Below are 288,358 nucleotides of genomic sequence, written 5' to 3'. Positions count from 1 at the left end.
CACTGTTTCCTCTAGCCAAACTAATGGTTTATGCTTCTTACCTTTGACCAGTTTCATTCCACTTTTCTGAAGTCTTTTTAGCATTTCATGAATAAATATGATAATTATTTAAACAACTAATCCTAGGATTTAGTTTTATAAAAAGCCCTTTTAGTTGCATATTATCATTCTCAAACCAACCAGATCCATACATCATATTCTCCTAAACATGTGTAAATAACAGTAAACGATTAAGTGTTTCAAAGAAAAATTAAAGCAGTAAACATTGCAGAAATCCATGGAAGAGGGAGACTTCAAGGATGAGTGGGATTTGGTAGATGGAGACAGAAACCAGCCGCATCACTGACCATTATTCACCAAGCACCCCATGAGCTGTATGCTAAAGTTATTGCGATAAAGAGATAAACAAAGTACTGTCTTTTTCCAAATACTTGTTTTATGAGAACAGCCTATTTCACAGATAGTGAAATAGATAGCAATACAAAAAGGCACATGATACATACAGCAGGAGTTTTAGTAATCCAGAAAATGAAAGGAATTTATGCCAACAAGGGGGATAAGCCTAGGGCCAGAGTGTGAGCCATCAGGCATGGAGCAAAGGGCGCATTCATTGTAACAAAAGCCTGCTCTAAGCCAGGCACTGATTACAATTGATATAAAGAGCTCAAAGCCACAGGAGGAAACAGGAATGTGATTTGTGAGGGCAGGATATGAGAGGAGGTGTACCTCTGCCAGTCACAGGCATCAGAGAAGGCTTCCTGGTGGAGGAAAGTAGGAATGGGAATTCTCTGAGTCAGAAAAGGCAGGCAGGGTAGACAGGACACTTCTGAGCAAAAGCACAGATTAGAAGATGCTCTTGCAGTACAGGGAGAAAGAACAGAAACTGCAGGTCCTTAGTGTTGCTGTGAGGGTATGTGAGATGACATGGAAGATACAGGCAGAAGCTGGATTGGAGGGTCTTGATGGCTTCATGTTGGAAGCCTGGGATTAACATTGAACCGCTGAAATACAGTTAAGCATCCCTTGGGTTGAGAGGGCTGTAGGAACTTGCATCAAGCTGGAACTGGGTTTCAGTAAGTTTCATATGTCAAACAGAGAGTCTTTCCTCCACATGAATTTTCTGATTACTCTTATAGTTGAGAGAATAAATGGGCCACTAGACATTCCAAGAAAACAGCCCGGTTCAAAGTAGAGCTGCTGGAAACTTATCAACACTGAAGAGCAAAGGATGCTCTTTATGGATGACTCAGTATTTCAAAGGGCTGTGGATGAAAGGTGAGCGTTCTTTGAAGTCCGGTTTCAAAACCCAGCGTGTCCCCCCTCTAAGTCCCCTACTTATCGCTAATTCTGAACAGGTCCAGAGAACACTCTTCATGTTCCCTTCTTCTCACTCTATCACTAAGTTTTCTGTTCCCCTTGGGCCTTTTTCTTCTTCCCACTTTTTATGACCACTCGGTCCTAATGTGGACCACGCTGAATGCCATTATCACCCGTTGAGAGCCAGCTGTGTTCCAGGCATTGCTTTAGGCACTAAAGCATTAAAGCATGGTCTCGTTTACTCCTCACATCAACAGGAAAGGATGAGTGCCAGTTGACAGATGGTAAACCCAAGGCACAGGCAGGATCAATAACTCACCCGGTTCACACAACTAGTAATGGACAGCGGTAGGAACTGCAGACTCTTTTTCAGGTTCAAATTCACACACACCCTTCTCCACTTTCAAACTCTTGGCTGGAAACGGTTTCTCAATGCTGTTAGGATTAAAACCAAAATTCTTTGGCATGACTTACAAAGACTAGCACGGCATTTCCTCTCTCTCTCTCACCCTACAGACAAACCCAGACAGCTGGCTTTCAGGGCCCAAGGTCCTGACCACTTTAGTATACTATCTCCAGGCTTCCAAACAGCTAATTTAAGTTCCTTTATATACTGCAAGCTATCAATCATGCTCTGGCAGTTTCTGATATAAGTTGAAAGTCTTTCTCACCAAGGAGATGATCAACAAACAAAGAGCCTTTCAAAGTCTGGGCTGGGTTCCTCACCTCCTCAGTGTTGTCTCACCCTCCTCAGCACCTTCCCTGATCTATGGCAGGAGGCTGCTTCCCTGGTTAGGGGCCCTCATTCTCCACTGGCAGAAAATCTATGGTCTTTCCTTCTGCTGAACTTGGCTTTATCTCTAAGTGGCTCTGAGATTTCATGTTGTCAAGTCTTTCTCTTTCCTCAGTTACCTTCTCTGTGCACAGCCAGGCTGTCATCTCCAAATTGTTGCCCACTTCAAAAAGTTTAGAATTCTCTGCAAGGGCTTTACCCAGTAGTAGGAAAGAGAACTCTCAAGTTCATTAACTAGGACCCCTTGTGTACTATTGCCCAATATAATTATCTAAACTTTCTGTCTTTGTGACATGTATCATTACTTCTTGCAAATGTTAACTGTGGTGAAGGTCAAAAGTTATTTAATGCCTTTAAATTTCATCCAAAGGTTTACTTTCCAGTTGAAAAATTCCATGATTCTAAGTCTGTATCAATTTCATGTCAGGCAGGATCAGAGGCTTGGTCAATATTATTTTTTCCACAGTGAAACTGTATAAGGCAGGAGATCTTACTTAAGCCAACAAATATGTATCCTTCACGATGGAAGAATAAATAAGAGTATAATTTGTGAATTTGCTAAGAGTTCTTTCCTGCTAAAAATATTAACCCCTTCTACTCTTTAGTGAGAACTTAATATATATACATGAAAGTTTGGGAATTTTGGTGGCTTACAGTGATTTTCTACATATTTATTTCAAATCTCCAAACTTGACATCCTGTCTCCAAATGTTCTTGATCTTATATTTTTGTGTATCATTATCACTGAGATCTTTTTAAAAATTGTTCTTTTTATCTTTTAAAAATTTATTTATTTTAAGCCATACCATGCAGCATGTGGTATTAGTTCCCCAAGCAGTATCAAACCTGAAGCCCCTGCATTGGGAGTGTGAAGTCTTAGCCACTATAGATCACCAGGGAAGTCCCTGTAGCATTGAGATCTTAATCTCCTTTTCTTACTGTCCTCAACCTCACCAATATTTTCGTATTTCCTAAATCATTTTTTTTTTACAAAGAAATATCCATAAGATATTTCAAGATTTGAAAGAAGTTGACACCAATAAAGAATTTGCTCTCTGTCTATTTGGATATAAGGAGCTACCCAAATTAAGACTTTTCCTCTACTTACTTGTATTAAAAAGCAATTTGTAATTAAATTGTGATAACTGCAACACACTATTTCTAAGTAGTCGTCGTTACATTGTTTCTAAATATAAATAGTAAAGACTATAGTCCAAGTAAATTTTGGAACACCCAAGTAATCCAAAGGGGAAAGAATTTTCAAAGGAAAATAAAAGACACAATGTGGCATGTTTCCACCTTCAGCTTGAGAGGGAACTGCTTACAAGTTAGCTTTTCCAACTTTGTTTTTAATCTAGGTTAGTGTAAAACTACCTGCTGTGGATGAAACATTCAACCTCTGCAAATGATCTCATTCCGAAACCACAAGTGTCATGGAAATTGTGTTTTCCTTCTACAGCTCATTGAAACGGAGATAGGATGGGATGGAGTAAAAGGATCTGCTTTCTAATGAGGCAAAATGTAATTCATTTGAACTGGGACACGGACAGAAAATCCAATCAGTGCCCCAGTTTTGACATCCTTACAAAGTCTTTGAGCACCTGAGCACAGCAAAAGTACACCCATACTCAAAATGTCCCAATAGGATACAAAATTCATGAGGAAATTATATTCAATATTCATGGAATGGTCATATTGCTTAAATTATACAATGTAAAGTGAGAAAAATGACTAACCTCAGAAGCACATTTCCTGTTTTTTTAATCAGCTTGATTTTGGGGGACAGCGTACAAACATAAGAAACCACTGTGACCATTACAGAGAAACCTTCGCAATCTTCACTATTGTGTAGGATTCATGTGATGGCAAGAGCAGGACTATCCGAGCAAACACACACACACCAAGAACAGGTGAAAACAACCAAAATAAAACCTTTATCACAGAGGCTCAAGAGAGGGGGGACATAGATATACCTATGGCTGATTCATGTTGATGTTTGGCACAAACCAACACAATATTGTAAAGCAATTATTCTTCAATTTAAAAAATGAATTTTATTATAAAAAATCCTTTGTAACATATTAATCCTTGAACAACATATATTCTAAAGCGTTGTGAAATACTATGTAGCTATACTATATTTCAATTTCTACCATTTTAAGTCTTTTTAAGACTCTGTGTTTATAAAAATAACCTAGTAAAGAAGTGGCAGATGAAAGTGAAATTTTACACATTATATTATACGAAATAAACTTATGAAGTCAGCCAAATTTTCTGAATTCTTAATTTACATAGAATTCTTTTTCTATCTTTTTAGTCCTCTTGTATTTCATAATTGATAGCTTTTTTAGGTTAGTGGTTCCCAGACGTAACTTTCTCAGGAGGATAAAACTTCCCAAAGCAATTGGGAGCTAACAGAGCTGCCAAACTGCCCATCTTGCCAAAAACAACAATCATAAAAAGCTACCATTTCCATTCTTTCAAAAAGGAAAGGAAATTTCAGCACCAAAAATGTAGGAAATTCAAATTTCGGAACAAAAGAAAGCTCTTCCCAAAAAACACTATTTGTTAACCAGAGACTACTTTAAAAGGATGTATTTATAGTTTTATGAAAATACAGAAACATTTACAACATTAAAATTTATTTTATTGTGTTGTGTTTCCTTGGGATAAGTTTCTTTTAATTTGGTAGCACTGTGTGTATTTGATACACTTGTATTTCACTTTGCCCAGGAGGAAGAGTGAAACTTGGTGTTTCATTTTCATCACTGCCACTATCCAAAACTCACATTGATATAAGCAAAAATGCAGTCATGCAAACGATTATATACAGAATGGATAAACAACCAGACGCTACTGCACAGCACAAGGAACTATATTCCATATCCTATGATAAGCCTTATGGAAAAAACATGAAAAAGGATGTATATATGTATAACTGAGTCACTTTGTTGTATAGCAGAAGTTAATACAACACTGCAAATCAACTATACTTCAACAAAAGGAATTTTAAAAATGAAATCAGTTTTTAAATTGTTTCAATTGATTTGAAATAGTCCAGACAAACCAGGATGCTAAGGAACAACAGCTCGCACATTTCTAAGCCCTGTCTTCCACCTAGCCCACAGCGGGCAGGTAGGAAGGCCAGATGAGTACCTGGGGCCACAGCAAATAAGGCTGACCACAAGCATGCCCCAGTCACTGCTCTTCGCTCTTAGGACAGAACCGTTACAGAGGGAAGCTGGTCATTTCTACAATAGGGGTTTTAAGAGGTTCTTGAGGGAGCAGGAGTAAGGATAAGTCAAGGAAATGACAGGTCCAAGGAGGGAGGAGGAGGTGAGAGAGGGTATTTTCAGAAGAGAGGGAAACAAATGCTTGGCAGTCACCAACAGGGAGCCAGGAGGATGCTTTTTCTGCTTCCCAGCCATAAGATAGAGGGGAGAAAAGAAAGAAAGAACAAAAAACAATAAATGAAACAAAAAGCTTGTTGGGAAGAGGCTGTAGGGGAAGAAATGTCCTCAGGAGACTTCTGGGTCTCTGTTACGGCAAACAGAGCAAAGGAATATTTGGAGAAAACGCTGCATTAGCCGATCACAGAATGAGGGGCAGGAGGGTCAGCTGCAGAGTCCCAGAAATTTTGGGAGTGGGGAGAGCTTGGAGTCCAAATGGAGAGGAGAGCCCAAGAGACAGACAGGGACAGACTTCATGAAATCCTAAGGGACAGGCACGTGTTGGACTGGGCCTGGGAGTCAAGAGAAGCAGTTCTGCCCTTCTCTGAGGGCCATCCTCAGAGGAGAAGGACTTCCTGGTGGCTCAGATGGTAAATAATTCACTTGCATGCAGAAGATCCAGGTTTGATCCCTGAGCCAGGAAAATCCCCTGAAGAAGGGAATGTCAACCCACTCCAGTATTCTTGCCTGGAAAATCCCATGGACAGAGGAGCCTGGTGTGCTATAATCCATAGAGTTGCATAGAATCAGACATGACTGAACAACTAACACTTCTCAGAAAAGAAGACGGTAAGCAAATGTTCAGGCCACTGAACAAGATAATGAGATAACTGTGAAAACACTTTGTTTACAAAATTGCATCTTAAAATTTGGGGCATTATTAGATACATATAGTCAAGTGGCAAATGACATTGTACAAATCCAGTTAATATGTTTGATCCCCATGGTCTAGCTGCTGCTGCTGCTAAGTCACTTCAGTCGTGTCCGACTCTGTGCGACCCCATAGACGGCAGCCCACCAGGCTCCCCCGTCCCTGGGATTCTCCAGGCAAGAACACTGGAGTGGGTTGCCATTTCCTTCTCCAATGCATGAAAGTGAAAAGTGAAAGTCAAGTCGCTCAGTCGTGTCCGACTCTTCGCAACCCCATGGATGGCAGCCCACCATGCTCCTCCGTCCATGGGATTTTCCAGGCAAGAGTACTGGAGTGGGCTGCCATTGCCTTCTCTGCCATGGTCTAGAAGTTACTCATTTATGATTACATCTACACACCCACAACAATATCTTAGGATAGCCATTGGCCTAGATACAATGATTCTATCGTTAGTCATAAAAGATAAATATATGAACATACACGCACAAACACAAATACAACTTAGCCCAAAATGGTAAGATCAGTAGCTGTAAAGTGAAATTACAGATGGTGTTTTCAGGCCTTGGTTGGTTCAATCCATCTTCTCACTGGTTCCTGCCTCTTTCTCCTTTGTTCCAATTCCATTTTTCATCGTGTTTTGACAGGTGAGGTTGTTCATGCAAAGAGATCCAACAAAAATATAGGAATGTCACCTTTGCCTCCTTATCTAGGACAGAACAACACTCCCTTTCCTCCTTGCAACAAAATAGGCAAAACACACACTCTCCCACTGCCCCTTGACTGAGCAGGTGGGGGAATGAAGGTGGCACCATTGTTTTGCTTGCAGGGAGGGAATTTGAAGGCAGTCATAGGTCACCTGCCCTCTCTGCTCAGGATCAGCCCTCCACCCAAACCCCTGTGTAGTTCAGTCTTAGAATACGTCAGATTTCAGTTTGCACAAACATGTCACAGCAAGAGGATAGCAATTGTATTTGCACCTGCTATTGGCTTAAGCAAAGGCTTTGTTTGATCCTTTAAAAAAAAAAAAGGTTTTATTATTACATTATAGTCAAAAGAATTTAGCCTTTAACCTGCAGTTTGCCTACTCTCAGTAATATAAACCTTTTTCTGGACAAGAGGGGAAGCCTGATGGAATTTTCTTTTTTTCCCCTGTGGGGTGAGGTCATTAACTCACAGCTCCTTTGGACTCTGATTTATACCATCTAAAACAATAAAAGGGGGTTTTGCTAACATGGGAGAAAGAAAGAGAATCTCCTGGCATAATAATGCAGAAAAATGTGCAATAAGTGATTAAAAATACTCATCTTGTAGATGCTCCACCCTGAGGCCACCAGGTAAGACATTTTCTCTTATGACCCTCCAGTGGGCAAGACAGAAGAAACTTGAGACCTCTCTCCACTGCCGAGCTCTACTGAGTGCATGAGAGCAAGGTCTGTCCCAAGGGACCACTGACAAGGAGCGGGCCAGCTGAGAACTCAGGGAGGCAGAGTAGAGACAAAGGCCCCTGTTACCCACTGAAAAGAAGGATTCTTATGGACTGATTTCCATCAGTGGAAAAAACCCAAGAATGGGTTTCCACAATCCTCTGACCCCTATGTACATGTCTGTTTAGTCATCAAATAGCAAGAATTTTCTTCCCCCAAGCAACGATCTCTATGTTAGTTTTCTATGCTGGATATCAAATTAACACAGATTTAGTGACTTAAAACGACACACATTTATTATCTTACAGTTCTTGTGGGTCTGGGGTCTGAACACAGCTGAGCTAGGTCCTGACTGCTTAGGTCGCATTAAGGTATTGGCTAAGGTTGAGTTTTCATCAGATGCTAAACTGGGGACAGATCTACTTCCAAATTCCCTCAGGCTGTTAAATTTATTTCCTTGTCACTATAGGATTCATGGAAACCCGCTTCTTCAAAGTCAGCAAGAGAGAGAGAGAAAGGGACTTCAGTGTGAGTCTACTGGGAAGATGAACTTACATAACCTAACACAATCAAGGGAGTGCACTCCATCCTCTGCCACAGTCCATTGGTTAGAAGCAAGAGGCCCTACCTACACTCAAGGGGAAGGGATTATATGTGGGTGTGAACATTAGGAGGCAGAGTTCATGGGGGCCACCATAAAGCTTCTCTGCTTCAGCCAATATCTCCCTAGCCCTAAAAATTTAAGGGTATGGCTGAGAAGTTATAGAAGCAAATATTTGTAGAACCATGAAATGAAGGAGGAGATGTGTATTATATTTATACACATACTCACACACCCTAACCTAAAAATAAAGCTGGGAATTTTTCTTAATGGTTGATGGCATGAAAATGAGCAGTCATATAACCATGGGTTTGAAATCTCAGATCTATGGTGTAGTAGTTGCTTAACTTTACTAACCTTCAGTTCTCACCTTTAAAATGAGAGTAATGGTACCCACCTTTGGGATTATTGCACAAATTAAATTTGGTAGAGTAAAGAAAACACTCCCAATGGAGTACTCAATAATGGAGGTACTCAATAAATGGTCCTTGTCATATCCAGGTAGGAGCCTTGGGTACCTCACCCAGGGAGTTTTAAAATTTACTCTAAATACAGAGAACTTAATCCCCAAAGCAAAAGGTGGGGAGGACCCTTCTCAAGGGAGGGTTGGGCACCAGTTTGCCTCCATGCTTCCCACAGAGCCATGGGTATCCTCTAATCTCCTGATTCACTCTGCCAGAGGTCTCCAGGCCACCTTCTCCAGCATCTTCATTAATGCAACTGGTAAACCTCTGCAATGCTGGATTCAAGGTCTGTGCAGAACTCCAAACTTCTCACCTGGAATGCCTCAGGGAGGGCTCCACTTACCCCAGGTGCCTCCCCCCACGCTGTTCAAAATTGACCACAAATTTTCTCTCTGCTGGTCCTGCTTAGTCTTTAGAACCTATTCCCAAGATGGATCCACTCATTTATTCACTCACTGAACAGTTATTCAACACTCAACACCTACTGCACACCAGGCACCAGGCTAGATTTGGAGAGAGAACAGTGATGCCTACAGAATCCTCCCCTTCAGCAGCCCATTGGCCAATGCAAAAGCGGACACAAGCCAGCTAAGTAAAACTGACCCTTGGCTTTGGACAGGAGCATGCCTGACACTTAACATGAATCCCTGTCTGTGAACAGGCCTATTGCTTTCTTCCACATCTTGATTTTATTAAGACTCACAGCTCCTACACACATCTCACCACTTCTGCATTCCCAGGCTTCCCTACAGTTTTGTGTCTTACTTGATAAAACAATTATTGTACTAGCTGGAGTCCTTACCAGACCAGTTTCACAAACCACATTTTCCTTTCTTTACAGAGTGTGTGTGGTGGATTCATTCCTTCAACAGTGCTGGGTAAGGCCCAGCTGAATGTCCCGCTTTCCATTTATCCCAAATTTCTGATGATTTTCTAAGAACCATCACTTTCACAGAGCTCATCTCTTTTCCTTTATTTGTACCACTGGCACCAACTGATATCCTTTTTAAAACTTGGTTTTCCAGAAAGAGACTTGCACAGACTTAGAAAATGAATTTATGGTTGCCAGAGGGGAGGGAAAGTTAGGGACTTTAGGAAGGTCATGTCCACATTGCTATATATAAAATGGATAAACAATAAGGACCTGCGATATAGCACATGGAACTCTGCTCCAAGTTATCTGCCAGCCTGGATGGGAGGAGGGTTTGGGAAGAACGGACACATGTACGTGTATGGCTGAGTCCCTTCGCTGTTCACCTGAAACTACCACAACTTGTTAATCGACTATACTCCAATACAAAGTAAGGAGTTTGAAAAGAAGAAAAAGAAATTTGTTCTCACAGAGAAATGAAGTGTTCACTGTTTCAGAGGGCTGTTGTCACCAATAATCTCTCTGGACACACATGGGTTCCTGTACACCAGGCACTCCACAGCACAAAAGGCGCACGTGTATGCCTTGTCAGTCATTTGAATCTCAGGGCTTTCCTGGTAGCTCAGCTGGTAAAGAGTCTGCCTGCAACGCAGGAGACCCCAGTTCAATTCCTGGGTAGGGAAGATCCCCTGGAGAAGGGATAGGCTACCCACTCCAGTATTCTTGGGCTTCCCTGGTGGCTCAGATAATAAAAAATCTGCCTGCAATGCGGGAGACCTGGGTTCAATCCCTCACTGGGGAAGATCCCCTCGAGGAGGGCATGGCAACCCACTCCAGTATTCTTGCCTGGAGCATCCTCATGACAGAGGAGCCTGGCGGGCTGCAGTCCACAGGGTCGCAAAGAGTCAAATACGACTGAGCAACTAAGCACAGCACAGCACTAATACTACTACTACTAATAAGAAAAGGTGAAAATATATTGAAAGAATATAGTGTGCTAAGCATTTTTATGTATTACATCATTTAATCTTTACAACCATCTTTTGAGATCAGGAGTAATACCCACACTTAAGAGATCAGGAGACTGAGGTTTAGAGATTTTATCTGCTCAAGGCTGTACTGCTGGTAAGTATAGTGTAATATTCAATTCCCAGTACCCTAACACAGTGCTGTCATCCAAATGTGAACAGGGGTGTGTGAGCCTGAGAACAATGCTAACCTACTAAATACTTTGTCTAAGCTCAGCCCTGGCTCCAAACCCAAGGGGACAAGACAAGACTAGCAGCCACAAAGTCCAATGGTTAGCCAGTCACCTGTACTTTAGGGGAATCCTTCATAGGCCAGCTCCAGATACAGGCAAAGCAAAGACAGCAGCAGGCTTCTGTGCATGGAGCTAATGTGGCAAAGTCAAGAACAAAAGAGAGGGAAAAAAAAAAAAAAAATAGCCTAGCAGGAAGGACTAAGGAACAGAGACAACTCTCAGTTAATTCTTTGGATTGAGAAATAAACGCTTTTCTTCCATCAGACTCACAGAGAACAGACTTGTGGTTTCCATGGATTGGGGAGGGGGCAGAGAGGGAAGGACCGAAGTTTGGGTTAGTAGATGCAAACAGGTAAGATGGCTAAACAACAACTGTAGCATAGCAAGCGCTATTCAATATCCTTTGATAAACCATAATGGAAAAGAATATGAAAAAGAAGGTGTATATATATACACACACATATGTATAACTGAATCACTTTACTGTACAGCAGAAATTAACACAACACTGTAAACCAACTATACCTCAATAAAATAACGTTTTTAAAATGCCTGTCTTTTGAGTAAAACTTGTAATTCTGTGAGTCTGGGGTCCCTGACAATGACAGGGACTGATGGCTGTGAAAGGCACCAATCAAAGACACAGCAGACTTGTGTTTACTCTGGGAAGGACTGCTGACCCTGCACAGGCCTTTGAAGCCGCCCTTGCTCACACAGATCATAATGCACTATGAAGTAACGTCTTCAAAGAAAAGGGGGGAAATTGAAGCATACACTTCTAAGCCAGTTATTTCACTAAGGCACTTCAAAGAAACATTTCCTTTGATCATTCTGACTTCTCATTAATAATAAATGTGAAGATATTACTCACAGAAATTGCTCAGAGACTTTGGGCTGATGGAGACTTCAATTTGACCAGTCATCAGCACAATGAGGAGGCTACAGTGGGGAATCGACCGCGGGCTCCTAAAGCTTCCACCCGGAAGTGACGTATCAGCCCCTACTCGCATTTCATTGGCCAGAGAAAGTCACATGGCCAATCTAACTTCCAGGGAACTACAGGCTGGCCAAATGCCAGTAAGGGAAGATGGGGTATTGACAACACCTGATAAAAAGCGCTGATGACTAACACAAGGGCCAAGGGAAAAGTGGGAATTTTTAGGAGTCATGAAGGAGTATGTTCAAGAGGATAAGGCACTTAGGAACTTCGCTATATTTCCACAGTAATTTCTCAGATAGAATATCCCAATAAAGACTTTCAACATGAACATCACAATTGTTTGAACAAATAGGTGTCCTGATCTGACAACATCATCAAGGAAAATTGTAGATAAGTCCCCTATGTATGAACCTTCAAGTTTCAAACGTTTAAAGATGTGAATGTGTGTGCCAGCCCCTGTACATCAGCTGTTGTACTGTACTTTTCAAGATTAAAAGTTTTCTTTATTTTTTGTGTTTGCTTTTTATGTTCATATTATTTGTGTGAAAAGTATTATAAGCCTATTATAGTTCAGTATTATATAGTTGATTGTGTTAGTTGGGTACCAAGGCTAACTTTGTTGGATTTATGAACAAACTGAAATTATGAAGAAAATGGACTTAAAATGCACACTTAGAACCAAACTCATTCATATGTAGGGGATTTATTGTAATACCAAAAAACTGTGGAATTTATATAACTAGGACAAGAGCAATTTTCTCAGTGTAGGAGGAGGAAAAAACTATTCATCTACTCTCTGTCTGGATTATTGGTGAGAATGCTAGGAAAACTCATTGTAGGACTCTGAAAAAGTAAACCACCAAAACTCAGATGGCACCATCAACCTTTTCTCCCTTGAGCTTACCTATTGTCTTGCTATTTATCCAAGAAATTTCCAAAGCATTTTACTGTATAATCTTATCTAGATCTTTAAATAACTTGACAATGATGATTTATGTTTATTCACTTATTACTTCATTCAACAAACATTTATTGTGAAGGTGTATGACATGCAGTATACCTCCCTAGACACAAGGGATACAAAGACACGGTTCTTACACTTAGGATACTCATTATATAAAATAATAGAGAAAGACCGAGGGATAGAACATTGTAGAATATTGTGAATCCAGTTACGGATTTATGTACAGTGTATGACTGGAGAACTGTTGGACTAATATTTATTAAGACTGTCATCTGCCTTGGAAGGGAGCAGTGAGCCTGTGTGAGTCACCCAATACACAGGGCCATGTCTTAGAGTTGTGCAAGGTGTATATTGCACAGCTCCAGTGTTCACCATCCCCTTGTAGGCTTCTTACATTTGTGTGGATGCCAGATAGATGTCTTGAACAGAGATGCCTCTGTTTCCTCCAAAATCATCACGGGGACTAATGACAGGACTGCCAGCTTCTAACCAACATTTAGTACTCTGAAATATTTTCATTATATTCTATTGTATTTCATCCTAATTTTTATTAACATTGATGTAATGGTGATTGCAGCCATGAAATTAAAAGACATTTACTCCTTGGAAGGAAAGTTATGACCAACCTAGATAGCATATTCAAAAGCAGAGATATTACTTTGCCAACAAAGGTCTGTCTAGTCAAGGCTATGGTTTTTCCAGTGGTCATGTATGGATGTGAGAGTTGGACTGTGAAGAAGGCTGAGTGCTGAAGAATTGATGCTTTTGAACTGTGGTGTTGGAGAAGACTCTTGAGAGTCCCTTGGACTGCAAGGAGATCCAACCAGTCCATTCTGAAGGAGATCAGCCCTGGGATTTCTTTGGAAGGACTGATGCTAAAGCTGAAACTCCAGTACTTTGGCTACCTCATGCAAAGAGTTGACTCATTGGAAAAGACTCTGATGCTGGGAGGGATTGGGGGCAGGAGGAGAAGGGGACAACAGAGGATGAGATGGCTGGATGGCATCACCGACTTGATGGACATGAGTTTGAGTGAACTCCAGGAGTTGGTGATGGACAGGGAGGACTGGCGTGCTGTGATTCATGGGGTTGCAAAGAGTTGGACATGACTGAGCAACTGAACTGAACTGAACTGAATGGTAATATCTAATTAAACCATTTTTTGTCAATAATCATTGATTATACAGCTAGTCTGACTGTTATAACCACATGGAAGCCCAAGATAAATATAAGCTTTAAAAACTTTTAAACTCACTGGACAAGAAAGATAAAAATACATAAGTCAATCAGATATTAATCATCTCTAACTTGTGTAAGAGTGAGTCTAAAAGTAATCTGAATTGTGAAAACCATGAGATTAACCTCAAATGGAATACCGTTTTGAGATTGAAGGATGTAGAATATTTGGATATACTAGAGGAAGGAGACTAATGAAGACATATGATTTTGTCAGTCTTTGCTAATTCTTTTCAGGGAAATACACCTTAAAACTCATATCTTGTTAACAGACATTAGCAGCTGCCTCCATGGGGTCGCTAAGAGTCGGGCACGACTGAGCGACTTCACTTTCACTTTTCACTTTCATGCATTGGAGAAGGAGATGGCAACCCGCTCCGGTATTCTTGCCTGGAGAATCCCAGGGACAGAGGAGCCTAGTGGGCTGCCATCTATGGGGTCGCACAGAGTCGGACACGACTGAAGCGACTTAGCAGCAGCAGCAGCTGTGTTATAGCAAGGAGAGAGGCACAGCCAAGAAATTGTGGTGGTTTAGTTGCAATAGTTGGACATGACTTAGCAACTAAACCACCGCCTGTGCTACAGCAAATGGAGAGGCACAGCCAAGAAAGGGTAGTGAACTCTGCTCCTTATCCCGCTACCTATCTGTCCAGCACAGCACTCACCCAGGAATCCTCCTGGACAGAACCAGTCCTTCTCCTATTACCTTGCAGTGGTTTAGAAGATAAACCACCACACTGATTCTCAAAGTGTGGTTCCCAACCAACCACATGAGTCATCTGGGAAGTTATTAGAAATGCAAATATCCGTGGGCCCACCTCAGAACTGGTGAAACTCTGAAGACTGAGCCCAGAAATCTATGGCTTAACCAGCCCTCCAGGTGATTCTAATGCACACTAATGTTTGAGAACCACTGGGCTCACAGGACACCCTGAGTTCGAATCTAACTCTATTGGCATTCACGTGTTCCATGGCTTAATCAGGTGGTTAATTTTGCTAAATCTCAAAAGAGTATAATGGTAGTTTCCACTCTCATAAGGTCATTGTGAAGAATACATAGGTTAATGTATGTAAAATCCTTAGTGTAAATCCTTGAGTGAACACTCAATAAAGTGTTACTATCAGCACCTGGTGAGATTCTCTTTTAAGTCATGTTCATGCCATAATATAGTGGGAATAATCTTATAGCTGTGCTTCTTTGCTCTTTTTCATCACCTTTACCACCATCACCTTTGATAGCACCACCTTCACCACTCATGGCCCCCCAAAATGTATATGTATTAATTATATATTACATTTATATATTTTATATATATTAATAGCAAAAGGTGTACCAGTTTAACCATTTTAAGTGTACAGTTCAGTGACATTAAATATAACCACACTTTTGTGTCCCATTACCACCATTCACCTCCAGAATTTATTTCAGTCTCTTCAATTAAAACCCCAAACTTGTTAAGCAATAACTCCATTTCTCTTCCCTCCCCTCAGCTCCTGGCAAGCAGTATTCCACTTTCTGTCTCTATGTATTTGACTACTGTAAGTACTTCACACGAGTGGGGTCATATAGTATTTGCCCTTTTGCAATGAGATTATTTAACTTACTGTCCTCAAGATTCACGCACTTTGTGACATGGGTCAGAGTTTCTTCCCTTTCTAAGGCTGCATAATATTCCATCGTGTGCCTTTACAGCATTTTGTTTATCCGTTCTTCAGTAAATGGATGTTTTAGGTTGTTTCCACATTTCGGCTCTAGTAAACAGTGTTGCTCTGAACATGAGTGTTCAAATGCCCCTTCCAGTTCCTGTGTAGAATCCTTGTGGCTGTATACCAAGAAGTGGAATTGCAGGTGGTCTACTAATCATGACAGTTTCTCAGCATTAAAGTAGACTTCCTCTCCCCTCTCCTCTGGCAGGCTGCTGTTTCTGTGGCTGCCAGAGAGCAGCCACCATCCCCCTCCTCTGTCTCTAACAATGTTGTAGACAATGTTACAATGTTGTAGGGTCGCCTTACAGTTTTTAAAAATGTGAAACTGTGTAAGAGCAAGGCTTCTACTAAAACATATCTCCTCCTACCCTAGACTCCATTTCATCACAGTGAAGGGCTTTTCTGCCCTACCTACAAATACAAAGGATTCAAACAGAAAACTATTTTCTTCTGTCCCCCCGGTGATAAGAGCGAGAGAATAAAGAGGGATGAAAGGGTGGATCGTCTGCTATGATAACTTATTTTTCCTCCAGTTGTTTCCAACCAAACATGCAGTATCATTAACTTTGACTGTGGTCATCACTTTGGCTTCAGGCTTAATCTATTTTGACTAGGAATATTGTCCTCGGAAACACTACAATTTCCTGAAGAGACTGCAAATCAGCAGTCTTGCCAGGAATCATACATGGCCATTATCTTTCCTCCGTTTAAAAAATGTACAAAGACAGTATGTCATTCTGAGACGGATGGTTTTCTTTATTTAGTGTCTGCCTTCTGGCTGAGCTATAAGGTAAGGCAATTAGATACCCAACATTTATAACAGGCATGTTGAACTTCCTTGATATGTCCTGCAGAGGGTTAGGCAAACACAAAGATAATAGACTTTAACTAGCAGTTAGGTGGTTTAGACTTCAAACCTTTTAGACTGTATAAACTATGGTGGCGAGACAATGGATAATGTGCTCATTTACTGCTCAAAACTATTTTGAGATGAAATATTTAATGTTCGAATCATTCCCACCTGTGAGGTCCACAAGAAATGGGTACTAAACATCTTTTTATGCAAGGCTTTTAGTTTGAGTTTTGTCAAGCTAAACCAGCGTGACCCCTCTAGGAGGCAGTGTTGTGTAGTAGAGACGTGGTCTGAATTCAGCTCAGCTAGGTTTCTAGTAGACTCTACCTTTACCACCTATGTGACCTTGAGAAGATTACTAAAATTCTTCATATCACGGGAAAAATAGAGCCACAAATAGCACAGAGTATTTCCTATCATTCAAGGGTAAATTGTTACTTGGAAAACACACTGACAATAAGAGCACCAAAATGTCATTGAAAAAATAGGTGTTTATTAGAGCATCTCCTTGAAAAATGAACTAAAAAATAATACAAATTAAAATTATCTTCAGTTCAGTTCAGTTCAGTTTCTCAGTCGTGTCCGACTCTTTGCGACCCCATGATTTGCAGCACTCCAGGCCTCCCTGTCCATCACCATCTCCTGGAGTTCACTCAAGCTCATGTCCATCGAGTCGGTGATGCCATCCAGCCATCTCATCCTCTGTCGTCCCCTTCTCCTCCTGCCCCCAATCCCTCCCGGCATCAGAGTCTTTTTCAATGAGTCAACTTTTCGCATGAGGTGGCCAAAGTACATTTGGCCAAAGAATCTTTAACCAAATTTAAAGGTTCAACTATATAGTTATTTTCAGAAAATGACAAATTACTTAGGATATTTTTGTTAAAATTTTCAAATAAAACTGCATGAAAGCACTTATACATCTTTCACTATATATCTGACCATTAAAGAAACATTAACAGAAACATTAACATTTGCAAAACCATTCTGGGGCTTTACTGGTTTCCAGCAACCTTTCCTGTTCCTTTGGTGTTGAATCCTCCTCTTTGCAGCATAAATCTTGCCAAATCCACATTTGCCAATGGCTTTGCAGGTAACTCTAGTAGTTTTCCTGTATCACTTTCATCAACTTCATGAAATTCCAAATGTTTAGCAGATTGTGATTTTTTTTTCCATTTGCAATTTTTCTGCTTTGTAGTTTCATTGTATAGTCTTGTGTTATCGATATCTGATAAAGACCAATAAAAGTGACTGGCCCACTAGTCAGGACAGATGCTAAAGTAAAACAGATATTTGAATGAAGACCAGTTTTAAAAATGGCCAGCTCATGATAACAATTTTTGCTTTCCTGACACCTCTTAACTAGAGAAATTTAGAGGATGAATACTAAGAAAGCAAATTAATTTCTCATTAAACTGCTAAATGCATGTCATGTACTCAACACAGTGCCTAGTGAATAGCATGTACATTAGTTGTTAATAAATATTTTCATTATTTACTTAAAAGCATCTATATGTTCACAAAAGGATGAAGGCATTTAAACATATATTAATCATATAGGCCAAGAAGAATGTTTTCTTTAAATCAATTCCCCCTCTCCATCTACAAGCATCATGACTAGAACATTTTTAAAGAATCTGCCATTCTTCAACCCAGCTTTGTTCTTTATAGCTCTTTTCCCTTCTTTTGGCTCATATTCTTTCAATGACACTCATCCCCATCTAAGGTGTCATATATTTACATATTTGTTTTGTTTGTCTCTCATCACTACAATCTAAACTCCAGAGGCCAATGGCCTGGTTTGTTCATCAGTGTGTCACCAGTACCAAGAACAGGGCCTGGAACATCGTAGGTGTTGAGTGAGTATTTGTTGAATCAGTGCTGAATGGAAGACTCTTCCCACCCTCCTCCATCCACCCCATGATCTTGAGGTAAGGGATCCTAGCCTACTGTGGCCCAAAGAACTTCAGATATGAATCAGAATGGACACTGTTCTGCTGCTGCTGCTAGGTCGCTTCAGTCGTGTCCGACTCTGTGCGACCCCATAGACGTAAGAAAAGACTGTATAGAGAGTCCCAGAAGCATGAAAGTCTTCTGGGGATGAAAGGCAGTGGATGGTCACTGTAAACTCAGGCCTTCCCTTTCCTTAGACTCAGATCCACTCTAATTCACTCCACAAGGAACAGAAGACAGTTTGCAGAGCAAAGAAAGGAAGTTAGAATTCTCCCTCCTACAAAGGAAACGATTTTTTTGAGTCATGAGGAAGGTAAAAGAGCTACCCCATAAGGGTCAGGAAACCTGGGTACTGATGTCACCTCTGACACTAATTGGGCCTGTAACTCAGGAAAGTTAGGACAGACTTTCAGGGCTCTTCAGCTTCATCTCTACAGTGGGTGGGTGTGGCCAGATCAGCATTTCCTAAACTATGTGCCTTGGGACATTTGACCTCATCCACTCCAGTACTCTTGCCTGGAAAATCCCATGGGCGGAGGAGCCTGGTAGGCTGCAGGTCCATGGGGTCTCGAAGAGTCGGACATGACTGAGCAACTTGACTTTCACTTTCCACTTTCATGCATTGGAGAAGGAAACGGCAACCCACTCCAGTGTTCTTGCCTGGAGAATCCCAGGGACAGGAGCCTGGTGGGCTGCCGTCTATGGGGTCACACAGAGTCGGACACGACTGAAGTGACTTAGCAGCAGCAGCAGCAGCTCTAATAGGGTACCCACTAGCCGTGTGTGGCTGTTGAGCACTGGATAGTAGCCAGGGCCACATTTTAAAATGTAAAGGGACTTCCCTGGTGGTCCAGTGGCTAACGCTCCACACTCCCAGTGTGGTGGCCATGGGTTCCATCCCTGGTCAGGGAACTAGATCCCACGTGCCACAACTAAGTGTTCACATGCTGCAACTGAAGATCCTGCCTGCCACAACTAAAAACGATGTCACGTGCCACAGTGAGGATTTAAGATCCTGGCTGTTGCACAGCCAAAGAAAGAAGGAAAGAGGGACTTCCCTGATGGAACAGTGGACACGAATCCGCTTGCCAATGCAGGGGACATGGGTTTGATCCCGGGTCCAAGAAGATTCTGTGTGTCGCCCTTGTGCTACAACTACTGAGCCCACGCTCTAGAGCTCTCAGGCTGCAACTGTTGAGCCCCTGTGCTGCAACTACGGAAGCCTGTGGCTCTAGAGCCTGTGCTCCACAAGAGAAGCCCCTACAGTGAGAACCTGTGCACCGCAACGAAGAGCGACCCCCGCTCACCAGAACTAGAGAAAGCACAAGCACAGCAACAGAGGCCCAGGGCAATCAAAAAAACAAACAAACTTAAAATGGAAAACAGAGCATGAACAAAGGGAACACACAGAAACCGAAAAATAAAAAAAGAAAGAAAATAATAAACTAAAGTGCAAAAACTAAGGCAGTGTACAGAAAAAATGTGAAGTATCTAATTAATACTTTTTATGTTGATTAATGGTGAAATAATAGTTTTATATATTGGGTTAAATAAAATACGCTATTAAAATTAAGGTAGTATGGGAGGCTGTGCTTGTTGTGGGAGCAGGGGGTAGATGGGAACCTTCAGCACTTTCTGCTCAACTCTGCTGTGAATCTAAAACAGCACTAAAAATGATAAATAACTACTTCATATAAAAAATTAGGCCAACCTGTTTCTTTTTACTATTAAGAATGTGGCTAGTAAGTAAAGTTGCTCGGTCGTGTGCGCCTCTTTGTGACCCCATGGACTGTAGCCTTCCTGGCTCCTCCGTCCATGGGATTTTCCAGGCAAGACTACTAGAGCGCGTTGCCATTTCCTTCTCCAGAGGATCTTCCCGACCCAGGGATCGAACCCAGGTCTCCTGCCTTGCAGAAAGACTGACTACCATCTGAGCCGCAAGGGAAGCCACACCTTTGGTGTGGTTTAAATGTCGTGGTGGCTACCAGGACATTTATTTTTATTTTTTTTAAATTTAATTTAATTTAAGTTTTTAACTTTACAATATTGTATTGGTTTTGCCATATATCAAAATGAATCTGCCACAGGTATACATGTGTTCCCCATCCTGAACCCTCCTCCCTCCTCCCTCCCCGTACCATCCCTCTGGGTCATCCCAGTGCACCAGCCCCAAGCATCCAGTATCATGCATCGAACCTGGACTGGTGACTCGTTTCATATATGATATTATACATGTTTCAATGCCATTCTCCCAAATCATCCCACCCTCTCCCTCTCCCACAGAGTCCAAAAGACTGTTCTACACATCAGCGTCTCTTTTGCTGTCTCGTATACAGGGTTATTGTTACCATCTTTCTAAATTCCATATATATGCGTTAGTATACTGTATTGGTGTTTTTCTTTCTGGCTTACTTCACTCTACCAGGACATTTAAAATTGTGTATGTAACTACAGCTATGGCAACCCACTCCAGTACTCTTGCCCGGAAAATCCCGTGGACGGAGGAGCGTGGTGGGCTGCAGTCCATGGGGTCGTGAAGAGTCGGACACGACTGAGCGACTTCACTTTCACTTTTCCCTTTCATGCATTGGAGAAGGAAATGGCAACCCACTCCAGTGTTCTTGCCTGGAGAATCCCAGGGATGGGGGAGCCTGGTGGGCTGCCGTCTATGGGGTCGCACAGATTCGGACACGACTGAAGCGACTTAGCAGCAGCAGCAGCAGCACAGCTATGGTTCTCGGGATATTTCTATTTGACAGGGCAGTTCTGTAATCTGAGTGAAGTCTCTGATCACATCACTCTATATCACATCCCCCACTGCCTCCCACCCCCTGCCCCTTATCTCCCCTCCCCCCACTCCTGCTCCCTCCTACCTCATGATGCTCATTATCAAAGAGAGCACATTGAAACTTCTTGTGGTATTCAGTGTATGGAACCCTGTTTAATTGACATTGACTAAATGTATTGGTCATAAAATCTATATTCCACTGAGCATCTCTATTAGCACCTCTCAGTTCTGAGGAAGATATTTTAGAGAATAGTGGTCCAGCCTTCCTATAAACTCTTTTTAGATCTAGTAATTTGTGATATTGGGGCTTACCTAGTGGTAAAGAATCCACCTGCCAATGCCGGAGACACAGGTTGGATCCCTGGGTCGAGAAGATCCCCTGGAGAAGGAAATGGGAGCCCACTCCAGTATTCTTGCCTGGGAAGTCCCATGGACAGAGGGGCCTGATGCGGTACAGTCCATGGGGTAGCAAAGAGTCAGACATGATTCAGCGATTTGTGATATTATGGATCTATGTATGTGGAAAGAAGAAATGAGTGAGTTTCTCAGACACTTTCTCAGACGAGGAGGGTTTCAGGGAGAAATCATGTTCTTCAACACTTCCTGGGAGAGATCACCGTCGGTTGAACACTGGAAGGGAAGAAAGTTGGGAGAGTAGCAGAGAATTGGGTTAAGCGATGGAGGAGGAGGAAACAAGCCTAGTTTGGAAGATTTCCTCAGAGAAGCCTCATGCTAATGACACTCAGTGAAACCTTGGTTCTGAACGGCTTGGGATGTTGATGACCTCAAGAAATTAGCACCATAGGAAACACCTAAGTCTCAGATAGAACATGCAGTGATGGAAATGTGGCATTCTAAAAAGAAACAGCGTGAGTGGCTGGAGGCTGCAAGAAAGTCCATGGTGAAGAGAACACAGGACGTCTCAGTGACTCTAATCCAGACCAGTAAGACAGGGCAGTTCCACACTTTCTGCCCTTACCTCCAGGCCTCCAGGGAGCAGATGGGGAGAAACCCTTGAGGGCTTATCTAGTCAGATAAAGCAGTGAAGCCACAGCCTGTGGCCTCTGACAGATTTCTGTATGGGTGATAAGAAACCTATTTCTGGTGCCTGACATTTCTGCCTGTGCTTCCAGACAGTACCCTAGGCCAGGTGCTATACTGCCTAGGATTTCTGAGGTTCCATTATAAATGGGAATTCCTCCTGAATGAACCTCACAAATTCTCCTATTGATAACTAACTTCTCCCTTGTCCTCTGTAACTGCCAAATATTGCTGTGTAGAATGTGCTGTTTTCTATAACTTCCAAGCATTTATTCTGAATGAACAGTTTCTAAAGTTCTATTCAGATATAATTTATGTCCAAAGTACAATGAACAGAAGAAAGAATCAGACCCCAAAGAAGTTCAGCGACTTGTCTCTGATACCAAAGTCAATGGGCTTCCCAGGTGGCGCTAATGGTAAAGAACCTGCCTGCCAGTGCAGGAGACGTGGGTTCAATTCCTGGGTCGAGAAGATCCCCTGAAGGAGGACGTAGCAACCCACTTCAGTATTCTTGCCTGGAGAATTCCATGGACAGAGGAGCCTGGTAGGCTTCAGTCCATAGGGTTGCAAAGAGCTGGACATGACTGAAGTGACTTAGCATGCATGCACCAAAGTCAGTAGCCGAACTGCATCCAGAACTTGTTTCCAAACTCTTCACTTAATACTTTTCTAATATATCATGTGAGTGGAGGAGACAGAGAAGAAAATGAAAGGAGAACAAAGCAAATGGAATAGGAGGTATATAAGAATATTGTTAGAGGATTTTTTAAAAAAGGCTTTTGTTTTGATACATTGCAGCTTATAGCCTGTAGCTTCCTGTCACTAAATATTTACAAGTTCTTTCTTTGTTTGAAATACTTTTTAACACACAGAGGGTTACCCAGATGATTCACAGATCCCAAACCACAGGCTAAGCAGGCAAGGACAACATTTCCTTCCTGAGCATGGTGCTAAGAAAATACTGAATGGACTCACAATGCCAGAATGGATCCTTGGGGTCCACGGCAGAAAGATCCCAGCTGGTCAATTCTGGATGGACCATCTTTTCAATTTGTAAAGATCTTTAGGAAAAGCATTTGGCATCTTTCCCCCTACAATTTAATTCAGGAAGAACTTGCATCTTTTAAAAAAAGTTCTTTAGCTTTAGTTCTTGTTTCTAAACCTGGAAAATGAGGTGTTAGAAAAAAATCAAAACAGCCTGGAGTTAATATGAGAAAGAAAGTAACTGGACGACAGGATAAGGAATGAGCAACTACTAAAATGCGGAGATGGCTCAGACGCCACAACCTCTAATTCATGTGGCATGTAATCTTCTTAAACAATGATTAGAGATACGAAATGTGCATTTGAAGGGCTTAGAACTGTCATTAATTACTCTGCAATATCCCATCGACCAAATTCCCCCTTCAAGTAAATACATGTGGCCTCCATTGAAATTAGTGGCTGTCACTTTCAGATAACTGAAAGGAGAATTTGGTTCTGTGATCTCACAGGCACTGTGAAGACTTTGATTTACAAACAGTTTCTAAAGAAGATTTCTACCAGAAGCAGTCAGCAGTAAGGAAGAAACTAAATACCTTTATTACAACTGAGTGAAGAAACACTTGTTACTGAAGACTTTGTTCAGGGCAAGATGCTGAGTACTGCTGGAGGAATTCCAGAAGGCATAGACACAGCCTTGCCTCCACCTGTTCCCAAATCTTCAAGTGAGAGGCCTGACCAACATCTTTTGTATCTGATTCATTCTCTCAGTTCTCAGCTTAAATATCACTTGAATGAGATTAAGTCTTCTTGGTAGTGTACATTATATTTGTAATTACTTGCTTAAGGCAAGTGTTTGTACACAAACGCATATAAATTTCTCCATATCCTCATCAAGACTTTTCTTTTCTTTTCTTTTTTTAAATGACGGTCATCCTGATAGGTGTGAAGTGTATCTAATTGTGATTTTGATTTGCATTTCTTTAATGATTATTGACGTTGAGCATCTTTTTATGAGCTTATTGACCATTTGAATATCTTCTTTGGAGAAATGTCTATTTAAGTTCTTTGCCCATTTTTCTAATTGGGTTGACTTTTTTTATTGTTGAGTTGAAGAACTTCTTTACACATTCTTGATGTTAATTTCTTATTGTATATATGATTTGCAAACATTGTTTTACATTCCATAGGTTACCTTTCCACTCTGTTGATAGTGTCCTTTGATACATAAAATTTAAATTTTAATGAAGTCCAATTTATGTATTTTCTTTGGAAAATATCTTTTAACACTGGCTTTGTAAAAGTAAAAATTTTTGGACATCAGGACTCAGATTAGACATGGAGGAATTTTGTCCTGTTATAGTTGAAGCAGACCAAAATGAACAATGTAATAAATAGATGGGAAACAGTGGAACCAGTGGCTGACTTTATTTTTTGGGGCTCCAAAATCCCTGCAGATGGTGATTGTAGCCATAAAATTAAAAGATGCTTATTCCTTGGAAGGAAAGTTATGACCAACCTAGACAGCATATTAAAAAGCAGGATATTACTTTGTCAACAAAGGTCCATCTAGTCAAGGCTATGGTTTTTCCAGTGGTCGTGTATGGATGTATGGATGTGAGAGTTGGACTATAAAGAAAGCTGAGTGATGAAGAATTGATGCTTTTGAACTGTGGTGTTGGAGAAGACTCTTGAGAGTTCTTAGGACTGCAAGAAGATCTAACCAGTCCATCCTAAAGGAGATCAGTCCTGGGTGTTCATTGGAAGGACTGATGCTGAAGCTGAAACTCCAATACTTTGGTCACCTGATGTGATGAACTGACTCATTAGAAAAGACCCTGATTCTGGGAGGGATTGAGGGCAGGAGGAGAAGGGGACGACAGAGGATAAGATGACTGGATGGCATCACCGACTCAATGGACATGGGTTTGGGTGGACTCCGAGAGTTGGTGATGGACAGGGAGGCCTAGTGTGCTGCGGTTCATGGGGTCACAAGGAGTTGGACATGACTGAGTGACTGAACTCAACTGAATAACTCACAAAACTGACCTGATTCATGTGCTGTGGATGGTCCTATTATATATCCAGCATTTACATTTTTCCTCTTGGCATCTGAGGGGTACAGATTTCCTGCATCCTCTCTCCTTCTCTGGATGCTATAGTATCCTGTTGAGACATGTGAGCATGGAGTCAAATAAATGATACTTTTTCACTTATAACAGTAATAGTAACCCAATCTAACCATCCCAAGCAAAGAAAAAAATTTTAAACACAGAGAAATGTGAATTTTGCTTGAAATTCTTTGGCTTATATAAATGAAAAGAGAGGCACATTGGGCCAGCTCCATATTCTCAACCAATGTCACAGCGCTGCTCACCTCTGAGTTGACTCCATTCTCAGGTCATACTTTTCTTATGATAACAAAACAGTGTCTATTGGCTCTTGAGTTACATGCTATCCTCTCAACAGCTCTAGGTATAAGACAGATTCTCTTTTCCTATAGTTCCAAAAAATTTTTCTATATGATTGTTTATATTAAAATTGACTACATCGTTTTTCACAGAATTAGAACAAAGAATTCTAAAGTTTGAATGGAAACACAAATGACTCCAAATAGCCAAAGTAATTTTGAGAAAGGAGAACAAAGCTGGAGATATCGTGTTCCTTGATCTCAAACTATCCCACAAAGCCATAGTAATCAAAAGAGTATGGACCTGACACAAAAGCAGGCACGTATCAATGGAACAGAGTAGAGAGCCCAGAAACAAGCTCACACTTATATGATCAAAGAATCTACAAGAAAGGAGGCAAGAATGTGCAATGAGGAAAAGTCAGCCTCTTCAATAAATGGTGTTGGGAAAACTTGACAGCTACATGCAAAAGAATAAAACTGGACTACTTTCTCACATAATATACAAAAATTAAACTCAAAATAAACTAAAGACTTAAATGTAAAATCTGAAACCACAAAATCCTAGAAGAAGATATAGGTAGTATGGTCTTTGACATTAGTCTTAAATTATAATTATTATTATTGTCTCTTCAGGAAAAAGAAACAAAAGAAAAGATGAGGACTATTTTAGGTCTATAAAATATCAGAAATAGTAATAAAAATACTCCGGATTATATGAACCAATGATTTAGACTCTGGACACAACTGTCACTTTTTTAAAAGCATAATCTTGAAGCTCCTTTACAGACCTTTGAGAGTTGAGACCATGCAAATGTTTCTTTTCCTAAAAATGTTAGGCTCGAATGTTATTCCTCATCCTACCACCTCACTTTCCACCTGTCTTCTGGGCAGCCAGTTTTAAATATGGGTTACTCCTACCTTGGAGTCATTGCATTTGCTATTCCTCTTCCTGGAACACACTTTCTCCAGAAAACTGTGTGGCTCACTCTTCCACTTCCTTCAGGTCTCTGCTAACTTCTCACCTCATTGTAGGATCTTCTCCAAAGACCTTGTCAAAAATAACCTCTTTCCACCCCATCACTCCCTACCTGCCTTTTTAAATGATAAATGGCAACCCACTCCAGTATTCTTGCCTGGAGAGTCCCATGGACGGAGGAGCCTGGTGGGCTACAGTCCACGGGGTTGCAAAGAGTCGGACACGACTGAGCGACTTCACTTTAACTTTATCCTTACCTGACATTTTATACATTAAATTGTTTTTCTCTATCCTCCCCTCTAGATGTGAGTACTCAGAAGTCTTAGACATTTCATTGGTCATGGGTATATCTCCAGTTGAAAGAATACCGCTTGGTACAGAGTAAGCACTCAAGTAGATAATCAATATAGAGTGAGAAGATCTCAATCTTTTCTCACTGTGATACACATGATAGTGTTTCCTCAAGTAGGGCCCCCTCCACGGCAGATACACAGATCAGGCGAATCCTAAAATGAGTTTTCTGGCAAATGAAAAAAATGGAGCCATTTTCAAGACTCCAGCTTCCATGACCTTTCCTGAGTTCAAAGCGCATATTCAAACACTTGCTAATCAAGAGAGAAGCAGCCAAGGAACTACCTGAGGCAAGATTAAAGGAATTGGAGAATGAAGACTAGGAGACTTGACCATCTGAGACCCTTCACACCCTCTAGTCCTCTCAGCAACCCCATTCATGGCAAGTATTTTTTTATAAAACTCCCTATCAAATCCTCCTGGGTTGCAACACACAGTTTTTTGAGGCAGGAACCCACTGTATCCCCCTTGCCGACTAAGTAATAAAGCTATCTTTTCTCCTTCAGCAAATAAATAAATAAGAGTGCCATTTTGATACAGATGGGAATGGGGTGTAGAATTCAGAAGCATTTTGCAAACATGTGAATAATGAAATCAGCCATTTAAAGATTTCTTATAAAGCCCTCATACAGGAATATGTATCTTATAAGAAAATAGCAAATTAAATTTAAATTTTTTAATTATTTTTTTTCCTAATTTTATTTTTCTTTCATCCTGAACCTCCCTCCCACCTCCCTCCCCATCCCATCCCTCAGGGTCATCCCAGTGCACCAGCCCTGAGCACCTGTCTCATGCATCGAACCTGGACTGGTGATCTGTTTCACATATGATCATATACATGTTTCAATGCTATATTTTGAAAAAAGAACCTTGATTTTTTCCCTAGACTTCTAGTCTGAGAGGTAATATCATGTCAATTTGTTTTATCTAATAACAACTTTTGAAGTACAAAATTGTTAATATATTTGTGTAGGATATAAGATTAATATAAATAGAAACCTATTATATTTAAATTATTAATGACATCATTCAAGATGCTCCTATTCTTATTTTTTCTGCACTTGATAAAATAGTCCCAGAGGAATGTTAATATATCTTATCATGATTATATATATTTTTCTTTTCCCTTATGTTTCTTATGATTTTTATTTTGTGTGTGTGTGTGTGTGTGTGTGTTTTATTTGCATCTCAACTTAGATATAACTTTCTTCTTAGAAGCTTCCCTGTGACTCCCTCTCTTGGGGCTATATGCCCTTCCCCACGTGCCCCCATGGGATCCTAAATTTACCCTACCAAGGCTCTTGTACTGCAATTGCCCGTTTCCTTATCTCTATCCCTGGCCCCATCCCGCACTCCCACCCTACTTTGTTGTCCCCACCCCTGTCCCAAGATTCCAGCATAATACAAGTTTCAGAAGAGACAAGCCCCTGACTACCTCATTGACCATTTTATGTCTGGCACATAATGTGTGAACCAAAATTTGTTAAATTAATGAATAAGTTATATTTAAAAATAAGCATACAAAAAGTATTGTTGAAAAGGGAAAGTGTCCTATGCACAGATTTTTGATAAATAATAAAAACGATGGTGTGAATTTTCAGGCACAATCTCATTCTGGGTGCCTGCAGTTTGGTGATAATGACTGTTCAGTTCTAGGAGATCATTGTAGTTCTCTTGCCCTCTTCTTTATTACAGACTTGTTCATGGATAGAATTAAAAAGAAAATGGAGCTTGTGTGTTCATGAATACACATGCCAAAATGAAATCTACAATTCAGCTAAGGACATGGAAACATTCTTGAAGCCCTCAACAACATATATTCAGGGAGAAAGAAGGTTTTTAGAAAACTTGGAAAAGGCATAAAGTCACAGCTCATAAGCACTTCAGTAAATGATAATTGTCACTATTATGAATATCAGCAAGGCACTCACTGCAGCATGTGGCTTTGAGAAGGTAGTTTCAGATTAGATACAATTTCCAGTTTTATAGTTCTCTCCCCTATCTCTCCCACTTAAGAAAGCATATCTTGGGGACCTTCAGGATGGTGGAAGAGTAAGATGTGGAGATCACCTTCCTCCCCACAAATACTTCAAAAATACATCTTCATGTGGAACAACTCCTACGGAACACCAGGAAAGCACATCCAAGGCAATAAAGCAAGAAATGGATTATTTCATGATTAACCCTAAGTCTTCCTTAACTTATACATAAAACATAAATCATTCACACACTTGGTATTTTAATTTTAGCAGTAACGATTTATTTGTACTGTGTGGGCATGCCAGGCCACTTTAGTCATGTCCAACTCTTTGTGACCCTATGGACTATATAGCCTGCCAGGTTCCTCTGTCCATGGGATTCTCCAGGCAAGAACACTGGAGTGGGTTGCCATTTCCTTCTCCAGGGGATCTTTCCTACCCAAGGACTGAATCTGCATCTCTTACATCTCCTGCACTGGCAGGCTGGTTCTTTACCACTAACGCTATGTTGTACTGTAACTGAGAGTTAATCCCATCAATTATGACTTGAGAAGCTAAGATCCAGAACTGTAGCTCTTCACATTTTTGACTGGGGATAGCTTAGACAGGGCCAAAGTTTCTATAGTCTGTATATTCCACTCAATTCTACTTCCCAGAGGAAAAAAATCAATTAATACAAAGACTACAAAAACAAAAAATTGAAAATATTAGTTAAATCAAGGATAATAACAATTGAAAAGCATAATCAACTTAAGGCAGAATCTGTGATGCACTGATAACAAAAACCCTTCCCAAATAAATCAGAGAGTCCACCCACCTGCCTGCATCTGTGTGCACACAAGGGGAGTTTGCAATGTTGAGAAGTATTCCACATGACCAGGCTGTCTTAGAGGAATATGCAATCTATTCTAGAATTCTCTAGTGGGATATCTGACAAACTCAATAAAAATATGAACATCTAATTTTAGACACCTTTAAACTCACCATTAGACATCAAATAAACTCACTTATTTGCTATTAGGTAGGCCATAGTAACGGAGAAGGCAATGGCCACCCACTCCAGTACTTTTGCTTGGAAAATCCCATGGACGGAGGAGCCTGGTAGGCTGCAGTCCATGGGGTCACTAAGAGTTGGACACGACTGAGCGACTTCACTTTCACTTTTCACTTTCATGCATTGGAGAAGGAAATGGCAACCCACTCCAGTGTTCTTGCCTGGAGAATACCAGGGATGGCGGAGCCTGGCGGGCTACTGTCTATGGGGTCACACAGAGTCGGACATGACTGAAGCGACTTAGCAGCAGCAGGCCATAGTATGTAATAGTGAAAAGCCAGGAACTCTAGAATAGAAAGGTCTTGCATTGTTTGATTAATTCATTCAATGCCCATCAGATGAATCTTTTCAGACCTTCAGTGGACAACAAAGAACACCCGAGAAACACTGGAGTAAGACAATAATCTAATCAAGTACTCATCTTATCAATAGCTTCCAGTATGTGCCTAATACAATTAACTGCTGTGAGAGGGGTATAAAAATATGAACAGGCTCTTATAATCTTAAGTGCTCAATAAATATTTAGAAAGATAATGTATTATATATTAAAAGTCAAAGCAACATATATGAGTAGTGTTGTTAGACAAAATGCAACTGGTCTTGTGCAGGGTTGAGAATAAATCCAATGCTGTCAACGCTCTGGTCTCAAGATATGTTTTACTGCATCAAAAACCTGACAACCTGTATCAGCAAGTCACCCACGAACACGTGCAAGATAAACTACAATGGAAATAGCATCTTGGAAACCAAGTATGAGTCTGCGATAATAAAATAGGCCCAAAGCCTAGGTTTCCAGTTTATTTGGCAATAAATGTGGATATACATGAGACACAATTCTATAATATGCTCAAGGCTTGGGAATATGTGCATCAGTTAATAAGTTCCTATAAAACACTACACTATGAGATTTGATTCAGTCTTTTAAACCTTCTACACCTGCTGCAAAAATAGCTGCTATAAAAGAAAATCAGACACAGTGAATAATTCACAACATGAATGCTCTTGTGCAGGTGGGAGTTAAGTGGTGTTTGCCTTTGTCTCATTTTATATGGTGAAACCTGCAGTAATAACCTAGACTGCTTTCTAAAATGGAAAACTGAGGATTCTAAACCAGCAACAGGGCCGATGTGAACTTGCTGGCTGCCTGGGAGCATTACCAAAAGATTCAGGGGGCCGCCACAGGTTTTCTCTGAATTCACTGCCATTTGTTTTCTTTTCTCTGTGCAGGCTATAAACAGATTATAAATTGCGTGACGCCACTGAACCTGAGAAAATACAAGGCTACTTTTAGCATTATCTACCAGAGCATACAAGAGTTTCTTTTTTTTAAACCAAAAACTGCTTAATCTGATCTTGATGCCTATGTCTATTAACTATTTTTTCAGAGAACACAGAATTTTGAAGGACCAAAAAGGAACAAAAGTAGGGAACACATGAATGGTTATATGAATTAGGTTTTGCATGTGTGTATATAAAGATATTTTGAGATTTGGGGAACCATACAGACCTGGAGAGAAAGAGTGCCACTTTCAGGACTAGCTAATTTCTACATATAACATCCTACCCATAAACACAACTTTCACATGCAAGCTAACCAATCCTGAGTCCATATCCTCCATCAGCTCCTATATTTAACTCTCACACACCCAGCCAATATTTCCTTTCCCCTAAATCATCCCAGGGCCAACTGCAGGGGCTATAACCACCCTGTAGCCAAATGCCCCCCAGATCAGATCAGATCAGATCAGTCGCTCAGTCGTGTCTGACTCTTTGCAACCCCATGAATCACAGCACACCAGGCCTCCCTGTCCATCACCAACTCCCGGAGTTCACTCAGACCCACGTCCATCGAGTCAGTGATGCCATCCAGCCATCTCATCCTCTGTCGTCCCCTTCTCCTCCTGCCCCCAATCCCTCCCAGCATCACAGTCTTTTCCAATGAGTCAACTCTTCGCATGAAGTGGCCAAAGTACTGGAGTTTCAGCTTTAGCATCAGTCCTTCCAAAGAAATCCCAGGGCTGATCTCCTTCAGAATGGACTGGTTGGATCTCCTTGCAGTCCAAGGGACTCTCAAGAGTCTTCTCCAACACCACAGTTCAAAAGCATCAATTCTTTGGCGCTCAGCCTTCTTCACAGTCCAACTCTCACATCCATACATGACCACAGGAAAAACCATAGCCTTGACTAGACGGACCTTTGTTGGCAAAGTAATGTCTCTGCTTTTGAATATGCTATCTAGGTTGGTCATAACTTTCCTTCCAAGGAGTAAGCGTCTTTTATTTCATGGCTGCAGTCACCATCTGTAGTGATTTTGGAGCCCAGAAAAATAAAGTCTGACACTGTTTCCATTGTTTCTCCATCTATTTCCCATGAAGTGATGGGACCGGATGCCAGAATTAGTCAAACTAGCCCATTTTAAGTGTTTACTCTGCCTTGTCATGTCTTTTCTGCTGAAACCCCAATAAAGGCTCTGGACTAGGCTTTTCTCTGGCTCCTTTCTGCCTCCTGACAAACTTCGTGCTCCCTATATGGCCCTGTGTGGCATGGCATGGCCACTCCTTTCAGGAAATGTAAGTAATAAATTCTTCTTCAGTGGTATTGACATCTCCATGTCATCACCCAGTCACCTTGGTGAATTTGTGCTTGTTTTATTTATTTATTTATTGTCAGATTAAAATTTTTATTTATTTATTTTTAATATAAATTTATATATTTTAATTGGAGGCTAATTACTTTACAATATTGTAGTGGTTTTGCCATACATTGACATGAAACAGCCATGGGTATACACGCGTTCCCCATCCTGAGCCCTCCTCCCACCTCTTCCCTATCCCATCCCTCTGGGTCATCCCAGTGCACCAGCCCCAAGCACCCTGTCTCATGCATCGAACCTGGACTGGCGATCTGTTTCACATATGATAATACACATGTTTCAATGCCATTCTCCCAAATCATCCCACCCTTGTGCTTGTTTTAGAGCACAAGTGAGATAATGAAATTTTGTCATTTTAGAAACATGGAAGTTTGACTTTAAGTCTAGCTCAGAGACAATCTACTTTTACAGAATTATCAGGAGTGAGTATAACACACAGCCCACGATGGCAGCCAGACACTCTCCTCCTCTCTGCCTTACTTCTGACGTGGCACAGGGATGCCTCAGGGAGCACACACTGTTGTTGACTTTCTATCATGACACAAAAGCCCTGAAAACGTGTGTGACCTCCTAAAGAAATCAGGAATGTAGATCTATAGAGGAAGTGAAACAGTGGAGCCCTGCTCTCCTGGTTCCCCTAGTGCAGAGTAACAACATCAATGGTGGTGGTGACTGTGAACACTTATTGTTACTGCCTGCCTGACTCTGTGCCCCAGTGTTTCACATGCATTGTCTCATTGAAACCGCACAAACAAGACTCTGAGGAAAGTGCTACTATTACCCTGTTTCAGATGCGAGAATTCACAGGTAAAAGTCACTGGTCCAGTGCCACATTCCTGGTAACTGGTGACCTGCCACTAAACAGATCAAGTCTAAATCCATAGCCCATACTCTAAAACTCCCACCCTATGTTGCATCTGCCAAAGCCAGATGAAGCTCCTTCTTCCCCACAATACAGAATCGATAGCACAATTCCTTTGCTAATGAAATGTCAGTCTGAAAACCTCAATCCCCACTTGGCATGTCCAACTGGCTGGTGGATGGTGCCAGGTTGCCTTCCAAACCAAACATATTTTTGATATTTAGAATCAGGGCCAACGTCAGGCAATGTTGTGAAACAGGCAAACCTCTTGGTTTCTGGTGATTGCTCTTCCTGGAATTCAGTGTCCTCTTTGCTGCTGCAGATGACCCCGATGATTCTACTCCCCATACTGTCTCCTGTGGTCTGTGCCTTGGACCCCAAATCACTTCTTTGTCAGAATTCCCTTTCCTTCTGTTTTTCAAATCCATCAAGGGTTCTGGATTCAAGTGGACCAGGCTTCTTATTCTACCTGTACCATTTTAAGCTACATAAACTTGATCTCTGCTTCTCTCATTTGTAAAACTGCCATAGGAGTACAAACTTCTTCAGGCTTTTTTATAAGGATAAAAATGACATATCATGATGTGTGCTGTGTCAAGACCAATTCTTAACATGTAGTTGGTGCTCCATAATAGTTTAGTCATAAGGAATAATTCCCCAATTTTTAGACATGCTATTTGAATATAACCCTAAATAAAGAACACTAAATTCTAGAGCCACAAAAGGGTTAACTCTTTACATTATGGACACATTTCACAAATATGGCTTGATGAAGCAATCATGAAAGTAAGTACTTGCCTAGCACAACTGCTAGGAATTCAGAAGAAATCCAAGAAGTTTTGATAAAACTAGACAGTAAAATAAATTAAAATTAAGCAATGGCTCTAATAAGAGAACGCAGTCTGCTTTACAATGTTGCCACATATTCGCAGTTCTCATGTCAGGAAACTCTAGAAAGAATGTTTTGATATAAGTTCTGCAGAAATGATACAGGGAAAAAGCAGGAAGCCAAGCATCACAAGACTGAAGTCCTCATCTCCGCTCTGCCACTTGTTGGCCATGTAACCTTGGAAACGTCACTTGACCTTTATGGATGTCAGTTTCTTCCTCTGTAAAATGAGTGTTGGATCAGACAGTTCCTGAGGTTTCTGGATGTTGTACTATTCTATGAGTCAATGAGACTGACTCCACCGTTTTCCCTCCCCTCGTTCTCCGGAGATACTGTTGCCACAATAATTGCTGCTGCCCCTAAGTAACATCACATACAGGAATTCCAGGCACTGTGACCATGAATTCTAATTCCTCTTTGGTCACACCATTGTTGAATGACCTTGGGAAGGGCACCTAACTTCAGCTAACTGCCCCAGATGCCCCATGAGACAAAAACCTCCAGGGATTCATAGGACAAATTTTCAACTCCTTACATTTCACAAGCTGCCCTCCAAATGCCAATATAGTGCTTAACTTGGGACCACTCACGACCAATCATGAAACTAGGCTTGTTTCCTGAATGATTCTCAGTCATAGTGTGCTCCTACCATCCATAATGGAAGCCTATCTCTCCTATTCAAATCCTGACGATCTTTCAACGGAGGCCAAATTTGAGTGAAAATTTTAAATGTTGAAAAATCCATCAAATTTGTGACAAACTCTAGTCTGGGAAGGAGAGCAGATATAGTCATACATTAAATAATAGAACCACAATGATTCCAATAGGTTGAAACAAAGAATGGAAACCAAGGAGAATTAATGCAAACTTTCAGTAACTATTTTTGAGTATGTATGTCTTGTAATAGGATTAGCACTATAATCCCTGCCCTAAATTTAACAGATAAGAAGTCCAGCATTTCTGTTGATGATGATGGTGATAATGATAGCTGCCTTTTATTGTGCAAATATTACCTATTAGGCATTATGCTCAGAGCATCTGCCAAGTCCATCAGAATGCTTTCAGCTGTAAGAGTACCTAACTAAAATGTGTTTAAGCAGTAAGGGTTTCCTATCTCATAGCCATTGGTGAGGAGTGGCTGGTTCCAGGGTTGGTTGACCAAGCAGAAAACCAACATCCTGGAGGATCCATCCTCCAACACTGACATTCTAGGCATGCAGGCAACATCTCCTCTTGTGGTTGCACGACTGAAATGATACCAGATGCCACATACAAATCTCAAAATCTAGAAAAGTACACCTGCTACTTGTCTCTTTTTATTGGTTGGGAAACTCTACCCCAGAAGGTCTGTACAGAATTCCCCATATCTCATTGTCCAGGATCAAATCACTTATAGAAACTTAAACCAATCAGTGACAAGAGGAATGAGACTGCCAATATCATCTTAGGTCAATCAAAATGGTTCAGTTTCCTTGAACACATGGAACACACCCTACTCAAACAAAACTGGGCTCTACAGGTGAAGAAGAGGAGGATATCTGGAAAATGGCAATCAGGTAGATAAGCAGCAGTGTCTACTACACATACGTTATTGTTTTAATAAATCATCCTCTAAGGAGTCATTACCTCATTTTATAGATGAGGAAACTGAAGCTCAGAGAAGTCAAGTGAAGTGCCCACAGTCACACAACTAGGTGTTGGAAAATCCTGTATTTCTAACACCATGTTGATGGTTCTGAAATTTTGTGCATGTAAGAAATACCAGCACAGATTATTAGTGAAAAAGTAAATTACCAGGTACCACATTCAGAGATTCTGATTCCATAGTCTAGGGTAGGAGCCCTCATTCTTCATTTTTAACAAATAATCCTAGGTAACTGGATGGTGATTGTCTATGAACTATATTTCATGGAAGATCACAGGATTAACTATCATTTGGGCAGAAGTCTGATTTCTTTTTTTAAAACTTGATTTTCTGGAAGCCTCAGATCCATTATCTCCAAAGCCACCCTTCTTTCTTATGCACCACCATAGAAATACCTCACTGAATTTTCTCTATAATCTACCTACGTTAAACTCTATGTAGTATCTAGGTCTGGCCCCCTAATTTAAAAAGGATACAGATGAAACATCACATGAGGGGAACAAATTTCAAGAAGAATTAAAACAGATCTTCTAAGTAGCCATTTAAGAATTTAGGAAGATTTGGAGTCGAATATAGTCAACTCTTTGGGGCAGGAAAGTTGAGAAAGTCATCATAAACCTTCAAATATTGACTAGGCTGGCACATAGAAAATTTGTGCAGAGGTAGAATCAATGACGAGAAATTATGAGGAGGCTTATTCTGTTTTATTTTAAGAAAGAACAATCTAATAATTAACATTGTGCAACAGTGCTGAGAGCTCTTTGTCTCACGAAGTATTCTGAATGCATGAGAGCAGAGGCTGGCGGGCCCAGTGTCACCACCAATATTGTAGAAGAGTTTCCTCAACTGGAAGGAAAATTGTGCAGATGACTTCTAAGATATGCTGTAATCCTCCAATCACATCCTCTGCAAACTGACCTGAGTTAGTCTTATACTGTTGTCATTTCTTCTGAATGCCTTGGGATGCAATTTAATTTGTTTTCATTTTATTAATATTAATTTGACTAACACACTTAATAGATTATTTTGCTAACACTACAATATCAATAGTAATATAACACATTAATCTATAAATATATTAATATAATTTTAATGTTATCTCTAATTCAATTTCTCAATATATAATGTATTTAAAATATTAAATTATAAATTTCTTAAAGTTTAAATTTCTATTTTCATTTTTAAGTGTCCTGTTTTCCTAAGTTGATGCGACATGTCTGACTCATCTTTGTGCCTTCGTGGCGTCTAACTCATTACCATGCTCATCATAAGTACTTAATACATAGCTGGCAAATGAAAAAGGATGGTCTAGAATGATGGGTAAGCACATTCAGATTATAATATTTCATAAGATGAGTAGATAACTTTTAGTACTTCTGTCTTGCTTACTACCATTCTTCCCTCTCTGAACACTGGGAATGGTGGTCATATATGGAATATGTAGCCTTCTTTCTGGCCATTAATGATTGAGCCAGAAGTTAACGCATGATTCAAGCTGAGACAATAAGATTGGGTAGCTGTATGGATAGCACGGGAACTCAGAAGAATGGTTTACTGAAAAACAATGAAGTAGATGAGAATATATTCTATGAAGGTATAATAAAAATGCACTTGAATTAATACCACTTTCTATGTAGTCATATCTGATGTACAATTTAAAAAAATGTTTTTGCTTTTTATTTATTTTGGCCAGACCATGTGGCCTGTGGGATCTCAGTTCCCTGATCAGGGATTGATCCTGGGCCATGGCCGTGAAAGCACTGAATCTTCCCACTTGACCACTAGGGAACTCCCTTGATGTGTAATCTGAAATGCAATTAGGTTCATTCGTTTCTGTTTATACTCAAATTTAGTGTTTGCCTTTCCCCCCACCCCTTTGGAATTAATTTTACTTTTCAAATACGTATAATTTTTACATGATTCAAAAGTCAAAACTATAAAAAGATAAACTCAGAAATCTTACTTCCATTCCTATCCCTCCTACTCATTGCTTGTAACCCTCCTGTTGTTCTTGTTTTAGTTGCTAAGCTGTGTCTGACCTTTTGCGACCCCATGAACTGTGTAACCTACCAGGCTCCTCTGTCCATGGGATTTCCCAGGCAAGAATACTGGAGTTGGTTGCCATTTCCTTCTCCAAGGGATCTTCCTGACCCAGGGATAGAGCCCATGTCTCCGGCTTTGCCGGAGGATTCTTTACCCCCTGAGCCACAAGGGAAGCCCCACAATCCTCCTGGGTGGCTATTTTATGAGCTTGTAGATTATCCTTAATATATATTTTTTGCAAACATAAAAAATGTTTTCCCTTTCTTATTATTGTTATGTATCTTGAAATTTCAGAAAGTTTATATTTTGACTGCAGTGCTTACCTTTATATTAATATTTTGGGTTTTTTTTAAGCAAAAGGTCATGATTCCCTTTTTCCTTGCATGGATTTCTAAATTGCTTTAGACTTTTAACTGACTTCTTTTGACTCCCACTTATATTGGGCATTACCTGCATGCCTACCAATGGTCTTATTTTACTTTCCCTTTCTCTTTTCCAATGATTTTAGCTCTATTATTTCCAATGTGTCAGAATGTTTAATATTTACATGCTACTCTTCCTCTTTTCCCCTATTTGTACTTAAGTCTTCGACCTATGTTTAAGTGTAATCAGTGCTTTTCTTTCTGTTTCCCTAGTCTTCTCTTGACAGGATACAGGTGACTGTCCAGGTGATTTCTTAGGATGGGATCATAATCATATATATTCTGACTTCTTGCATCTTTAAAACTATCTGCCTACAGTCTTGATATTTAAAGGACTTCTGGGCTAGATAACACAGCCTTGTTTTTAAAAGTGGAAATGGAAACAATTTGAGTAACCAGCAATCAGGGATTGTATAAATAGATTATGCTCGGTCAAATAATGGAATCCTGGCCTATACAGCCATTGTGCATGCTACAACCACTGTGGAAAAATATAAAATGATACATAAAACCTAGCATGATCCTTGGTGGTCCAGTGGCTAAGACTCTGCACTCCCAATGCAGGGGACCCGGGTTCAATCCCTGGTCAAGGAAAGAGATCCCACATGCCTCAACTAAGACCTGGGGCAGTCAAATAAATACGTATATAAATAAGTACACAATAAAGTGTCAGGATACTACAAATGTGTGTGCATGTACGTTTAGCAAAAAGCAGGTTGTGATACACACAAAAGTTAGGAGTAATTTCCTCTGATGAATATGATATTAAGAATGATTTTTAAAAACTAGGCAAAGAGCTAAAATTTCAAGGTTTATTTTTAACGTGTTTGTTTTAATCAATATCACAAGACACAGCATACCAAGGAGAGAGCAGAATGATCTAATTAGCAAGCTCGGGACAGCCTAGGCTGGTTTCGGCGCCCTCCTGTGCTAGGTACTCAATTAATGTTGGCTGGAGATGAAGAAACTAGAATTAGTCACTCCCAGGCAGAGTCATTTAAGCATTAACTTTTTTGAATCCATCTCCTGTCTTCCAGGGTTGTGCTGAAGACGAAATGAAGTAGTATGTATGTAAAACTGCAAGTCTTGGGGCTGGCATATAGTAAGTACACCTATCACTTCTTCTAAGAGGGGAAGAGAAGATTAGTACCACCTCCTTTCAGAAAACTAACAGGGATATATTCAGCTTTACTTATTTTGAAGAATAGATAAACATTTTATCTATAAAAATAGATAAAATGAGCAGAAAGCCAGTAAAAGGAGCCTCAGGCAGCCCATAAGTGTGTTATAGAAAAACACAAGAGGGAGAAGAAAACAGACATACAGAGAGAAAAAGCAAGACAGAAGAGGTTTAGAGATCCTCAGAATCTATAATTCCTAGGGCTTCTGCTTGCCTATGAGTAAGCGTGGAGGAAATCTATGCCCTTAAATTGTAACTGTGCTGTTTTAATAAAAAGAAACAGAGTGTACATCTGCTTCTTTCGTTGTTGCTGTCTAGTCACTAAGTCATGTCCGACTCTTTTGTGACCCCATGGACTATACCCTGAGAGGCTCCTCTGTCCATAGGATTTCCCAGGCAAGAATGCTGGAGTGGGTTGCCATTTCCTTCTCTGGGGATCTTCTTTACCCAGGGATTGAACCTGAGTCTCCTGCATTGGCAGGCAGATTCTTTAAATCTGGGAAGCCACACCTGCTTCTTTAAGTAACTCTTAAAGGATACTAAACTCATCACTGGTCTTATAATAGCTGTCCCCTCAATAGGGCTGACCACAGATGCACCCCAGAGTAATTGAATAAGAATCTGAATGTGGAATGTCAGGCCTAGAATGTTTTAAAAGCATCTCTTTAAGTAATTCTACCAACTGGCCAGGTTTTGCTGGCCTGTACAAGGGATCACCACCTCTCCCATCTACAAAGACAGTCCCAGAGCAATTACTCCCTGAGCCCCCTTCTCTCGTAAGAGTCTCTCTGTGGAGATGAACAGTATGTGCGCTCCTACGGGTACCTCACCCTCCCTGAAGGTGCCCTCAGTGAAAGCGGTGGTCACTTAATTCTCCCCAACAGCGAAGACCTTGTGCTTCTTCCATTCCATGACCAAAGACAACACTTAGAGAGGGACTTCTTTGTGGTCCAGTGGCTAAGACTCCGCACTCCCAATGCAGGGAGTCAGGTTCAATCCCTCGTCAGGGAGCTAGATCGCACAGGCTGCAACTCAGAGTTCTCACACCACAACTAAAGGTTCAGCATGCCGCAACTAAGATCTGGTGCAGCCAAAGAAATAAATAATAATTGTTTAAGAACTTTCCTAAGAAAAGGACTTACAGAAAAACTACCCCTTGATCTTAAATTCAAGTTAAAATATCAACCAATAGTCTGATTCTCCCTGAGGATGGAGTCTGATGAGTAGAGAAGACAAAAAGCATAACTTCACGTGGGGAAAGAGAATGGAAGCCTGAAGCATCACAATGACATTTGCTTCTGTTCCTTCACCTCTTTCTGTTGTGTCCAAGTCAGCTGGGAAAGCCAGAAATGAGTACAAATTCTACTTGATCTGCTGGTTATTTGAAAACTTTTGCTCATTTCTTCTTTACCTCTTTTTGGTCCCCAATTTCTAGAAGAGTCAAAATAAGATAATCATTGGACAGTGAGGTAATATTGTGTTTGAACTGCTGAGAAACCAATCGGTGCTCCTTGCTGAGTTAATGTGTCATCCAATTCTGAGTGTTACCTTGTATTGATTTAATCTTAATCTGCTAAATATCATATTAAGTAAGGGCATGCAAAGATACCCCTGGAGAAGGAAACAGCAACCCACTCCAGTATTCGTGCCTGGAAAATCCCACGGACCGAGGAGCCTGGTGGGCTACAATCCATGGGGTAGCAAAGAGTCGGACACGACGGAGCGACTTCTGTGTGTGTGTGTGTGTGTGTAAAGATAAAGATTAGAATGGGAGCATTCTTTAAAATATTCACATTATAAAGTGTAAGAGAAAATATTTAGGCCACTAGGCTTAGTACACTCCAGTATTTCCCATTATATCTGCCATCACATCCCTGCGGTATCCACTTTCTTGCAGTGCCAAACAGCTCTCCTTGTCCATATACTCCAGACATTTTCATCCTTCTTGTCTTGGCTTATCCTATTCCTAAGGACCTTTTCTTAGGAATAATTTTCTGGGGACCTTTTCCACAGAAAGGATTTACAGTTATTTGACTCTAAATTAATATTTAAGTTCCCAAATTGCAATGTAAAAACATGGTTTTCATTATGTTCAGCCCAAACTACAACTCTATTTATAAAAGTAATAAAATAAGAAAATCACTTTCAAATTTTCTCTGGTAAGTTTCCAGAAACTTTTGTTGACAGACTAAACAGCTTAGACAATCAGTTCTATTTATAAACTTTGTCAATTAAACAGTCAATTTCAAACTGCATTTATAAATGTAATATACTCAAACTAATTTTTATGTGCCTCCAATATCTTGCAGGACTGATTTATGACTATAACAAATGAAAGCTTCTCTAGCATTTAAAGCTCTCTTGTTGCGACTCTAATCAAATAAACCTAAAAATAAAATAGATTGAGTTCTCAAATATTCCAATCCAGTTCTGTTTACAAACTCAATCAACATCTTATATACCTTTCAACTTAGAATCTCAAGGTTAAAATGTTACCCATTTTATATTGAAATCACAAAGACAGGCTTTCAGGATCCAAGTATGCTACATTCTCTTGAAATAGCAAACATACTGGCCCTTTTTAGCAAAGTTTAATTTGGGTAGATGGAATTCAGCAACCCCTAGTCTAGTCTGGATTCAACTAATCTCTTTACTGCCTGATTGAATTCTGCATTCTTTTCATATTCTTTTTGTTGAGCTCTGTCCACAAAAGCCCCCATCTGTCTAAAAACCACCAGCCTTCCTTTATTTAGTCCAAAATTTAACTGAATTATAGCTTTTCCTTAAGGTTGATGTGCCAAACCCTAAAAATCCCTTAGAAATGCGCATGAACTAAGTTGGATGGAAATCACATCCCCGCTTTCATCCTTGTAACACCACCATCACCACACAGACGTTGGTTTAGATTATTCAAGAAGCACGGTGAGGCAATAGTGATTAGGCAATGAGTTTCAGTGTCTTTAAAAAAATTTTTTTTGTTGATATTTGTCTAGAATGCTCTGTGGAAAGAACAGAGATCTCTTTTGTAAGAAGGTTTTGAAAGACTTGTCTCCAAGGCAGTTACAAACTGGGCATTGCTAGGAGAAATTCTGTTGTGTGAAGACGGTTAGAGCTGGAAGGCATTTGATGACATGTTTGGTCCAGCCCCATGCTACACAAAGAAGACTGAGCTCCGGAGAAAGGGGACGAGAGAGAGGGGGAGGGCTCATTTACTGAATAACCTCTATGTTTCAGGCACTGTCCCAGTGAACCTTCAATTGAGATGCACAGAGTGGCACTTGAGAGTCCTTTCCTACTCTCTTTCCCCCTCAGACATGCCATAGATGTTCCCATGTTCCTCCGTACGCCCATCTCCTTATCTTGCATCAATGTGGCCTCCCCCTCCTTTAAGTCAACAGCAGTAATTAGCATTTCACTACTTCAAATTTCTAGCCCAGCCTTGCATGTACCCCAATACCTTGTAAACAGAAGTCAAATTTTGAAGGAAAGGGAGATGAATATTTAGAGAAGAGCAAGGAGTGAAATTGGACAGGAGCTGGGGTAGGGATGCAGGGTCAAGGGAAGGATAAGGAACTGAGCGAGTAGAGTGAGTTCACAGGGAAAAGGAAGAGGGTGCAGATCCACGGCAGAGAGGGGATGATTGACAGAGCAGGACCTAGAGAAGCAGGGGGGTGGGGGACACAGCTAGAAGTCATCTGAAGGAAGGAGAGGTGCTTCATTCTCCAAGACAGGAGGAAAGGAGGTAGAGCTGGGACCACCCAACACTGCTGAGGCTGTTGACCAGAAAACAGTTCAGGGACTTCTCTGGTGTCCTGTGGCAAAGACTCCATGCTCCCAATACAGGGGGCCGGGGTTCGATCCCTAGTCAGGGAACTAGATCCCATATGAGACAATGAAAAATCCCTCATGCTACAACTAAGACAGGTACAGCAAAAAAAAAGTTAAAAAATAATTAAATAAACAGTGTAGATAATCACCCTAGGATCAGGCTTAAGTGAGGAGGAGCATATAGACAGGGTGAGCATGATGGTCTGTGTGCTGAACCCCTTCATGAACTATCTAATGGGGTGAGGGAATGAATGAGCCAGAAGGACATCAGCATTTGAGATTTTGAGCAGGGCCCTTCTGAGTGATGACACGGCAGGTGAGGGCTGCTGAAGGACCGACATGGTGAAGTGGAGGCCACGTAAAAAGCACAGAAACCATGACTCTGACCCCCTACCTCTGTCCTTCCCTACCTCATGCTCCGCTACATGATGTGCTGGGTTAGCTTCAAACCCAGCGCTCCTGGGTGAGGTGCTGAGATCGTGGAAAGGACAACACACTGGATTTATCAGTAGTGACAGTGACAGTCAATGAACCTGAAAGGGATAAAGATCCTACTCAGTGCGTATAAATGCTCATGTTCCTGTGCCCTTTCTTCAAATCTCATCAGGATGATTCCAAGCAGCAGGCCTGGGAGGCCACCCTGGAAATCCTCTCTGTATCTGCAACAGACCACAAGGCAGATGAGAGCAACCTTTCAGTTCCTAGGCTGTTCCCCCTGTAATTTAGAAGTCCAGACAGTTCAGGAAAACAGGAAGAAAAACTCAGGGGCCCACTTAAAATCAAGTTCAGTGTGGGGTCTCCAACTTCCTGGAGGAAGCTGAGCCGAAGCTGCTAGTTAAAACTTGCTACTTTGAAACCAGTTCACCCTGTTCACTCCACTGGCTCCTGTCTGGACTCAGAGAGGAAGTCTTTTTCCCATTTAGGAGTTTTCCTTTAGCTCCTTATTCCAAAGTCCATAAAGAAAGACAACAGAAAAGACTGGCCTGAGTTCAAGAACCAGAGATGAAAACCAGACCTTTATTCTTTTTTAAGAGTGATGGCCAGAGATGGCTTTCTATTTTATATCAGAAATGTCTGTTGTTTCCATGGCAATAACAATGATGAGTGTGGCTAAGGATCCCACTGGACCTGGCTTGGTAATTCTGAAAATCTCCACAGGTTTAAAAGTGTCAGAGCCGAAGCCAGGACCTCCCTCCCCTGTGCTCCTCTGTCTCCTTGACACACAAACAGCTCATGCACACAATACTCCTCTGAGCTCTGAAGGTGTTAGGAAAACTCTCTTTGCATCATTTTGTCCTGTGATGAAGAATTAAATAACATATTTTGCCAAGGATGTTTCTAAATGTCTGTCCACTTCAGAAATATTTTTTTGTTCTCAGCAACCCTACCGAGGCTGAACCAGGATGCCTATAAAAAGCCTTCTGTGTTCCCCTTAATGAATCCTCAGGAAGGATGGAATAAGATGGGGGTCAGAGACTCGGAGCCCATGCCAGATGCTGAGGCTGCCAGCCTGGCTGCGTGCACTGGTGGCAGCGCTGAGCACCCGTCACCCCGCTCCTCCCGCTGGTGTGGTCTCTGCCCACACTCCTTAAGGGAATTGGCTGGGCTCCTGGCTTGTCTCGCCTGTGTGTCTGCTAGTCATCTCACCAAGTGTGGGATGACTTCCATGCCAGTTTCCCAGATGCTCACAAGCACGGAGCCAAGGATCAGCTGAAACAGAAGGGAGGACCGAACCAGGATGCCCTCTTGACAAGACTCGGCCACACTCGGGCTGTAATTCCTGCCGCCGGACGCACCTGTCAGGTAAAACCCAGTGAACCATTCAGGAAACACCCTGTGTCTCCTGTTTGGAGCTGATCCTGAAAACAAGGACTTTCCAGAGATGTTACCAAGCGTGAAAGTGAAAAGAAAAACCCTGGGGCCCTTGGTCCCCTGCAACACCTACCCTATTTGCACAGACAGGAGAAGTCAGGAGGGAAGAGGGTTTTGCTGCCTCCCCTCATAACTTCTCCTCCATGAGTGTATTTCCCCCAAACTTCAAGGACCCCATCTTTGCAGCTTAGAACTCCAGAGGAGCTGGCCTCCTGGTAAAACTTTCCACCCCAAAGTCAATGCTGGTGAAATACTTTCTCTGAGCTGAATGGTATCCACCTCTTGGTTGATGGCCAGCGTTTGCAAATCAAAAGGACCTGCAAGGTGGGAGCACTTATTGTCCCTGGGCACAGAAATACACTCTATTAGGACCACATTCATGACTCAAATGCTCAGAGGCCAATGCATTATCAGAGACTCCTCCAACAAGTCTGCCCTCAGGAGTTAATTCCAGAAGAATTTAAAAAACAATTCCTTACCACCTTGTCCAGGGCTTCCCAGGTGGCTCAGCTAGTACAGAATTTGCCCGCATTGCGGGAGACCTGGGTTTGATCCCTGGGTTGGGAAGATCCCCTGGAGAAGCGTATGGCAACGCTCTCCAGTATTCTTGCCTAGAGAGTCCCATGGACAAAAGGAGCCTGGCTGCAGTCCATGGAGTCCTAATGAGTCGGACATGACTAAGTAACTCTTTCCTTTCTTGTCCAAGGAAATCAGGACGCAGTATCCAAAGAAGACTATGGCAATGGGAAATGATGAAATCCTAGGCTTAGGGAAAGTGGGGAGTATTAGAGAAAGGAGGGGCCAAGAGGAATATTATTTCAAGGCAGGAGAGGAGAAACCAAGACCATTGATTGAGGCAAGGAGGAAAACAGAAATGAAGGATAGCTGTTTTGAGGGGTCTAGGGAGTAAAATTGTCTCCCCAGCACAGGTATGTGTGTAAGAGCTAGAGAGAGAATACAGAGAACACTGAATAAGGGTGTTGACATGTTTTACTGACTACTCCTTTGGAAGACAGGCAAAGATATTGCATCCATAATCGTGCCATTCTCTTTATAAAGATGAGGCTGACGAGACAAACTGGCTCCTTGGATCAAGACATTTCTTTATTACAGAGCACCTCCAGGCTCGCATAGGTAAGAGAAGCCACATGGTGTGACAATCAGCACTGGCTTGGGAGCCTTCTTATCTGTGCAGTATTTATGAACCAAATCTGGACTTTGGGGATGTGGGCACTGCCACTTACTGAACATCGGGTCACTGGACTGGGAATTTTGTATTTGAGACCTTTGAGCTCCAGACCCATATAAGCAGCTGCCCACCCAACACCCTCATTTGGGTGTCTAAAAGGCATCTCAAACTCATTCCATACTAAATAAACTTCTGCTCTTTTCCCCAAACTCCTGTTGCACCCACAGTCTTCCCAGTGCCAGCTGATGGCAGTTCCATCCTTTCAGGTTCTCAAGTCAAAAGCCTTGGAGTCATATTTGACTCCTCTATTGCTCTCATCCTGTACCCAATCTGTGAGGAAATCCTGTGGCTCTACCTTCAAAATGTAGCCCAGAATACCTCTACATCTCTCTACCTCTATTGCCACCAGCCTGGTTCTATTACCCTCATGTCTCACTTGGATTTTTGCCATGGTCTCCTCACTTTATAATCTATTTTCACTACAGCAGCCAGAGGGATCTTTGTAACAGGTGAATCAAAACATGTCACTCCACTGCTCAAAATCATCCAACAGTTTCCCATTCTACTAGGTGTGAAAGCACTGTGCTTCCCACAGTGCTTCAAGTGCCACATTGGGACCACATTCTCTCCCATTGATAGCATCGGATGATACCCCTTTGCTCTCTCTGCTTCAGCCTCACAGACCTCTTTGCTTTCTCTTGAGCATTCCAGACATGTTCCCACCTCAGGGCTTTTGCACTGGCTGTTCCTGCTGTCTGGAATGCTTCTTCCCTAGATCTCACCCTTTCCAGTCTTTTCTCAAATGTTACTCGAGTGAGGCTCCCCAAACTATCCCACTTAAAATGGCAAAGCTCTCTTCATGCACACTGCTAGCCCCTTCTCTGCTTTGTTTCTAAGGCACTTATGCAGGGTGTGTTACTTATTTTTTCTTTCTTTGTTATCTTCTCTCTTCCCTAGAATGTGAGTTCCTTACACACGCGGCTGTATTCCTCCTGCCTACAATGGTAATTGACACTCAGTAAATGTGTGATGAGGGGTCTTACACAACCTCTACAATCATCTTGCCTTTCATGGGCATAAGATAGCAAGAGATCAGGTGGTCATTTTTTTTATCTCTTTATGCCTAATCTTCCTTCTGGAAAAAGTCTGTGAGTTGATAATTCAGTTTCAGTCTCTTCTCAACCCAGAGGCCCCATCCTGACTTTTGAACTCTGCCCTTGCCATCATGAGCTGCCTAACCTGTAGGGCCACAACATTAGGTCATGTAGCCCAAAGGAAATTCCTGTTTTCCAGGCATGGTGGGAGGATGAAAGAAAAGGTACAAAGAAACCAGCAGGAGATAGTGTCAGGAGATAAGAAATTTCATTTTGGTCTGCAAAGCTTGGATTCCTCCACATAACTTTGTAGAAAGTGTGTGTGTGTGTGTGTGTGTGTGTGTGCGTGCGTGTGCACGCACATGTGTGAGCATGCATTAACTCTATCAAATTTCAGACAACTGAAAAATAATCAGTCTAAGTGGGAGAGATGTCCTGAGGAAAATGATATTTAGGATAATCATGGGGAAAAGAAGCATATGTTCTGAGTTTGAACGGCAGAAGAATCTTTTCAAAATTGCCACATTAAAAACTGTTCAACTTCTTATATATTTTACATTAAAAATAAATACATGGTTTGGGGACATAGGTGAGGGCAGCTATAATACCTTCTTCTGTTACTGTTTCAGCTTTCTTCCTGAGAACATGGAGCATTTTCTAGAACGATGGCTCTGTCTTGTTCTTGGTTTACAAAAATGATCGTTACTAACTTTAGCAGTAAAGCATGGGCTTTTCCAGTCCCAACCACTCATGATATTTAGGCTTATCTTCTTTATAATCAATGATATATTTTGCCATGGGAGATGGTAAAAAGGAAGACAGTGATCATTTACAGAGCACCTGTTATGTGCTTTATACTTCATGTTTGATATTTTACTCCCCAAACTTGAAGTCCGTATCATTGTTCCTGTTTTACAAATTAGGAGACTGAGGCTTAAAGCCAGTAAGTGGCTTGGACAAGTCGCACCAACTAGTCAAGACTTGAACTCAGAATCAATGAACTCCAAATATCTGCTCCTTTGACTATGCAGTGTTACCTTTTCACTTTACCTCCCCTGCAGAGGGCAGAGAGCTTGTATGAACATTAGTCATGAATTAACTTCACCTGTAAGAACTAGATCAACAAAACATATGATATACAACTTCTAGACCCTTAGACCTGTTTCCTTCCTTTAAGGAAATTAGACTTTAAAAAAGGGTGGAAATGATAACACCAGACAGAATTTGATGATGAACCAAAGTAATTGGTTCAGGCCAAAAGAAGTCAGACTTGGTCCAACCCTCTTCTAACCAAGGCTGATAAGGACCTCCATCTATAAGGTAGAGATAATTATTCAAATTTTCACTTATGACTTTTTACAACCTTAAACATCTTAAAGTCACAATGGTGATCTTGAGTAATCCATTGGGATGCTACCAATGATGAGGAATAGAAAATCCAAGCAAAGTGGTTTAAAAAACGGAAATGCTTATCATTTTATATAGCAAGAAGCATGGAGACAGGGCTGTTTCGGGGTTGGTGAATTCAGTAGCTTAGTGACTTCATCACGAAAGACATTTCTCTCATCTTGCCACTCTACTAAGTATCCACAGTACAACCGCTTGTCTCTCTAAGGCAGTTTCCTGTAATGGTCTCAAGATGGCTGCCCTGCATTCAGTCAACACGCAGATGATAACCAGAGAGGCAGACAGGCACTTCTCTTCGTGATACAGAAGCCTGAGTAAAGTCCAACTACACAAGCACATTTCAAGCACAAGCGTGTCGCATCTGCTAACATTCCATTGCCCAAAGCAAACTCCAAGGCAAAAGCCTAAGTCAGTGAGTGGGGAAGAACACTGCTCCTATTATTGGATGTGACTGTATAATATTGTGCAAATTCATGTCCATTGAGTCAGTGATGCTATCTAACCAACTCATTCTCTGCCACCCCTTCTCCTTTTGCCTTCAATCTTTCCCTGCATCAGGGTCTTTTCTACTGGGTCGGCTCTTCAGATCAGGTGGTCCAACTACTACATTATATATTAGTATATATACTAATGTGTACATGAATATATACTATGACTACAAGGAGTAAAGAATTGAGACTGAGAATTCAATCTTCCACCCACGACTTTACCAGGTAGAACCTTGTGAAACTGCCATCTTTTAGACACAAAATGGTCAAATACTGACCATCTCATATGGGTCAATGTAACACAATCAGTGGAACCAGAACTTAAGCTAGGCCTGTGTCCACTGGCTACTAGAACTCCCTGGAAAGCAGCACGAACAGATCATACCCCATAAACAGCTCTAAGCACATAGGAAATTTTTAAAGTACCTAATTGTCTATCTCTAAAATAGCAATTTGATTCCCTAGGAGTAGAGTTATGCTCCACTGGAATCAAGCACTCATTAGAGTTTAAGGATTATATGAAAATAAACCTTCAAAGCTGAGTCCCAATAGCATTTTCCCCTGGAGAGTCCGAGGTATTGTGGTCCCACAGGGCAACTATTACTCTTAAGTAGTACTTTAATTACATTTGAGAATTCATTATAATTGTCTCTGCTGAGTAAACTTCTCCTTTAGAATAAAACTAATAGCATATCCTAGTCAAAACTTCCTGGCTTTTAATCCTCTTACTCTTTTCCCTCACCATACATATATACCCACAAACTTGCTTTCCCTGTTTCCACCTTTGTTCATGCCTGTCTCTTTGGAATACCTGTTGCCGTACTGACCTCTAACCATCCTTTCCACGCCCACTCTCATCCCCATGGAAGCTGTCTTAGATATCTTACTCTACTCTCCCATAATACTCTGTTAATATCCGTAATGTAGGACTTAATACAAGGTAACAAAAGGATTTCTCTCCCCATATTGTGAGCTGTTGAGTGTAGGGACTGTTTTATTTATCTTTGCACCCTTAACACCCAGTATAGTACTTGGCAAATAGTAGGAACTAAAAAATATGTAACAAAGGAAAGGGAGTATATTAGAGTAGGCTAAATGCAAGTCCTGGAGAAGGCAATGGCACCCCACTCCAGTACTCTTGCCTGGAAAATCCCATGGACGGAGGAGCCTGGAAGGCTGCAGTCCATGGGGTTGCGAAGAGTCGGACCCGACTGAGCGACTTCACTTTCCCTTTTCCCTTTCATACTTTGGAGAAGGAAATGGCAACCCACTCCAGTGTTCTTGCCTGGAGAATCCCAGGGACGGGGGAGCCTGGTGGGCTGCCATCTATGGGGTCGCACAGAGTCGGACATGACTGAAGCGACTTAGCAGCAGCAAATGCAAGTCCAGTGACAAACATGCCCAACTTAACAAAAGACTCATGCAGAGTCTGAGCAGATGTGCCTAGCTGGGCAACTGTCCTCTGAGTGGTAACCCAGGGATCCGGTCTTGTTCTGACCTGTGACCCTGTGGCCCTCAACACGTGGCGTGTGTGTAAGGGTGCTGCAAACAGCACAGGGAGGCACAGTCTACCTTGGCTGGAAGTGACACAAATGACCTCTGCCCCCATTCCACTGGCCCAAACTAGTTTCATGACACCGCTTAGTCACAAGAACTCACACAATGGAAAGACACTGTGAGTCTTTGGTAGTCAGCAAGCCATCTCTGCCCCAGGGAGAAGGGAGGAGGGATGAGAGGGAGAAATGGAGGGAAGAACTTACTTAATACTGATCTTTTAAGCCCTGTGCAAAACGCTCAGATTCCCTTCCATTTGGACCCTTAAAACCAGTTGTAGAAAGTAGCTGAATAAGGTCAGACAGAACACAGTAAAAATAAAAAAGAAAAATCAGGGGAAACCCATGATAGTTTGGTGTCTTAAGCATAGTTAAGAGGAAGGTGAGTTACAGGAGTTGGTGACAAGGATGTGTGTGTGTGTGTCTGTGTAAGTTTGTGTCTTGAGAGAGGGAGGGAGAAGAGATGGCTGGGGAGCAGCCAGATTGGAAAGGCTCTCAGAAGAGGAGGCTTATGGGGCTTATGGAAGAAGCATTATGAAGGGATTCTATCTACTTTGAAGAAGACTTAAAGTCTTCAGTGTGAAAAGTAAACCAAAGGAATCTGGAGGACATGAATAGGTAATGAGAGAACCATGTTCATTAGGATTTGGAGCAGGTGATAAGCAGGAGCCCCATGGGAGAGGCAGCCGCTTTCTAGGAAACTGTAAGTAATAAGAAGGAGGTCTGGTGTCAGAAGCCAGCGAGTGACTGATAGCTGTTGACCAAGACCCATTTCCTCTTTTGGCATCCAGGCTTCCCTGCCATTTGCATTGCTGTGTCAGTGGAATATGAACAGAAATGTGTGTCACTTTTAGACCCAGCCTATATAACAACAACTGTGGAAAATCCTGAAAGAGATGGGAATACCAGACCACCTGACCTGCCTCTTTAGAAATCTGTATGCAGGTCAGGAAGCAACAGTTAGAACTGGACATGGAACAACAGACTGGTTCCAAATAGGAAAAGGAGTACGTCGAGGCTGTATATTGTCACCCTGCTTATTTAACTTCTATGCAGAGTACATCATGAGAAACGCTGGGCTGGAAGAAGCACAAGCTGGAATCAAGATTGCCGGGAGAAATATCAATAACCTCAGATATGCAGATGACACCACCCTTTGACAGAAGGTGAAGAAGAACTAAAGAGCCTCTTGATGAAAGTGAAAGTGGAGAGTGAAAAAGTTGGCTTAAAGCTCAACATTCAGAAAACTAAGATCATGGCATCTGGCCCCGTCACTTCATGGCAAATAGATGGGGAAACAGTGGAAACAATGGCAGACTTTATTTTCTTGTTCCAAAATCACTGCAGATGATGATTGCAGCCATGAAATTAAAAGACGCTTACTCCTTAGAAGAAAAGTTATGACCAACATAGACAGCATATTAAAAAGCAGAGACATTACTTTGCCAACAAAGATCCATCTAGTCAAGGCTATGGTTTTTCCAGTGGTCATGTATGGATGTGAGAGTTGGACTGTGAAGAAAGCTGAGTGCCAAAGAATTGATGCTTTTGAACTGTGGTGTTGGAGAAGACTCTTTGAGAGTCCCTTGGACTGCAAGGAGATCCAACCAGTCCATCCTAAAGGAGATCAGTCCTGGGTGTTCATTGGAAAGACTGATGCTGAAGCTGAAACTCCTATACTTTGGCCACCTGATGCGAAGAGCTGACTCATTTGAAAAGACCCTGATGCTGGGAAAGATTGAGGGTGGGAGGAGAAGGGGATGACAGAGGCTGAGATGGTTGGATGGCATCACCGACTCAATGGACATGAGTTTGAGTAAACTCCAGGAGTTGGTAATGAATAGGGAGGCCTGGCATGCTGCAATCCATGGGGTCGCAGAGTCAGACACGACTGAGCATCTAAGCTGAGCTGAACTGAACTGATATAATCCTCCCCCATGTGTCACTATCTTCTCCCAGCTAAATACAGATGACAACAAGGTTCTACGTTTTAATGATGCCATAGATGGAAGGAGCCTGGGTTCTTGAATAACTGCATGGAAAAAAGCCTACCTGCCTGGCTGAACCCCAGGACTATGATATGAGCAAGAGATCAATGACTATTGTATGATGTACACTGTGACCCATCAACCAGATTCCATACCACTGAGGGACTAATTATCCTGGCTGAGGGAGTGCAGTCAGCCCCTAATTTAGGCACTGTTGCACCTTTGGAGAGTTGCTTCACCCATGATCATACAATTCAGGGAAGCCTGCATGGAATGATCAAATGACCTAAGAGTGCATGTCCAGACGCTGCAGTCTAACTGGGGGCGTCACTTACAAGCCATCTTTGCTCCAGAGCTTCTGTGGGGATGAACAATGGTGTCACCGGGTCTGACTTGAGCTCAACTCTCTTACCCAATCCTGCTTCATTTCCTTCTTTTCTACAGGTTTTAAATCTAAGCATATCCCCTGATAAATATTCTGCACATTAAACTTCCAAGTCTATTTCTTGGAGAACCCATCCTGAGGCATACTGTGAATATATTCACTTGGTTGATATGTTTGTTACAGCATCTTCAGTTCAGTCAGTTCAGTCGCTTAGTCAAGTCCGACTCTCTGCAACCCCATGAACCACAGCACGCCAGGCCTCCCTGTCCATCACCAACTCCCGGAGTCCACCCAAACCCATGTCTATTGAATTGGTGGTGCCATCCAACTATCTCATCCTCTGTTGTCCCCTTCTCCTTCTGCCCTCAATCTTTCCCAGCATCAGGTCTTTTCAAGTGAGTCAGCTCTTCACATCAGGTGGCCAAACATCTTCAACATCAGTCCTACCAATGAACACCCAGGACTGATCTCCTTTAGGATGGACTGGTTGGATCTTCTTGCAGTCCAAGGGACTCTCAAGAGTCTTCTCCAACACCACAGTTCAAAAGCATCAATTCTTTGGCACTCAGCTTTCTTTATAGTCCAACTCTCACATGCATACATGACCACTGCATCTTGGCCTCTCTCATTACATTAATACAGTGTAGAGGTGGAACATTTTTGTGTGGACATGGTGATGCTAGGTTAGTCAACATACGTGTTCCTTATGATGTAGAAAAGCCTATGTCATCTGCAATAGGAGAAAACACAAGGAGCAGAGATAGAGAAGAGAGAAAGAAAATCCCAGTGTTTGAAACTGATTGAAAGCTTTTCATTGCATTGTTCTAGTATGCTTGCTAGAGTAAAAGCGTCAGTTAACTTCCTTTTCCTTTCTTTCTCTTTTTTCCTGAAGATGATTTGAACTGAATTTCTCTCATTTGCAACCAAAAGAGTCCCAATACAAGAGATTTGATTATGTATTGTGCAACATGAGTGAATGTATCCCCCACACATCCATTGCCACCCCCTCAAAATAATTAAGGACAGATCTCTGTAAATTTTTTGATGAAGCCATATTTTGTTGTTGTTGTTGTCATTCAGTTGCCAAGTTGTGTCTGACTCTTTGTGACCCCATGGTCTGTAGCCTTCCAAGCTCCTCTGTCCATGGGATTTCCTAGGCAAGAATACTGGAGTGGGTTGCCATTTTCTTCTCTAGGGGATCTTCCTGACCCAAGGATGGAACCTGCATCTCCTGCATTGGCAGGCAGGTTCTTTACTGCTGAGCCACTTGGGAAGACTGAAACCATATTTATGAAGGACTTATTATGTGCCAGTTCTATTCTAAGTCCTTTCAATATATGAACTCAATCCTCACAGCAGTCCCATTAGATGGGTACTATTCCTGGGATTTCTGTTTTCAGAGAGGAAGGCTGAGACACTGAGAGATGATGTGACCAAGGCTACCCAATTTATGAGTGACAGGCTAGCCCCAGAGCCTGTACTCTTAGGCAGTGATGCTCTCCCACCTCTTCTCACACAGCCTTGAGATGGGGAAATGAGATGTTTCAGTTCCACGTGGGTTATATTTATGAGTGATGAGGGTCTTTCCCCAACTCTGCATGCAATCTACTAAGGCTTCCAAGAGACCTGACCCAAGTCAACAGCAAAAATGGACCAGAAGGCAGAGGAGTCATTTCTAAACTAACAAGTAAAAGAAATGGCTAGAGATGAAACCATGAAAGGAAATCATGGATGAAACCATGTAGTGCTGGAGAAGACTCTTGAGAGCTTGAGACTGCAAGGACATCAAACCAGTCAATCAGAAAGGAAATCAACGCTGAATATTCATTGGAAGGACTGATGCTGAAGCTGAAATGCCAATACTTTGACCACCTGATGTGAAAAGCTGACTCATTGGAAAAGACCCTGATGCTGGGAAAGATCAAGGGCAGGAGGAGAAGGGGACAACAGAGGATGAGACGGTTAGGTGGCACCACCGACGCAATGGACATGAGTTTGAGCAAACTCCAGGAGTTAGTGAAGGACGGGGAATTCTGGCATGATGAAGTTCATGGGGTCTCAAGGAGCCAGGACACGACTTAGCAACTGAACAAAAACAAGAGATGCAATCATGAAAGGAAAGTCTGTGAGGTGGTGTTTAGACCTGAAGTGATTCAGTGAACAAAGGCATGGGTGGGTAACTGTAGAAGGCTCTTTGGAGGGTTAAGCTGGACACATTAAGACTAGACTAGTTAGGATGAAGTGGTTTGGGGACCCAAGAGGAAAAGCATCAGTTCTGCATGGTACACAGGAAGCTGATAAATGAACAGTTTTATCTAAACTATGGTATGAGCCTAGAAACTACCAGGAAGAGTGTGGTTTTCTCAAGGACCTGGAGAATGAGAGCAAGAGAGCTCAAGTTGATAGAAAAATAGAAAGGCTTGGAAACAGAGAAACCACTGGAAAGCAAAGCAGCAATTCTCTAAATTCAGAGTCCCTGTTATTACATGCTGTGAACTGATCACTCCCTGAGACTTCTCACGCTGCAGTTTAGGATCAGGTTCTTCCACTTCAAGGTCTGGGTGACTGATATTTCTTTGCCAAGAAGCGGAATTAAAGAAGAGGGGGCCAGGGCTACATTCACAGAAAAAGTCCAGAGAGGCCCACTGCAGACCTTGAGGCACCCATGTGGATGACGATGAAGGTCTCTGCTGTTGACTAGGGGAGGGGGACACCCCAGCGTCTGGTCACTACTCTCACGGTGAGTTTATTTCCCAGGGCTGTTGGTTTGCTTTAGAGTAAAATAGGGAGAGCATGCTCTCAGGGGAAAAATTTCCCTCCACTCCACCAGGGTTAGGCTATGGCAGAATGGATGTTGGTAAGGCTGCCAGGTACATAGTTCATCCATTAATGCTTTTTACTGGGATGCTGTTTACTATGTCCTCTGTGTACGTGGTGTCCTTGCTGAGACACATCTCAAAGCCAAAAGATTCTCCTTGTTTGCCACTCATTTCACACCAATTTAACTGAATACCAACTATGGTCATTGATGACATACATCTCAAAACTATTCTGTACTGCTGCTTTTTACTGCAGTAAAATATACGTAATACAAAATTTATTATTTTAACCTTTTTTGAGTGTACAATTGAGTGACATTAATATCTTCACATTGCTGTGCAACAATTTCCTCCATTCATTCCCAGAACTATTCCAGTATCCCAAGACAAAACCCATTAAACCTATTAAACATCAATTCCCTATTTTCCCCAAAGTCCCTGGCAACCAGCATTCTACTTTCTGTCTCTATGAATTTGCATATTCCAGGACCCCTATATAGTGAACTCACGTAGTATCTGTCCTTTTGTGTCTGACTTATTTTATTCAGTGTAATGTTTGCAAGGCTCATCACATTGTAGTGTGTATCAGAATTTCCTCCCTTTTAAAGGTTTCATAATTTTCCACTGCATATATGTACCACATTTGGTGGACTTTTGAGGTGCTTCCATTTTGTCATTAGTCTCAATGATGCTGCAGCAAACACTGGTGTACAAGTATCTGTTTGAGCCCCTGCTTTCTATTATTTTGTGTACATATGAAGAAGTGGAATTGCTGGATCATATGGTAATTCAGAAGGTCTCTCAGTGGCTCAGTGGTAAAGAATCTGTCAGCCTATGCAGGAGATGCCAGAGACACTTCTGTCCCTGGGTTGGGAAGATCCCCTGGAGGAGGAAATGGTAACCTGCTCCAGTATTCTTGTCGGGAAAATTCCATGGACAGAGGAGCCTAGTGGGCTATAGTCCACAGGTTCGCAAAGAGTCAGACACAAGTGAGCAATTGAGCACACAAACACACATGGTAATTCCACCTCCTAACAAAATTTTCTTTCATAACGCAGCTGCAGACTTCCTTAGTAGTCCAGTGGTTGAGAATCTGCCTGCCAAAGCAGGGGACATGGGTTTGATCCCAGGTCTAGGAAGATCCCACCTACCTTAGGGGAATGAAGCCTGTGTGCCACAACTCCTGAGCCCGTGCTCGAGGGCCCTCTAGCCACAGCCACTGAGCTCACATTCTTCAGTGTGCTCAGAGCTCATGCTCCACAAGAGAAGCCGCTGCAATGAGAAGCCCACGCATCGCGATTGGAGAGCAGCCCCTGCTCACCACAACTAGAGGAAGCCCTAGTGCAGCAACAAAGACCAAGCCCAGCAACCCTCCCCACCTCTCCACCAAAAAAAAAAAAAAAATGAGGCACCTGTTGTTTCTATTTCCCAAGCCCAGGACTCCAGCCTGCAATCAATTCTGTGAGTGCCGAAGCCTTCCAACACGCTCCCTCTGCCAATCCTTATTGTAACCAAAGGGTGTGCAGAGTAGGGTCGGGGCAGGCTGCTCACAAGGAGACACATTTTGAACAGGTCAAGTCTCAGATGCCTGTAAAATATGTCAAGGGGGCTGTTGGGTGTTTTCACCTGGAGTTCATGGGTAAGGCCTAGGATGAAGAGAAATAAATTTGGGAGTCGTCAACACGTAGATGAAATAGTCATGTCTAGCATAGTGTCCTATGTCTTTTGCTAAAAGAATCCTGATTTTCTTTGAGGGAAATACTTCTCTATTTGGTTAATAATCTTGATGGTGCTGTTATTCAAAGTGCCAAGCCCTCCTCTGGCCAAGTCGCATGACTGGACAGTTAGCATATGTCATCTACCTGGTCACAGTGATTCTTAAGGGATGCTCAAATGAATTAGGTCAATTCAATAAGAATTAGCCAAAGGACTTTTGATAGAATAATTAGAAACAAAAATCCTGCTCTCTTTCTGGCAGGAATGCTAAACTGGTACAGTGCAAGCTTAGAGATAACAGGACTTTTTTTTAAACCACCTTGGGGTCATAGCCTGATGAGAATGAGGTCAACACAGCAGAAAACAGATTCAAGTGACCAAGGGAGATGAGCAGTGTGCGGATGTAGCTTTGAGTCCCTTCATGCTGTTATTCAGAAATTAACTTCATGATCATGTGAATCAATGAATTCCCATTTTTGTTTCAGATAAGTGAACTGAGTTTCTCTTACTCACAGCCAAGTGATTTCTGACAAGTCCAGGCATCATTTAAAGCCCCATACTTGGAGGACTGAGCCACAAAACATTGTAACAAAGATCCAGTATAAGAAGAGGAGACAGCATTTTGGTTAGATTGCCATTTGTCTGATAACAAGTGGGAGCAGAAAATAATGTAATTCATTGCATTGCAGAAAGAAAATCTGTTGGCAGAATACTGATAATTTTTTAAACTGGGTGAGAGGTATATAGGGGGCCTTATATTTGGAAATGCTCAAATTAAAAAATACACTTACGACATAATGTTGTTGCATTTTTCCGGCATTGGAAGGACAGTGCCTCTTTCCTGGAGAGCTCCCTTGCAGGCTGGGTCATGCCATGCAAGATAGCTATGACTACCTGCCTTTTCTTGGCATCAAGCTTTCTGAGATGTGAGAATTCAGGGGTTTGGCAAGAAAAAGTCAGACATGTGAGGGCTGTTTGTAAATTCACATGTGCTCTCTGTGGTTTGACTGCAAAAAGACAGGGAGGAGCTTGGCCTTGGGTTCTGTTGGCCCCTGAATTCACTTTGGATGAGACAGATTGCTGTCTGCCAACTGGGCTCCCCCATTCCTAACAGTAGCCAGACTGACATCTTTGGCTTCAAAAGGGATTGATCTGGTTCCCATGTCAACAGTAGGTTCTGCACCAAGCTAGTATGAGCAAATTGTATGTAGTTATGAGTGGTGGGAAGATGAATTTTACCCAATAGGGAGTTGAGACAACCAAATGTCGGCTCCGGAGTGAGAAGCCAGACTCAGGGATGAGAGTGGAGTAATTCTAGAAGTTGACAAATGGCAGGGACTGCAGAAACAGTTAACTAAGAGTCTTCGATTAGAAAGAAAAATTTGCCCTTTAACCAGACGCAGGAAACAGTAGGAAAACTCTTGCTTTAGTAACACAGGAGAGAAAATGTGGACTGCAAGTCATCTTACTTTGGGTACACTCTGAGAAGTTGTCAGAGCCATCCAGCTAGCCCATGATTTAAACAGTTATCACTGACTTTGTAAAAACAAGATCCATTGATGCACAGCCATGAAGCACTAAGTACTCAGGCTCTGGAGCTAGAATGCCTGGGTTCATAGCCTGGGTTCACTATTTGCTTCCTTAATGATTCTGCACCTCAGGTTCCTTATGTGTAAAATGAAGGTCACAATTTGAAACTGGAAAGCATTATGCTAAGTGGAAACCCCTCGACATAAGAGGGCCAATACTGTATTATTTCACACATACAAAGTACTCAGAACAAGCAAATTTATAGAACCTAGAACAGGCAAATTCATAGAGACAGAGAGTAGACTAGAGCTTTCTCCAGGGGCTGGAGGGAGGAGAGAATGGGGCAAGGTATTGTTTAACGGGTAGAGAGTTTCAGTTCAAGATGATGAAAAAGTTACGGAGATGGATAGAGGATAGTGTTGCACAACATTGTAACCATACTTAATGCCACTGAATTGTATACTTCAAAACAGTTAAAATGGAAAAAAGAAAATGATAACTTTGGATTGACCAAAAAGTTCATTCAGGTTTTTCCGTAAGATATTATAAAAAATCCAGACAAACTTTTTTGCCAACCCAATATATGAGATAATGGAAATTGTTCATTAGCCTGATTGTGGTGATTATTTCAAAATATATACGTTTATCAAAATATCAAGTTGTACAACTAAAATACATATTTTTTTGGTGAATTATATACCTCAATAAAGCTGGGGAAATAATTAAAATGGTAAAGTTTATGTATATTTTACTCCAATAAAAAAATTGTGGCTGTTGCTGCAAAGAGCAAAGATATAATACAAAAGAATTAGTGCTGTACCACTATGGAGAACAGTGTGGAGATCCCTTAAAAAACTGGAAATAGAATTGCCATATGACCCAGCAATCCCACTGCTGGGCATACACACCAAGGAAACCAGAATTGAAAGAGACATGTGTACCCCAATGTTCATCGCAGCACTGTTTACAATAGCCAGGACATGGAAGCAACCTTGGCAGATGAATGGATAAGAAAGTGGTGGTACATATACACAATGGAATATTACTCAGCTATTAAAAAGAATGCATTTGAATCAGTTCTAATGAGATGGATGAAACTGGAGCCGATTATACAGAGTGAAGTAATTCAGAAAGAAAAACACCAATACAGTATATTAATGCATATATATGGAATTTAGAAAGATGGTAACAATGACTCTACATGTGAGACAGCAAAAGAGGCACAGATGTAAAGAAGAGACTTTTGGACGCTGTGGGAGAAGGCGAGGGTGGGATGATCTGAGAGAATAACATTGGAACATATATATTACCGTATGTGAAATAGATCTCCAGTCCAGGTTTGATGCATGAGACAGGGTGCTCAGGGCAAGTCTTCTGGGATGACTCTGAGGGATGGGATGGGGAGGGAGGTGGGAGAGGGGTTCGGGATGGGGGACACATGTACACCCATGGCTGATTCATGTCAATGTATGGCAAAACCCACTACAATATTGTATAGTAATTAGACTCCAATTAAAATAAATTAATTAAAAAAGAAAGAATTAGTGCTGTATGATGTCAATACATAAAGTTCAAAAACAGGCAAAAGTCATTCCTGTTGTTGGAAACCAGGAGAGAGTTTACCATTGAAGGTGGTGGAGACTGGAAGAAGTCTTAAACTGGTGTCTGGCACTGCTGCTGCTGCCACTAAGTTGCTTCAGTCGTGTCCGACTCTGTGCGACCCCATAGACAGCAGCCAACCAGGCTCCCCCGTCCCTGGGATTCTCCAGGCAAGAATACTGGAGTGGGTTGCCATTTCCTTCTCCAATGCATGAAAGTGAAATGTGAAAGTGAAGTCGCTCAGTCGTGTCCAACTCTTAGCGACCCCATGGACTGCAGCCTACCAGGCTCCCCCGCCCATGGGATTTTCCAGGCAAGAGTACTGGAGTGTGTCTGGCACTAGGGGGTCCCTAAACCTTTAGCAGCAGTGTATAAAACTAAAGATGCCAGGGGACCTCTAGAAACTTTCCTGAACTCCCCCTGCACCTGAGATGCCAATCATTCCCTCCTTGTCTATACTTCCATGCTTGAAGATGATGCAAGTCAATCCCTCTTTGTCCATACCTCCTATGCTTGAAGATACTTCGCACTTGCTCTTCTAGATCCCTGCTCCTGCCTGCTCTCTTTTCTGGATCCTGACCCGCAGTGGTGTGCTCCTTCTTGCTCTCTGACTTCTGGTCCTGTTGGGCTTATAACAGGGGGAGGTTGAGTGCCCTCCCTGCAGGATCCCTCAACAACTGATGGGGAGCTGACCTCTCCACCCAGCTCTCTCCCCAGATTTGCAATGGCTCCCTCCCAGTGCCCCTTTGGGCCAAGTCATGGTAATGGTGTGCCATAATTACTAACCTAAGGACACTCTACCAGTCTCCCTTGTGGTTTCTTACACCCTACCCAGACCTTTATAAATCACATTTTTATTAAAATCTTCCCCATTTTTCCCAATTTTGGTGCCTCGTCCACTTCTGCTGGGACTCTGACTGCTACCTACCCTCTTAGAGACTTGTGGAAATGCCACCACAGGTCCTTCATGAGCCCCTTAATCATGTCTCTGCTGACTGGACCAGATGTGAGCCGCTGACTATGCTGAACCACCGAGAGGCTCTTTGCTGAGAATCTGGAGCAGAGTCACAGAAGCTGAGTGACTGACTGAACCAGTGGAGAGCTGGAGAACTAAAAGATCACACAGATATAGCAAGAATCAGTGCCATGGCAACCCAAAGCTGTGAGCAAGCTGAAATTACTATAAAGCAGTTGCAAAAATTGGTCTTTGGAGGAAAGGGACCAGATGCAGAATATCACTTATTAATGTTGTAAAGGCTTTAGTGTATTCAGGGGAAAAAATATGTTCTAACAGTGTTAAAGCTAATGTAAAATCATTTAATGTGTTTTTTTTCCCCCAACTATTTAACTGTGTCTTTAAAGCCCTTAGAAATATTGCTCCCAGTAAAGTGCACATGAATGAGGCTATATCTGATTATTTGGCTCAGATGGTAAAGAATCTGCCTGCAATGCAGGAGACCCGGGTTCGATCAGTATTCTTGCATGGAGAATTCCATGGACAGATGAGCCTGGTGGGCTACAGTCCAGGGGGTTGCAAAGAGTCAGACATGACTGAGCAACTAACATTTTGTGCACAAAATGCAAGAATGCCACTCACTATGAAATCTTGTTAATATGTGTATGTTGGGTCGATATGGAGAGGAGTGGGTAATGTTATTTAATGAACTGTGGTTACCCATGAGTGAGTTTTGAATTTAGATCACTAATGAAATACAATGGAATAGAAACTGTTAGACGGTATTGTGGTTCTAAGAGTAAACACTGTTTTGTGAAACTGTGATTTCAGTGACACCCATACTTGATCACAATGTAAAATGTATCACCACAGGGTCAAAGCAGCTTGAGAAATTCTCATTGACTAAATGCTGCGGTTCAGAAATTACCCTGCTATACTCTCGATGTGGAGGTAAAAAAGGAAGAAAACGCTGTAGGGTTTATAAGCAGTTTCGCTAACATACATAGGAATCATATTTTGAGTTTCGCTAACATACATAGGAATCATATTTTGAGTTTCGCTAACATACATAGGAATCATATTTTGAGTTTCGCTAACATACATAGGAATCATATTTTGAGTTTCGCTAACATACATAGGAATCATATTTTGAGTTTCGCTAACATACATAGGAATCATATTTTGAGTTTCGCTAACATACATAGGAATCATATTTTGAGCCTCACTATGTTCCTCCACTGATGGTTTTTTGAAGTTTCGCTAACATACATAGGAATCATATTTTTACCACTTCATCATCTTTTTGAGTTTAAGCTTTTAGGAATCATATTTTGAGTTTCGCTACTTTTCCTTTTTTCACTATGTTCCAACTGATGGTTTAGGCAAAACAATACTGTTCATATTGATTTTTCACTTTTCCCTTTTTTCCAACTGGAGAGGCAAAACAATACTGTTATTATTGATGTACCTCCCCTAGTGCCTAGAACATTAAAGGCTCTAGATAAACATGTAATACATTTCTGAAAAATGATCTGTTCACAAAGTTATTGTATATACATCACGATCAATAATATGAATAAGGTATTTAAACATTGCATATATGCATTTTGATATTCAAACACCATGATCACTGGAATACCCCATAGAAAATGCTTTAATATCAATTTTTTTCAAAGAGTGCATATATTTAAAGGAGATATTGCTACATTATTCTTTTTTATTATACTTCCCTTGTGTACCAGATAATTGTTGTAAGAATCTATTTTTGTAGACATCTAGCTATGTAATTTATTAACAAGCCTTTTGCAAACTGTGAAGTTAAATATGAATGGGAATCATTATTGTTGTTACACTTATGTGCATAAGACACATGATGGAATCCAGAAAATGAATTGTCGTTAAGTTGAGTTCAGTTGCTCAGTCATGTCCGACTTTTTGCGACCCCATGAACTGTAGCACACCAGGCCTCCCTGTCCATCACCAACTCCCGGAGTCCACCCAAAACCGTGTCCATCGAGTCAGTGATGCCATCCAACCATCTCATCCTCTGTCGTCCCCTTCTCCTCCTGCCCTCAATCTTTCCCAGCATCAGGGTCTTTTCCCATGAGTCAGCTCTTCGCATCAGGTGGCCAAAGTATTGTCATTAGGTACTTGTTACATTATTCTTTGTATTATTTTTGGTTGGCATTTTTATTTTAGACATACTGCTGATGATAGCACAGGGTCAATAATAGAGGTTACTGGCTGTAGTGGGTTCAATTGTGGCCCCCAAATGATGTGGTCGCTTGGATCCTTAGAACGTGAACTTATTTGGAATACAGGTCTTTGCAGATGTAATTAAGACAAGGGTCTCAAGATGAGATCATTCTCAATCAAAGTAAGCTTAAAATCCATTGACAAGTGTCCTTATGAGAGATGGAAAAGGAGAAGATGCAGAGAGGAGATCATGTGAGGATAGAAACAGAGATTAGAAATATTGGCCTCAGGACAAGGAAAGGCAAAGTTTCCAGGAGCCACCAGAAGGTGAGAGGCATGGGTCACATTGTCCCTCGGGACCTCCAGAGGGAGTATGCCCTGCTGACATCTCGGTTTTGGACTTGTGGGCTTCAGGTAACTTTGAGAGAATAAATTTGTTGTTTTACATCACCAATTTTGCGGTAATTTGTTACGGCAGCCCTAGGAAACGAATATACCAGCTGAATGATTCACTAATATTTTAAAAATTAACCAATTATAATTTTGGCTCTCCTGACTCTTGGTTGAATTACATCCTTCATTTAAAGAATGTGGGTGAATCGTCATTGTTGAAATTCATTTTAAAATTGAGTGTTAAATTTCTATAGCTACTTAAATGCATAAGGGCACAGGGCAACTGCCTTTCTTGGGACCACTGTTTGGAATTTTTTTTTTAGCTTAATATTTCCTTTTATTTAGTAGTTACCAAGATAATGACTTAGTTTTCCATTACCTTTGGAAAATTACCATTTTAAAACATTGAGATACAATTGGCATATATTATTAGCTAGGTACAAAAGTAATTGCAGTTTTGGATCATTAATTTTAAATCATTATAACTAGGCTCAAACACATCTTTAGTAATCAAAATAGGAATAATTACAATCAACATATTTTTGCCATGGCAAAATAAGTTTATTTTTATAGCATAAAAATCTGTGCTTCAGGATTCTATGAACTCTTGGAAAGCATTTTCTGCCTTCTGCTGATTGTGGAAGCATTTTCCCTGAAAAACATTGTCAAGATGCTTGAAGAAGTGGTAATCGGTTGCTGCTGCTGCTGCTGCTAAGTCGCTTCAGTCGTTTCCGACTCTGTGCGATCCCATAGACGGCAGCCCACCAGGCTTCCCGTCCCTGGGATTCTCCAGGCAAGAACACTGGAGTGGGTTGCCATTTCCTTCTCCAATGCATGAAAGTGAAAAGGGAAAGTGAAGTCGCTCAGTCGTGTCTGACTCTTCACAACCCCATGGACTGCAGCCCACCAGGCTCCTCCGTCCATGGGATTTTCCAGGCAAGAGTACTGCAGTGGGGTGCCATTGCCTTCTCCGGTAGTTGACTGGGGAGAGGTCAAGTGAATATGGTGGATGAGGCAAAGCTTTATAACCTAATTCATTCAACTTTTGAAGTGTTGGTTGTGCAACATGCAGTCAGGCGTTGTCATGGAGAATGGGGCCCATTCTGTTGACTAAAGCCAGCTGCAGGCATTGCAGTTTTCAGTGCATCTCATCGATCTGCTGAGCATAGTTCTCAGATATAATGGTTTCACCAGGACTCAGAAAGCTGTAGTGGATCAGAAGGGCAGCAGACCAAAAACAGTGACCATGACCTTTTTTGGGTGCAAGTTTGGCTTTGGGAAGTGCTTTTTAGCTTCTTGGTCCAACCACTGAACTCATCACCAGTTGTATAAAATGCACTTTTCATCTCAAGTTACAATCACACAGTTGAGAAATGGTTCGTTGTTGTCATGTAGAATAAGAGAAGACAACACTTCAAAACAATGGTTTTTTTTAATTTGTGGTTAGCTCATGAGGCACCCACTTATCAAGCTTTTTCACCTGGCTTCAAATGCCGAATAACTATAGAATGGTTGACTCTGAGTTCTTTGGCAACTTCTCATGTAGTTGTTAAGAGGATTAGCTTCAATGATGACTCTCAATTGTTGTTGTCAACTTCCAATGGCCAGCCACTAGCTCATCTTCAAGGCTCTAATCTCCTTTGGGAAACTTCTTGAACCACCACTGCACTGTGCATTCATTAGCAGTTCTTGGGCCAAATGTGTTGTTGATGTTGAGAATTGTCTCTGCTGCTTTACAATCCATCTTGAACTCAAATAAAAAAATTGCTCGTTTGCTTTTTGTCTAACATTATTCTATAGTTTAAAATAAACATAAAATAAACAGCAAGTAATGTCAATAGAAAAAAACATAAAGTGAGAAATGCACATTAAAATGATGTATAACATAAACACATTTATTTAAGAATGTATTCCAATATCAAAGGGCTAAGCCCAACAATGCAAAACAGCAATTACGTTTGCACCAACTTCATGTGTGTGTGTGTGTGTGTGTGTGTGTGTGTATATATATATAATTTTAGAAAGTCAAATAAATTCAGGCTTAAAACAGAAAAAAATTGTCAAAATTCCAACTAAATTTAGCCAGCTAAATTCCAACTAATTCCAACTAAAGGTAGAGTAGCAGAGTAATGGGGAATATGGGCTGGGGTCAGACAGTCCTGGATAGGAACCTCTTAACTAAGTGGGTGGACTTGGACAAATTACTGAAATGCTCTGGATTTTTCTTTGCTCAGTTGTAAAATAGGGATCATTGAGGTCTCCAAAATACTACCAGACGGTTGAAGAAGGGAAACATTTCTATAACAAAGTCTTAATAGCATCTCAGAAAAGGAAAGTCAGGGAAGGATCTTTGTAGGGTTTGGGCTCTGGGTTCAGGGGACTTCCTGCAGGTCTTCCAAGAAGGGAACTGCCATAAAATTGGGCTAAGTTCCTGAAGTAATAGTTTAGGATAGATGGATACAAGGAGGTGAGGGTCTTAAAGCAAGTCTTGATGGGTAACTGTATTTTGATGAGAAGTTTGCCCATGATGAGATCTGCAGAAATTTCCTGAAGCAAACAGAGAAGTTATTTATCAGTTTACAGTCTTGTCTTTCCCAGGCAAAATTTTCGTGGAATAATAACTAAATCATATTGATACAGTTCTAAGACTCAATTCTAAGTCCAAAGAGCAGCTTCTTGTGGTTATGGTACAAATAAATGAAATCATGGTTCTATAGTGTCTGCCACATCACAAAGACTAAACAAGCAATTAACTTATTATTATTGTTATCCATTTTAATTTATTTGTAAAGACAAGACAAATGTAGCCACAAAATTTTGACACTCCTCAAATTGTTATTGCTCTTTATAAGCAGAATTAATGGCTTTTGGTTTTCCTGCTATTCAGGAACTGCTTAACTACTAAAGTTGTTGGTGGAATTTGCACTTATGGAAATAAGGGGACAAAAAGAGGGGGGAAAATGAAGGCTCTGTTTCCTTGTCATGATTCTAGTTGGCTTTGTATTTTCATCCCCTCGCTGAAGAATTGATGCTTTTGAATTGTGGTGTTGGAGAAGACTCTGTCCCTTGGACAGAAAGAAGATCCAACCAGTCCATGCTAAAGGATGGCAACTCTGAATATTCATTGGAAGAACTAATGTTGATGCTGAAGCTCCAATACTTTAGCCACCTGATGTGAAGAGCCAGCTCATTGGAAAAGGCCCTGATACTGGGAAAGCTTGAGGGCAGGAGGAGAAGGGGGTGACAGAGAATGAGATGGTTGGATGGCCTCATTGACTCAGCGGACATGAATCTGAGCAAACTCTGAGGAGTTTGGGATGCTGAAGGACAGAGGAGCCTGGGATGCTGCAGTCCATGGGGTCGCTAAGAGTCAGACACGACTGAGTGAACAGCAACAACAAAGGACTCTTGAGTAATCAGCTATCCACAAGCGGCACACCTTCAGCAAGGCAGGTTTCCTAGGGGATGTTTCACATGGAAACAAATGCAAGACTTCATGGAGACTCGGAGTTGGTTGTTCACTCATTATGTGTAATCTCTGTTGGGTTTAGTAAAATTTTCTAGCAATGAGACTACATCTTTCCAGTCTCAGAACACACAGAAACCAGAGGAATTCCTTGAGCGTTTGTACTGGCTACAGGATCTGTACCTAGTGGCTGAGTTCACTGCAAGGAACAGAAGATAACATGACCAGCTGCCTGTGTGACTCCAGAAATGATGTTCCCTCTGCTGTCTCCACTGAACCCTGGAGCAGCATCTTAGAGACAGGGGCAGTTACTCTGCTTGTCTCTGCTGACTGTGTCACTCCAGGGCACCTGCATCACCCTCATTCTATTTCTGACACACACAGAGAAAAAGTCCATGCAATCCTAACTGTTCTGATGTGCCATAAATTAAATTTCCTTAGAAAATCCTTCATAATCCTAAGGTATCATCACTATCTGACAATAAAGTCAAGCGTAGAATGGATAGGAAACTTCAGTAGGTCAGACTAATAATAGAAATGCTAGTGTGAATGAGCACAAATGCAATGCATAGGTCGTTGTTTTTTAATGCAATAACAGTGGAAAACAATATGGAGATTCTTCAAAAAATTTAAAATGGAATTACCATACAATCCAGCAATTCCACTCTTGGGTGTTTATCAAAAGAAAACAAAAAGATTAATTCAAAAAGGTGTATGTACCCACTATGTTCATTGCAGCATTATTTACAATAGCCAAGAGATGGAAACAACCAAAGTGTCTTTCAACAGATGAATGAATACAGAAGATGTGATATACAATGAAATATTCCTCAGCTACATGTAAAAAAAGAATGAGATCTTGCCATTTGCAACAACATGGATGGACCTAAAGGGTATTAGGCTACGTGAAATAAGTACGACAGAGAAAGACAAATACTATATGATTTCACTTTTGTGTGGAATCTAACCAAGACAAACAAACAAACATAACTAAACAGACACACTAAACAGTCACAGATATGGAGAATGAACAGGTGGTTACCAGAGAGGAGGGGAAAGAGGGATGAAAGAAATAGGAAGGGGAAAGTAAGAGGTGCAAACCTCAGTTGTAAAATAAACGAGTCAGGTATGAAGTGCACAGTGCGGGGTGTAGTGTCAACAGCTACGTAGTAACTTTGTGTGGTGGTAGATGGCAAGTGGATGTACGGTGGTGCGCATATTTGAAACATACGGAAATATTGAACCACCATGTTGTGTAACATGAACTGACAGAGTAACTATAGGTCAACTATCCTTCAAAAACAAACCAACTCAGAAAAAGAGATCTGATTCGTGGTTACCAGAAGTGGGGGATTGGAGCTGGGGGAAGTGGGAAAAGGGAATCAAAAGGAACAAACGTTCAGATATAAGGTAAATAATTACTAGGGGTATAATGCACAACATGATAAATATATTTAGCATGGCTGTATGTTACATATGAAAACCAAGAGAGTTATCACTTAGATATCACTAAGAGTTGTCGCAGGAAAAAGATTTTTTCCTATTTCTTTCATGAGAAATAGGAGACGGATGTTCACTAAACCTACTGTGGTAATCATTCCATGATGTATGAAAGTCAAATCATTACTCTGTACCCCTCAAATTTATACAGTGATGTATGCCAATTATGGGCTTCCCTGCTGGCTCAGTGGTGAAGAATCCGACTGCCAAGGCAGGAGATGTAGGTTCAGTTCCTGGGACAGTAAGATCCCCTGGCAACCTGGAGAAGGAAGTGGCAACCCACTCCAGTATTCTTGCTTGGGAAATCCCATGGACAGGGGAGCCTGGTGGGCTACAGTCCATGTAGTCACAAAAGAGTCGGATATAACTTGGTGACTAAACCGCAACAGCACCAATTACATCTCAATCTTAAAATAAATATGAAATAACATACAGTTTCTGAATCTGCTGTGACCTTAGAAACCAAGCAGTGCATGTACTTAGTGACTAGATAAGATGATGGATAATCGTCATTACTTACATGCTTAATTATTCTAAACATTTACCCTACACTGCTTTTTCATGATTAATTTGCTCAATTTGTTTAAAGGGTTTCCTAAGAAAATGTGACTTCATTTCAAAACCTGTTTTGAATTCCAACTATTGGTCCATTTTGACTTAATAGCTGAGTGCCTGAGGATCAGGTTCCAGGGCCTTACTGCCTGAATCTGCATTCCCACCTACCATTTTCTGGCTATGTATCCCTGGTCATAGTATTTTTCTGTATCTCAGTTTCCCTAATGATAAAATAATAATAACAGCCACAGTTACCTCAGAGGGTATTTGGGAGGATTAAATGAGTTTAAGTAATTCAAGAGCCCAAAGTATAGTGTGTCATATATTCCAGCTTGTATTTATTTTCCTTGAAATTTCCTATGGAATTTTACCACCTGACATTTACAGTGATACTGTCCTATGGGATCCGTACCGTATGCAGATCCAGTGGAAGGATTCTGCAGTGCTTTAGTTTGAACCTGTGTCCCCTATAGCTTGCATTATGAAAAGAGCTCTGGGCAAGATGCTAGGAAATTTGGGTTTAAGGCCCAAAGAAGCCATCAACTATGTAATCTTGAGTGCATCACTTCAACCCTCTGGACTTGCTTACTCAAAAAAAAAAAAAAAAAAAAAAGTGGGCTGACTGCATCTTCCCTAAGACAACATAATGTGCTAGAAAGAATCCTGGAGCAAGAGTCCAAAGCTTAAAGTTTTAGTTCTAGTACTTGTTGGGTGCAAAATTCACAGAGAGTCACATGACTTCATGGAACCAGTTTCCACATCTGGAAAGCAGGCAGAGTAATATCAGAAATGCTCCTCTTCCAGGTTTTCGGTGAGTATAAAATTTGACAATGAAGAAAGCACTTTGTAAACTAAAAAGCACCAACAAATGTAAGATAATGTTATTTATAAAATTCTATCTATTCTAATTTTTATGCTAAATCTTATTGTGTTCCTGCAATCTTATAAATGCTTGTGAGCCTACTGGCAGAGTTCTGTGAGTTAGAACCAGACCATAAAAATACCTTTCTTGGCCCTTGGACTATCTGCTATACACAATGTCTTCCCTTTGTTAAGGTAACAGCAATAGATTTCAGTTTGCTCCTGAGTCATCATCTAAGCATAACTCTGTATGAGTCAAGAAATCTAAATATTATCTATTTATTCATTTTTTTCTTTTTGTGCAAATGTCTCTGCAGATATAATTTATAAAATAACTTGCCTCTGTCTTGGGGTTTCTTAATATTTTAGAGGTGCTGCTGTAAGGGAAGATGGTAGAGGAAGATTACCCTAAAAAAGAAAGGAGACACACATACATGCCACACACACACACATGCCACACACACACACACACACAGCATAGACCTACATACACACAAATAGCAACACCAACTCTATGCTAAACCAGAAAAGCACCTTACTACCACTGAGCCCTTATCCATGTTGTCCTCCTCACCTGGAATTGCTTTTCCTTCTGTTTCTACCTGGCCAATCCCACCTAGAATTCAGAGTTTTGTTAAAATAAAATTTTCAGTGAGAGGTATTCATTGCCCTACCAATAATCTTTAAGATAAGACTTTTTTTTTTTTTGTAGTCATGAAATTCAAAGATGCTTGCTCCTTGGAAGAAAAGCTATGACAAACCTAGACAGTATATTAAAAAAACAGAGACATCAGTTTGCTGACAAAGTCCATATAGTCAAAGCTATGGTTTTTCCAGTAGTCATGTATGGATGTGAGAGTTGGACCATAAAGAGGGCTGTGAGTGAGTGAGTGAGTGAAGTCGCTCAGTCGTGTCCGACTCTTTGTGACCCCATGGACACCATGCTCCTCCGTCCATGGAGGACATCCAAAGAGGGCTGAGCGCCGAAGAATTGACGCTTTTGAAACGTGGTGGTTGAGAAGACTCTTGAGAGTCCCTTGGGCTACAAGATCAAACCAGTCAATCCTAAAAAAAATCAACCCTGAATACTCATTGAAAGGACTAATGCTGAAGCTGACGCTCCAATACTTTGACCACCTGATGCGAAGAGCCAACTCATTGGAAAAGACCCTGATGCTGGGAAAGATTGAGGGCATGAGGAGAAGGGGATGACAGAGGATGAGATGGTTAGATAGCATCATGGACTCACTCGATATGAATTTGAGCAAACTCTGGGAGATAGTGAAGGACAGGAAAGTCAGGCGTGCTACAGTCCATAGGGTCACAAAGAGTCAAACACAATTTAGCCACTGAACAACACAACTTCTCTTTTAAAGATGATAAAATTGACAAATAAGAGATTAAATTATTTGTTCAAGTCACCTTTGTGAAATTTGCAGAGAAGCTTAACTCAAGTATTTTTCCCCCTGTACTCCATGTATACCTTCTCAAATCATTGTAGTCTGAACCAATTCACCCCTTGTAACACATACATGACATCACATGTTGCTCACATCCCTCCATTCCTGGAGAGTAGGTCCCAAAGAACCATAACCATTCTAATCTTCAAAGCCATCACAGCTTTTAGCACTGTGTATGCATTCTGGTATTATAAAATTTATATTTGTTGAATTTGGAGTGGAACATCCCAAGGATAGTTCCTGCTACCTTTCTATGAATGAATTCAGGTTTGTGTGAGTCCACTTTGATTTACACCTAAGGGAGATCGTCTGGAAATATCAAAAGCACCACAATGTAGATGCAAGAAATGGCAGACTTAAGACTGCCCCTGTAATTCTCAGATGCAAAGCTCTCTTTGGAAAGAACAAGGAATGATGTGTAATCCCTTCCAGACAGCTTTTGGGAATGACCTGTCCTTGACCAATGTCCTGTGGTCTGAAGGCCCATTGCTGTTAGCAGCATGATGTTAATGACTGCCATTACTTCTGCCATTACTACCACCCAACAAAAACAATCCTGGGCTCGATGTGATTATCCCTCTGCTGTGCAGTGCCACCGGACCCTAAAGCGAGACAGAGCATATGGTCTCTGCCAACAGTGTTATTCATCAAAGGAGGATGAAAATCACAGTCATGCTTTGCTTTTCACAGTTGGAAATGGCTTTGGGCAAGTCACAGCTTCAGCTCTGCTTGGGTCTTTCAAAGATGCAGCCCCCATTTTTCCATGAAGAACTTCATAAAAGTGAAAATGGAACACATGCTGAATGGGATTTTCAGAATAATGAAAACCCTATGATTAGGAAGCAATAGTTAAAATTACCCTGTAAGAGCAAGGCACAGTAACAAGTTAATGCAATTACCAATTCGGCTTTTCTAGAGATAGAAGCGAAACAGTGCAATTAAATCCTTTGTCTTCATTTTTGCAGGGGCCTAATGAGAGAAAAACAAATGAACTGGATCCTCTTCCTCCCACCTCTGCTGTGCCATCAGGGGAGAGGCGCCCTACCTTCCCCATTCCAATCCCTTCTGAAAATAAAACAGGCCACCAACTGAGAAATGGATTATGCCCTACAAACTCACACCTGGAATAGAAGCCCTTGCTTTTGATAAAGATTGTCAAGAATTTTGCGTCACTGCCTTGCAGCTTTCTATTCCTTCATTAGCCTGTTCTTTCAGTTTAACAAAAGATTCTCTGGGTACTGATTTCCGGGTGAATATCAGTGCATATCTTATACATGCATTCTGATCTGGCCCCATACATAGCCCCTAACTCACCATCTTTACCTGTAACCCTTCTCCCATACAAACCAGACCACTCCAGACCATAGTTCGACCTAGCAGCTCCCAAACACGTTTTTCACTTTTTGATCATTACATCTTTCACTCTGCTTGCAGAGTCATTTTGGAGTGGATACCAAATAAAGATGATCTCTCTCAGCCACCACACTGGAGGACGCTGTCTGATGTAGGGAGCGGCAGCTCACTGCCACAAAGACGGAAGATGAGACCTTGGTTCAGCTCTTTGATGCCAAGCGAAAACCTGAGAAACTCACTCATCTCCATGTAATTGTAACCTTTAGCATCCCGCAGTACGAAGCCAAATGGTCCCTGCCTGGAGAGGCATTGTCCTAAGCCAACAACCAATTCAGTAAATGGTTGACCAATTCTGTACACAGAATAGTGACTTCTGGGTGATTATTTTGTTCAACCTAACTCACACATTTCTTGTTCCACAGAGATACTCAACGAGAAGACCTAAGACTGTAGGTAATTGGAATATAACTTCATAAACAGTTAATTTAGATACTTAAACAGCAAATGAACCTGTATTTCACTAATCTAAGATGCCACCAATTATAAGGCAATTATTTAATCCATCATAGAGGGAAAAATGCCCATTAGACCATGACACCATGCTTTCTTACTAGAAAATTTCACTTTCTGTTATACTAAATTTATTTGGTATGAATACATATTTCTTAAACAATACATGACCACAATATGAACATCTATACCAAGTTTCCACATGCACAGCAATGACCACATTGTCAAATCTGCCATCTGACCAACAGTGATGTTGACCATCAATTCTGAATTCATCATTGTTAAATTGTATGAAAAAGGACACTTTAGCAGTGGTGAAATATGGAACCTGTCCTCTTGAGATGAAGATCACACGTAGTCAGAATCCTCTCCTCACCTGACATCAGCTCTAGCCCCAAGTGATGAATGGTTCCTATCCGTGTCCTTGGAAGCTGCTTCTTGTCTCCCTTCCTCCACCATGGTCCTGCCAGGGCTGGCTGCATAGTTTGCTGCTCCATGACCGTTTGTTAAGACTGAAGTTTTCCTTTATTTTTTTTTTTCCTTTTCCAAAACTCCTTAGGGCTCACCATTGCCATCCTTTTCTACTACCATTGCTCTTTATGATTTTTTCCCTTAAGCTTCTTTTTCTTTACATCAAGAAAATCTTCCATTGACTGAAATTAGTAATTGCCCCTGTTCTCTCCCAGGAGGCTTTAAGAGGTTGGCAAAGATGTGGGGGTAGAAAAGAACGATGATCTAGGGTGCTAGTTCAACGACTGTCCCTCTCCCACTTGCAGGATGCCACCTAATCCTATTAGCCTACTTTTTTTTTTTTCCATTTAAATTTATCTTTTTCTATTGTAGTTACACAGCAAGATCAAAGGAAATGATGTCTTTCCCTTTGATGGGGAATGATGCCCCAATGATGTCTCTGGGGCATCACCTCTGGAAGGAAGAGAAGCACAAAATACCTTTACTTCTTTACTGGTCCTTACTGTGGTTATCTCATCATCTCAGGACTCCTCAGCCAGAATGGGTGAGATTGCGTTACATGCCTTACACTCACACACGCACACGCACACGCACACACACACACACACCCCTCAGGCTGCTGCAGCTTTTTTATTTACTTTGTTTTGTATTCAAAAGGGCTTTTAAAGTTCATGTTAACCTGTTTCCACCTGTGTGGAAATGTTCAGGGACATGTGAGCATTCTGTGATTTGTCCTGGTTCTAAATATCCTTGAGGGTGGTCCTGACCAAGCCAGCTTCAAAAACTTTCCTCCCTGATCCCCAAACCTGAGGTGATCTCATCCTTCTTTGCCCAGTAACAGTTTTTAGAGTCTTTTCTCCTACTTGGTGTTTATGTACAGTGGTATGCTGGTAAATATTTAACAACAGGCTGGGGGTGGGAGGTGGAGGGAGGAAGTCTCGGTTTGCAGTGCTTGTCGATTTCTGTGGGGTAAGAACTCCCACCATGACTGAGTTCAAGCCACCATCAATGTGACGCCACTGAACACAGTTGGAAGAAGTGCACTATAGCACACCGCAGGGATACAGTAGATGTAATTGTGCTCAAGGTCAGAGATGATAGTGAAATGATTAGCAAGTGATGAGTTTCAGGTCTTATTACCATTGTTTTAATATAATCTATTTAACCATCAATTTATATCAGTTCAGTTCAGTCACTCAGTCATGTCTGACTCTTTGTGGACCCTATGGACTGCAGCATGCCAGGCTTCCCTGTCCATCACCAACTCCCAGAGCTTATTTAAACTTATGTCCATCAAGCCGGTGATGCCATCCAACCATCTCATCCATCCCCGTCTCCTCCTGCCTTCAATCTTTCCCAGCATCAGGGTCTTTTCTAGTGAGTCAGTTCTTCACATCAGGTGGCCAAAGGATTGGAGCTTCAGTTTCAGCATCAGTCCTTTCGATGAATATTCAGGACTGATTTCCTTTAGGATGGACTGGGTGGATCTCCTTGCAATCCAAGGGACTCTCAAGAGTCTTCTCCAACAGCACAGTTCAAAAGCATAAGCTCTCTTGGCTCTCAGCTCTCTTTATGGTCCAACTCTCACAACCATACATGACTACTGGAAAAACCAAAGCTTTGACTGGTGGACCTTTGTTGGCAAAGTAATGTCTTTGCCTTTTAATATGCTTTCTAGGTTGGTTGTAATTTTTCTTCCAAGGAGCAAGCATCTTTTAATTTCATGGCTGCAGTCACCATCTGCAGTGATTTTGGAGCCCAAGAAAATCAAGTCTGTCACTGTTCCCATTGTTTCCCAAACTATCTGCCATGAAGTGATGGGACTGGATGCCACGATCTTCATTTTTTGAATATTGAGATTTAAGCCAGCTGTTTCATTCTCCTCTTTCTCTTTCATCTAGAGGCTCTTTAGTTCCTCTTCTCTTTCTGACATAATGGTGGTGTCACCAGCTTATCTGAGATTATTGATATTGCTCCTGGCAATCTTGATTCCAGCTTTTGCTTCATCCAGCCCAGCATTTTGCATGATGTACTCTGCATAAAAGTTAAATAAGCAAGGTGACAATATACAGCCTTGATGTACTCCTTTCCCAATTTGGAACCAGTCCTTTGTTCCACATCCAGTTCTATCTGTTGCTTCTTGACCTACATACAGATTTCTTATAAGGCAGGTAGGTGGTCTAGTATTCCCATCTCTTTAAGAATTTTTCACAGTTTGTTGTGATCCACAAAGTCAAAGGCTTTAGTGTAGTCAATGAAGTAGAAGTAGATGTTTTTCTGGAATTCTCTAGTTTTTTTGATGATCCAATGGGCATTGGCAATTTGATCTCTAGTTCCTCTGCCTTTTCTAAATCCAGCTTGAACATCTGGGAGTTCTCAGTTCACTTTGAATATAATTTAATTTTTAATAATGGCTACATTTAGCAACTAGCTTGCAATACTTCAGAAAATTTAGCAATTGGCTCCATGAAATCCAGTATGAGCAACTCTAGCACACATATTCATTTATATATGCAACACAGTATATACTACCTTGTTTGATTATTATTATCTTTTATGTCCCTGACTAGATCATATCCTCTAGAATATAAAGCTATTTTTCTTATGCTTCTTTATATTTATTCTGCTGCTGAATATTTCTGTGGATTAATTTCTAATGTTAATAATGATGTTTACTCACCAAAAATGTTTTTGTGGGGCTGTTGAAATTCACTAATAACAAAGTTTTGGCCATGCCTTAAATCTGACTCTTCCTGTAATCACATTTTAAATTTAAAAAAAGCTTATGATCTTATAACTGGTGGCAAATGACTCGATTACACTGAATCAGAAAGATATATTACTATCAATGTAATTGAATCATTTTGTCACCAATTATAAGATCATCTACTATTAAGAGTGACAGTGACCAGCATTTTTATCAATGCTGCTAAGAACATAGATCAGCTTTCAATTATCAACAAGCAAGCAAACCAGCCCCTATTGCTCTTGAAGTTAGAGTTCTATGGGAGAGAGTACTCTTGGTGTGGGAGTGCCATGGTTGGGTTCGGAACCAAACTGAGAAACTTAATTAACCAAGCTCCCAAGAGTGATCAATCACCTTAAAATTTATACTTAGTAAGAACAAGTATATAACCCTAAATAACTAGTACATAATCCCCATTTGAGAAATAGCTTTCTAGTAACGATAATATTACTTTCAATCAATCAGGACCCTTCCTTTCCAGAAACAAAGAATCAGGTTAGCAATGAGAAGGGTATTAGTTGAGTATCAAGCCAGAACACAGGAAATGTAAAAGTCTTGTAAGATGCATTCTCTAGGATATAAACAATCCAAATGGATCATCTTTGTTCCACAATTGCATGCTTACATCTGATCACAAGACTCTTAGTATCTATCAATACTAAAGCATATCTGTCATAGTTACAAAGTGCTGTTAAAATCAGTGAAAATTACCAGTGTCAGGGAAATCAAAAAAGCAACCATTAGTTCAAGCTACAGCTGAATGAATTTTAGCTTTGTATGCTACAGCTACACTGCTCACTGAAAATATGCCCTAGTCTAGGGTTGGCAAACTCACACCCTTGCCAGACATCATTAACTGATGAGTCGTGTCCGCCTCTTCAGGACCCCATGGACCGCAGCACTCTAGGCTTCCCTGACCCTCATCGTCTGCTGGAGTTTGCCCAAGTTCATGTCCACTGAATCAGTGATGCCATCCAATCATCTCATCCTCTGTCACCCTCTTCTCCCTCTGCCTTCACTCTTTCCCGGCATCATGGTCTTTTCTAATGAGTTGGCTCTTTGCATCAGGTGGCCAAATTATTGGAGTTTCATATTCAGCATCAGTCCTTCCAAAGAGTATTCAGGGTTGATTTCCTTTAAGGTTGACTGGTTTGATCTCCTCGCTTTCCAAGGACTCTCAGGAGTCTTCTGGAGCACCACAGTTCAAAAGGAACTCTGTCTTCTTTGTTGTCCAGCTCTCACAACCACACATGACTACTGGAAAGACCATAGCCTTGACTCTATGGTCTTTTGTCGGCAAAGTGATGTCTGCTTTTTAACACGCTGTCACGGCTTTCCTGCCAAGAAGCAATCATCTTCTAATTTCATGACTGCAGTCACCATCCGCACTGATTTTAGAGCCCAGGAAGAATAAATCTGTCACCAGTTTGGCCTTCTCCTCTTCTATTTGCCATGAAGTGATGGGACCAGATGCCATGGTCTTAGTTTTTTTTTTTTTAATATTGAGTTTTAGGCTGGCTTTTTCACTCTCCTCTTTTACCCTCATCAAGAAGTTCTTTAGTTCCTCTTCACTGCCTGCCATTAGAGTGGTATCATCCACATATATGAGGTTGCTGATATTTTTCCCAGCAATCTTGATTCCAGCTTGTAACTCATCCAGCCAGGCATTTCGCATGATGTGCTCTGCATATAAGTTAAATAAACAGGGTGACAATGAACACCCTTGTCATACCCTTCCTCAATCCTGAACCAGTCAGTTGTTCTATATAGGGTTCTAACTGTTGCTTCTTGACCTGCATACAGTTTTCTTAGGAGACAGGTAAGATGGTCTGGTACTCCCATTTTAAGAGTTTTCTACAATTTTTTTTTATAATCCACACAGTCAAAGGCTTTAGTATACTCAATGAAACAGAGGTAGATGTTTATCTGGAATTCCCTTCCTTTCTCTATGATCCAGTGAGTGTTGGCAATGTGATCTCTGGTTCCTCTGCCTTTTCTAAACCCAGCTTGAACATCTGGAAGTTCCACTGAGTGCTACTATTCTTTCTAACACAGTCCAATAGACAGCACTCGCAATCCTGGCCCTAGGCTTAGATGAAGAGTTAGGAAGCAAGGTACGTGAAGGTTCACAGGGAGAGGAAGGGTTACATGGGACTAAGTGTGGTATTTCAGGTTAATGGCACCCCACTCCAGTACTCTTGCCTGGAAAATCCCATGGACGGAGGAGCCTGGTAGGCTGCAGTCCATGGGGTCGCTGAGAGTGGGACATGACTGAGCAACTTCACTTTCCACTTTTCCCTTTCAGGCACGGGAGAAGGAAATGGCAACCCACTCCAGTGTTCTTGCCTGGAGAATCCCAGGGATGGGGGAGCCTGGTGGGCTGCCGTCTATGGGGTCGCACAGAGTCGGACATGACTGAAGCGATGCAGCAGCAGCAGCAGCCATCAAAGGGCAGCCACTTTCCACACAAACAGAAACAGCTCTTTGTCTCCCTGTTCTTGCCCCCTCACTGAACATCTTACATTCATCACTTTCCCATTTACTTGTCTTCCTGGGCTTCCCCAGTGACTCAGTGGTAAAGAATCTACCTGCAATGCAGAAGATGCAGGAGACATGAGTTTGATCCCTGGGTCAGGAAGATCCTCTGGAGGAGGGCATGGCAACTCACTCCAGTATTCTTGCCTGGAGAATCCCATGGACAGAAAAACCTGGTGGGCTACAGTCCATAGGGTCACAAAGAGTTGGATACAACTGAAGTGACTGGGCAGGCAGGCACTTCTTTCTCTAGACTATGAGCTCTTGAGAGCAAGGCCAGTCTTTATGTCTTCACAAAGCACGCAGTAACAGTAGGGCTTCTCCTAGCATACAGCAGATCCCCCACAAGCATTTATGAGTTAAATCATAGACCAAATGTGCTGAAAATCACAGGCCCTTTATTTAGGGTGACAGAAATGGAAACTATGCCAACCTTACTAAGTTGTAGCAAATATTTCACAAGTTCTTAGGCATGTGCTTGGGCCCTGCTCTCTAATTCCTCACACCATAAGTAATTCCCTATGGGCACTAGTCTTCTGACTCTTCCACAGAGTAGAATGAAGCTGCCTAAGTCTGCATCCCAAAGGGTCTGATACAGAAAGAAACTCTGGATGTCCTGTAGTCTTATGTTGTAGCATTCTTCATTCATGGTCTCACAGGAAGGCTGTGGGAACAAGTTTCTAATTGAAATACTTCTGGCTGCTACCCTTCTCCCAGGCTGAAATTCTTAGGTCTTTTTTCTCATTGCCTTTAATGATGTTCTCCCAATAGCCTTTTGAAATTGAGCAAGTCCCAGGAGCATCTAAAAAAGGGCTAGGAGCTTCCTGGTCAGCACTTTCAATCTCTAATTATAACTTTACAGGATGGCTTTCCCTTAATACTTCTAAGGTGGAGCTGAGAGTAATTGATGGTTTTGAAACTAAATCTTCAGTAGCCACTGTTAATGTATTGAGGTTTAATGTCTCAGGTTCTTAGAGAGGCTGCTGAAAGCAAAGACGAAATGTAGGCTATCTTTCACTAGGAAGATGGAGGGGTTTTATTAGGGTATAGTGAAATATTTACAAGAACAGTACCTCAAACCTTCCTCTGCATACTTGCTTCTAGAGGAAACTGCTATGGGATGGTCTAATCCTGCTTGGAAATCCTGCTTTTAATAAACAAATGAGAAAAGGTGAGTCTTTTTCTACAGAAAGAAAACTTTTTTCTCACTTCTTTCCTTCAACAAAAGATAGACATATGCTCAGAATATAGTATAGAAATAAAGGAATTTTTCTGAAGCAGAGACCACATTTTGACTCAAGAAAAGAATGTTAGTCATGTTTGAGGATTTCTTTAAAACGAAAAGTAGGCTTTACTTTTTGTTTAGAAGGGAGCTTTGTCTCCCAGTCTCAGCTGTGGCTTTCTATGATCTTAATATTTATTCATGGCTGCAGTGGGTCTTAGCGGCAGTGCACGGGTTTCTCTCTAGTGGAGGTGCCCAGGCTCAGTCGTTGCGGCTCTTGGGCTCAGTTGCCCCATGGCATGAGGGATCTTAGTTCTCCGACCAAGGGTCCAAACCACCTTCCCTGCACAGGGAGGTGGAGTCTTAACCACTGGGCCACCAGGGAAGTCCCTGTGACTTCCTATCTTATCAGACGTACTCCTGTTGGCGTCACTATCCTCCCTTCCTCTTTCCTGAATACGTCCATGCTGCTTTGTTGGCACTTATTGTCCTTCTGGAAAGCCATTTCATTCCGTTCCATGCTGCCTCTTCCATCAAATGTAAACTGCAGTACTTTTATTAGCATATTACAGAAGCTTCATCCATCCACCCAACAAATATGTACAGTAGGTTTGCGATTGGCTAGATGGGGCCAATACAAACACTGAAACTAGTCCTTCCTCCCAAGGAACTTTCAGTTTAGTCAGAATTGGGCTCTTTAGAAACCATCTGGCAACATAACAAAATTTATTATATTTTCAAACTATATGCACATTCTCAGGGACAATCATTATTCCTCCCTGCTTGAGGGTTCTGGTTAACTGACACATTTGTAACACTAACCTAGTGGGCAAGATGTAACCATAATTCCTTGCCCTGAATCTAAAAGCCTTCAGTCTGCCAACAGTGCTAGGAGAGAAAGCAGGGGGAAGGCTGGGAGAAGTATGGAGCTTCCGCAAAGAGCAGGCATAAATTCATAGGAAGAGAGCTCTTCTTCCCTCTAATTCAACAGGCCTAAGGTAAGAGAATTGGAGAAGGAAATGGCAACCTACTGCAGTGTTCTTGCCTGGAAAATCCCAGGGACGGGGGAGCCCGGTGGGCTGCCGTCTATGGGGTCACACAGAGTCGGACACAACTCAAGCGACGTAGCAGCAGCAGCAGCAGCAAGGTAAGACAGCGTGTTTCTGGGATTAGGTTTTTCTCACAGCAGAGCTGTATCAACCCATTTCAAGCTTACTTGAGATGATTCACATCCTCTCTCTTAACATTCTTCCTGGCCAGACTAACCAGGTCTGGCATAAACCTCAGAGCCCACAGTGAGATTCTGATATCCAACTCACAGCAGCAGAACACCAGCCCTGTAAGTAACCAGATTTTCTATGAAGTAAGTGATCCTTAAAGCCAAAAAGCACTCTCACTCTGGGCTAGTCAAGAGATGTCAATCAGACAGAAGCCTATCGCCAGAGAAGAGTTTTAAAGAACATTCCAGAGTTCACATCTCCCTCAAGGCCATACTTGAAGTCAGCATCTATGTAACCCTAATAATTATTAAATTAAAAGGCATTTGTTTAATGGAGTAGTTTCAGTATTCAGTGTTAAGTTGCTTCCTGCCATATGGCTTTGGGGTATGACATGATTAAACTATCATGTCCAGAGTACCTGCTGCTGAGCTATTTAATGGAGCTATACAGTGAGAACCCTGAGCTGAAGGGGAATCTCTTTTCAAATCACATTCCCAGAGGAAAGTGACTCTTTTTGGCCTATACGGGTTTAAATCCTCCTCCAATCACAGTAGCATACAGACTCACTGCTGACTTGGCAGGCAGTCAGGAGATGAGACATGTCCAACCCTAACTCTGGGCAGGGAAAGAAGTTGCATTGTGCAGCTAGCTGTTCCCAGGGTTCAAACACAAAGAGAAGAATAATACGTAATGATCAATAAAGGAAGAAGCAAGAACGGAAGCCCAAGAACAGAGCCCTTGAGATAAGGACAGCTAGGGGCACATTAAATGGACTAAAACTTGGAGCAGCTCAAAGACTAATTTCTTGACTAATAGCAATAGCTACTAGGCGTTAATCACATCTTCAGTGCCAAGCACACTGCTAAGTGCTTTGGTACATATCACCTCATTTAATCTTCCCAACAGCCCCTAAGGAGAATGCAATATCATTGTCGCCATTTTCCTGATGGCAACACAGAGGTTTAAAGGAATTAAGTAAGTTGACCAAGGTCACCAACTAATTAGTGGTGGAGCTGAAATTCAAACTCAAGTCTGCCTGACCCCAGAGCCTAAGTTCTTTAAACCCAGTGCTGGTTGATCATGACTGGCAGGCCTTAGTAAAAGGTAACTAGTGGTGAATACCACCACACTATGGGTATTTGTTAGCTCCTTGTTTCTAAATATGGTTAGTAAACTATGTACAATCTTCACTTCAATGAGTAGATGTAGTCATTTCCTTTTGTTGGCTTTATTAAACCCAGTTAAGAAATCACTTCAGGTGCTATTACATACAGATACCTGGTGCAGCAAACCATATCTAATTATTTATTATTGATAAGACTCTGAAACTCAGAAAGGACAAAAATAGATAACTATCGCCTGTTCAAAATTTTGCCTCAACAAGACTTGTGCTCTCTTAATGTGATATCCAGTATAGCGCTTTAAGTATTTTTAGTAATACAACACAGTTCCTGTCCCCAAAGATCTCAGTCTCCCACTGGGGATACTGGGGACAGAAAGTTCAGTAATACTCAAGAACATAAACAATTTAAGCCCTCAGTGACCCAGACAGTACTAAGAATATTTGGAGAATCAAAAGTCCTCAAAAGAAAGCGCCTGCTACTTTGCTATGTGAATGACCTATTCATAGACCTCATCCTACTAGACTAAACTCAGAAAAGGAACTCTTGTTCACACACTTTATTCAGCATAAAATAAACCATTCAAATCCATAATTGTTCTGGACTTTGGGTGCCATGGTCAAAGAGTCTTCTATGAAATTTAATACAACTAGAATCTAATCCATCCCTTTGGAAATTTCTAGCACAATTTTGATAGTTTGAAACTTCTTGCAAAAGACAGAGGGACTGTCTCACCCTCAGCAAACAGCTTCTCTTTCTTGATGGGCCCTGCTTCATTAACTTTTAACTGGTGTTTTTAATATTCACTTTGTACTTTTTAACTTTTAAAGCCTTTATCAGATGTCCTTTGAAACCAAATGCACACCACTAAAATACACGTGTTTCCAACATGATCAGATGTCTTTTCAACCTACTTGCAAAGACCTTGAGAGGACAAAGAATGTGTTTAATGATAGGAGCTAGCATGGCGCCAGTAATGAATGGTTCTTTCTGCCAACAATACCCAAAACTAAGGCAATAATTTTTTAAAGCCTTGTTTTGCTCTGGCAATGTAAAGCAAAGCATTTTCACATATATTATCTTATTTAGTTTCTCTGATAACCATAGAGCCGAGCAGAGTGCTTTTTATTATGCCCATTTTAAAGTGAGAAAACTACGGTTCAGAGAATTCAAGTAGTAGAGCCAAGCTTATGCAACCAGTAAGCATCAGAGTCAGCACCAGAATTCTGGCCCTCTGGCCCACAGCCCGTTGCCATTTCAATTCAGCTATTTATACCAAACAATATAACTTCTATTCTTAAATGATCCTTGTAAGGGCAGGTTGCAAATCTTATTTGGTTTTGGATCCCTAACTTGGGACAAGTAGGAGTTCATGGTGAACCAGTAATAAAGACACTTTGTTCCAGTCTCTGTGCTTTTCACTGTTACTATTACAAGTTAACTGGGTTGAGTGAAGACTAAAAAGGCCAAAGTTTCAGGCTTTATTAATCAATATGCACAGGACAATCAGCTTTCTTGTAGTCCATGACCATACAATAGACTACAATTAGTCATCTTACTCGGAGAAGGCAATGGCAACCCACTCCAGTACTCTTGCCTGGAAAATCCCATGGACAGGGAGCCTGGTAGGCTGCAGTCCATGAGGTTATGAAGAGTCGGACATGACTGAGCCAGCGACTTCACTTTCACTTTTCACTATCATGCATTGGAGAAGGAAATGGCAACCCACTCCAGTGTTCTTGCCTGGAGAATCCCAGGGGCGGTGGAGCCTGGTGGGCTGCCGTCTATGAGGTCACACAGAGTCAGGACACTACTGAGCGACTTAGCAGTAGCAGTCATCTTACTAACCAATCCCAACAGGGACCTGGCAAGGTAATGGATAGCTTGGTCCAACTTATCTAACCATCCTTTTATAAGGTATGGATTTCAGTTCAGTTCAGTCGCTCAGTCATGCCCGACTCTTTGTGACCCCATGAACCACAGCATGCCAGGCCTCCCTGTCCATCACCAACTCCCGGAGTCCACCCAAGCCCATGTCCACTGAGTCGGTGATGACATCCAACCATCTCATCCTCTGTCATCCCCTTCTCCTCTTGCCCTCAGTCTTTCCCAGCATCAGGGTCTTTTCAAAATGAGTCAGCTCTTCGCATCAGGTGGCTAAAGTATTGGAGTTTCAGCTTCAACATCAGTCCTTTCAATGAACACCCAGGACTGATCTCCTTTAGGATGGACTAGTTGGATCTCCTTGCAGTCCAAGGGACTCTCAAGATTCTATATACATGATAGCAGGGACTGTCACATGTACAACTAATTTCTCAGGGAATGTCTTCATCAATAAGCTCTCTGGGGAGGACTCCTGACAAGGGCTTAGAGTAGTACCATGATCTGTTCCCAGTGACACTCCCCCACCCAACCTGGCATAACTGATTACAGAGCCATTTTGGTGCTTGAACCCGAAGGTAGTCAATTGGCAGGTGAAACCCTTTGAGGTATCCTGGCAAGAAGGCTCTGCCCCAGTAGAAATTATGGGAATTTATGGGGCTGACAAAATTTTACTTTTTAGGAATTCAAAGTGAAGATATAAAGAAAGAGTAGCTTGGGAACTAGAGCAGAGAACATGGGAAGCCACCTACCTGTCTTCTGGCCAGGGTTACAGAACCTGCTGTTGGTTGTTGGAGCTTGGCTGGGTTTTCTCCCCCACTGGGCCAGTTATTTGTTAACTTTTTTTGGATCTCAAGCCCTTTGATTCTCTGATGAAAAATATGGTTCCTGTCTCAGAAAGATTGATATACACACATTGAGACCAATGGTTACACTTAATTTCAAGGTATTTCTTGATCTTTAAAGCCCAACTTTAGACTCACCGGAAATCAATGGAGCACAGGGCAAGAACTCTTGTTTAACTGTTAGTTCACCTAGGATGGCTATGGTATCATCTTCATCTCTGACTTGAGATGCCTTGATTGAGTGAGTTAGTGAATGGACAAATGAGTGAATAAGCAATTGAATAAAAGAAAGCAGCTCGGAGTTCATGCCCTATGGACAGAACACTGGAAATATCTTCTTCCTCTTTTTATGAATATGAGCTGGGTAGTATGACTGGAAGGAATGCCTGTTACTTATATATGCCCAGATGATTTTTAGTAGCGATCTGTTGACATAGATCTACTATCACCATCACCTTCCATGCCTCGAACTAGAGGGGCATTCACTGTACCTGCCCATGTACAAATGAGAACTTGGAGTGTCATAGCCTTCAATGGCAGCCCTGCTTCTCCAGTAGATACAGAATTGAAAATCTACTGTTTTCTACCTGAGAGTTCTATATAATGATTATTTAGAATTTAAGTTAGTTTTTCCTAATATAGAACTTTAAAATAGCTATTGACCCTTTTATTTATTTTTCTGACTTTTGGGAGAAAAAAGTGCTTATTCTCAATAATCTAGGATTCAATTTGAGGGTGAAAATTAGCTGACCTCTCCATTCACTTCTTAATGTCTTATTTTACAGAGAGGGAGAGATAGAAACCAAGAGATGGATACAAAAACAGAATAGCCTACTTTCCTGCAATTGCTCTGGCCAGGTTAATTTGGACTGTTACTCAAAGGGTTGACCAGAGTATAAGCTCTCTGAGGGTAAGATTGTGCCACATAGCTTTGCATCCACCCACTTGCCCACTGCCAATCTAAATGTGTTACAAATAGAGGGAGTTTAATTAAATGCATATTGTGGGCCATAAAGTAGGTAAGACAGACTTGCCTTTTGACTCGGGGAGGAAAAAGAGAGAAGTACAGCAGAATATAATGCCTCCTGCCTTCCCCAATTTTTTAAAGTATTGAAGTCATTTCAAATGGATTAGATTTAAAGGTAAAAGTCTATCCTGTGGTTTAACCTTTTTAGATTTCTTAATTCTTGATCATAAACCTCCTATGTGAAAGGCTGTGCTTCAGTTTCAATCATCAATAATTACAATGGCAGGGTATGGCATACACTGGTATATTTTCCCCCTTTGGGATCAAGTCCCTTGGTGATATTAGAAGAAAAAAGATTCAGTTCACTCACATTGCACAACTTATAGGGATCTGTCTGTGTCAGTACTTCTTCATGGATACCAGTGGCACAAAATACTGTGCTTCCATCCAAGGAGTAAAAGCATCCTCTCATTAATATATTTAAAGCTCATTAACAGGAAATCTATGCTTGGCATGTGGCATAGCTAACCCTAAAGACCTAATTTTTGCTAGCTCTTGCGTCATTTAGCTTCTCTAGGCATAATATTTATTCTTTTAATGTGAGGTTCAAAATATGGTTACTGTATTCAACATATGTGTGGGGTGAGGAGAGGTGAAGAAACCCACAGTTCCTGAAGTTTTTTATGTGACAGGGACTTTGCAAAGATGATCTCATCCTGAGGGATTCTTTATACCCATTTTACAGAACAGGGTATTGAGCTTCAGAGAGGTTAGAGAGACTTGCTCAATATTACACAGCCTGGAAACAGCGCAGCTGGGATTTGAACCCAGCATACTTTGCCCTTCAAATTTGGGTCCTAGCACCCTCTTGGTGCCTCCCCTGCAGGGATCTATGATAGGTGCTGGTTGTCTGAATCTCCATTACTGCAAATCATGCACAAAAGATCAGTTCGTAAAAGACAAAGACTCAAAGCTTCCCGCTCTCGTAGTCTGGAGCTGCCACTTAGATCAAGTATGATCTAAATGCTGGCGCTAGGTTCCATACTCCCCCATTGGAGGTCAGAACCAGGAAGTGTGGTAACGCTCTCCAGCCTAAAGAAAACAACAGTAAGTTAGAGCTGCCCTGAACCAGCAGCAAGAGGCCAAGTTAAAGAACAGAAAGACGTGAGTGAACCCAGAAGTTGGTGCTCACGTTTAAATGCCTCGTCCTGTCACCTTTGGCCATCGCATGTTGGGATAACATTTAGAGCTGGGTCAGGAGTCAGGACTCTGATTCTATTTCTGCCTCCAAGAAGACCTTGCAGGGTGGCCTTGGGCCAGACTCTACTTCAGTGTCCTCATTTTTGGAGTGTGGGTAACAATGTCTGCCGGCTGCTGCTGCTTAGTCGCTCAGTCGTGTCTGACTCTTTGCGATCCCGTGGACTGTAGGCTGCCAGGCTCCTGTGTTCAGGGGATTCTCCAGGCAAGAATACTGGAGTGGGTTGCCATTTCCTTCTCCAGGGGATCTTCCCAAGCCAGGCATTGTAAGCAGATTCTTTATCTTCTGAGCCACCAGAGAAGCCCAAAGTCTACCTGCTGCTGCTGCTAAGTCACTTTAGTCATGTCCAACTCTGTGCGACCCCATAGACGGCAGCCCACCAGGCTCCCCTGTCCCTGGGATTCTCCAGGCAAGAACACTGGAGTGGGTTGCCATTTCCTTAGTTGGCTTTTAGAGTAAAGTTGACACAGCCTTGGGGCAGGCACTAGCACACGGGGTAGCTCTCCCCGTACGCACAACATAACATAGTACAGAAGACCAGATCATCAAGTTGTCTCAGCCCCAGGACCCTTCTCTGACCATGGAAAGGCAATCTGTACCTCCACACCCCCAGTCTTTACCCATCCCTGTTATACCCAAATGTACAAGGTAAGTCTTATGAGGTCATGTCCCCAGCAACCCCACATTCTCTCTTCAGTGTCCTTTGGTAGTTTCAGACACCACAGCACCACTGCTGTCCAAGATCAGAACTTAAGCACTTGAAAAGCTCCAGGAAGAGGTGTCGTCTTGTCTCTGCATCAGGTAAACAGCCCATGGCCTTGCCTTCTGACAGATGACAACAGCCACTCAACAGGCAGCTCTGTGGAGCAGTGTTTATATGACACTTAGTATCCTGGGAGGCCTAGGATTTATGGAGATGCCTATTGCTGGGTAAACCAACCCCGAGGACTTGGACCAATGGGGAACTTAAGATGATCTCCACCATTTACTTGGCTGTTACCACCTCTCCAGCTGGCAGGAAATTGCCAACGACTCCAGAAGATGACCCCAGCCTTTTAGATAGAAAAGCATGGTACTTTATATGTTATTCAGCCAGTAGAAGAGAAAGAGGGCCTTTAAGAAAATGTGTCTGTTGTTGGAAGGAAAACTAAGGCAGCTTTTGAAGCTACTTTCCTAGTCTTCAAACTAGAGAAACAGATTACCAGAGAAGAGAGTTCCTGAGAGCAGGATAGGCAGCCTAAGCTCTATATTCCAACACCTGTTGGGGAGCATCTCATGAGCCCAAACCCTATGAAGCATTCAATATATACTGCTTGAATTAAGCCTCATGATAATCTATCATTCTCTGGCATGAACCAGAGATGCCATCTCAACCAATCATTAACATCTCTGGGCCTGGTCCTCTTCTAATGCCAGGGTAAGAATTATCAACAAGTATGTTGAAATCCCCAAGGACTATGCCAAGGAATGGGAACAGAGAGGAAGCCAGTAAGCCACACTGAGGGGGCTGATAATTTTCATATAAAAGGGCGAGGGGAGGAAGCAGTGTAAATAAGTGGCAGAATAGGGAGAAGAGGAAAGGCAAACTCAATAAACAGTTCCAAAGTAAGAGCCTCAAAATAAGTGTCTTTCTCCCTTGGAATATTACTGTTTTGTGCTGGTTTAAGAAACTCAACTACCTTCCTCTGCTTCAGAAAATAGACAGGATAACAGGAAGCAGTTTCAGATTCCACAGTGATTATAGCTACTTAAGTTGACTTACCAAATACTGTCTCAAACAGATGGTATGTAACATTTGATTAAGGGCTTATCCTGCAAGCCCCACAGGGAACATTTCTTTCCCTCTTAATATAGAAAAGTGCAGAGGAGAAAGGAAGTGAGCCGCCATCCTTGCCCATATTCCACGGATATCAGTTTAGCCTCATGTTTGTGCCTTTCCTAACACGAATCCATGCTTATTACCGGACTCAAGACCAAACCGCATAATAGTGACCCCACTGGATCTTGGTAAGAAGGATATTGAAGATCATCTCCTCTAAGCCCCCTGTTTTACGTAAGGAAATGGAGACAGACGGAGGTCAGCTGACTTGCTCATGTTGACATTGTGGCAGGCCTGGAGCAGGCCTTACCACTCCGACTCTGGCATTCGCACTAGCCTTTATATGTATACATAATGTTCAGTGTGGGGAAAACATACAAATCTGTCAGCGCCATTATTACTAAATTAGCACCAATCTGTGATGAGCAAGTATCAGAACTTGAAGCTGATGGGTAATGCCATTCAAGTCCAGTTAATGAGCCAAAAGCTTGGTTCTTCAAAACACTTGACATTAATCAGCATTTGGCTTCGGTTTGTGACAAGTGTTTTCAAAACATCACAGACAATTACAATATTCCTAGCCTTGCTTAGTGTAAATACAAAATGAAAGAAAGTCGGAATTTTATAAATGACAGTCTCCAGAATGGAAATAATGAGTCCCACGGAGAGGGTACAATGTGTTCATCCTCCTGCAGCCAAATGTAATTTGGGAACTAACCAGCTCACTGAGAGATTACAAAGTGTGAATCTTTGCTTGGTGAGGAAGAAAAGGCCTCTTTTCTCAATAGCAGAGCAGAGCTAGCAAGCGGGACCAGCCCCTAAGTGCAGTTACAGAGGAATTACCCCAGGCTTCATGCCCTGACTCCCCCGACTCCCCACACACACGCCACTGACCCCAAGGTGACCAGCAGCGCCCCAGACGAGAGGGTTCCCCAGCATCTAGCGGGGAAGAAGCAGCATACTGAGAGTCGTTTGGAACTCAACACACAGCAGCCTGGGACAATTAATTTATTGCTTATCTATCCATCTACCTACCTATTTATCATCTATCTATTTAAAGAAAGTGAAAGTAAAAGTCACTCAGTCATGTCTGACTCTTTGCAACCCCATGGACTATACAATCCGTGGAATTCTCCAGGCCAGAATACTGGAGTGGGTAGCCTTTCCCTTCTCCAGGGGATCTTCCCAACCCAGGGATTGAACCCAGGTCTCTGGCATTGTAAGCAGATTCTTTACCAGCTGAGCCACAAAGGAAGCTTAAGAATACTGGAGCGGGTAGCCTATCCCTTCTCCAGTGGATCTTCCCTTCCCCAGGAATCGACCTGGGATCGCCTGCATTGCAGGTGGTTTCTTTACCAACTGAGCTATCAGGGAAGCCCATCTATTTAAAATTATAAGCTAAAGACCCATCTGTGGTTAATATTAGGTTTTCTGGTGGACAGAGAGGATTGCTTCATTCACTGAGCTCAGGATCGCATTGCTCATCAGCTCGTCTTATGTTAATACAAAATGTGTTAATCAGTTGGGCAGTCATTGCTTAATAGCTAATATTTATTGAGAAGTCACTGTGTTTCAGGAGCAATACTGAATGCTCTTCCCGCATCACCTCATTTCCTTGTCACTATGGCCCTTTAAGATAATAGTAATCATAATTACAGTCAAGAATCTATGCAACACATATATTGGGCACCTGATCGTGTGATACACTGTCCTAGGTATTGGGGATACAGCAGTGAATGAAACAGCGAAGTCCTGTCTCTCTTTTGGATAACTTAAATCAGTTGGTTATTGCTGTATAAAAAATCTCCCCCTTACTTACTGACTTTCAAGAATTAGCATTCATTACTGCTCATAAGAGTATGGGTTTCCAGAGTGGATTTTCTGATCTTGGCTGGACTCTCTCTTGTGTATGTAGCTAGCCAGCAGATTGGCTGATCTAAGAGGGCCTTCTCTGGGAATACTCACCTCTACTTCATGAGGTGGCACCTCCAGCTGCCCCCTTGGACTCATTCTTATGGTAAAGTCAGGGGGGCTGAGAGAAGCGTGGAGATGTGCCAGGCCTCTTGAGACCTAGGCTGAGAGCTAGCACAGCCTCACTCTGCCACATTCTATTGGCCAAAGAATGTCCAGATTCAAGGGCAGGGAAGTGGAGTCCGCCTCTCGATGGAAAAAGCAGCAAAGTCACATTGGAATGTACACCGGACTCAGGGAGATTATTAAAGCAATCCTTAGACTACATATTTAACAATGACTAAAATGATGCTAAGAATTCATGAAGATACTTCATTTGAGCCTCACAACCCTGTGAGTCAAGTTCTACTATCAATCTTTGTTCCCCTGGTGAGGAAATTGAGGCCTAAAGAGGTTAAAAATTTTGCCTAAGATCTACACATGGTATCAGTGTTCAAACTCGAGACCTCTGTGCCTAAGCACCAAAACAATGTTTGATTTTTCTCCGGCCTGGGCACTTCAAGAGTGAAAGGATAAAACATGGCCACTACCTGCAAGGCACTTACAGTCCTACTGAACATACATAATACATATATATATACACACACATAATATATTAATATAATATATCCATGAAAAATCAATAACAATACATGTCACTAAGCTACACTTGATAATTTCCCAGAAGGCAGTGAGGATAACTGTGGCTAAGACAAGCGACAGGAGCTTTCATGAACAGGGGGAGACTGAACTGAGCTATGGAAAGGCTATGGACAGTGAGCAGCAAAAGGAGAGGGCTTTCTGATAATGGCATCCTCCTAATTTCTATGCAAAGTGCTTTCTGCCTCTTTCTTCCTTATAGAATAAACTTTAATTTCTCTAGAATGGCATGCAGTATTTCTAACATATGGCTTATATGTTGGCATTTTATTCAGCTGTGAGCTAAAGAAAATCTGACTAACCGTGACTTTACTCAAATAGGAATTTTTTTTTTTTTCCATGCACAAGGCATGTGGGGAGGTGGGGGAAACAGTAGCCAGATGATGTCACTGAGGAAGCAGGAGATTTCTGGCTTTCTCCTCTGCCATCCCACAAACATATCCTCATTCTTGGAGGGTCTCACAGTGCCAGGATGGCTGCTGTTTCCACAAGTAATGGCATGTGCTCTGAAGTAGGAAGAAGTGGGGAGAGGAAGCTCAAGATGAGCATGTCAGTACAGGCTGTCTACTTTTTAAATGCTTTCCCACGACTTTCATCAACTTACACTCTTCTTTACTCTCTTTGGCCCTGGCCGCTCATGCAGAATCGCAAGGGAAGCTGATATTTCAGTTTTCTAGCTCCATAATATGGGAAGACAAGAAAGAAGGGGACTGTGATCGGCTCTTCACAGAGCTGTGTGTGTGCTCCACCCACACTGTTGACCTCAACCATGCTTCCCCAGTGCTTCCCCCAGCCATCGCCATGAACCAGCAAACAGAGACATCATTCCAAGATCACTTCAATCAATTGCTCTCCTGGCTCCCTTTCCTCATGATGTCCTTGTCCCTTCACGGTCTGTGAAATTCTTCCCCAGCAGGAGACATGAATGCTGCCCTCTGTCAGGCTGCCTTCGTCCCTTCTTGGCTGCCACTCTTGTGGCACTCAGCACTTTCTGCCTTGGATTGCTCCTCTATTAGATTGCAAACTCTTCAGGTCAGGGACCGTGTCCGATTGTTCATCTCCCTCCAGCACCTCACACAGCTCCTGGCACATGCAGGCATCGTGAAGGATGTCTCCTTGACTTAGTACACATGAGGATGAGAGAAAGGACCACTGGGATAACTTCAGAATTTTCAGGGGTTGATGATGGGTGCAATGGTGATGCCATCCACATTACCAGGAATTCTGTCTCAGACTTGTTGAGTGTAAACTGATCACTGAACCCACAAATGGAAATTAAATACAGGTATCTGGTTTCAGAGGAAAGGTCAGGATTTGAGTTGTAGGTTTAAACTCATGGGCAACAAGGAAGATTCAAAGTAGAAAGAGCTGAGGATCCCACCCATAGTTTGAGAAGGCCAAGGGGAAAAAGGGAACAGTGAACTCCAAAGAACAAGCATATGGCAAAAGCAGGGCTGGGCAATGACACAGATACAATATCACTGAGATTCTGGCTGATCGGAAGCATTAGCTCTGTGTTTACCCGAGTGATCAATGTGTCCTTGTGAAGAGCATGAAGGCCAGGCTTGAGCAAGTATTTTCTGTCCAAACTCTAAATTTCAGGTTATCTACAAATGAGGGCAATAGATATGTATCACTATGAAGCACTAAATAAACAAATAAATTAGTCTGATTCCCTTACGTGGCAAATGACAGAAGCTCAGTTGAAATAGTCTGGAAACTGGCTTAAGGAAAAGACAACTTATTAGTTGATGAAAGAGCAGAGATGTCTTTTGCTTCAGACATGGCTGGATTCAGGGCCTAAGTAATGTCCTTAGGACCCTCTCTCTCTCTACCTCATTCTCATCTCTCTTTAGTTCCTATTTTCTCTGGACTTTGAACTCATTGTAACTGTAGATGGTTTTCCTCCTGCATCCAGGAAAGGTGACGGAAAGCACCCCCACTGATCTCATCTTTACAGTTTGTGACCCTAGACTGGGAGAGCTGCTGCTGCTGCTGCTGCCAAGTCACTCAGTCGTGTCCGACTCTGTGCGACCCCAGAAACGGCAGCCCACCAGGCTCCGCTGTCCCTGGGATTCTCCAGGCAAGAACACTGGAGTGGGTTGCCATTTCCTTCTCCAATGCATGAAAGTGAAAAGTGAAAGGGAAGTCGTTCAGTCGTGTCTGACTCTTAGCGACCCCATAGACTGCAGCCCACCAGACTTCTCCATCCATGGGATTTTCCAGGCAAGAGTACTGGAGTGGGGTGCCATTGCCTTCTCCACTGCTCTCTAATTAGGCACCTAAATGGCAAATCTCAAGGAAGAATCTGATCGATCTTTCAAGGTTTCCTGTGTTTCCCCAAACCAGGGGAACAAAGCACTCTGATTGGGCTTAGGTCACATGCCAGCTACATGCAAAAGAGTCAGTCTGGACTACTCTGTCCTACCATGCATGCAAATGCATGGAGATAAATTCAAAATCAATTAAAGACCCAAATGTAAGACCTGAAATCATAAAACATCTACAATAAAATATACGCAGTACTCTCTTTGACATCAGACTTCATGATTTTTTATTTTTGGATATGTCTCCTCAGGCAAGGGAAACAAAAGCAAAAATAAATAGGATTACATCAAACAAAAAAGCTTTTGCATAGCAAAAGAAATTATCAGCAAAATGGAAAGTCCACCTACTGAATGAGAGAAAATATTTGCAAACATACCTGATAAGTGGTTAATATCCAAAATATACAAAGAGGTCATACAACTCAACATCAAAAAAACCAACAACCTAACTGAAAAATAGGCAGGGGATCTGAATAGACATTCTCCCAAAGATGACATGTAGATGGCCATCAGACACTTGAAGCTCAATGTCACTAGTTATCAGGGAAATGCAAATCAAAACCACAGGGAGATATCCTAACCCTTTAACTTATATGCAGAGCACATCATGAGAAACGCTGGACTGAAAGAAACACAAGCTGGAATCAAGATTGCCAGGAGAAATATCAATAACCTCAGATATGCAGATGACACCACCCTTATGGCAGAAAGTGAAGAGAAACTAAAAAGCCTCTTGATGAAAGTGAAAGAGGAGAGTGAAAAAGTTGGCTTAAAGCTCAACATTCAGAAAACAAAGATCATGGCATCCGGTCCCATCACTTCATGCGAAATAGATGGGGAAACAGTAGAAACAGTGTCAGACTTTATTTTTTGGGGGCTCCAAAATCACTGCAGATGGTGACTGCAGCCATGAAATTAAAAGACACTTACTCCTTGGAAAGAAAGTTATGACCAACAAAGATAGCATATTGAAAAGCAGAGACATTACTTTGCCAACAAAGGTCCGTCTAGTCAAGACTATGGTTTTTCCTGTGGTCATGTATAGATGTGAGAGATGGACTGTGAAGAAAGCTGAGCGCTGAAGAATTGATGCTTTTGAACTGTGGTGTTGGAGAAGACTCTTGAGAGTCCCTTAGACTGCAAGGAGATTCAACTAGTCCATTCTGAAGGAGATCAGCCTCGGGATTTCTTTGGAGGGAATGATGCTGAAGCTGAAACTCCAGTACTTTGGCCACCTCACGGAAAGAGTTGACTCATTGGAAAAGACTCTGATGCTGGGAGGGATTGGGGGCAAGAGGAGAAGGGGATGACAGAGGATGAGATGGCTGGATGGCATCACTGACTCGATGGATGTGAGTCTGGGTGAACTCTGGGAGTTGGTGATGGGCAGGGAGGCCTGGCGTGCTGTGATTCATGGGGTCGCGAAGAGTCGGACACGACTGAGCGACTGAACTGAACTGAACTGAACTGAAACCTAACCTTAGGCCTAAGTTTACCTCATTGTGATAATCATTTCCTTATGTACGAGTGAAATCATTATGTTGTACACCTTAACCTTATACAGTTGTTATTTAGTCATTAAGTCACATCTGACTCTTGTGACCCCAGGCACTGTGGTACACCAGGCTCCTCTATCCATGGGATTTCCCAGGTAAGCCTACTGGAGTGGGTTTCCCTTTCCTTCTGCAGGAGATCCTCCCAACCAAGGGAATGAATCCATCTCTCCTGCACTGGCAAGTGGATTCTTTACAGCTGACCCACCAGGGAAGCCCAACCTTATACAGTGCTATATTCCAACTATATCTCAATAAAACTGGAAGGATAAAGAAAAAGGAAAAAAAAAAGAAAGTAGTTCTACTAGAAGAAGAGAAGGAATTCTTCACAGACACAGACTTCAAGTCTTCTTTTATAAGGCCTGTTGCAGACAGGCTTTCACCAGTTGGGCCCTGCTTCTTGAATCCTAGTGGATTCAGACACACAGAGTTTACTGATAATTCAGCTGTGAAGAGCAGCTTGACTTACTGCCCCTGCTGCTGGCTTGCCTGTTCAGCAAGTAAACAGCCTCTTTACCTCCCTCTGGGCATTCGGACCTACCCTAGGCAGATGAACTAAAGGGAGCTGTGAGTTAGTCAGTTTCAAGGCTCATTATTTCCGGTGACTGGCTTCAGTCCCTTTAGGATTTTGACTCTCCTCATGTTTTCCTGAGCTTCATTTTGGATTCCTACTCTGAATGCTACTTCCTCTGGGCCTGGAATAACCCTGGTGTAACCTCGTTACCAACTTTCCATGACTGGATCTCCTCTCTTTCTTAAATAGCCACCTGTACTAAAGCTGTCTATCTGCAACTGAATACTGAACTCAGCTCACTTGCCAAGTCTTCTTCCTATTGCCTACTGGTTGGACCATTCCTGTGCTATCTCTGGAGACTGGTTTAGACTCTGAGTTCCATCCCTCACTGACCAATCCCCAGTAATGACAGCTACTAACATCTCAAGAAACTTTCTCAGTCTCTAAATATACAGGGCCACATGGAACAGCATTCTTGGAAGCACTCAAACTGGGTTTATTGCATTATAAACATTTGATCTTCCTACTGTGGAACCAGAAGCAGAAGTGGGAAGAATGCTCAGCCTCCCTAACTTTATCACACTGTCACCAGGGCCTTTACAGAGCTTGTGTAGCTGGGTATCAAAGTGTTGAAACAGATCTTGCCCCTTCTGCCTGAGCCCCTTTTTCCACGGAGTTCAGATCTTGTCATGGAACAGGACCATCTGATTCCCTCCATCTCTTAATATCTCTTTCTAGGCTCTTCCATATTGATACATTTAATAGATTCTCTCAGCTCTGTCCCATTAGTTTGCCAAACATGCCTGGACATGAACTCCAGCAAAAGAAGAGGCTTGGGTTCAGGTTGAACTCTCTACTACAAGAAGAGGCATGTTCCTGGCAATGGTTTCCCAATCTGGTCCACACTACCAAAGCAGTCTTGGTGTGTGTGTACTGGATGCCTGTCACGCACGACTTCACGTCCTCTCACCTGACTCCTACTGCAGCCCACTGCTGAGGCAGCGAGTCCCATGGGGTCTTCCCCTGGGTGTAAATCTGATCGTGTCTCACCTGTGCCCTCATCACAGACCTCTCGCGTCCCGTTCCAGGGCTTCTCTTATGCCAGACACAGTATGTCAGACACAATAGTGTGTACACAATATACACTGCCGCATTGCAACCCAGAAGCAAGAGGGCCAGTAACGCCTCGGGCCATCCCTTGACCAGTAGATGACAGAAGCTGATGAATACATAGTTCCCTTTTTTTGTCTACCAGGCAGGCATTTTTGAGATGCAATTCATAAGGTTCCTCAGAATGTTCCAGTGAGATAGAGCAGAGGTGGTCTGCAGTCGTGCTCAAACCAATAATTTATCCTTGTATTGGCTTTCCCACTTCCCCTGCCCCTTCCTTTTTTCCCACTTCTCTTCTTTTACTTTAAATAAAATATCTCAGGGTCTGCTTTATGGGAAACTCAAATGGAGAGAATATGATGGCTCCTTGATAGTTATTTACGAGGAAGAATAAAGCTTTGGGACCAAAGAAGCCTAGTTTCAAATTCTGTTTAACTAACAGGATGGCCGTCTAGTCAAGGCTATGGTTTTTCCAGTGGTCATGTATGGATGTGAGAGTTGGACTATGAAGAAAGCTGAGCGCCGAAGAATTGATGCTTTTGAACTGTGGTGTTGGAGAAGACTCTTGAGAGTCCCTTGGACTGCAAGGAGATCCAACCAGTCCATTCTGAAGGAGATCAGCCCTGGGATTTCTTTGGAAGGACTGATGCTAAAGCTGAAACTCCCGTACTTTTCCACCTCATGCAAAGAGTTGACTCATTGGAAAAGACTCTGATGCTGGGAGGGATTGGGGGCAAGAGGAGAAGGGGACGACAGAGGATGAGATGGCTGGATGGCATCACTGACTCGATGGAAGTGAGTCTGAGTGAACTCTGGGAGTTGGTGATGGACAAGGAGGCCTGGTGTGCTGCAATTCATGGGGTCGCAAAGAGTCGGACACAACTGAGCAACTGAACTGAACTGAACTGAACAGGATGGCCATAGACAAATTACTTAGCCACTCTGAACCCCAATGTCCTCATTTTATAATGGGGGTAACATGCCTAACCCCATCATGTTTGTCTAAGCACTGGACTGAAGAGTCTGTGTGAGAAACTAACAGCAACCCTGACTCAGGGTACCACTCAATCCTGTGTTCATTCTTTTCTCTTTATTTTCACCCCTTGCTCTTTCTGGCCTTGGTTTGTTTGTTTCTTTTTGTTGTTGTTGTAGTTTTAGTAGAAGGTTGTGGGGTAGAAATGGAAATAGACATAATAAAAGGATAGTTTTGTGTACTTCAAATGTACCTACTCCACATCAAATAGATGGATACAAATGCAAAATTCCACTAAACTAAATCTTTAAATTTATTACTTTATAAAAACTATAATTTTTAAAAAGCACCAGAAAATTTATGCCTGTATTAAATACTCTCTAAAAGGGAGAAATATATCATTGTTTGAGGATATACATTTAAAATAGAGACAAAATGAGATTAACAGCTAGGTTCTTCTGTCAGAGCAGGAACTCTCTCCTTTAACAATTTTAAATGAAAACACCCTTATTGATACATCAACGTACATTTTTATTAAATATTTATTATATATAGAATATATTTATATAATTAATATATAACATATATAATAATATATAGTATTTTCATTTGTGTGCGCTCAGTCGTGTCCAACTCTTTGTCACCCCATGGACTGTAGCCCACCGGGCTCCTCTGCCCACGGGATTCTCCAGCAAGCATAATGGAGTGGGTTGCCATTTCCTTCTCCAGGGGAGCTTCCCAACCTAGGGATCGATGGAAACCTCATCTTCTGCAGCTCCTGCCCTGGCAGCTGGATTCTTTACCACTGAGTCATCTGGGAAGCCCACTATATAAGTATATTATAGGTCATAATATATACTATATTACATTATACATAGTCATTAAGAGCATTTTCATTTAAAATGTTAAAGGGAAGAATTCCTTCTCTGACAGAAGTATATGTAATAATATATAATAATCTAAAATATCCTATAGATTTAATATAAAATAATATATTTAATATATTATATAAATAACATATATAATTATATATTTAAAATATATATACAAAGTCCTTATTATACTAACTCCCTTGTTTCTAATAAGGGACTTTGAATCTGAACTAATGAAAGACAAGTAAATCACTGGGATTAAATCAAGACTATAATGTAACCTCTCATGCCATTATTCAATTAACTGTCTCAGCCAGGAGTAGATACCCATGGGAGCTTGAAGCAGCTAAAGGGCAAAAATTGCATTCTTGGAACACAGTTCAAAATACCAATGAAATTACACTTGAGCACGGAGACAACTTGCTAGATGCTAGAGCAATAGCACCACAGTGTAACAGCCTGGGAGGGTAACAGCCACAGCAGGAGCTGAAGAGTACAGGAAGTCCATCCAGGGCCAGGTCAGGAACCCACAGGGTGCCCACAGACCCACGGTGTGCTGCCAGCTTTGGGCATCAGCGTGCCAGCAGGGGCAGCCTGAGGTAGAGTACCCATAGTGGTGAGAGAACCACAGAGGTGGGTGAGCGGTTAAGAGGTGTGTTCCTTCTCTTTCCCTCCTCTCTGCCAATGCACCTGAGCCTAGGGAAGGGCGGAGGGAGGAGAGAAGCTGTGAACTAGAGCAAGATTCAAACTGCATGGACCTAGCTTTTAAAAACTGAAAATTTATACAATCTGCCCTAGATGTTGTTGAGGGATAGAAAGAGGGGCTAGACACTGACTGGCAGGAAAAAAAGAAATCCTTTACATTTTTGTGCCCTAATATGCTGACATATCTCAGTTAACCACTTACTAAGATATCAGTGATGATAGAGAGATGATAGAGAACAAGAGAGATACATACATACACACATATATACACACAATAGACCAAGACTCAAATAATTTTTTAGTAGGATGAAAAGAGTTACATTCACGGGGGTATTTCTGCTATGCCTTGCATTGAACCAGGTGTGTTACCCAGTAATCCCCTTCATTCTAACAACAATAAGCACATTATCTCCATTTCTCAGATAAGGAAACCGAGTCTTTAAGCGGTTTGAGTAACTACCCTGAGATCATACAGTTTGTTAGTGGCTAGTAACCTTCTCTTATTGCTTATTCTAAAACTGAATCATTAACTCAGCTTAGCCCTACTTTCTACTGCCTCATTTTATAAATATTTAAATCTAGTCTCAGAGAAATTTAAAAACTTGACCAAAGTTGTTACTATTCACTAGCAGAGAAAAGATTTCTAACAAAAAAGGTCTTTTGGTTTTTACTACAGGGCTTCTAATAAGGTTATTAAAAGAAAGGAAAAACTTACAAATAAGCCCATGTGCACGTTTGTTTTAAACAGCAGTTGTCATTATGTTAAGAGATCATAGTCCAAGGCAGGTGGCTGGCTCAGGCTGTGTTCTTGTTGAGGGAAGAGAATAGAGGGGTCTTGTAAAATTCTAACCTACTTATCAAGTTCAAAGGCATTATTATGCTTTCAGCTATCAGCCCTACCTACTGGGTGCCTTCCCAGCACCTAGTACTTAGCCTGGCAGTGTATGCTTGCTGGATGGATATTCAATGTAAATATAATCCATATGCTGTGGTCAAAATAGAAATTAATGCACTCTGAACCAAAAAAAAAAAAAAAAAATTACAATTTTTCCCCCTTAACATTGCATAGATAATACTACTCAGCAGATATGTTTTTTTCCCCACAATTCACATCAGTCAACTTTTATTTGCACCTGTAATATGGACGTGTACATATATGCTCATCTGTCAATTTTCCTGAGCTAACAATCATGGTATCACGACCTGTCACCAAACACCAAAGTCAGACCTTCTAGGTCAGTCTTAGTCCATTTGTGTATTACTTGTTACAATGTATGTATTACAGTACGTACACACGTACCCCTCAGATTTCAGGAGTTGATCAGTTACCCCCAATGATAGGTGAAGGGCAAGACTGCTCACCTCTGAAAGGCTTGTGCAGAATCTTACAACATGAAGTGGGAATTTCCCTTCCCTTCTGTTAAATTCTAATTCACCTCCACTCACCCACATGGCAAGTCTAGCTGTCTGCCCCAGGCAGCTTCTGCCAGTTAGGCCAGGCCTGATCTTGTTTCCTGAATGTCTGAAGCAGGAGGCCTAAAGGAAATATTGCTCTCATGCCAAAGTTGCTTTGTCTTCATGGGGAAAATTTTTTTTTTCAGAGAAAGGTAAAGGCAGCCAATCTGAGAAATCTTAGTTGATTATTTACTATGACTTAACCTTCGAAAGATTCCACTGCAAAAGGAAGGGCAGGTATTTACACAGTTCACAGCCCAGGAACCTCTTTTCCTCTGCATACCCAGCGGAGCTAAGCTATTTAGCTTGACCTCATACATAACGAGGCCAATCCTTATGACCCCCTGAATTTCCCCACATGACTCGTGAGGAACATTCAAAGAAGGCAACTTGCTACTAAGCCTGGAGGAGTTAGGGTTTATATCATTCCTGAATTATCGATGGAGCTTTGCAAATCAGCTTTACCTGTGCACATGACTATGCTCAGTTAATCTTTACCACAGAGAAGAACGTTTGTCAATATAAGGGCTAATGAAGACCTACACTATATAAATTTTTTTTCTCTAAGCAAAAATATCAAAATTCACATGTGATTTTACTGATTTGAAATAATAATTCTGGGGTTTCAGAGTATCATTTGATGGGACTTGAGGTTTCAGATCAAATCTTTGTGCAGAGGTAAGAACTGCTCTGCTTTAGCAATATTATTATTATTAATCACCTGAAGCAAGTGCTCAAAATATATAAATGTTATTTGTAAAAAAGGCAATAATGCCATGTAGAAATTCATGCTGAGGGGCTGTCATTTCAGAGGGTAGAAAGAGCACCATCCATCCCTCTTTAGGTCTTAAAAAAATTAAGTGAAAGTGAAGTGGCTTGTGTTACATAAGAGGCCGATGACATAGAGTAAACAGACTTAACAGCAAAGTTAACAGTGCACTTGTTATTAAGACTATATCAGTTAGGAATAGCGATTGGATGCAAATAACAGAAGTACTAGGAGTGGCTAAAGCAAGTCAGTAGTTTGTTCTCACTTAAAAATTTGGAAGGTCTTCAATTATTAGGGACCCCAAGTCTTCCCTCTTTCTCTCAACCTTATGATCCAACATGGTTGCTGAAGTCTCAGCCTTCCCATCCATAGCCCAGGAAAGAGGAGAAAGGGGGAAAAGGGTCAAAGTATTCTAGCTTGCTTCCCAGAAGCCTCACCTGTACAGTTGCCAATTTGGTAAATGAAAATAATAATATATTATATGGTGGTGGTGGTTTAGTTGCTAAGTCAGGTCTGACTCTTGTGACCCCATTGACTGTGGCCCTCCAGGCTCCTCTGTCCTTGGGATGTCCCTGGCAAGAATACTGGAGTGGGGTGCCATTTCCTTCTCCAGGGGATCTTCCTGACTCAGGGATCAAACCTGAGTCTTCTGCATTGCAGATAGATTCTTTATTCTTGAGCCACATATTAGGTAATATTGAAAATTATTTATTGTTTATCTGAAATTCAAATTTAACTGGGAAATTCACATTTCATTTGACAATGCTGCCCTCCCAACAACTCTTAGACCTCATTAGCCACCCCCTACTGTAAAGGATGAGTGCAATTGCACTCATCTCACAACGCTAGTAAAGTAATGCTCAAAATTCTCCAAGCCAGGCTTCAGCAATATGTGAACTATGAACTTCCAGATGTTCAAGCTGGTTTTAGAAAAGGCAGAGGAACCAGAGATCAAATTGCCAACACTCCGCTGGATCATCGAAAAAATAAGCGAGTTCAGAAAAACATCTATTTCTGCTTTATTGACTATGCAAAGCCTTTGACTGTGTGGATCACAATAAACTGTGGAAAATTCTGAAAGAGATGGGAATACCAGACCACCTAACCTGCCTCTTGGCCATAGACAAATTACTTAGCCACTCTGAACCCCAATGTCCTCATTTTATAATGGGGTAACATGCCTAACCCCATCATGTTTGTCTAAGCACTGGACTGAAGAGTCTGTGTGAGAAACTAACAGCAACCCTGACTCAGGGTACCACTCAATCCTGTGTTCATTCTTTTTCTCTTTATTTTCACCCCTTGCTCTTTCTGGCCTTGGTTTGTTTGTTTCTTTTTGTTGTTGTTGTAGTTTTAGTAGAAGGTTGTGGGTAGAAATGGAAATAGACATAATAAAAGGATAGTTTTGTGTACTTCAAATGTACCTACTCCACATCAAATAGATGGATACAAATGCAAAATTCCACTAAACTAAATCTTTAAATTTATTACTTTATAAAAACTATAATTTTAAAAAGCACCAGAAAATTTATGCCTGTATTAAATACTCTCTAAAAGGGAGAAATATATCATTGTTTGAGGATATACATTTAAAATAGAGACAAAATGAGATTAACAGCTAGGTTCTTCTGTCAGAGCAGGAACTCTCTCCTTTAACAATTTTAAATGAAAACACCCTTATTGATACATCAACGTACATTTTTTATTAAATATTTATTATATATAGAATATATTTATATAATTAATATATAACATATATAATAATATATAGTATTTTCATTTGTGTGCGCTCAGTCGTGTTCAACTCTTTGTCACCCCATGGACTGTAGCCCACCGGGCTCCTCTGCCCACGGGATTCTCCAGCAAGCATAATGGAGTGGGTTGCCATTTCCTTCTCCAGGGAGCTTCCCAACCTAGGGATCGATGGAAACCTCATCTTCTGCAGCTCCTGCCCTGGCAGCTGGATTCTTTACCACTGAGTCATCTGGGAAGCCCACTATATAAGTATATTATAGGTCATAATATATACTATATTACATTATACATAGTCATTAAGAGCATTTTCATTTAAAATGTTAAAGGAAAGAATTCCTTCTCTGACAGAAGTATATGTAATAATATATAATAATCTAAAATATCCTATAGATTTAATATAAAATAATATATTTAATATATTATATAAATAACATATATAATTATATATTTAAAATATATATACAAAGTCCTTATTATACTAACTCCTTTGTTTCTAATAAGGGACTTTGAATCTGAACTAATGAAAGACAAGTAAATCACTGGGATTAAATCAAGACTATAATGTAAACCTCTCATGCCATTATTCAATTAACTGTCTCAGCCAGGAGTAGATACCCATGGGAGTTTGAAGCAGCTAAAGGGCAAAAATTGCATTCTTGGAACACAGTTCAAAATACCAATGAAATTACACTTGAGCACGGAGACAACTTGCTAGATGCTAGAGCAATAGCACCACAGTGTAACAGCCTGGGAGGGTAACAGCCACAGCAGGAGCTGAAGAGTACAGGAAGTCCATCCAGGGCCAGGTCAGGAACCCACAGGGTGCCCACAGACCCACGGTGTGCTGCCAGCTTTGGGCATCAGCGTGCCAGCAGGGGCAGCCTGAGGTAGAGTACCCATAGTGGTGAGAGAACCACAGAGGTGGGTGAGCGGTTAAGAGGTGTGTTCCCTTCTCTTTCCCTCCTCTCTGCCAATGCACCCGAGCCTAGGGAAGGGCGGAGGGAGGAGAGAAGCTGTGAACTAGAGCAAGATTCAAACTGCATGGACCTAGCTTTTAAAAACTGAAAATTTATACAATCTGCCCTAGATGTTGTTGAGGGATAGAAAGAGGGGCTAGACACTGACTGGCAGGAAAAAAAGAAATCCTTTACATTTTTGTGCCCTAATATGCTGACATATCTCAGTTAACCACTTACTAAGATATCAGTGATGATAGAGAGATGATAGAGAACAAGAGAGATACATACATACACACATATATACACACAATAGACCAAGACTCAAATAATTTTTAGTAGGATGAAAAGAGTTACATTCACGGGTATTTCTGCTATGCCTTGCATTGAACCAGGTGTGTTACCCAGTAATCCCCTTCATTCTAACAACAATAAGCACATTATCTCCATTTCTCAGATAAGGAAACCGAGTCTTTAAGCGGTTTGAGTAACTACCCTGAGATCATACAGTTTGTTAGTGGCTAGTAACCTTCTCTTATTGCTTATTCTAAAACTGAATCATTAACTCAGCTTAGCCCTACTTTCTACTGCCTCATTTTATAAATATTTAAATCTAGTCTCAGAGAAATTTAAAAACTTGACCAAAGTTGTTACTATTCACTAGCAGAGAAAAGATTTCTAACAAAAAAAGGTCTTTTGGTTTTTTACTACAGGGCTTCTAATAAGGTTATTAAAAGAAAGGAAAAACTTACAAATAAGCCCATGTGCACGTTTGTTTTAAACAGCAGTTGTCATTATGTTAAGAGATCATAGTCCAAGGCAGGTGGCTGGCTCAGGCTGTGTTCTTGTTGAGGGAAGAGAATAGAGGGGTCTTGTAAAATTCTAACCTACTTATCAAGTTCAAAGGCATTATTATGCTTTCAGCTATCAGCCCTACCTACTGGGTGCCTTCCCAGCACCTAGTACTTAGCCTGGCAGTGTATGCTTGCTGGATGGATATTCAATGTAAATATAATCCATATGCTGTGGTCAAAATAGAAATTAATGCACTCTGAACCAAAAAAAAAAAAATTACAATTTTTCCCCCTTAACATTGCATAGATAATACTACTCAGCAGATATGTTTTTTTCCCCACAATTCACATCAGTCAACTTTTATTTGCACCTGTAATATGGACGTGTACATATATGCTCATCTGTCAATTTTCCTGAGCTAACAATCATGGTATCACGACCTGTCACCAAACACCAAAGTCAGACCTTCTAGGTCAGTCTTAGTCCATTTGTGTATTACTTGTTACAATGTATGTATTACAATAGGTACACACGTACCCCTCAGATTTCAGGAGTTGATCAGTTACCCCCAGTGATAGGTGAAGGGCAAGACTGCTCACCTCTGAAAGGCTTGTGCAGAATCTTACAACATGAAGTGGGAATTTCCCTTCCCTTCTGTTAAATTCTAATTCACCTCCACTCACCCACATGGCAAGTCTAGCTGTCTGCCCCAGGCAGCTTCTGCCAGTTAGGCCAGGCCTGATCTTGTTTTCTGAATGTCTGAAGCAGGGAGGCCTAAAAGGAAATATTGCTCTCATGCCAAAGTTGCTTTGTCTTCATGGGGAAAATTTTTTTTTTCAGAGAAAGGTAAAGGCAGCCAATCTGAGAAATCTTAGTTGATTATTTACTATGACTTAACCTTCGAAAGATTCCACTGCAAAAGGAAGGGCAGGTATTTACACAGTTCACAGCCCAGGAACCTCTTTTCCTCTGCATACCCAGCGGAGCTAAGCTATTTAGCTTGACCTCATACATAACGAGGCCAATCCTATGACCCCCTGAATTTCCCCACATGACTCGCAGGGAACATTCAAAGAAGGCAACTTGCTACTAAGCCTGGAGGAGTTAGGGTTTATATCATTCCTGAATTATCGATGGAGCTTTGCAAATCAGCTTTACCTGTGCACATGACTATGCTCAGTTAATCTTTACCACAGAGAAGAACGTTTGTCAATATAAGGGCTAATGAAGACCTACACTATATAAATTTTTTTTCTCTAAGCAAAAATATCAAAATTCACATGTGATTTTACTGATTTGAAATAATAATTCTGGGGTTTCAGAGTATCATTTGATGGGACTTGAGGTTTCAGATCAAATCTTTGTGCAGAGGTAAGAACTGCTCTGCTTTAGCAATATTATTATTATTAATCACCTGAAGCAAGTGCTCAAAATATATAAATGTTATTTGTAAAAAAGGCAATAATGCCATGTAGAAATTCATGCTGAGGGGCTGTCATTTCAGAGGGTAGAAAGAGCACCATCCGTCCCTCTTTAGGTCTTAAAAAAATTAAGTGAAAGTGAAGTGGCTTGTGTTACATAAGAGGCCGATGACACAGAGTAAACAGACTTAACAGCAAAGTTAACAGTGCACTTGTTATTAAGACTGTATCAGTTAGGAATAGCGAATGGATGCAAATAACAGAAGTACTAGGAGTGGCTAAAGCAAGTCAGTAGTTTGTTCTCACTTAAAAATTTGGAAGGTCTTCAATTATTAGGGACCCCAAGTCTTCCCTCTTTCTCTCAACCTTATGATCCAACATGGTTGCTGAAGTCTCAGCCTTCCCATCCATAGCCCAGGAAAGAGGAGAAAGGGGGAAAAGGGTCAAAGTATTCTAGCTTGCTTCCCAGAAGCCTCACCTGTACAGTTGCCAATTTGGTAAATGAAAATAATAATATATTATATGGTGGTGGTGGTTTAGTTTGCTAAGTCAGGTCTGACTCTTGTGACCCCATTGACTGTGGCCCTCCAGGCTCCTCTGTCCTTGGGATGTCCCTGGCAAGAATACTGGAGTGGGGTGCCATTTCCTTCTCAGGGGATCTTCCTGACTCAGGGATCAAACCTGAGTCTTCTGCATTGCAGATAGATTCTTTATTCTTGAGCCACATATTAGGTAATATTGAAAATTATTTATTGTTTATCTGAAATTCAAATTTAACTGGGAAATTCACATTTCATTTGACAATGCTGCCCTCCCAACAACTCTTAGACCTCATTAGCCACCCCCTACTGTAAAGGATGAGTGCAATTGCACTCATCTCACAACGCTAGTAAAGTAATGCTCAAAATTCTCCAAGCCAGGCTTCAGCAATATGTGAACTATGAACTTCCAGATGTTCAAGCTGGTTTTAGAAAAGGCAGAGGAACCAGAGATCAAATTGCCAACACTCGCTGGATCATGGAAAAAGTAAGCGAGTTCCAGAAAAACATCTATTTCTGCTTTATTGACTATGCCAAAGCCTTTGACTGTGTGGATCACAATAAACTGTGGAAAATTCTGAAAGAGATGGGAATACCAGACCACCTAACCTGCCTCTTGAGAAATTTGTATGCAGGTCAGGAAGCAACAGTTAGAACTGGACATGGAACAACAGACTGGTTCCAAATAGGAAAAGGAGTATGTCGAGGCTGTATATTGTCACCCTGCTTATTTAACTTCTATGCAGAGTACATCATGAGAAACGCTGGGCTGGAAGAAGCACAAGCTGGAATCAAGATTGCCGGGAGAAATATCAATAACCTCAGATATGCAGATGATACCACCCTTATGGCAGAAAGTGAAGAGAAACTAAAAAGCCTCTTGATGAAGGTGAAAGAGGAGAGTGAAAAAGTTGGCTTAAAGCTCAACATTCAGAAAACAAAGATCATGGCATCTGGTCCCATCACTTCATGGGAAATAGATGGGGAAGCAGTGGAAACAGTGTCAGACTTTATTTTTGGGGGCTCCAAAATCACTGCAGATGGTGATTGCAGCCATGAAATTAAAAGACGCTTACTCCCTGGAAGAAAAGTTATGACCAACCTAGATAGCATATTGAAAAGCAGAGACATTACTTTGCCAACAAAGGTCCATCTAGTCAAGGCTATGGTTTTTCCAGTGGTCATGCATGGATGTAAGAGTTGGACTGTGAAGAAAGCTGAGTGCCGAAGAACTGATGCTTTTGAAATGTGGTGTTGGAGAAGACTCTTGAGAGTCCCTTGGACTGCAAGGAGATCCAACCAGTCCATTCTAAAGGAGATCAGTCCTGGGTGTTCATTGGAAGGAATGATGCTAAAGCTGAAACTCCAATACTTTGGCCACTGAAACTCCAGTACTTTGGCCACCTCATGTGAAGAGTTGACTCATTGGAAAAGACCCTGATGCTGGGAGGGATTGGGGGCAGGAGGAAAAGAGGACGACAGAGGATGAGATAGCTGGATGGCATCACCAACTCGATGCACATGAGTTTGAATGAACTCTGGGAGTTGGTGATGGACAGGGAGGCCTGGTGTGCTGCGATTCATGGGGTCACAAAGAGTCGGACACGACCGAGCGACTGAACTGAACTGAACTGTAAGGGACACCAGGAACTACTGTCTTCAGCCAGGAGTTGTTGCCATATTGGAGTTGTTTTGCTAAGGAAGAAATGGAGAGTGAATAAGGAGCTGACAGTCTTTGCAAGAAACTGAGGGTGAGCCTGGAAGAAGGTCCTCATCCAGGCCCCACCACTCCTGTGCAGCATTTCTTGACTACATCAGCCCCTCGTGGTCACTCTGGATTCTGAACGCCTATGGCTTTTTTGCCTTGGTTCTAGATACAAAGCTAAGAAACTGATTTTTAATAAACACACACAAATTGATATGTTCAGGAGGCTAATGTCCTCTTCAAAGGAGTTAGACGCTAATGGTGCTGCCACCCTTCAAAATAGTTTTGGAGTTTCAATCTGATGAAGCAGAAATCTTTCCTTACAAGGGAAACAGGAAGCTGCCATTGCAGGCAAGACCAGGGAGGCCTTGGAAATTTGTTGTCTCTGAATAGAAGCGTTCAACAAATTCCACTGTCCATCAGTCTTACACTGGGCCTTCCCAGAGCCTCCTTCCATCATTATAAGACCACAAGATTATCTTCTGGAATGTCAACAGCTCCAGCCAGTGGGGGCAGAACTGAACAAAGCAGCCTGTTTAGGAAACTGGCCCTGGCAAGCTCAGTGGCCTCTCATAGCTCAATCATCTGCGGTCTAATAGGTCTCATTAAAGCATGATTTACACTGTGTTGCTTCCTAAAATAAAGATAGGGAACAGTGGGGAAAAACAGGGAATTAAAATTCTCCCCTTGTTTCCCTTGAAAACTTTCATTTTGGCGTCCCTTTTGCCTGACATGGCTGCCTACAGTGCTCTGCTGTGTTTAGTTACTCAGTCATTGACTGCGACCGCATGGACTGCAGTCCGCCAGGTTCCTCTGTCCATAGGATTCTCCAGATAAGAATACTGGAATGGGTTGCCATGCCCTCCTCCGGGGCATCTTCCCTACAGTTCTTACCTGCTACAAATCAGGTTTCCATCCTTTCTCTGGTTGGCTGGATGAACCTGGCATGTTTTATAAGGTCAATCTTTACCTATAAGAAAGCACATCCCGCCTATCTTCAGGTCCCTTCCTTGAGCTAACTGTGTGGTTGGCAAGCTTTCAAACAGAGGGATAAACTTACTTTTCTAAGGTGGAACCCTAATATCACCCTATGGTTCAACACCTTTCCTGAATGGTTGCTGGGCAAACATCTCCATGTGGATGCTGATGACAGGAAACACATTATACGTATTCAGCCTAGGGTTTAACCACATTCAGTTCTGGGTTTGTCATATGCTCTCTCGCTATTTATACTGCTTTGGGTCAGCTACTTGATACTTAATGAAATTTGCCTCCAGGCTGCCCTGCAGGGAAAATGACCTATCTGGGGGGAATGCTGTTCCAACTTCATAACCTCTGACGATTGCCCAATAGTCCTCTGAAAAGGCTGCAGGCCTGGAGTGAGCGAAAGTCCACGCTGCTTCCTGGCATCGGAGGGTATCAAGTGCTTTAGTGTAAATAGAATGATATCCCCTGCGTGGGGGTGGGGTTGGGGGTGGGGGTGGGGAGGGGTGGGGGTGGAGGGTGGCGGCTTTCCAGCCAACCGCTCCCACAAGGGAGCAAGTGTAGAGGGCATGAGCGATGTAGCAATCCGGCCTCCGCTCAAGGTCAGAACGGGCAGGGTTCCTCAGTGATGATTTTACCAACCTTTCAGTTATTTCGGAAGCAAGAACACAACAGAGGCAAGAATGGATCTATGGGATGGAAATAATGAGCCATTTATAACCCAAAATGAGACTGCCAGGAAAAACAAATACACAAAAAAGTACATTTATCAGAAGCCTGCGCTGTCCAAGGCCAGCGGGGTACAAGGTACTGCGTGTTCAGCTTCCTGGGCCGAGAGCTACAGTAAGTCATGTCCCCCCTGGACTGCTGCTTCTCCTGTCAGCCGGATCAAGAGCCTCAACCACCTGGTGGAGAAAAGCTTTGGTGTTTTCCAAGTGTGTGCCGGGTGGATGTTTCACATTTTTGATAAAGATGTGGAGTCATGCTGCAACACTTAACAAGTGCTCCTGCGTAACAGTTGCGCAATTCTGAGAGGCCCAGGGCTCCGCACACCAGCGGGCCGCCGCGAACCCCCAGCTTATGTAATGTGTGAGCGCACCCTTGGGCTTCTCCTTGCAGACTGCTGAGGAATTTTCAGACTCTGAGGTTGGCCTTGGTTTCAGCAGTTCTGTGCCCCAAAGGTGCGTCAAATAGCTTAGCTGTCGGCACCTACTGGTGTGCAGGAGGCTGCTGGAGGCTGATCCCTCTCTGGCAGCCTCATAGAGCAGGCTGGCTCTGGTCCCCAGGTGGCCTTGGCCTCACCCTGAAGCACCCTGTCCTGAGGGGGAATGAGGACTTTTCATCTTAGGAAGCCTAGGCCTGAAGGTTGAACTGGGGCTGCTCTGACAAATGGATTTCCCCAAAGCAAAGCGTCCTGGACGCATCGGGACACTGTTAAGTGGTTAGCACACTTTATCTGACTCAGATTCACCCAGTGCTCTCGTCCTCGGGCCCACCTGGAGCAGTGATAAAGTAGGTCAAGTGTGGGTTTTATGCCCTCTCACCTCCAATCACCTCCAATCCCATGCCTGCCTCCTGGTTTGCCTTTGATTTCCATCCAGGCTTCCACTCACCCCACAGAGCTTCTGGGCATTTGCTCTGTGCCAAGCACTGGGCACCAGGCAGGGCTGGTGCAGGGCTTTCACAGCACCTGGTGGCCCCCTGTGGCGCAGGGAGGAGCCCTGCAGGAGCCCCATTTCCCGGGTCACTCTCAGCCCCACCAGCAGTGTCCCCAGACTGTCCCTCTCTCCATTCACATTCCCGACTCTCTCCATCTCCCCCTTCATTTCTTTACAGTACTTATCATAGCGATCTAACAAATTATTCTTGTACAAAGGTTGCTTTTGGTAATCACTGGTTCCTCCCAGGAGTTTCCACGTATGAAAAAATGATGGTTTGAAGAAACAAAGCCTTTTATGAGATGAACGCGGGTCTAATGGGAGTTTGAAACAGGGCGTAATATCCATATATTGTCTGAGCAGACTCTGTCTGGTTTCAGCAGGGACAGTTTGCTTCCTTCCCCTGTGTACAGTGAACTCTGTGTGGGGTGGTTAAGAGAATAAATTCCAGAGCTGAACCATCTGGGTTCAAATCCCAGCTTTGTTAACTTACAATCTTAGGGAAGATCTTGGATCTTTGCTCCTTAATTTCCTCCTATGGAAAAGAGGGATGGTAGAAATAGCTAAGGATATCTCACAGGCTGGTTTGGGGATGACCAAAAATTAATAAGTATGATATTTTTATAATACTGCCATGCTTAGGTAAGTACACCATAATTATGTTAACTGATTCTTCATGAAGCCAATTCTATTCTTTCTGCATTACAGATTCTCAAGTAAGTTGTACCAAGAGTGGATATGTGATTCAGGGTTGTAGTTTCCTCATATGCAAAATAGGAAGTAGTGATTGAATGAGGATGTGGGGTCAGAGGACCGGTCAGGTGACCAGATTCTGGTCTGTGTTCTTCGCTGGCTTTCTGACCTGGAGAACTCATGTAACGTCCCTGCAGTCCAGAAATTGGACTTGATCTGCGTTTTCTAAACTCAGGTTATTCAAGTAACACTTGTAGAATCATTACCATATCCCTGAATCACAGCTTCTCAGGTGGCGCTAGTAGTAAAGAACCTGCCTGCCAATGCAGGAGACATAAGAGACACGGGTTTGATCCCTGGCTCAGGAAGATCCCCTGGAGAAGGGAATGGCAACCCACTCTAGTGTTCTTGTCTGAAGAATCCCATGGACACAGGAGCCAGGCAGGCTACTGGCCATAGAGTCACACAGAGTCAGACACGACTGAAGCAACTTAGCACACACAGCATGCACTAAATCCCATCCTGGTTATTTATTTACTTGATATTTTCCTTCAGATAATCTTCAAATCAATTCACTTTCATATGTAGCCTGACAGAGGGAATATCCATATACTCAAGGGTTGGATATCATAATTATAGGTTTTTCTAATGCATGTTAAAATAAATTTTTAATGAAATTTTAAAATATTTTTTATAACATCTTCATGCATGCCACCAATGAGGTGCATACTCCATTTTAGCAAACTCTAGGTTAAATGTTCACTGTGGATCCAGTCAGCCCTAAAACCCTCTTGAGAAATGCTATATAATTTCCATGTGGCTATTTGGCTTTGTGTTTCTTTATATCACTTGCCTTATTCAGGGCACAGACTATGGCTTATACCTCTTTAGGCACCAAGCACCTGGAAAAGGGCTTGGTAAATATTTAATTTTAAGTTAGAAGTACATGCATGCATATCTACAAATATATCTGTGGCCCACTAACAACCAGGCCAGTACTGAAAACACTCCTTTCTTTCTCTCCACATCCTTATCACTGTGTTTGTTGGGTAGCTGTTCCCTGAATGAAGTGAAGCATGTGGGACTCCAGGCCCTAAGTGGGCACTCAGGAAATGTCAGCTTCCCGGACAGCCTTCTCTCTTCCTGTGTTCTTTGTTAGTGGAGCTGTTTGTCCATGTGAAAATGAGCCTACTTCCTCAGGAGTTTACAGCCCTGGCTATTGTTGGGTTATAATAATTGTCGTCCTCAGTGCCAGCCCTAAAAGTGTTCATTCCCAGGTCTAGAAATGTCTGATCTAAAGAAGGAATTGTGTTTCTAAATGCTATTATTGAAGCGACCTTAAGAAACAGATTTACTCAAATCTCATCGGTAAAAATGTGCACCTATAGTATCATGACACAGTTCTGGGTTCACAGAATGAGAAATTTCTCAATTTTTTGACATTTATTAAACATTTCTGTGTCAATAACCTTGGGAGATATAAATCTGAATGAGACTATTAGACTTTGAAGAGACTAATAGATTGTGAGTGACTTGAAAGCAAGTAATAGTCATCTTACATCCCCTAGGGCTTAGCAAAGCAGTCACGTGTGGCAGCAATGCATTAAATATTTGTTCCATAAATGAACTAATGAATAGATGAAGACACCAGTTTAGCACTGAAAGAGCTGGCACTATTTGAGAAACGAGACAGCATAGACAAAGAAAGTATTAATTAACAGTAAGCCTAACATTACACGAGATAACAAAGGCTATTAAAGGTTAAATGAAGGGTACCCTGCTATACACCCTGTCCCAAAACACAGTGTCTTGATTCAGCAGCGAGTCTCAGAAAAGACTGTGTGTTAGCCCCTACTCTTCTGTCCTTATCATTCCCCTCCTGCCATCGCTGGTGAGCCGGACTTCAGAGGGAGGTTGCTAAGTTGCTGTCATGTGACTGGTTTCCAAGGGCCACTGAGCTTATCAGCTCCTGGAGCAAGCAGAGTATTATTTAATGTAAATAAATCAATGGCTGTTTATCCTCTCAATCATTCTTCAGTCATCCACTGGCAAAGAAAGAAATGGCAATGATGACAGCTATGAAATTAAAATGCATGAGAAGTTAGAAGTCATTAATTCATGATTTTGCAGGTCAGGGCGACCCTTCCACTTGCCAGGAAATTTGCCATGCCATGAACTTCTACACACCTCTCTAGGATTCCAAATTGTCAGCACAAAAATAGCAGCCCCAAATCAATGTTTTTTTATTATTCATTAGTTACTGAAATACTCTTCCCAAATATACACTTAACTGAAAAATGCCTTCTCCTGTAGGGTTTTAAAGCATTCAGTCTATGAATCAAACCATATAGTTCAGCCTATTTCACTGGGCACTGATACCAACACCAGCAAAACCCAATTAATTGGGAAGAATGACATTTCCTTTGGAATTCTGTTTTAAAAATGATTTGTGTGCCAGGCCAATAAAAATTTCAAGCAGTGCAAAGCATAAGGAGAAGAAAGTAAATTTCTATCAACCTGTGGAACCCAGTCTCACAGTCTTTTCCATAGAGGCATCCACTATTATATTTCTTGGGCATCCTTCCAGAAATATTCTATGTATATACAAGCATATGTGCCCCTCCCTTTCTTACACATACTCCTCTGTTCCTCAGTGAAACTTAAGAAATTGTGGAGTTTATTGCAAATCTATACACTTAGATTTACCTTTTTTATTTCAACAGCTGCATTATATTCCACTGTGTAGATGTCCCCGAGTTTACCCAACTCCTGGTGGACAAGTGGGTAGCTTTAATCCTTTGCTCCCACAAACATATTTTTGCACGCATCTGAATAGAACCATGAATCAGTTCCTTAAAATTTCAAAATCAAAGGATATGTGAATTTTAATTCTGATAAACATTCTCAAACAGTGACACTCAAGTTTTGGTGAGAATTGCCAAAAGTCAAGTATTTATTCATGCTAAAAACAAAAGCGAAGACTATGTTTTATTTTAAACCATAATACCTGTCAAGCATCTCGTTTTTTTAATGAAATTCATTTGCCAATGTCTTGCCCACCGAAATGTACACACACACGCAGACATGATTATGAATCCATTCAAAATATACTTGACAGGGACTTGCTAAAGGAGGAACTTGCCAGAAGTTTCTTACCACCACATTGCGTGAGTGTTGCAATGGGGTTAGCTCACAAATACCACACGTTCTCCACTGTGCCCTTGCTGTGTTTACTATCTTTGTGGCCTTGGTCATTTAGCAACACTGCTTTATTTTTCTTTTTGTAACCAAAGGTCAATTTATCACCCATCCCCCTCCCTCCCTCCTCCGAATCACCAGGGACATGATTTCTTCTTGCCAGTGTTCCCTCACAAAAGTAACCAGTCTTAAAATGTCAGGCCAGGCAGATTACAGATGCATCCGTGAAAAGGGCTCTGTCACAACGAACTTTGATTAATTTGATTTTCTACTACCTGTGGGAGTGAGTTCATGAATGACAATCTTGTACTCTGCTCAGCTGCCACTTTCCTCACTGGCTTCCTGTATTAAAAACAAACAAACAAACAAAAAAACTGGTGAAGAGATCCAGAACAGTCTTTCTAGTTTCTCTAGAATTTACCCAACACACACTCTGTCCTACAGTCTCCAGTTCGGGCTCCTTTCCTATTTACAATTGTAACATGAGCAACATGTGGAGGTTTGGGGTTTGTTTTGTCACCAGCTGTAACCGTTTTCTTTTCCCTGCCTCTGACCACAAACTCATAACCTTCTGGTAACCGCTGAAAATTTACATCTGACTGGGTTGAATGGAATAAAGTAATTTTGGTTTCATTGGTGACAACCAATTAAATAAATGTTCTGCTTTCATCTAGAATGGGTTGCAAATTTAAGAAAACAGATTATGTCCAGCTTTGAATATTTTGGGGCTCCAAGGATCCATAAAGTAATTGCCATAATATGAGTAACCAAGGAGCTTCATTTTTTCATTTATCTCAGAATCACTCTCAAACAGCCAGAAACTGTAGATTAAAAAAAAAAATTAGATTTAGACTCTGCAAGGAAGCAATGTCAGTATTCTCATGCTGTGAGCTGTTTAAGCTTCTTAGTCCAGATAGCCCTGGACTAAGGGCTTGCGCAGGCTTCCCTAGTGGCTCAGTGGTAAAGAATCTGCCTGCAATGCAGGAGACACGGGTTCAAGACCTGGGTTGGGAAGATCCCCTGAAGAAGGAAATGGCAACCCACTCCAGTATTCTTGCCTGGAAAATCCCATGGTCAGAGGATCCTAGAGGCCCACAGTCCATGGGGTCACAAAAGAATAGGACACGACTTAGTGACTAAACAACAACAGTAAGAGCTCGCTCAGGAAGCAATGGAAAGACCAGATCTTCTATTTAAAACGAAAGCAAGAACACTGCACTATGTTGACATTCTGTTGGTAAACTTCAACCCCACATGAGTCCTGCCCATGAAGGAGTCTAGGAGTTGGTGCTGCTGCTCTTGATCCTGCCATATAGGGTCCCCAGAAGTAGGACCCCAGGGACTTAGGAAAGAGGATGAAGATGGACAGTAGGTAGGAGCCACTGAATTATGCCAGACCATGCTACAGAAACCTTGAGAGGAACATTTCAAAAGCCTTAAAGCCTTCAGCACAATGGAGAGATTTCAAAATCAAAGTAATTCCCCACTTTTAGGCACTTATACTCAACACAGATATCTCTTAGCAGTGGACTTCTCTATATTCTAACTCCTTTTATTCAACAAGCACATATTAGTCATATGTGAAGGGTTAGGCTTCCACCTCCATGCTGTACAAAGACTAAAAAGTCATCAACTCTGCCCCATAGCATGCACTCATTAAATAACGTTGAATGAGTGAATCAAAGGATGCATGAATGAAGGAATAAAGCTTACATTCAAGTAAGGGGAGAAAACACAGATAAGCAGGTGGCAGGTGTGAGTGGTCAGTTCTACCCAGGGTAGTAGAGAAAGGTCTCAGGCTTGAGGTGACCAATAGGTAATGGACAGATAAATGGGGGAAGAAGAGATTTTTAATGTAGGAAGTGAAAGAACCTAGCATGAGCTAAGATCTAAAGCAGAGATCAGCAAACCAGAGCCCATGGACCAAATGCAACCTACCACCTGTTTTTGTAAATAAAGTTTTATTTGGACACAATCATGCCCATCAAGGTATATTTTGTCCATGGCTGCTTTCATGTTACAGGAGCAGCACTGATTAGTTGCAACAGAGACCACAAGATCTACAAAATCTAATATATTTATTAAATATTCAAGGGCCTGCCAGATAGGCCCAGTTGCTGGACCTTGGTGGTCCTAAAAGAGGCTTGATGAGAGATGAGATAGAAAAGGGAGCAAATCCTGAAGATTCTTTTATGCTGTGTTAAAATAACTGATACCTGTAAGAAGAGGGGAGGGGTAAGATAGGGATAAAGGATTCAGAAGTACAGAAGACTATGTATAAAGTAAATAAGCCCCAAGGATATATCACATGGGGTAAATAGCCAATATTTTATAGCAGTTACAAATGGAGTATAAGCTATACAAATTTTGAATCACTACGTTGTACACCTGAAACCAACATAATATGGTAAATCAACTATACCTCAATTTTTTTAAGAAAAGAAATTTGGTCTTGACTTTTCCAGAAATAGGTAGCAAAAGCACTTTTGCATTTATAAATGTTTCTCAGGGATCAAGATAGGTAAGAGACTCAATAAATGTATCTTTTAAAAAAGAAAAAACAAAAGATAGGTAAGAGAGATGTAAAATTTCAGCAGAAAACCAGCTGTCCTCTGACATGTTCCTTGAATCCACAAACATCAGAGAGCTTAATGTGTGCCATTATACATCTTGTCACATGCTTGGGAAAGAGAACCTGGCATACAGAGACAATCAATGTCTACTGAATAAAGGAATTAGGGAAGGAGTGAAGACAATATTTTAATAGCATCATTATTAAAAGGCTTCCTGAATAGGCCACCTCTGTTACGAAACCACTGGCTGAGACTCCCACTGGTGCCCAGTTACCACACATGTAAACACTGAGATCCAGGCATGAGGAGGTTAACAGCGAAACACAAACCAGAGAGAAATTCCTTCCTTTCATCTCCAGTGCCAACATCATCAAATACCAGCCACTGGCTGAACCTGTGTTTATTCATGCTCAGTGGCCTAATGAGAGGGGATGGGACAAGAAGCAGCTCCGCTAATAACTGTCATAAAAATAATAATATCACTTGGCTCCATATGGCATCTTTCATTGGAAAATCTTGAATCATTTTTTTTTCTCTTAGGTAACAATTATTTTCATTCTACTTCCACTAAAGGAAAAACCAAAGCATAGAGAGAGGTTGTGACTTGCCCAAGGTCACTGAGCTAAGCAGAAAGGCAGTTTTTAAAGGCTGAGAAGGATTTGGGGATATATGAAATCCAATTTCCTTTCCAGCCCAGAATGGTTCTGGTTCATGACTCAGGAAGGAAAACAGCATGATCCATGCTCAGCATCTCTTAAAAAAAGTCATGTTACAGGGACTCAGGCATAAGGATCTATGTCAAGTGAATGTTTTAAGGTTACATATTGTCCCTGCCCATCACATTTCAACACCAACCACTGAACTGTGTCACAGACAAAGAAGGTTGGAAGGTCCAGCCTACAGAAGTGGGATATGGCTTGGGGGTGTCTATCCTTTCTGACAATTCCCCTAGCTGTTTCCCCGTCTCAAGTCCAGGCCTCTCCATTACTTTATTCATCAGAAGTCTATTCTTAGGGTACCCACAAGTCTGTGATGATCCTTGTATATGCCTTTTGTCCCAGGGTAGTAGTAGCAGGAGTGTTGGTCGCTCAGTCCTGTCTGACTCTTTGCAACCCTATGCACTGTAGCCCTCCAGGCTCCTCGGTCCATGGAATTCTCCAGGCAAGAATACTGGAGTGGGTAGCGATTCCCTTCTCCAGGGGATCGTCCCGATCCAGGGATCAAACCCAGGTCTCCTTCATTGTAAACAGATTCTTTACCATCTGAGCCACAAGAGAAGTCCCAGTGTAATTAGCAATAATTCCCTTTTTACTCTAAAAAATGCCTCAAGTTGGACCATACATTGTGTAATTGTTCTAGCTCTAACAAATCAGGAGCCTTTTACACTAGATCCAGATGCCTTCCTCTATCACAATTGTTCTATATCACCACTTTTGTTTCCTAGACCCAGGATCTTGAACTCACAATAGATCCTAACTCACGATCAGTTAAGTGATCTTCTCTGATAGGTAATTTCATCTCTATACAAATGGGAGTTTGCTACCCAGCCCATAGAACAGTTAATTACTGTTAGAATCACTTCCTCACCTTGTGCCTTAATCTGCCTTTTCATATCTTCCAAGTGTTGATCTTCACACAATTCTCAAGAAGCTGACAAATCACTCCTCTTTTTTGTTCCCTAGGAGAGGCCCCTAAAGTTCTCCATCCTAAATACCCACAAGCACCAGGAACAAATTCTAGCAGAGCTTTTAGGAATGTGGCTTTAGAATCAGACAGACCTTGATTTAGGTCTGGGCCCTGTCACTCCTTAACTAGGAGTAACACAATTACTTCTCTAATTTCACTTTTCTTGTCTATAAATTCTGAACAAATATTAACTACCTAAGCCAGGCCCTGTTGGTTACCAAGCCAGTACCTATTACTCCTTCCTTCCTAAGCAAGGTACTCACTTACACACTCTTCAGCTGTCAGACTCCCTTGCAGTTAAGCGTGGGCATGGAACACAGTTCTGGACAGTGAGGGGCAACTGAAAGTGCCAGCTAGGGTTTCTGAGAAAGCTTGTTAGAGGGGAAATATTCAGCTCACATCCACTGTTTTAGTTTTTCCCACTTAGTCTTTATCTTTTTCCTTTTTTCTGTCTAAAAATCAGTTGTAATACACAAAGCAGAGCAGCCAAGCTGCAAATATGAGGCTCCCCCAGAGAAGGACCCTGGGTTCTTGATGGAGCCTGCATACTCCCCCTGAAGTACTTACTGCTAGACTTCTTAGCCTATGAGAAAAATTAATCTCTCATCTGGTTAAGCCATTGAAGCTGGATTTCTGCTACTTGCAGTCAAGCCCATCCTAAATAATACACACAGGCATACCGAGTTTTATTGGGCTTCACATTACTGTGCTTTGCAGATATTGCACTTTTCACTCATTGAAGGTTTGTGGCAACCCTTCGTTGAACAAGTCTATTGTTGTCATTTCCCCAATAGCATTTGCTCATTTCATAATTCTGTGTCACATTTTACTAATTCTCATAATATTTCAAACTTTCTTGTTATTATTATATTTGTTATGGTGATCTGTGATCTTAGATGTTACTAGTATGATTTGCTGAAGGCCCAGATGAAGGTTAGCAATTTTAGTAATAGCGTATTTTTTAAATAATGTAGATCTTAATTGATGTGTGTACTTTTTTTTTAGACATAATACTATGGCAGTATAGTATAAGCATAATTTTTCAACATACTAGAAAATCCCAAAACTCGTGTGACTCATTGCAATATTCACTTTACTTTTTTCACTTTATTTGGAACCAAATCCGAAATACCTCTGAGGTATACCTGTACTTCAGTGGGTTGTTGTGAATATAAAGTGAATTTGCTACATGGCCCAGCACATAGCAAATACAGAGTGAATGATTTGCAATGATCCCTATCATGATTATTATTGTTATTAGTCATTGACTTGGGTCTTAGAGACATGGCCAAGAACATGTGGCTCTGGCAATCCTGCTGACCTCTGAATAGCACAGTACCAAAAAACATGTGATTTCTCGAGCACAAAGAAAATTCAGTTGCAGATGTGTGAACAAGAGATATCTCTGTTAATGGCTAGTGAAGCCAGTTTTTCAAAGCACCTATCAGATCCCCAAAGCACAGAGAAATGAAATTCCACCTGGGAGCAAGTGCTTTCTATCTTGGAGGGCCTACATGGTTTCCTTCTTGGACCAGGAATCCATCCTGGGGATATAGTGTGTCTCCTGGAAGTGTGGACTTCTCTAAATGACAAGCAAAGCACAACACTTAGAGGATGCCATTATTTCACAGGAATATAATTTCTACTGGGAAATCAAAGCCACAACTAAAACCAGCTCACTAGAAGAACACATGTTCAGATGCAGCATTAAATGTAATTAGCTTTCTATAACTAACTGAACTGCCCACCAAGTTCAGATACAGATGGAGCTGGCCATGCATTCTTACCTGGACTCCACCAAGCCACTGATCCACCCAGTTCCACCCACTCCAGTCTGAGTTCACAGATATAGAGAGTAGTGCAGTAAAAAAGAAAACCAATCACCCATGGGTCTTGGAGTCAAACAGACCTAGAGTTCAAATCCCACTTGGCTGCTTACAAGCTGGGTAATTTTCCCTCTCTAAGCTGCAGTTTTCACATCTGTAAAATGGGGATAAGAAAGCTCATCCTACAGGTTTGTAGGGAATTGAAGGAGACACTGTGTGGAAAAGTGCCCAGCCTGGAGTTTATCATTGGTTTCCCTTCCTCCCCTATCAGAAGGACAACTTTATCTCTCCCCAAGCCCAAGGAGTAGACCCAGCTCAGGTCACTGAACCCAGGTACAGCTCACTGCCTTCTGCCCTGTGTCTCATCATCTGTGCTTTTGGGCCACACTTGGAGAGCCAAAACCTTCCCCAAGGCTGAGGTCATGAAGCAGAAAAAGACAAAGCTCTCCTTTCAGAGAGCAAGTTTGGTTGGCTGTGAGCAAAGCCATCTCTCTGTGGCCAGTCTGCCCCTTGGGTAAAGGAGTCACCAGGAAACCCGGCAGGACGGGGCTGGCCCAAATGGTCCTTCCGTCAGCCACAGTCATACAAGTCATCTGGACGAAGAGCCAAGGAGTGGAGAACTGCTCCTCCCAGACTCTCCATCCTCTGGGTACAGCACTCCTGGGTCCCAGTCTCAGGCAGGATGGAACATGACAGTCACAAGATCCACACCTTAAGCTATGAAGCATACTCTTCTTGCAACATCACCTGGCAGGTGCCCTTGGCAGCTGGTTCCACAGCTGCAGTGGAGCACGTAGCATTATGCTCCCCTCTGTGTCATGGGAGCTGTGAACAATATTCTCCCCACTTTCATTTTAACCAATGGCTTATCCAGGGATATTTACCAAACACGGTTGTGGATAGTGAGACTAGCTAGATATTTGCACATTTCTCTGTAACTGTACAAACTAGCAATATAAAACCACACAGAAACTGGAAATTCAGGCTCATCACAGAGTATGTTTTGTCAGAGAGGATAAGAACAGATAAGCTAATAATAGCAAATGGAAATCATTAACTGTATGCCAGGGTCTTCATTGAGCACTTCACTTTCTATTGTTATTATCTCCATTTTATTCTATTTTAAAGGTTTTTGGAGTATAGTTGATTTACAATGTTGTGTTGGTTTCAGGCGTACAGCAATCTCATTTTAAAAATTGTAAACAGACTTCTTGATTATCTTCTAGATATTAATCTCTTATAAGTTTTGGATGGGGCTTCCCTGGTGGCTCAGTAGTAAAGAATCCACCTGCCAGTGCAGGAGACGTGGGTTCAATTCCTGAATCAGGAAGATCCCCTGGAGAAGGAAGTGGCAACCCACTGCAGTATTCTTGCCTGGGAAATCCCAGGGACAGAGGAGCCTGGCAGGCCACAGTTCATGTGGTTGCAGAAGAGTCAGACATGACTTAGCGACTAAACAACAACAAAACAGGGTATAAAGAGGAAGAAAGCATCATAAAAATGAAAAGGTGCTCAGATAAGAACAATCAAAGTATATCAGAACAGGAAACCAGAAAACCGCATTCTCTCTTAAATGCAGCTTTGCAAACTGAGTAATAAGATACAATAATGTAGCCAAGCAGAAGGCTTTCATAACCTTAAAAGAAATGAGGAGGAAAGAATTACTCCAAATCTATTATATTTATTAAAACCATTGATTTCTCTTGAAATAACACATAATTGATAATGAAATTTACTGGAGGCTAACTAACAGAAGTCTTGTTTTTGTGGGAAGTAAGTATTGTCAGAAAGACTAGAAGACTGTATTTTAAATCCTCAAGATTATAAAACTGAGATTTTACAAATGAGGGGGAAAATTTGGCTCTTGAACAGGATTATTCAAGTGATTTCATTTAATCTCTTCTCATCAGCAAAAGGGAAAAAAAAGCAATTAGCCTCAACTGAAACTAATACCATTTTCTACGGCAGAATATACCATTACAGCTAATAATGCAGTGGCTGGCTGTGTTGAATGAATCTTCTTTTTTTTAAAAGCCCACATTTGTTAAACACATGAACTGGACAAGTTTATATTTGGCCAACTCGTGTCTCCACACCTGTTCATTCAGGCATTAGCACTTGTAAAGCAGATGAATGCATCTGTACAGTGACGGGTAAAAATAAACCGAACTATTCTTGTAACATTATCAAAACGATGTGACCAAATAAAAGATAGTGTTTCTGAGATAGGTGGTCAAATTAGATGTTTCCTCACGTTTTATAACTAGTTCATCTTATTCACTGTGTATAAAATAGCTGACCTCCATTCCTGGAGAGTGAGCAGCAACCACATTTAATGCTGTTTGCTCAGGGACCCAAACACTGGTTTCAACACCTTTGAGGCATAGCTTCTGAATGTGCTGTGGTTACACAGAGACCCAACATTGTGTGTTACAGAGGAACATTTAATTCAATCAATGTTATATTTGTCCTGTGGGATAACCAGGTTACTTCAGTGTAGGTCAACTCTTTGAAAATAAAGTTCCTGTAGAAGTTGGTAAGCCATTATCTTTTAGAGTGGGCTTGCATGTACACAGACATATATAATCTCTAGAATAAGAAGTTCCCAGGGTAAACATGGAGAAGGCAATGGCACCCCAGTCCAGTACTCTTGCCTGGAAAATCTCGTGGACAGAGGAGCCTGGTGGGCTGCAGTCCATGGGGTCGCTAAGAGTCGGACATGACTGAGCGACTTCACTTTCACTTTTCACTTTCCACTTTCATGCATTGGAGAAGGAAATGGCAACCCATTCCAGTGTTCTTGCCAGGAGAATTCCAGGGACGGGGGAGCAAGGTGGGCTGCCATCTACGGGGTCGCACAGGGTCGGACACGACTGAAGCAACTTAGCAGCAGCAGCAGGGTAAACAAGTTATAAGAGCAGCCAGCAGTATCTCTCCCCATGTCATTATGCTTTAACCACACTAGCAACAGACTCCTTGGAAAATTATTCGAATCACTGTTCATAATTTTTTTTACTGTATTAAATTCTTGATCTATATCTTCTATTATGTGAGTTTGAAGTATTATCTGGGCAAAATATTTTCCACATTTCACGGATTTGGGGCGTGGCCATACATCTTGCTTTAGCCAATGAAATGTTCTCCTGAACATGACACGATGTCTTAAATGGGCTTGTGTGATTGCATCTGGGCTGTGGCTGATCGGCAGATCCACATGAAAGAAATAATAAAATAATAAGAAATAAGAAAAATAAGAAATAGTAAAACTGCCTACAGTTTTAAGCCAGAGTGATGATGTTGGTTATGCCAGATTGCAATTGTTGTCAGTCACTAAGTCGTGTCTAATTCTTTGCAACCCCATGAACTGCAGCGTGCCAGGCTCCTCTCTCCTTCACTATCTCCTGGAGTTTGCTCGAATTTATGTCCATTGAGCCAGTGATGCTATCTAACTATCTCATCCGTTGACACCCCCTTTCCTTGTGTTCAATGTTTCTCAGCATCCGGGTCTTTTCCAAGGAGTCGGCTCTTCTCATCAGGTGGTCAAAGTATTGGAGCTTCAGCTTCAGCATCAGTCCTTCAATGAATATTTGATTTCCTTTAGGATTGACTAATTTGATATCCTTGCAGTTCAAGGAACTCTCAAGAGTCTTCTCCAGCACCACAGTTTGAAAGTATCAATTCTTCAGCTCTCAGCCGTCTTTATGGTCCAACTCTCACAACTGTACATGACTACTGGAAAAATCATAGCTTTGACTATATGGACCTTTGTCAGCCAGGTGATGTCTCTGCTTTTGAATACACTGTCTATGGTTTGTCATGGCTTTCCTTCCAAGGAAGAAGTGTCTCTGAATTTCATGACTGCAGCCACCATCCGCAGTGATTCTGGAGCCCCCAAAAATAAAATCTGTCACTGCTTCCACTTTTTCCCTTTCTATTTGCCGTGAAGTCATGGGATTGGATGCCTTGATCTTCATTTTTTGAATGCTGAGTTTTAAGCCAGCTTTTCAACTCTCCTCTTTCACCCTCATCAAGAGGCTTTTTAGTTCCTCTTAACTTTCTGCCATTAGGGTGGTATCATCTGCATATCTGAGGTTATTGCTATTTCTCCTGGCAATCTTGATTCCAGCTTGTGATTCATCCAGCCTGGCATTTCACATGATATACTCTGCATATAAGTTAAATAATCAGGGTGATGATATACAACCTTGACATACTCCTTTCCCAATTTGGAACCAGTCCATTGTTCCATGCTGGGTTTTAACTGTTGCTTTTTGACTCACACACAGGTTTCTCAGGAGACAGGTAAGGTGGTTTGGTATTCCCATCTCTTTAAGAGTTTTCCTCAGTTTGTTGTGATCCACACAATCAAAGGTTTTAGCATAGTCAATGAAGCAGAAGTAGATGTTTTTCTGGAATTCCTTTGCTTTTTCTATGATCCAATAGAAGTTGGCAACTTGATCTCTGGTTCCTCTGCCTTTTCTAAATCCAGTTTGAACATCTGGAAGTTCTCGGTTCACATACTGCTGAAGCCTAGCTGGAAGGATTTTAACCTTATTAGCATGCTGCTAAGTCGCGTCAGTTGTGTCCGACTCTGTGTGACCCCATAGACGGCAGCCCGCCAGGCTCCTCCATCCCTGGGATTCTCCAAGCAAGAGTACTGGAGTGGGTTGCCATTTAATGAAAGCAATAGTGTGGTAGTTTGGATATTTTTTGGTTGTTCTTCTTTGGGATTGGAGTGAAAACTGACCTTTTCCAGTCCTGTGGCCACTGGTGAGTTTTCGAAATTTGCTGGCATATTGAACGCAGCACTTTAATGTCTTCATCTTTTAGGATTTGAAATAGCTCAGCTGGAATTCCATCACCTCCACTAGCTTTGTTCATAGAGATGCTTCCTAAGGCCCACTTGACTTCACACTCCAGGACGTCTGGCTCTTTGTGGTAACCACACTTCGTGGTTATCCAGGTCATTAAGACCTTTTTTATATAGGTCTTCTGTGTATTTTTGCCACCTTTTCTTAATCTCTTCTGCTTCTGTTAGGTCTTTACCATTTCTGTCCTTTATTGTGCCCGTCTTTGCATGAAATGTTCCCTTGATGTTTCCAACTTTCTTGAAGAGATCTATGCCAAATTATTGTGGCAAAATATCATCTCTGTGCATTAGCATGCACCATTGCCACTACCAGGAATACTCTTTCACGCCTACTCTCTTCCCCCCAGTTAACTCCTACTGATATCTCAGTTTAAATGTTTAGTACATATGACAGATGTTGCAAACCAGATTAACTTCTCCCTCACATCCTGTGTTTCTCGTTTTGTAAGATTTATCAGACTTATAGTTATTTGCTCCATGTCCTCTGACTAGAATGCAATCTTCTCTGAATGATGGGACCACAGTATCTTGTTCACTGGTACATTCCCAGCACCCAGCACATGATGGCTAGCACAGAGCTGTTGTTCTCGTTGTTATTGTTCACTCATTAAGTTGTGTCCGACTCTTTGCGACCCCATGAACTGCAGCTTCCCTGGACAGGCTTCCCTGTCCTTCACCATCTCCTTGAGTTTGCTCGAGCACAGAGAGGATTCAACAAATATTTATTAAGTAATTTTTAAGAGGTGTGTGGTTCTGCTACTTATGGTTGGATAAGAAATAATTTTGGAGGTTTCAGTTTTCAGCTACTATAAAATGAAAACAATAATACCTTTCTCCTGAGGAGTTAATAATTAAATAAATTAACCAGTAAATTTAACATTCCAAGTATCCGACACATGGGCACACAGAAGGCACTTGGTAATCTACGGTTTTAATTATGATAAGAAAAATAAATATATCTGCTTTCTTAGAAGGTGATTTGTTTTATAGTGATATTTTGGCAGAAAAGAAAAAAAATTACATTGTACTATTATTTATTATTGTTTAATTTAGATATTTCAAAATATCATGCTTATTTATCATGATGTAAGCCCACTTTTAGAAGCAATTTAAGGCAGAATACAGCTAAGAAGAAATAGGTTTGCAATTGATACTTTATTTCAAGCATTTGTCATTAAATGATTCTATCCTTTAAAAAAAAAACTTTTTATTTGTATTGGAGTATAGTCAGTTAACAATGTTGTGATACCTTCAGGTGAACAGCAAAGGGACTCAGCAATACATTTACATGTTCCATCCTTTTAAAAATGAATGAAATTTATTCTTCCTATTTTAAAGTAGTTTTCCATCCTTAGAGCTGGCATTTAAATTTTTCAAAATGTTATTATTCATTCCCACAAGCAGCTTTTGCATTAATACAATTTTAATTTAAATCAGTTTTTTTTCTTTTGCCAAAAGCAACATATGCCCATCATAGAAATTTAGAAAAAGCAGAGAAGTATTGAATATAAAGAAAATTTATTTCTGTAATCCCAGCACCCAGAGATAGCCACTGTATATCCTTCTAAATACATTTTATTCCAATGCCTGTTATATTAAATAATGATGAGATTGTGTTGTCATCGCCCATTTGGGATTGATTTTTCACTTAATCATGCCTGTCAGTTTATGCCAACAAATACTCATGTGCAACATCTTTTTATAAATATTCACTCACAACAATGGCCTAACATTGTATGGAAATACCATCGTTTATTTGAATACTTCCCTATTGTTAGAAATTAAGTATATTTCACTTTTTTCTTCTTTTCCGGCCATATCAGCAGTATTTCTGTGAATAAAGGAAGAGATACAATGAGTCATTCAAAACCCTTAGGAAGCAGCCACCACTCACCGATGCCTCACAGTTCAGAGTTCAATTAGACCGATCTACCAGTCTCACTGCTTCCTTCCATACTCTTGCTATGAGTCTGGGACCGTCACTAGACGATGGTAAAGGTGGGTAATGGGTGAGATTGGGATAAAAGCGTTTGAAGAAGGACTTTCACTTCTGCTCTCAAGAAAGAAAGTTCAAACTGGAACCTATGAATCAGCACATGATCAAAAATATCGTAACAAAGAGTGGGCCCCTGTTTTGAACGGAAATAACGTAGATGAAATGAAACATATAGGCCACTGTAGTTTCACTATCCGCAGTTACAATGTCCATATTTGTGTGACAAACATTTTTTTCCCAACCTGGTTGGCTGGTAACTAAGTTCCATCATCCTCATCTCTTACAGGATCTGAGGCACAGAAAGGCTGACCCAAATGCTCAAGGTCACACAAGTTAGCGGCAGAGCCCGGGTGTGAGCCCATGTGTCCTGGCCTCGGACCAGTGCCCTTTTCACGCTTGAATAGTCCTCTGTAATACTGGGAATTATGAAGAATAGGGACCAGGACACAGTGTGGCCAGGAGATTAGCGGAAACATGATTCTCCTGAGAGACAGCACGGAGACATCTGTTAGCTACTTAACATGAGTCTAACATCCTCAGTGAGGGGGTAATAAATCCTCTCTGTCCACCTCTCTCTGGGGAGACGAGCATTGTTGCTCAATCAGAAATGTGTCCTTTAAAGAGCTTTGATATTCTCAAAGGAAAGGTGCTACTGAAAGGTGAAAATATTTTCTCCGCTTCTGCTGTGCAAATGGTGAAAAGGAGAATGGCTTAGGTTAAGGAATTATTGGAAGACATACATTCTTATCTAATAATGTCAAGGCTATGCTCTGGAGGTCTCTGAATGGAAGGATTGTGAGTCCCCGCTGCACTGAACACACACTTTACAATACAGTAAAAATCTTCTGTAGCACAATCAGAACCGCTAACTAACGGGCTAATCAGAGATGGGAGGGGTGTCGGGGGAAGGATACATTTATGTTTCAAGCGTTTTACCTTAAATAAATGTAAGTTTGCTCAACTGTCATGGCACTTTCCCTCACTATTGAATTCACTGGAAAGGTTCCAAAGCTACATTTTTTACCCAAAGACACAACGTTGCGTAAGATCTCATTTTTCACTTTCATTTTTTCTTTCTCTGTAGTGAGTGAGAAGTTAAATACACTTCACATGAAGTGTACACATGAGCAACATATCATACATTTTATTATTTTTTCCAATTTTTGCTAATTAACTCATTTGACATTGAGTCTTTCCATAGCATTCCATTCAAATTTCATTGCAATAATTTTTTCTCATTTTCTAGACACATGTTTCATTAGTTGTGTCATATTAAAGTAAATTGCATAACTTTAATAACAAGTAAAACTGGCACAAATATATTAGAGAATAAAAGAATAAACAGTTCTGACTCTCAGATAGTGGGAAACTCAACTCTTGAGGGAGAGATGCGCTGGTGTGGGCAGACTGTTCAGCATGCTCTGAGTACCACCTGGGTCCTCACACAGGGAATAGAGAGCCCTTGTTCTTCCCATGAGTCACTTAAGTGGCAACTGGTTAAAAGAGTGCCCACCACAATTTTTACTAGCTAATTGTTAATACTAAGCAATGCCTTCATAGACAACGCCTGGTATCAGTCTTAGGAAGGAGTTTAAATTTAATCTATCCTATTTATACTCATAGTTGTAAAATCCCATCCTCCCTATCCAATAAATAAAGTCTATTAATTTACCTATTCAGGAAGTTAGTTTGGGTTCACATTATCTCATTTCTAGGTCCCTAAAAGACCCAGTTTCTCACCAAGGCAGTTTCTTGAAATAGGAAGAAAGGACTGGATAAACTAATGAATTCCAACTTTTATTTTCTTCCAAGCACTTGCAAACATCAGAAGCTATCTTATTATTTCTTCTTTTCTGTTTCCCTTAATTAGGAGATACGTTCTATGAGAGACAGATCTCATCTGTCTCTTCCCCTTTGTACTTTTGGCACAGCTAGGACAATGCCTGGCACACAGGGAATCTACACGATAAATGTTATTCAGTGAATGCTGACTTGATCTGGCTGCCCTGAGTGTACACAACCTCAGTGTCTTCTACACTGATGTGCTGTCACTTCTTTACTTTTTTCCCTTTTAAAAACAAATTTCTACACTATTAGAAGTTTTCCAGTTGCTTGGCAAAAATGCAGCCTGCAGAAGGCTAGATTCTAATCTTTGCTCCAGAAAATAAAAGGGGTATAGTACAAAGATCAGAGCTGCATAACATCTACTCAGTGAGTAAACCAAGGGATTTAAGATGGTCACTCAGACCCGGCCTAAGTAAATGATCTGTATATCTATATACCTGATAGCAGCCAGCCACTCACAAGGTAACACTGTCCCCAAGTCCAGCACACTTCTGCTGCTGCTGCTGCTGCTAAGTCGCTTCAGTCGTGTCCGACTCTGTGCGACCCAGAGACGGCAGCCCACCAGGCCCCGCCGTCCCTGGGATTCTCCAGGCAAGAACACTGGAGTGGGTTGCCATTTCCTTCTCCAATGCATGAAAGTGAAAAGTGAAAGTGAAGTTGCTCAGTCATGTTTGACTCTTAGCAACCCCATGGACTGCAGCCCACCAGGCTCCTCCATCCATGGGACTCTCCAGGCAAGAGTACTGGAGTGGGGTGCCATTGCCTTCTCTGCCAGCACACTTCATGTCACCTCTAACTGCACCTACAGTGCAAGTTGTTGTTAGAACTTCCAGTGTGGAACCGTGACAGACTGCTAAAAATTGAAAATATTTTTTAAAAATGGATTTCCTGTCTGTGCCTTAAAACTTTGCTTGGTTTTACTGAAGTGTATGTTTTGTTTGGGTACACTTAGCTTTATAACTGAAAAAGGGAAGATGTGATGAAAGAAATTTTTGTTAAAATAGATAAATGAAAAAAAAATAATTATAGATGGAAAGAACAACACATTTTAAGGGACAGGAGGAAGCAATAGAAAGTTTCTTCAAATAAAAGAAAAATTAAAGGAAGGAATGAAAGGAGGAAAGGAAAAAGAATAAGAATTTTGTTTTGTTAATTTAAAAAATAGTCAAGGACTCCCCTGGTGGTTCAGTAGTAAAGAATCCTCCTGCCAGTGTAAGAGACACAAGTTTGATCCTTGGCCTGGGAAGACTTCATATGATACAGGGCAACTAAGTCCCTGGACCACAACTGCTGAGCCCGAGCTCTGGAGCCTGTGCTACACAATAATAGAAACCACCACCACGAGAACCCCAGGCACTGCAATGAAGAGTAGCCCCCCTCTCCGCAACTAGAGAAAGCCTGTATGCAGCAATGAAGACTTAGTGCAAAAATAAATAAGTAAGTAAATAAAACTTAAAAAAAAAAAAGTCAAGATTTTGTGCTGGCTTCTACAGAGTGAAAATGACCATACTCTCCCTTGAGCATCACCTTTCATAGTCTCTGAAGCTACAACTACAGAGTTTGCTTCCAGTCTTCCCTTATCCTCATGTTCATCCACTAAAGCCACTGAAACCTATCCTTAAAATGTCTTGCAGGTCCAGCCCTTCTCCATCCCATTGATACTGGTTCATGCTTTAGTCCTTATGGAGCAATGGATTGTGATGACGGCTCCGAATGGTACACCTGCCAGGGGTCCATCCCTGTGCTACACCATCTCCATGCTCCCACCAGGCTTCCCTGAACCCCTTGGTATACCGTTTCCTCTCTCCTGTGAGCTCAGCTCACCTCTGAAGTCTCATCTCTCATCAGTCCCTTCACAAGACACCTCCTTATGCTTCAGGCACAAGCAGGAAATAGTGGGCTATGTGAGTCTGCAGCTCAATAGAACCATCAAAAATTTATAGATATGGTACTTATTTATTCTGAATTGTTTCCATAGTGAATACTGTGATGCAACAACCAGATTCCTTGCCCCGACCACCTTCCCAGACAACAGTGCTCATTCCTCCAGCTGCTGGGAGCACGGGTTCATAGCTGAATCTCTCTCTCCAAAGGCACAGCCTCACCCAAGTGGACATGCCCTCCCTGCCAGCAGCCCACATTTGATGACTGGTTGAAGCAGGACAAAAACCCCTGGCCTCCTGCCTTGGTGGGGAGTAACTCTGAAGGGTTGCCCAGCTCCAGAGCTTCCTGTGGGATAGGCTGAGTTCTCTGTTGTGATTACATTAGTTCATCTTCTCTCTCTGCCCAAGCCTGCTTCCCTTACTTCCAGGGAGCACTTCTCAATAAATCTGCTTGGAAATCTCAGTTTCAGAGTTTGTTTCCCAAAATCCCAACCCAAAGCAATTTATCTCTTTAAAGATTTTTTTGGAAATATTACTATTTTGTAAACAGTGACTTCAATTGTAATTAATGTTCATGCTGGACTGTTAAACATTTTAAAGGTTCTGTTTTTTCTTCAGAATGTTTAATTGAAAAGAAAGAACATCTATCTTTTCTTATTTAAAAAGTCTATTAATTTCTATCCACAGCCACTACCAGGTATTGCTTAAAACACTGGAGCTGGAACTCTGAAATCTGGCTCTATCATTTCCCAGCTATGTAACGGGAGAAGGTTACACAGTCCCTTTTGATCACAATTTCCTCATCTGTAAATTGGGGATAATAATAATAATACTAATAATATGTTACTTACTGCATTGTTATGAAGATTAAATGAGTTGTCATATAGAAACCATTAAGAATGGGGATGCCTAGCCGAAAATGAGTGCTTAAATTCATTAGGGTCACATTAGCTGCTGTAACAAAGAGCTAAAATTATCCAATGGCTCAAACATGGTACATAGTTCTTCTGCATTTATATAACAGTCCAAGGTTTTCCTGGTCAATTGGGTAACTTTTCTCTACATGGCTTTTCAAGGGCCTACATTAATGGATTCTAAGTTACCTTCAGTACATGGCTTCTCCATTCCTATTAACCAGAAGAAGGGAAGAAACAGAGAGGAGTCCGTATGGAAGAATCCCAGGGATCAGACCTGGAATTAGAGCTCATTATTTCTACTCACATTCTATTAGCTGGAACATAATCACATGGCTACACCCAACTGCAAAGGAACCTGGTAAATGCGGTCAGGAAATGGATGTTAGTCACTGTGCAGCAAACCTTGTTAAATTAATTATTATTATTATCACTCTCATTATTACCAATTTTCTTGCTTGGCTCTCATCTCTGCTCTTCTTAAATAACATAATAGTCTCCTCACAGATGTCCCTGCCTCCAGACTGTTCCATCTACTCATACCCTTTGTCCATACCAAACATGGAATTATTATCTAAAATTCAAGTCTGATCATGTCACTCACCCCCAAATGTCAGCTTTATACCTTCTGCAGCTCCCCACTACTCAGGATCCTGTCAAAGCCCCTTCAGCTCCCTTATAATCCAGTCACTCCACACCCCTTTGGTATTGCCTCCAGTCACTCCCCACCTTGCAGCTGGCATTCGTGATTGGATACTGTGGAGACTCCAGTGAGTAGGCAGATAGAATCCTGCCCTATAGTCTACATCTTGACAAGGAAGCCAAACAACAACAACAAAACCAAATAAATATACAATGGTTAGTAGTAGAGAATACAGTGAAGAAAAGTAAAGGGGAAGGAAATTGAGAGTGGTAAGCTAAATAAATAGGTATAAAGAACGTCTTAAATTTTACCCACAAGGGATAGTCATTCCATAGAGAAATACGCTGCAGACCTGATCTTCAGTATAATTACACACACCCATGTGCTCTTGTCATTGACCTATATTTATGTTCCTTTGAACTTCTTTTATGACTGCTATTGAGGGAACTAATACAGAGCACTAAAGACTGCTTCATGTGCTGTTTGTGGGATGTTGAGAGAATAATTTATTAATGCTCCACTGGGGAATGAGAATACAAAGGGCTCATTTCCCACCAGCACAAATTGCTGAAAAATTCAACCTAAAAATATTTAATGAAGTTAGATTTTACTCAAGGAATGTAAAACTGTTATTTTTTAAATTACCTGAACAATGTTACTGCAACCTTGATAACTTTTAAAATGTTTCCTTTGTTATGTTCCCATCAGCGTACTGATTTGGGGTTTTCAGTTGTAAAACATGTGAGGCTGAAGATTTTCTTGTAAATGCTTTTCATTCAATCAGGGTGAGCTTGTCCCACCTGATTACATTAGATCATCCTTCTACGTTGCTGCTCTCTTATCCTTAACACGTCTTCCGAAGCATGGCCCAAGATGGCTGCTTGACCTTCTGCTACTATGCTTACATCCCAGCCATCAGAAGAAGCAACAGGTAAAGAAGGGTATGGTCTGCTAAAGATACCCCTGTGCCAGTCCTAAAACCCATAAATATCTTACTTAATATGGAAAAGGGACTTTACAGTTGTGATTTATTTAAAGATCTTGAGAGAGGGAGATTATTCTAGATTATCCAGGTGGGCAGTTACAGAAGTCTGATAAAAGGGTCAGAGTCAGAGAAGATGTGTCAGGGAAAGCAGAGGTCAGGGTGATACGAGGAAGTGGCCCTCAGCCAAGAAATGCATGTAGCCTGTAGAATCTGGAAAAGGCATAGAAACAGATTCTTTTCCTAGAGACTCTACAAGAAACATAGCTTGACTCCAGAATTATAAGACAAACAATTCGCGTTACTTCAAGCCACTAATTTTATGACAATGTGTTATAGCAGCAATGGGAAACTAATACCTTAAGTTACAATGAAGCAGGTAAACATGGATAATGGGGCACACAACTAGCATATTCTGCCATGATGTCTTTCTTTTTAAAAATGGAAATATACATCCCAAAGGATATAGGTTAATTATGCTTTACTATACACTTTTGGTTTCAAAAATGGAACTTCAGTCTCAGTTCTAGCTAATTTAAGGTTAGGCAAGAGGAAAACAGGTTTGTTTACAAAATATTTGAATGACTCAGTCCATTCAGGAAGAAGTAAAGGATAGCTTGTATATCCATAGGGCCTGTAACCAGGGTCATGTCTGGCATCAGCCACCACCCTCCCCACCCTCTTTTCCCTCTGCTTTTCTCTGTTCCCATTCATTCTCTTTTACTTAAGATGGACCTTATTCATAAGCTGAGGTCAAGGCAGTGATCATCTCTGGGCCATTCGGTTCAACTTAAAGACTCTCACTTGGTCATTCATTCATTAATCAAGTATTTATTGAGCCCCTGCCATGTGCCAGGCCCATTAACAAGACAGACAAGTCCCTGATCACACTCTGGCAGCTGATACAGATAATAAACAAACACCCAGACACGATCCTTAGAGATCGTAACAGGTATGATGATGGAAAGGAGAAGAGAAATGAAACAGTAACTCCAGAGACCACTCTAGACTGGTGGTAGGGAAGGTTTACCTGAGGAGTTGATATCTGAAGCCCCGAAGTTAAATAGTGTACACATAAGCATTACCCAGGGGACAGGAACGACTCCATGATGACTTCCTGAAGCGACCGACAGACGGGAGGCCAGAATACCTGGTGCCAAGTGAGCAGACAAGGGCAGTAAGAAACGAAGCTGGAAGCTAAATCCAATAGAGCCTCTTGGATGTGTCTTGGTTTTCCTAGGAGAGTCCCTGTCACACCTGTTTTCTCACCATAAATATTCAGAGAACCCCAGTTTGGATTATGAATTGCACACTCACTCTACATATGGGCTACAAAAGTCAGGATTAATTTCTAAGAGAAATGGAAAGACATCAAAAAGCTTTAAGTAGGGCAATTCTTTGGTCTGATTGTATTTCGTACAGACTGGATTGTACGAAAACTGGAAACCAGATAATGAGTTAATCAATGCAATAAGTCGAATATGTCTACATTTGGAGCATTGACTTTTTTTTTTCTTTAGTAAAAGAAATCAATATTGAAATAAAAATAGGTAAAATTTGTGATCGAGCCTAAGGCATAGACAAACCCTCGTCATCCTCATCTAACACTTAGAGCTCAATACCACTGTCCTTTTTGTTTTTCTTTTCATTTCTCTTAAACTCAGAAGCATTTTCTGAGGCAGATCATAGCTCCAGCTTTCTGGGTCTCACGGCAACTTGGCAGCACAATGCTTCTAGGCTAAAATCCCAGCTTCCATGGATTCACACAGTTTCAGCCACAAATGTTTACCTTGCCTGGCTCCTGGAGCTAATTAAAGGGGCAGGGCTCTGGTCCTCTGGGCTCTCCCTTAAACTGCTGTCAGAGACAGGAGCAGCTGCAGGACAAGAACGGCAGCCCCATAACTCATCTCTGCATCTACACAGCGACTTCCTCACAAATGTCCTCTTCAAATCAGGTAAAGGGGTCGTACCCATGCCCTGCCCTCGCCACTTTCCTACTGGACTTGAAGTCGCACCTCTTTGTAATGATTTCTCCTAGAAACTGAAGTTATCCTTTAGTAACATATCTGTCCTACAGCTGCCTCTGTAAGAGAGAATCTCAGGATCAAATGCTAAGCTTATTATACCAGCTAGAACACAGTGTTTCACTGCATATTTTAATTTTTATCATAAAAATGATACATGCTTACGCTAAAAAAATTCAAAAAGGAAAGGTGGGAATTGAAGAGCAACTTTTTCTTTCTCTCCTCCCTTAGTCCCTGTCACTGACCCAATGAATGCCCTTCCTCTGTCAATCTCGCTATGCATATAAAAGCAGATGGAGAAAAATATATTAGCATTTAAAATAGATCACCCTAAAGGCTTTAAAGTGATTTCATGATAACAAACAAATCTAGATTTGATAAACCATGAAACAGAATCAAATCCCAGTTCCCTGGCAGGAACTGAAGGCTCGGTCCTTCCTGCAAAGTTGAATAGCTGGGTTAATCCTGGTTATGATTCACAACAGATTCAAGAACCCATATTCAACTTGCCAGGCCCAGGTAGAAATTAGAACATGAGGTGAGGTTACAACTCTGAAAACACTCAGAGCTTGAATAGAGGAGAAAAAAAAAGACATAGAAAATAGTCCGTCTATTGAGATGAATGGATAAATAAAATGTGATGTATACATATGATGGAATACTATTCAGTTTTAAAAAAAGAAGGAAATCTTATTATTTGCAACAACATGGATAGACCTAGAAGACGTTATGCCAAGTGAATAAGTCAATCATAGTAGGACAGATACCTCCATGATTCTACTTACATTGTCAAGCTTATATAAGCAGAAAAAAAAAATGAAGTTGCCAGGGGAAGAGGGCAGGGGGAATTGGGGAGAAGTGCAACAGATATAAAGTTACAGTTATAAAAATGAGTAAGTTCTAGAGATCTGGCTGTACAACACACTGCCTATAGGTAACACTATGGAATTGTGCACTGAAAAATTTGCTAAGAGTGAAGATCTAGTTAAGTGTTCTTACAACAAAAACAACAAAAGCAAAGGAACCTAAGGAAACTTTTGGAGTTATTAAAAACCTTGATTGTGGTGATGGTATCAACAGTCCAGTTCAGTCGCTCGGTCGTGTCTGACTCTCTGCGACCCCATGGACTGCAGCACGCCAGGCCTCTCTGTCCATTGCCAACTCCTGGAGTTTACTCAAACTCATGTCCATTGAGTCGGTGATGCCATCCAGCCATCTCATCCTCTGTCATCCCTTTCTTCTCCTGCCCTCAATCTTTGCCAGCATCATGGTCTTTTCAAATGAGTCAGTTCTTCCCACCAGGTGGCCAAAGTATTGGAGTTTCAGCTTTAGCATCAGTCCTTCCAATGAATATTCAGGACTGATTTCCTTTAGGATGGACTGCTTGGATCTCCTTGTATTCCAAGGGACTCTCAACAGTCTTCTCCAACACCATAGTTCAAAAGCATCAATTCTACGGCACTCAGCTTTCTTTATGGTCCAACTCTCACATCCAAACATGACGACTGGAAAAACCATAGCCTTGACTAGATGGACCTTTGTTGGTAAAGTAATGTCTCTGCTTTTGAATATGCTATCTAGGTTGGTCATAACTTTCCTTCCAAGGAGCAAGCATCTTTTAATTTCATGGCTGCAGTCACCATCTGCAGTGATTTTGGAGCCCAAGAAAATAAAGTGTCACTGTTTCCACTGTTTCCCCATCTATTTCCCATGAAGTGATGGGACCAGATGCCATGATCTTAGTTTTCTGAATGTTGAGCTTTAAGCCAACCTCTTCACTCTCCTCTTTCACTTTCATCAAGAGGCTTTTTAGTTCCTCTTTATTTTCTGCCATAAGGGTGGTGTCATCTGCATATCTGAGGTTATTGATGTTTCTCCCGGCAATCTTGATTCCAGCTTGTGCTTCATCCAGCCCAACATTTCTCATGATGTGCTTACTCTACATATAAGTTAAATAAGCAGGGTGACAATATACAGACTCCTTTCCAGATTTGGAACCAGTCTGTTCTTCCATGCCCAGTTCTAACTGTTGCTTCCTGACCTGCATACAGATTTCTCAAGAGGCAGGTCAGGTGGTCTAGTATTCCCATCTCTTTCAGAATTTTCCACAGTTTGTTGTGGTCCACACAGTCAAAGGCTTTGGCAGAGTCAATAAAGCAGAAGTATATGTTTTTCTGGAACTCTCTTGCTTTTTTGATGATCCAGTGGATGTTGGCAATTTGATCTCTGGTTCCTCTGCCTTTTCTAAATCCAGCTTGAACATCTGGAAGTTCATGGTTCACATACTGTTCAAGCCTGGCTTGGAGAATTTTGAGCATTACTTTACTAACAAGTGAGATGAGTGCAATAGTGTGGTAGTTTGAGCATTCTTTGGCATTGCCTTTCTTTGGGATTGGAATGAAAACGGACCTTTTCCAGTCCTGTGGCCACTGCTGACTTTTCCAAATTTGCTGGCATATTGAGTGCAGCACTTTCACAGCATCATCTTTCAGGATTGGAAATAGCTCAACTGGAATGCCATCACCTCCACTAGCTTTGTTCATAGTGATGATTCCTAAAGCCCACTTGACTTCACATTCCAGGATGTCTGGCTCTAGGTGAGTTATCACACCATTGTGATTATCTGGGTCATGAAGATCTTTTTTGTACAGTTCTTCTGTGTATTCTTGCCACCTCTTCTTAATATCTTCTGCTTCTGTTAGGTCCATACCATTTCTGCCCTTTATTGAGCCTATCTTGGCATAAACTGTTCCCTTGGTATATCTAATTTTCTTGAAGAGATCTCTAGTCTTTCCCATTCTAATGTTTTCCTCTATTTCTTTTCATTGATTACTGAGGAAGGCTTTCTTTTCTCTCCTTGCTATTCTTTGGAACTCTGCATTCAGATGCTTATATCTTTCCTTTTCTCCTTTGCCTTTCATTTCTATTCACAGCTATTTGTAAGGCCTCCTCAGACAGCCATTTTGCCTTTTTGCATTTCTTTTCCTTGGGAATGATCTTGATCTTTGCCTCCTGTACAATGTCATGAACATCCATAGTTCTTCAGACACTCTATCATATCTAATCCCTTGAATCTATTTGTCACTTCCACTGTATAAATGTAAGGGATTTGATTTAGGTCATACCTGAATGGTCTAGTGGTTTTCCCTACTTTTTCAATTTAAGTCTGAATTTGACAATAAGGGGTTCATGATCTGAGCCACAGTCAGCTCCCAGTCTTGTTTTTGCTGACTGTATAGAGCTTCTCCATCTTTGGACATGCATATGTCCAATTTTATCAAACTGTATACATTAATGTGTGTCTTTTTGGCATATCAATGATATCTCAATAAAGTTGTAAAAGTAAATAAACAAAAGAAATATCAAGCTCAGGTAACAGGGAGGAGGTATGTTTTTGCCTTTACCAAGAGAATTTGGGAAAGATTCCCATTCCCAATTACTCCCTGCAACAGACAACCTACATCAACTAGACAAAACAGTATTCAACATTCTGAATAATTTCATGTTTTACTAAATAAATGCGTACAAAATAAAGTCCATTCCCGCTTACTTATATTTCTTGTTTTCTTAAAAAATGTGAAGCAGTATTAAATTTTAACAAATGATTTTTGTTGCCTCTTTTACGATAATTATGTGCTTTTTCTCTTACAATTTGTTAATGTGGTAAATCTTACTAATAGATTTTCCTAACATTAGACCATCCTTGTTTTCGGGGGGATAAACCCAATTTGGTCATACTGTATTAGTTTTGTGGGGTTTTGTTTTGTTCTGTTAATTTTTTAAAGCAATTTTTGGTGGCCCCATCATGGTGTGTAGGATCTTATTTCTCCGACCAGGGAATTGAACCCACAACCTCCGAAATGGAAGCACAGAATGTTAACCACTGGAATGCCAGAGAAGTCCCTGGTTTTGTGTTTTTTGTTTGTTTTGGTTTGTCTTTTCCCAAATTTTATTTATACCTTTATATTTAGAAATGAAGCTGGTTTAAAATTTTCCCTATTATTTTTGTCTTATTTTGGATTCAAGTTTTTGCCAATCTAATAAAATGAGTTTTGGGGTTCTTTTCATACTCTATATCTGTGGAACAGTTTATAGAGATTGGAACTCTATACTCCTTAGAAATTTGGTAAGACTCACTTGTAAGAAACTACTCATATCTTAATAAGCAATTTGTACAGATTTAATCAGGGATTTAATGTCTTTCAAAGTCATAGGATTTAGGTCATTTATTTCTTCTTGAATCAGTTTTAACTGATTATAGTTTTTCTAGAAAATTGACTATTTTGCATATTCCAGTTAATCAACATAAAGTTGTACATGGTTTTTCCTGTTACCTGTCTTAATTTCTGGTATATTTGTGATTCTACTGCTTTCCAGTTTCTAATTTCAATATTGTTTTGGATATCTTTTGTATGTAAAGCCACACCGAGACTGGCCATATGGAGGCCCAGTTTTAAATGTGTTGTTATAGCCAATGCTTACAATAGTCCAGAGTTTGAAGCTGGAATAGAAATAGAAATGCCACTAGAACTGCTCCTTTATAACTTCTGTCTCTAACTCCTCCCACTTGAGTCACATAACCTGCATGCCGGTACATACCCCTTAGAAATTTGTTCTTTTAAGGAAATGCAAAGTGGTGGTGTTCTATTTTCTCTAATTGCTCAGCCCATTCAAAAACCAGAAGACAATAAGACAAAAACAGAAGACGATAAAATATGTCTTCTGCAGTTTCAGTATCCTCAGTTTTTCTAATAGTTACTCAAATACCCTGGATCCCAAGCTCCTCACCAGCTCTCTCCTAGTGATCCAGCCCAGTACCCCAGCATCTTAACCAAGTAGGATGAGTCCAGTAGATTGGACCCTTCCATGAGTGTTTCCTAAAATTCCTAAAATTCATTGACTTCTGCTTGCTCCATCACGTTATTGACTCACATTAATTTTGCAGTCAACCAAACATTTGGGTCTTTTTCGCATATGCTATTGAGGGCTCTTTATTCCCAAGCATATAAGAGAAGGACTTCTTGATTATGTAATTCCCTAGTCTATAGACTTACAGAGAGAATTTGAAACATGTCTGGGCTGTAATCAAGCATCCTCATAGGTGAGGACAGAGGAGCAAGCAAGCAGTTCTGCACTCAGCAATCTAGAGGAAGAGCTCTTTGTCTATAACGGAAGACATGTCAGCTGGGTCCTACCACAGTCCAATTGCCAAGAACAGGACAGGAAAAAGAATGACTACTTATTGAGAACCTAGAGTATCAAATCTATGTTAGGTGCTTTGTATCTGTTATCTCACATAGAAAGCTTTAGTTCACAAAACAACAGTAGATCAAGGTGTAGCATGAGTAAATAAAGATTCAAGTAAGCAAATGCCAGATAAAATGATCCCCATTTTATTTATGAGGAAACCAATGCTAGGAGCATGATTTGCCCAAAATGACACAACCAAAAGGCAATGGGACCTTGTTTGACTTTAAAATTCATGTAATGTCTTCTACATTGTGAACAGATGCAGTGCGGGGAGCAAGGGCACTTATGCAATGCTTAACAAAGGATTATTTTCACCTACATTAACTCGACTTGATCTTCATAACAACTTCATGTGATAGGTAGAGCATGTGATACAATCTTTATTTCACAGGTAAAGATATCAGTGCTCAGAGAATCAAGTGGCCTACCCAAGGTCACCCAGCTTGACGATGAGGTTGCAGAGCAGACCTTGACCCCAGGCTCTCTGACAACAAGCACAGTGCAAACACCTCTCTGGGCAGCTGGCATGGGGAAGGAGGGCAGCAGGGAATGGGGCAAGTGCTGATGACCAATGTGGAAGTGGGGATGGGGAAAGCTCAAACTCCAACCTTACCAAGAAACTACTATGCTCTGTTATTATTTTTGAATTATCTTGAGCCTTCAAGAGACACAGAAGAAAGAAAGGTCAAGTGACCTTTCTTTCTCTGCCCAAAAAGCAGAACAGCCTAGGATAGATAACTTCATGGTTTCTTCCATGTGAGAGTGAGGCTGCCTTTGCCATCAATGACACTGGTGCAGTAGATTCTTGTGGAGAAGGAAGCTGAAAGGCCAGAGCCCAGCGAACATATTGGCCTTTGATTTCTTCAGTAAAGTCAGAATCTTTAAAAAAAGAAAAATATTGAAAATGAATCAAATGTGTTCATGTCCTAATCCATTGAAGACAGATAGATTTAACATCAGTTAGATATCCATAGAACATTTGATTTACCAGTTAGTTCAGTTCAGTTCAGTCAATTAGTCATGTCCGACTTTTTGCGACCCCATGGACTGCAGCACGCTGGGCCTCCCTGTCCATCACCAACTCCCAGAGCTTGTTCAGATCATGTCTGTTGAGTTGGTGATGCCATCCAACCATCTTATCCTCTATCATCCCCTTCTCCTGCCTTCAATCTTTCCCAGCATCAGGGTCTTTTCAAATGAGTCAGCTCTTCACATCAGGTGGCCAAAGTACCGGAGCTTGAACTTTAGCATCAGTCCTTTCAATGAATGTTCAGGACTGATTTCCTTTAGGATTGTCAGGTTTGATCTCCTTGCAGTCCAAGGGAATCTCAAGAGTCTTTTCCAACACCACAGTTTGAAAACATCAATTCTTTGGTGCTCAACTTTCTTTATGGTCCAACTCTCACATCCATACACGACTATAATTTTGACTAGATGGACTTTTGTTGGTAGAGTAATGTCTCTGCTTTTTCGTATGCTGTCTAGGTTTGTAATAACTTTTCTTCTAAGGAGCAAGTATCTTTTAATTTCTGGTGACTGCAATGCAGTGATTTTGAAGCCCAAGAAAATAGTCTGTCAGTTTCCATTGTTTCTCCATCTATTTGCCATGAAGTGATGGGACCGGATGCCATGATCTTGGTTTTCTGAATGTTGAGTTTTAAGCCAACTTTTTCACTCTCCTCTTTCACTTTCATCAAGAGGCTCTTTAATTTCTTTTCACTTTCTGCCATAAGGGTGGTGTCATCTGCATATCTGAGGTTATTGATATTTTTCCCTGCAATCTTGATTCCAGTTTGCAGAAAAAAAAAAAAAAGTTATTTAAACTTCACTTAAGTCAAGTACCTGCTTATTCAGGCCTGCAAAATAAAGGCTTTTCCCACAATTTGCAAGCTGATTACTGGTTCACATATAGACCAAACTGAAAGCAAATCACCTCATAAGGGAAAGTCTCTTTTTTGTGATGTCAACAATGCAGTTCTATTACTCTCTTTCAAGCCTGACTGAGAAACTTTCTCCTGGAGAATAGGAAATGACTGTGGGGAGTCTATATGTCCTCAACAAGCAAGCCAGCATTCTTCACCTCTCAACAAGTGGTAGACATATGCTTTCACCATGGCACTCAAGTAAGATCCTCAGAATGTATCCCTGCAACCAAGACATTAAGAAATCTGGGAGCAGACTTTGAGCTTTTCCAGGGCCTTCCAAGCCTGCCTGTGGCTCAAATTCACCACCCAAGCACCTTAAAAGAATATACATATGCCTGGACTCCACCCAGAAAGGATTCTGCTACAGAGAAATGTGTTTAAACTACACGATGAGGATGCCATATCAGCATTTCAGCAAAATCCAGACTAAAAAAAAGATGAAGGGAGAACTTGTACATTGAAAGAAAATAAGACATACTGCTACCAATGTGATGTTTGAACTTAGCTGATTCCCATTTCAAATGAACACAAGGTAAAATCAACAAAACAAAAGAAAATTTGGGCCATTTGACAGACAATTCAACTTTTGAACACTGATTGGATATATGATTTATTACTCTTTCTCTTGAGATATAATGATAATATTGTGGTTGTTTTTAAAAAAAATACTTTACATTGTAAAGATAAAATAATATGTTCTTTAGAATTTGCTTCAAATAAGGGAGGAGTGAGTAGAACTATAGATGAAGCAGGACTGGTCATTAATTCATAATTAACTGCTCATTTTCATGAGGATAAAGGAGGTTCACTATGCTTTTTGGTCTATTTCAGTACATTTTTGAAATTTTCCATAATAAAAATGTAATCTCCTAGGTTTGTGAGCTGTTCTATTTCTTCTCACACACAGCTTAACACACATATATAGTGGGCCACCCTGTTCTAATGTGAATTCAGTGTTTACTCCCCAGAACAGAAGAAAAGGGAAGCAGGAGTAGGGCACTTTTGTACTGGGCACAAACACAAGCTCCAGACTTTCACGTAAGGTTTTTCCTAGTTGTAGACTGAGGTATGTAGAAGAGCTGTTGCTCCATCAAATCAGTCTGGTTACCTCTAAAAGACTAGCTTCCTCTTCTTCTGAACTACAGCAGTCTGGTGCTTTTTCTTTTCTTTTTTTTCAGGTAAGAAGTGGAGTTATTCAGATTCAGGGAGAAGCACACTCCACAGACAGAAGTGGGCCTTCGCGGAGGACGAGCGCTGTATTTTTTCTTCATAAACTGCCATGCCTACAGGACTACATGCGTGTGCACTTGTGTGTGAGTACTTTGGGTGGCCAAGTACCTTTGTGTGGGTTGTGCACTGCACAAGAGTATCACATTTAAGGGGACACCCTTCATATCGTCAACATTGTGGATTTATATTCTTATTATGACAACTATCTTGCAGATGGTAATAAAATTTTCTAACAAAATCAGTACATTTGATAACAGCCCCAAATTTCCAACAGATGGAAACAAAATTGTCTTACAGCAGGTACATCTTTTCTAATTACAGACTCACTGTATGGGCTAGCAGTGGACTTGAACTGCTTGACTTCCTGACTTTGAATTCCTCTCCCACAAACCACCCACTGACTTTATAATCTTCACAAGTTACTGAACAGCCATGAGCCCAAGCTTCTTCATCTGTAAAATGGGATGATTATATTAGGAGCATTGTTCAAAGCATTAAATGTATGTGAAACAGTGTCTGGCACATAGGACGCCCTTGATAAGTATTAAAGATCAGCTACTATCATTTTATTCATACTTACTCTAATTTCATGGGTGTAAACGTGTATAGGCATGTCTATTGTGTCATTCATAAACTCAATGAATAAATTGCTTCAATGGACTTCAGAAAGACTATATCCACAATTTCACTAACCTATTTTTAAATAAGGACATTTTCTCAAACCATCAAGTTTTCAAAAATGCCATAAAGCTCAAGGTCCAGGATGGCAATCAGAGTTTATAAGCCTCTCTGCACACAGGAGCTATGTGTATATGCTGATCAGGAGCTCTCAGAAGAAAAAGTCTGGGGTTTTTCCATCCTTCTAACTACTTGACCAGTAAGCCAGCAATGGGAAAAATTCCAGTGGGAGTTGCCAGCCACAAAAGGGGTATTACCCCATAGGCAGAATAGAGTCAAAATGCTTCAAGAGGTTAAAAGTCTATTTTTAAAAGGAAAGAACACGGAGTATGTCTTTAACTTGGTGTTAAAAATAAACTCAGCTGCCTCCTGTACACTCCCCACCTCCTCCCACTGTCCTCCCATACCCTGCACTGCCCGGTATGAAAGACGGAGCTTGTGTTTCATTGTTTCTTCTCATGAGTTTTTCTTTCATTTCCGACCCCCCCTCCCAATTCTTAGCCAAACATGGGCTATTTGATTTTCAGTTCAACAAAATAAGTCTCATTCTCTCTCCAAATTTCCTCAGGAACAATCCACCCCCTGCCCCTTCCCCCCAAGAAAGTACACTGGATTATAATTCAGAATTAACCATGTGAGGGGCTGAGGAGAAACTCCACACACAAATTAGCGAAATGGAGTCCTGCCAGCTCTCCCCTAAGCCTGGCAAGTGTCTACAGGGCAGGAGTGTCATTGGTGGGTCATTTAGACAAGAGGGCCCTATGCTGAACACTGTTTAATACTGGAGTTTTAGCACAGACTTTTCCTGAGGCATGGTTATCCGTGCAAACACTGCTTTGCTGAGTTGGTTTCAATAAATCCCATTTAATAACCACAGAAATCCTATAGATCAGATGTGCCAGTTTTTGTGGTTTTTTTCCATAAAAGACGTAATCAATACAGCAGAAAAGCTGCTATCTAGAATGAACAATCTGGATTTCTTATTGCCTGTAGATGGTAGACAGATTTCAAGACCCGAGTGGGAGGCAAAAGTGTTGGAGAACACAGAGACACAGGTCTGGGTACTGTACTGTCACTGTGGAGGGGAGGCTGACAGATGAAGGGATCACTGCAAACTTGTTTAACTAAAAAAGATTTAGGGAAAAAAAAAAAAAAAGACAGCCCATAGTCATGGGAAAAGCAACAGAATTCATTTTAGGAAATAATGTTAGAGTCTCAGCTCAGTCTCCAACCTGAAGAGTTGCCTCAAAAGCCTCTCTGCAACTTCCTTTTCACAAAATGAGATCCCCGCCTTCTTAGATCTATTCTTTAATAGAAACATACAACTGTTAAATTACCTATAATTGATACAAATAAAATATGTACTAAGGATGTAATGTACAACATGATTAATGTAATTAACACTGCTGTATGTTATATATGAAAGTTGTTAGAGAGTAAATCCTAAGATCTCTCATAACAAGGAAAAAAATTTTTTTCTTTCTTTTATTTTGAATCTACATGACATGATGAATGTTCACTAAGTTTACTATGGTAATCATTTTATGATGTGCGTAAGTTATTTCACTGAACATCTTAAATTTATACAATTCTATATGTCAATTATATCTCAATAAAACCGAAAGAAAAAATTAAAAAATGAAAAATATTATATTAGAAAATTTAAAGTCTAAAAATCCCAGTACAAAGATACCCTTCTGCAAACATTGTTCAAATTTAATGAAGTGATTTTGATGTATGTCTGGAAAGTTAGAAGGGAAATTTTATCAATGAAGGTGGCGTTTGAGCCATTGTTGTCCATTTTTCACAAAAGGAAAGCACTCTAGTGCAACAGCATACCTGGGGCGCTAGCAGTAACCACGCATGCCTTGAAAACAGGGCAAGGCCAGGGTCCTCAGCCTCTAGGGCACTACAGGCTCTTGGGAAGGGTCTTCTCTCCATGTGCTCAAGACTGATCTAAGAACCAACAAAGACTTTGTTTTCACTGGATGTCTATGCACCTTTTCTTCAAATATATATAGACTGGTTGTGATTAGTCAAATACAATTCAGTTCAGTTCAGTCGTTCAGTCACGTCTGACTCCTTGCCACTCCATGGACTGCAGCACGCCAGGCTTCCCTGTCCATCACCAACTCTCAGAGCCTGCTCAAACTCATGTCCATCAAGTCACTGATGCCATCCAACCATCTCATCCTCTGTCGTCCCCTTCTCCTCTTGCCTTCAATCTTTCTCAGCATCAGGGTCTTTTCCAATGAGTCAGTTCTTCGCATCAGGTAGCCAAACGTATTAATTTTATTTTTATATATGCATTAATAAAATATAAATTCATTTTTAAACAAATTCAAAATCAGTCTGATTTTTAATATATAATTCTTTCTTTGTCTTTTTTTTAGCACTGACCATCACAGAGTTATTTGTATTCATCTACTTGCTTGAATTAGTCCCTTTTCCTTGATCTCTCTACTATATGCTGTGCTGTGTTGTGCTGTGCTTTGTCATTCAATCGTGTCCGACTCTTCATGACCCCATGGACTATAGACTGCCAGGCTCCTCTGTCGATGGAATTCTCCAGGCAAGAATACTAGAGTGGGTTGCCATGCCCTCTGCCAGATCTGCCCACCAGGGATCAAACCCAGGTCTCTTGCATTGCAGGCAGATTCTTTACTGTCTGAGCCACCAGGGAAGCCCAAGAATACTGGAGTGGGTAGCCTATCCCTTCTCCAGGGGATCTTCCTGACCCAGGAATCGAACCGGGTCTCCTGCATTGCAGGTGGCTTCTTTACCAGCTGAGCTACCAGGGAAGCCCCTCTCTTTTGTATACCGTGCCTATATTTTACAAGAGCAAAAGCCAAAATACAACAAATGTAATAGCTAGGAATGAGTTTAACAAGCCAATATTAAGACATCCAGACTGCCTTGCCTCTGGTACCTCTCATTCTGGCAAACACTATTTCTTCAGTCACTTACTATCATTTCTGATGACTCAATTATTTTTTTAAATGAGTATCTGATTTTATTTGTATGTGTTTTTGAGACATAACTGACATATAGCATTATGTTCATTTTAGGTGTACAACATAATGATATTTGTATATATTACAAAATGATTACCACAATAAATCTAGTTAACAGCCATCCCCACACATCATTACAAATATTTTTTCTAGCGATGAGACTTTTAAGATTTACTCTCTTGTCTATGGGGTCGCACAGAGTCGGAAACAACTGAAGTGACTTAGCAGTAGCAGTAGCAACTTTCACATATACAATTTGAAAGTTAACCATATGGGTTGACTGTTAACCATATGGGTTGACTGTTAACCATAGTCACCATGCTATACTCCACATCCCTAGGAATTATTTATCTTATGACTGGAAGTTTTTTACCTTTGACCCTTTTCACCCATTTTACTCACCTCTCATCCTCGGCCTCAGGCAACCACTCAACATATATTTCTTAATCAGTTAATTCTAAAATTACAAATCTCTCAGCTAGAAGCCACACATTTTTAATATTTAGCTTTTTGCCTTAAAAAAGTAAAAGTGAAAGTCACTCAGTTGTGTCCAACTCTTTGCAACCCCATGGACTATACAGTCCATGGAATTCTCTAGGCCAGGATACTGGAGTGGGTAGCCTTTCCCTTCTCCAGGGGATCTTTCCAACCCAGGGATCTAACCCAGGTCTCCAGCATTCCAGTCAGATTCTTTCCCATCTGAGCCACAAGGGAAGCCCAGGCTTCTGCTAAATTCATTCATTCTAGAAATTAATGGGACATTGATGCATGTCAGTAATTTAAAGTTCTCGGCTAAAACTGAAGAGAGGAATCAAGTCTATGATAAAAAACATTTGAGTTGGTGACTATTTATTTATGTTGTTCCTGAAGGACTAGGGGTGGCTTACAAAGATGCAATTATGCAATTACAAAGAAGAAAGATACATTCAGCAATATACAAGCCATCAAACATAAGTTGAAGAAAAGAAGACAAAGAAAATGGGATAGAAAATGAGTTGCGGTGGTGAGGTTAGGACTTGAAAGGTGGGCTGTGAAATCCTACAGGCCTCCAAGAGCTGAAAGGCCAGTCCAGGCTCTGCCCTTTGTAAGCAGCCAGAGGAAAAAGGAAACCATCAGTAAGCACATAATTTATATTATTTGTTTGATAAAAACACAATGGCTTCTCACAAGAAGCCCAACTCTTTCAACTGGTGAGATGACCAGCTTCAAGAAAGGGCAACATCCCCAAAGCATACTTGTTGCAAATAAATAAAAAAGTTAGTTTTAGTCCATGTCCTCAGGCCAAAATTCATCGGTAATTAATTTGTCACAGCCTTTCCAACACTTAGTAATGACTCTTTGTGCCCCCATGGACTGTAGCCTGGCTCCTCTGTCCATGGGTTTCTCCAGGCAAGAATACTAGAGTGGGTTGCCATGCCCTCCTCCAGGGGATCTTCCCAACCCAGGGATCGAACCCAGGTCTCCTGCATTGCAAGTGGATTCTTTACCATCTGAGCCACCAGGGAAGCCCAACACTTAGTGTGAATTATCTTTGCCGTCTTCTCTACGTAGGGAAACAGGCAGAGCAGTTTGCTCCCAGTGCATACCAACTCAATTACTGAATTAAAAACAGAAATAATTTGTCCTAGAGAGGTGAAACTCTCAGTCCCACCTTACCTTCAGATGGGCAGTTCTCAGATTTTGATCTGTAAATGGCCTCAAGAATTTCCTAATGAACTTTTACCCTGTTCATTTTCTCTAAACGGCCTCAAGAGTTTCCAATGGTGAGCTTTTACCCGGTTCATTTTCTCTTACATCCTCCCACTGTGGTCTTCTCCACCCTGACTCAGCTTTGGTCACTCGGAGAACTCATATAGCACTTCCTCGTGTGCTATACGGAAATTATAATTGTGAAATTAAATGAATGAATACAGCTAAACTGTTTGACTGGACTGTGACTGATACACTTTGTGCTTCAACTTCTTGGTCTGCTAGAAGGAAATTATAATTGCACCTCAGGGGGTTGTTGTGAAACTAAATGAGTGAATGTATTTAAAATGCTGAGAACAGAGCCTGGCACATGGTAAGTGTCAGCTGCTCTGGAACACACAGCCAAGGTGCCAAAATCCCTTTCAAGGACCTCAGGGAAGAGACCCCAAGGCTTTAAAGATTGAGCAGGTGTAAACCAGCTAAAGAGAAGGGGGAGAGTGCTCCAGGCAAAGGGATCAGGCAGCTCAAAGGCTGAGAGGTGAAAGAGAGCAGATGTCTTTCCAAAAGCCAGAAAAGGGAAGATGTTCAGAAAGACTGGATCATGTGGACAACACAAGGGGAGGAGAGGGAGTATGGGGAGAAGGATGAGGCTGGAGAGAACAGAGCCCAGGGTGGGGCTTTAAAGACACGCTGCGTGCGAGCTTAGTCGCTCAGTCAGTTCAGTTCAGTCGCTCAGTTGTGTCTGACTCTTTGCAACCTCATGAATCGCAGCACGCCAGGCCTCCCTGTCCATCACCAACTCCTGGAGTTCACTCAAACTCACGTCCATCGAGTCGGTGATGCCATCCAGCCATCTCATCCATTCCCTTCTCCTCCTGCCCCCAATCCCTCCCAGCATCAGAGTCTTTTCCAACGAGTCAACTCTTCGCATGGGGTGGCCAAAGTATTGGAGTTTCAGCTTTAGCATCAGTCCTTCCAATGAACATCCAGGACTGATCTCCTTTAGAATGGACTGGTTGGATCTCCTTGCAGTCTAAGGGACTCTCAAGAGTCTTCTCCAACACCACAGTTCAAAAGCATCAATTCTTCGGCACTCAGCTTTCTTCACAGTCCAACTCTCACATCCATACGTGACCACTGGAAAAACCATAGTCTTGACCAGATGGACCTTTGTTGGCAAAGTAATGTCTCTGCTTTTCAATATGCTATCTAGGTTGGTCATAACTTTCCTTCCAAGGAGTAAGTGCCTTTTAATTTCATGGCTGCAATCACCCTCTGCAGTGATTTTGGAGCCCAGAAAAATAAAGTCTGACACTGTTTCCACTGCTTCCCCATCTATTTCCCATGAAGTGATGGGACCAGATGCCATGATCTTCATTTTCTGAATGTTGAGCTTAAGCCAACTTTTTCACTCTCCTCTTTTGCTTTCATCAAGAGGCTTTTTAGTTCCTCTTCACTTTCTGCCATAAGGGTGGTATCATTTGCATATCTGAGGTTATTGATGTTTCTCCCAGCAATCTTGATTCCAGCTTGTGCTTCTTCCAGCCCAGTGTTTCTCATGATGTACTCTGCATAGAAGTTAAATAAGCAGGGTGACAATATACAGCCTTGACGTACTCCTTTTCCTATTTGGAACCAGTCTGTTGTTCCATATCCAGTTCTAACTGTTGCTTCCTGACCTGCATATAGGTTTCTGAAGAGGCAGGTCAGGTGGTCTGGTATTCCCATCTCTTCCAGAATTTTCCACAGCTTACTGTGATCCACAAAGTCAAAGGCTTTGGCATAGTCAATAAAGCAGAAATAGATGTTTTTCTGGAACTCTCTTGCTTTTTTGATGATCCAGTGGATGTTGGCAATTTGATCTCTGGTTCCTCTGCCTTTTCTAAATCCAGCTTGAACATCTGGAAGTTCACGGTTCATGTATTGCTGAAACCTGGCTTGGAGAATTTTGAGCATTACTTCACTAACGTGTGAGATGAGTGATGGCTGTTCATTGGAAGGACTGATGCTAAAGCTGAAACTCCAGTACTTTGGCCACCTCATGTGAAGAGTTGACTCATTGGAAAAGACTCTGATGCTGGGAGGGATTGGGGGCAGGAGGAAAAGGGGACGACAGAGGATGAGATGGCTGGATGGCATCACCGACTCGATGGACATGAGTTTGAGTGAACTCCAGGAGTCGGTGATGGACAGGAAGGCCTGGCTTGCTGTGATTCATGGGGTCGCAAAGAGCTGGACATGACTGAACTGAACTGAAATGAGTGCAATTGTGAGGTAATTTGAGCATTCTTTGGCATTGCCTTTCTTTGGGATTGGAATGAAAACTGACCTTTTCCAGTCCTGCGACCACTGCTGAGTTTTCCAAATTTGCTGGCATATGGAGTGCAGCACTTTCATAGCATCATCTTTCAGGATTTGAAATAGCTCAACTGGAATTCCATCACCTCCACTAGCTTTGTTCATAGTTATGCTTTCTAAGTCCCACTTGACTTTACATTCTAGGATGTCTGGCTCTAGGTGAGTGATCACACCATCATGATTATGTCATGTCCAATTCTTTGTAATTGGACTCTAGCCCACCAGTTTCCTCTTTACATGGGATTTTCAAGTAAGATTACAGGAGTCAGTTGTCATTTCCTTCTCCAGGGGATCTTCCTGACCCAGGGGTCAAACCTGCATCACCTGTAATGCAGGCAGATTCTTTACCTGCTGAGCCATCAGGGAAACCCTAAGACATGTTGCTGCCACTAAGTCGCTTCAGTCATGTCCAACTCTGTGTGACCCCATAGATGGCAGCCCACCAGGCTCCCCGGTCCCTGGGATTCTCCAGGCAAGAACACTGGAGTGGGTTGCCATTTCCTTCTCCAATGCATGAAAGTGAAAAGTGAAAGTGAAGTCGCTCAGTTGTGTCCAACTCTTTACGACCCCATGGACTGTAGCCCAGCAGGCTCCTCCATCCATGGGATTTTCCAGGCAAGAATACTGGAGTGGGTTGCCATTTCTTTCTCCATAAGATATGTTGAAAAGTGTTAAATTAGTTAAACTCAAGAGTCTGTTAGACTGAGGTAGCTCTAAAGTTGGTTGATCTACACAAGCAAACCAAAAATCTAAGTTTGAAAATTTCTCAAGGTTAAGAAATCCACACCTAAGGAGGACTACTCACAAACAGCCAGTAAGACTTTAAGCTGTGGTCAATGACAGAATCTCCTTTCCTTGCTTCCACACTTTCACAATAGGTCTTTCCCCTGGCTCCTGTCCGCAGAGCACTCCTAACCACTTCTGGTTTGGAGTGGCCCAATTCAAATTGATTTTTTTCTCAAATAAACTCTAAAACTCTTTAATATGCCTCACTTTATCCTTTAACAGGAGTTTAGGCTTTGACCTAGGACGGTAGGATACAATTCGAGCATTTTATTTAGCAGAGTGGCAACACTTAATTTATGTTTTAGAGATTTCTTTTGTTGCAACATGGGACGTATATGGGGTGGGAAGGAGAAAAGAAAGAAAGGCAGAAAGGGCCATTAGGCCATTGCATATGTCCAGGAAAGTGGCAATATCTTGGACTAAGGTGGTGACAGTAAGGACGGAGAGAAACAGAAATTTATTCTGGAGGCAAAAATGATAGGCGTGGCACTGGACTACATATGGGAGGCCAGCAAGAACGAGGCTTCAGAAATGATTGCCTGGGGGCCTTCCCTGGTAGTCCAGTGGTTGAGACTTCACCTTCCCGTGCAGGGCATGTGGGTCTGATCCCTGATGAGGTTGCTAAGATCCCACATACCTGGGGACCAGAAAGACAAAACATAAAACCACCAATATTATAACAAATTCAATAAAGAATTTTTTTTTTAATACAGGAAAAAAAATGCTGCACAGGTTTCTGACCTGGGTAAATGTTCCACAGCAAGCAGAAGGCAGAGTCATTCAAAGTGTAGGCTCCGGGGACTTCCCTGGTAGCCCAGTGATCAAGACTCCGTGTTGCCACTGCAGGCGGCACGAGTTCAATCCCTGCTTGATGAGCTAAGATCCTGCAGGCCACTCAGCCAACACAAAGCAAACAAAAAGTGTGGCCCTGTCTACCCAGTCTACATTCAAACCCCAGCTCTACTCATGATGAACTCTTGAACCTGGGGCAAAGCACTGGACTACTTTTTACTTCTGATATGTGAAATGGCAACAATAGCTGTACCTTCTGTATCAGGCTCTTCAAAGGTGAAATGAGGTAAAGTGCATTAAATGCTTGGAACCAACCGAGCCTGGAATACCATGAGCAGAGTCAACCTTGTCCCAGAGACAAGGATCTTGGAGGAAAACACAGATGGGGTGGGAGCACTGTGAATTCAGATCAAATATGTTGAGTTTGAGACATCTAAGGAAGCAGAGAAAGAGGCCTGGGCTAGAGACGTATATTTAATTTTAGACCCATCACAACATGACAACTGGAGCCATGAGAATGGACAAGGTTGTCCAAAGACTGTAGGTAAATTGAGAACAGATAAAAGATATGGTAAACCCAAGGGATGTCAACATTTAAGTTGCCAGTTTTGGGAAGAGAGGCTAAGGAAGAAAGCAGAGAAAAGCAGTCAGAAAAGTCAGAAGGGAGCCTGAAGTGGCTCATTGTGAGGGGAGAACAAAGACTGTAAGAATAGCAGGAGCTGGATTGAGTTATTGATGTGACTTCAGCTCTCCCCTCATCATCCTCTCCAGCCAGGGGCCTTGTGACATGGCAGCAAGAAGCTTGTCTGAATTGACATGTAAAAGAGCAAACATCAGAATCCATGTCTGATCTTCTGTGCTGATCCAGAAGCAGCTGGAACTTACCTTGGTGACTGGAAATGACCAAGCCCAATTTCTGATCTTTTCCATCATGTGACAAACTAGATAGTGGGTATTCCTTCTGGAATTCAAACAGCTGCTATAATTGAGAACTTACATGAGTCTGATTATCTACCTTCTTTTGCATAGAAGGCCATTTGTAGGTTCCTCATTTCCTTTCTAAGGTCCAAAAAACCTTTTGAGTAATTGTGATCTCAGATTTTTCTTTTCTGTTAAAGAGTATGATTCAATAAGGTTGTTCCATGTGCTGTATTTATTAGAATCCCAAGACCCACCCAAGATTTGACTCCCAGGATTCTGATGGCAATGCCAGCATTCTGTTGGCCCAAGGAAAGTCTTTGCTAGAGGACACAGGGAGGATTATTCTGATTCAAAGCCAAAATGTTGTGAAACTGCTTTATATTCTGTCTAGCACAAGCAAGGAGGAGCTGTTATTATTATAATCATCATTAGAGCCTTCTACTACACAGGTTTGGGAAGTGGTAATAAAAGCAGAATATCTCTCTCTTGAGTTTGACTACCCCCAAACTTGCATTAATACTAATTTGAGCAAAGTTTAGCGCTAAGCTCGCTGTAGCACTTTCATACAGTAGTTGCCTATGCATTTGGAATGACACAATAATCTCTTACTCTAGGAAAAAAGTTACTCTGGCAACATGAACCTTATAGCTTAAGATGAACTGGTTCCATTTCTCATTCCTCCATTCTCAAGGTTAATTGGGTTACTAAACTCCCACAAACTAAAAAGAAAGCACTGGAGTCCAGACCAGCCTGGAAGGGACATGGAGTAAAACGAGAATTGAGGTTGACCAGTCCAATGGCAACCCACTCCAGTACTCTTGCCTGGAAAATCTCATGGGCGGAGGAGCCTGGTGGGCTGCAGCCCATGGGGTTGCAAAGAGTTGGACACGACTGAGCGACTTCACTTTCACTTTTCACTTTCATGTATTGGAGAAGGAAATGGCAACCCACTCCAGTGTTCTTGCCTGGAGAATCCCAGGGGCAGCGGAGCCTGGTGGGCTGCCGTCTATGGGGTCACACAGAGTCAGACACGACTGAAGCAACTTAGCAACAGCAGCAGCAGTTGGATATCAAATGTGATCCCACTTGTCAACATGTGACCAATGAAAAGGGGGCACACATGTTTTTAAATTAATCTCCATGAAAAACAAGATGTATTAGCATAATGGCTGTTTTATGTAGCAATAACATAAATGGCAATCCACTCTCATAAAATATTTGTATTAAAATTAGGAAATGGTAGCACATTCAAACATAAGAGCTAATGGAAGCCTAAATATAGATTATATCCCATCTGGCTGCCAAGAGCCTTCCTCCACACATTAACCAGAGGACCAAGCAGAGAAGGAAACTAGCTTTTAAAAATGCAAAAGAGAAAGAGATTTTATCTGAAAACATCAAGTCATAGGATGTGAAGAGTCATCTGTTTCATGGACTATTTATGAGTCAGATGTTAATTCTGATGCTGTCTTCAAATGCATGGAGAAAAAAGACAGATTTTTCTCCTTTTAAGCTTGAAAGAGGCTGGTTGAGGCAGGTAGCTCACAGCTGGTAAGTGGCATTCAGTTATTTAAAATAATTTTTATCTGGCTTTGACATTCCCTGCATTTGCACAATAAACAGACCTGCTGTTTCTATCCCTCCATTTTAACTACTAGCCTCATGGGACCATGTCCCTGTAGCGTTTTATAAGAGCTATGTTTTGCACTAACTGAACAACGAGTCTGTGTTTACAAAACAAAAGTATTTTTTTCCAGTTTCAGATTTGCTTATTAACAAAATAGATATTTCTCAAGCCAAAATTTCCCCTTTGTTTATGGGTGGAAATCTTGATCCAAGTGAAAAAAGCAAAATCTACTGATGAGTACAGAAATTTACCACCATGCAGAAATCTCTCTTTTCAACAATCCTGTGGTGTACAACCCACATGCTAATCATGTAGTCATAGAAAGTCAACAATGGCTATTTGCAGTCAATGCAATTCCTCTACCTAGGAGGTTTTTGTGAAATAAATAGATCAGAGAGTCTTGCAAAATGTGTATTTATCTTTGACCCTTTACATTTTTCAGAATTTGTTTGGAGTATTGAGGAATGCTATCTTGAGTATATTGGTTTGTTTTTGTACTCTGATGAAACTCTAATGAAAAACAGGGACTGTGAACAGGATGAAAAAAGTTTAATCCAGGCCCTGGGTTGATAGGGAAAATCATCTCTGGGCTAGGGCCAGGAGTGCTTTGGTTCTCCTTATGGGAATCTGCAGAGAAGTTCTAACTCCCAAATATTGGTCAGATCTGCAGACCCACCTGATTAAAACACTCCAGTGGCTCTTATTATTAAATAAAACTTCTTACCTTGGCCAAGAAAACCCTATACAGTCTGGCTCCTGCTCAGACCTTACCAGTCCTCTTAGGGGCAGAATTATGTCCCTCCAAAATTTACATATTGACATCCTAACTTCAATACCTCAAAATGTGACTGTATTTGGAGATAGGGTATTGAAAGAAGTAATTAAGGTAAAATGGGGATGATATGAGTGGGCCCTAATCCAATGTGATAGTTGTCTTTAAAATAAGAAGCAATTAAAATACAGATATGCACAAAGGAAAGACCATGTGAAGACAGGGAAAGCTGGTCATCTAGAAAGCACTGAGAGGGGCCTGTGAAGAAATCAACAATGCTGACACATTGATCTTGGACTTCTAACTTCCAGAAACATGAGAGAACAAATTTCAGTTGTTTAAGCCACCCAGGCTGTGGTTCTTTGCTACAGAAGCCCTAACATACTAATACAAGTCCACTCAGCCACTCTGAAATTCAGCCATCCTTGCCTTCTCCCTGTTTCTTTAAATTGCCTGGCTGGTTCCCACTGTAGGTTCTTGGCACTAACTGTGCCTGTCACCGGATCTTTGCATGGCTGGTCCTTCTTGGTTTGAGGTCTTAAACTAAATATCACATCCTCAAAAACTAGATAATCTAGACTAGGTCCCCTGTTCCCCATTTTCTATGTCTTCACCCTTTAAAAAATTGCCATCATAGAACTTATTACCACCTGCTTTTCTTGTTAACTTACATACTTTCTTATCTTTATTATCCCCCAGTGAGCTCTCTGAGGACAGATACAAGATGTTTATCTTGTTCACTATGTATCCCAAGTCTTAGAACAGAGCCCACAGTTGGTAGGAGATGCAGGAAGTATTTATTGAATGACAAATGTTTGAATGAATGAATATCAATTGAAAAACATTTTTAATTTAAAATTTTATAATCAATTAATTACTATGAAATGACTGCCACAAGGTAAAGATAATTAGGTTTGGTTGAATGAAGCAGATTAGACTGAACTCAACTGAATTAGGCAAATGGAAAACAATTTATAGAATTCAATTTTAAAATTTTATTCTGTCTGTGATCTAGTCTTGATGAAGAAGGCCCTATTTCTCAAAAAATAAAGCAAAGGGGGATGCATAGGGTCTATTAGAAGCCTTTCTGGAGATAAGTTTCATCTGGAGAGGACAATTAGGAGAAAGTGTATCAGGGAGATTACCATCCAGTGTATTTCCTTTTTGTACTGTTCAAAACTTTTGCCAATGCAGCTAACATTTAGAAAGAATTTTTACAAATGACAAAGCAAAGAATTGTGCATTCTTGCCTTGAGGATGTGGATGAAACTCTGACCATTTCCCCATCTTCCCTAAATACACCACCATTTCTTACTTCTGCCCCTTTGTTCTTGCTGACAATGCTTGGAGGACATTATCTTCTGCCCCTATCTCTTCTGCAAGTTCTCCTGCAAAATCCAGAATCTCTTTTACATTCCTGTGGTAGGTGGATTACTCCGAATTAAAATTTTTTGCTTAGCACATCTTAACTTGAGCTTCATGAAGGTAGAGACTTGGTCCTACTTGTGTTAGTAATCACATGATATTTAGTCCATGAAAGGGTTCCATAAATACTTGACTACATAAATATGTAGAGTTTAACTCTTCCCTAAGAATCTCAGATAACCTGTCCAACTCTTTACTCCTTTCTGAGCTCCTCTTAGTTATTACCTGCTCTTTCAGATCTAAGACTTGATACCTTACAGCATATTAAGAAGGCAAAGCAGAGCACTCAGCTCAATGAAGACTTGACCAGGGGCCCAAGTAACGAAGCATTCTACTTACCTGATTTAATCTAAAAAAAGAAAAATGAAGAAGTAGTAGAGCCTTGTTGAGGCCTTTTATTTTTTTAGTTGAGATATAAATCACATACCACTAAATTCATCCTTTTAGTATACATTTTAGTGGTTTTTAATATCATCACTAGGATCTGCAACCATCATCACTATCTAACTCCAGAATATCTTCATCACCCCTAAGAGAAACCTCATACCCATTCATAGTCATTCTTCATTTCTCCTCTCCCACCGGGCCCTGGAAACCATTAATCTACCTCCTGTCTCCATGGATTTGCCTATTCTGGACTTTTCATATAAATAGAAGCATGCAGGCCTCTGTTTCTGTCTTCTTTCCCTTAGCATAATGTTTCCAAGGTTCATCCATGTAGCATGCAAAACACTTCATTCCTTCTGATGGTTGAATAATATTCCGTTGTATGAATATAACATTTGTTTATCTCATCTTCAGTTAACGGACTTTTATGTTGTTTCTACTTCGGGGCTGTTATGAGTAATGTTGCTTGAACATTCATATACAAGTGTTTATATGAACCTATGGTCTGATTACCTTGGATATATACGTAGGAGTGGAATATTCTGGGTCATAAGCATACATAATAACTTTGTGTTTAACTTACTGAGGAATCAAACATTTTCATAGCAGCTATACTATTTTAAATCCCTACAAGCAATAGATGAGGGCAAAGCATTTTTAAAAGAGATCAGATCATCACAAATGAATTTTGTCTTTTAAAGACTGCCCAAGTTCAAAAAAGAGAGGAATTTTTCTAAGGAGGAAGATGTTTTAATAGGAGAATGAATGGCTCCCAAAGTTCTGCTGACTCATTTTCAATCAACTTTACCATGGCCTTACTTAATTCACATTTAGATCATGTGTTCAATCTTAACACAAATAGGCTGAGTGTCTAGGGCATTTTTCCCAAGCAATATGAGAACCTTTGAGACATTCTTTAATATGTGTAGTTTTGCTTCCCATTCAGTAGGGAGGAATAGGTCTTCCTCTGCCCACTTAGCTTTATTTATGGAAATAAGCTTTCCAAATAGCAGGAAATTCAGCTTTACTTTAAACCACCAAGTGCCTGAATGGCTTTCATCCATTATTTCAGAGTTTTTAACTTTATACTTTAGGCTAAGGCAAATGTTATATATCTAACAGACTCTTGGAAGTTAAACAGACATAGAATGTGCACCCCTGTATATATGTGTGTGTGTATGTTTGCATGCCACAGAACTAAGGGCACATGCTGCCCATCACTGCTTATCAACTAACAGAAGGGCCACCACCTACAGCAGCCAGAATCTACTACCACACTGGCAGATACTAAGCTTGAGAAAAAGCAAACTAGATGGTTAATAAAAAGGATTCTGAATCTATGGGTATATGTATGCAATTTATGGATGAAGTACCAAAAAATGGAAGAAAGATATTGACAAATAAAAGTGAATCTACCTACATTTACTTCACTAAAATTGATTCCCATCCCCCATCATAGATTTCTCTATTCATGCCAGTCAGCTTTCCCAAAAGAATCAGCACAAGGTCACAAAGTCTACAAAACTTCTTCTCTATTCATAAAAAGCCTGCCTTGACTCCCAGTCCACACCCTCAATAAACAGACAAGCCCTTGCCCCGTGCCCTAACAGGCAATCTTCCGAGACCTTGACCTGCAGAGAGTGTTTCTAAGGAGAGGCCATTCCATCTGCCCAGCTGTTCTCTGGCCACACAGTCTCCTCCAGAGACAGGCAGTGGCTGTGGCTCAGCTGATCTGGGCAGATGTGACTACAGAGATGGAAAGAAATATTGAGACGCGAGAGGGAGCTCCTCTGAGACAGGACTCAAAGTAGCAGATGAGGCAGGCTGTCAATCAGCTGTCACTCAACAGCCTGACCAGTGATGCTCTCCTTCCTGAGGCCATGCGGGAAGTGCTTTGAGTTGTATTCTAGGATAACTTCCTTAAGGTGAACCAGCAGAGGCAAGGACATCTGTGATGAGCTCTGATGCCCAAAGGGAAAGGAGAACTATAGTCACTCCGAGATGAGCCTGGCTCTGGACCCTCCTCCTCATGGCATGTCTAAACCTCCATTCCTCCAGCTCAAGATGGGAAGTGGGCAATGTGACCGTCTATCCAAGAGAATGCATGTAAGAATGTGGCTACAGGCAGAATAAAAAGCTGACTCAAAGTTCCTGGTTCTCCAGCTCCAATGTGCATCTTCTGGAGAGCTTGTTCAAAAACAGATTACTTGGCTTCTCCTACAGAGGTTTCATTCATCAGATCAGGGTCAGGCCTGAGAACATGCACTTCTAACAACTTCCCAGTCAGGGAAGGCTGACTCAGCTGGCCAAGGACCACTTTGAGAACCACTGTGAAAGCACAGGAAGAATGCCAGCTATAATGGATGATCATGAAGCATGTCCAGATTGAGCAGTAAAAAGAAACATTTTTGTCCAGAATAAGGAAGAAAATAATAAAACATATGCAAATAATAGAAGATCTAATGCCTGACTTATCAGAAGCAAAATGTTGTGATCTGATCTTTAAAGTCAAAAAAGGGCAGGGATTAATAAAACATTTTTGTTTGTTTGTTTTAAATATTTATTTATTTATTTGGCTGTGTCAAGTCTTAATTGCAGCACACGGGATCTTTAATCTTTGCTGCAAAGTGTGATCTCTTAATTGCAGCATGTGGGATCTAATTCCCTGACCTGGGATGGAACCTGGCCCCCCTGCATTGCCAGCATGGAGTCTTAGCCACTGGATCATCAGGGAAGTACCTCAAACAAACATTCTGAACAACCCCTGTCCTCCAACTTAAGAAAGGAGGAGACCAAGTACACCATGACCCTTGGGGCTTTGTAGCCTCGGCTTTCTCTCCTCACAGATGAGCGATCACATTCCTTAATTCACAAAAAGCAGAGAGGATAAGAACTGAGGGAGACGTCCACTAGGCCCTGTCTGATCACTGCCTCTAGTAATAGTGCCACCCTTGGCTTTAAGACTTTATGGTTTTAAAAAGCCAGGGAATTCCCTATTGGTCCAGTGGTTAAGACTTCACACTTTCACTGTTGAAGGCATGGGTTTAATCCCTGCTTGGGGATCCTGCAAGACACAGGGTGTGGGTCAATAAATCTAAGAAAAAAAAAGCCTTTCCAGTGATCAAGACAACTATCTCAATGGAACAGAATAGACAGCCCAGAATAAATATATAGGCCCATATAAATATAGTCAGAGCTTCCTTGGTGACTCAGATGGTAAACAAACTGCCTGTAATGCAGAAGATGTGGGTTCGATTCCTGGGTTGGGAAGACCCCTGGAGGAGGGCATGGCAACCCACTCCAGTATTCCTGCCTGGAGAATCCCCATGGACAGAGTAGCCTGGTGGGCTACATTCCATGGGGTCAAAAACAGTCGACACGACTGAGCAACTAAGCACAGCACAGCATAAATAAATATAGTCGACTGAAATGATCTTTGACAAAGTAGCAAAGTTACCAAAACTTGGAAACAACCAATAGATCTTTTTAACAGGTGAATGCATAAACATGGTGATAAATTCAGGCAATGGAATATTAACCAGTGATTTAAAAAAATATTAATGAGATTACAAGCCATAGTAAAACATGGGGAAATCTTAAAAGCACCAGTTCAGTTCAGTTCAGTCACTCAGTCCTGTCTGACTCTTTGCGACCCCATGAGTCACAGCACACCAGGCCTCCCTGTCCATCACCAACTCCCAGAGTTCACTCAAACTCATGTCCATCGAGTTGGTGATGCCATCTAGCCATCTCATCCTCTGTTGTCCCCTTCTCCTCCTGCCCCCAATCCCTCCCAGTATCAGAGTCTTTTCCAATGAGTCAACTCTTTGCATGAGGTGGCCAAAGTATTGGAGTTTCAGCTTTAGCATCATTCCTTCCAAGGAACATCCAGGACTGATCTCCTTTAGAATGGACTGGTTGGATCTCCTTGCAGTCCAAGGGACTCTCAAGAGTCTTCTCCAACACCACAGTTCAAAAGCATCAATTCTTTGGCACTCAGCTTTCTTCACAGTCCAACTCTCACATCCATACACGACCACTGGAAAAATCATAGCCTTGAGTAGATGGACCTTTGTTGGCAAAGTAATGTCTCTGCTTTCTAATATGCTGTCTACGTTGGTCATAACTTTCCTTCCAAGGAGTAAGCGTCTTTTAATTTCATGGCTGCAATCATCATCTGCAGTGATTTTGGAGCCCAAAAAATAAAGTCTGACACTGTTTCCATTGTTTCCCTATCTATTTCCCATGAAGTGATGGGACCAGATGCCATGATCTTAGTTTTCTGAATGTTGAGTTTTAAGCCAACTTTTTCACTCTTCTCTTTCACTTTCATCAAGAGGCTCTTTAGTTCCTCTTCACTCTCTGCCATAAGGGTGGTGTCATCTGCATATTTGAGGTTATTGATATTTCTCCCAGCATTCTTGATTCCAGCTTGTGCTTCTTCCAGCCCAGTGTTTCTCATGATGTACTCTGCATTTAAGTTAAATAAACAGGGTGACAATATACAGCCTTGATGTACTCCTTTCCTATTTGGAACCAGTCTGTTGTTCCATGTCCAGTTCTAACTGTTACTTCCTGACCTGCATATAGGTTTCTGAGGAGGCAGGTCAGGTGGTCTGGTATTCCCATCTCTTGAAGAATTTTCCACTTAAAAGCATATTGTAAGGTAAAAGAAACCAGTCTGAAAAGGCTACACAGTATATGAATTCAATAGGCTACAAATTCCAATTATATGACATTTTGGAAAAGGCAAAACTATAGAGACAGTAAAAAGTTCAGTGGTTGCCAAAAATTCAAGAAGAGGGGGAAGGGATGAATAGGTGAAGCTCAGGGCATTTTAAGGTCAGTTAAATTATTCTATATGACACAGTAATGGTAGATACCCAACACTATGCATTTGTCAGAATCCACTCCAATGCAAACAGTGAATCCTAATATAAAGCATGGATTAGCTAATAGCAATATATCAATATTGGATCATCAATTGTACCAAACGTTCCATACTACTTTATGTTGTTTAGTTGCTAAGTCATGTCCGACTCTTTGCAACCCCATGGACTATAACCTGCCAGTCTCCTCTGTCTGTGGGATTTCCCAGGCAAGAATACCAGAGTGGGTTGCCATTTCCTTCTCCTGAGGATCTTCCTGACCCAGGAAACCGTAGGCAAGGCTGGGGAGTGGGTGGTATTTGGGAACTCTCTGTACATTCTGAGCAATTTCCCTGTAAACCTAAAAATGTTCTAAAAAACAAAAATAAAGTCTTTTTTTACAAAAGCTTTTCCATATATTATTTCAGTTCAACTATATAGTAGAGTAGATATGATTCCCTTCCTATTTGAAATGAAAAAAACTGATACACTGATGTTCCCACGAAATCTGTTGCAAACTAGGATTTGAACATTTGATTTCCTGATTCCAGTCTCTGGATCCTTTCCATCGTACTGCTCTCTCTCTCTCTCTCTCTCTTTCTCTCTCTTTCTCTCTCTCTCTCTCTTTCTCTCTCTCTCTCTCTTTCTCTCTCTCTCTCTTTCTCTCTCTCTCTCTCTCTCTCTCTCTCTCTCTCTCTCTCTGTGTGCTCCCCTGGGACAACCCGCAAGTTCCCACATCCTCCTGTTACCTCTCACAGATGCTGCCAAGGCCAAAGAGAGCCCAAGACAGGTAGCAAAGAGGAAGGGCAAGTGGACAGACCTGAGGCCACAGACACTGTCACCGGGGGAGACTCCATGATCTCCCTGGCTGGCCTGAGCACCCAACACCCATTCACCAACCTACAAAGGGAGGCTTTGGGGAGGACTCAAAGGAAAAGGCATCATGTCCCTTAATCATTCAGATTTTCCTAATAGAGTACTTCCAAAACTTCAGCCCTTAACATCCTATCTTTACAGATTTTGCTGCCTGCCTATCGTTTATACTGTTTTTACTGGATATTTTCTTTAAAGAGACTCAACTTTTATTTAGGTTTGTTCTAAACAGAGCCAACTCATAAAATCAAAAGTGTTCATGTCTGTACCACTTCACACCTCCTTGAGTGCCCAGGAACATCTGTAACACACTTGAAGAACTGCTGCCCTCGAAATGCTGCCCTGGGGAAATTTGCCCCCAAACTCGGAGCCCACTGGACAGAAATTGAGGACCTGACTCTCCTCTGTATTCCTAGCAGCCAGCAGAGTCTCTAGCACATAGTAGGTGCTCAGAAAAACGTTTGTCAACTAAATGAATGAATGGTTAAAGGCTACTATCTATGTTGATCAGTTTTCCAACAGCCGCCAAAAAAAAATCTAACTTCCTAACTGCAACCCTAACGGACGACCTCCCACTGTCCCTCTGAGCTCTGGGTACCCGGGCCCGGCCACCAGCAGTTGCTGTTCTTCAGCATGACTCATTCCTGGTAGGGCAACCCACAGTCACTGCCAGTCATGCATGTTCCAGCATCCGGCGTGCTCCCGAGCGTCCAGAGAAAGGGCACGTCTCCTGGGAAGCCTGACCCAACACACCTGGCTGAACTTCCTCCCTTTTGGGCTCATCACAAGAACTCTGATGCTCTCATTGTTCTCTATTATAATCATCTATTTTCAAGAGTAAGCTCTGTGTGAGCAGGAACCCTGTCTTTCTCATTGGCCCTGCCCATGGTTCCAATCATGCTCAGTAGGTGCTCCTGTACTTAACACTGCTCAGGTTTGCCTTCTCCATACGTGGGTGCTCCTGTGTTTGATTCATCCTCAGGTACCTAGCACCAACCAAATGCCTGGTACATAGGACACCCTTAATTAACCTCATGGAAAGGAGGGAGGGAGAAAATTTAAACTGAAAGATACAATATATTATTCTCCTAGTCTGATAGCTGGAATACTGGTGAGAAACATCAGCCATGAACTGGGTGCTGCCTCCAGCCATACCAGGGCATAAAGAAACAAGTAAGTGACATCTAAGACCAAGTGTTACATTAGGTACTTTCCACAGTTTATCTCATTACTTCTTAACTCTGTGCCAAAGGTATTATTATTCCCAATTTACAAACACTGAAAAGAACTTTTTGCCAATAGTGAAGCATTTTTCTATGCTTCTACACAATCTGGCACTGGAGCCTCAATCTCCCCCCAAAGGAAGAGGGGCCCAAGGAAAACCCTCCTCTCATTTCTCTGTGTCTAACAGTGACTTCAACCACACTTCTGAGAACAGTGAACTCAACCACACTTCTTCCCTGGGTTTCCCTGGTAGCTCAGCTGGTAAAAAAAATCTGCCTACAATGCAGGAGACCCCAGTTTGATTCCTGGGTCAGGAAGATCCCCTAGAGAAGGGATAGGCTGCCCACTCCAGTGTTCTTGGGCTTCCCTGGTGGCTCAGACAGTAAAGAATCCACCTGCAATGCAGGAGACCTGGGTTCGATCCCTGGGTTGGGAAGATCCCCTGGAGGAGGGCATGGCTACTCTCTCTAGTATTCTTGCCTGTGCTTAGTCTCAAAGAGTTGGCAAGATTGAGCAACTAAGCACAGCACAACACTCTCTTCCTTTCCATCCGTGGCGGCGGTGCTATGGGACCCATCTCCTCCTCCTTCTCATTTATGTCTTTTCCTTCCTTGCACGGGGAGCTAGAAAGTTGGGCTGACAACAAAGTGGATATCATTTTGAAGTTTACATAGACCAGGCTGGCAAGTCCATGGAAACCTGCATAAATTGCTTAATGCGGTACATGTTGCTAATATGCACAGCACACCCTGTGTTGAAAGTGATACTTTTCCACTGGTACTAACCTCTCCTTTGACCTCGGAGCTCACTGAGCAGTTACAATCAGGTGATATTTATATTCGGAACAGGTGACACATTAAGTTTCTTCGCTTGGTGACCCAGACAGTTACCAAATGGCAGCCAGACTGAAAATCAACATCAAATTGTTTACACATTCTCCCCTTAAAGAAGGATGCCTTGGAGAAGCGCTCAGCCAGAAGAATTTCTCCCAAGATTTGTTTGCTGCGAGGTAGAACAGAGAATGTTAGCTCTGGTTTGAGATGCCATCTGATGAAATTACATGGAAGGTGACAAAACATCATCCTCTGAACAATGTTTGATCCATTTTAGCACTTCCCCCTCTCTCTTGCCACTTTCCCATCTTACCCACAGAAGAGCTTCTCATATGAGAGGCTAAGGAAACCAACCAATAGAAAGTCTAGTTGAAACTGAGTGCTAGAAACTTATGGGGAGAAATCTAGAATTAAACTAAGGAATTGCCTCCAGAAAATTAACTGGGACCAACTTAGCACAGCGCAGCACAGCACAGCTGACCATTGTTATAAAGCTATAAAGTCTCTAGAATTCCATTCCTTCGTCCTTCCACTCAGTTCCCTCTCAGACTTCAGTCTCTCTCTTTCCCTCCTCCTCCTCTTTCTCTCCCATACTCTCTCATATTTCTTATTTAATACACTTGTTTCCAAGAAAGGAAAGAAACTTACATTACTCATTCACACTTTAGTGTGAATTAAAGTCAGTGAGTCAACTCTCACAGGAATGAGGATTTAAAGGCATAGCTCTAATTGTGGAATGGCTACCTCTGAGCCCTTTTAAGGATATTTCATGGAACAGCTAAATACAAGGAAAAGGAGGAAAACTGCCCAAGTCTGCCTATGCAGAAAGATAGCTTTGGGTCCAGTTCTGAGAAATGAGAGCCATCAGCTGCCACTCAAATGAATTCACAAGAGTTGAATGAAAGTTATAATTTGCCCTTCGGGGAGTGACTGGTTTTAACACCCTCCTCTTCCTCTAGGAAATAGATCTATTTTGATGGCCTACAAGTATCAGTCCTGTAGGATTCAGATTCATTCTTACTCAACATCCGGTCTCTCCAATCCAAATGCCCTTTCTCCACCCAGGCTTTATCTGAAAAGGCACAACATGAGCTGCTTGGGCCAAATGCGGCCATGAGTCCTTCAACAAATGTTCTGTACTCATAAGTGCACGCACCCCTTGGCGCAGAAAGCTGATAGCACTCTGACATATGGCTGGTCCCTTAGAGACTCTCCCCTCTCAGCCAGAAGAAGTTCAAAATTCTGAGTCAGGGGAAAATTCAGTCTGTTCCAAGCAAGAGAAACAAGTGTGCTCCCAAAATGAATGCTGGTATTTAGATATGCCTTAGGGTATTATAAATATAATCTTTCTGAGGTGTGAGTGTGTCAGGAAGAGACAGAAATGGAATGAGTGTGTGTGTGTGTGTGTGTGTGTGTGTGTGTGTGTGAGATGACAGAGGTGGGGGAAAGCACAGGCCCAGAACCAAGAAGGCTCAATGCAAGCATTGATCAAGAATGCAAAACCAGGTATACAGAATGCCCAATGGTTAACTTCAGAATTATCTACTGCTTCCTCCATGAAGAAGTGGAGAAAGGGGAATTAGAGAGAAAGAAAAGGTGGTGGGGATGAGAGAGAAAAAGAGAAGCAGAAACAAAGATGGAGAGAAATAGAAAAGTGGAGATGGAGAAGAAGGACTGGGAACTGGGGGGCCTTACTGGATACAGACTGCAAAGCCTGGACTGAGAGGGAGAGACAGCAGAAGGAGGAACTGCTGATACACCACGGGCCGCTCCATCAGTTACAAGTGATTCATTTCTGCCTTTATTGTGTTTGGCCAGCTAACAAACTCCATGTCCATAAAGCAACACCAAGACAGATCCACCATCTATAGAACACTCAACTTCCTATTGAATATATGGGCTTGCTGGGGCGGGTCTTACTCAGCCCCTACTGGATCTCTGGGCATGCAGGCCATAACATGCTCTGGACATAGGACCAATGAATAGAATGAAATGAAGTAAACTGACTCTTCAGGGGGACTTGGATGACCTTCATTGCCCTTTAGTCAACCAGGATGACAACCTGAAGCAGCAACACAGCCCCAGGGCAGGGGTTCTTAACCTTTAGCATGCCATGGTTTCCAAAGCCTACAGATCCCTTCTCAGAATAATGTTTTCAATTTGTAAAACTGTAAAGGAAAGGAAAACAATTACACGGTTATGGTTATCAAATATTTAAATAATGTGATATAGTGATATTTATACTCCTTCATCAAGGCTTTAAATAATAAGATCTGATGAAGGGTCAAATGACTATTGTTATTTCAAAAAAGCAATGGAATAAAACAATGTTTCGAGATGCCTGCAACAACTATCAGATGCTATGAAAAGATCTGTGATTTCCATGGTGACAAAGTCACAGTGCTTATACGTTATCACTGCAGCTTGTTGCCTGCATTCTTCCTAGAAGGAAAAGCTAGTTTTCAGGGAAAGGTTTGATACAGTAGAGATGCAGTGTTTTCACATTCAAATTCAGGAACAGGAACAAAGGAAATAAAGGGAAGTGGTTTGCAGATAGTAATAAGTACAATAAAAACAGAACTGTTGAATATAATAACAAAGCAATGTCTGCTACAAGCGAAACAGCAAACCTCCATTGAGGAAGACTCTTCCCTGGGCTATGTACTTTTTCCATGTATCATTTCTCTTCGCTCTCAGTCTGAGGAAGGCATCCTCTTCCCACTTTATAGATGAGGAGACTGAGGCTTAGGGGTTTTAGAGAACCTGTCAAGGATCAAAGCTAATGAGTAATTGAGCCAAAAACAGAAGTTAGAGCTGTGGCTGTCAGACGCTAGAGCCCATGTTCACTGTGTCTCCTTAAGAGAGAGGTGTGTGCATGCGTGCATGTGTGTGTGTGTTTGTGTGTGCATGTGTGCATGAAAATAGAGAAAGACAGAGAGCAATGAATGTCTAGAGCTGCCGTTTCCTTTTTCCCCGTCCATGCTCATGTCCCATTGGTGTGAAATAGAGACACAGGTGCCAGAGTGAATAGGAGACTACAGATCATCAACAACATCAAAAAATCTCAAAAATACTGAAAGGGAATAGCTATGTCGGGAATCCAGCTCTATCAGACAGTAACATACTACAAAGTGTCTGTAATTCTTACCGCACGGTAATGGCACGTGTATAGTTAGTCAGATGACCTGAATTTGGGTGGACTCTCCATGCAACCATAAATGTGATTCATAAGCAGGTAATATCACGACTGAACCACACTCACTGCTTTCTCAATAAGACTGCTGGGTTTGAGGAAGGAAGGAGAACAAATTATTCAAAATGGTGTTCAAGCAGGATCTGTTTCTATTCAAGTCATTAGATGAGACCCAGACACAAGTCAGTAAGCAGCAAGACCAAACCAAGCTTCACCTAATGCAGAGCAGGATGGCAGCAGCTTTTCTGGTGGCCACATCCTATCGGTGACTCATATTAGATTTATTGTCAAAGAACATCTCTCAACCTTTGTCATACATATCAGTGCTAAGCCATGTCACATCCTTAAAGTGTGCTATTTGTTTTGGACCCAAATACACATGTCTTTCAATTATCCCTATTAAATTTAATTCTATGACCACGGTTCATCATGCAAAGCCGCGACCATTCTACTTTTACATTTCTTTCACTACTAATGAGCGTGGCCTGATCATTGGGGAACATTGTTCCCTTTCCTTCACTAGCCAACATTTCAATAATCTCTTTGAGACCCTGATATGTGATAATCAAGAAGCTATATGACTTGAAGAATTCACATTCTGCCTTTCTGAAAAATCAGATGAGCCTACCTATCTTAACCTACCTTTCACCTTCTCTCCCATATCCATAACTTCTCAAAGTTCCCTCGACTGTGGAATTTAATTTGTTTAGGCTGGAAGAATGGACTGTTTGAACACTTGTACATTCACTCATCTTAAACCCTTTATTTCTCTTTTATCAATTCTTGCTCAATCGTTTTCAGTTCAAGGATCATTCTGCTTCGTTTACTCAATCTACATCAGACACTAAGTATGTCCTAGGCGCTGATAATTCAAAGATCAGTATGTTCCATGACTTTTAGGAAGCTTTCAGCTTTTTGGAGAAAACAAATGTGCAAACAGATAAATTGTATGTGATAATTAGGAATCGAAATAGTTTATGTAATAAAGAGAGTGTGTTGACTCACGTAATTTAAAGGCCCAGAGGAGGGTAGGCTTCAGGTATGGTTTGATTTGGGCTCCTTCAGTGACGTGCTGGAGCATATCTAACAACTAACTGACTCTAGAGAACAAAGCTTTGATTCATAGTGTTTGCCAATTTCCATGCTGTAAATACTCCTCACGTGGTCTGTTTCTTTCAAGCTACCAACAGGAAGTTACTGAACACAGAATTGGGACAAGATGTACACATCCACCTCTGGCCTGATGCAGGCCAACTCAGGCACACCACTGCCACCCTCAATTCTCTGCAAGTCTCACGGTTCTTCCATCCTTGGTGTGCTGATTTTATCCTGACGATGCAGTCAGAAACAGGGACTGTATGTTTTCTTGGTAGTGTCCAGTGAATGAACAAGCTTCTCTTCCCTTAATTATTAAAAAAATATATATATTCTAAATGCCTCTGAAATAATCACTCTACCCAAGGAATGGTACTCCCCACTGACTTAGCCTTGGGCAATGTGTTTAAATAAGGCTCTTCATTTTACCTAACAAGTGCTCCTTGTTGGAGAGAATTATTAATAGCACCCAAAACCTGTCCTCTAGAAGGTGAAATTATCAGCAAGGTGAGAAAATAGCTTGTTTATAATATTTGCCCATTGTAATGACTAGGCTAACCAGATGTTTTTTAGGATTGAAATTCTCATTTCCTCTCCTCCACCCCCTAGTCCCCCTACTACTGGAAGGGATTACTGCTGTTTGTTCACAGCTAAGTTCCTCCCCAGGCACTGCCCTCACCAAAAGGAGCTGCTTGCTTATCTTCAGAAGAAATTGCCTTGAAGGACTGGTCAATGGGTTGGCACAAAAGCCCCACCTCAGTTCAGACATCTGGAGGGAGATCCCAGCTCTGGAGCTCACATGGGGTACCGAGTGAGACTTTCGGCAACCACATTTCCCTCTGCCCTAGAGGGCTTCCCTTGCTCCATTACATCATTCCTGTGAGCACCTCCCCATCAAATCTCCTGCATGCAAATCTGCAGTGTCTATTTCCAGGGAGCCCCACCTGAAATACCCATCCTTGAACCAGTCACTGAGGTGGTTCTAGACAAATCAGAACTGATCATTGAAGCTGTAAGTGGTGTCTGTCTCATTGACATCCCATGGTTGCTCCACTTTGGGGAAGGGTTAGAACAGATCTTGAGAGATAACCACCATATCTACTACACAATACAACATGCTGAGTGACGTAAAAGACAAATGTAAAATATCACAGTCCAATGATTGGTGCATTCTAGGTGCTGAGAGAGAAAGAAAGCAGCCCCTGACATCTGGAAATAATCACAGCTGGACCCCAACAGCACTGCAAGCTGGTCTGATACTCATAGCTTGGCAATTCTATTCCCCAGTTGGACATAAACAAGCTCACAGAACACCAACCTCAGACAAGCTTACTCTGAACCATAATAGAATGAAACAAAATAAGGCCACTGCATAACTTTGCCTATTACTCTGTTACTGAGACACTCCATGGTTCCCCAAGGAGCATGTTCTCCCTCCAACAGTGGGTAACAAGCCTATCTTGCTTCATTGTCAGATGGTCCTGGTGGTCTTTGGCTAAAGGACATTAACAGCACTAGGTAACCATATGTGAGGTGAATAACTGAGTGTATAAAGAGCGACTGTGCCGCTCCTCCTTCAGGGGAGCCTTAACTGAGGGTGTGACCTTTGAGCAGGTTCTTGAAGGATGACTGGGCTTTCCCAGGCAGGCAGGGTCAGGGCATGGGCAAAGGTTGGCCGATCAAAAATGAAGGCGGAGGAATCCACGAGGGTGGCAGGAAGGGAGAAGCAGGAGGATGCTGGGACCAAACCTGGAGATTATTGTAGGTCCACTTAATCTTGTAGACAAAGGGGACAGAGAAGCGGGAGGTAAAGAGCTCTAAATTTGAAATCTGGTTGAAATGAGAATTCCCTGAGTAGCCATAAATAATTTTTTTTTTCTAACCCTTTATTCTTTTCTCTTTTTTCAATATGGAAGGGGCACAAGAAACCCAAGAATCAGAGTGCCAGTGTCTGAGGGCAGAAGAAGATGCAGGTCTGAGCTCAGGCAGAGAGCAAATTTGGCCTTCTTCTGCCTTTTTGTTTTACTCACGCCTTCAAGAAATTGAACAATATCCACCCAGCACTGGTAAGGGTGATCTTTACTCAGTCTTCTGATTCAAGAGCTAATCTCTTCCAGAAACACCCGCAGAGGCACACTCAGAAATAATGCTTAAACATCTCTCTGGGTGTCCCTTAGCCCAGTCGAGCTGACACATAAAATTAACCATCACATCTTATTAACTGGTCTTGTATCATGTAAGTGTTCATTAATTTTGGGTCTTTTGAAAATAACATGTATCTGATAAAGCTGAAGTAGACTTAAATTGCCCTAGTCTTATAAATCTTCCCTAGCCATCGTAGACCACCATTTTAGAGAACTTTGTGTATATTTGTGAAATCCATGTTTTAACATTTTCACTATTTACGTATGTAATGATAAGCCATATGAATACTATTTTGTACTTTGAAATACAAGTAGTATCACAATGTTTTATCATTTTCCAGTGTACTTTTTTCACTCAATATTATGCTTTGAGATTCAGCCTCTTTTGTTAATACAGTATATGCAAAGATTTTTGTAAAGCTAAAGCTGCTAACAATCATGTAACTACTATTATTATTTTCATTATTATTAATATATAGACTTAGACCATTCCTTACAATTACTTTATAGTTAGTTATCTATCACTAATTATACTACATTTTACTTATCTATTCGCCTATTGGTGGATATTTAGTTTATTTCCAATTTTGTCAATTCTAAACAATATCCTATAGAATGTCATTGAATAAGTCACATTCATTATTTTCAAGAGTTTGTTTCTACTTAAAAGTAGATTTTCTGGGTTTTAAAGAGAATATATTTTGAGTTTTACTAGCTATTGTCAAATTGCTTCCCAAAAGGTCTGCAACCATAAGCAATGTATAAGAATTCCTACTTTTCTTTATCTTTGCCAACTACAATGTCAGATTTGTCAAAAATTTGTAGGTGCAAAGTGATAATCTTTGTTTTAACTTGCATTTTCCTGTTCACTAATAAGTGAGATTGGGGTTTGGGTTTTTTTTTTTTTTTAACAATTATTGTTCAGCTAGGTCCTTAAGCTTTTCCAAGGTCACAGATCCCTTTGAGACTCTCCCTCAGAAAAATGCACATATGCATACACACCACATTGAGGGGCTTCACGAGCCCTTGAAGACCAGCCATGGACACCCTCAAAGCAGGGACCCTGGAGATTTCAGTGGGTATAAGAACTACCCGGGAAGCTTGTGAAAATGCACATTCTCAAGACCCCACCTTCAAGGATCCCGACTCAAGACATCTGGGGAAGAGTCTGAAAGGTTGTTGAAGATGATAATTTTTGAAAAGACAGCTTTCAGGATTCTTGTATTTCCAGTAAGAAATACTATTTCTGCTTTCCAAAATTTTCCCTTCTCCCATAGCTATGAATAAAGGATAAAATCACCAAGTTCAATGTACAAAAGCTATAACTTGCCTTCAAACTGATCCTGCAGCTATTAATACTTTTAAACCAGAGCTACTACTGCAGTCACACCTTGTGCCTCTCATCAGCTTTGCTGGCATGGGGGGGAGGGGGAGACATGACAAGATGAATAAATAGGTGACATGTGATGCAAAGAAAAACCCAAGGAAAGGAAAAAATTTTGGAGACTCTAAGCTATGCAGAAAATGCTACATAAAAAGCGTCTCTCTACTAAATATGAACAGTGTGTGTTTAGAATGGTTTGTGTTACTAATTTTATTTCATGAGCGAGCTCATTTCTTTTCTGCCATATACTTTACAGATTCTCTTGTGAAAAGAAGGAAATAAATTTAGCATCCTCTCAGATCTAAATTCACATAAGTGACTGTGGTAAGATGAAGAAAATTGATTGCCTCAACTGCAAGTAAGATATTTTCTATTTAAAAACCTAGCACTAAGGAAGCCATGAACCAGAGAATTTGTGGAACATTTAGAAAGGGTTTAAGAATCCTTTTGGTATGATGGTGATGTTACACAGATACATTTCTCCCTCTTTTTATTCTTCAGCTTTGCAGCTTTCAAGAGAGAGTTAATCCTTGTTTTTGACTCAGTCACATGACATGTGTTCCTTTCTGAACTATTCAAAGGCCAACATCCTCTTGAACCTTCGGTGTAACTCAGCTCTGTGAATGATGCCAGGAACAAGAATTAGGATCCGGTTCTAAGACTTTAGAATGACTCACTGGTTAACTTTGGTCTAGTAACAATAGAAAAATGACTCAGTTGCTCTGTCTGTGAAACTGGAACAGTGATGCTGGCTGCCTGCCTTGCACAAAGGGATGAAGGAAGGCCAGGTTTGTAAGGTAACAGAGGCTTCTGGAGCAGGGGCCTTACAAGAGTGGGAGGGGGACAGGTGCCAAGAAAGAGCCAAAGACCACGGAAGGGCAACCTGACACACGACTCTCAGTTCTGCAATAGGCTGTGCTGGCTGTTCTGTAAACAGTGGAGAAGACTAAATGAAGCTGATTCCCATCCCTTGTCATTCTGGAGACTCCTTCTACTTTTATGGGTAACTCATTGGGTTCAAAGTAAAAACGGTGGCCCAGGCTTCCTGCAACTTTCTAATGCCCATTATCTTCTTTTGGCTACATAGGTCTTCTCATACTATATAGATTTTCCCAATTCTAGACTGTATGTTCATTAAACATAAAGATTATACTTGATTTATATATATATATGTACATGCCTGGTAAAATGCTTGGCACTCTCAATATAAATGCTATAAGTGTCAGATAAATGAGTTCTTACACATGGAGTAAAACAAAACACACATACTCACACACTAGCATTTTCCCCAGTATTCAAGCCAGAAAGAAGATAGGGAGGGATTGGAGAGACAGTTCTGCTATCATACTCATTCCTGCATGTATTATTTATGATATAGACATGACTACAGTACTAGAGATAAAGTACCCATAGAAAAACAAAATAGAAATTTATTTCTCTCCCTCATACAACATGACTGCTCCATAGTGTCACAAGCACAAGTTCCTTCCACTTTTCTTGGGGTGTTACCCTCAACTGCATGGTCCAGTTAGCGCACCACAACATCGCATCCTGGCTAGTAGACGGAGAAAGGGCAAAAGAGCACATCTTTCATCTCCAGAACACATCTCTTCTATCCACAGCCCTTCTAGAACTTAGTCACATGACCACAACGAACTGCAAGGGAGCCTGGGAAAGGCAGTCTATATTTCTGGCTAGCCGTAGGTCCAACTGAAAATCAGCAGTCTCTAACAAAAAGAAAGCAGAAAAAAATATTGGGACAACTAGCTATATCTGCCACACTGCCCAGCATAAAAAAATAAAAGCAAAAACATATGGACTTCCCAGAGTCACTAGGAAAGTCCTCAGTGAACTCAGAAGGAACTGGCACTAACTGGTCTCATGAGTGTACTAATCACCATGCATACAACCTAGATGTTCATTTAGGGAAAAGACTGTTCTAAACTTTGTGTGTTTGCGCTTTTAACAGCTTTCACATATTAATCTCTGATACCTTTAAACCTCCTTTCCTATACTAAATTTGGGTGTTCATACTATAGCTAAAGTTTTATGTTTTTATACCTCTGTTGGAATAAAAGCCCACTTACTCTGATTACTATGGATACAAGATTAGAAGACAAATGCATTCAGTGTGAAATCAGGCATCTGCGTGCACTCAACTTCAGAAATAAGAGTAAAAAGCCATGAGTGTGCCAAGAATAGGACAGATTATGAATGATCAGACAACTTAATAGTCATAATAAAGTAACCACAGAATGGTTCAAGCCTATCAAGTAATTGCCTTCTGTCAAGTGCTTCACCTGCATCCTCTTATTTAGAATACAGAATAGAAGTAAATATAAATATAGAAATACAGATATGGATCCACGAGGATGTAGTACTATGACTATCCCCATTTTCAGCTGAGGAAACTAGATTCAGGAGAGCCAACTGACTTGCCAAGACCATGCAGCTACCCAGTAGCAAAGCCTGGTCTTGAACACAAGAATCTAATACTATTATTGGTACCTTTAACCACTGAACCATACCACCATACTACAGCTCCAATACTTTGGCCACCTGATGTGAAGAGCCAACTTGGAAAAGACCCTGTTGCTGGGAAAGATTGAAGGCAGGAGGGGAAGGAGATGACAGAGGATGAGATGGTTGGATGGCATCCTCGACTCAATGGACATGAGTTTGAGCAAGCTCTGGGAGATGGTGAAGAAACAGGGAAGCCTGGCGTGCTGCAGTCTATGAGGTGGCAAAGAGTCGGACATGACTGAGAGACTCAACAACAACAACAGCATGCTGATCAAGTGGAGGACTATGAGTAAATTCCCACGTGTCTGCCCACCATCACATGTACAGATACTGATCCTGTAAATCACCCTATCTGGAAGTACTGGGAGAGGAGAACTAAGCAAGGGAATTAAGGTTTCAACCTTCAGCATTTAAGAAATGATCTTTAAAGCCTTTTCAAAACCTTTGGACAATGAAGAAAGTTTAAAAAAATACTTTAAATATATTAAAAATAGCCCTACATTTGATTATTTTCTTCTACAATTATTTTGTATTTAAGGATAATTCTTTATAATGTGTGTTACTTTCTGCTGTACAATGAAGCGAATCAGCTATATGTGCACATATATTCCTCCCTCTTGGACCTCCCTCCCACTCCACCCACATCTCACCCATCAAGGTCATCACAGGGCACCTAGCTGAGCTTCCAGTTAATTTAATGATCACAAGATCTAAGCTACTACAGTTGTCACACCTACAAACTACTCTTAAATAGTGTTTCCTCCTATTGTAATTCAGCTTGTAATAATTTAAGTCTACCTCATCCATACAGAGTGAATTCCAGGAAGAGATGTCCCTGGTTCTATTCCCAAATTAGGAACAGAATGGGTGTCCAATAACTATTTATTGAATAAATCAATATTTTCCTTCAACATATTCCTTTATCATTATTTGCAAACTATTAAGAAATGGTTAATATAAATAATTATATTATTAGATGTTGCTGTGCTTCAAAATTTGATACTAAGAACTTGCACTATAAAAAGTTTTGCTTAATCCATGTTAACTTATCACAGGAATTTAATATCTCACCGACTTGAGTGTGTCTGTGTTCCCTGTGGGATTTCATTTCTATTAATAAGTTTGTTTACTGAACTACTTTTTGCCCCCAACATTTTGTGTGGTCGGTTTTAAATTTGACACCAGTGGATATGAAGGAGTCAAGTCATTAAGATCTCAAACTACTTCAGAGAAAGGTAATTAGGCTTCAAGGAGAATGACCCAGGACCCATCTGTCCTTAATATAGCCATTCTTGAAAAGAAATTCCTTCCCCCTGAAATACATAATTAATATTACATGATTATATTCATTTTTCCTCAGAGATTTCAGGATTCTTTTCACCTTGGAATTCTGATTCTTCATTACTTAGGAAGACGTGAGTCCTACCAAGTTTATACACATGCTTAAAGGGGTCAAATGCTTTGTGAAAATTAAAGGGACTTTTACTTACTTAGGGTCTGTCATTTTTTAAAAAATGGTTGCTCTCTCAAATGCATGTTTGTTTCATTGTTTCCTTTTCCCGAGCAAGCCCTCTCTCCACACCTATCTCCTAGTCCAGATTTTCAAGTGCAGGATGCTAAAGGACTGTGGATTTCCCAGGTGAGGCTTGACCAAGGGTTAGAACACCTCCCTGCCTTTGATTTGTGGTGGAGCCCTGAGCGTGTGAGCCTCCAGGGAAGGGTCTTCACTGAACATTCACTGGAAGAAGACAGGCAGAAAAATTTCCACGAAATTTTTCCTCAATGTTTTATTTTGAAAATGTTCAAACCTACAGAAAAGTTGAAAGAACAGTTTAATGAACACCTATAAACATTTCATATAGGTTAACTGGATGTTAGCATTTTCCTGTTCCAAATGGTCCAACGAATATTTTTCCTTCTCTATGCTTATCTATATACTTATAAATGTTTATGTATTTTCTTACTGAACCTTTTGAAAACAAATTGCAGAGATCGTGATACATCACTCCTGAATAGTCACGCTTGTATCACTCACAAAAACAAGGATATTCTCCTACATAGTCACAATACCATAGTCATCCAGAGACAATTACCACTGACTCAATATTATCTAATATACAACCCATAATCAATGTTCCCAGTTGTCCCATAACGTGTTTTATAGTCGGATTTTTGGTCAGGGAGAGGACCATCCATGTTTATTCAAGATTCTTGCTTTGCATTCAGTTATCATGTGTGCTTGGTCTTTTAAAATCTAGTTTTACCTATCTTCAGTTCTGTTCTTTTGTATGTTGTTTTGTTTTTCAAGTGTTTTGGAGACTCTGGGGCAGTTTTCTAGAATGTGCCATGTTCTGAGTTAATCTGATTGCTTCCTTGTGATTCAATTCCGCTTAAGCAATTTTGGCAAGAACAGTACATTGTAATGCTGTTCCCATGAACTTTGAACAAACTCCAGAACAAGGATTTTACCAAGGTCCCAGTGATTGAATTCAATAAAGTAAAAAATAAAAGTCATTTTTAAAAATGAGATTCAATATTTACTACTTTTAGCAGAAAGCAAAATATCCACAGCAAAATGAAAGATGGAGTATCCAAGATTCATGTTCAAGATTCTTAATAACTTATCTGTGTTTGAAAGGGACTCTTGTCATGTCAAATCCAACAACATTTGTTGAATCGTCAGAACTGAGATTTGGGCAGGGTCAGTCTCTGCCCTTGCAAAGTGGATAATTACTAATTTGGTGCCATTTCAGGAATGCAGAAGGCCACTCTTTCCCACTCGGCTACACTGCCTCTTTTATGTGAGCAACAAGTTCCATCTTCTATTATTAACCATCAGAGTGCTTTGATGAATTAGCTGCTACATGTCAGGCCTTGTGCTTGATGTTTTGTTGATCTATTTCTTACAACAACCTCATGAAGTAAACATCATTAGTCTCATGTTAGAGATGGGAAACTGAGACTCAGAGATGTAACTACCCCCAAGGGCCCAAGCAGCATGCTTAGAATTTGCCTCAAAATCTGCATCATTAACTGAAGTTCTGTAATTCCATGTTTCATCATGCTCTTCTATTCCCCAATCCCGTCTCATTCACCAAATAGCTTTCTCTTTTTTCCTCTAGACCATACACTACACTGGGTATCCAATAGCAGCATTTTATGCCAATAAGTTCTTCTAGAAATTATGGTTAATATTATGTGTCTGCTTTGTGCCAGGTACCTTGCTGAATGCTCTACACAACACATCTCATTTGCTTTTCCCCAGAACCACATAAAGAAGATGTATATTAATAATGTCCTGTGGTCACTCAGCTAAGAAATGGCAGAGTAGGGACCTGAACCGGCTCTGACTACAGGTCTGAGTTCCAAAACTTTCACCCTGGATAAAGAAATATCATGGCAACCTTGGACGATGCAGTGACCCAGAGACTTGCCAGTAGTAACAAAGAGCAAAACATTGATTCATTAAGCTCTGAACTCCTCTGCCCCCGTGCTGCCAGAAGGACAACTAAAAAGAGACTCCAAAAACATTCCCCTAAATGTCCCTTAACTCAGCAGCTCCTGTGAGCAAATCACTGCATAAGACTCCTCTCTCACAAAGAAGATTTGTAGATTCATGTGTCTAGAAAGAACCAAGACACCACTCACAGGAAGAACACACACACAATCTCTCTCTCTTTGTTACCCATCCTACACAAATCTTTGAAATGATTGAGTTTAACAAAAGATGTTTCCCTGCAGCAATTGTTCCAGACTAAAAATCAGAACACAGACTGACTATGATCACTCTGTCTATAACAAGGATATCCCCAAGAAAGAGATAAACCAAAAAATCAACTTAGCTAAATGCATCCAACCTGTTCTCTAGGCTCTTCTAGTGAGCAGGACATCCAGAAGGTGAGGAGGGTTGGGGTAAACACCTCCTGGAGTGCCTGCCCTATCTATGCCCTGCTCTTTGATAACCTGCGCCTCACTCATGACCCCAGCTCCCCACCACAGCTGATGGAACCAGGAGTATAGGAGTAGATCCTGGTTAGGGCACCTCTCCTAGAGTCTGGGATTCCAGAACTCCCCATTCCCTATCCTAAACTGAGAAGAAATGAAAAGCCAGTCTTCAAGGGGAGGAAAAACAGAACGAAGCAGGTTCACTGAGAGAGACAGACATCAGTGCAAGTGGACTTGTTGCAGCCGCAAATCTCACTTTGCCCTCAGTACCGTCCAGTGGCCCCTCCACACATCTCTCCTCATTTCCAAAATACACATTCACCTTCTTCAAACTCCAGCCCTCCCATGCCCACCTGCCCTCTCATTTGAGTCTTCAGTTATACCCCCCTATTTTCTTTCCACAGACTTCTCACTCTCATGATTATGGCTCCTCTCCTGGATTATTCCCATGAATATACAGTAATTATTGCCCAAATTTTTAAAAAAGAAAGATCCTCCCTTTCCCACACATCCTCTTCCAGCCACCACTTCATTTTCTGCTCCTCTTCAAAGCAAAGAGTTTTCTCTGTTCCTGCCTCCACTTTTTAAATGTTTAATCTTATATTCTCCCTACAGTCCACTTCCTGCCCTCTTATACCATGAAGACTGAGCTCGTCAAGGTCTCTAATGATGTCTGTGTTTGCCAGCTCTAAGGACCCCTCTTCTAGTTCTGTCTTGCCTGGCTGCCTACAGCATTCAGCAAAGACGAGTACTACCTCCCTCACAGGTTTCCATGACACAATTTTCTCCTGACTTTCCTTCTATTTTGCTTCTTCCTTCTCCATCGGCTTTACTGAAATTGCCTTCTTTGTTCTCCAAATGTTGAAGGAAAGGAGAGTGGGTCACGAAAGGTAGAAAAGCAAATACAGTATGCATTACAGAGCTGCCTTCCTCTTGGGATCAAGCATGATTGATTGCTTCATCTCCCAGAACTATCTTCCAAGGGGCCACAAAAACAATGAACATCTTAGAACTGGCTGTCCAAAGAGAGGAAGAGGGAAGAATTTATTTGCTCGCCCCCATTCCCCAGTGACCAAAGGTTTACTCCAGGGAGCACTGACTCCTCCTCATTCCCCAGTTGCTTCCACATGGGCACTGAGCAGGTCTGCATCAACAGGGGAGCCCCAGGATGGAAGCTGATAGGCACCTGGGCAGCAGGGCTTTGTCAGAATGCACTCACAAAAAGTCAGTGGGAGCCTGCACAGAGCCAGCAACAGAGGCAGAGCAAAAATGCAAAGGGTCAGGTGAGTCAGAGAGCACCTGAAGTAACTCATCAGAGGTGTCTTATCCAACATCCCTGTCCTCTCCTCCCAGCGCCATCCTTACCTACTGACATTCCCACATCAGTGTCTAAAAAGCACATTAACGTGGTCAAAAGAGAACGTTTCCTCCCTCCCTCCCCCAATTAAGATGTTAGCCAATAACATCTTAATCCAACCAGTTGCTAAGCTAAAAACTGTAGAGCTATCATTGGTTTCACTCATTGGACCCTTCTGGACCTAACTGGCCCTCTTGCTCTTTACTTCTCAACAATACAATCTTCTCACAGTTGCAGTAAGAGTGAGCTTTTTTATTTTAATTTTTTACATTTCACCATAAAAAAATTGCAAGCATATACAAAAGTTGAAACACTAGTAACTATATTAACAATAGTGATAATAGTAACAAAAGAAGGTGAAAGCTGCTCAGTTGTGTCCGACTTTGTGACCCCATGGACTATACAGTCCATGGAATTCTCCAGGCCAGAATACTTTAGCGGGTAGCCTTTCCCTTCTCCAGGGGATCTTTCCAACCCAGGGATCTAACCCAGGTCTCCTGCATTGCAGGCGGATTCTTTACCAGTTGAGCCTCAAGGGAAGCCCAACAGAAGAAACAAAAGTGAATCAAATCATGAGCCCACCTTCAACAAGCATTCAATCACGGCCAATTCTGTTTCATTTCTAATTTTGAGATAAATTCCAGATGCCTCGTCATTTGTTCTATAAGCAATATGACTTTGCATCAGTTTGCATCTCTTAAAGATAAGAACTGTCAAAGAAAATCATATATATGTGTCAATATAGAATATTTGTTTTCCTCTCTCTGACTTACTTCACTCTATATAAGAGGCTCTGGGATCATCCACATCATTAGAGCTGACTCAGATTTGTTCCTTTTATGGCTGAGTAATATTCTATCATCTATTGGAACATCTTACCAAAGGAAAGATTAGCAAAAAGTGCAACCAATTTTTTAAACACCCTAACTGCATAACATTATAGGGTGTTCTTTTTAAAAGGTGAAGCACATCATGTCATTTCTGTGCTGAGAACTTTCCATTGGCTTCACATCATGCTTCGAATAAAGCCAACTCCCTTATTAAGGATTAGAAGGCCCAGGCTCACATGGCCCCATCTGCATCCCTGACCCTATTCCTGACCAGTCTCTCCCACTGCACACCAGCCACACTGGCTGCTCCATGGTCTCGCCTCCCCGAGAGCCCTCGTTGATCTCTGTGCCTGGAAGGCTCGACCCTGCCATCTTCCAGTGCTCAGCTCCTTCTTGTCATTCAGGTTATAGATTACATGAGAGCACCTCTTATCACCTCTCTTAAGTAGCCTCCCAGGAGTTGCCACACTGCTCTGTTCTAATCCTCTCCATAGCCCTTTGCCCATGACATTTCCGGTGTGTGTGTGCCCTGGACAGGTTTACACTTATTGTCAAGCATGGCTATTAATAGGACTTTGTTTGCTCTCGAGTGTGGCCAAAGAATCTATGGTCATCCTATTTATAAGACTCTTATTTTTGTTTGACTTTGGGTTACTTATTGTCAATCTTCTTCTATGAGAATATACACTGACAAGAGAGCTCTCGTATGACTAGTTCTCCACTGTATCCACAGTGCTTGGCAGATGGGGGTATGTGGAAGGAAGGAATGGAGGAAGGAAAGGAAGAAGAGAGAGAGGGAGGGAAACAGGGAAGGGGGAGATCTTAGGCTCTGACTTTTCAGTCCTTTTGTACTCACCTATATTAGGCTTCCATAATTTTCTATAAATATTTCTATTTTGTTTAACATAGACCAAATGGGTTTCTGTGATTTTTAATTAAGCAATTTCTGATAGCTGCTAATTGCTTGTAAGTAATTTTTCATTTTCCCATTCATATCACACCTTTTCTTCCAGTGAACTGCATTCTTTAATTAAACAAAACAAAGCAAACAAACAAAAGTTCTATCAGCACAGCCACTGTTATGTACTGAATATTTGTATCCTTCCTCTAAATTCATATGCTGAAATGCTTACCCCCAGTGTGATGGCATCAGGATGGCTTTTAGGAGGTACTTAGGTCATAAGGACAGAATCTTCATGAGTGGAATTAGTGTCCATACAAAATGAATCCCAGCCAACAAGAAATACTGTATAGCACAGGGAACTCTCCTCAGTATTTTGTAATTACCTATACGGGAAAAGAATCTGGAAAGAAAAATAGATATATACGAATGTATAACTGAATCACTTTGCTATGTATCTGAAACTAACAAAACACTGTAAATCAACTATACTCCAATAAAAAATAAATACAATCAAAAAATAAAATGGATCCCAATAAAAAATAAATACAATCAAAAAATAAAATGGATCCCAGAGAGCAGTCTTGTTCCTCCTGTGATGTGAGGATAGTGAAAAGACAGTAATCTATAAATCAGGAAGTGGACTCTCCCCAGATACCGAATCTGCCCATGACTTGGTCTTGGACTTCTGCCTCTAGAACTGTGAGAAACAAATTTCTGTTGTTATAAGCCACCTAGTCTTTGGTATTCTATTATGACAGCCTGAACAGACAAAGATAGCTGTCCTCCTAAAACAAACAAACAAACAAAAAAATCCACCAAAAGTATTTTCCTTTACCATAACCCTTTGAGAAGTCTGGAACTGCAAACAAGCAGTCCAAATTAAAAGGCAATCATTTCTACTCCCCCACTACAATAAATGTTAGTGACATTGGCAATAAAACTTCAGATGCTGATTATGCATGGGCCCATTTTTTACAAAAAGCTTTCAGTGGCTGGTATAAGTACACTGTCAAAAGAGCAATAAATCCTTAACATTAAGACCCAATTTTTTTTCATTTAAGCATATAAAGCATGCTTATTGCCCTGATCTGTGTAAGAGTTTGGGTGAACAGTGGTGAGTAAAATAGACAAAATCCCTTCCATCATGGAGCTTACAGTCCTGGGGTGCCCTCTGAAATAACACTGTCTGAATGCCAGCCTGTATCAGTTTTCTTTCAAGGAGGCAGCATTCAGACAGAAGACCTGGGTTCAAATCCTGGCTTTACAATTAGTAGCTCTGTGATCTCAGGCTAGTTCCTTGATTTCCCTGTGCCTCAGTTTCCTCTTTTGTAACACCGTCAGTTTGTTTAGAGGATTCAATGAGTAAAGCAATGAATAAAGTAAATACTGGTGTAAAGCAGTTAGATCAGTGCCTGACAAAAGAAAGCTATAGATAAGAGTTTGCCATTTGTATTATTAATACAGCAAAGAACAGGACTGATTGAAGAGGCCTGTATTTGGAACACTTTATCAATACATTATACACCCACAGATGCCTGAATCCAGTTTCCTGGTAGCCAGGCCCTTTTTTCTCTCTAGACGAGAATTATGAGATTTCTTATCTGGAAAAGCTAAATGGCTCCAGAGAAAAGACCTCCAAAGAATGGCATTTGGAAGTTTCCCAGCACTGAGCCAACTCCCTGCCAATCACCTAATCCTGCTGTCACTGGATAGGAAGCCCCACCCAGATGAAAAGCATCCCCACTCCGCTTTCTGCAGCTCATGCTTAATTATGAACAAAATGCTGCAGGTGACCAGACCTTTATAGTTGGGAGACACCAGGAAAAACAAACAGATAATAGCATCTCAGAATAAACAAAGAAAACATAGAAAGCCAAAGAGAACTTGTATCTTCTGAAAGGTTAAAAAGATATTTCATTTATAAAAAAAAAAAAAAAAGCACCAAAATGCTATTTTTAAAAAAGAACAGAGAATAAGAAAGAATTCTGGGAAACTTAAAAATAGGAAAATGTGCTACTTTTAAAAATTTCCATTCTTCTAAAATGGAAAATCTGATAAAATGGTTGGAAAATAAAGTATATTCCAGGCAAGAGTACTGGAGTGGGGTGCCATTGCCTTCTCCAATATATCTATATATACACATAAATACACTTAATTATCAGTCAGTCCTCTCCCCCTTCCCCAACAGCAGGATTATAGAGTCTATCTTGTCTTCCCTAACCCATTTTTCTTCCATGTCCCCTGCCCTGGGCTACACTGGAGGGCTCTTGGCCACTAGAAATGTCTGTAATTTTAAATCCCACGCACACAAGGCTAGCAAATGTCTAAGGAGTGAGGGAAAGAATGAGTGGTTGACAGCGGCAGTGAAGCTCCGATACCACAGCTTTGCCAGGCTTCTTGGCTCAGTTCTCGCTGCCTCTTCCTGAGTATTCTCTCCCCTGCTTTTCACAAAAAAAAGAGACCTGGCAAAGTTTTGTGAGTATGTGAACACTGGACTTGAAATTACACAGACCTCCAGGCTCTGCTGTGAAGTTTGCAGAGAGGCAAGGGTCATGTCTGCCTCTATTAGAACATCTAATAGAACATCTATTGGCTTGCACTCCTGTGTCACCATCAGTCAAAATGGTGACATCAGTTTTTTTGAATGGCCTTCGTCAATGTTGGTTGAGACCATGCTGTATGTGAAATGATAGTTATTAGTATTAAATCAATAATGATAATTAAATAAAACACACACACAAATGTGAAACAGAAGACAAAGATGCATAATATGAGAGGAAAATAGAATGTATAAAAGATCAATCCAGGTCAAATATTGATAGGAAATTCCAGAAAGAGAAAACAAAGGGCATTAAACTATCAAATAAAGAACTCAGGAAATTTCTTCAGAGTTTAAAGAACATTAACCTTCAGGTTGAGAGACTTTAGCACAAAAGAAAAAAGTTATACCAAAAAGCAGCAACATGAAATTCTAGAACGTCAGACATAAAGAGAATAAATGTAATCCATACCTCACAACATACACCAAAAATGATGCCAGGTGGATTAGAGACTTATATGGATAAGTCAAAAGTGAAATCTTTTAGACAAGAATACAACATAAAATCTTCATGTCCTTATAACAGAGAAGTATTTTTAAAATAAGACACGATTTAGGGCACCACAGACCATCGAGTAGAGTTCTCTGTGCTATACAGTAAATGGGAAGGAAATCCAAAAAAAGAGAGGATATATGTATATGTATAGCTGATTCACTTTGCCATACAGTAGAAAGTAATATTGTAAAGCAATTACACTCCAATAAAAATTAATTTAAAACAAGACAACAAGTTCATAACTTACAAAAAGTGACACTTTGACTACGCTAAATTCAAAACCTCTCAGAGGAGACTGTAGCAAAGATTGGCGCCTTGTTCCCTCATCCTTTTGCCCTTTCCTTGTCTACACACAGCCAGAATGCTTTTCTCAGCCTCACCTGCAACAAGATGCGGCCGCATGACTCTATACTGGCCAGTGGCCAGTGAAATGCATTCATTTGAAACAAGATCTCCTTCATCATTTTAAAGTTCTCTGGCTAACTGTGCTTTCAGTATTTCTGAGTTGTCAAGACATGTTTGTATAGCACTATCTTTGGGCTCAGCATGCAGAGCAGTTAAGGACGCCGTTCTGAGCCGCTGAGCCCTGCCAGCTCCTAGCTGTGTGCCCTTAGGCAAGTTACTTCACTTCTCTGTGCCTCATCTCCCTCATCTGTCAAACGTGGGACATAATAAGGACAGGGCTACCACAAGCAGACATGGTAAAATTTCAGTAATACATAGTAAGTGTTCAAGTATCTTGACTCCTGTTACATTTTTGAAAAGGATTTAATCCACTATACGATTGTTAAAATGAGAGGGAAATAATCAATGAAATAAGACTTTTTCATTGTTTAGTAAAGCAACCGACACATAGCAAGTACTCAGTAAACATTTTCAAATTAACAAGTGAATGAATGTGAGAGTAAATAATAATGAAAATTTCACTTAGGCAGGATGGGCATGAACCCCTCCGCATTATTCAGCAATTGTCTTCAGTGTTTCTTAGCTCCAGTTTACATTTAGAGTCACTTGAGGGCTTTCTAAAAGTACCAGAGATAGAACTGCAACTCCCTCTCTTGTTCCTCAATGTCCAAATCTATAAAACGGAAATAATACTACCTCTCCCATAGGATTGCTGAGATGATTAAACGAGTTAATAAACATGAAGAGAAGAGAAGACTATCCGGCATTTGTGCTCAGTTGCTTCAGTCATGTCAAACTCTTTGCAACCCCATGGATTTTCCTGGCAAGAACTCTGGAGTGGGTTGCCGTACCCTCCTCCAGGGGATCTTCACGACCCAGGGATCAAATACCCATCTCCTGTGTCTCCTGAATTGCAGGCAGATTCTTTACCATGGAGCCACCAAGAAGCCCATTTGGCATATAGAAAGCACAATAAACTATTAGTTTTTTAATATTATTGTCTTCAAAATCTTAATGCTTGAGCTTCCAATTAGGAAAGGATGATTTTGGAAAGCAGAAGGATAACCAGGCACTTTTCATAAGCCGTCTGTTTGAATTCTCTTTTCAAAACAATAAACAGGTAACGCTGTGTCCAATTTGTAGATGGAGACAGAGGCTGCAAGCCTTATGGCTATTCTGTGCTCATCAGGTACATTCTCATTCTATAGGACAATACAAGTACTTTCCCTTTCAGAGAGGACCTCCCTGTTTACTGAAACCATTAATCCCATGGACACAATTCCATTATAATGTGCTAAAGATCATTGAAGCTGCTCACTCTGCTAAATGGCACTGTAATCAAGCTGTCAAGGAGGCTTGGAAACCCAAAGACTGCTATTAAATCATCCCTCTGGCCCCTTGTTGCCAGGGAAAGTAATCTCAATTCCTTTAACCTTTCCTCATAGGTGTTATTTTCCTAGCGCTTAGTCATTGTCCCTTTCCTCTGCAGTCCTAACCTCAGAGGGACATAAGAGAGACTGCCTTGGATGGGCCTGTTACCTTACATGCTCCACCTCTCTTCCTGGCTCTTTTTGGCAACCCTGGTTAATATCATCAGAGATTTGTCTAATTTTCTTATCTTTTTTAAAGCTTTCTTGCCATCGTTGATCCCATTTAATTTTGTCTATTTTATCGATGGCCATCCCTTTTAAAAAATTATTGTAGTGTAATTTACATATAGTAAACTTCACTCCTTTTAGGGTATAATCCTATGAGTCTTAACAAATGCATACAATGATATAATGATGACCATGAAGATACAGAACATCTCAACCATGTCAAAAAGTTCCCTTACGGTTCTTTGTTTTCCCCTTCAGCCCCTGGCAACTACTATCTCTTTTCTGTCTCTGTAGTTTTGCCTTTTATTGAATGTCATAAAAATGGAATCAGCTGGTATGCTTTTGAGCATTTTGAGTCTGGACTGTTTCACTTAGCATAATGCATTTGAGATCCATCCATATCCTTGCATGTATTACAAGTTACTTCCTTTTTTTCACTCAGTGGGGTTCCATTATTTGGGTGGACTATAGTTTGCTTATCCATTCACCAGTAGAAGGATAGGATTGTTTCTAGTTTTTGGTGCTTATGAATAATGCTGCTGTAAACATTGTATACAGGCTTTTGTATGAACATAAGTTTTCGGTTCATTTAGGGTAGCACCTAAAAGTGGGATTACTGAGTCATATGGTAAGTGTATTTAAATTTTATAAGAAATTGCCAAACTATTTTCTAAAATGGCTATATCCTTTTGCAATTCTCACCAAGAATGGACAAAGGTTCGAATTACTATGCATTCTCATCAGTACTTGCTATTGTCAAGTTTTATTTTATTTTATTATTTTAGCCACTCTTTTATATGTGCAGCTTCCCATTGTGGTTTTAATTTGCATTTCTCTAACAATGCTGGATCATGGAAAAAGGAAGAGAGTTCCAGAAAAACATCTATTTCTGCTTTATTGACTATGCCAAAGCCTTTGACTGTGTGGATCACAATAAACTGTGGAAAATTCTGAAAGAGATGGGAATACCACACCACCTGACCTGCCTCTTGAGAAATTTGTATGCAGGTCAGGAAGCAACAGTTAGAACTGGATATGGAACAACAGACTGGTTCCAAATAGGAAAAGGAGTACGTCAAGGCTGTGTATTGTCACCCTGCTTATTTAACTTACACGCAGAGTACATCATGAGAAACGCTGGGTGGGAAGAAGCACAAGCTGGTCTCAGATATGCAGATGACACCACCCTTACGGTAGAAAGTGAAGAGAAACTAAAGAGCCTCTTGATGAAAGTGAAAGAGGAGAGTGAAAACGTTGTACCTGTGGCGGATTCATTTCGATGTTTGGCAAAACTAATACAATATTGTAAAATTTTTAAATAAAATAAAATTAAAAAAAAAAAAAAAAACTCAACATTCAGAAAATGAAGATCATGGCATCTGGTCCCATCACTTAATGGCAAATAGATGAGGAAACAGTGGAAACAGTGTCAGACTTTGTAAATCACTGCAGATGGTGATTGTAGCCAAGAAATTAAAAGACGCTTACTCCTTGGAAGGAAAGTTATGACCAACCTAGACAGCATATTCAAAAGCAGAGACATTACTTTGCCAATAAAGGTCCGTCTAGTCAAGGCTATGGTTTCTCCAGTGGTCATGTATGGATGTGAGAGTTGGACTGTGAAGAAAGTTGAGTGCCGAAGAATTGATGCTTTTGAACTGTGGGGTTGGAGAAGACTCTTGAGAGTCCCTTGGACTGCAAGGAGATCCAACCAGTCCATTCTGAAGGAGATCAGTCCTGGGTGTTCTTTGGAAGGAATGATGCTAAAGCTGAAACTCCAATACTTTGGCCACCCCATGTGAAGAGTTGACTCATTGGAAAAGACTCTGATGCTAGGAGGGATTGGGGGCAGGAGAAGGGGACGACAGAGGATGAGATGGCTGGATGGCATCACACTCGATGGACGTGGGTTTGGGTGAACTCTGGGAGTTGGTGATGGACAGGGAGGCCTGGCGTGCTGAAACTCATGGGGTCGCAAAGAGTCAGACACGACTGAGCGAGTGAACTGAGCTGAACTGAACAATGGTGAGCATCCTCTCATATGTTTATTGGGTATTTATATTTTTTTTAAAGTTTCTTTTCAGGTTATTTGTCCATTTTTTATATTAAGTTTTTTCCTTAGTTCTAAGTTTTGAAAATTCTTATATAAGTCCTAAATCAGATGTTGATTTCCTGCTTATTTTTTTTATCCTCCCAAGGGGCAATATCAGATATTTCAGAAATGAGCATAGAGATGGTCCTTAGCCCACAGCCAGTAGTCACAAGGGAAGCAGATGTTTATAGAAGAAGACAGGAAAGGCCTTGATTATATAGTAATGTTTTCATCATCTTATTGTATACAATTTAGAACAATATGGAGGGTCTATGGTCAAAGAGAAGAAAGACAAAATAACACAAGTTTTCCAAAAGTGGGTCAAAGCCAGTGAAACAAGAATTAGTTTGGTAGTAGTTTCACTTTGAGACTGGACTAGGAGTTGCCATTTTCATTCTTCCCTTTCTCTTAAAAGTAAGAATTCCCCCTAACTTCCTGCATCTCCAGCTCCAAAGGACCCATCTAACTGGCTGAGCACTTGAGCCAGAATCAGAGAAGGTGAAGAGATTGGTCCTGAGAGAAGGGAACCATAGAAGAAGGAGAGGAAGAGGAGTGCCCTGGTGCCTCAGGGGGATTCAGTGTGTACTAAGCAGTGGCTTTCCATACTGAAACATCACCTAGACTCCTGCAGCATGTTTAACCAATAGAAGTCTTTCTAGGAGGGAAGGCTGAGAGGTGGTAATCTACTTGGGACTGCTGAAAATCAGGAACAGTGTGAAGCTATGTTTGCAAATACCAATTCTCCATATGAAAGAAGAGAGTAAAGATGAAGCTCTCTACTAAAGGACTATAAGATCCCACCTCCTAGCCAGAACAGAGTTAGAAAGAGTGAGTCCACCTCCCTATCTGTGTTTCCACTACTCATCTTTCTCTAAGGAAAGATAGATAGATAATAAATAGACAAATAATCATTGGCTTTTAACTCTAACCAAATAATCATGGAATCTGGTCCCATCACTTCATGACAAATAGATGGGGAAACAATGGAAACAGTGACAGACTTTATTTTGGGGGGCTCCAAAATCACTGCAGATGGTGACTGCAGCCATGAAATTAAAAGACACTTGCTCCTTGGAAGAAAAGCTGTGACAAACCTAGACAGGTTAAAAAGCAGAGCCATTACTTTGCCAACAGAAGTCTATCTAGCCAAAGCTATGGTTTTTCCAGTCAGTCAGTTCAGTTGCTCAGTCATGTCCGACTCTTTGTGACACCATGAATCACAGCATGCCAGGCCTCCCTGTCCATCACCAGTAGTCATGTACAAATGTGAGAGTTGGACCATAAAGAAAGCTGAGCACCAAAAAATTGATGCTTTTGAACTGTGGTGTTAGAGAAGACTCTTGAGAGTCTCTTGGATTGCAAGGAGATCCAACCAGTCCATCCTAAAGAAAATCAGTCCTGAATACTCATTGGAAGAACTGATGATGAAGCTGAAGCTCCAATACTTTGGCCACCTGATGCAAAGAACTGATTCATTGGAAAAGACCCTGATGCTGGGAAAGATTGAATGCAGGAGGAAAAGGGGATGACAGAGGATGAAATAGTTGGATGGCATCACTGACTCGATGGACGTGAGTTTGAAAAAGCTCCAGGAGTTGGTGATGGATAGGGAAGCCTGGCATGCTGCGGTCCTTGGGGTCACAAAGAGTCAGACACGACTGAGCGAATGAATTGAACTGAACTGAATAATCCTAGAATTTCTGATTCTGGTATCACTTACTTGACTCTGAAAATATGTTATGATTCTGAAGCACTCATAGCATCTAAGAAATGAAAAGACTTCAAATTGCCTGACTTTTCTATGGTAAACTTCACTAGTCAATCTATTTACATTTTCTTTCTCTTATGTCACAGTAGACAGTTAACTGGAGGAATCAACCTGCCTGACTTCAGACTATACTACAAAGCTACAGTTATCAAGACAGTATAGTACTGGCAAAAAGACAGAAATATAGATCAAGGGAACAAAGTAGAAAGCCCAGAGATGAATCCACACACCTAAGGACACCTTATCTTTAACAAAGGAGGCAAAAATATACAATGGAGAAAAGACAATCTCTTTAACAAGTGGTGCTGGGAAAACTGGGCAACCACCTGTAAAAGAAGGAAACTAGAACACTTTCTAACACCATACACAAAATAAACTCAAAATAGATTAAAGATCTAAATGTAAAACCAAAAACTATAAAACTCTTAGAGGAAAACATAGGCAGAACACTCTCTGACATAAATCACAGCAAGATCCTCTATGACCCACCTCCCAGAGTAATGGAAATAAAAGCACAAATAAACAATTGGGACCTAATTATACTTAAAAACTTTTGCACAACAAAGGAAGCTATAAGCAAGGTGAAAAGACAGCGTTCAGAATGGAAGAAAATAGTAGCAAATGAAACAACTGACAAAGAATTAATCCCCCCCAAATATACAAGCAGCTCATGCACTTCAACACCAGAAAAATAAACGACCCAGTCATAAAATGGGCCAAAGAACTAAATAGACATTTCTCCAAAGAAGACATACAGATGGCTAACAAACACATGAAAAGATGCTCAACATCATTATCAGAGAAATGCAAATCAAAAATACAAGGTACCATCTCACACTAGTCAGAATAGCTGCCATCAAAAAGTCTACAAACAATAAATGCTAGAGAGGGTGTGGAGAAAAGGGAACCCTCTTACACTGTTGGTGGGAATGCAAACTAGTATAGCTTAGTTTGGATATTCCTTTAAAAACTGGAAATAGAACTGCCATATGATCCAGCAATCCCACTGCTGGGCATATACACTGAGGAAACCAGAACTGAAAGAGTCATGTGTACCTGCCCCAGTATTCACTGCAGCACTGTTTACAATAGCTAGGACATGGAAGCAACCTAGATGTCCATCGGCAGATGAATGGATAAGAAAGTGGTGGTACATATACACAATCGAATATTACTCAGCTATTAAAAGAATGCATTTGAGTCAGTTCTAATGAGGTGGATGAAACTGGAGCCTATTACACAGAGTGAAGTAAGTCATAAAGAAAAACACCAATACAGTATATTAATGCATATAAATGGAATTCAGAAAGATGGCAATGATAACCCTATATGCAAGATAGCAAGAGACACAGATGTAAAGAACAGACTTTTGGACTCTGTGGGAGAAGGTGAGGGTGGGGTGATTTGAGAGAATAGCATTGAAACAAGTATATTACCATATGTGAAATAGATGACTGGTCCAAGTTTGATCCATGAAACAGGGCACTCAAAGCCAGTGCACTGGGACAACCCAGAGGGATAGGATGGGGAGGGAGGGGGGAGGTGGTTTGGGACGTGGGGATACATGTACACCTGTGGCTGACTCATGTCAATGGATGGCAAAAACCACCACAATATTGTAAAGTAATTAGCCTCCAACTAAAATAAATTAATCAAAATTTTAAAAAATAGACAGTTAAGCCTGAAGTACAGAAGTGTGAATTCCTGTGGCACAAATGATACCAAACATATTCCAATAAATCATGAAATGCCTGACCTCTACAGCTCTTCTGTTGACCCCTACATTTTGATTGAGAATTTTCTTAATTGTCTGCATTTCCATAGTTCTATTCCACATCATGGTACCCTGTGTAAGATGAGTGGTTCTGAAAATACATCATCATGGATCATTGGTTATAATAAGTAGATTAACCCAGGGGCATGCCATGAAATGACCTGCCAAAAGTACAGTTGACAAAGTCTTCATCAGTCAGTACTGATATAAATACCATCCTCCTCAGAGGATCATTTGCAATGTGTCTCTCAGAGCTAAATCAGTACTCTAATTGCAACATCAGTTATGGGCTCAGCTCAATGATGAGAGGGGCAAAGATATGAGGATGTTCTCAGCTGAAGCTATTTATACGTGACACGTGGTCCTTAATTATCTGGTAGGGAGGGGATGAGAAGAGACAGAAAGTTGACATGACTAAAAACTGAATCCCCTCCCCACTTTTTGTACCATTCCAGCAAGAGTGAAAATTCTAGGCACTTCCTTTCTAAGAGAAAAAGGTAAGAAACTTCAAAAATCTTGTTAGAATACAGTCTACCCAGTTGTCAACTGGCATTTCACAGCTAATAACCCTGTTTACTGTGTGAGTTCAAAACTTTAACAGACTGTGAGAAAGAAAATTCAAGTTATTAACATATGGCCCAAATTAAATAAGCAGTCTTGGTAGAATCACCTTTTTTCCTTAAAAGTAGAATAAAGTTGTAGATAAGAAAACTGATTTGGTTATTTCAGAATTTTGGTCAATAAAAAAATCCAAACTTTAATACAAAAACTTTCTAGAACATAATTACAAACATTAATCACATATTCATTAACTGATATATTAAATACCAAAGATTCAAAATATAGTACAGGAAGGATATCAAATATATGTTATATTTGATGAGAAATAGTTATAATAGTGATTTTACATATTTAGTGCTTCTTATGTATCAGACACTGTGTGCTAAGAATCCTACCTGTTCAGTTCAGTTCTGTTCAGTCGTTCAGTCATGTTTGGCTCTTTGCGACCCCATGGACTGTAGCACGCCAGGCTTCCCTATCCGTTACCTACTCCCGGAGCTGGCTCAAACTCATGTCCATTGAGTCGGTGATGCCATCCAATCATCTCATTCCCTGTAGAGAATGGGAATTCTCCTTCTGCCTTCAATCTCTACCAGCATCAGGGTCTTTTCAAATGAGTCAGTTCTTCGCATCAGGTGGCCGATTGGAGTTGTCCGTCCAATGAATATTCAGGACTGATTTCCTTTAGGACTGACTGGTTGGATCTCCTTACAGTCCAAGGGACTCTCATTAGTCTTCTCCAACACCACAGTTCAAAAGCATCAATTCTTCGGCACTCAGCTTTTTTTATGGTCCAACTCTCACAACTATACATGACTACGGGAAAAAAGCTATGGAAAAACCATAGCTTTGACCAGATGGACCTTTATTGGTAAAGTAATGTCTCTGCTTTTTAATGGCTTCCATGGTAGCTCAGCTGGTAAAGAATCCACCTGCAATGCAGGAGACCTTGATCCAATTCCTGGGTCAGGAAGTTGCCCTGGAGAACGGATAGGCTACCCATTCCAGTATTCTTGGGCTTCCCTGGTGGCTCAACTGGTAAAGAATCAGCCTGCAGTGCAGGAGACCTGGGTTCAGTCCCTGGGTTGGAAAGATCACCTGAAGAAGGGAAAGCCTACCAACTCCAGTATTCTGGCCTGAAGAATTCCATGAATTGTATAGTCCATGGTGTCACAGTCAGACATGACTGAGTGACTTTCACTTCACTGCTTTTTAACCTGTCTAGGTTTGTCATAGCTTTTCTTCCAAGGAGCAAATGTCTTTTAATTTCATGGCTGCAGTCATCATCTGCAGTGATTTTGGAGCCAAGAAAATAAAGTCTGTCACTGTTTCCATTGTTTCCTCATCTATTTGCCATGAAGTGATGGGACTGGATGCCATGATCATTTTTTGAATGCTGAGTTTTAAGCCAGCTTTTTCACTCTCTTTCACTTTCATCGAGAAAGTCTTTAGTTCCTCTTCGTTTCTGCCATAAGGGTGGTGTCATCTGTATATCTGAGGTTATTGATATTTCTCCCTGCAGTCCTGATTCCAGCTTGTGTTTCATCCAGTCTGGCATTTTGCATGATGTACTCTGTATATGAGTTAAATAAGCAAGGTGACAGTATATAGCCTTGACATACTCCTTTCCCAATTTGGAACCAGTCTGTTGTTGTATGTCTGGTTCTAACTGTTGCTTCTTGACCTGCATACAGATTTCTCAGGAGGCAGTTAAGGTGGTCTTAGTTAGTTCAGTCACTCAGTCATGTCTGACTCTTTGTGACCCCTTGAATCGCAGCATGCCAGGCCTCCCTGTCCATCACCAACTTCTGGAGTTCACTCAGACTCATGTCCATTGAGCCGGTAATGCCATCCAGCCTTCTCATCCTCTGTCGTCCCCTTCTCCTCCTGCCCCCAATCCCTCCTAGCATCAGAGTCTTTTCCAATGAGTCAACTCTTCGCATGAGGTGGCCAAAGTATTGGAGTTTTAGCTTTAGCATCAGTCCTTCCAAAGAAATCCCAGGGCTGATCTCCTTTAGAACGGACTGGTTGGATCTCCTTGCAATCCAGGGGAATCTCAAGAGTCTTCTCCAACACCATAGTCCAAAAGCATCAATTCTTCGACGTTCAGCTTTCTTCACAATCCAACTCTCACATCCATACATGACTACTGGAAAAACCATAGCCTTGACTAGATGGACATTTGTTGGCAAAGTAATATCTCTGCTTTTCAATATGATATCTAGGTTGGTCATAACTTTCCTTCCAAGGAGTAAGCATCTTTTAATTTCATGGCTACAATCACCATCCGCAGTGATTTTGGAGCCCAGAAAAATAAAGTCTGACACTGTTTCCCCATCTATTTGCCATGAAGTGATGGGACCAGATGCCATAATCTTAGTTTTCTGAATGTTGAGTTTTAAGCCAACTTTTTCACTCTCCTCTTTCACTTTTATCAAGAGGCTTTTAGTTCCTTTTCAACTTTCTGCCATAAGGGTGGTGTCATCTGCATATCTGAGGTTATTGATATTTCTCCCGGCAATCTTAATTCCAGATTGTGCTTCTTCCAGCCCAGTGTTTCTCATGATGTATTCTGCATATAAGTTAAATAAGCAGGGTGACAGTATACAGCCTTGACGTACTCCTTTTCCTATTTGGAACCAGTCTGTTGTTCCATAACCAGTTCTAACTGTTGCTTCCTGACCTGCATATAGGTTTCTCAAGAGGCAGGTCAGGTGGTCTGGTATTCTAATCTCTTTCAGAATTTTCCACAGTTTATTGTGATCCATACAGTCAAAGGGTTTGGCATAGTCAATAATGCAGAAATAGACGTTTTTCTGGAACTCTTTTGCTTTTTCCATGATCCAGCGGATGTTGGTAATTTGATCTCTGGTTCCTCTGCCTTTTCTAAAACCAGCTTGAACATCTGGAAGTTCATGGTTCACATATTGCTGAAGCCTGGCTTGGAGGATTTTGAGCATTACTTTACTGGTGTGTGAGATGAGTGCAATTGTGCGGTAGTTTGAGCATTCTTTGGCATTGCCTTTCTTTGGGATTGGAATGAAAACGGACCTTTTCCAGTCCTGTGGCCACTGCTGACTTTTCCAAATTTGCTGGCATATTGAGTGCAGCACTTTCACAGCATCATCTTTCAGGATTTGAAATAGCTCAACTGGAATTCCATCACCTCCACTAGCTTTGTTCATAGTGATGATTCCTAAAGCCCACTTGACTTCACATTCCAGGATGTCTGGCTCTAGGTGAGTGATCACACCATTGTGATTATCTTGGTCATGAAGATCTTTTTTGTACAGTTCTTCTGTGTATTCTTGCCACCTCTTCTTAATATCTTCCAGAAGGTGGTCTTACCCTGCCTGTAATAGCTCAATTAATTCTTTCAACAGCTCCATAAGAGAAATATTATCCACATGTCACTGATAAGGAAAATATGGCTCAGAAGATTAGTTAGTGCAAGTCAAATACCATTTAAGTAGAACTATGAAATTCAAATTCTATCAGACTTCAAAGCCTTTACTCTAAAACACTACTCTTTATTCTACATATTTGTATCAACCTCATAGCTTATCGTACTACTATATCCTGCTTCTCTATAGTCTCGATTGACCTCTTTATGATCTTTCAAGGTAACTACTCTGTCTCATCTCTCCTTCATGCATCTTTAAGCTGTGCATTCACTGTGAACAGTTCGCATTTCTGCTTATTTCTCATCTCAAATCTATACAATAATGAGATCATGATTGGTTCAGCTTTTCCTTTTCTGAGTAAAGACAGTGCTGCAAGCACCCTTAAAACGAACACAGTGCTTGTCCATGGTCACGTAGCTGGTCTTGTTCCAATTAGCTGCTGGCTGGTAGGGAGAGGGCAGAAGAGGAGGGGAGCCCCACCCAGTTATTTGGAACCATGAGTGGGTCAGTTCCCCTTGGCAGAGGCTACAGAAACTGGTATTGGGATGAGTAATACAAACATGGTGAAGGAATTCTGAATATATCACTGTGAAGAATTTTCTTTCCTAAATTTTCCTTATCTGACTAAAAGCAGAGACTCCCAAAAGAATTATACTGTCATAAATGCCCTCCAGGAATCCAAGAAGGATTGACTTCTATCACTGGAGATAGCACTAGAATAAGAAGCCACCTAAATAGATATTGTCATTAAACTATTGTATCTCCTACCTAACCTCATAAAGGTTCATTTATCTTCCCCCCCGAGTCATTTGGTCTTCCCATAAGTGCCCCTTTCCCCCTTCTCTTCCCGTTATGTTGGTATTCATGCTTGTGCACAGTTGTTCAGTCATGTCCAACTCTGTGACTTCATGGATTATAGCCCCCCAGGCTTCTCTATCCATGGGATTTTCCAGGCAAGAATACTGGAGCAGGTTGCCATTTCCTACTCCAGGAGATCTTTCTGACCCAGGGGTTGAACCCGAGTCTCTTGCATTTCCTGCATTGGCAGGGGGATTCTTTATCACTGCACCACCTGGGACACCCATTATGACGATATACAAGCCCGGATTCTAGTCACTCCTTGAGTTACATTTTCCTGTGAATTCCCATGTACATAACATGAGTAAAAGATCTTTTTCTCCATCTTTTGACAGTTAAATTCTTAGGACCCTCAAAGATAGAAACTAAGAAGGTAGAGGGAAATGATTTTCTTCCTCCACAAAGAAATAATTTGAAACTGAAACAGGGGAAGAGGGCAGGGCAACTTTTGAAAGAATGACATAGCCTGAGGACATGACATAAACTGATTAGGGTCAAATGGGTCCAAGATGACTTAGAAAAGTTGACTTCCACTAGACACTGAGCTTCAGTTTATGCTCATTGTAACATATCAGCATGCTATAAATGACATACCCACAGGCACCATGACAGTTCCAAGGCTGACCATAAAGGTCAAAAAGTGGGCAGTGGCCTCATTTCTAGAAATCCCCACTTCTTCCCCCAAATAGCTGGAATACTCCTCTACTCATTAGCCTATGAAATTACCCACTTCTATAAAAACTGACAATCCCACATCCTGGTACCACTCTGGCCTTCTAAGATGGTTCGCACTCTGTGGAGTGTGTTTTTCCCTAAATAAATCCACTTCTTCCCTATCACTGTGTCTCTCACTGAACTCTTTCTCTGATGAAATATCAAGAACTGAGCATTGATTCCTGAGGCCAGGTTTGTGATCTCAGTTAAAAGACAATGGGTTCAAGTCCCAGTCTGGGTTGCCTGGTTTCAAAACCATCAAAAATTGTACTGTGAAAGAGTATTTAATGACATGAGAAAAGACCACTATCTGTCAAGTTAGAAAATAAGGTTACCAAGCCCAAATGAAGAGTCAGATCTTATTTTTGTAAAGATATAGGTTTGTATACATGCACTGGGATTCCGTGGTGGCTCAGCCGTAAAGAACCCACCTACCAATGCAGGAGACACAGGAGATGCAGCGTCAATCCCTGAGTTGGGAAGGTCCCCTGGAGGAGGGCATGGCAGCCCACCCCATTGTTCTTCCCTGGAGGATCCCATAAACAGAGGAGCCTGGCGGGCTACAGTCCATAGGGTCGCAACCTGGATATGGCTGAAAGGACTTAGCACACACACACATGACTTGAAAGTCTAAAAGATGTTCATTAAATTAACAACTATTACCTTGAGGTCTAGGAGCAATTTTAACTTTTCTTTTCATTCCATTTTGTAATATTCAAACATGTAAACCTGTATGCCACATGGTTCAGTCCAAAAAAAAAAAAATAATATAAATTTATTAATTTAAAAAGTTTAATTTATTAATTAAAATAAATTTATATTACTTTTTTTTTTTTTTGGATTGAACCATGTGGCATGTGGAACTTTAGTTTTCTGACCAAGGATCAAAGCCATGTTGCCTGCAGGGGAAGTGTGGAATCTTAACCTCTGGACTGCCAGGGAAGTCCCTATATTCCTTTCTATATTGAAAAACATTCAAGTATTTTCTTTTTGCAAAAGTAAGAATCTAAATATTCCATTTGTAGAAGCTATATTATCTTTTAAACTTATCCTAAACAAATACTTGAGAAGAAATTCCCTGAAGAAGAAAATGGCAACCTACTCCAGTCTTCTTGCATGGGAAATCCCATGGACAGAGAATCCAGGACTGGCTGGCTACAGTCCTGGCGGGCTAGAGTTGGACACAACTTACTGACTAACCCACCACAAAAAAGTACAGATGAAATTAAAAATTTAGCTGTGAAAATATTCATTGTCATATTAGGAAAATAAAATTTCAAAGAAAAAAGTCCAATAATAACATAGAAAAAAAATAGTTAAATGACATCCAAATGTGGATATTTTGTGATCATAAACATTATTTCATGAGAAAAGATATGACATGCAAATGCATGTCTCAATACAATTTACTATTGGAAAAAAACAAGTTACAAAAATATAAATTATAATGTGACACTATTTTCTTGTTCAAAATTACACAAAATGCATTTATACCTAGAAAATAACCTGGAAGAATCAACAAAAAGGGGTGGGATTACAGATAGTTTTAATTTTCTCACTTTTAGATCTATAATTTTTAAATTATCCCACAATGAACCTGTATTACAAATGTAATTTTATAAATAAGAGTTGGAGTTTTTGGTCTTATTGGGGGTTTCTATTTTGTTTACTGTAAATATCAATGGCTCTGACTGAGATTTAGGACTTTTCCTCACTCTTTGCCATCTCATTTGAGACTGCTTGGAAAAAAGTATTATTTGTTAAGATTTTATAGTCATGACATGAAATAGACTAGACTAATAAATGTTTATGTTTTAACACAGAAGGTAGAGGCAATTTCTCAATCACCATATTGAGTTTCTTAATGAATGTTCATTTATTCATCACTGAGTGGCAGATAGTTCCTAGAGATTGGTTTTATTCTAGTAACACCTCTACAGAAGCCTGTGCTCCTCACAGCCATGGTAGCAAAAATTCTTTGAGAATTCCTATTTGCAAACTTGGCAGGGTGCTAGAAAGCAATGGAAACACAGATAGACACACACTCTAATGCAGAACATTATTTCACAGTAGCTGTGATCTTTGTAAAAATGATTGTGTTCTCAAAAAATTAAAAATAGAATTGTGATCCAGCAATTTCATTTCTGGGTATGTATTCAAAGTAATTGAAAGCAGGGACTAGAATAGATATTTCTACATTCATGTTCATAGTAGCATTATTCATGATAAACAGTAGAAGAAATCCAAGTGCTTACCCACTGATGAATGTACAAGCATGTGAGTGATGAAAACTGTATTTCATACTGTGTGGGTCATGATCAAAAATATTCAAAACCCTTGTGTTAAATTGTATGTTCATTTATGGAGGTTTTAAAAAATAGAATAATTAATTAATTTGTATTAATATATGTCTAATAGCAATCAGCAAAGCCAGAAAACATGTGGCACGCAAGTCTTAGAGCTCCTACTTTATTACGGGCCTTTTCAGAAGCATATTTCTTTCCAAATTCACTCCAATACCTCCACAGTCTCCATAGGATTTCCAACTCTCTTTCCTTTGTTTTAATCACATGTAGATATACACTAGACCTAAGTATCCTTGAAATCTAGGTAGGAAAGGATATGTTCAGTCAACAAATAGTAGATTTCTTTACTATTTTAATCTACTTAAGTAAACAAAGATTTTTCTTGTCTCTCTAGCACTTTATTTTTTTTTAATTAATTTATTTTAATTGGAGGCTAATTACTTTACAATATTGTAGTGGTTTTTGCCGTATAGTGACATGAATCAGCCATGGGTGTACATATGTTCCCCATCCTGAACCCCCTCCCACCTGTCTCCCCATTCCATTCCTTAGGGTTATCCCAGTGCACCTCTCTAGCACTTTAAATGTTCATGCTTAATTGTTGATGTGCCTATGAAAATCTTGTCTTCTCAATTTCTTGATCCTGCTCAAGAGTCAAGAAGAGGCCCAGTGGGGATGGTGTTGGAGGTCAGTCCAGGATGAAGTGGACAGCCAATTGACAGCAAGAGGAACTATGGACAAACACATCAACAGATCTGGCTTTCCAAGAAAAGCTAGACATTTCTATTTTTATGAGAAATCTGTTATTAAATGTTGGCAATTAATTCAAAATAATTCTAAAACTTTGAAGGAAAAATAAAATGTGTCTGCAAGCAGCCCAGTTTGTGACCTCTTCTTCCAGAAGTCTGCTAGATAAGACAACAATAACTATCCTTCAGAGCCCTCATGACTTCACCCCATTCTAACTTTCACCCCTCACTCACCCCCAAATTAATTGTTTTCTGATCTGAGTTACTAACACAATTTGTGTGTATCTTTGCCATAGTGCTCATTACATCTTATGATAATTTTGTTGCTGTTGTTGTTTGTTTTTCTACATATCCAGCTACCTTGTTAAAGATGATTGTGATTTATTGTTAAATCTTGAACTTAGTGCTTGGTGGAATTTGAGGAACTCAGTTTGAGTCTCAGCTCTGCCATGAGACAACTTTGACTGTTGACCTCTTTAGGCCATTTGATCTCTTTATCAATTTTCACATCTAAAATATGAGTTGTTAATAATAATGGATAAAATGGTGGCTGCTTTATTGAGGACTGCAATAGAGATACAGTGAGACAACTTCAGTCAAACTTTCCCACAAAGCCTCAGGAAGAAACCTGGAGTGTAGACAGACTTTTTAAATTCATTAATTATGATAATAAGTGAAATATTGAGTGTTTGTATATGCCAAGTACTTCCAAGATGCTTTATATGGTTCCATAAGCTTCACAATAACTCCGTGAGGTAAACACCATCATTATTTATATTTTACCGGTAAAGAAAATAGGACTTCAGATGGTTGGATAGCACTTCTACTAAGTGGCAGAACTGGAACCAAAATGTCCCAGTGCAAAGCCCATGATCTTGAGAAAACCCGTAACTCACAATAGTGAAAAGTCTCAGAATGGAGTCATTCCCTCAAACTATGTGGTTTTGAAGGCAATAAAATGGACAGGCATACACACACACTGGTGTCCTTTTGTGAAGAAAGACGCTCTCATTCATTTATGAAAAAAAGTCCATAGGGAGTAGCTAGACTGGATGGATGACTGACTGTGGGGACAGGGAAATGATTTCAAGCAGATTTCTCTAAGGAGACAATTTGAGACAAGTTTCAACAAAGAGAAGGAGAGGGCTTAGCAGACGTGAAACAGGAGCTTGCTCAGGTCTCCTGGCCCCAGTCCCACCCCAGTGTGGACAGGTGACTACAGATGCTGTGCTGCCAGCAGGTGGGAACAGAGGCCAGGGGTGGCAACCACCCCAGTAAAGATGGAGGCTGCTCAAACTTCAGAGAAGCCCTTTATCTTGGTGATGGTAAATCTTGGCATTCTTAATAAAAAGGTAAATACAGGAACCATCAGCAATAGACAACCATCAGCTAATGAGGGTTTACTTGACGAATGCACTTCCTATCCTGTTCTCATTTGAAGCTTAATCCCTGGTGTTGCTCATGTACATTTTAAAGGGTCTTAGTGTCATTTCCAAAGGAGAGTGGGGGTAGAACATGGGAGGTAGGGGGAATCATTCTAAACATGGATTCCTCCTCATTGCCATTGTAAGTTCTTACCATTTATTTTTAAATAACTGGGTGCAAGAAAAGGAAATGAAATATCCTTAGAGAACTTGGTAAACTCAGATAAACTTGTCTGGAACTTTTGACTGTTTAACTTGGGGAAAGTTGTTTTTACAATCCAGAGTGGTACCCAAATGCAGTGGCATGACTGCAGTAACCTGGGAAGACTTTGGGCAGATGACCCAGCTGAGGGGGAGCCAGCACTTGTATCCAAGGTTTCTATTTTCTAAATATAAAAATAGTTGGGGTGGAGGAGGGGGTCCTGTAGGGACATTTTGGCCAATGCTAAAGAGATAAAAATGACAAGAGCCTAATTAAACCAAACTGAACCAGATGAGAATAGAAAGTGGAACTTCAAGGGGTGCCAGGACCAGGAAGAGAGAATGTCCTCAGTCACAGGGCATGAGGTCAGAGGGACACCCAGCGTGGCTCTCTAGCCAGCTTTCAATGTCCCGTGGAAAAGGTGTGGGTTGTTACAAGCCACTGAGCAGAACTACCTTCCCTAGGGAGTAGTCAGATACTTGCCCAATAGTCCATGACCCCCCCCCCGTTTTTTTCCCCATTTTTCTGCTGCTGCTGCTGCTAAGTCGTTTCAGTCGTGTCCAACTCTGTGCGACCCCATAGACGGCAGCCCACCAGGCTCCCCTATCCCTGGGATTCTCCAGTCAAGAACACTGGAGTGGGTTGCCATTTCCTTCTCTGATGCAGGAAAGTGAAAAGTAAAAGTGAAGTTGCTCAGTCGTGTCCGACTCTTCGACACCCCATGGACTACAGCCTACCAGGCTCCTCCATCCATGGGATTTTCCAGCAAGAGTACTGGAGTGGGGTGCCATTGCCTTTTAGCAAACATAACAGTAGACTGACAACTTGAAACTCAGCCTGGTTGACTTGACGGGCATTATGGAGCCCATCAGACTATTCTGCAGCGGACATCCAACTCTTCATTGAGCCTTCCTTGCTTCCCACTGGGTCAGTCCAATGTAGTACCCACACCCTGCAATTTCCCATGGGTAAAAAAATGAAGAAAATGCGGGGGTGAGGGCGGGAGATGGGTTTTGGGGAGTAAGTGTTCTAACAATTAGGGGAGAGCATGGTGACTGGTGACTTATTTTATTCTCAAGACAATCCTATGAGACATGTACTATTTTGTTTGCCTACAGATTAAAAAAAACTAAGGTCCTCTGAGGTCAGGGGCGGTGATGAGAGGAGTTACCCTGCATCCCAGGTCAGGGGCGGCGGCCGGGAGGAGCTACCCCACGCCCCAACGCCAGAGGCCAGGGGCGGCAGCCAGGAGGACCAACCCCATGTCCACAGAGCCGTGGCTGTGTGGGTGCAGGAGGACCTAGAGGAGCTATCCCACATTGAAGGTCAGGAATGGTGGCGGTGAGGAGATACCCCTCATCCAAGGTAAGGCACTGCGGCTGTGCTTTGCTGGAGCGGCGGTGAGAGATACCCCACGCCCAAGGTAAGAGAAACCCAAGTAAGACGGTTGATGTTGCAAGACGGCATCAGAGGGCAGACACAATGAAACCATAGTCACAGAAAACTAGTCAATCTAATCACACTAGGACCACAGCCTTGTCTAACTCAATGAAACTAAGCCATGCCCGTGGGGCAACCCAAGACGGGTGGGTCATGGTGGAGAGATCTGACAGAATGTGGTCCACTGGAGAAGGGAATGGCAAACCACTTCAGTAGTCTTGCCTTGAGAACCCCATGAACAGTATGAAAAGGCAAAATGATAGGATACTGAAAGAGGAACTCCCCAGGTCAGTAGGTGCCCAATATGCTACTGGAGATCAGTGGAGAAATAACTCCAGAAAGAATGAAGGGATGGAGCCAAAGCAAAAAGAATACCCAGCTGTGGATGTGACTGGTGATAGAAGCAAGGTCCGATGCTGTAAAGAGCAATATTGCATAGGAACCTGGAATGTCAGGTCCATGAATCAAGGCAAATTGGAAGTGGTCAAACAAGAGATGGCAAGAGTGAATGTCGACATTCTAGGACTCAGCGAACTGAAATGGACTGGAATGGGTGAATTTAACTCAGATGACCATTATATCTACTACTGCGGGCAGGAATCCCTCAGAAGAAATGGAGTGGCCATCATGGTCAACAAAAGAGTCCAAAATGCAGTACTTGGATGCAATCTCAAAAACAACAGAATGATCTCTGTTCGTTTCCAAGGCAAACCATTCAATATCACAGTAATCCAAGTCTATGCCCCAACCAGTAATACTGAAGAAGCTGAAGTTGAATGGTTCTATGAAGATGTACAAGACCTTTTAGAACTAATACCCAAAAAAGATGTCCTTTTCATTACAGGGGACTGGAATGCAAAAGTAGGAAGTCAAGAAACACCTGGAGTAACAGGCAAATTTGGCCTTGGAATATGCAATGAAGCAGGGCAAAGGCTAATAGAGTTTTGCCAAGAAAATGTACTGGTCATAACAAATACCCTCTTCCAACAACTCAAGATAAGACTCTATACATGGACATCACCAGATGGTCAACACTGAAATCAGATTGATTATATTCTTTGCAGCCAAAGATGGAGAAGCTCTATACAGTCAGCAAAAACAAGACCAGGAGCTGACTGTGGCTCAGACCATGAACTCCTTATTGCCAAATTCAGACTTAAATTGAAGAAAGTAGGGAAAACCACTAGACCATTCAGGTATGACCTAAATCAAATCCCTTATGATTATACAGTGGAAGTGAGAAATAGATTTAAGGGCCTAGATCTGATAGATAGAGTGCCTGATGAACTATGGAATGAGGTTTGTCACATTGTACAGGAGACAGGGATCAAGACCATCCCCATGGAAAAGAAATGCAAAAAAGCAAAATGGCTGTCTGGGGAGGCCTTACAAATAGCTGTGAAAGGAAGAGAAGCAAAAAGCAAAGGAAAAAAGGAAAGATACAAGCATCTGAATGCAGAGTTCCAAAGAATAGCAAGAAGAGATAAGAAAGCCTTCTTCAGCGATCAATGCAAAGAAATAGAGGAAAACAACAGAATGGGAAAGACTAGAGATCTCTTCAAGAAAAGTAGAGATACCAAGGGAACATTTCATGCAAAGATGGGCTCGATAAAGGACAGAAATGGTATGGACCTAACAGAAGCAGAAGACATTAAGAAGAGATGGCAAGAATACACAGAAGAACTGTACAAAAAAGATCTTCACGACCCAGATAATCATGATGGTGTGATCACTGACCTAGAGCCAGACATCCTGGAATGTGAAGTCAAGTGGGCCTTAAAAAGCATCACTACAAACAAAGCTAGTGGAAGTGATGGAATTCCAGTGGAACTATTTCAAATCCTGAAAGATGATGCTGTGAAAGTGCTGCACTCAATATGCCAGCAAATTTGGAAAACTCAGCAGTGGCCACAGGACTGGAAAAGGTCCGTTTTCATTCCAATCCCAAAGAAAGGCAATGCCAAAGAATGCTCAAACTACCGCACAATTGCACTCATCTCACACGCTAGTAAAGTAATGCTCAAAATTCTCCAAGCCAGGCTTCAGCAATACGTGAACCGTGAACTTCCTGATGTTCAAGCTGGTTTTAGAAAAGGCAGAGGAACCAGAGATCAAATTGCCAACACTCGCTGGATCATGGAAAAAGCAAGAGAGTTCCAGAAAAACATCTATTTCTGCTTTATTGACTATGCCAAAGCCTTTGACTGTGTGGATCACGATAAACTGTGGGAAATTCTGAAAGAGATGGGAATACCAGACCACCTGACCTGCCTCTTGAGAAATTTGTATGCAGGTCAGGAAGCAACAGTTAGAACTGGACATGGAACAACAGACTGGTTCCAAATAGGAAAAGGAGTACGTCAAGGCTGTATATTGTCACCCTGCTTATTTAACTTATATGCAGAATACATCATGAGAAACACTGGGCTGGAAGAAGCACAAGCTGGAATTAAGATTGCTGGGAGAAATATCAATAACTTCAGATATGTAGATGACACCACCCTTATGGCAGAAAGTGAAGAGGAACTCAAAAGCCTCTTGATGCAAGTGAAAGTGGAGAGTGAAAAAGTTGGCTTAAAGCTCAACATTCAGAAAACGAAGATCATGGCATCTGGTCCCATCACTTCATGGGAAATAGATGGGGAAACAGTGGAAACAGTGACACTTTATTTTCTTGGGCTCCAAAATCACTGCAGATGGTGACTGCAGTCATGAAATTAAAAGACACTTACTCCTTGGAAGAAAAGTTATGACCAACCTAGATAGCATATTCAAAAGCAGAGACATTACTTTGCCAACAAAGGTTCGTCTAGTCAAGGCTATGGTTTTTCCTGTGGTCATGTATGGATGTGAGAGTTGGACTGTGAAGAAGGCTGAGCGCCAAAGAATTGATGCTTTTAAACTGTGGTGTTGGAGAAGACTCTTGAGAGTCCCTTGGACTGCAAGGAGATCCAACCAGTCCATTCTAAAGGAGATCCGTCCTGGGATTTCTTTGGAAGGACTGATGCTAAAGCTGAAACTCCAGTACTTTGGCCACCTCATGCGAAGAGTTGACTCATTGGAAAAGACTCTGGTGCTGGGAGGGATTGGGGGCAGGAGGAGAAGGGGATGACAGAGGATGAGATGGCTGGATGGCATCACTGATTCGATGGACGTGAGTCTGTGTAAACTCCCGGAGTTGGTGAAGTTGGTGATGGACAGGGAGGCCTGGCGTGCTGGGATTCATGGGGTCGCAAAGAGTCAGCCACGACTGAGCGACTGAACTAAACTGAGCTGAAGGTGCGGATTGGTTAAGTCATATGCCCCACCATGAAAAAGCCTATGTGTCTCTATAACTCAAATGTTTAAACATTATACTGTACTGATTCTCAATGAGATGACACAAGGAAAGTACTTCGACAGTACCTTCTCCTTAGTAAGTATTCACTATATTGGCTATTATTACTATTTTCCTTTTATAATCAGACATTCATATTCCAGTTAATAATTATCAGTTAACTAAAAATGATTTTGAATAACAGTTTATCAAAGTATTCCCTAGGAACTTCTACTAGAGTTAGATAGTATCCATGGTAGCCATTCTTTGGGATGGCCCCCAGTGAGCCCAGAATCCTGGAGGTCACACTCTCCCAATCAGGGTTGATCTGCATGATCAATAAACTTTGGAGAGTGATAGAATATCACTCCTGAGGCTAGGTTATAAAAGACATTGTGACTTTTGCCTTTCTCTCTCTTAGATCCCTCACTCTGGGATCGATTTAGCTGCCATGTTATGAGTGTTGTTCAGTCATTCAGTCGCGTCCGACTCTGCAACCCCATGGACTGCAGCACGCCAGTCTTCCCTATCCCTCACCATCTCCCGGAGCTTGCTCAAACTCATGTCCATTGAGTCAGTGATGCCATCCAACCATCTCATCCTCTGCCATCCCCTTCTCCTCCTGCCTTCAATCTTTCCCAGCATCAGGGTCTTTTCTAGAGTGATACCTCCATGGCCGAGAACTGAGGCCTCCTGCTAAGAACCGTGTGAGTGAACCACCTTGAAAGTGGATCCTTCCCCAGTCAAGCCCTCAGATAATGGCAGACCTGGCCCACATGATGACTGCAACCTTGTGAGAGACCAGGAGCCAGAACCACCAGCTAAGCCACTCCAGGTTTCTTGACTCTCAGGAACTATGTGCTTATTGTTCAAAAGCAATGTATTTGGAGTTATTATTATACAGCTATTCATAACCAGTACATTATCTCTTCCTGAAACCTTCTACTGGCCCCCAGATTTTTGTAACCCTTCAACCATATCCCTTGCTATATTTTGACTCTCATGTTTTCACCTCAGTGAAATGAGCTCATTTCTAGAAAATGAGCTCAAGAACAAACACTGGTACTGTCCTTGACTTTTAGATTCCCAGGGTTTAAATAATACTGTAACTGGTAAGAATTTCAATAAGTGTATGCTATTGGACTACACAGTCTCCACTTAACTCTACGTCTTTTTTCTTCAAAGTATAGACCATATTTACTTTTCATGAATTCAGGTTGTTCTAGCTATCTAAACAATAAGGTCTGCTTTCTTTCAGGTAGTACTTGGTTATTAAAGTTAACATTAAGTTTAAACTATCCAATATCTTAAACACATCTTTTTTAATTTTTACAATGAAAAGTATGTAATATAGCACCATTTCTATGCTTTCTAGCGACTATTCCTTTAGCCTGATGTTTTATTCTAGCCAAACAAAACCACTTCTTAATTTGAATTTGTAAAATAAAAAAACACATTAAGAAGACTTGATTTTCTCTGTGTCCATCCTTGATCCTACAGCTGGCTTCTCAGGTACAAAGATCCTCAATGCATTTCAGTTCAATATTTTGCCACCTCTTCCTGGAAGCTCATTCTCTGCCTACCTGTAACCCTTCTTGTCTTCAGCTCCTTCCTCTTTTGGAGGAAACACTTTTGTGGCAATATGATCAGCTAATGTGCTGCCCTCCTGGTTGGTACACTGTGCAATTAAAAAATTCTTACAATTCTGAAACAAAATTTATTTTTCCCTTTTTTGCTCCGTGGATCAGTTCAGTAGCTACACTCACCCTCTCATCACCTACTGCTTCTCTGAAATGTTTAAGATCTCAGCTTTCCCCTGAATCAAGCTGTTCTCAAGATTCAGTGTCAGTACAAGAAATAGAAAGAAAGAACAATAAATTGATATTTATAGAGGCTGAAAGGAAGTTAAGGAATCTTTGATGGTTCAGAATGGGAGCTTGAAAAACCTTTGACACCAGACAAAGGATTACACAGTCCTGAATTTGCGGCTGATCGCTGTACAACAAGGGTAAAGAGAGAGAGTTACAGAAAAGAGAGGAAGAAGCTAAGCTGGCTCTGAGGTGCTCACTTACAGTCCAGGATCAAAAGCACATTATATTTTAAAACCTATTGTCCTTTTTTAAGCAAAAATAACTTGAGATCGTTCAGTTTCTGGAGGCTGTTCATCCCAACAGAGCATCAGGAATGTGGACTGTTTTAACTTAACTTTCAAAGCTGAGGGTGGGGACCTCCTGTTGGGAACATAATGTACATTGACTGCAGTTGCTAGGAGGAGAGCTGCAGAGAGCTCCTCAGATCTCATTCATCTCTGTTCTTGCCTCTGGATAGGTTTGCTAGTTCTTGTGCTTGATTTGGAATTTTGGATTTTATTGAATTAGTTAATACCAAAAGGGGTCCTACATTAAGCATCAGCAAGCCTGGCCTGATTTATCAAAGAGGAGTATGTGTGGTATTTGAGCATCGATTCAGTGAGACACAGGCAGAGCATTCCCCAGCTTACCATGTCTGACTCTGATGGGATGTCTTGAGGAATAGATGAGAAAACACATATAATTACCTGACAATTAGCTATTACCATTCAATTCACACAAACGAAGTTTAGCAGGTGCTTGCCCCTGTGCAGATAAGGTCCTATGGAGTCACAGAGGGGCTCTCTTTGGGGAATAGGTCTGGTTTGTACCATCACTAGCCCCAGTAAATTAAATAAACTCCTTAAGATACTAAACTTCTGAACTTAAGACCTGAATCTTCTCATCTGAAGAAATATACATCTTCCAGGCACTTTATGGGGAGCAAGAGAATAAGATCACCTAAAATTTTCAAACTGTTATGCAAGGCTAAGAAAAGATAGTGTCATCATCCCATGCTCTTGGATTGGAAGAATTAATATGGTTAAAATGGCCATACCACCCAGAGCAATCTGCAGATTTAAGGCAATTCCTATCAATTCATCCATGACTTTTCCATAGAATATTACAGAACAAATAATCCTAAAATTTATATGGAACCATAAGAGGCCCAGAATTGACAAATCAACCCTAAAGAAAAAGAACAAAGCAAGAGGCATAACCCTCCCAGCCTTCAGGCAATACTATAAAGCTACAGTAACCCAAATAGCATAGTATTATGGAGAGGGAGGCAGGTGGGAGGTTCAAGAGGGAGGGGACATATGTATACATATGGCTGATTCATGTTGATGTTTGGCAGAAATCAAAACAATATGGTAAAGCAATAATCAATTAAAACATAAGGAAACTTATATATTAAAAAGACAGCATGGTATTGGCACAAAAATAGACATGTGAATCAATGAAACAGAATAGAGAGCTCAGAAATAAACCTGCAGAACTATAGTCAATTAATCTTTGACAAAGGAAGCAAGAATATAAAATGGAAAAAATGTCTCATCAGCAAATGGTATTGGGAAAGCTGGATAGCTGCATGTAAATCAATGAAGTGAAATACACCCTCACACCATGTACAAAAATGAACTTGAAATGGCTTAAAGACATGTCACCTGACATAAACATAAGACATGACACTATAAAACTCCTAGAAGAGAACATAGACAAGACATTCTCTGAAACACATCATGCTAATGTTTTCTTAGCTCAGTCTCCCAAGGCAATAGAAATAAAAGCAAAAATAAACAAATGGAAAGTAATCAAATTTACAAGCTTTTATACAGCAAAGGAAATCATAAACTAAATGAAAAAAAAAACCTACAAACTGGGAGAAAATATTTCCAAATGATGTGACTGACAAGGGCTTAATTTCCAAAATATACAAACAGCTTATACAACACAACAACAAAAGAAAAATAAGCAACCCATTTGAAAAATGAGCAGAAGACCTTTAGACAGTTCTCCAAAGAAGATATACAGTTGGCCAAGAGGCACATGAAAAGATGTTAATTATTAGAAAAATGCAAATTGAAACTACAATGATGTACCACCTCATACCAGTCAAAATGGCCAGCATTAAAAAGTCTACAAATAAATGCTGGAGAGGGTGTGAAGAAAAGGGAACACTCCTACATTTTGGGTAGGGAAGTAAACTGATGTCTGGTGCAGCCACTATGGAAAAGAGGATTGAGTTTCCTCAAAAAGCTAAAAGTAGGATTGCCATATGATCCAGCAATCCCACTCCTGGGCGTATATCTAGACAAAACTGTGATTCAAAAATATACATGCATTCCTATGTTCATAGCAGCACTATTCGCAATAGCCAAGACACGGAAACAACCTAAACGTCCATCAACAGAGGAATGGATAAAGAAGACGGCATACGTATGTACTATGGAATATTGCTCAGTCATGAGTTTCCCTGGTGGCTCAGCAGTAAAAAAAAATCCACCTGTAATGTAGGAGACACAGGAGTCTCCGGTTCAGTCCCTGAGTCAGGAAGATCCCCTGGAAGAGGGCATGGTAATCCACTCCAGTATTCTTGCCTAGAAAGTCCCATGGACAGAGGAGCCTGGAGGGCTACCGTCCATGTGATCACAAAGAGTTGGACATGACTGGTGTGACTGAGCATGCATGCACGCATTACTCAGTCACAAAAAAGAATGAATAATGCCATTCGCAACAATGTGGATGGACCTAGAGATTATAAACTAAGTGAAATAAATCAGAAAGAGAAAGATATCACTTATATGTAGAATCTAAAATATGACACAAGTGAACTTATCCATGAAAAAGAAACACATTCATAGACGCAGAGAGCTGACTTGTGGTTGCCAAGGTGAAAGGGGCGTGGATTGGAAGTTTGGGATTTGCAAATGCAAGCTATTATATGTAGAATGGATAAACAACAAGGCCCCACTATATAGCATGAGGAACTATTCAACATCCTGTAATAAACCATACTGGAAAAGAATATATATATATATAAAAATCTGAATCATTTTCTGTGCAGCAGAAAGTAACAGCATTGTAAATAAAAAAAAATTTTTAATGTAGTATCATCATTTGTTATATAAGTAAAATAAATACTTTTAAACTTCTGATTCTATATTAGTTAAACTTTGACTGCTATTGTATAACAGAAAGAACCCTTGAATTAGGAATTAGAAGACCTGAATTTAGATCCTGATTCTGCAATTCTGTCATTTATTAGGTGAGCAACTTTAGGCTAGTCACTTAATCTCCCTGGCCTTTAGTTTTCTTACCAAAGAACTGGCTAACATTATCTACCCACATATTTTTGCAACAAAAATGTAAGATATTGGAGAGAAGGGAAGGATATCACATGTTGTGAACTGTAAGTGTCATCCAAATATGATGACTATTAATAATGAGAGATTAGAGATAGCTGCCGCAGAATGGGCTCCTTCTGCTTCTTGAGTCCCTGTACCCTGAAGACCATCTAGAAGCTACAACTTAGTTTCTTCTTGCCATCTTAAGGGAGCTGCCTAAAAGAGTCAAGCTCAGTTTGGATGTATTACAGAAATAATTTTAATAAAGCCACCAATTATTGGGCACTTAAGGGCCAGATATCCTGGAATGTGAAGTCAAGTGGGCCTTAGAAAGCATCACTACGAACAAAGCTAGTGGAGGTGATGGAATTCCAGTTGAGCTATTTCAATCCTAAAAGATGATGCTGTGAAAGTGCTGCACTCAATATGCCAGCAAGTTTGGAAAAGTCAGCTGTGGCCACAGGACTGGAAAATGTCCGTTTTCATTCCAATCCCAAAGAAAGGCAATGCCAAAGAATGCTCAAACTACCGTACAATTGCACTCATCTCACACGCTAGTAAAGTAATGCTCAAAATTCTCCAAGTCAGGCTTCAGCAATACGTGAACCGTGAACTTCCTGATGTTCAAGCTGGTTTTAGAAAAGGCAGAGGAACCAGAGATCAAATTGCCAACATCCGCTGGATCATGGAAAAAGCAAGAGAGTTCCAGAAAAACATCTATTTCTGCTTTATTGACTATGCCAAAGCTTTTGACTGTGTGGATCACAATGAACTGTGGAAAATTCTGAAAGAGATGGGAATACCAGACCACCTGACCTGCCTCTTCAGAAACCTATATGCAGGTCAGAAAGCAACAGTTAGAACTGGACATGGAACAACAGACTGGTTCCAAATAGGAAAAGAAGTATGTCAAGGCCGTATATTGTCACCCTGCTTATTTAACTTACATGCAGTGTACATCATGAGAAACGCTGGGCTGGAAGAAGCACAAGCTGGAATCAAGATTGCCGGGAGAAATATCAATAACCTCAGATATGCACATGACACCACCCTTATGGCAGAAAGTGAAGAGGAACTAAAAAGCCTCTTGATGAAGGTGAAAGAGGAGAGTGAAAAAGTTGGCTTAAAACTCAACATTCAGAAAACGAAGATCATGGCATCTGGTCCCATCACTTCATGGGAAATAGATGGTGAAACAGTGGAAACAGTGTCAGACTTTATTTTTGGGGGCTCCAAAATCACTGCAGATAGTGATTGCAGCCATGAAATTAAAAGATGCTTACTCCTTGGAAGAAAAGTTATGACCAACCTAGATAGCATATTGAAAAGCAGAGACATTACTTTGCCAACAAAGGTCCGTCTAGTCAAGGCTATGGTTTTTCCTGTGGTCATGTACGGCTATGACAGTTGGACTGTGAAGAAAGCTGAGTGCCGAAGAACTGATGCTTTTGAACTGTGGTGTTGGAGAAGACTCTTGAGAGTCCCTTGGACTGCAAAGAGATCCAACCAGTCCATTCTGAAGGAGATCAGCCCTGGGATTTCTTTGGAAGGACTGATGCTAAAGCTGAAACTCCAGTACTTTGGCCACGTCATGCAAAGAGTTGACTCATTGGAAAAGACTCTGATGCTGGGAGGGATTGGGGGCAAGAGGAGAAGGGGACGACAGAGGATGAGATGGCTGGATGGCATCACTGACTCGATGGACATGAGTCTGGTGAACTCCGGGAGTTGGTGATGGACAGGAGGCCTGGCGTGCTGCGATTCATGGGGTCACAAGAGTTGGACACGACTGAGCGACTGAACTGAACTGAACTGAATGTGTGTCTAAAACTGCACTAAGTACTTTATATGTATTATTGCAAATACTCCTTACAAGTTGAAAAATAAGAATTACTCTTTCTAGTTTGCAGCTAGGCTCAGAGAAGTCATTGCCCAGAAGTCATGCAGCTAATGACTTGAGATTTTGACCAACACCTGAGCCAACACACTTAATCGCTCTTACTCTCACTGTTCTTTTCTTTTGCATGTTCCTTGGAAGAAGCCTGAAGTCAATTTGCGCTAAAAATACCAAACACTGACTCCTAAATCTTAGCATTAAGCTGGATGGAAAATGTCTAGCACACAATTTAAATTACAATCTGCTTTCCCACCCTCACACCTCCAAAATAACTGCAGTTATAAAAAACTTGATGTAACTTAATCTCTGTTCCTCAACCTTAAGAGTTACAAAAAGTCTCAATCATAAATGACCTGAAGCCCATTTTGTTTAGTTCTAAGGTTTTTAAAATATTTGACATATAACACACACACAGGCTTTAAAGCTTTTTTTCCCCACAAAAACAGCAGAGAAAAATTTTCCCAGGACCTGAGCTCAAGATATTCCTGATACCAGATGCCTCCACAAACTGGGCTGCTGTCAGTGGGACAGAGAAGCTGCCAAGAAGCTGGGCCATTTCCACTTCACATTTGGTCTGAGGCCAAGAGTGTTGTCTTTCAGCTTTTAGAAAGACCTCCCAGGGTAGGTGGACCCAGCAATGACCATATGTTACCATCGTAGCCTGCAGGGTGGAGGAAAAGAGGTAATAGGCCATGTAAATGACGAAGATCTTATCTGAAAAAGCTGGAAACCTCTTTTTCCAAAGCAAAAACAGAAACAGTCCAACTTAATCTTTGCTTAGGAGCCAGGGAGTCCTAATTCAATGGTCCAAGTCATGCTAATCAGCTTTTGAGGAGGACAGTGTTCTACTGCTGTGAACCTTGAATAGCAACCTTGGTTCCACAAGTTTGGTCACTGTGTGATTATGCTTGTGTTATTCAAAGTGAGTTCCAGGGAATGTTATGATAAACTTGGTAAGGGCTCCCCACCAGAGAGGCACACGTATGTGCTTCATTGAAACAGTGTTGATACAGAACACTGAGAAGGGAATATGTTGAGGCAATAGGAAAGAAAAGACTATTGAACGTTTTTTGTTTGCTCTAACAGATTTTACATTTATAGGTTTCTGTGGAAGGATAAAGAATGGCATGGGGATGAAGGGAGTGGAAAGGGAATGCCTAAAGTCATCGAAGGCCCTTAGTCCATTCATTCAACAATCATGTATGGGCTGCCCACCATACACGAGGTAAGGTGCCATGTGCTGCAGATACAAAGAGCTGATATCACTGCTGCCCTCATGGAACTTGGTATTGAGTCAAGGAGTCAATCAACAATCGAATAACTGCATGAATATATGAATACATGAAAAACTGAAGCTGTGACAACTTCACAAGTATCAAAGGTGATCAGATATCAAAGGTGTGGGGCTATGGCTGAACTGACTTATCAGGGTTCTTGATAAAACTAGATTTTACAAGGAATTTCACAGATAAGCCTGGGGAAGTTTCAGGAGACTGATTAAAGTTTGTTCAAGTAAGCAATCTTTGTCAATATCCCTTTTGTTCAAAGAAAGAAGAGACTTTCTTCTTTCCTCTGAATAATATAAGTCCATTTTCTCTTTCAGTTGCCTTTTGCTCATTAGGGACCAGCTGAATCACCTCTTGGTACTTTGTAGTAGAAAGTATTTGCTGGATGCTGCTAGCAATCAGACATTTAATAAAGGGAGCTTTGTGAAAATAAAAGAAAATAAAAAATTAGCAGCTAAAAAATTAATTTCTGATGATAGCCAATCAGAAATTTTCAAGATTTTCAGGCTTGAGCTTGAAGCATCTTTATCAGATGTAGTGAAGATGGCAATGGCCCTCTGATGAATTTTTCTGGTTTGCAGTTTAAATGCCTTGGGTAATGGCACCAAGTGTTCCAGTGCACTTTCTTTTCTCTTTGGCTTTGCAGCATGTGAGATCCTAGTTGACTGAACAGGCATTGAACCCATTCCCCCTGCAGTGAAAGCACAGAGTCTTAACCACTGGACTTGTGCCAGGGAAGACCCTTTCATTTTTTTTTTTTAAGTTTACATCAAGTCATCCAGCTTCAGCTCACAGGCTTTCAGGAAAAGGGCAGTTTTAGTTTCAAATCAGAAGGGAGAAAAATTGGAAACATTTGTTTGGAGAATCATAGCCAGATATTGGAAGAAACTAGAAGAATTCAGGATTTAGTAAGGACTGGGGTCGCTAAGAGTCAAACGTGACTGAGCGACTTCACTTTCACTTTTCACTCTCATGCATTGGAGAAGGAAATGGCAACCCACTCCAGTGTTCTTGCCTGGAGAATCCCAGGGATGGCAGAGCCTGGTGGGCTGCCGTCTCTGGGGTCGCACAGAGTCGGGCACGACTGAAGCGACTTAGCAGCAGCAGCAGCAAACTGTGCAAGACAGAACCCACAAGAGTGCACTATAGTTTTCCACCAAAACAAAAATTTTCCTATAGTAATGCCCATTTCTATCAAAGATACTCAAAGTGAAACTAATTTATTTGCAAAGAACATCTGGTGTCATTAAACTTCACCTGACTATTTGCACAAGTGCAGCACAAACTTGCATAGATCCTTTTTCTGAGTTTGCTTTGCTGAAACTTTTCGAAAGGGATCCCAGATTGGACTTTCAAAAGTTTCTCAAGGCCCTGGTGGCTTAGTCAGTGAAGAATCCAACTGCAACACAGGAGACCACCTGCAATGCGGGAGACCGTCTCAACGCAGGAGACTGGGGTTAGATCCCTGGGTCAGGAAGATACCTGGAGAAGGGAATGGCAATCTACTCCAGTATTCTTGCCTGGGAAATCCCATGAACAGAGGAGTCTGGCAGACTGCAGTCCATGGGTTTGCAAAAGAGTCAGATATGACTTAGCAAATAAACAACAACAAAACAGTAACAGCCCAGCAATGACAAAAAACTTAAAATGGCCAGGGTTAAAATTCTTATGAAAGTTCATTTGATAAGGGAAACAGTTACTCCTGTGGCATACATTTTAACATAATAACCGGAAACAAGAGTTCTGCAAATTTTTAAGAACTACACATGACTTCTGGAATTTTTATATCAAGTAATGTGAGAGCATGCATGCTGTCTCTTCAGTTGTGTCCAGCTCTACGCAACCCTATGGACTGTAGCCTGCCAGGCTCCTCTGTCCATGGTATTCTCCAGGCAAGAATATGGGAGCCAGTTGCCATGCCTTCCTCCAGGATCAAGTAATATATAGACACATACAACCTAGGATGATTTATCATGACTTCTTCTCTGATGGTGTTTCCCATGTAATTTAAAGTATCAAATAAACCTAATTAGCATTACATCTTTCTTTTACAAGGTGAGAGACAATCCTTTGAGATTTTCTAGGAATGCTGCCGGGAAATCTCAGTTAGTTTGACATCAAAAAGTCTCTGTTTAGAAGTTGATATTAAGAAGTTGTCAAAAATGACAACAGGTGTGGACATTTGACTAAATAGGATCACAGGTCACTGTGAAACAATACTTAGTTATCCATTTAGCCAAAGTGACAATTAAAAGATTTCAAAGGCAAATATAGAAAGTTACATAATTGTAAAAAAGAAAAAAAACTTAACTCTTTTACTATTGAGAAGATTTGGTTTTCTTAGGTTTTCTTGGTTTTCTTTTCATCAAAGACCTGATGAAGACAACATGAAGCACAGGAAATTATTTTAAGATACAAAATCTTGATTTCCCAGGCAGATTACTTTAAATGTAACAAAAATCTTTATTTTACAGTTTAGTGTTAAGAACAGACCAATAATCTAAGAAAACTTTGTCAGTGCAGCAGAGAGAGAGAAAATCAAGTTCTAGTTTTGCATTAATGTACTATTAATACTAAGTCTAAGGTTTATTTTAAAAACCTATGTAAATAAATCCATCCAGTCTTGGGCTTCCCTTGTAGCTCAGTCGATAAAGAGTCTTCCTGCCATGCAGGAGACCCGGGTTTGATCCCTGTGTCAGGAAGATCCCCTGGAGAAGGAAATGGCAACCCACTGTAGCATTCTTGCCTGGAGAATCCTATGGACAGAGGAGCCTGGTAGGGTACAGTCCAAGGAGTTGCAAGGGTTGGACACGACCTGGTGACTAAACCACCACCAATCTTGGCCAGCTTTGGCCACATGAGAAAAAATTCATTTTATAAGATTCCTTTTCCATAAATATTCTAAAATAAAATCTTAAATATTTATTCAGTTTTTGTCCTACTCTTTCTTATTTCTAATTCTGAAAAATCATCCATTCTACTTTAGGACAGTTACTCCTTTTCTCCCTTAAAAAAAGTGAAGTGGCTTAGTTGTGTCTGGCTCTTTGCAACCCCATGGATCATAACCTATCAGGCTCCTCCGACCATGGGATTTTCCAGGCAAGAATACTGGAGTGGGTTGCCATTTCCTTCTCCAGGGGATAATCCCGACCCAGGGATCGAACCTGGGTCTCCTGCATTGCAGGCAGACGCTTTACTATCTGAGCTACCAGGGAAGAAACACATGCTTCATATCTTCCCTCATCAAAAACACATCTTACTTTATAGCACATAGAAATTTTTTCCCCTTATTATTTCTAATAGATTCATTTGTACATTATTTACAAATGTACAATTTTTAACCATTAGCAACCCTAATTTTCAGTGAATACTAGGAAGCAGGCAATTGTGAATTGTCTGCCATATATTATCATTCTGTAGCAAATTCAAGAATCTATAAATTCACAATTTTCTAGAAGGATGTCTTTTCATATCACAATATCTGATGTTTATTAACAGAGGCAAGCATATTTAGCTTCTTTATACTGTATAAAAACAAGAAGCTAAAAGTTGATAGATTTAAACTCATGTTTAGCAATTAATGTCTCAATATTTTATCTTATTTGGAAATGATCTAGATATTCAATGAATTCCATCATTTAACTTATAGCTTTAAGGTTTCAAGTCATCAAAAATATTTTTGCAACTATTTTTAAGCAGATATATTATAAGGCATAATTATTGTTGAAAAGTTTACTTATAAACTTTTATGCCATTTATATTTATTTAATATACTTGTTAAAGCATAATATACTTATGCTTGACTTGATTATGAAAATTTCATGAGACAGCAAGCAAAGCTAACCATCATCTTTTTTTTCTTGTTGACAATTCAGGAAAGTATCAAAAAAAAAAATCACAGAAGTAGAAAACTTAAAGTTAAACATGACTCTTTCCTTTTTTTTCTATTTTATTGTCACGCTTGACATGCATCAAGCAATTCCTTTTTACTGCACATTTTGTTCTGAGGTTGGATTTATAGTTTTATAATCTTGAATATCTAGTAGAGATAATATAAGCTTGTTTGACTCATAAACCTAGGTAGGAAAAAATTATATAACCCCACTATATTTAAGGCTGAAACTTCAGAAGACATATATGTTTTGTTCTTCCAACAATTTTAAGACTATTTTTATTTACCAAAAAAATATCCCAGATCATCTAAACTTTAAAAAAAAAATTGGACTACTTTCTATATTTCTGAGAATTTTAGGAAAACTTAATTTATATAAATTTGTCTCTAAGTCAATTCAAAGAAATTCATTTGAAATACTTTATAAATTAATTTGGTAACAATATCCAGAAATAACAAATATCACATGTACACATATACAAATATATATGAATATTCAGACAGGTGCTGAGATCTTATAACTTTCGTTCTAAATTTTAGTTGAGTCAGTAAAACATAATATTACAAACTCACTGGTTTATCTCCACTTTATATTTTTGTCTGAATTATATTTCCAGAAAATGGGACAAGTTAAAGTTACGGGTCTACCAGTATCTGTGAAGGAAACTTTTAGATTTTCTCTTGCCCTGATATGTAATCTGTCGGAGACTAAGAACTAAATTTTAGGCCAGTGATCAAGAAGATAACTAGTTGCTATCTGATGTCTCCAATGCACGTCTGAGTGGACAAAACATCCAGGTCTGTTTCTTTTTTTTTTTTTTTTAATTTATTTTATTTTTAAACTTTACATAATTGTATTAGTTTTGCCAAATATCAAAATGAATCCACCACAGGTATACATGTGTTCCCCATCCTGAACCCTCCTCCCTCCTCCCTCCCCATACCATCCCTCTGGGTCGTCCCAGTGCTCTAGCCCCATGCATCCAGTATCGTGCATCGAACCTGGACTGGCATCTCGTTTCATACACGATATTTTACATGTTTCAATGCCATTCTCCCAAATCTTCCCACCCTCTCCCTCTCCCACAGAGTCCATAAGACTGTTCTATACATCAGTGTCTCTTTTGCTGTCTCGTACAAAGGGTTATTGTTACCATCTTTCTAAATTCCATATATATGCGTTAGTATACTGTAATGGTGTTTTTCCTTCTGGCTTACTTCACTCTGTATAATAGGCTCCAGTTTCATCCACCTCATTAGAACTGATTCAAAGAATCGTATGAAATGTATTCAAAGAATACATTTGAATCAGGTCTGTTTCTAAATGAACTTCTTTTCTCTTTTTAGCCTCGGGTGCTTTGGGAGGTCCCTGAGTCTCCTGAAAGTCCCTGATGGAGTATAGGGAACCTAAATTCAAGGGAGCTGAGGGGCTGAAGTGGAAAAGGCAAAGTTTGGCAGGGTGGATGGACAGAGGGATGGAGGAGTCGGGCTTGAAAGGACTTAAAAAAAGATTTAAAGGAATGGGAGGGAACAATGAACATAGTAAAAGCAGCAGACACAATGGAAGGGCACAGGTCTTAGAGGAGCCAGTCTGGGCAGATCTCAAGTTTTCCAAAGAAACCTATCAAGTTCCAGGTTCTCTTCAGCAGAATCATGCCAACGAGAAAAGAAGCAAACAGAGTTGGTGGAGCATGTGGTCAGCAGAGGTTCAAGAATGGGGTTTCAATTGACTGAGACATACTCATGGGAGAAAGTGAAAATGAAGTCGCTCAGTCGTGTCCGACTCTTAGCGACCCCACGGACTGCACCCTACCAGGTTCCTGCGTCCATGGGATTCTCCAGGCAAGAGTACTGGAGTGGGTTGCCATTGCCTTGTCCAGAACCCAGTAGAGAGAACAGAGAGGTCTCACAGAGAGCCAAGAAGAAAGACGTCCAGTCCAGGGTATCAGGGAAATAAAGCCAGCCAGAAGAGACTGCCAGTTCAGCAGGCACCTTCCAAACAAGGAAGCCTGGGGCTCTAACTCAGCTTCTTATAAACAGACACCTCAGACTCCAACCCAGCACTTCTGTATGGCCTCTAACTCAACTTCAGGAGTATCTTCCTAATCTTAAGAATCAAAATCTGTCTTTACCAGCGCCAACAGACATCTGTCTGGAGCATTGGTTCAGGAGTCAGACTCATTAAAGGATTTCTGATCAATCCATCAGGACTGAAGACGAAGCAACAAAGATCCGCTCTTAGGGTCCTAGATGGGAGGTCTGGGGTCAAATGATGAATCTGTTCCCAAGTCCACCATAACAGTTAAAGAAAAACAATTCAATGATACTTGTGAACGATAAGGCAGACTTGATTCAGGACCATCATAATAGGTATAAGGACCATTGCAATAGGATTTTGCAACGCGTGAGAGAGATTGGGCTCAACTTTGAACACAGTGGGCAAGTGGGAATTTATAGCCAGGAAGCAGGGTGGGGGGTTTCAAATGGAAAATTATTAGGAGAAAATATCAGAAGTAAGAGAGGTTCTGGCTAAACCCACCTAACAGGATTCTTGCTGAAGACAGGCCAAGGTGATCAGACCTCACCTGGGGGATGCTGGAGGATGAGGAACCTGATCAAATATCAAGGGTGATCAGATATTTGAGGGTGTGGGGTTTTGGTTAAACTGACTTATCAGGATTCTTGCTAAAACTAGATTTTACAAGGAAACACACAGATAGGCTTAGGAGAAGGTTAAGGAGCCTAACCAAAGTTTGGTCAAGCAAAGAATCTTTGTCAGTGGGTTTATTTTAAAGAGGAAAAGGATACAAAAATGGAAGATGGGGAACCGCAAAGATAAAACTTCACACTTTTTTACATTTTCTAAATCTCATATTTGCCTGAACACAGCACCATCCCTACCAGAGTTCAGTAACAGTCTGATCCCCCAGAAAGTCATGTAATTTTTTGCTTTCAGAGATTAATGTGGCCCCAGGATAGTCTCAGCTTTTGAGAGAAGTCCATGAAAGAAGCAATCCAAAGAAAGGAGTGAAGGACCACACTGTGAGAATGCCGATAACTCGTCCTAACTTAACCTGAGTCCCCCTCCTTCATCACTTTCAGTGACTCAAGTATCCTTCACAGTTTTGTAGCTGACAAAATAAACTGATTTCAGCCCTTTTTCCCTAGAATCTCATAATAAAGATTTCTCCCCTATGGCACAAAATCAAGTGAGTAAATTGTGTTACGCTGGCTTTCCTATGGGTTAGGCCTACATTCAAATCCTGACTCTAACTTAGCCTTATGATCACAGGCTGGTCTTCTAACCACCCTCAATCTGCTTTCCGGATGTAAATTGGTAATCATTACTGTGCTTCTACTGTACAGTAGCTTCTTTGAGGATGAGATAAAATAATAGACTAAAGTGCTTAGCGAACTGCCTGTTATGCTACCACCATTTAATAAATGGGAGAAATCTGAAAAGAAGGGGTAGGTGAGGGGAGTTGGCAAAGTCTAGAAAGAGTGTCTAGCTCCTCAGAGAGACAGGAGTGCCCTGGGCTTCAGGTGATGAGTTGGCCAGGCCAACAGGCACACACACTAGGTCTCAAAAGAAATTGAGAGGCCTGACAGAAAGTTGGCCTTGCACTTAGAGACAAAATGTGAAGAGCCCTGTCCCTCTCATGTTTCCTCCTCAGATGCGTGAGGTGAGTTCACCAACAAAACAGAAGAATGACAAGGGCCACCCACACTGCCTGAAGAAGCCTGAAGAGGTGCTGACATGGAATTCAAAATTCAGACTTTTGACCAGGGCAGGACATCTGCCTGAGGAACTTCTGGGAAGAGTGATGCTTAGGAAACCAGTGAGAGCTTAAATAAGTGGGAGAAAATTAGAAAGCGGGGCAAAAAAGATGAGAGGAGATTTACAGCTTTCCTACAGACTGTGAGCTGAAGCCCATGAAACTGGCCTCATTACAGATGGAATCATTTCTTTTGGGAAAGCTGCTTGGCCTTGTTGAGCTTGGCCTGGTTTTCTCCAGTAAGATTTTTCTCTTTCTGGAAAAAAAAAAAAGGCAATACAGTAAAAAGAAGGAAACTATATAGTAAGAATGCCAAAGAATGTCTGAGTGTATGAATCATGGGACAGAGAATTCCTGAATTTATCTTTTCCCAACGTTATTTTTATCAAGAAGAAAGAGATTCCTCTCTTAAGCGCCTATATCTACAATTCCGTAAATTACTTGCTGAAGAAGTTCTCATTTGTGTTTCATTTTCTAATGTGGAGTCACTCTGAATACCTGTTTCTGTCTCTGTCAGCTCTTTTCTCTCACACCCATGCAGCCATGGGAAGAATTTCAACCGGCCCAGCAAATACACCAGGATATTATGCCCTATGCACTTTTGAGGAATGGAGATTGTAAACACAACGCAGAAAATGGCTCGTGTTCTCCTGGATGTTGCGGCCCATGTGGTTGCAGTGGTGTACCTGAGTGGCCTGGTCTCCCGCCTTCCTGAAGTGGCCAAGCAGGAAATGAGTAGAGGACAACTGTGACTCCATACCTCTCCTTAGAGGGTGCTGCCATTCTCAAGCAGCCATTAGCACCACCAGGAAACAGGACTAGGAGATGGAGGTGGCTGCAAGGTTGCCAAGAAAGGGAATCATACACACAAGATCAGGACTGCTTGATCCATGGAATAAAAAAATCGACTAATAGCAGTGTGGGAAAATATTATATATTTCAGTACTATGCACCATCTATAGCAGGTTAAGAGATCCTACTCCTGTTCACTGTACTGTAATTGTATAAGCTGCATAACTGTATAACATTGTATAGTTGTAGGTAACTCATAGGTATGTAATTGATAGCCACTCCCCCTCCCCCACCACCAACAAGGCCCGTGGAAAAAAATGTTGTCTCCATTTGCAGTTCATCTCCACATTCCTTTAGCTGTTTTGACTTTTCCTTGGAAACAGCTGTTGACCTGTTGAATCATATCCTCCCCATAAACATATGTTGACGTCTTAACCCCCAGTACCTGTGAATGTGACCTTATTTGGAAATAGGGAGGGTCTTCACAGATGAAATTGAGCTAAGATGAGATAGTTAGGATAAGCTCAACATGACTGTGTTCCCATAAAAAACAATAAATTTGAACAAAGAGACAGAGACACACATAGAGAGAACATCAAGCAAAGGGGAAGGCAGAGAGCAGGATAATATTGGCTTGGCTAAAAAAGTCGGTCGGGGTTTTTCCATAGCATCTTTTCATGCTAAAGCTGTGAACTCCTCCTCCTCCTGCTGAGACAGCCACCATCAAAAGAGGCCAACTCCCTGGAAGCACCCGGCTTTCCTTGCTGGAGCCCAGCCTGGTTTTGTCTCTACTCACATTATCCCCCCACCCACCCACCCCCCAGTCCCCTGAGACCTTTGATGTTCATGTGGCTGCCTGGCAGATAAAACCCCACTTGTTCCCTCTCTCAGCAATAAGACCTTTGGCAATTTAGAGGGACACAGAAATAAAAGACTGGATTTTTTCCCCTTCTTTTCATTTTTTTTCAACAACAAATGGTGGTTTGTCTTACTAGCCGCTCCTTCAGAACCACACCAGCATCAAAGAACAAGGAATGAACAGAAAGCCAAGGCAGGGGAGTTCTATGCTCCCCTGCAGGGAATTCACCTGCCTCCAGGACACACAAAAGGTGGAGGGGGAGGAGAGCTGTGTATGAAGAGCACCCCACAGGAGTGATCTAAGCTCACACCCCTCCCCCCAACTCATTCCCCAAAGTTTGCTTTCTTAACATTTATGCTATGCCACTTTACACTTGACAACCAGACAGGACGGGACAGGGAAGGACATGGAAAACTCAACTTGTCTCATGGATAAATTTGAGTTGTCTTGACATCTTCTGGTCCAGAGGGCTTAGCGTGCTGACAGTGAGTAGCCTCAAGTATATGGAGCACTCCATTGGGACACACAAGTCCGACGTCTGGCTCTGCTCTCAGTCCATGTGACAGCCAGCCAAGGGCAAGTGAAGGAGCAATGGGTATAGTCTGCCTCATGACAATTAGAACAATTGTTTTCCAAGATGGATGTGTATCAGTATTCAACATGTAGCAACCATAGAGTAGGTGGGTCCATTTCCCCATTTTATAGTAATGGAAGCTGACGCTTATAGAACTCAAGTCAAGGTCATGCCCTAAGGGGCAGAGGCAGGACTTAAACTCAAGTCTGCACCAAAGTGTGTTCTTAACCAAGGGTAACAAACTGCTTTCAACGGGAATTGTACTTGAAAAATGTCAAGCCAGATCTGTTCTCCATTGAGTTGTATCTCCAAAAAACGTATGCTGAAGTTCTAACCCCCAGTACCAATGAATGTGGTCTTATCCAAAAATGAGGGTCTCACCTCCCAGAATATTGGAAATAAAAGCAAAAATAAACAAATGGGACCTAATTAACCTTAAAAGCTTCTGCACATCAAAGGAAACTATTAGCAAGGTGAAAAGACAGCCTTCAGAATGGGAGAAAATAATAGCAAATGAAGCAACTGACAAACAACTCATCTCAAAAATATACAAGCAACTCCTACAGCTCAACTCCAGAAAAATAAATGACCCAATCAAAAAATGGGCCAAAGAACTAAATAGACATTTCTCCAAAGAAGACATACAGATGGCTAACAAACACATGAAAAGATGCTCAACATCACTCATTATCAGAGAAATGCAAATCAAAACCACTATGAGGTACCATTTCACACCAGTCAGAATGGCTGCGATCCAAAAGTCTACAAATAATAAGTGCTGGAGAGGGTGTGGAGAAAAGGAACCCTCTTACACTGTTGGTGGGAATGCAAACTAGTACAGCCACTATGGAGAACAGTGTGGAGATTCCTTAAAAACTGGAAATAGAACTGCCTTATGATTCAGCAATCCCACTGCTGGGCATACACACTGAGGAAACCAGAAGGGAAAGAGACACGTGTACCCCAATGTTCATCGCAGCACTGTTTATAATAGCCAGGACATGGAAGCAACCTAGATGTCCATCAGCAGATGAATGGATAAGAAAGCTGTGGTACATATACACAATGGAGTATTACTCAGCCATTAAAAAGAATACATTTGAATCAGTTCTAATGAGGTGGATGAAACTGGAGCCTATTATACAGAGTGAAGTAAGCCAGAAGGAAAAACAGAAATACAGTATACTAACGCATATATATGGAATTTAGAAAGATGGTAACAATAACCCTTTGTATGAGACAGCAAAAGAGACACTGATGTATAGAACAGTCTTATGGACTCTGTGGGAGAGGGAGAGGTGGGAAGATTTGGGAGAGTGACATTGAAACATGTAGAATATCATGTAAGAAACGAGTTGCCAGTCCAGGTTCGATGTGCGATACTGGATGTTTGGGGCTGGTGCACTGGGGCGACCCAGAGGGATGGTGTGGGGGAGGGAGGAGGAGGAGGAGGTTCAGGATGGGGAACACATGTATGCCTGTGGCGGATTCATTTTGATATTTGGCAAAACTAATACAATTATGTAAAGTTTAAAAATAAAATAAAATTAAAAAAAAAATGAGGGTCTGCAGATGGAATCAAGTTAAAATGTGGACATACTGGATTAGGATGGGCCCTAATCCAACAGCTAGTGTCCTGATAAGAAGAGGGAAATGTGGAGACTTCACTGGTGGTCCAATGGCTAAGACTGAGCTCCCAGCACAGAGGGCCTGGGTCTGATCCCTAGTCAGGGAACTAGATCTCACATGCTGCAAATAAGACCCAGAGCAACAAAATAAATAAATATTTTAAAAAGAAGAATAGGGAGAATTTGGATATAGACACACACAGAGGGAAGACGGCCATGTGAAGATGGAAGCTGAAATCAGAGGCTTGAAATTCCTGCCACAAGCTAAGGAACACCAAAAATTGTCAATAATCACTGGAAGCGAGTAAAGGGCAAGGAAATGTCCTCCCCTAGAGCCTTCGAGAGAACATGGTCTTGCCAACATCTTGATTTGAGACTTCTGGCCTCCAGAATGTGAGAGAAAAATTCCTATTGCTTCAAACCACCAAGTTTGTGATATTTTGTTACAGCAGCACTGTGCTTAGTTGCTCAGTCATGTCCAACTCTTTGTGACCCCATGGACTGTAGCCTGCCAGACTCCTTTGTCCATAGGGATTCTCTAGGCAAGAATACTGGAGTGGGTAGCAGTTCCCTTCTCCAGGGGATCTCCCCCACCCTGGGATCAAACCCAGGTCTCCCACATTGTAGACAGATTCTTTACCATGTGAGCCACCAGAGAAGCCCAAGAATACTAGAGTGAGTAGCCTATCCCTTCTCCAGGGGATCTTCCCAACCCAGGAATCAAAACAAGGTCTCCTGCATTGTGGGCGGATACTTTACCAGCTGAGCTACCAGTAGCAGTAGGGAACTAATATAGTATCTGTCTTTGTAAGTTTGGGGAGAAGAAGAAGAAAAAGACAGAGAGAGAGAGAGAAAGTGTGTGTGTGTGTGTGTGTGTGTGCGCACGCGCACGCACGCACATGCAGGCAGGGAGGAAGAAGGCAGGACAAATCTCAAACAAATAATATAGAAAGATTATCTCTAGCATACTGGCCTGGGAAATGAGGCAAGGACGTTGGCCACAGAAGAGAGAGACAGAAATTGGTGGTAAAGGTAATGGAACAAGGGTGAGAAGGAAAGAAAGAGAACTGGAACCAAGTCTGATGGGTCAGCTCCTTGAAAGCTGTCAAAGAAGAGTCAAAGAATGTTCTAACACTCCCTGCCAGCGAGGGAAGGAATTGAGAAAGAACAGTATGCTGCCATGGTCCACTGGGTGAGGATAACCTTGCCCCACACCTCTGCCCAGCCTTCTCACACCTAAACAGGGCTCTTACGTCAGACTCTTCTTCAGTTACTGCACTCAGGGAACATGCATTTAGCACTCACAAAGTCACTGGTGCTGAAGGGCACAGAAGATGAGGGCCAGAGAGCAGCACTAAGTAACAGAAGTCTCTGGGTTTCTGCAGCCTCGATTTCTCTCCATCTCCACGGCAGCCTAGAAAGTGTATACCCAGACCTCTAATCTATGGATACTTGGATGAGGGATTTACCCACCTCACTGAATCCTTGACATCTTCCACACCCTTTTAGCATAATGCTTGGGCTTTATCCTGTGCTTCTTTCTTATTTATATCTACATACAGAAAGATAGGGAGAAAGAGAGAGACAGATACATAGATAACTGCTGCTGCTGCTGCTACTAAGTCACTTCAGTCGTGTCCGACTTTGTGTGACCCCATAGACGGCAGCCCACCAGGCTCCCCCATCCCTGGAATTCTCCAGGCAAGAACACTGGAGTGGGTTGCCATTTCCTTCTCCAATGCATGAAAGTGAAAAGTCAAAGTGAAGTCACTCAGTCGTGTCCGACCCTCAGCGACCCCATGGACTGCAGCCTTCCAGGCTCCTCCATCCATGGGATTTTCCAGGCAGGAGTACTGGAGTGGGGTGCCATTGCCTTCTCCATAGATACAAACAGAGATAGAGATACCCAGAGGGCTTCCCAGGTAGAAAGTGAAAGTGAAAGTCACTCAGTCCGACTCTTTGCGACCCCATGGACTCTACAGTCCATGGAATTCTCCAGGCAAGAATACTGGAGTGGGCAGCCATTCCCTTCTCCAGGAGATCTTCTAGACCCAGGGATCGAACCTGAGTCTCCCGCATTGCAGGCAGATTCCTGACCGTCTGAGCCACCAGAATAAAACAGGCAAATGACATTAACACATGATTGACAAAATAAAGAAAAACAAACAACTCCTAATCTCACAGAAAGTTGCTCTTCTTATAAGAAGAGGAATTAAATTAAAGCTCAAATTAAAGCTCCACTGAGAAAGTATTTCATCTCACAGACAGGCAAAAGTATGACAAGATATTGTGTTGAGAGGCTGTGGGGACACAAACAGGCTCATAGCCACTTGCAAGAGTTCAACAGACATAACATGTAGGTTAGGCAGTGTCTAACAAAATTATGAATATGTCTACCTTTGGTCCAGCATCCCATTCCCAGGGGATCTGTAGGTTGTCTCATGGATATGTTAGGGGAAGCACACAGAAACCGCCCACCCTGGCCAGGCACCATAGTAACCATTTGCATGAGTTGTTTTATGACAGGAGATCCTGATAAGGAATATGGAACTAATAAGCCACCACCAACCGGAAGAGTTCCGGAAAGGTTGAAAGGAGGCACTGCGTGTCCGTCCACTTCCCAGAATCCCTCTCGCTAGCATCCATCTTGGCTGAGCGATGTGTGCGCCACCAGGAAAGACTCTGAATTAGAATGATTGGCCAAAGACAACCCGGAAAGTAATCCTATCACCATAAAACCCGAGACTGTGAGCCACGTGACAGAGCAGTTCTCCTGGGTTCTCTTACCCTACTGCTCTCCACCCGGGTGCCGTTTCCCAATAAAATCTCTTGCTTTGTCAGCAGATGTGTCTCCTCGGACAATTCATTTCCGAGTGTTAGACAAGAGCCCAGTTTCGGGCCCTGGAAGGGGTCCCCCTTCCTGCAACAGATACACCTGCAAACATAAAATTGGGGTGTGTACAAGCATTGTAACAGCAGTTCAAAAGCTCTTCTTTAGAGAACTGGGAAAAGAAACTGTGATGCCTGAATAAGCAAGGATCAGATAAAAGTGGTCAAAAGGTACAAACTTCCGGTTATAAAACAATTAAGGATGTAATGTATAACACGATTAGTATAACTAATACTGATTTATGTTTTATATGAAATTTGTCAGAGTAAATTTTAAGTTCTCACAAAGGGAAAAGTTTTTTTAGTATTTATTTTACTTCATATCTATGTGAAACGATGGACGGTCTCTAAATGTATTGTGGTCATCATTTCATTATGTGTGAAGCTAAATCATTATGCTGTACACCTTAAATCTATACAGTGCTGAACATCAATTATATCTCAATAAAACCAGAGGAAAAAGATCTTTAGCTCAATACAAGCCTCACAGTTTTATTTAAAAATCTAGATTGAATATCACAGGGGTAGAGTGCCATGCCCAATCCAGGACACATATAATTCATTAACCCCCATAATAATCTTGTAAGATAAATACCATCACAATCCATCTTATCAGCATCTCACAGATGAGAACAGGACACTGCAGAGGCGGAGCACGTTGTTCAAGGCTGTGCAGTGCAGGAAGGTGAGGCCGGGGTAGAAACCGTAGTAGTCTGACTGCAGAGCCCACTGTCACCAGAGCTGCCTACCTAGACACCCGCTAAATACTGTGTGGTTTATCACCTTTTTTTCTGCTTTTCATCCCTCTGTTCACACATCCATTTGTGCAGCAATCATCCATGGCCACCTAGTGTATACCAGACATTGTGCTGAGTGAAGGGGATTTAAGCAGACAGTAGTCCTCAACTTTGAGAATTTATAGTTCAGAGAGAATACACACAGGTAAACAGACAACCCATATCCAAGGAGTTCCCAACACGAGCCTAGGAGAGTGCCACCCAATCCACATGTATACCTCTTTTGTCTTTTTTCCTCTGCTCAGAAAGTCTTCATTTGGGGCCCTGTGTCTATCACAACTGTAAAATCAACTCCATGAGGATTCTTTCAGATAGTAAAGGTACCCAAACATACTTCCATGCTAACAACTATCAGATTGGTTCTTGGGGTCTGCTCTCCTACAGCTTACAATTTTATAAATGTCCTTTCACAGTGAAACAAGAAAAAGAGTACTGTGTATTTTTGCTTCCTTCCACAAGAATCCAGGTTGAAATGAAAACAGAAAGGAGACTTAGTCTGATAATGCTTCTCACATAGAATTCAGAGGACAGAGCAGGAAAGAAGAGCCCAGAAATCTTATCTGGTGCCCTTAAATGTCCTCTTCCTTATCACAGTCCAAAGGACTCAGGTCCCTAAAGCTATTGTGCTAAGCTAGAAAGAACAACCTACTCACATGCAGTCTTCCTTGTGATCTATTCAGTCTCCACAGGGCAAGAGTGACTGCCTGTGTTCTGTGCCCTAAACAAAGCACGGAGACCAAAGCAAAGTCACACAGATCTGGGTTCAAAGCTAGACTCGGCCATTTGCTGAGAGGTCATCAGCACCAGCTTCCTCATCTGGAGAGTGGGATTATAAAGAAGATTCAATAAGATAATATGTGCAAAGGCTCTAGCCCAAAGCATGACCCAAATTGAAAGCCTCCTTGAGACACTCTCACAACCAGAGTTACTCTGTCTCCCAACTGCACCCCTATCCATCTCAGCTCCTGAGCTAATAGACAATATCCAGAGCCCTGGCCCCCTCTGCCCAAGGGAAATGTACTGATTTCTACAGCCATAAACCTGGACTCCAGTGCTGCAGAGGGGCAGGCTGGCCTCTGGGACCCAAGATGAGAAGACCTCCAAACAGTTAGTTAGGGATTGTCCCAGCTGCCATCATAGAGGCTGGGGTTGGGGTTACACTCCAGACTGGAGACATAGGGAAAGCCCTGGTGGCTCAGTGGTAAGGAATTCATTTGCCAGTGCAGAAGACACAGGAGACATGAGTTCGATCCCTGAGTTGGGAAGATCCCCTGGAGGAGGAAATGGCAACCCACTCCAGTATTCTTGCCTGGAAAATCCCATGGACAGAGGAGCCTGGTGGGCTCAGTCCATGGGGATGCAAAGAATCGGACACGACTGAGCACACATGGGGATGTAGTGTGAGTGCAGAGAAACTTGGGCAAAAGGAAATGCTGCAGGTTGGAGGCAGCCCAGTGTCTCTAGAGACAGCCCAAGTCCACAGCCTGACATCAACAACACACTAACATCCAAAACATTTCTTTGGAAAAAATTCACTATTATACAAAAGGCACCCAGGAAATCACCTTGAGGGGGGTAAAAAAAATCTGAACTTTAGTTATTGGACTGGCCTACATTTTGGTGCAGCTTGAAATTTTTTTTTATTTTTAATCACATAGAGGAAAGGAGAAAATAGGGAATGGAAGATAGGCACCCTATTCTTTCCAATGCTAGAACCTCCAAAGCTCCTTATCTGTCCTGGCCCCTGAAATACCAACAAGATTTAATTTTATGTCTCTCTAGATTGGGGGTCAAAAACACAAGTGCTTTCAGAGGTCAAGCAGATTAAATACATGAGCAACTGTGCCAGCTGAGGGACAAGAAACACAAATACCCTGCGGAAGTGGAGCAGCTGCGGATCAGCCCCAGTCAACTGTTACCACAGAGAATCGAGAAGCAGAGTCAGTGTCGTTGGATCGATTTTTTTTAATATATATTTAGAAAGCTTTATTTTGAGGAATTGGCTCACACAGTTATGGGGACTGCCCAGTCCAAAATTTATGGGGCAGTACGGAAATTCAGGTAATAGTTGATGTTGCCATCTTGAGTCTGAATTCAGCAGGGCAGCCATCACTTGCTTACAGATATCATGTACATGTAGCATTAAGGTTACTCAGTCACCTCCAGACATACACAATGACAAGAGATTTGTTTTCGTGGAGGTAGAAGTGGATTTACCCTCCTTGTGCATATCTCCAGTATTGCTTATTCACAATATTATATAATGATTTATGCCATTCTTCTCCAATAAACCATAGGATGTTTTTCAAAGGCACTACCCACACATCACAGACAGCAATATTTTCTTTTAGAACTTCAGATTCCTAGTCACCCAATCTACTAAATCAGAAAATTCTGCACTTTAACAAGCTTCCTCTCTTTTTTTTTTTCTTGTGTATGCTAACACTTGAAAACCACTGGACAGAAATTGTTTCTCATTTTTGTTCTTCTTCAGTGACCAACAAATTCTCCAACATCTAGTGGGAGCTTAACAAATGTGGTTGAACAAATTAATAAAGAGTGTCACTAGTTTATCCTTGGGTTCTCTGTGATAGCTATAAGAATTATAACCTTAAATTTGATCTCTTTAGGTGCTGACCACCATTGTATAATCACCCATGTATGTGTCAGCCCCACTAGACTAGAAAATTCCTTGCATTTTTGGCACGTTTTTATTCCCAGAACTTAGCAATTACTGGCATATGTTGGCGCTCCATAAATATTTGTTGAATGAATAGACAGATGCATGAATGGACAGGTAGACAGAGCTACTTGAATACAGAATATCCACTGCGTTTTTAGGTTGCGCAAATTTTTTACTTCCTAGCCATTGAGTTTTTATACATTTCTTATCCATCTTATAGTAATTTATAATTGTTACATGTATTAAGGGTACATATAGAACTTTCCATTGCTAGATTTAAAGCATACTTAAGAGTCTGTAACATATAATTTCTATAGCATTAACTATATCTCATTTATCCCTTTCAGAACACACACACATCTCCTTGACCTGGAATCTTCTTCAGTGTATAAGCAAAACTATTTATAAGCTTAGGTGCTTAAACTATTACAACTGTTTTCTAAAAAATAAATTCTTCATGATCCCTTATAAACCATCCAGAAATAACACTGTGTCAAGACACTCAGGTTTAAAACAACTGCTGCAGATCATTTCACCTAAATCAAGTGGTAAAGATTTTCATATCCAGTATGATTAAATTTAGAAAGACTGACACTATCAAGTGTTGATGAAGATATGGAGCAATCAGAACATTCATATGTTGCCGATGGGAAACTGGTGTTTACCCAAGAGAAATGAAAACACTTGTCACCATATAGAGTTATACAAGAATGTTCACAGCAGATGTATTCATAATAGATCCAAACTGGAAGTGGCAGGCCCAAATGTCCTTTCTCTTAAAGGACAAAAAAAGCATGATATATAATGGGATAATACTTGTCGAGTCTTCCCAGGTGGCTCAGTGGGTGAAGAATCTGCCTGCCAAGCAGGAGACTCGGGTTTGATCCCTGGGTTGGGAAGATCCCCTAGAGGAGGGCATGGCAGACCACTTCAGTATTCTTACCTGGGAAATTCCAGGGACAGAGGAGCCTGGCAGGCTACAGTCCAAAGGGTCACAAAGAGTTGGACACGATTGAAGCAACTGACCACACATGCATGAAATACTGAGCAATAAAAAAGAGCAGATTTCTGATATACAAAACAACATGAACACATCTCAAAATTTTCAGCTGAGTGAAAGAAACTGAAACAGAAAGTACATGTTCTATTATTACATGTATAGAAAGTTCAGAAAAGGCAGAGCTAATCTGTAGTGTTAGAAATCAGAAGAATAGTTGCCTCTGCAAAGAGTATGAACCAGAAAGGACACAAAAAAACTTTCTGGTAAGAGAAATGTTCTATATCTTGATTTGGCAATGATATATTGCCAAATGAGCATATTCATTTGTCAAAATTCACGGAATTGTTCATTTAAGATCTGTGCATTTTCTTGTATTTAAAATACATCTCATTTTAATACTTTTACTTCTATCTTGGCCAGGAATATCAAGGCATGATCTATCTTTTATGCATTGTGTTTTCATTGCTAGGACCATTTTTCAGAAACCAAAGGCTTTAAACAACCTATGATTCCAGTAAAAGCATAAAACAGGTGTCACCCACATCTCTGCACAGCACCCTCTTATCATTCTACAAAGGTATTCAGAACAGGCAAATGCTATCCCAACTTGTAATTTATACAAGTGCTTGGCTCCAGTATTCTTGGCTGGAGAATCCCATGGACAGAGGAGCCTGGCAGCTTACAGTCCATAGCATTACACAGAGTCGGACACAACTAAAGAGACTTAGCACACATGCTGGCACCATTCTGACTTTTTATAGTTGATTTAAATTTCACGTTTTAGAAATGTACAGTGCAAATATTTAACAGATGAGAATTAAGGTTCAGATAGGCTAATGAGTGATATCACTGGGACTCAAATCCAGGTCCCAAGCCCACACTTTGTTTTTTCTGTGTGTTTCCCAATGAACACACACACACACACACTTGAATCACAATTCATAGATCTTTTCCTTCTTTTATCATGAATCTGTGAAAGCAGTTCTTCCTCTGAGATTTTAAGATAAACAAATGGAAGCTTTTCTAAAGGGCTCTAGAGTCCATGGAAAGTTTTAAATCATTGCCTGATACTTCCAGCCTGGCTCTCATTCTCAAACCAATGTTTGCTTTGGAATCTAGGGACTGGAATAATCTACTGAAAGTAAATAAAGGAAGCTGCAAAACATTTGTTGGCTGAGGGCAAAGGGAATGTTTCCTTCACTTTGTTTAGGTGTTAAAATAAAATTCTCCATTATTCTTCACACTGAAGTGTTGTTAACATCTTTAGAAGGGTAGCAGATACCTTGATTGCATTTTCAAATATAAAAAACCAAAAGCAATTAGCAGAGGGAAGAGAGAAATGAGCTTTACCATCTAAAACCATTGGCTGCTCTTTTTAGGCATGGACCTTAGGATAGAATTTCGTATTGAATTTTTCATTCCATTAGTGATTTTTAACAGTAAATTTCTAGATATTCAAGTCTATGCCAAAGCCAAGGTTTTTTAATTCTGATTTGTTAGAAATCCCTAAGAACCCACCAAAAAATACCAAGAAAATTCAAGTGACCCTCAGGCACACAGAGTAATATTTTACAGAAATGCCTTATTAGAGTAATGTCAAAATAATTCACTTTTCCTGGTAAAACATAAAACTTCTACGAAAAAGAATGATATTGTTCAGGTAACAAGACTGAAACAAGGTGGGTAGCTGCTAATGTTCCTAGATAATCAACTAATTGATGAAGAAAAAAATCATTATTGATAAGCAGATTTCTATATTTCCAGTGCTACCAATGCTCTGAAAATCATTTTGCATGATACACAGAAAACCCTCACATATCTGGTCAACAAAATTGAAAGCTGGTTTTCAATCTGGTTGTAAGTGCTAATCCTATTTTCCATGGGAAATGGTTTGTACTTTAAAGAGCTCAGGACAATAATTCCTTTGGAGGAAATTTAATTCTGTGCCTGGCTTATTGTTATAGATACAACTATCTTAGTTGTCAGCTCTAAGCTGAAGAATCGTATTCCTCTCTTTGGCTTTTAGAACATGGACATAATTTTAAAAAAGAATCTCCCGTGCTCTTATAAACTTCTGACTTCCAACTAGCAGTGAATATGATTCCCAGGACTGTAAATAGTCTTATAAACCTTGCCTTTCCTAACACATTTAATTTTTCCATTTTCTTAGGTGTTGATAATAAATGTATTGTGTGTAAATATTCTTAAAATTTGGGCAAAGCTGTCACAAGAATTCAAAATACACAGTCCCTACAGGCTAGCAACAGGTACCTTTTCATGTGGTTAAAAGCAGTAGAGCAATTCCCAGAGTGTACAGAGAGGAAAGACTTCGAATCATACAAGTAAGGTAAAATCATCAAGAAAGAATGGGAGGTTTTAAAACATGTGATCTTGTTATGCAGGCAGTTTCAAATTGAGTAATTCAAGCCAAAGTAGGTTTTTGACTTTGGTTCTCCTTAGGGGATAACACCCGCAAAGGATAATGGAAATGGGGGTGGGAATTGGATACAGAAAGTTTCAATTCCAGTTCTTCCTAGACTAGAAACTGGGCAACAAAAACAAATTGAAAACAGTCATAGCTAACAGTTATTGAAGCTTAAAGTGAGTCAGATACTAGTCAAAGTGCTTTATGTGTATTAACTCACTTAATTATAAGGGGTGGTCAAGTGTTTAGAAGAATAGGTTCTGGAACCACACTGCTTGGTTTTAGAAACTGTCTCTCCCATTTGTTAGCTGGGCAAATTCCTCTTCTGTCTGATCACCATACAATGGTGTCTTCCTCATAGGCTGCTTATGAAAATCAATGATCTAATATGAGGCATGTAGAACAATTTTGGTACAAAGTAGATACTCAACTGCCATTTTATACATTTAGGAAACAGACACAAAAAGTCTATTTGCTAAAGACGTAGCAGTTCAAGTCTAGTGAATGAATCTGTGATATCTGTTACTTATAAATATTTCATACATGACAGTCACTTCTCCTTCTATAATAGACAGAGAGGTCACTGTGAATTCTTCCTTTAGTATTCAAAAGTATGATTTGCCCAAACTTAACACAGAGCTCCAACTATAGATTTCCAATAGAAAACATTGAAATAGCTGTCAGTTACTATCTTTTCCTTTCTCTTGCATACTTGGTCACAAATCCAGGCCACATCAATAATTTATACACATTGAATGAAGACCTATATTCTACAGTAACAATCAGCTTACAGATCTGTAAAATGGGAAACCCAAACTGTCCCCCAACACACACACAGCAGGACATTTTCACGGTGAATTCTTCACTGTCCAGGCTCTGGCCTACCAGCCAGGCATCTCAAAACTGAACACTGAGCATAGAACACAGCCAACTCTTAGGGACAGACTCCCCTAACCAAGCTCGTGGCCAAGATCCTTGTACAAAACCAGAATCTCAAACGGTCAAAGAGATACAGCACACCAAGCAGGCCAGAGACTAGACTGCTCCTGCTGCTGCTACTGCTAAGTCGCTTCAGTCGTGTCCAACTCTGTGCGACCCCATAGATGGCAGCCCACAAGGCTCCCCCGTCCCTGGGATTCTCCAGGCAAGAACACTGGAGTGGGTTGCCATTTCCTTCTCCAATGCATGAAAGTGAAAAGTGAAAGGGAAGTCGCTCAGTCGTGTCTGACTCTTAGCAACCCCATGGACTGTAGCCCACCAGGCTCCTCCATCCGTGGAATTTTCCAGGCAAGAGTACTGGAGTGGGGTGCCATTGCCTTCTCCAGAGACTAGACTAGTTGATGGCAATGCTCACTTCCTATGAACCAATTTGCATGGGAAACCAGGTTGTAACTAGAAGGCTGCTCACTGAGTATAAAACCAGAAAGAAGGCAGACCCAGCCAGCTCCAGAGGAATATGAATTGAAGAGTTCCTACTGAGGTCAGGTGGGGCCAGTCCGTGCCTCTGGAGATAACCTTTCCCTGACAGGGTTCCCCTTTGTCTGAGGCTAATTAACCCATTTCTGAAGGACTCTTTAGCTCTGTGAATAACAACAATGCTGTTACAAGTTTTAAGGGCCTAGAAGCCATCCCATCCTTTCAGGTAATTTACCTAGATGTGTAATCTGATTTCTTTGATGTTTGTTTCACACTTTAGCTCTCTTAGAAGAAAATCTCCTTTTCAAAATTCAAAGCTCATAGGTAGATACATCCTTATTTTTCCTAAATACCAACAGTAAGATAATCACCCGTCTAACATAAAATAATTCTCCAATAATGTAATCCCCTTTCTGAGGCAACAAGTTTGTCTCCTTATAGCAATAAGAAGTGTTCCTGGAGAACACGAAGGGTCAATTCATTCATTCACTCTTTTAACTTCTATTTCAGTTCAGTTCAGTTCAGTTCAGTCGCTCAGTCATGTCCGACTCTTTTCGACCCCATGAACCGCAGCACGCCAGGCCTCCCTGTCCATCACCAACTCCCAGAGTTCACTCAGACTCACATCCATTGAGTCAGATCTCATCCTCTGTCGTCCCTTTCTCCTCCTGCCCCCAATCCCCCCAAGCATCAGAGTCTTTTCCAATGAGTCAACTCTTCGCATGAGGTGGCCAAAGTACTGGAGTTTCAGCTTCAGCATCATTCCTTCCAAAGAAGTCCCAGGGCTGATCTCCTTCAGAATGGACTGGTTGGATCTCCTTGCAGTCCAAGGGACTCTCAAGAGTCTTCTCCAACACCACAGTTCAAAAGCATCAATTCTTTGGCACTCAGCCTTCTTCACAGTCCAACTCTCACATCCATACATGACCACTGGAAAAACCATAGCCTTGACTAGACGAACCTTTGTTGGCAAAGTAATGTCTCTGCTTTTGAATATGCTATCTAGGTTGGTCATAACTTACCTTCCAAGGAGTAAGCATCTTTTAATTTCATGGCTGCAGTCACCATCTGCAGTGATTTGGGAGCCCAAAAAATAAGGTCTGACACTGTTTCCACTGTTTCCCCATCTATTTCCCATGAAGTGATGGGACCGGATGCCATGATCTTCATTTTCTGAATGTTGAGCTTTAAGCCAACTTTTTCACTCTCCACTTTCACTTTCATCAAGAGGCTTTTTAGTTTCTCTTCACTTTCTGCCATAAGGGTGGTGTCATCTGCATATCTGAGGTTATTGATGTTTCTCCCGGCAATCTTGATTCCAGCTTGTGCTTCTTCCAGCCCAGTATTTCTCATGATGTACTCTGCATAGAAGTTAAATAAGCAGGGTGACAATATACAGCCTTGATGTACTCCTTTTCCTATTTGGAACCAGTCTGTTGTTCCATGTCCAGTTCTAACTGTTGCTTCCTGACCTGCGTACAGATTTCTCAAGAGGCAGATCAGGTGGTCTGGTATTCCCTCTCTTTCAGAATTTTCCACAGTTTATTGTGATCCACACAGTATTTACTGGGTGTCTATTATGTGCCAAGCACTGAGCAATGTGCTGTGGGCCAATAGGATGTAAAAGACATGGACTCTGCCCAGCCAGATCTCTGAGTACAGTGAAACAAAAACTAATCATACTGCAATCCCAGCAGAGAAGGTAAAATTGCAAACAGAGAAACATGCCCTGAAGGGAAAAAGCAAACAATTCTTTGAGAAAACTAATGAGCTGACAAGGAGGGTTAAAAAGTATTCCCTAAATGAGATTTGAGTGAAAGTTGGGTGGAGACTAGCCTGCAACAACTGGCAGAGCAGAGAGTGACCGAGAGGATGTGGGGGAGTGGGGGGTGCGTTTCAGATGAGGGAAACTGCATTCCAAAAGCCTTGAGGCTTTCAGACGGTGAGCTGCTCACACATGGGAGGGATCTACAGAAGATCAGAGATGCTAGAGGACAAGCACTGGCGAAACAGTCATGAGACACGTAGGACGAGTAGGAAGGAGCTGGCCATAGCAGACCTTGCCACACAAAAGTGCAGATTTTGATCTTTATGCTGGGATGAAGAGTTTTAGGGTAAGTTGATGATTCTTGATCAGAATGGCACCTCTAAAGATCACTCTGCCCACAGACCGAAGAATAAGTTGGAGGTGGGTAAGGAGGAGGCTGGGAAATGAACTTAAGAGGTGATAATAGTCGTCCTGACCAGAGATCCTGGTTCTTTAGGCTATATTGATTAGCAGAGATGAAGAGAAAAGGACAGGACTGAGATACTGTGAAGATAAATGTTCCATTAGCAGGCAATGGGTAAGAAAAAACTGTCCCTCTGTATGGACACACTACTCAGCAATGAAAAGGAATGGACAATAATAACAACACAGAAACTTGGGGATGCTGAAAAGGGTAATTTACAGGAAGAGGCTCACGGGAACTTTGGGGGTTGAAACCTAAATTATGCTTGGTGATTATACAGGCATATAAAGTGGTCAAAACGTATTAAAGTGTACGTTTGAGTGGTTACACTCTATCATATGTAAAACAGATCTCGATAGGGTTGATTTTTTTTTTAATCAGTGCAACTTAATTATTAAATGTACAGACTCTGGTACTGTGCAGACATAGGTTTGAACTCTAGTTCTACTATTGGTGATTGGGGTACTCTGCTGCTGCTGCTGCTGCGTCATTTCAGTTGTGTCCGGCTCTGTGTGACCCCATAGATGGCAGCCCACCAGGCTCCACCGTCCCTGGGATTCTCCAGGCAAGAACACTGGAGTGGGTTGCCATTTTCTTCTCCAATACATGAAAGTGAAAAGTGAAAGTGACGTCGCTCAGTTGTGTCCAACTCTTAGCAACCCCATGGACTGTAGCCCACCAGGCTCCTCCGTCCATGGGATTTTCCAGGCAAGAGTACTGGAGTGGGGTGCCATTGCCCTCTCCGTGGGACACTCTAGGAAAGTCAAAAAAATGGGAAGGGAGGGTGGCCATTCTTAGGATCAAATAACCCAGTTTAGCAGATTGCTAAACGCAAAGGCAAGAAGGCCTGTCATTCAAATTTTATTCCTTGACCCAGTGGGAGCACTAGATCAAGGAATGAACATTTCCTGAGGGTATCCTATTATTAGACATGTGCAAGGCCCTTTACGGACATTGTCTCACTGATTCTAAGGAAAACTCTTAAGAGATGGATGTTAGAAATGTAGACATTGTCCAGGAAATAGTATTGGTGAAGGTCCTCCACAGAATGAACAGGGAGCCAAGGTCCTTGTAGTGGTGAGAGAAAGTCACCTTAGATCCATCTCAGTGATCAGAGAGCAAACTGGAGAGTCCCCACATGGGATTTTCCAAAATGCAGCACTTAAACACAGGTAACCTGAGAAATAATACTAGACGCCATATGACTAGACATTAGTTACCATGCTCTGATTGCATTCATTGGTAAGGTTACCGTCTTAGTCCTTTCAGGCTGTTATTACAAAATATGATGGACTAGTTAACTTATAAATGACAGAAATTTATTTCTAACAAACTTTCTGGAGGCTGGAGTCTGAGATCAAGGCGCCAGCATGGTCAAGTGAGGGCCTTCTTCTGAGTTGCAGGGTGCTCACTGAACCCTCACATGGTGGCAAGGGACACGAGAGCGCTCAGACATTAATCCCAATCGTGATAGCGCCACCCTCATGACCTGATCACCTCCCCAAAGCTGCACCTCATAATACCAACCCATTCGGCTTTAGGATTTCAACCTATGAATTTGTGGCGGGACACAAACAGTCAACTCTAGTAGTTATCTTCCACTTATGTTAATGATAGTGGTTTTCCACTATAGTGATGAATTATATTTCTTTTAGACATAAGTTTATTTAAACTTTTTAAAATGAGTCAAATTTAAACTATGAAGGAATTGATAGTATGAATACTACTTCAGTTCAGTTCGGTTCAGTCGCTCAATCGTGTCTGACTCTTTGTGACCCCATGGACGGCAGCACACCAGGCTTCTCTGTCCATCACCAACTCCCGGAGTTTACTCAAACTCATGCCATCAAACCATCTCATCCTCCGTCGTCCCGTTCTCCTCCTGCCCTCAATCTTTCCCAGCATCAGGGTCTTTTCAAATGAGTCAGTTCTTCACATCAGGTGGCCAAAGTATTGGAGTTTCAGCTTCAACATCAGGCCTTCCAATGAACACCCAGGACTGATCTCCTTTAGGATGGATGGTTGGATCTCCTTGCAGTCCAAGGGACTCTCAAGAGTCTTCTCCACTACAATTCAAAAGCATTAATTCTTCAGTGTTCAGTTTTCTTTATCAGAGAAGGCAATGGCACCCCACTCCAGTACTCTTGCCTGGAAAATCCCATGGACGGAGGAGCCTGGTAAGCTGCAGTCCATGTGGTCACAAAGAGTCAGACATGACTGAGCGACTTCACTTTCACTTTTCACTTTCATGCATTGGAGAAGGAAATGGCAACCCACTCCACAGTTCTTGCCTGGAGAATCCCATGCATTGGGGGGCCTGGTGGGCTGCCGTCTATGGGGTCGCACAGAGTCGACATGACTGAAGCGACTTAGCAGCAGCAGCAGCAGCATCTGCATATCTGAGGTTATTGATATTTCTCTCAGCAATCTTGATTCCAGCTTGTGCTTCTTCCAGCCCAGCATTTCTCATGATGTACTCTGCATAGAAGTTAAATAAGCAGGGTGACAATATACAGCCTTGACGAACTCCTTTTCCTATTTGGAACCAGTCTGTTGTTCCATGTCCAGTTCTAACTGTTGCTTCCTGACCTGCATACAGGTTTCTCAAGGGGCAGGTCAGGTGGTCTGGTATTCCCATATCTTTCAGGATTTTCCACAGTTTATTGTGATCCACACTGTCAAAGGCTTTGGCATAGTCAATAAAGCAGAAATAGATGTTTTTCTGGAACTCTCTTGCTTTTTTGATGATCCAGCGGATGTTGGCAATTTGATCTCTGGTTCCTCTGCCTTTTCTAAATCCAGCTTGAACATCTGGAAGTTCATGGTTCACATACTGTTGAAGCCTGGCTTGGAGAATTTTGAGCATTACTTTACTAGCGTGTGAGATGAGTGCAATTGTGTGGTAGTGTGAGCATTCTTTGGCATTGCCTTTCTTTGGGACTGGAATGAAAACTGACCTTTTCCAGTCTTGTGGCCACTGCTGAGTTTTCCAAATTTGGATATATCAAAATTGTGAAGAGGATTTGAAATGACTGAAGCTTGAGAAAGGCTGGGCCAGCCTAAGCAGAGAACTACTAAGGTCCCAAGATGCCAGGAAGGTGGTCTAGTGATCCAGTAGGGATTCAGGCTGGGGCTTTAACAACCTTAGACAGCCTGCTGTTGTTCAGTCACTCAGTTGTGTCCAATTCTTTGTAACCCCATGGACTACAGCATGCCAGGCTTCTCTGTCCATCACCAACTCCCAGAGTCAACTCAAACCCATGTCCATTGAGTCAGTGATGCCATCCAAGCATCTCATCCTCTGTCGTCCCCTTCTCCTCCTGCCCTCAATCTTTCCCAGTTTCAGGGGCTTTTCAAATGAGTCACTTCTTCGCATCAGGTGGCCAAAGTTTTGGAGCTTCAGCTTCAGCATCAGTCCTGCCAATGAATATTCAGGACTGATTTCCTTTGGGATTGACTGGTTTGATCTCCTTGCAGTTCGAGGGACTCTCAAGAGTATTCTCCAACACCACATTTCGAAAGCATCAATTTTCGGCACTCAGCCTTCTTTATGGTCCAACTCTCACATCCATATGTGATTAGTAGAAAAACCACAGCTTTGACTATACAGACCTTTGTCAGCAAAGTAATGTCTTTGCTTTTTAATACCTTGTCTAGGTTTGTCATAGCTTTTCTTCCAAGGAGCAAGTGTCTTTTAATTTCATGGCTGCAGTCACCATCTGCAGTGATTTTGGAGCCTGAGAAAATAAAGTCTGTCACTGCTTCCATTATTTCCCCATCTATTGGCAATGAAGTGATGGGACCAGATGCCACAATCTTCATTTTTTGAATGTTGAGTTTTAAGACAGTTTTTTCACTCTCCCCTTTCACCTTCATTAAGAGGCTCTTTAGTTCCTTCTCACTTTCTGCCATAAAAGTGATGTCATCTGCATGTCTGAGATTATTGACATTTCTCCCAGCATTCTTGATTCCAGCCTGTGCTTCTCCAGCCTGGCATTTCACATGATGTTGTCTGCATATCAGTTAAATAAGCAGTGTGACAATATATAGCCTTGACGTACTCCTTTCCCAATTTGGATCAGTCCGCTGTTCTATGTCGGAGAAGGCAATGGCACCCCACTCCAGTACTCTTGCCTGGAAAATCCCATGGATGGAGGAGCCTGGTAGGCTGCAGTCCATGGGGTCGCTAAGGGTCAGACACGACTGAGTGACTTCACTTTCACTTTTCACTTTCATGCATTGGAGAGGGAAATGGCAACCCACTCCGGTGTTCTTGCCTGGAGAATCCCAGGGAACGGGGAAGCCTGGTGGGCTGCCGTCTATGGAGTCGCACAGAGTCGACACAACTGAAGCGACTTAGCGGCAGCAGCAACAGCTGTTCTATGTCTGGTTCTAATTGTTGCTTCTTGATCTGCATACAGGTTTCACAGGAGGCAGGTATGGTGGTCTGGTATTCCCATCTCTTTCAGAATTTTCCACAGTTTGTTGTGATCCACACAGTCAAAGGCTTTAGCATAGTCAATGTAGCAGATGTAGATGTTTTTATGGAACTCTCTTGCTTTTTCTATGATCCAATGGATGTTGGCATTTGATTTCTGATGCCTCTGCCTTTTCTAAATCCAGGTTGAACATCTGGAAATTCTCAGTTCATGTACTGTTGAAGCCTAGCTTGGAGAATTTTTAGCATTACTTTGCTAGCTTGTGAAATGAGTGCAATTGTGTGGTAGTTTGAACATTCTTTGGCATTGACTTCTTTGGGACTGGAATGAAAACACGTTTTCCAGTCCTATGGCCACTGCTGACTTTTCCAAATTTGCTGGCATATTTTGTGCAGGACTTTAAAAGCATCATCTTTTAGCATTTGAAATAATTCAGTTGGCATTTCATCAGTTCCACTAGTTGCTTTGTTCATAGTGATGCTTTCTAAGGCTATGTTGAGTTCACATTCCAAGATGTCTGGCTCTTGGTGAGTAATCACACCATCATGGTTATCTGGGTCATTAAGATCTTTTTTGTATAGTTCTTCTGTGTATTCTTGCCACCTCTTCTTAGACAGCCCAGGAAGAGAGTTTTTATGCTTGTGTCCCTATTCCCACGAGTGGCTTCAAGACACCTAGGGTCAAAACTCAGGCCCTGGAGAAGGAATCAAGATGTGGAAGAGAGAGGAACACAGGGAGAGGGGAGTGGGAGGAGACAGGGAAGGAGTTGGAGCTAATGATAATCCAGAGTCTCTCAACGCCACTCGGCACCAGCGCTATTATCTTTCCACTTCAGCTAAGACAGCTTTGGGGGAAAAGCCAAAACAGCTCAAAGCTTTTCTTAGAATCTCCTTTTCCTCTATAAACTAGGAAGAATCCAGATGTAAAATAATCATTTTCAGAAACAAAAGAATTAAAATAATGAAACTTTTTGTACTTTCAACTTCGCTCTGTCAGTGTCACAGGTGGCTTTTGAGGATGAGGCAAGAGACAATAGAGTAATTGTTCTAGAAAAGACAGTGATACCCTGCAAATTGCAATTCACTGCCTCTTACATCCAGCATTGTTTCCCAAGCAAAATCTTTGCAAAGCAGCTGGATGGCATACATGATATATTCTTCTTATAAGCCAGGACTGGTCTGATTTTTTTCCCTAGTCTCATATCCAAACTAATCCTTAGGGGATTTTAAAAATGCTTATGGAATTTATTCTATGCCCTGTTCATTCCTGTTTCTCTCTGTGGTCCCAGCATGCTCCATCTTAAGATTTGGTCAAATTAACTTCTAAATAAAGCCTCTAAATTCTATTCCAATACTCTTACCACCATCACCCCCCAAACATACACCGTCTGTGCCTGGGTTCTCTAGAGATAGTTCCTATACTCAGCTATGAAGGGAGGAGGAGGGAGAGAGTTAGATGCCTCTTTAGACTTGTAAATCAGCCTGAAGGATGGAAGGGCAGGAGTAGGGATAAGACAATAAGTGGCCAGAATTCAGTGCAATACAAAGATGGGACCCAAGAGAAAAAAGAAACAAACTACATCCTATGGGTGAAATCTTTAGGGGATAAAGAAAAAGATTATAAACTTGGGGCCTATAGGTACTTCTAGAAAAATCTTGGTTCAAAACAGGACACTGAATGAAGGCTTGCTGATTGGATCAAACATACAAACACTATGTTCATAAACATATGAACTAGCCTAAGAAGGCAATGGCACCCCATTCCAGTACTCTTGCCTGGAAAATCCCATGGACAGAGAAGCCTGGTAGGCTGCAGTCCATGGGGTCGCAAAGAGTCTGAGTGAGTGACTTCACTCACACTCAGTCACACGACTGAGTGACTTCACTTTCACTTTTCACTTTCATGCATTGGAGGAGGAAATGGCAACCCACTTCAGTGTTCTTGCCTGGAGAATCCCAGGGACGGGGGAGCCTGGTGGGCTGCTGTCTATGGGGTCACACAGAGTCGGACACGACTGAAGCGATTTAGCAGCAGCAGCCTAAGCTAAAGTGTGCGTAAGCTAAGCAGCCTCAAGGAAAGAGAAGATAGGGAGTTGACCATCCAGAAGCTTGTTCTTATCCTTTCCAATTTCAATCAAATATGGATCGAAAGTTAGAGTTTACATCAGGGATCTTAGCCCCATGGTCCAGACCTGTGTATTAGATCAATATCAGACATGGCATCTCTCCTCCTGTCTTTCACAATGAAGACCACATAAGTTTTAGGGCTTTCTGAGATTTAAGCTAAAACTCACTAACAGAAAGAGAAGTGAGAACATGATATGCAATAGCTTCCATTAGAACTGGTAAAAGTACCCTGGTTATTCACTCATCTGGTTACCATTGTGGACGACACTCACTGTTTCAGGAAGCATCTGTTGAGAGTCTACTATCCACCTCCCAGTTAATATAGGACAGCTGCGTGGTCCTGAACTGTAGTGTGGCAGACAGGGAGAACTGGGTGAAGAGCTGGGAAGCATGAGTCTGAACCCTGGCACTGACATTCAGTAACTCTAGGGAAGGGCATTCCAGGCAGAGAATAATATGTAAGCCATCCCAGAGAGACAAGAAACAGCATATAAGTTGAAGAAACAGTAAGCAGCATGATATTCAATAAAAGTATCAGGAGCAGCAGCAGCAGAGAGGCAAGATTTTAGGCTAATATGTAGCAAGTACTCAATAAATATTGTTGAATAAACGAATGAGAAGTAGGCAGGAACAGATCACATAGGACCTTAAATTCATTCCATGCTAAGGAACTTGGATTTCTTCCATGCTTGTAAGCAATGGAGACTCACCGATGAGAAAGGACTTTACTCAGACTTAGGTTATAGTTATTAATAGATGCTCTGCTATATGGAAAATTAATTTAGGGAGACAAGAAATGACACACACACACAAACAGTTAGAGTCTATGGTCCTAGGGAGGAGAAGAGAGCAAATGACTTGGAGAAATCAGAATTTAAACAGACAGCACTTGGCTAGTGATTAGATAAGGAGTCTAAGCAGAAGAAAAACTAAATCATAGACTTTTAGGGTGACAAAGTACTTGACCAATTTATATGGAAAGTGCATGAAGAACAAGTGTAGAATGGAAACTAATAAGTTTGGCTTCGGACACATTGAGTGAAACACCCAGGGGGAAATAAATGATAGCTAATATGCGAAGAGTTGACTCATTGGAAAAGACTCTGATGCTGGGAGGGATTGGGGGCAGGAGGAGAAGGGGACGACAGCGGATGAGATGGCTGGATGGCATCACTGACTCAATGGACGTGAGTCTGAGTGAACTCCGGGAGTTGGTAATGGACAGGGAGGCCTGGTGTGCTTCAATTCATTGGGTCACAAAGAGTTGGACATGACTGAGAGACTGAACTGAACTGAACTGAACATTTACTGAGATCTTCCTGTGGGCCATGATTGTTCTAAGCCCCCTATACACATGTACTCATTTAATCTTCACAACAGCCCCTGTGAGGTCTGTATAATGATTAAGGCCATTTTTTAGAGAACAAAAATAAGGCATAGAGAATTTAAATAAGTTCCCAAAGTTCCCAAACTGGTAAGTGTCAGAGTCATACTCAAACCCAGACCATCTAGCTCTAAATTCCCCTCTCTCAATCTCTGCAAATATGTAGACATGTATTTGCCATACAGTGAAGGATTCCTCCCCCATCTCTTCTTATAGAAACAGAACTCAAAAAATAATCACATGAAAGTGATAATTTTACACACAAAATGCAAGAATTTCAACCATGAGATTGTGAATGTCGTTATTCTTGGTGATTTAATACAGTTAAATTTCAATCTGCATTTTAATACACATCCAGTCTCCAAAGCGAGCAAGACATAATGATATTTTTATATTCATTTGTCAAGCCATGGTTTTTTATTATTTACTAAGAGTAAATTAAACAGCATATGTCTATTTGCTAAATAGTGAATAGTTAAACTGTTCCCTATATGTATTATAGTACTATTACAGGACATATTAAAATATATTTCATTTTATATAATCTTTAGTAATATACCACTCATATTGATTTTTTTAAAAGAGAAACTTCTTTGCTTTCTAGTTACTTTGCAAAAATAATACATTTTTTTTTAATTCCTAAGAAGTTTTGTGAAAATATATATTATTGTGAAATGGGTTTAACTTTAAATAGGTCAGAAACTACTGCTTGGCACCAAGATATTTCTGCCATTTAGACAAGTTTCATAACCACGAAACCTCCATGAACAACTATAATAAGAAAAAGTCTGAGAATTTTTCCATTCTGGTATTTGTGGTGGAGCATTCAAATTTGACTGGTATACGTTACTGTGTGACTAACCACTATAGGGACACAGCTCAGGACTTTGTGGATGTGTTCGACTGAGAACTACTGTGTTGGAGCTGAACGCCATTTTCATTTGGTTTTAATCCTTCACAGGGCAAGACACAGCAGCTCTCTTTGAAAAGTCAGGTTTAATAGAATGCACATGTGACACGTTCTCAGAAATGGAGGAAACACTTTTACTTCCTCTCCTGGTTACCAAAGACTTTAGAACTTACTGTAATTTCAACAGCAGCCAAAAGGAAAGTTTTTTCTCTTGACCCTTGGCTGATCCTTTCCTTTACTTCCATGAATTTTCTCCCTCTTTCTGGCTATGGCTTAGGTTTTGTTCTCCTTGAGATTCAGCCTTCAATAGAAAACTGAATTCAGGCAGGGTAATAGAGTGATTATAAAGCTCACTCATGACTGTTAAGCACTTGAAGTATGGCTACACTGACTAAGAAACTCAGTTTTTAATTGCATTTGATCTTAACTTATTTAAATATTAACTTTAATATTTATACAAAATTAGTTATTGATGAATTTCTGAGTATGCTTGTTTCTGTTTTAATATTTTTTTATTTATTTGGCGGCATCAGGTCTTAGTTGAGGCATGTAGGATCTTGTTCCCTGACCAAGGATTAAACCAGGCCCCCTGCATTGGGAGTATAGAGTCTTAACCACTGGATCACCAGGGAAGTCCCCTGAGTATGTCTGGAACAACTTCGTTATATGAATCTACTTTTTCCAACTATAAATTTTCTGAAATCTAAATGTATATCAGATATTTTCAATGTAAATTTGGTCTCCAAACTGATGTCTGTAAGTGCTAGATATACACTGAATTTTCAAGACAATATAAAAAAAGAAAGTAAAATGTCTCATTAATAATCAATTGTATGTTGAAAGGATAATATTTTGGCTATAGTGGGTTGAAATGAATATATTATTAAAAATAATTTTACATGTTTCTTTTCACTTTTTCAGTGTAGCTACTAGAGCATCTTAAATTATATGTATGCCTCTCATTGTTTCTATCTGTGCTGGTCTACAGCAAGAGCAAGGATGTCAGACAGAATTAGCTCCCTCCATTTGCTGGATGTATGACCTTAAGTAAGATACTTGACCTCATTAAGCCTCTGTTTACTCATCTGCAAACTGGAAGAAGTATTATTATCTTCTGAATAGGCCAGTAGTGGGTTTTATATGAGACAATGAACAAAAAGCTTATCACAGTGCCTGGCTTATAGTAAAATATTCTGTAAATGTTCACTTTTATTATTGTTGTCATTGTCATTACTCTCTAACTATCATCCAAATACTTAGCAAAAGAGTGCTGTGCTGTGCTAAGTTGCTTCTACTGCTGCTCAGTCACTTCAGTCGTGTCTGACTCTGTGTGACCCCATAGACGGCAGCCCACCAGGCTCCCCCATCCCTGGGATTCTCCAGGCAAGAACACTGGAGTGGGTTGCCATTTCCTTCTCCAATGCATGAAAGGAAAAAGAAAAAGTGAAGTCGCTCAGTCGTGTCTGACTCCTAGCAACCCCATGGACTGCAGCCTCCCAGGCTCCTCCATCCATGGGATTTTCCAGGCAAGAGTACTGGAGTGGTGTGCCATTGCCTTCTCCTAAGTTGCTTCAGTTGTATCCAACTCTTTGCAACCCCATGGACTGTAGCCCTCCAGGCTCTTCTGTCCATGGGATTCTCTAGGCAAGAAAACTGGAGTGGGTTTCCATTTCCTCCTCCAGGGGCTCTTCCCAACCTAAGGACTGAACCTGAGTCTCTTATGTCTCCTGCATTGACAGGCAGGTTCTTTACCACTAGCAAAATCAAAGAGTACATCAAAATAAATATTGGTCACCGGTGGCTTAACTATTATCTCATGACAAGATAATCTCATGTTCAATATACAAATGGGACCTGAAGTCAGATACAGGAGGTTTTCCTCGTATTTGTGAATTTATTTTCATAAAAAATCATATCTGCAGTTGATGAAATGCTTTTATTTTAAAACAATGAAATTACTTGAAACCCAGACTTTTCTGGAAAATCCAGGGCATGAGGTTTACTCCTAAAAAATACTGCCACACGGTGTCTCAAAGAACTCAAAATCAGCAATCTTCATTCAGATTCAATTTTGATGGCTATTTATACCCACTTTTGGAGGGACAGGATTAAAAAGACTAAATAGTCTGACTATAAGGACTATAAAGACTATAGTCTGACTATTAAGGACTTTGGCTTCCAAAAAAGTGGAGAATTACTTTTCCCTATTCCTACTCATAAGCACAACTAAAACCCTAGCTCTTATAAATAAATCAAACATAAGACTCTGAAAGGTGGAAAGAAGGCAAACCACTAAGGGCGCTGGGACCCAAGAAACAACATGATGGCAAATTCTCTGGCTTTCCTTATTATTTTCTATATCCCAGACTTAGAGCTGGACACACAGAATGCCAAAGGGCACAGAGCAAACTTCTAAGCAACAATAACACAAAAACAAACAAACAAGTCCTGCTGTCTCTAGCCAAAGGACCAGGAAAGGAGAAGTCTAGCAAGAAAGAAAACTTTCAACAATAGCCACTCTGCTCCAGCCAACACCACAGAAGAAGCTTTGAACGTATCCATTCATGCTGGTAAAGATAAAGCAGGGAGTCCGGACTTCCACCTGTAGTAATGGGGCACCACTTCCCCCTACTAGGATGGTATTGGAGGAGGCCTAGTGGAGAGGCAAGGCTTTGACCACTGTCAAGCAGTAACAAGGCCACTCCAACCCCTGTGGCATCAGTAGAAGTCACACGGAGAGCTGGAATTCCCACCCACATCCAGCAGTAAGAACCCCTCTTGTCCTTAAGTGTCAGTGGAAGGTGAGTGGGAAACCTCTACTTCTAACTTCACCAGGGCTTAATAAAGAGATGACCCCCTTCCTCCAATCAAAGTGGTGTTAGAGTATGTCACCTAAATCAGAAGGTTTAAATAAGACCCAGAATATCGTAATACCCAAAATGTCTAGGTTTTAGTCAAAAATCATTTATCAAAGTAAAGTCCAGGAAAATCTCAATTTGAATTTTAAAAGACAATCAACAGATGCTAATACCAAAATGACAGATAATAGACTTAATCTGACAAATATTTTTAAACAGGCCTGATTTTAAAAATGCTTCAGTGAGCAATTATGAATGTATTTGAAATAAATGAAAAAAATAGAAACCTTCATCAAAGAAATAGAAAATTTAAGGAAGAATGAAATGGAAATATTAAATTGAAAAATACAATAAGTGAAACGAAAAACTCAGTGAATGGGCTCAACAACAGAATAGAGGGGCCAAAGGAAAGAAACAGTGAACTTAGGATAGAATAACAGAAACTACTCAATCTGAAAAACAGAAAGAAAATACACTGGAAAAAAAAAAAATGAATGGAGCAACAGAGACCTGTGGACTATTAAAAAAAATATATAACATTCATGCCACTGGAGTCTCACAAGAAAAAAAAGGGGTGAAACTGAGAAAGAATTAAATAAATAATGGCTGAATTTCTTGAATTTGGCAAATATAAACCTACAGATTCAAGAAACTCAGTGAACCCAACAGGATAAACCCAAAGAAATCTGTGCAAGATACATCAGAGTCGAACTTCTGAAAGACAAAAAAAATATATATATATATATATTAAAAAATGAAAGGAAAAAACACCACCTTAACCATAGAGGGTAAAGAATTCTAATGACAGTAGATTTCTTATTAGAAATCATGGGGGTTAAAAGGAAGTGGTCCAGTGTTTTTCAAATACTGAAGGGAATTAACTGTCAAGCCAGAATTCTGTACGCAATGAAAATATCCTTCAGAAATAAAAATATTTAGCCATTCTCAAACTTTATTTTCTTGGGCTCCAAAATCACTGCAGATGGTGACTGCAGTCATGAAATTAAAAGACACTGGCTCCTTGGGGGAAGAAAAAAACTATGACAGACCTAGACAGCATATTAAAAAGCAGAGACATTACTTTGCCAACAAAGGTCTGCATAGTCAAAGCTATGGTTTTTCCAGTAGTCATGTATGGATGTGAGAGTTGGACCATACAGAAGGCTGAGTGCCAAAGAATTGATACTTTTTAACTGTGGAGTTGGACAAGGCTCTTGAGAGTCTCTTGGACTGCAAGGAGATCAAACCAGTCCATCCTAAAAGAAATCAGTCCTGAATATTCACTGGAAGGACTGATGTTGAAGCTGAAGCTCCAATACTTTGGCCACCTGATGAAAAGAGCTGACTCTGGAAAAGACCCTGCTGCTGGGAAAGATTGAAGGCAGGAGGAGAAGGGAAAGACAGAGGACGAGACGGTTGGATGGCATCACCAACTCAATGGACATTAGTTTGAGCAGGCTCTAGGAGATGGTGAAGGACAGAAAAGCCTGGCATGCTGCGGTCCATGGGGTCTGAAAGAGTCAGACATGACTGAATGACTGAACAACAGAATTAAGGAAAGCTAAGAGAATTTGTCACCATCAGATATACTTTAAAAGAATAAAGGAAGTTCTCACATTATTTTCAGTCACCCATGGAACATAAACAAAAATAGACCATGTTCTGGGCAATAAAATCAACCTCAAAATTTTTTAAATAAATAAAATTATGCAGAGTGTGTTTTCTAACCACAATTCAATCAACCTAGAAACCAACAACAGAAAGATAACAGGAATATCTCTAAACACTTGGAAACTAAACAACACATTTCTAAATACTTAGTAATAAGAAAGTCTCAAAGGAAAAAAAAAATTTTTTTAACTGGCAAAACTAACATGCTTACTTTTCAGAGTGAAATGTCCAAAGTAAGGCAGGTATAGACAGCCATGATGATGAGCAATCACGGTGTGAAATCATGACCAAAACCAATAAGCCTCTAGAAATCCTTCAACATCTATAAAAATCTGCATTGCAAAGTTCTTCTTTCATGTTTTAAAACACTGAAAATCAAGGATCTTTTCTGTAGAAGTCTACATAAATGTATTTTTAAAAGAATTATTAATATCAATTTCCTTTGCTATTTTTTCTTTTTTTAAATTTTACATTAATTTATTTATTTTAATTGAAGGCTAGTTACTTTACAACATTGTGGTGGTTTTTGCCATACATTGACATGAATCAGAATCAGGTGTACATATGTCCCCCCACCCCAAACCCCCCTCCTTCTTCCTTCCCCACCCTATCCCTCTGTGTTGTCCCAGAGTACTGACTTTGAGTTCCCTGCTTCATGCATCGAACTTGAACTGGTCACCTATTTTCAGCTCAGTTCAGTTCAGTCACTCAGTCATATATAACTCTTTGCAACCCCATGGACCACAGCACCCCAGGGTTACCTGTTCATCACCAACTCCCGGAGCTTACTCAAACTCATGTCCATCGAGTCTCTGACGCCATTCAACCAATTCATCCTCTGTTGTCCCCTTCTCCTGCCTTCAATCTTGCTCAGCATCAGGGTCTTTTCCAATGAGTCAGTTCTCATCAGGTAGCCAAAGTATTGGAGTTTCAGCTTTAATATCAGTCCTTCCGATGAACATTCAGGACTGATCTCCGTTAGGATGGACTGGTTGGATCTTCTTGCAGTCCAAGAGACTCTCAAGAGTCTTCTCCAACACCACAGTTCAAAAGCATCAATTCTTCGGTGCTCAGCTTTCTTTATTGTCCAAATCTCACATCCATACATGACTACTGGAGAAATCATAGCTTTGACTAGATTGACCTTTGTCAGCAAAGTAATGTGTCTGCTTTTTAATATGCTGCCTAGGATGGTCATAGCTTTTCTTCCAAGGAGCAAGTGTCTTTTAATTTCATGGTTGCAGTCATCATCTGCAGTGATTTTGGAGCCTAAGAAAATAAAGTCTCTCACTGTTTCCACTGTTTCCCCATCTATTTTCCATGAAGTGATAAGACCAGATGCCATGATCTTAGTTTTCTGAATGTTGAGTTTTAAGCCAAATTTTTCACTCTCCTCTTTCTCACCCTCAGCAAAAAGAGGCTCTTTAGTTCTTCTTTGCTTTCTGCCATAAGGGTGGTGTCATCTGCATATCTGAGGTTATTGATATTTCTCCTGGCAATCTTGATCCCAGCTTGTGCTTCATACAGCCCAGCATTTCACATGATGTACCCTGTATATAAGTTAAATAAGCAGTGTGAAAATATATAGCCTTGACGTACTCCTTTGCCTATTTGGAACCAGTCTGTTGTTTCATGTCCACTTCTAACTGTTGCTTCTTGACCTGCATATAGTTTTCACAGGAGGCAGGTAAGGTGGTCTGGTATTCCTATCTCTTTAAGGATTTTCCACAGTTTGTTGTGGTCCACACAGTCAAAGGCTTTGGCTTAGTCAATAAAGCAGAAGTATATGTTTTTCTGGAACTCTCTTGCTTTTTTGATGATCCAGCAGATGTTGGCAATTTGATCTCTGGTTCCTCTGCCTTTTCTAAATCCAGCTTGAACATCCAGAAGTTCATGGGTCACATACTGTTGAAGCCTGGCTTGGAGGATTTTGAGCATTATTTTGCTAGTGTGTGAGATGAGTGCAATTGTGCGGTAGTTTGAGCATTCTTTGGCATTGCCTTTCTTTGGGATTGGAATGAAAACTGACTTTTTCCAGTCCTATGGCCACTGCTGACTTTTCCAAATTTGCTGGCATATTTGCTGGTCACCTGTTCGTGACATTGTACAGGAGACAGGGACCAAGACCATTCCCATAGAAAAGAAATGCAAAAAAGCAAAATGGCTGTCTGGGGAGGCCTTACAAATAGCTGTGAAAAGAAGAGAAGCGAAAAGCAAAGGAGAAAAGGAAAGATATAAGCATCTGAATGCAGAGTTCCAAAGAATAACAAGGAGAGATAAGAAAGCCTTCCTCAGTGATCAACACAAAGAAATAGAGGAAAACAACAGAATGGGAAAGACTAGAGATCTCTTCAAGAAAATTCAAGACACCAAGGGAACATTTCATGCAAAGATGGGCTCGACAAAGGACAGAAATGGTATGGACCTAACAAAAGAATAAGATATTAAGAAGAGATGGCAAGAATACACAGAAGAACTGTACAAAAAAGGCCTTCACGACCAAGATAAACACGACGGTATGATCACTCACCTAGAGCCAGACATCCTGGAATGTGAAGTCAAGTGGGCCTTAGAAAGCATCACTATGAACAAAGCTAGTGGAGGTGATGGAATTCCAGTTGAGCTATTTCAAATCCCCAAAGATGATGCTGTAAAAGTGCTGCACTCAATATGCCAGCAAATTTGGAAAACTCAGCAGTGGCCACAGGACTGGAAAAGGTCCGTTTTCATTCCAATCCCAAAGAAAGGCAATGCCAAAGAATGCTCAAACTACCGCACAATTGCACTCATCTTACACGCTAGTAAAGTAATGCTCAAAATTCTCCAAGCCAGGCTTCAGCAATACGTGAACCATGAACTTCCAGATGTTCAAGCTGGTTTTAGAACAGGCAGAGGAACCAGAGACCAAATTGCCAGCATCTGCTGGATCATGGAAAAAGCAAGAGAGTTCCAGAAAAACATTTATTTCTGCTTTATTGACTATGCCAAAGCCTTTGACTGTGTGGATCACAATAAACTGTGGGAAATTCTGAAAGAGATGGGAATACCAGACCACCTGACCTGCCTCTTCAGAAACCTATATGCAGGTCAGGAAGCAACAGTTAGAACTGGACATGGAACAACAGACTGGTTCCAAATAGGAAAAGGAGTATGTCAAGGCTGTATACTGTCACCCTGCTTATTTAACTTCTATGCAGAGTACATCATAAGAAACGCTGGGCTGGAAGAAGCACAAGCTGGAATCAAGATTGCTGGGAGAAACATCAATAACCTCAGATATGCAGATGACACCACCCTTATGGCAGAAAGTGAAGAGGAACTAAAAGCCTCTTGATGAAAGTGAAAGAGGAGAGTGAAAAGGTTGGCTTAAAGCTCAACATTCAAAAAACGAAGATCATGACATCTGGTCCCATCACTTCATGGGAAATAGATGGGAATACAGTGGAAACAGTGTCAGACTTTATTTTTCGGGGCTCCAAAATCACTGCAGATGGTGACTGCAGTCATGAAATTAAAAGACGCTTACTCCTTGGAAGGAAAGTTATGACCAACCTAGATAGCATATTCAAAAGCAGAGACATTACTTTGCCAACAAAGGTCCATCTAGTCAAGGCTATGGTTTTTCCAGTGGTCATGTATGGATGTGAGAGTTGGACTGTGAAGAAAGCTGAGCGCCGAAGAATTGATGCTTTTGAACTGTGGTGTTGGAGAAGACTCTTGAGAGTCCCTTGGACTGCAAGGAGATCCAACCAGTCCATTCTAAAGGAGATGAGCCCTGGGATTTCTTCGGAAGGACTGATGCTGAAGCTGAAACTCCAGTACTTTTGCCATCTTATGTGAAAAGCTGACTCATTGGAAAAGACCCTGATTCTGGGAGGGATTGGGGGCAGCAGGAAAAGGGGACGACAGAGGATGAGACGGCTGGATGGCATCACCGACTCGATGGATGTGAGTCTGAGTGAACTCCGGGAGTTGGTGATGGACAGGGAGGCCTGGCGTGCTGCAATTCATGGGGTCGCAAAGAGTTGGACATGACTGAGCGACTGAACTGAACTGAATACACATGCTTCAATGTTATTCTCTCAAATCACCCCATCCTCACCTTCTCCCACATAGTCCAAAAGTCTTTCTTTACATCTGTGTCTCTTTTGCTATCTTGCATATAGGGCCATCATTATCATCTTTCTAAATTCCATATATATGCACTAATTTATTGTATTGGTGTTTCTCTGATTTACTTCACTCTGTATAATAGGCTTCAGTTTCATCTACCACATTAGATCTGACTCAAATGTGTTCTATTTTATAGCTGAGTAATATTCCATTGTGTATACATACCACAACTTCCTTGTCCATTCATCTGCCGATGGACATCTAGGTTGGTTCCATGTCCTAGCTACTGTAAACAGTGCTGTAGTGAACATTGGGATACACGTGTCTCTTTCAATTCTTATTTCCTTGCTGTGCATGCCCAACAGTGGGATTATGGGTCATGTGGCAGTTCTATATATTTCCAGTTTTTTAAGGAATCTCCACACTGTTTGCCATAGTGGCTTTACTAGTTTGCATTCCCACCAACAGTGTATGAGGGTTCTCTTTTCTCCACACCCTCTCCAGCATTTATCGTCTGTAGACTTTTTGATGGAAGCCATTCTGACCAGTATGAGATGATACCTCATTGTGATTTTGATTTGCATTTCTTTGATAATGAATGATGTTGAACATCTTTTCATGTGTTTGTTAGCCATCTGTATGTCTTTGGGAAAATGTCTGTTTAGTTCTTTGGCCCACTTTTTGATTGTATTGTTTATTTTTCTGGTATTGAGTTGCATGAGCTGCTTGTATATTTGGAGATTAATTCTTTGTCAGTTGTTTCATTTGCTATTATTTTCTCCCATTCTGAAGGCTACCTTTTCAGCTTGTGTATAGCTTCCTTCATTGTGCAAAAGCTTTCAAGTTTAACTAGGTCCATTTTTTAATTTTTGTTTTTATTTCCATTACTCTGGGAGGTGGGTCATAGAGGATCTTGCTGTGATTTATGTCAGAGAATGTTCTGCCTATATTTTCTTCTAAGAGTTTTACAGTTTCTGGTCTTACATTTAGATCTTTAATCCATTTTGAGTTTATTTTTGTGTATGGTGTTAGAAAGTGTTCTGCTGCTGCCAAGTTGCTTCAGTCATGTCTGACTCTGTGCGCCCCCATAAATGGCAGCCCATCAGGCTCCCCCGTCCCTGGGATTCTCCAGGCAAGAACACTGGAGTGGGTGGCCATTTCCTTCTCCAATGCATGAAAGTGTTCTAGTTTGATTCTTTTACAGATGATTGACCAGTTTTCCCAGAACCACTTGTTAAAAGAGATTGTCTTTTCTCTATTGTATATTTTTGCCCCCTTTGTCAAAGACAAGGTATCCATAGGTGCATTGATTTATCTCTGGACTTTCTATTTTGTTCCATTGACCTATATTTCTGTCTTTGTGCCAATACCATACTGTCTTGATAACTGTAGCTTTGTAGTATAGTCTGAAGTCTGGCAGATTGATTCCTCCACTTTCAAAGGAAATTTAAAAACAAAAACATTGAATTGAATGCAAATAAAAACACAACATACCATACAGCTAATTCAGTGTCTAGGGGAGATTCTGTAACACTAATACTAACATTAGGAAAAAGGAAAAGTCTCAAATCAATGATATAAACTCTCACCTCAAGAAATTAATAAAAGTAAAAGCAAAATAAACACAAAGAAAGCAGAAAGAAGAAAATAATTTTTAAGAGAACAGAAATCAATGACATTGAAAACAGAAAATAGAAAAAAAAAAAAATCCCTGGAACAAAAATGTTGTTCTCTTAAAAGATCAACTGACAAACCTCTAGCAAGACTGACAAAAAAAGAAAACAGTTACAAATATCAGGAATAAAACAGGATTTTTACTTGGACATTACTACAATTACTATAGACACTACAGATGTCAAAAGGTTAATAAGGGTTACAACCACCTCTACACACATAAATTTGACAACCTAAGCAAAACAGACCAATTCTACAAAAAGTACAAACTACCACAACTTAATCAATATAAAATCAATAATTTGAGTAGTACTGTAACTACTGATAAAATTGAATTCATAATTTTAATCTTCTTGCCCAAATGGTTTCAGTGGAGAACTCAACCTAACATTTAGAGAAGAATTAACACCAATTCTATACAATCTCTTAAAAAAAACAGAAGAGAGAATATATAGGTTATTTACTAGCTTAACTTGGTCTCTTCGCTCCACCACAGCTGTCTTCTTTCAGCTCTAGGACATACTGGGAAAGAATGAAGTCCCCACACTGAGTCCCCTGCCCAGGACACTTTCCAATCAAGCCCACTCCCTACTCAAATCTCAGTTTATTCAGCACACATGTTACTGCCTCAAAGCAGCCCAAAGTAGAGGAGGGCTCTGCCTTATGAACTTATAGCCCCTGGTATATTTTCTCTGTGGCACTTACTGCATTTTAATTCATCATTTACAATAATGTCTAAGGTCTGCCTTTCCCTCTAGTCTAGTCTAGAAAACTGTAAACTATATGAGGGTAGGAAATCAGACTTTCTTATTCTCTCTCTGTCTTTGGCTTGGAGCCCAGTACCTGAGATCCAGACACCATTAGATCAACAGTGAGTGAATATACACTCAGGGCACTGCAGAGAAACAGAATCTATAAGGTGTGTGAGTGTGTATGTGTGTGTGTGTGTGTGTGTGTGTGTGTGTGTGTGTGTACATGTAGAGAAAGAGAGTCGTTATAAGGAACTGGCTCAGGCAATTTCCAAGATCTATAGGCTAAATTCGGAGAAGGCAATGGCACCCCACTCCAGTACTCTTCCCTGGAAAATCCCATGGATGGAGGAGCCTGGTAGGCTGCAGTCCATGGGGTCTCGAAGAGTTGGACACGACTGAGCAACTTCACTTTCACTTTTCCCTTTCATGCATTGGAGAAGGAAATGGCAACCCACTCCAGTGTTCTTGCCTGGAGAATCCCAGGGACGGGGGAGCCTCGTGGGCTGCCGTCTATAGGGTTGCACAGAGTCAGACATGACTGAAGCGACTTAGCAGCATAGGCTAAGTTGGCAAACTGAGACCAGAAGCTGATGGTATAATTCCAGTCCAGGTCTGAAGACTGGCAGGCTCAAGACCCATGAAGAGCTGATGGTTCAGTTCAAGTCTGAAGGCATGAAAAATCCAGTGTCCCAGAACTAAGGTGGGCAGGCAAGAGAAAAATTTTCTCTTACCTAGAGGAGGGCCAGACTTTTGTACTAATTACACCTTCACCTGACTGGATGAGGCCCACCTAGGCTAAAAAGGACAAACTGTTTTACTCAATCTACCAATTTAAAAGTTAATCTCATCCAGAAACACTCTCACAGAAACACACAGAATAATATTTGACCAACTATCTTGGATCTCACTGGCCCAATCAGGTTGACACATAAAATTAACCATCATATTAACAATAAATGAATATAGAAAAAAGATTTGGTTGTATAATCTATTAAATATAATAGCCTATGGTCAGCATTTACTTTTATCTTTTGGCTGAAAAGCATACAGCAGCAAATTCATCAATGAATTAATAGTCATTAAGTTTTCACCTTGAAAGATAATAGTATCATTAACTAAGTATTTTTCTTTGTGTCTATAATCTCTGATCCTTCCAACTCTGGCAGGTTCAAAGGTGTTGTGTAACATGTCCAAGACTACACAGACAGGTAACAGCAAAGCCATGACAGAAACCCAAATTTTTCTTCAGATCTCAAGTTTTTACCAACTTGAATGCTTGCCATTAAGAAATCAAAGCCAATAGAGTTACCCAAAATTGAGAAACAATTTGTAGCTCAGCCACTTTTTGAGCAAGTTATTTAACCTCTTCAAGTCCCAGTTTCTACCATTTGTTAGAAAAAGGTAGAAGTATGTCTGTTATGGGATTGCTGGAGATATTAATGGAGCTAAGACTGTGAAGGCAATGGCACCCCACTCCAGTACTCTTGCCTGGAAAATCCCATGGATGGAGGAGCCTGGTGGGCTGCAGTCCATGGGGTTGCAAAGAGTCGGACACGACTGAGCATCTTCACTTTCACTTTTCACTTTCATGCATTGGAGAGGAAATGGCAACCCACTCCAGTGTTCTTGCCTGGAGAATCCCAGAGTCAGGGGAGCCTGGTGGGCTGCCGTCAGTGGGGTCGCACAGAGTCAGAAACAACTGAAGCGACTTAGCAAGACTGTGAAGAGTGTAGTCCTGGGCACAGTTGTTTGTTGTGTTTCTTGTTTAGTCATGTCCAACCCCATGGACTGTGACCTCTGTCCATGGAATTCTCCAGGCAAGAATACTGGAGTGAATTACTATTCCCTTCTCCAGGGGATCTTCCCAACCCAAGGATGGAACCCAAGTCTCCCGTATTGCAGGCAGATTCTTTACCACTGAGCCACCAGGGAAGACCCCTGGGCACAGTCTACTGCGCTGGTAAATGTTAACTTATAACAGCAGTTGCTCAAATTTCATTGTCTCAACTGGCATCTGCTCTTTCAGGCTTTCTGACCCTGGTTAAATTCTCCTCAAGGACTGGCTGAGCATCAGGGACAGGGCGGCTCACAGGTGTTCACAATTTAGCTCACCTGCCTCAACCTTTTCATGCCACGGTGTCTTTCCTTCCATCTTTGCTGGCCCCCAACACACCCCACACAGAGACACACATATACACTATCCACCCCTCATTTAAAGAGCCCCATCTGTTCCAGGAGTCCCTGGGGCCAAGCTGGGGTCATTATCAGAGACTGGCACAAAATTATCCTTCTTTTTCCTTCCTCCTTCACTGAGCAGAACCTTTCAACCCAAGCAAATCAGTTCATGCAAATAGATGTCTGCAGGTTACCAGGCCACCAGCTCTCCATACCTGCCCAAAGTATTTGAATCCAGGCTAATGCCCAACACAGACAAAATAGAATTACAGGCACAATAATAGAATTTGTCATCAGTTTTCATTCCACCTAAGTATTTCTCTGGACCAGGTTCTTATTTCGAATGTCAAGATCTGCCTGTTCTATAATTTTCCATTTTTATCTTACTAAATTCTGTTTCATTCTTTCCATGAAACTTATTTTTAAACACTAATTTGGTCAAACAATAAAAATACTAATAAAAATGTTCTAATTATTCAAATTCCACCATTCTAATAAATTTTTTTACTTTTAGCACAACATTGCTTCCAAACTTTGTCAGTATGTATAAGTCATATAAACAGGTATAAAAATATATACAAACATACACATGTATGTGAATGTACACATTTACATATGTATGTGTATATATTGTTATGTTATATTATAAAACATATATGTATTATGTGTGCATATGTTTTATAATATAATAATGAAATAGATACAAATTTCCATTACTTTTCAGTACTTACATTGAATTTTCACTAATTCCCCATCCCGCTCATTTCCAAAACTGCAATGTTTCTGATAAATTTACAGTCATCAAGCTCAACCTAACAAGATATTTAAGCTAAAAACATTTTTATCCTATTTCCCTTCTACCTTACTCATTGGTTCTCCCTGTTGGTAAAACAAGCTACTCAATATAGGAAAATTGTGTTTATTCTAAATTTGAGAAAAACAAATTGTGGAAACCTACCTACTCTTTCCTTTTGGGGAAAAATCCCAAGTTGGCTTCTTCTTGATATATATTCTGCTCTCCATACATGGCAGGGCAGGTGCCAGGGACTGTCTTTCCAACATGGTGACAGATTTGCAGTGGTTATCTACACTCTCTCATCCAGTCCAAGGACAGGTCAAGACAACACTTTTGGTAGGACTGGTCAGGTTAGAGTACAGGTTGAGACAAGGAAAAAATGGAAAACAGACCCACAAATACAGAGATTGACCCTTTGACCTTTTTCATGCAGACCCCTGGCCTCAGACTTTTTCCTCCACCACATGGCCATGCTCTGTGGTTAACAATCAGTTTAAACCTGATGACCAAAATTTCAGGGTTAACCAATAGAGCTCTCAGCACTGCTGTTTTGTTCCAACAGAGTTCAAAACATTTTCAATTCTTTTGTATACTGCATGCCCAGAAAAATTTCTAAATGAAGTCTTTGAAAAGCAATACCTACTAATTTTTAGAATGAAAATATAAATTTATCCCTTAACAATAAACTACATGAGAAATAAAACACCAATCCTGTTGAAGGGAAAAGCTTTTGCTGCAGTGTGGGTTCCCTGGGAAACCAATTCAGAGATGGAGACTTGCCTGCAGGTGGTTCATTAGGGAATGATCTTGGCATCGACACCTGTGTGGAAGCAAAGGCTGCAGACTGAGGCAGAGAGAGAAGCTGAGCTGCAGTGCAGTCACACCAGAGGTGTCTGTTAATTTCACAGGGAACTCTGGAGCTGGGATCACCCTGCAGAGACGTCCCCAAATAAAGAACGGGGACTGGACCTTCCTAACCCCCACATCAGCCCATCCTGGATTCTGGCTGCTCCCAGGAAAGGGGCCTAATCTTAAACGAGGTGCTTCTCTTCACGAGGGTTTGGAGACCAGAAGGACACAGGTGCTAGCTGTCAGTCAAGCACAACTGCCAGCTGGGGTCCTGAAGTGGGGTGTCTGAGCAGTGCACTGCAGTGCCTACTACAAGTGTAAATCGCATACTCATTCAACTCTGACTGGGAAAAGTCACTGTGGACCCAGCAGACGGCTCTATATTTTTTAAAGAAAGACCACTTCCTAAAGAAAGATTGTGCTTTTAAGAAGAAAGAAAAAAATTGATGCATCATGGAATTTTTACCCAGAGCCAAGCCTTCATGTCACTGCCAAGACAATGCAGCATCCTACACTCAGTACAAGACTGATCCCAGTTTCTTGGCAACAAATGTACAGCAACCCAGCAGTAAAGCTCATGCCGATTACCCACTCTTCTCTCTGCCCATGCCCAGCATGGACAGTACCTTCCCAAACACCAAATGAAGCAAAAGGAAATGCATTTCATGAAAGCAAGCCTACTAGATTTACTCCATGGGACTTCGGCATATTGGTTTTCTCATGAATGCTAAGAAACAGAATGGACAGAGAAAGGGAAGTTTTACATGGAAATCTTTATGAGAAGCTATGGTCTATCAGTGGGGATGTCCCTGGAGCAGAGCTCAAAGGTCAAATTGTTATTTTGATTGTGTAGTCATCGTGGTTTGCATATGCTGGAAACCCCCTGAAAGGTTTATTTAGTGGAAGAAAAGAAAGGAATCATTACGACCTGAAAGAATTTCTGCTTCTCCTATTGAATATTAAAAAAAAAAAAGTGATCCTTCATTTAAATAAGGAAAGTCAGCCTTCTGCCCCATGACAGTGTGATCATTTAAAATAAAGTTTTTAAAAAACATATAGTATGAGCTTAGAGGGTGGGGGTTTCAGAGGAAAAGCTTGTTTCTTCGAAGCAGTTTTCAAATGTTGGCAGATAAAATGTCAACCCTGGAATAGTGACCTCAGAGAAAGCCCTGTGAAAACAAGTTTTGTGTGTACTCCTGTCTCATGTGACACTTGTGCTCACACCCTAGAGAAGGTCGCTAGATGGACAAACCTGTTTTAGATGTTCTCTCGAATCCCTTGGCTTCACCCCTTCAGGGTTATCGAACCCCTGTAGAATCTGGCCACACTTCTAGGTCTAAATATTCGGGGCGGGGCAGGGGGTTTTTTTTTTTTAATTTAATGCAGGTGAAACTCAAAAGATAGGGGAAGTAAACCCACTTAGCAAATAAGCAAGGCATCAAGGTCCTGCACACCTTTGTCCCTTAAATACAAGTGCAGTGTTCTTGCCCTCTGGTCTGGGCTGAAAATGGCCAGGCTCTCCTGGCCCTTCCAACTAACTTCTTCCAGAGGCTCTACCTAATCCCTTGCACATAGCCCAGGGGGTCTGCCTTCCTGAGGTAAATGCATTCTGTGACGGGGTTGTTTGTGAAAAACTTAGTACTTTTCTGCTGACTTTCACTCTGATTCCAGTGGTTTTTCTTTATCACTTCTCATCTATCTCTTGTGACAAGTATGTCACTTACAAAGTGAAAAATTCTTTCTAAAGAGAGCAAGCATCTCATCTATTTTGCTTCCATCAACAGAGGCATCTAAAAATGGCTTTCCCCTTGGGGGTATCAAGCTCTCAAACCTGTACTTACCTCCTTGCCCGCAGCTTCCAGCCTCAACTATGCAGAGCTCACTCTGCTCAGGGCTCCACCTTGGCTATGGGCTGCCATAACAGATACCACAGACTGGGTGGCTTTACCTACAGAAATGTGTTATCTCACAATTCTGGAGTCTAGACATTCCAAGATCAAGGTGTGGGCAGAACTGGTTTCTTCTGAAGCCTCTCTGGTTTATAGATAGCTGCGTTCCCATATGTCTTCACATGGTCTTCCCTCTCTACCTGTCTACAGCCAAAGTTCATCTTCTTACAAGGACACCAGTCATATTGAATTAGGACCCAGCCACATGACCTCAGAGTAGGGGGCTTCCCAGGTGGCTCAGTGGCAAAGAATCCACCTGCAGTGCAGGAGACGCAGGTTCAGTCTCTAGTTCGGAAAGTTTCCCTGGAGGAGGAACTGGCAACCCACTCCAGTATTCTTGCCTGGGAAATCCCATGGACAGAAAGCCTGGTGGGCTACTGTTCTTGAGGTCACAAAGAATCAGACACAAGTGAGCACACACGCGTGCATGTGACCTCCTTTTACCTTAATTACCTCTTTAAATACAGTCACATCCTGAGGTCCTGAGGTTAGAACTTCAACATATGAATTCTAGTGGGACACAATTCAGCCCATAACAGTGGCTAAACTTCAAATATATCTGAATATCCTTCTACATAAGAAGGTGGGTGGGGGGCAGAGATCGTTTTACTATTTCTAAATATCTTCCAAAGTTAAACAGTTTCCTGTGGGTAATTCATCTCTGCCCTTCTCCGGATGACCTTAACACAGTGCTTCCCACACATGAAGGTGCAACAGGATCACCTGGAATGCTGGCTGGATGGAGATCACACACTCCACCCCCAGAGTTTCTGGTTTTACAAGATCTGTGTTGGGACCTGAAATTTTATGTTTTTAACAGGGTGTGCTGTGGGCCACACATGGAGGAGTGTGTGGGGCTTTAGGGCATCATAGATGGCATCATCCTACCTCTCCCGTCTCCGTGTAGACTCGCTGAACTTTGGTGGCGGTGTCCCTTGCGTGCCTCCCAGCACTCAGGTAGTCCAGTGAGGGGGTGCACTGTTGTCCTTATTTAAGAGAGGAGGGAAGTCTGGCTCAGAGTGGAGACGGGCTTGCTCAAGGTTGCATGTCAGCTGGCAGCAGAGGCCTCTGTTGGTCTTGCTCTCTCCACTAGTCCACAACCATCAGGATCAGAGAGGAAATAGAATGAAGGACAATGGGTTTTTCCCAGTCTGTAAAAATGCCACTACTAAGAATGATAATAGCTATTCTCTTCTGAGTGTTCATTTTCCAGGCATGGTTGTAGGTGTTTCATTTATAGCACTTAATTCACTCAACCATGTGAAATAGGTATGATTATGCCCATCTCACAGATGCAGAGGTTAAGAAATGTACCCAAGGTCATACAACCAACAAGCAATGGAGCCTGGACACAAACCTGGATGATTCTGATGCTAAAGCTCATGTTCTTGGACATTACTCTTGAAGAAGGGGAATCAGCAGCCTTCTCTAAACTTCTGTCACCCTGTAGGTCTCAGTAACCTGGCTCAAAACCTGGGCTTTGTGATGAGAATTGGGGTGGGCCAAGGAAAGAAAGCTGGTGGCAGAGAAAGGCAGCCTGACCTCACAGGTAGATGACCAGTGGGCACCTGGGGACACAGAGGACCTGAAAGCTTACTTATTACACACAAAGCTAACCAGGTGGGTACGTTTAGCTCCAATTTAGTGAAGCAAGGTCCCTTTGCTTCCAGGTGCTTGCTTAATATTACCAGCCCCATTCCTTGCATATAGAGTATCTAGTCTGCCCTTTTCAGTAAGCTATTTTTTTTTTAAATCTACCACTCCAGTCCTTTTAAAGTTTCTGGGGGATAGGGGTTTTAAGGGCTACAAAAGAGCTACATGTAAATTTCACCTGTAATGTTCTCCATTTCCCTCTCTCCCTCCCTACCTGTGATACCCAAGAGCTCATGGTAAGGCTAATAGGTAACCTCAGATGTCATGGGTGGCCTCCGAGATATAAACAGTTTATTTGGTTCCCATGACATATCTCTTTTAGGTCATGTACTAACATTAGCTTCTATGAGCCTGTGATTCATGTACACATAGCTCTCCCATATCTGCTCTTTAGATTACCCACGTCCCATTGAAGGCTTCACTTGGCACAGACAAAGCATTAATTTAAGAAGGGGAAACCTTTTCTGGCACCTCTCCAAGCCAGGAGGTGTGTTGCTGACTTATAAACGCTGCTCCAGCACCTCCTCCCAGCACTTCCATGAAGTCAGTATCATCCTCCTTTACAGAAGAGTGAGGAAGAGGGCCACCTGACCTGCCCAGGTTGCACAGCCTCTCCATGGCAGCACCAAGACACAAACGAGGGGCTTCCCCACTCTGACACCCATTCTTTTTCTCTCTTTATCCTAGAGCGAAGTTGTTTTATCAGACACTTGCCTAAGTGACTCCAGCTCCCATCACTCTTTCAACTTCTGGGTGCTTTGGCAGTTTTAGTATATGCTGCAGTCCCTCTTCCAGGCAAAAAGGAGAGTCTTAGTCCTTAGAAACTTTTAAATACCAGGGCATCATTCATCTTCTTTCAGTTCAACAAGTATTTATTATAAGTATTTACCTGGTGCCTCACTTTGCACTGAAATCAGTAGCTCTGGGACCTATTGTCTGCAGGAAAGAGGAAAAGCATTATGTGCGTATGTTGCCCCAAAATTCATATGTTGAAGCTGTAACCCCCAGAGATGTGATGTGATGGTATTTGAAGAAATAGTCTTATGTTTAGATGAGGTCATGACGGGATTAGTGCCGTCATAAGAAGAGGAGCTCTCTGTATTTTTGAGAGTACAAAAAAGAGGTTCTGTGAGCACCCAGTGAGCAGGCAGCCATCTCCAAGCCAGGAGGGGAGCCCTCACCAAGATTACATCTGCTGGTACCCTCATTTTGAATTTCCCAACTTCTTGAACCATGAGAAATGTTAGTTCGTTAAGTCACTCAGTCTATAGTATTTTGCTATAGCATCCCTTGACTAAGACCATGTGCTTAGTCACTCAGTCATGTCTGACTCTTTGTGACCCCATGGACTGTAGCCCACCAGGCTCCTCTGTCCATGGAGATTCTCTAGACAAGAATACTGGAGTGGGTTGCCATGCCCTTCTCCAGGGGATCTTCCCAACCTGGGGATCAAACCCAGGTCTCCTGTATTGCAGGTGAATTCTTTACCATCTGAACCACCAGGGAAGCCCAGACCAAGACCATGGGGGACTGGAAATCTTAGGCTTACAAGTGATTCACTTCCCAGGCCAGGTCCTTGGGGCAGATATGGGAGCAGCAGATGAAGGGGGTTCTGATGGACCATTTGGAAGTGTGTTACTTCTATAGTAAATGACACTTAACTAAAGTAGCAGAGTTTGTCACTTTCTGTTAGGAACTCACATGTCCGTCAGCCCTTTGTCATTAAAGAGTTTTTACAGGGGCAAAGCAGTTGCTGACCACCAGGAGAGGTAACCCTTGGGGAGCTCTCTCTGGGGTGGGTAGGGCCATTGATAACCCTTCTAAAATCTCTGTAATGTGTTAATTTGACATAACTAACATAGCATTTTCTATATTAGTTACATATTAGATGGAAGGACTAGATCAAAATAAGGAATCAGATGTTACATGTGATGAGTAAGATAACAGAACCAGATTTTGGGGTTCAAATCCTACCTCCACCACATACCAGCTGTGTGTCCTTGGGAGCCGAGCCGAGCCTCTCTATGCCCCAGAGTCCTTGAAATGAGGATCATAAATGTATCGAGCTCATGGGGCTATCATGAGAATTAAATGAGTTAATATATATAAGGCTTTTAAAACATCTGACCCCTAGTTGAATCTCAGTAAATATTATATAATACAGAAATATATATGCATACAAAGAAATTGTGTACAGAGAAACTTCATAGTTACAGAAACAGTATGAGCAAAAAGCCAGTCTTCTTTCTGTACCTGCAGCCCCTGTCTTCTGTGACATAATTCCCATGTCTGACAATTTGCATAAAGTGATGTTGGCTTCACCGCTGGGTCACCTGAAGGGAGCTATTAACTCCTTGTGTCATGAAATAATCATTTAAATATAGACCCTAAAAGGTAGAATGGCAAGTTTGGGAAATGAAGATGTGTTCCTCTGATTTCTTTTTGCCTTGTTCCTTACTGGAGTTCGGTACAAAGAAAGGTTTCTTGCCAACCTCATATTTGTTTTTGTGCACCAGTCCATGTGGTGGGCCTTGGCCATGAGGGGTCAATCCAGCTAGATCTCTATTCTCAAGGAGCTCCTGTACTGGCAGCTGGCAACACAATAGATAACTATGGCACATGGTCTCTATCTGTCCTAATAGGATCTGGGGACAGAAGCATCCCCACAAGGAAAGATAGATCAAAGCAGAGCTTCAGGTGAAATCATATTCAGGTCTTTGAAATGACCCTCTATATACCCTCTCCTTATATAGCACATACTCAGTACCAAGCCCTTGTCTAAATACTTTACACATATTAACTCACTTTAGCTTATGCCCATGAAAAGATGTTAGTGTTCATCAGAGTACAATGTAATATGTAAACTGCAAAATGTGATAAAAATATTAACATATAATAAGTTAAAAGACAGAGGAACTGGGACTTCCCTGGTGGTCCCGTGGTTAAGACTCCATGCTTCCACTGCAGGGGACACAGGTTCAATCCCTGGTTGGGAAACTAAGATCCTAAATGTCATGCTGCGCCACCAAAAAAAAAAAAGATTCAAAAGGAATAATCAAGCCTGTCACCTCACCTCTCTGAAATATTTGCTTCTGCTTTTTGGCCACTGTGAAACTGGGGAGATCCCAGTCAGGCTAGGACATCAGATCTTATTGTCCTCCCAGGCCATCGACCCTCCCCTGAAGCCCCTCAACAAAATTGTTTGATCCAAAAAAAAAAAAAGCAGAGGAATGGAATTCAGACCCAATACCCTCACCTAAGTTCAAAATGATGAAAAAAAAAGAAGTCATCATTTTACAAAAATGCCTTGTCTCACTCCACTTCTAAGGTGCCTCATGGAAGCCGTGCAAACCAAGACCATTAAAGATAATAATAATTGGATTAATAGACAGAATTTATGGAACATCTACTGTGTTCCAAATTTGCATGTGTTTAATATTTGTGCATAACCCAGTGCTTAGGAATGGACTCTGGACTCGCACTACTTGGATATCTCAGGTATGTAATTACCACCTATAGAATGTTGAGACATTTCTTCACTTCTCACTGTCTCAGTTTCCTAATCAGTAAAATGGGGATAATAATTGTACATACCTCATAGGGTTGCTGTAGGATCAATTAAGTTAATATATACAAGACAGAGTAGTGCATAACACTTAGTAAAAGCAATAGATGTGCTTGCTGTTATTATTAAAATATCATAACATCCTCGTTGTTATTATACATTTTTGTGTAGATGATTTACATTTTAAGTCAATCTCTGCCAGGTGATCCAGCCAGAAAATAGCAGTGTAAAGAACGAAACTTGGGTGTGTCAGATTCCAGAGCCTGGGCTCTGAATGAGCCCATGGTGACCTTTACCCCAACTTGTAGCAGAGGGAAGTCAAACACAAGCTGATGAAGGCCACTGTCTCATGATGCACACAAGGCCCATAACCAAGGCCATCGCCCTTGGCTTGCTCACTTGCAACTCTCTTTGACCTCTGCCCACTTGAAGAGCCAATCCCAAGGGAGTTTGGAGCAAAGGGGTGGGGAGGAGACCTTTTGGTTGGGATAGCCACAGAAAGCCTCACCGGTTTGAGGTGGGGCGCAGTTCCTTATCACTAAGGAATCAATGCTAAACACTACTACAGACAAGAACCAGAGGTTTTATAATCAAACAGCCCTAGTCACTGCCGGGACCAGAGTGCCCTGCAGGCTGGTCAGATTCCCCAGACAACAAACTTGACTGTCCATAAATACACCCTCCAGGAGGAAGGAAAGAGAAGACAGGATGCTAGGGATAGACATTTCCTTTAGAGTCTCCTGGAATGGGTGAATTTAACTCAGATGACCATTATATCTACTACTGCGGGCAGGAATCCCTCAGAAGAAATGGAGTAGCCATTATGGTCAACAAAAGAGTCCAAAATGCAGTACCTGGATGCAATCTCAAAAACGACAGAATGATCTCTGTTCATTTCCAAGGCAAAGCATTCAATATCACAGTAATCCAAGTCTATGCCCCAACCAGCAATGCTGAAGAAGCTGAAGTTGAACGGTTCTATGAAGACCTACAAGACCTTTTAGAACTAACACCAAAAAAAGATGTCCTTTTCATTATAGGGGACTGGAATGCAAAAGTAGGAAGTCAAGAAACACCTGGAGTAACAGGCAAATTTGGCCTTGGAATACAGAATGAAGCAGGGCAAAGACTAATAGAGTTTTGCCAAGAGAACGCACTGGTCATAGCAAACACCCTCTTCCAACAACACAAGAGAAGACTCTATACATGTACATCATCAGATGGTCAACACCGAAATCAGATTGATTATATTCTTTGCAGCCAAAGATGGAGAAGCTCTATACAGTCAGCAAAAACAAGACCAGGAGCTGACTGTGGCTCAGATCATGAACTCCTTATTGCCAAATTCAGACTTAAATTGAAGAGAGTAGGGAAAACCACTAGACCATTCAGGTATGACCTAAATCAAATCCCTTATGATTATACAGTGGAAGTGAGAAATAGATTTAAGGGCCTAGATCTGATAGAGAGAGTGCCTGATGAACTATGGAATGAGGTTTGTGACACTGTACAGGAGACAGGGATCAAGACCATCCCCATGGAAAAGAAATGCAAAAAAGCAAAATGGCTGTCTGGGGAGGCCTTACAAATAGCTGTGAAAAGAAGAGAAGTGAAAAGCAAAGGAGAAAAGGAAAGATATAAACATCTGAATGCAGAGTTCCAAAGAATAGCAAGAAGAGATAAGAAAGCCTTCCTCAGCGATCAATGCAAAGAAATAGAGGAAAACAACAGAATGGGAAAGACTAGAAATCTCTTCAAGAAAATTAGAGATACCAAGGGAACATTTCATGCAAAGATGGGCTTGATAAAGGACAGAAATGGTATGGACTTAACAGAAGCAGAAGATATTAAGAAGAGATGGCAAGAATACACAGAAGAACTGTACAAAAAAGATCTTCACGACCCAGATAATCATGATGGTGTGATCACTGACCTAGAGCCAGACATCCTGGAATGTGAAGTCAAGTGGGCCTAAGAAAGCATCACTACAAACAAAGCTATTGGAGGTGATGGAATTCCAGTTGAGCTCTTTCAAATCCTGAAAGATGATGCTGTAAAAGTGCTGCACTCAATATGCCAGCTAATTTGGAAAACTCAGCAGTGGCCACAGGACTGGAAAAGGTCCGTTTTCATTCCAATCCCAAAGAAAGGCAATGCCAAAGAATGCTCAAACTACCGCACAATTGCACTCATCTCACACGCTAGTAAAGTAATGCTCAAAATTCTCCAAGCCAGGCTTCAGCAATATGTGAACCGTGAACTTCCTGATGTTCAAGCTGGTTTTAGAAAAGGCAGAGGAACCAGAGATCAAATTGCCAACATCTGCTGGATCATGGAAAAAGCAAGAGAGTTCCAGAAAAACATCTATTTCCGCTTTATTGACTATGCCAAAGCCTTTGACTGTGTGGATCACAATAAACTGTGGGAAATTCTGAAAGAGATGGGAATACCAGACCACCTGACCTGCCTCTTGAGAAATTTGTATGCAGGTCAGGAAGCAACAGTTAGAACTGGACATGGAACAACAGACTGGTTCCAAATAGGAAAAGGAGTACGTCAAGGCTGTATATTGTCACCCTGCTTATTCAACTTATATGCAGAGTACATCATGAGAAATGCTGGGCTGGAAGAAACGCAAGCTGGAATCAAGATTGCCAGGATAAATATCAATAAACTTAGATATGCAGATGACACCACCCTTATGGCAGAAAGTGAAGAGGAACTAAAAAGCCTGTTGATGAAAGTGAAAGAGGAGAGTGAAAAAGTTGGCTTAAAGCTCAACATTCAGAAAACGAAGATCATGGTATCCGGTCCCATCACTTCAGGGGAAATAGATGGGAATACAGTGGAAACAGTGTCAGACCTTATTTTTTGGGGCTCCAAAATCACTGCAGATGGTGACTGCAGTCACGAAATTAAAAGACGCTTACTCCTTGGAAGGAAAGTTATGACCAACCTAGATAGCATATTGAAAAGCAGAGACATTACTTTGCCAACAAAGGTTCATCTAGTCAAGGCTATGGTTTTTCCAGTGGTCATGTATGGATGTGAGAGTTGGCCTGTGAAGAAGGCTGAGTGCTGAAGAATTGATGCTTTTGAACTGTGGTGTTGGAGAAGACTCTTGAGAGTCCCTTGGACTGCAAGGAGATCCAACCAGTCCATTCTGAAGGAGATCAGCCCTGGGATTTCTTTGGAAGGAATGATGCTAAAGCTGAAACTCCAGTACTTTGGCCACCTCATGCGAAGTGTTGACTCATCGGAAAAGACTCTGATGCTGGGAGGGATTGAGGGCCGGAGGAGAAGGGAACAACTGAGGATGAGATGGCTGGATGGCATCACTGACTCGATGGACGTGAGTCTGGGTGAACTCCGGGAGTTGGTGATGGACAGGGAGGCCTGGCATGCTGCAATTCACGGGGTCGCAAAGAGTCGGACACGACTGAGTGACTGAACTGAACTGAACTGTACGGGAGGTGAACTTCCCTGGTGGCTCAGACGGTAAAGTGTCTTGCTTTCAATGCGGGAGACCTGGGTTCCATCCCTGGGTCAGGAAGATCCTCTGGAGAAGGAAATGGCAACCCACTCCAGTACTCTTCCCTAGAAAATCCCATGGACAGAGGAGCCTGGCAGGCTACAGTCCACTGGGTCGCAAAGAGTCGGACATGACTGAGTGAATTCACTTTAGGAGGTGAACTTCCCTGGTGGCTCAGAGATTAAAGCATCTGCCTGCAGTGCAGGAGACCTGGGTTCAATCCTTGGGTTGGGAAGATCTCCTGGAGAAGGAAATGACAACCCACTCCAGTATTCTTGCCTGGAGAATCCCATGGACAGAGGAGCCTGGTGGGCTATAGTCCACGGGGTCGCAAAGAGTCGGACATGACTGAGCGACTTCACTTTCACTTAGGAGGTGAACAAGCTCAGGATGCCTCTTTTGACATCTGTGCTCCCTCTCCTCTTAGAAGAGTTAATGATGCTGATGGGCTCCTAGTGCCATCTTCCAAACATCCCTGGATCCTAGCCAATCACCAAAACAGAAGAGATACTCACATGAGATGGATTAAAATATACAGACCATGGAAGAGAGCTCCCTTAGTACATTTCCTAGATGTGCAACTTTTGAATTCATGACGACTTTAGAACTTGAGCTTCCCTTGTAGCTCAGATGGTAAAGAGCCTGCCTGCAATGCAGGAGACCTATGTTCAATCCCTGGGTCAGGAAGATCCACTGGAGAAGGAAATGGCAACCCACTCCAGTCTTCTTGCCTGGAGAATCCCATGAATGGAGGAGCCTGGTGGGCTACAGTCCATGTGGTCACAAAGAGTCGGACATGACTGATTGACTTCACTTTAGAACAGAACAAAAGTCATTAGACATACCTTTATCTTGTCATTAAATATATCTAGTGTCTTTGTTGAAAAATCATGCATTATTATGCAGTTTTGTATGCTTTCAAAGGGCTTCTCTGGTGGCTCAGGGGTAAAGAATCTGACAGCCAATGAAGGAGACACAGATTCTATCCCTGGGTTGGGAAGATCCCCTAAGGAAATGGCAGTTCATTCCAGTATTCTTTCCTGAGAAATCCCAAGGAGAAAGGAATCTGGTAGGCTACAGTCAGACACAACTTAGTGACTAAATAACAACATGCTTTCAAAAGTATACTATAGTAACTTCAATAAATAAATCATTTTGGCTTTAAAAATACAAATCTCTTGGAAAGGGGTGGGTAGTGGGTAAGAAAAAGGCCCAACAAACATTAAGAAAATAATTGCTATGCATCAATTCAGTTCAGTCACTCAGTCGTGTCCGACTCTTTGTGACCCCATGGACTGCAGCACGCCAGGCCTCCATGTCCATCACCAACTCCCGGAGTCCACCCAAACCCATGTCCATCACCAACTCCCGGAGTCCACCCAAACCCATGTCCACCGAGTCGGTGATGCCATCCAACCATCTCATCCTCCGTCGTCCCATTCTCCTCCTGCCCTCAATCTTTCCCAGCATCAGGGTCTTTTCAAATGAGTCAGCTCTTCGCATCAGGTGGCCAAAGTATTGGAGTTTCAGTTTCAACATCAGTCCTTCCAATGAACACCCAGGACTGATCTCCTTTAGGATGGACTGGTTGGATCTCCTTGCAGTCCAAGGGACTCTCAAGAGTCTTCTCCAACACCACAGTTCAAAAGCATCAATTCTTTGGCACTCAGCTTTCTTTATAGTCCAACTCTCACATCCATACATGACCACTGGAAAAACCATAGCCTTGACTAGACAGACCTTTGTTGACAAAGTAATGTCAACTCTTTGTAATGTAACAAAGTAATGTCTGCTTTTTAATATGCTGTCTGGGTTAGTCATAACTTTCCTTCCAAGGAGTAAGTGTCTTTTAATTTCATGACTGCAGTCACCATCTGCAGTGATTTTGGAGCCCAGAAAAATAAAGTCTGACACTGTCTCCACTGTTTCCCCATCTATTTGCTATGAAGTGATGGGACCGGATGCCATGATCTTAGTTTTCTGAATGTTGAACTTTAAGCCAACTTTTTCACTCTCCTCTTTCACTTTCATCAAGAGGTTCTTTAGTTCTTCTTCACTTTCTACCATAAGGGTGTTGTCATCTGACAACATGACAGCATGACAACCTCAGATATATCTGAGGTTGTTGATGTTTCTCCTGGCTATGCATCATCCTTTCATTAATTCTGGAGGGGTTGAGGGGAACACAGTGGCCACGCCATGGCCTTAAGCCCTGTGTTTCTGGGTTTTAATCCACTCAGAAAGACCTGGATTCAAATCCTAGCTCTATCCATTGTGTGTGACCTTGGGAGGATTTCATGAACTTCCTGTCCTTATCTGCAAACAAAGATAACAATATCTAGCTCTGATGGTTGCTTTGCGTAGATGAGATGGTTAGTGATGAGAAGTGCTCAGTCTTATGTATGGCCCAGTCTTGGCTCAAAAATGTTACCCTTCTTCCTCCTATACTGCTACTGCTGCTAAGTCACTTCAGTCGTATCCGACACTTAGCGACCTCATGGACTGCAGCCTACCAGGCTCCTCCATCCATGGGATTTTCCAGGCAAGAGTACTGGAGTGGGGTGCCATTGCCTTCTCCGTCTTCCTTCTATACCCCCCTCCTATACCCTACCTCCTCTTAAATGTCCTTCAGTTAGTCACCTGGACTTTTTGTTATACCCACAGCTATTTGTTCCTCTCAATTTTCATCCCTAGATCTTAGAGCAGTGATCAGCTGCTTGGTAAACATCCATGCATCCAGACTTAGTTATGCTATAACTTACGTACTTGTTGTGAGCTGCTGGGGACAGGAACTGTGCCAGCCAGCGACAGGCATGGTTGTGTTACTAAGTGTGCCCTGTCCCATCTTACAAGGTACCTGAACACATCCACCTTAAGCAGACAGGCAGGTGCCACAAATCAACTGAATTAAGATAACAAGAATGGTAAAGTCTATGAGAAACAGAAGAGTGTCCCCTCCACTGCAGATACTCCAATTCTGGTAAAGAAAATGCATTTTTCTTTTTTTCCAAACAAAACCATCTGTCCCCAGGACCTGCACCTCTGGCCATAAATTTGCCACCATAAACAGAGCTTCCCAAGTCATACATATTTTCTTATACATGATCTCATTTGATATTCAGCAATCCCCTGGAGAAGAGAATGGCTACCAACTCCAGTATCCTTGCCCAGGAAATCCCATGGAGAGAGGAGCCTGGTGGACTACATTACATGGGGTCGCAAAGAGTCAGACATGACTGAGCAACGAACACAACACAACATTTCTCTGAAGTAAGCGTAGTTGAGTTCACCTTATAGGCAGCTGACAGAGCAAGAAACGGAGGCTCAAATACCATGATTTGTCCAAATCAAAGCTAGCTAACCAGTGGCTAACCAGAGATTTTAATCCATGTCTTCTAACATCAGTCCAGGACCCCTGCTTCTCTTTACACTGCATACTGTCCTTGATGTGCTGTGGTTTTTCGCCCACTTAGGTCCTCTGGGACAAAACCTAAACCTCATCAGAAGGCTAGACCTATGTCAGGTTTAAACTCCCATGTCTGTCTAAAATTCTGACCCAGATGTCCCTGAAAACAGGGCTTTCTTCACAGCCAGAGGAACATGTTTTATTCAAGCTGTCTGCACCAGGAGTTAGGTAGAGAGACGCCAGGCAGAATGGTGAAAGGAACTCTGCTCCCCAGTAGGAGTGAGGAAGCAGGCTCCTCGTGCCAATGTGAAAAGTCTTTAAAGGGATATGAGTTTGTAAAAGGAGAAAGAAAAATAAGGCAGAATCACAGCAGCTGGAGTAAACAAGCATCTGATTCCTCTAGGCAAGTGTTGTCCAATAGAATTAAAATGTGAGCCACACATGTAACTTTATGTTTTCTAAGGACTCACATTTAAAAAGTAAAAAGAAGCAAGAGGAATTAATTTTAATACTACATTTAATTTAAATCAATATATCCAAAATAGCATCATTTCAACATGTAATCAATATAAAATTATCAATGAGCTACTTTGCATTCATTTTTTTTATTGCAAAGTATTTGAAATTCCATATGTATTTTACCCATACAGCTCATCTCCTTTGCTCTAGCCAGATTTCAAATGCTCAGCAGTCACATGTGGCTAGCGGCTGCCATAATAGACAGCACATACCTGAGCCAAACAAACTCCTAAGAGTCTGTATTTCTAGTGTAGTGGAAGTGAGTGATGTACTTGAAGGCCAGATCTGACAGCATTCTTTAAAACCACAGAGAGACCTTATTTCCCATTCTACTAATCCAATCTCAAGATAGGTCTTTGGGAGCCACCTTTAAACCCTGCCACCATTTGGGGAACAGCTGTATCAGTTTCCAGCCAGTTGCTCTCCAAAGCCAATCCGAGCCATTGTGTTTGGCAGCCTGTTTTCGCCCTGCAGCAGTGCAGTCCTCAGCACGTCTCCTTTCAAACACCTATTAGGCTGGTTCTGTCTTCAGTGGTGCCATGACCGGCGGTGATTAGGGTGATGTGTTTTACGTGCCCAAGTTCTCAGAACAAATTACACAGTGTGAGTGGCATGGTGATTAAGAGGCTGCATATAAAGACTAGAATTGTTACATTTGCATGTGTCTGAATAATGAGATTCCTATCTCCATTATATGGCAATGAGGTAGAAATTGATAGTATTATTAACTGTTTACACAGTAAGCACAATTTTCTATTCTCTCTCTCTCTCTTCAGCTGCTTTCAAAGACATCAAAACCTAGAAGAGACAACCAGAGGCCACTAACTCACCCTCCCCTTGATGAGTCCCCAGCAACCTTACCAAATAGAAGTTTTCCATAGCAAGACATTTCAACATCTTGTCAATAAGTCCTCCGGCTTCCTTCCAAAAGGAGCCCAAGACTCAATCTTGTGGTTTCATAGGAAAAAAGATTACAGTGTAGAGAGGCAGGGTTTGTCCACGGTCACACAGATATAAAGAAGACCGAGTTCCAACAATACCCATTCCTTCTCCAGTTCTCATCCTCTGGCGCCTGGTTGAAGCTTTGGAATAACGGAGTCTCATCTTCCAGTCTAATTACATATTGGACATTCTGATCACACACCCATTTTCCTACTAAAGAGATGAAGAAACCAACTGAAATTATACTTCGATTTCCCAAACACAAAGATCTTTGTAGTTGACTGTAGAAATAAGCCCTAACTAGCCACTGAATCAACAAACATCCATTTGTGCAGCAACGAAATAAATATATAGGGAGAGAGTTAGTTGTGGTGGGTTATAAAACAGGGAAAGGGAAAGCTGTGATTAAGTGTTTTGTGGCTGTGCTCCCAGCAGTGGAACATTTTCCCATCAGCCATGTAGCAGTGACAATTTTGATATCAAGAGTAAGATCAAGGTAATAATATCCAAAGGCACTCTTTTTATCAAAACATATCATCAGTGTAGCAACCCAGAAATGCATACCAGAGAGTGCCTCACTAGCAATGTTGCAGTAGGTAGGGGACAAAAACCCTCTTCAATTAAGTCCTAACACACCAGTGCTTTAGTGATGGAATAAACAACTGCAGACAGAGTGAAGGTTAACTACATCTGTGTAAAAGAAAAGATGGAATAAAGAGATTTATCAAGTAAATGGTGGCATCAGCTTAATGTTTATGGTAGTTAAATAAATGCATGAACAGTTGTAATGCTGAATTCCATTAATAAATATGATGATGACATAGACTGGCATGGAGTATTATTATTCATTGTGTACTAAAATGAACTGTTTATGATCTATCTTAAAGTTTTTGGTTCTTATTTTAGTCGCTAAGTCATGTCCTACTCTTTTTTGACCCCATGGATTGTAGCCCACTAGGCTCCTCTGTCGGAGAAGGCAATGGCAAGCCACTCCAGTACTCTTGCCTAGAAAATCCCATGGATGGAGGAGCCTGGTAGGATGAAGTCCATGGGGTTGCTACGAGTCGGACGCGACTGAGCAACTTCACTTTCACTTTTCACTTTCACGCAATGGAGAAGGAAATGGCAACCCACTCCAGTGTTCTTGCCTGGAGAATCCCAGGGACAGCAGAGCTTGATGGGCTGCTGTCTATGGGGTCGCACAGAGTCGAACACGACTGAAGCGACTTAGCAGCGGCAGCAGCAGCAGCAGGCTCCTCTGTTCATGGGATTTCCCAGGCAAGAATACTGGAGTAGGTTGCCACTTGCTTCTTCAGGGGATCTTCCCTATCCAGAGATTGAACCCCTATCTCCTGCATTGGCAGGTGGATTCTTTACCACTGAGCCAGCTGGGAAGCCCATCTTAAAATAGCTAGAAAGGTCAATTACTTCTTTACCCCATCAGTAATCAAGGTCTTGTCCTGCAAGTCAAAACTGAAGGAGCTCTGAGCAGCATAAAGAACAAGACAATAGAGACAGAGACTTCCCTGGTGGTCCAGTGGTTAAAACTCCATGCTTCCAGGGATCACAGGTTCAATTCCTGGTCAGGGAACTAAGATTCACATGGTATGGCCAGAAAGAAAAAAAAAAGAAGAAAATTGGGACATATTCAGTAGTGTATAAAAGAGGTTGTGAAACCCTTTCAGTCTCAACTTAAACTTCACTGGGTTCAGGGAGGTCTTTCTCTGAATCCACAGTCTCAATTAACTCCCCATTATAAGTTACTATACTTTTACATGCACTGTTTCACTCGGTATGTTCCTTAAAAGTATGCCACAAGTAGGTGCTCACTATTAGTCTTCACTGCAAAGACTAAGTAGGGCAGGTGCCTATTTGCCTGACAGCTGATTCACTGATTCAAAAGGCAGAGCACCTACTGAAAAACCAAGCACCGTGCCATGTGTGCAAGTTACAAGTTGCGTTTAGATAATCGTGTGTGCTCTATGCAAAGTGAAGGATAACAAGATAGAGAGCAAATAATGAGAGCTGGGTCAGAAGAAGTCTCTCTGAGGACATGACATTAAGGAAACTAAACAGTGGGAGGTTCTGGGGGAGGGCACTCCGGGTAGCCAGAAGACAAATGGAAAGGCTCTGAGATGGGAATAAGTCCCTATAGTTGGAACTGAGTGAGTTGAGGGCAAGAGGGAGCCAAGGATGGTGATTGGGATGGATCACATACTTGCCACATAGTTAATACTCAATAAATAGTCAGAAGGGTGGGTAGCATGTAATTCTTGCTGTCTTGTTTAAAAGCACAGTGATCAGCAAATAAAATTCAAGACTAGAACCTTGAAACTGAAAGAATAATGCAGCAGGTAAATAAGATGAGGTTTGGGGATTCACAGAATATGAAAGTGAGATATTCAAGGCAGCCTATAATCCACTCCAAAGTGCTGCAAAAGAATGTGGGGGCAAGGGAGCTAACTGCAGACTGACATCACATGGGACAATTTCCTGAAGGTATGAGCTAGTGTAAGCTGGACCTTGAGTCACACTCAGGAATTTATTAAGTGGAATGAACAGGAAAGGAAGGGCATCACAGGGAAATCAGTCTTATCATGTTATCCTGATGGAATTACCACAGCTATTTCTAGGCCACTTAACTACCACACAATTGCCCTCATCTCACACGCTAGTAAAGTAATGCTCAAAATTCTCCAAGCCAGGCTTGAACAGTATGTGAACCATGAACTTCCAGATGTTCATGCTGGTTTTAGAAAAGGCAGAGGAACCAGAGATCAAATTGCCAACATCTGCTGGATCATCTAAAAAGCAAGAGAGTTCCAGAAAAACATCTATTTCTGTTTTATTAACTATGCCAAAGCCTTTGACTGTGTGGATCACAATAAACTGTGGAAAATTCTGAAAGAGATGGGAATACCAGACCACCTGACCTGCCTCTTGAGACACCTGTATGCAGGTCAGGAAGCAACAGTTAGAACTGGACATGGAACAACAGACTGGTTCCAAATAGGAAAAGTAGTACGTCAAGGCTGTATACTGTCACCCTGCTTTCTTAACTTCTATGCAGAGTACATCATGAGAAACGCTGGGCTGGAAGAAGCACAAGCTGGAATAAAGATTGCTGGGAGAAATATCAATAACCTCAGAGATGCAGATGACACCACTCTTATGGCAGAAAGTGAAGAGGAACTAAAAAGCCTCTTGATGAAAGTGAAAGAGGAGAGTGAAAAGGTTGGCTTAAAGCTCAACATTCAGAAAACTAAGATCATGGCATCTGGTCCCATCACTTCATGGCAAACAGATGGGGAAACAATGGAAACAGTGTCAGACTTTATTTTTCTGGGCTCCAAAATCACTGCAGATGGTGATTGCAGCCATGAAATTAAAGGATGCTTACTCCTTGGAAGGAAAGTTATGACTAACCCAGACAGCATATTAAAAAGCAGAGACATTACTTTGTCAACAAAGGTCTGTCTAGTCAAGGCTGTGGTTTTTCCAGTGGTCATGTATGGATGTAAGAGTTGGACTATAAAGAAAGCTGAGCACTGAAGAATTGATGCTTTTGAACTGTG

General features: G+C 41.3%; 1 long non-coding RNA gene and 1 other non-coding gene across 2 annotated transcripts; one reads left to right on the top strand and one right to left on the bottom strand.

Annotated features, from left to right (window-relative positions):
* Positions 1-39,100: 39,100 nt before the first annotated feature.
* TRNAG-CCC (transfer RNA glycine (anticodon CCC)) lies at positions 39,101-39,173 on the top strand. The gene has a single exon. It is a non-coding gene; the product is annotated as a tRNA-Gly (tRNA).
* A 77,792-nt stretch (positions 39,174-116,965) lies between these two features.
* Positions 116,966-273,757, bottom strand: LOC138987948 (uncharacterized). The gene is made up of 3 exons (XR_011464253.1): positions 273,709-273,757; positions 272,055-272,255; positions 116,966-117,495 (listed from the first exon to the last, which is right to left on the bottom strand). It is a non-coding gene; the product is annotated as an uncharacterized lncRNA (long non-coding RNA).
* Between the last annotated feature and the right edge of the window lie 14,601 nt (positions 273,758-288,358).

Source organism: Bos mutus, chromosome 5, assembly GCF_027580195.1.
Source record: "Bos mutus isolate GX-2022 chromosome 5, NWIPB_WYAK_1.1, whole genome shotgun sequence".
In the NCBI taxonomy this organism is placed as follows: Eukaryota; Metazoa; Chordata; class Mammalia; order Artiodactyla; family Bovidae; genus Bos; species Bos mutus.
The sequence above is the reverse complement of the archived record's forward strand: the minus strand, read 5'-3'. Positions and strand labels throughout refer to the sequence as shown.